The sequence below is a fragment of the Syngnathus leptorhynchus genome, chromosome 1 (assembly GCF_054491065.1).
Source record: "Syngnathus leptorhynchus isolate UIUO chromosome 1, UIUO_Slep, whole genome shotgun sequence".
NCBI classification, from domain to species: domain Eukaryota; kingdom Metazoa; phylum Chordata; class Actinopteri; order Syngnathiformes; family Syngnathidae; genus Syngnathus; species Syngnathus leptorhynchus.
Window position 1 is genome coordinate 19275766 of NC_141195.1, and position 279435 is coordinate 19555200.

The 279435-nt window shown below is 41.3% G+C and overlaps 24 protein-coding genes across 39 annotated transcripts; 12 read left to right on the plus strand and 12 right to left on the minus strand.

Annotated features, from left to right (window-relative positions):
* Nucleotides 1-14376: 14376 nt before the first annotated feature.
* On the minus strand, nt 14377-21751 carry dhx35 (DEAH-box helicase 35). The gene is made up of 21 exons (XM_085920817.1): nt 21654-21751; nt 21254-21381; nt 21085-21177; nt 20471-20548; nt 20235-20339; nt 19671-19732; nt 19521-19590; nt 19144-19203; nt 18751-18863; nt 18586-18682; nt 18250-18408; nt 17940-18150; nt 17729-17853; nt 17257-17311; nt 16963-17153; nt 16808-16885; nt 16595-16724; nt 16434-16515; nt 16162-16233; nt 15935-16046; nt 14377-15516 (listed from the first exon to the last, which is right to left on the minus strand). Exons 1-21 carry the CDS (start codon nt 21691-21693, stop codon nt 15478-15480), a joined length of 2100 nt encoding a protein of 699 aa, XP_085776943.1. The 5' UTR covers nt 21694-21751; the 3' UTR covers nt 14377-15477.
* A 685-nt stretch (nt 21752-22436) lies between these two features.
* Nucleotides 22437-25104, minus strand: rab5if (RAB5 interacting factor). Its single transcript, XM_085930535.1, has 4 exons — nt 24798-25104; nt 23917-24020; nt 23699-23828; nt 22437-23602 (listed from the first exon to the last, which is right to left on the minus strand). Exons 1-4 carry the CDS (start codon nt 24903-24905, stop codon nt 23561-23563), a joined length of 384 nt encoding a protein of 127 aa, XP_085786661.1. The 5' UTR covers nt 24906-25104; the 3' UTR covers nt 22437-23560.
* Nucleotides 25105-26623: 1519 nt separating this feature from the next.
* Nucleotides 26624-38611, plus strand: zhx3b (zinc fingers and homeoboxes 3b). Of its 2 annotated transcripts, none has more exons than XM_085929805.1 (7): nt 26624-27066; nt 32496-33389; nt 33544-33615; nt 33705-35147; nt 36267-36926; nt 37603-37840; nt 37909-38611. In XM_085929805.1, exons 2-7 carry the CDS (start codon nt 32649-32651, stop codon nt 37917-37919), a joined length of 3165 nt encoding a protein of 1054 aa, XP_085785931.1. In that variant the 5' UTR covers nt 26624-27066; nt 32496-32648; the 3' UTR covers nt 37920-38611. The 2 variants fall into 2 exon arrangements, with proteins under 2 accessions (XP_085785931.1, XP_085785850.1); XM_085929724.1 differs by having other exon boundaries at nt 26625-27066; nt 33529-33615.
* Nucleotides 38223-58086, minus strand: plcg1 (phospholipase C, gamma 1). Of its 2 annotated transcripts, none has more exons than XM_085929521.1 (32): nt 57870-58086; nt 52837-52989; nt 52660-52753; nt 52536-52583; nt 51958-52042; nt 51773-51856; nt 51381-51403; nt 51230-51299; nt 51039-51140; nt 50045-50163; nt 49486-49571; nt 49104-49224; nt 48715-48883; nt 48390-48512; nt 48040-48141; nt 47698-47885; nt 46882-47082; nt 46391-46510; nt 46094-46274; nt 45904-45981; nt 45730-45833; nt 45518-45611; nt 45368-45440; nt 44661-44824; nt 44432-44528; nt 43786-44010; nt 43565-43713; nt 43234-43348; nt 41551-41712; nt 41371-41459; nt 40565-40830; nt 38223-40488 (listed from the first exon to the last, which is right to left on the minus strand). In XM_085929521.1, exons 1-32 carry the CDS (start codon nt 58084-58086, stop codon nt 40446-40448), a joined length of 3945 nt encoding a protein of 1314 aa, XP_085785647.1. In that variant the 3' UTR covers nt 38223-40445. The 2 variants fall into 2 exon arrangements, with proteins under 2 accessions (XP_085785647.1, XP_085785731.1); XM_085929605.1 differs by having other exon boundaries at nt 38243-40488; nt 45368-45437.
* A 2563-nt stretch (nt 58087-60649) lies between these two features.
* tp53inp2b (tumor protein p53 inducible nuclear protein 2b) lies at nt 60650-95071 on the plus strand. 6 transcript variants are annotated; one of them, XM_085930046.1, is made up of 7 exons: nt 60650-60892; nt 62662-62850; nt 62926-67808; nt 67894-80065; nt 90395-90747; nt 91290-91839; nt 91931-95071. In XM_085930046.1, the coding sequence occupies exons 5-7, from the start codon at nt 90624-90626 to the stop codon at nt 92184-92186; spliced, it is 930 nt and encodes a 309-aa protein (XP_085786172.1). In that variant the 5' UTR covers nt 60650-60892; nt 62662-62850; nt 62926-67808; nt 67894-80065; nt 90395-90623; the 3' UTR covers nt 92187-95071. The 6 variants fall into 6 exon arrangements, with proteins under 6 accessions (XP_085786172.1, XP_085786245.1, XP_085786321.1 ...); XM_085930119.1 differs by having other exon boundaries at nt 67586-67808; XM_085930195.1 differs by lacking the exons at nt 62926-67808; nt 67894-80065.
* ncoa6 (nuclear receptor coactivator 6) lies at nt 62405-75284 on the minus strand. Of its 5 annotated transcripts, none has more exons than XM_085929263.1 (18): nt 75157-75284; nt 73663-73985; nt 72588-72743; nt 72368-72490; nt 71830-71952; nt 70964-71764; nt 70712-70843; nt 69801-70501; nt 69190-69710; nt 68970-69088; nt 67852-68378; nt 67545-67778; nt 64446-67371; nt 63604-63654; nt 63484-63514; nt 63014-63055; nt 62650-62789; nt 62405-62552 (listed from the first exon to the last, which is right to left on the minus strand). In XM_085929263.1, the coding sequence occupies exons 1-18, from the start codon at nt 75195-75197 to the stop codon at nt 62506-62508; spliced, it is 7038 nt and encodes a 2345-aa protein (XP_085785389.1). In that variant the 5' UTR covers nt 75198-75284; the 3' UTR covers nt 62405-62505. The 5 variants fall into 5 exon arrangements, 4 of the variants coding, with proteins under 4 accessions (XP_085785389.1, XP_085785471.1, XP_085785303.1 ...); XM_085929345.1 differs by having other exon boundaries at nt 69190-69422; nt 69528-70501; XM_085929177.1 differs by having other exon boundaries at nt 69190-70501; nt 71830-71949.
* On the minus strand, nt 75436-83446 carry ggt7 (gamma-glutamyltransferase 7). The gene is made up of 16 exons (XM_085929928.1): nt 83057-83446; nt 81746-82008; nt 81390-81616; nt 80816-80967; nt 80628-80745; nt 80476-80543; nt 80206-80279; nt 79935-80128; nt 78990-79077; nt 78781-78908; nt 78350-78438; nt 78110-78262; nt 77918-78032; nt 77554-77691; nt 77330-77429; nt 75436-76631 (listed from the first exon to the last, which is right to left on the minus strand). Exons 2-16 carry the CDS (start codon nt 81960-81962, stop codon nt 76462-76464), a joined length of 2031 nt encoding a protein of 676 aa, XP_085786054.1. The 5' UTR covers nt 81963-82008; nt 83057-83446; the 3' UTR covers nt 75436-76461.
* Nucleotides 95072-96216: 1145 nt separating the features above from the next.
* Nucleotides 96217-102225, plus strand: LOC147062518 (uncharacterized). Its single transcript, XM_085915507.1, has 4 exons — nt 96217-96625; nt 97357-97808; nt 98044-98197; nt 100412-102225. The coding sequence occupies exons 1-4, from the start codon at nt 96347-96349 to the stop codon at nt 100787-100789; spliced, it is 1263 nt and encodes a 420-aa protein (XP_085771633.1). The 5' UTR covers nt 96217-96346; the 3' UTR covers nt 100790-102225.
* Nucleotides 102226-102750: 525 nt separating this feature from the next.
* On the plus strand, nt 102751-117479 carry LOC147062519 (protein phosphatase 1 regulatory subunit 12B-like). Its single transcript, XM_085919644.1, has 11 exons — nt 102751-102770; nt 103903-103999; nt 104087-104209; nt 104326-104422; nt 104506-104633; nt 112015-112031; nt 112362-112488; nt 112629-112733; nt 113245-113295; nt 113411-113461; nt 116373-117479. Exons 1-11 carry the CDS (start codon nt 102751-102753, stop codon nt 116505-116507), a joined length of 951 nt encoding a protein of 316 aa, XP_085775770.1. The 3' UTR covers nt 116508-117479.
* A 6095-nt stretch (nt 117480-123574) lies between these two features.
* Nucleotides 123575-141593, minus strand: LOC147062520 (synaptotagmin-2-like). Its single transcript, XM_085913195.1, has 9 exons — nt 141468-141593; nt 131075-131288; nt 130581-130741; nt 126728-126865; nt 126220-126387; nt 125600-125767; nt 125160-125277; nt 124477-124610; nt 123575-123940 (listed from the first exon to the last, which is right to left on the minus strand). The coding sequence occupies exons 2-9, from the start codon at nt 131268-131270 to the stop codon at nt 123725-123727; spliced, it is 1299 nt and encodes a 432-aa protein (XP_085769321.1). The 5' UTR covers nt 131271-131288; nt 141468-141593; the 3' UTR covers nt 123575-123724.
* Nucleotides 141594-164664: 23071 nt separating this feature from the next.
* On the plus strand, nt 164665-167002 carry LOC147062521 (E3 ubiquitin-protein ligase NEURL3-like). Its single transcript, XM_085920771.1, has 4 exons — nt 164665-164740; nt 165892-166392; nt 166579-166704; nt 166776-167002. Exons 1-4 carry the CDS (start codon nt 164665-164667, stop codon nt 167000-167002), a joined length of 930 nt encoding a protein of 309 aa, XP_085776897.1.
* A 2797-nt stretch (nt 167003-169799) lies between these two features.
* On the minus strand, nt 169800-171257 carry oard1 (O-acyl-ADP-ribose deacylase 1). The gene is made up of 5 exons (XM_085916694.1): nt 170957-171257; nt 170682-170847; nt 170482-170540; nt 170287-170399; nt 169800-170018 (listed from the first exon to the last, which is right to left on the minus strand). The coding sequence occupies exons 1-5, from the start codon at nt 170990-170992 to the stop codon at nt 169871-169873; spliced, it is 522 nt and encodes a 173-aa protein (XP_085772820.1). The 5' UTR covers nt 170993-171257; the 3' UTR covers nt 169800-169870.
* Nucleotides 171258-171476: 219 nt separating this feature from the next.
* Nucleotides 171477-173430, minus strand: guca1b (guanylate cyclase activator 1B). The gene is made up of 4 exons (XM_085911007.1): nt 172465-173430; nt 172238-172387; nt 172032-172146; nt 171477-171904 (listed from the first exon to the last, which is right to left on the minus strand). Exons 1-4 carry the CDS (start codon nt 172666-172668, stop codon nt 171780-171782), a joined length of 594 nt encoding a protein of 197 aa, XP_085767133.1. The 5' UTR covers nt 172669-173430; the 3' UTR covers nt 171477-171779.
* A 207-nt stretch (nt 173431-173637) lies between these two features.
* LOC147062524 (serine/threonine-protein phosphatase 4 regulatory subunit 2-like) lies at nt 173638-178517 on the minus strand. Of its 2 annotated transcripts, none has more exons than XM_085911004.1 (9): nt 178381-178517; nt 177781-177862; nt 177467-177637; nt 176627-176720; nt 176510-176547; nt 176364-176438; nt 176102-176239; nt 175418-175692; nt 173638-174807 (listed from the first exon to the last, which is right to left on the minus strand). In XM_085911004.1, the coding sequence occupies exons 1-9, from the start codon at nt 178412-178414 to the stop codon at nt 174557-174559; spliced, it is 1158 nt and encodes a 385-aa protein (XP_085767130.1). In that variant the 5' UTR covers nt 178415-178517; the 3' UTR covers nt 173638-174556. The 2 variants fall into 2 exon arrangements, with proteins under 2 accessions (XP_085767130.1, XP_085767131.1); XM_085911005.1 differs by having other exon boundaries at nt 175499-175692; nt 178381-178516.
* LOC147062525 (eukaryotic translation initiation factor 4E type 3-like) lies at nt 178255-182198 on the plus strand. Its single transcript, XM_085911006.1, has 7 exons — nt 178255-179031; nt 179649-179721; nt 179967-180061; nt 180138-180198; nt 180278-180344; nt 180821-180976; nt 181071-182198. The coding sequence occupies exons 1-7, from the start codon at nt 178880-178882 to the stop codon at nt 181109-181111; spliced, it is 645 nt and encodes a 214-aa protein (XP_085767132.1). The 5' UTR covers nt 178255-178879; the 3' UTR covers nt 181112-182198.
* Nucleotides 182199-182658: 460 nt separating this feature from the next.
* LOC147062526 (forkhead box protein P1-B-like) lies at nt 182659-193419 on the plus strand. Of its 2 annotated transcripts, none has more exons than XM_085923073.1 (16): nt 182659-182804; nt 185485-185625; nt 189173-189310; nt 189374-189463; nt 189917-190028; nt 190112-190220; nt 190342-190449; nt 191077-191164; nt 191409-191486; nt 191561-191753; nt 191844-191920; nt 192010-192111; nt 192177-192304; nt 192453-192498; nt 192609-192772; nt 192845-193419. In XM_085923073.1, exons 2-16 carry the CDS (start codon nt 185500-185502, stop codon nt 192999-193001), a joined length of 1716 nt encoding a protein of 571 aa, XP_085779199.1. In that variant the 5' UTR covers nt 182659-182804; nt 185485-185499; the 3' UTR covers nt 193002-193419. The 2 variants fall into 2 exon arrangements, with proteins under 2 accessions (XP_085779199.1, XP_085779200.1); XM_085923074.1 differs by having other exon boundaries at nt 191594-191753.
* A 947-nt stretch (nt 193420-194366) lies between these two features.
* Nucleotides 194367-195754, plus strand: mdfic2 (MyoD family inhibitor domain containing 2). The gene is made up of 4 exons (XM_085923482.1): nt 194367-194454; nt 194928-195006; nt 195083-195226; nt 195306-195754. Exons 1-4 carry the CDS (start codon nt 194377-194379, stop codon nt 195566-195568), a joined length of 564 nt encoding a protein of 187 aa, XP_085779608.1. The 5' UTR covers nt 194367-194376; the 3' UTR covers nt 195569-195754.
* A 2169-nt stretch (nt 195755-197923) lies between these two features.
* On the minus strand, nt 197924-225039 carry LOC147062528 (microphthalmia-associated transcription factor-like). 2 transcript variants are annotated; one of them, XM_085939770.1, is made up of 10 exons: nt 224842-225039; nt 211681-211912; nt 202822-203037; nt 202640-202735; nt 201977-202094; nt 201710-201802; nt 201584-201634; nt 201428-201503; nt 200288-200435; nt 197924-199980 (listed from the first exon to the last, which is right to left on the minus strand). In XM_085939770.1, the coding sequence occupies exons 1-10, from the start codon at nt 224943-224945 to the stop codon at nt 199579-199581; spliced, it is 1536 nt and encodes a 511-aa protein (XP_085795896.1). In that variant the 5' UTR covers nt 224946-225039; the 3' UTR covers nt 197924-199578. The 2 variants fall into 2 exon arrangements, with proteins under 2 accessions (XP_085795896.1, XP_085795978.1); XM_085939852.1 differs by lacking the exon at nt 224842-225039 and adding an exon at nt 218350-218447.
* A 3010-nt stretch (nt 225040-228049) lies between these two features.
* LOC147062529 (FERM domain-containing protein 4B-like) lies at nt 228050-240851 on the plus strand. Its single transcript, XM_085923799.1, has 23 exons — nt 228050-228220; nt 231301-231366; nt 231717-231811; nt 231911-232003; nt 233004-233088; nt 233369-233425; nt 233521-233543; nt 234120-234203; nt 234315-234380; nt 234625-234682; nt 234751-234837; nt 235742-235818; nt 235935-236073; nt 236148-236289; nt 236412-236545; nt 236983-237099; nt 237492-237720; nt 237790-237843; nt 237933-238071; nt 238210-238377; nt 238515-239290; nt 239705-239843; nt 240090-240851. The coding sequence occupies exons 2-23, from the start codon at nt 231301-231303 to the stop codon at nt 240211-240213; spliced, it is 2952 nt and encodes a 983-aa protein (XP_085779925.1). The 5' UTR covers nt 228050-228220; the 3' UTR covers nt 240214-240851.
* Nucleotides 240852-241985: 1134 nt separating this feature from the next.
* On the plus strand, nt 241986-245565 carry lmod3 (leiomodin 3 (fetal)). Its single transcript, XM_085923812.1, has 3 exons — nt 241986-242289; nt 242405-243937; nt 244311-245565. Exons 1-3 carry the CDS (start codon nt 242005-242007, stop codon nt 244356-244358), a joined length of 1866 nt encoding a protein of 621 aa, XP_085779938.1. The 5' UTR covers nt 241986-242004; the 3' UTR covers nt 244359-245565.
* Nucleotides 245566-245614: 49 nt separating this feature from the next.
* Nucleotides 245615-249214, minus strand: LOC147062531 (PRA1 family protein 3-like). Its single transcript, XM_085923857.1, has 3 exons — nt 248967-249214; nt 247510-247727; nt 245615-246632 (listed from the first exon to the last, which is right to left on the minus strand). Exons 1-3 carry the CDS (start codon nt 249146-249148, stop codon nt 246457-246459), a joined length of 576 nt encoding a protein of 191 aa, XP_085779983.1. The 5' UTR covers nt 249149-249214; the 3' UTR covers nt 245615-246456.
* Nucleotides 249215-251059: 1845 nt separating this feature from the next.
* On the plus strand, nt 251060-255165 carry uba3 (ubiquitin-like modifier activating enzyme 3). 2 transcript variants are annotated; one of them, XM_085923837.1, is made up of 18 exons: nt 251060-251219; nt 251322-251384; nt 251878-251989; nt 252060-252140; nt 252208-252290; nt 252465-252545; nt 252649-252692; nt 252759-252823; nt 252910-253065; nt 253185-253287; nt 253353-253463; nt 253559-253612; nt 253848-253884; nt 253969-254050; nt 254128-254228; nt 254309-254372; nt 254459-254513; nt 254613-255165. In XM_085923837.1, the coding sequence occupies exons 1-18, from the start codon at nt 251200-251202 to the stop codon at nt 254699-254701; spliced, it is 1401 nt and encodes a 466-aa protein (XP_085779963.1). In that variant the 5' UTR covers nt 251060-251199; the 3' UTR covers nt 254702-255165. The 2 variants fall into 2 exon arrangements, with proteins under 2 accessions (XP_085779963.1, XP_085779971.1); XM_085923845.1 differs by having other exon boundaries at nt 251322-251360; nt 254613-255164.
* Nucleotides 255166-255686: 521 nt separating this feature from the next.
* LOC147062533 (nuclear factor 7, ovary-like) lies at nt 255687-259154 on the plus strand. Its single transcript, XM_085923825.1, has 2 exons — nt 255687-256187; nt 257137-259154. Exons 1-2 carry the CDS (start codon nt 255909-255911, stop codon nt 258388-258390), a joined length of 1533 nt encoding a protein of 510 aa, XP_085779951.1. The 5' UTR covers nt 255687-255908; the 3' UTR covers nt 258391-259154.
* A 206-nt stretch (nt 259155-259360) lies between these two features.
* Nucleotides 259361-276513, minus strand: abcc4 (ATP binding cassette subfamily C member 4 (PEL blood group)). The gene is made up of 31 exons (XM_085923787.1): nt 276281-276513; nt 275810-275920; nt 271982-272102; nt 271597-271821; nt 271084-271173; nt 270682-270845; nt 269933-270058; nt 269162-269411; nt 268833-268940; nt 268482-268571; nt 268218-268409; nt 267727-267821; nt 267567-267653; nt 266727-266823; nt 266071-266274; nt 265834-265971; nt 263300-263337; nt 262995-263098; nt 262766-262912; nt 262396-262475; nt 262167-262317; nt 261960-262079; nt 261782-261892; nt 261604-261704; nt 261269-261460; nt 261028-261183; nt 260791-260880; nt 260503-260675; nt 260316-260421; nt 260101-260235; nt 259361-260010 (listed from the first exon to the last, which is right to left on the minus strand). The coding sequence occupies exons 1-31, from the start codon at nt 276352-276354 to the stop codon at nt 259921-259923; spliced, it is 3966 nt and encodes a 1321-aa protein (XP_085779913.1). The 5' UTR covers nt 276355-276513; the 3' UTR covers nt 259361-259920.
* Between the last annotated feature and the right edge of the window lie 2922 nt (nt 276514-279435).

A 279435-nucleotide genomic window follows, 5' to 3' on the forward strand; every position in this document is an offset into this window, starting at 1 on the left:
GTGTCCAAACCATATCATGAATATTGTGGCTCATGGGAGTGCAGCACTCCAAAATCACGTCAGACCCTGACATTGTTATAAACACAAGATCTTAATTATACAAATGCAAATCTGGGTTGTTGTTTAATACATGCATAGGTTTACCTCAAGTCCATCCATCCATTTTCTATACCTTGTGGGAGGAAATCAGAGTGCCTGGAGAAAACCTACGCGGGCACGGGGAGAACATGCAAACTCCGCACAGGGAGGGCCGGAGGTGGAATCGAACCAGCACCCTCCTAACCGTGAGACGGGCATGCTAACCAGTGCTCCACCGTACCGCCCGTTTATCTCAAGTCTTAGATCAAAATACTTTGAGGCCCCCACGTGTAGTGGGAGTACGTTTGGGGCTGCAGCTGCCAACGGATGAAGGATCTCCCTCCCAATGCACTTGTTATTGTGCTGTCTGGGTGACAAGTATACCTATAGAGTGAGTATTTATTTCCAGAATGTTTTGTTCCGTTTTCCTGCAATGATGAATGTTTCTTTTATAAATCCATCGCCGAGCCTTTCAAACCATAAACAATATTTCTCCAGCACAGATTCCTTGTGCAGCAGTCTTGGGGAACCTTGAGATTTCCAAGCTCTGATTTAATGGCTCGTAATTCTTGAAAGGCAATCCTTCTTTGCCCTGGGATGCTTGAATGCAGCCCACCATGCTTGCCCTATGCTCCCCTCAGTCTCCCCAGGCCGGTCCCAACACAAGTTAAAGCCGCTCAACTGGAAACAGCAGCAGGAACCTTCTGTCACTGGCATCAGATACTCTGCAATGGGCCGACAAGACTTAGGAGTCAAGTGTGCATAATTTGGATCGTGACAAAAAAGGATCAGAAAGATTTGATTCTAAAAGGTATTCCTGCAAATAGCTACGCCCAAATAATTGTACAAATATAACGTATTTATGACTTCAGTCACAATTTTGAACATTAACCTGAAAGGCGTGTTTTGGGAATGTGGGAGGAAGCCGGCATATCCGTAGAAAACCAACATGGTACATCCAAATTGCCCACAGAACTGGAGCCTGAATTTAAACCCTCAACTTCAGGAACTAACCGTTCATTTACCATACTGTTTCTCGCAATAACTGTTTTAAAAGAATTCACAAAGGTGTACTATACTAAACAGAGAAGAAATAAGGAAAAGTAAAGCTTCCATCAATTCTACCAGTATGTTATCCTCTATTTGACTTTAACTCAACTTTTATCATTTTAGCGTCGAGTACATAAAATTGTTCGTCATGCAATCATGTCAATTTACACTTGACAATATTTAATATTTATATATAAAAAAAGTCTGCCTTTCCATTGTACATGTTATAAATCACATTATTGGCATTTGAAAAGGGATATGTAGACTTTCTATTTTCATTGTACACTATCTATAGTTGTTGATCTGCAATCCGCTGAGAAGTTTCAAATGTCCAATAAACATACGCCAGCAAGCCAAGTACAAGGCAGAAACAATGGCACGTTAAAAAAGCAATCATTAGCCTGGTATCACTAATTGTGTTCCTTCCTCTCACATTTAATCCCTGGTTCCTCGCTTTGGCCTCATTAACAATAGATGAATTCATTAGAAGCCTTCATAGGATTTCTGCACACTGAGCCCAAGAGATAAAACACATCCTTTTTCCTCTGAACTGCTCCTTTCCTTCTGTCTGCTTTTTTTCCCCCTCTTCTTTTACTATCTCCATCCTCTGCTCTCTTAATTGTATTGTTTGCTTGTTGTGTCGATAGCGGGATTAATTTCACTATACATCAGGATTATCGACCTTCTCGTCAATGTGATTTCATTTCTGTACGGTGCTAATTATAGGGAACAGGAGCGAGCAAATTGTGTTGTAACTTGCCTCACTTGATTTCCAGTAAAACACAAAGAAAACAACATTAATTCTTTTTTCGCTGGCCTCCCTTGCGGGGGTAAAGTCAAACATTATCTCTGAGAAGCTGCTGCACTTGAATGGTGACCTTTATATCCAAAACTTTTTGACTTTTCTAACCCTCACCCCTTTAAAGTGCCAAATGTGTCACACTTGATTCTTCTTGGCTCCTTCACCTTGTTTTTGGAGAAGGGGAGGGGAGCGTTCATAAACAATTAACCGCCTGGATAAGTGATACACTCAAGCGCTAACAGACCTGAAAAACACTTTGATATAAATCCTGGTAATTGAGGAAGGGTGGAAGAGAGAGAGAGAGAGAGAGAGAGAGAGAGAGAGAGAGAGAGAGAGAGAGAGAGAGAGAGAGAGAGAGAGAGAGAGAGAGAGAGAGAGAGAGAGAGAGAGAGAGAGACATAGAAAGACAGGTGGACAGGCGGACGGACCGATGGACAGACGATGCACATCAGTCCACAGAATGAAGCCTTAGAAAAAGTATTTTATGGACAATGGCAAAGTTGACTATTCTAGCCTCATGGCAAGAAAACCAGAACCTAAGGAAAAAAAAAGTTGCAACCTTTGTTGTTTTAAAAGTTGAGCAGCTTCCGAAAGGTCTTGTTCAGTGAGCTCCCATGCCCCCCTTGTGCACCCTTTCCACCACTCCTGCACTCCTCTAATGAACTGAAAGGTCAGAGCACTAATAAAACTATTATCAGAAATGAATCTCTCAGATGTGTTAATGCACTTTTAATTCCTGTTAGCAAATTTTATCCCCCAGCAGTTTGCTGCCCGCTAATGAGAAATAAAACGCTCCGCTCTGGGGAAGAAGGGGTGGGGGAATGGGTCGATGCTCTGGCTAGTCCGCAGCACGCGCACGCACACACACAGACACACACACACACCAACATAGCACCTTGCACAAAGCCTGAATGTGCTGGATGTTATTCACGGACTGAGGCCTGTTTTCAGCCCTGTGATTCTCAGGGTTAATTAAAGAGCACATCTCCATCTGTTCTCATTCAGTCTCAGCCCACTCGCTCCCCATCAAGCACACAAGACGCACAAACCCGCAGGAGCACACTTACCCTTCCCTCCTTTGTTGCTCTTTGTCAGCAGTAGAGGGCTGAAAAGTTTCACACAAGGGTGTTCATACTAATGTAGACAACAAGGCCCGGTCCATAATCTGGACTCTCTCTCACCCGTCTTCCTTTGCGACCGGACTCGTGACAAAAAAAGCTACCAGATGAGGCTCTAAAGGCATTGCCATGCAAGTTCAGCACTGTCCAAGAGTAGTTTCTGTTGTCACATTTGAATTTCCAGGCACAATGGATAGTTTTCTGAAATATTTGCAACATCAGAACAGTCCAATTTAATGGCCATTATTTGTAAATCAGTTTTTATTTTTCCATCAAATAAATGTGGTGAGTTAAAGTCACAGAATGAAAATAAAGCATCCAAGTGTGTGAATGATGGAAGTGCAATAAAGATACGGTAACTCCCAATTGCCTCGAACCCTAATGGTGTTCAATCACTCTGTCTAAGCATATTGGAGAACACACACAAATCACTGACCTGAGCTCAATGATGAATTTATTGGTCAGCATGACAATGATACATGAATGCTTTTTATCACTGCACGTTGACGAGACATATTTAAAACAAGTCGGGTCATATTCTATCTGTTGGCTGACACATTCTCATTAGCAAAACAAAAGTGCTCTCATGGAGTGATGGCACTTTCTGTGAATGTAGAACATGGTGTAATGTGATACCATTGAATTGGAAAAACACATAAATGTATCATATTTATTTATTTATTTATTTATTTATTTATTTTTATTTTTATTTTTATTTTTATTTTTATTTTTATTTTTATTTTTATTTTTATTTTTATTTTTATTTTTATTTTTATTTTTATTATACAGAATATTTTTTTCTATTCTGGCACAGAAGTTACTTGCATCATGTGAGATCTGCTTTCTTACATGGTGAGAACTGGAAAAATCACAAGAAAGCCAAAAAAGAGGTGAGACTGGGGCGCTATTAGCAAACTATGGCTTTTAATCAATAGAGAGATAAAAGACATCTTAATCAAAGCCATATTTCCTCGTTTGTCTAATGCCTCCGCAGCCTCCGTGCACATAATCGTTTAAATGCTGAAAAGGATGCATAATGCTCTCCCAGTGAGCCACTCATGCGCGACAACGCAAAATAAGACCAGTCAGCAGAAACACACACCAGCCAGGCCCAGTACACAGACGCCAAATTACATTAGGATGGGCATATTAAGGAGAAATTGCATCCTGTAAACTCAAAAATAATTTCTGCACACAGAAACTGTTCGGGTAAAAACACTCAGACCATGCTTTTTAAACACATCATATCGCCTTGCTCACTGCTCAGTAACCCAATGCAACACCTTGACGGAACAACGACACATGCTACGACGCTATTAGTGTGCACATTGTTTGTCAGACAGACAGACAGACACCTGATAGCTGTGGCTAAAGAGCTCCAATCGGGTTAGAGGTAATTGGAGCCCACCCCAGCTCACTGAACTGAGCTCACGTATAGCTAACAAGTCCAAAGGATGTGTGCTGTCTGGATCATATTTCAGGAGCTAATGGGTCAAATACTGCCTCTCACTTCATTGCATGATGAAGTGTGCACATTTAAGTGTGTGTGTGTGTGTGTGTGTGTGTGTGTGTGTGTGTGTGTGTGTGTGTGTGTGTGTGTGTGTGTGTGTGTGTGTGTGTGTGTGTGTGTGTGTGTGTGTGTGTGCGTGTGCGCGTGCCCGTGTGCAAAATATTGCGGTCACTGCAATCACTTGTATGGTTTATACTGCGATAGAAAAAAAATGTTGAACTAATTTATGTTGGTCTAATTTTTTCCATCACAGAGCCCTGACATTTGAACAAGGGTGTGTAGACTTTTTATAGCCGCAATATACATGTATTTGCAAATTCCCTCCACACTATATGTGTTATGGCCGTGTGCATCGAGTCTGGCATACTCTTTACGGTGCATCAGAGTTAGCTCGTGTCTGACGAGCAGAACGGCACTCGGGCAAAAGTGATTCATGATGTCCGTCAGGCCTTCTGACAGGCTGCGTTCGATCCCCTGCTCAACACGCTGTAGCGGCTGTAACTGCAAGTGAGGGTGGCCCAACACCCCGGACATCATCATAACTACTGAGGGAGTGTTGGGCTGCTGACATATTGATCGACCCTCGGTTAGGAGATTTGATAGATTGACCTCGGACTCTTGACTTTAAAAGGGAGGAAAAGGAGGAAAATAAACTGGCGAGTCAAAGAAAATAATAGCTAAAGGGCAAAGGTTTCAGTGACTGATGTACACTTATGCACACGTGTCATTTGATATGAAATGTATTTCAAATTGAAAGAGGTGGAAAAATAACATTACAGATTTGGCCGGTACAGATTCTTCATAATAGGACTGAAACAAATGATTGTTTATTGACGGATAATTCAGTTACTGGTTAGATCAGTAATGTGTCAGAAAATACGCCAAAATGTAGATTATTGTTTTGGAAAGTAAAAGCAAATATTTGCAAAATATCTTGTTTGGATTAGAAGTTGAATTTCCAAGGATTTGGATCGTTTTAAAATGAAGTGTCTCTGAAAACGATTAGTCATTGATATGAAGAATAGTTGTCCATTCATTTGATAATCAATAGGTATCAATTAATCAAATAATTGTTCAACCTTAACTTCATAGTAATGAAAAACTTGGAAGTTTTGGGGAAACTCATCAGACCATTGAGTTGATCCTAACCCTGAGCATCCTTTGGGGCCTGTGGGATTCGGGGGCCAGGAAGGACCATGAGAGGAATGAGCACACTAACGATGGAGGAAACTGTGTCCGGTCGGCTGGAGCCTGAGATGGCGCAGAAGAGCCTGTACCATTGTTCTGCCAACACAATGACAGGCAGTGATTTAGGAGCATGGCTGCCAAAGAGCGTACGAGGAAGGTCAGGAGCGAGGAAGGTCAGGGAGAGGCTCCACGGGCACCTTTCAACAATCCTACCCAAATCCCTCTATCCATCAGATGGCACAATGAATCATGGCTGACCCATCTCAAGACTCGGGCTGGGCCTTTTCCCACCTCCAATCACTTCAGTCAACACTTCCTCTCACTGGACAAAGATGACAAATCTGCTGTTTGTTTATTTACAAAGACCGGTAGAAATTGCTCAAGGGGGTTAGAAAATGGAAAATCAATACAGACTTTGTACTTCTTGCACTTCTGTTGCCCTTTTCTGACAAATTTTAAGCGCTGGTCGACGACACTAAGGAGCCCGACTGGTAAATAGACTCGGGTTGTTTCAGGTTCAGCAACTGAAAGAAAATAGATACGCTACTCTCAGTTTGAACATGGATTTTAGTCCACGGATATTTTCCGTGACAAAGGAAGAAGGGACGAGTGATTCCCTGTGACATTCTCACACACATCACTGAGTACCAAGTAATGATACGGTCCAAAAAAGGTTTCCTGAAAATACCTCCCCACAGCTGCCATAGCTCCCCACGGCTGCCATGGCTTCTTCTCGACCTCCCTAGAAGCTACAAGTCTGTCTGATGAAGTGTTATCACTGTCACGGAGCATTTTTACGAGAACAAGTACGAGTCCAGACGTACAGTATAGACACCGATATGGGTGTCTCCATTATATCTGGAGTTACCAACATTGAGTCAGGTACTAAATGTACATCCCACCACTGGTAATACCTCATTTGAGTGAAGCAAAAGCTGATTATGTTGCATTATTTGGAGTGTTAGATTCCAGACACTCGCCACATGACAAGGAGAAAACAAATAAGGCTTGCTCTCAAGCAAGACAACTACCAAAAAAGAAATAGCCACAGTAAACTGTCAAGGTTTCTGTCATGTCCTACATCATGTCAGCCGCCTATTGCTTGTAACCATGCACACTGCTGTGGTCAAAGATGAAAGTGCTGGAAAACACGAGTCATTGTAAACCATTTTCTACCCCCGGAGCCCCCACCACTAACGCCACCGCCGTCCCCTCCATCTCCACGCCTCTTCCTCCCATCTCCTCTTGAAGACAAATGGGCCCAGGGCAATGACAGAGTGCCTGCTCTACAAATCACTAGTGGCTAGCCTGCTCGTCCACTGCTTCCTCCTCACCCCCCCCCCCCCACCTTCCAACACCCAACCTCACCCCTCCCTGTCCCTAGTCCCTCCATTAGTCATGTGTACACGGGCAGCAGCCAACAGCCATAATTAGACAAGGACAAATCACCAGCCATGAACAAGGACAGGTCCAGACGCTAAATAAGGCCCGGTTTCCATACTGGGCAGCAAGTAAGATGGAGGCGTTGGTCGGAGTAGCCGTGAGGTGTACTGGTACTGTCCAATACGCCATGCAATCCTCTTGGCCCCCTCCACAGCAGTGACTCATTTATTATCCATCAGACCTAAGGTTTGAACCCAGCGTTCAACCCATCATACTGACCTAAACCGCTGCTTCTGATGCCACCTCATGCACCCCTCAACTCCATTGCAGACTGGTTGAATGCTGGGTTGATGTTTTTATTTCTTTTCTCTATCATGAGAGCACTTCCTCTTTTTATTTGTTGGTTCTGGTTGTATTTCTGCTGCTTTATTTGCAGAAAAGCTCGAAATCCTTCCTAAATCCTTAAGAGTTCAAAGAGAATCTTTATTTGGCTCTTTTACTTGGAAATGGCATAAATGGAAGATTTTTCAATATCTAAGATTTTTTCTGGTTACTCACTGTTGCAAACCTTAGACCCTCAGTTAAGTTCTCACAGGTGTCCTGGTGCCTCCTCCAGGGCCAGGAAACACCTCACCTCCACACCCAGGGACCTAAGCAGCTCATCGACATTTTTGATACCTGCACTCTCTTCCTGCTCGATGGAGATTCCACATTGCTTCTTTCTTATCCATGGCATCTTCAACAGCACAAGTGGGATTAAATCCACCTCCTGTGTTCCTTCCTGTATGCAAAGTGCCAATCTGAAAAGAGATTTGGAGGTGATGGTTTTATTATATTGCTTTGGTATAGCTGCTGCTTTTGTAAAAATCTAAATAAAGCTTGCTTGAGAGTTGAGATGCCCACATCATGATGCAGATGTGTGCGTGGCCATATGGAGACTAGAGAGGAGCTGTTTTTGATTGATGTTTATAGAAGTCAACTATGACCGCTCCCACAGGGGCACAGCCCTCCATCTCTCAGATCCGCCAGTCTGCAGAGTGACCAACATCACCTTTGCACAGTTATGTTGTGCACGATGCCGGATTTACTCTCTCTACAAAATTACAGCCCTAAATCTTAAAGTCTTTTCCACTTTCTGCATATCATTCAGAGGGAAAAGACATCTGTTCGACACATTTGGGTATTCATTGTAAGTCTTTTCTTTTTTTTTCATTTGCCAAAGTTGCTGTGATTGTTAAATTCTGCATTTTACTGTTGTCAGAATTGAATCTAAATGCTCATTGTGAATCATCCATTGCAATAGCATTATGTCACTTTGTGGTGGTCACACCAACTCTAACTAAGTAAATTAAACCGGTAAGGAGATACACTAGTCGGAACAGTAGAAGGGTGGAATTGGCAAACAATGTGAACCAACGGAGTCATGTTGCACACAAACTATAAAATCTGCAGTCAACAAAATATAAATTACAGCCATATGAGGGTAGGGCAGACTTAATCCACAGAGGAGTATCAATAACAATTGCTTTGGCCAGGTCAGACCTGCAACACTCCCTGGGCAGAAATGAGTCGCCACACACATATACACACACACAAATAGCATGTCCACCAGAGCAAATCTTATTGATCTGCCCGCTAATTTCCTAATTAGTTTTTATTGGATTTCATAATGGTCATCAGGACACATCAAAAAGAAACTCAAAACCGGCAAGATTTTCTGCCAGCTCAACATTATTTTTTTTTAACTGTGAAAATGAAGCCGTGACTTGTAATCCTCAATCCTGTTTTTCTCCCATGTGCACTAAGTGATGTTTAGCATTGCACATTTTCTGCATGACGCGCTGCGTACTTTTCACACTTCTCCCTCCTCACTCGCTTCTCGCTTGTTAGATAAAAAGGTGATGAGGAGAAAAAATGCATCTGTATCTGATGATTGCTGTCGTTTGGTGTTTGATTCTAGATTTTCCCTTTTGCAAGTCGTCTAATTTGTGTCCTGACCAAAAGCTGTACTTGGCCCATGTTCTTTATCCCTCCTTCCACTGTGCATGAAGACCACTGGCCAGTTAGGGCATTTTAACCTGAAACAGGAAACTGCTTTTCAACTCTCTGAATAATGTAACTGCTCACACATCAAAATTTTGACGGACTGAAAGCACAGCAGTGACCACAACCATGAAGGAACTACAGCAGTGGGCTAATGGAAAAGATCAATTGGTCTGTTTTTGTAGCATTATGCAGGAGATGGTGAGAGATATATTGATTACAAAACAGCAGTTTTTTTTTTTTTATGTGAGCTTTGATACCACCAAAAAAAAAAAAATGTTCCCAGAGAATCTATGTTGTGCCACATGATGTGATAAATGAACAAATGAGAACAGGAAAGACCTGGCAAAGAGTTAGGAAACTGATCTATACAGTACTGGACAGGAAAGCTCTATTCTCCCAAAAGGTTCGATGCGAAAGCTGACAAAAAAGAACAAAAAAAACAGATCTTGCCACAGCCAAGAAAAATAAACAGCTTGTTCATGTCATTTTTGCCATATTCTGAGAGAAGAGAGTTTCAAAATACACACAGACAGACAGACAGACAGACAGACAGACAGACAGGTATGAAGATGTACACAGTAGCAGTCAAACATCGCTCATAATTTATCAAGCAATATGTAAATTCTACAACAAAAACTTTCCCATACAGAACACTACGTTTGAAGAGGAGTAGAATCATCGCCATTGTTTGTCCCATAATGTGTTTAAGACAAAAACCCACATGAAAATCGTAAACCCTGTTTAAAGTTTGAGTGTCCCATCACATCAGCGCCTGTTTTTACCAAGTTTTCTTGATGTTACAAGGAAGCAGAAGAAACTTAAATTCCAGTGAAGATGTTGCCTTGATCAACGAGCCCATCGATCCCTGACGGATTCCTACTCAGATATGTCTTATTTTATTAGTGGCTTCGGCCTTCTGCCAGCCCATTTCTCCCTGATCAATACCAGCGCGGGTGGAGCCCATATTTTTCTCACTTTTAGTGCCTTAACACTGTTTAACCGAGTCACCTGATAAACGACAGCTCCTCCCCAAACACTGATTTCATATCGATTTCTCTCTCATTCAACCATCTCTTGCTCCGTCACTCTTCCATTGTTTTTATCTCCGGTTACCTCTCTCGCCCCATCTTGCCCCATGCACCCATGTTGGGTTAAAGACAGTTGATCTACTGTAGTTCAACCACAGACACGCAAGGCCTGAGCGATTCAACATCAATTCAATTTGTATCTTTTGCGTTAGTTACATCAAGGGAACCACAAGAATAGTCTTTGTTTTTCCTATTGGATGATTGTGGCTCTCAGACCTTGGGAATTTGGGAGGACTGAAGCTTTGGATGATGAGCCTTTTCCCTTGTCGTATAAAATATGGTCTTTGATGATGTCCCTGCTATTCTAATCGATGACATCGTATTAAATCGAATCAAATCAAAATTTAAGAAAAGCCTTCCGCAAGTGCAATAACATGAATTGAATCAAGTTTGTATAAAATTAAGATAATTTAAAAAAAAGCAGATGGAGTGAATTTCTAGTGGCCCCACTCACAGTTCAAATACCAATCTTGAGCTTTGATTAAAAAAGGCTAAGATCAGAAGTTTGTTCCACACTTTCTGACAACAACAACAATAATAGTGCTGTCAAATGTTTCAGTGGCAGTACATTATCAAAAATAGATATTTAAAAAAAAGGGAAAAAAATATGCCACTGAATAGTCAAGAAACACTATAAGAAAGAAAAAAAAAAAGCACTTGTACCAAACAGTATTCTCCTTATCTTCTCTCACTCCTTCTTCAACTACATTATTTATGCAAAATTAAACCTCCTCCTTTCCTGCTTAGTCTGGCTCATCCACTCAGTTACCTCTTTATTGATCTCTCATCTAAGGCACTTGTGTAAATCCAGTCTCTTCCTCCTGGCCATTAATGCCATTAAATATGCGTCACCTTATCACCAGACACTTTGAAGATGTCTGGATTGGTCGCGCTGCGGGATCGTAATACTGACTTAGTTCTCCTGTTTGCTAACTATCACCTGTTTGAAGTATTTGCCCTGAGGACACATTATAATAACAACATCATTCTTAAAAGCTGCAAGCCCTTGCCACCGTTACACAATGTGCAGAACTGAGGACAACCTTTGGGTTTTTATTTCCATTTTGTCTTGCATGATCTCTTATGTATCATGTATCTTTGAATATTTTGAGTTTTCTATGGGTCCTATTTCCCTTTTTTTTTTGTCCCTTTCTTCTTTCTTTCACAATAGCTTAAGTGATTATCTAACATTTAGGCCACGCTGACAAGTAACACTGGAGAAAGCGCATGAAGAGAAAGTGACCATGAAGTAGTGAATGGCAAAGAGCAGATATTTTCTATTACACCAGGAGAGAAGTTCCAAGGGTTGCGGGCCGGGAGCAAACATCCCGACCCGCTCGTCCCTCTGCTGCAAACAACGGAGGGCTTTGAGCACCAGCTAGCGGTAGTGGCGATTAACTGCCGAGACGCTCCACACCAAACACATTAATCATGACCAGGGGAGTGTAAAATTCAATCGGCTCCTTCCATCCATTTCACGCGAAGCAGACTGAAGGCCGGCCTTGTAGTGCCTGAGAAAGGAAGGATAAGGGGGGAAAGGGGGGAGAAAAAAGAAAGAGGAGCGCTCTACACTTCATCAGAAGCCCTACTTCATAACAAATGGAGTGTCTCTCCGGCAGAGGAGTGCCATCAGAAACACGCGTTCTCTCTATCCATTTAATTCCGGCAGTGGAGGAAGGGTCAGGGAGGGAGCAGTGGGTGCGGGTTCTGCTCTCAGCTCGCCGCTTCCCCAGTCACACAGTAAACTACCTTTTAGGAATTGTTTCTCAATAAGAAATGATCAGTCCATTTATCTGCACCAGGCGGGCCTGTCTCCTCACACAGACCTCCAATATTTTTCGTTTGACCTGATCAGGGCTATAAACTAGACCGAGACACTTCCAATTTGTCACCCGCGGAGGCCTGTGTGAGTCCCGGGCTACTGATTGCATTGCTTCCAAATATAAAAAGAACCTCAAAGATTCCATTGTTTGAGAATATGCTTGGAGAATTTCAGCACATTTCCTGCTTTATTATTCTGTTTTCCAAAACAGGGGTGAACACTTTGCATGATCATCAATTGCCTTAGTTATACTCTACAAAATCCAAAACTTTCCTCAGACAGGTCTCGCACAGAAAAATCAAAGGGTGCAAGGGCCACTTTAACATATTTAATACATTAAAATAAATCTGTGTGAAAAGACCACATATGACCATAATGTAACATTCCATTGTAGTCACCTGATATATTTGGTAGGGAAGAGTGAAAAAGTAATTGGTGGGGCGACCAGAGGGTGAACCCACACCTACCGTCCAAAGACTGCTGTGATAGGCTTGGGCGCGTCCACGACCCTCATGAGGATAAAGCGGTTTCTTCCGAACCCCATGGAAACCCACGCAGGCACAGGGGGAACATGCAAACTCCTCACAGGAAGGCCATCTCTGAACTGGGAGTGCCGACACAAACTATAATTGAATGCATATAAAACATATATTTCATACAATTTCTAGAAACACATTATAATCACAAATAATGTTAACAGAATGGCTAGTAATAGAATTTAGGTATATTTGCAACATGTTGATGATATCACAATAATCAAATACAAAACAACGACAGGCCCCGGAACACAACCAAGTCATCAAAAGATGTGAGTGCTTCAAACTACTGAATTCAGTGAATGAGGAAATACATATTAACTATGCTGGGGGTTTTTTTGTTTTGTTTTTTCAAAATGTATAAACTTTGAACATGGCTAATTACAGCACACACATGACTAGTTTTCCTGTCAAGTTTAAAACAGGTTAAACATTCTTTAAAGTGGAAGGAAGCATGTCAGTATTTTTTGTAGGGAAAAAGTGAAATGTGACAGGCTATTGAACCACTGCTGATACTCTCGGATGTCATTAAATGTTGGCGATTACACAAAACCGATGGGCACCAGAGGTCAACGTAAGAAAAACACAAAACAGCTGCCCTTATTTGTTGGTGCTTTGTTTGGCTGTGTTAGGTGGATAGTGATCCCGCTGAGATGAAAACAGTCACAATACTCACAATTGCATTTGTAAAGAAAGAAACTATGGGACTGCTTAAGAAAAAAAAATCAATTATGAAAAATGAGTCTTCCGAATTGTGGGGGGGAAAAACATCAAGGCAGTCTCTCCAATCTCAAATAAAATAAAAATCAAATCACTTTACATCTAGTTTATGTTTTCAACCTTACAGCAATGTCACCCGTGTTCTTGGAAAAGGTTTTCTCATACTAATATGAATAGTTTCCTTTTATGCGTTTCCAGGTATTTATAATAAACTGCTAAAACTTAACTTCACAATTTGGTGTAATTATAGCCTTGTTAAAATCTGACTAAACGTATGTTTAGTCTGCCCTCTAGTGGCCATTGCTGGAACGAACCAGAAATTTGGACCGTATCTTCTCACGCATCTATTGAGTATTTCTTTCTGGGTGAATACAGATGATCAAAATCATAATAATAATAATAATTCCCGTGTTGACTGATCGTGTAAAATTGTTGCATTTGGGTATTTTTCCATGGATGAGGATTTGTGAGTTCCAAAAGTGTACTATACAGGCATTTTGTCACCAAACCAGATTACTACCACCGGTATCTAAGTGACCATGTAACGTATTGGTTTTGTGCTTTGGTTAAAATGAAGCTTATTAAAAGTCATAAATGTATATTTAAATTTCTACTTTCTATACATAGTGTACTGGAATAATAATTCCGAAGACTTATTATATACATTGCAATTATTCTGTAATTAATTTTTAATTTGCACGGACTACACCATATGATTTCCACATATCAAATTATATTCTACACGAAGTAATCTGTTGTAATTTAGATGCTGTGGGCATATTTTGTATTTACGTACTGTATGTATGCAAATATCGTGATCGAAGACTTATGACCCTTTTTTAGGTCTGTCATATGAGGCAGCAAAAATGAAAACATTTTGAATAAAACAATGCAATTTTGAGTCATAAATATAGCAGCTAAAACAAAACGCATGCCGGTGCCTTAATGCTTTGTGTGGATATTTCACGTTTGTGGACTAACGGTGACACCCAGTGGTTAACCTGTACACGTGAATAAAAGAAGTGCCACTTCATGCATGATGCATTCAGGTTTTATTTGAGGATGTATGAGAAGAAAAGCCAAGTGACAAGTATTTATACGGGTGACAACTTGAATATGCATCAGGCCATTTAACATGCAATGTTTGGTTCACCTAGTTACTGTACGTTGTGCTTCTTTGGGCTGAGATTGGTTTCACGGAACTACAGCAGTGGTACGAGTCATGCAAGTCCCTGTATGCTATGAATTAGAGGCAACTCTAGTAATATCACAGTAAATTTGTAATAGAGTCGTTTTAGCTGAAAATTGAAGGAAAACCTAAAAACAAAAGCATTTTTTTAAGTGTACATGCACTATTAATTCGAAACAGAAGCCAGTTTATTGAACTATGGTACCCCATTTCTAAATGAGACACAATTAAGGTTTGTGGACATTCTAACCATCAATGAAAGGGTTTTGTAAATGCTTAATAGTTCTTTTGAGGCTTTAGGCTACATCTGAGTGCATTTGACTACATGATAGCACTTTGTTTGGTTTTCACAGTTTGACATGTACGATGCTCATGTGTTTTTGCACGATCCATCGAGGAATGAAATGACAACTAGATTAATGAAAGGAAATTGGCACTCGACGGTGAAAAGGCTGCACAGTCTGGACTTCAGGTAGGATGTTTACACAAAGGGTTAAGTCTGTCTTCTCACAGTGTCATCATGGGACCATTTTGAGAAATTAAAAATAAACCGAAGCTCAAGTTACCAGTCACGTTCCTAAAGGCACCTAGGTTATGAGAGGGTAAAAGGAATTAACAGTGTCAACATGGGAACCATTCACAACATTTCATTTGTTCCCCATAATTTATCATCCAGTATTCAACAAATACAACTTCTAAAATAAAAAACAAATACCAAAGCCTAGGGGCCAAGACTGCAAGGATTCCCAGACCTGAGCCTTCTCTGACTATGTACAAAGTATGACCTCATCTCACATTCATTAGTGTGCGCACGGATCTAATACAAAGGAGATAACTATCAAAAAGCGAGAGCTATCAAGCATGGTCACAGTTGTGCGCGTAGACATGATCAATAAATACTGTATTACATCTTTATTTACATGGAGAGGATGAAAAGATGAGCAGGTTTAGAGGATGCGGGAACGCTTGCTGCCAAGGGAACCATGCTGAAAGAGAAAGGAGACAAAAGTAATTCTGTTAGTAGGTGAGGAAACGCGAGACCAAGTAACACTAAACTGAGTAGCACACTTCCATCGCGGTTTCATCTGCAAAAAGAACAATAAATTACAACCTGATCTGATGAGAATGTGACAGACATGGGAAAAAAGTCAAATTCGATTCATCAAGGTTGTATTGTACACCTGTCATCATGACTGTATTATATGTATGGGATGTATTCATGTAATTTACGCTTATTTCAATGGGGGGGAACTAATTTGGGATACAAATGCTTTGAGTTATGAGCATTGTCACAGAACAAATGGAATGTGTATCTTGAAGCACTGAAAAACAAATTACAATTTAATTATGCTGTTTTTTGTTTTTTTTTAATAAATCAAGGCAAATGTGGCTAGTTAAGCTTACTTGAGCTTGCTTGTAGAAGTGGGGAGCCAACTCAACAAGCCAGGACGACTCCACTGCTGTCACATCTCGCATGAAGTACTTGCTTGTCTGCAACACTTCATTGAAGACAACCCTGTGGTAGAACCATGTTGCCAAAAACATATTATAACTTCATGTGTCTATTTTCTCAAAACATAAAAACATGGGATTTGACACCACAATTGTGACATCAACAAAAAGGTACTAACCATTTTGGTGGTTTCTCTCCATAGAGTACAGAGTTGGGGTGGATGTGAAGCTCACGCTCGTCTCGTAAAGTCCTGAGGGACAAACAAATATTATTGGGGTCATAAACAATGTCCATAAAACACAACCACTGTGTTAATGTGCCATGCAAGTTTTCAATGTTTCGAATTTCACTCCATTAGTCCATGGAGGAAAAAAAAAAGTGGGAAAACACCACTTCTGGCAGAACACCAAGTTGGACGGTCAGAAATACATTCTAGAAAATAGTGTTTACCTATAGGAACCAGAGTGGTGTACGCGCGCAGCATTGGCAAAAAAGCCAGATACGATGCACCTCAAGATCACATCAGGATCACCTGCGATGAAGAAAGCAAGCAGTTATTAGCAGTGAGTCGGGGGCCATACAAAACACTTGATACAATAAACCCCATGTACCTTCGCTAGAAGTCCACACCACCTTGAACTTGGTCATGAGGCGCCGCAGCTGCTCTCGTACCATCACGGCACGCTGCAGACCTTTGTAATTGAGAAAATGATCCTGACACCACTTGGAGCTCTTCTGGTGCTGCAGAATTCAAATGGGGGGAAAAATGGAGGCCAGACTTTCCAGACTTCCTGACCTGCACAGGAAATATCTACTCACTGTACCTTTATATAAGCTTCATACACATTCAGCATGGTGAGGTGATCGCCTTCGGCAACAGCAAATTTTCTGTGCTGACGGGCCTGCGGAGAGGAGATGACAGAGAATGGTTAAATACGGAAACCGCTTCAACAGTTGTTATTATTGTTAGTCTCCTCACAGCGTTTTTCTTCTGATTGGGCGGTACAACAAAAATATTTTGAATCTGCATCATTGCCGCAATGGTCACAATTTCTTTGGAGCAACCAAAATTTCCAGAATCCAGAAGCATCTTGGCAAACATGGGGCTGAGAGGGAATTCCGCCATCCGTATGCCCATGGGATCGGTCAGACGTCCGTAATTGTCCAGGCCTACAAATAAAGAGGAAGCAATCTTTATATGATTACTGGAACAACCCCCCAAAAAATGCAGAATATGGTGAATACACCTTCTCATTGCATGTGAGTTTCATACCTCCAAGAGCATAAAGAAGCTCTAAAGCCTGAACCATACTCTGAGCTGGTGGAGGCTGTGGGAGGCATTAAAAAAAAATAAAAAAGATTGTGTGAGCAATTCCAGTTGAAAAAAGTTCAAACTTTCAAGATAAAGTTTGTAAGCTTTTCTTTGCATTTTACAACTTTATATGTCATTATATTATTACTTGCCAATATGATCATTGATTGTTATTTAAAATTAAAGCTTTAGGGATTCGAATCTTGTCTTGGGTCTTTTTTTTTTTTGGTTCCTCCCAGTTAAGGTTGATACTAAGTTGCCAAAAAAGGTGTAAATCTGAGTATGAAGGGTTCATTATCTGTATGGAATTTAAACGCGAGTGAGAGAAACTTCTGAACAGTATTTGGGATCTTTCAATTTGTAAAAATGCAACTCCAAGGTTACTATATATTTTATACTTTAAATCACGTGATTATTTTGTCTTTCCACTCACCGAAAGAAAACTGAACCGCAGAACATTGTCAATGCCTAAAGCTTTGAGTTGCAAGATAACGGGAGCCAAGTTGGTGCGCTGCATCTCTGGCACAGTAGAGGCAGGCAATTTCTCAAAGTCCTCCTCTGATGAAAAGAATTATCGTTTTCAGCGCACGAGTACGCTCACAGAAGACAAAATTGCAATTCTTGTTTTCTTATAAAGAACACACCTGTGTAAAGTCTGAAGCATTTCCCAGGTCGGTTCCGGCCGGCTCTTCCTGCCCTCTGGCTGGCTGAAGCCTTGGAGATGGGCGTCACCACCAGTGACTCAATGGCGGTGTTGGGATTGTACGCACGTAGCTTCACAAAAGCGCAGTCGATGACAAAAACGATACCGTTGATGGTGATGGATGTCTCGGCTATGTTAGTTGCCACCACCACCTGGAAGAAGCGAGACAGAAGTGAAAGGCAGTCGTATCTACACTTGATCAAATGAAATGAAACAGATTCTCGAAAACTGCCCATTTGCAGTGGATTTACTTTGCGAACTGTGGCGGGCACCCGCTCAAAGACCTTCATCTGCTCAGCGTAAGGTAAACCGGAATACATTGGCAAAATTCTCAGGTGTTTCTTCATGCCTTGCCGTGACATAGACCTGGCCTGCTCCACGAGAAGGGATACCACCTTCTCCACTTCTTCCTGAGAAGACATAGCCGAAGCGTAAGACAATGACGATGTGACGGAAAGAAAAAGAATAAGCACAGGGTGTGAAAGCCTACACATAAACTGTATTTAAAAGTTCAATACAACTGAACTGTACTAGTAGAGTGAGTCCGTGCACATGTGTAATGTGAATTAAGAAACAAAGCCACAAACCTGCCCAGTAAGGAACGCCAGCACATCCCCAGCCTCCTCCGCCTCGTGTATTTTCATCACAGTTTCCACAGTGGCTTTCACATAGTCTGGTACAGGACTGGGGACCAAACAGAAAAACTTCCATGTAGAAAGATTCAAGTCTGAAGGTTGTATCGTGGTCACTACCTGATAGTGTAGAAAATATCCACTGGGAAGGTGCGGCCCTCTACGGTTAGGATACCACACGTGTCCTTGCTGGGATCTCCAGACTCGTTCAGGTTGAAGAACTCGTGGAATTTCTTCAGGATGCAGCAATTGTATGGTTAGCAAGACAAATCAAAATTCCTGTCTGACCTCTGAGCAAGAAAATAATGACTAATGACTGTTGATGGCATTTATTTTTTTTCCAAGTTGTACCTGAAACCTATGTCCCAATTAAACTGAGTAACTTGCACTTGAATAACGAGACTGACGTTTCAGTTGACGTTAACATTTGCCATTTATCAGTGTAACACAATCTGACCTGGCAAGGACTTGCATTTTTTTCATCACTGCAGCATATCTGTCCATCTTAATTACCTTGGCATCCAAGGTGGCGGAGGCCACAATCAAACGCAGGTCTTGACGTTTCTTTTGGATCTGATGAAGAAAAAGATTTGGAAGCCTCATGACAGTGAAACAAGAGAACGTTTTCCAACTACAGCAAATGCAAAGCACCTGGGCTGGAAAGGCTTGCAACAATGTATCAAGACTAGATATAACATAATAATCAAGGGCAGGGGCAATCATGATTGGACCAATATTAGTGTTGTCACATAAAACATTTGATAAGAGACAAGAAGAGTAACATTGATTTACAATCATATTAAATATACTTTTTGAGCATAAAACCTGTCTCAGCTCTGTTATGAAAACAAGTTTAACTCCCTTGGGTTATATTTTTGAACATGTAATACCTTCTTTAGCAGGCCAATGGCTATGTCTGTGTACAGGGTTCTCTCATGCGCTTCATCAAGCATCAGGACACTGAAAAAGAAAGCAAAGTAGAAACTTTGCAGCTGCTCTGAGTCATTAAGTAAGGTCAGCTTTGCAGTTCATGGCACTACCTGTATTTTTTAAGCAGGGGATCAGCCATCATCTCCCGGATTAAGATTCCATCTGTAAGAAACTGAAGCCCACAGCCACAGTGACACAAAAATGTCAGCTTCTGTCTGTAGGATGCAGTTGTAGCTTGACATACAAGTTTAAGTCATCAAAACAATCGAACACAAATTGTCGACAAAAATGCAATTCATTTGTTCCAGCCTCTGGCACCCCGAAAAAAAAATAAAAATTGTAATGTGTATTTCAATGAGGAAAGCGGCATAGAATAATGATATATTTAAAAAGGATTCAAAAGCATTAAAGCCACATTATCTATTGGCTGGGCATTATGCTGCTCCTGGTGTGCCTGCCTTGGCCACTTGAAGGCAATATAAGACCAAATGAAATTGAGCTGTTTCAGCTCATCAGAGCGACATTAAATAATATATGACTGATTACTGTCTGTCTACATCTGTTAGTGTTCAATCCATTGCAACATCGATGCTATTTGCCGTTGGCATGAAGTAAAGTCGCTGGTGTTTCGAGGCGCAACTGTATAAATAAGTTAACCATATGAACAGGAATACCTTGATCCTTGTTGCTTGAGGGTCTGAGCGGTCATCAAATCGAATGGTGTAGCCCACCTCATGTCCTAATCTGGCGGCTCTCTCTTCCGCAACACGGCCAGCCACCTGGCATCAAGGAAATGCAAAAACTGCTTAAAGCGGCCGCGTCCTTGAGTGTTCAACTAATCTTCCTTGAATGAAAAGACTCTGGCAAAGAAAAGGGAGGGCAAATCCTAAGAAATCTCCAGAGCTCTTACAGAGATAGCAGCCACACGCCGAGGTTGTGTCACACCAATCACCCTGCCCTCGGCCGCCCAGCCAGCCTCCAGCAGGTACTGAGGGGAGACAAATTGAAAAAGATAGCTGCAGAATGAGCAGAGCAGAATGACATCAAAGTTGCAGGAGCGCTGACACAGCACAAATCCGGCCACACCACGGAGAAGAAGTCACGTTGACGATAAGTCACACAGCTGATTGGAAAAACGTGATGCAAAACATTTGTTTCTCAAATCATCTTTCCCCACTAAAATGAAGTTAAATGCTATTAATCCATTCAAGCCACCTTCTCAAAAAAACTTTTTGGGGTTGTTACAAGAAAAAACAGCACACGATAATATTGCATTTCATGAAAATAAATTAATAACATTAAATAAAAGACAAGATCTTAAATCATCACAGTTGATAGTGATACTGCTACCTATCATGCAGACACAAATAAAAAAAATAGACTTCTCCTACTACTCATTAAATTGATGTAGTATTAGTCTTTTTTTTTTCATGGAGGATAAATTATATACAGTATGTCTGTGAGAACTGTTGTACTGTCAACTAAGTCATTATTTTGTATCACTTGTCAAGATGCTGCACTTACCTGGGGGATCTGTGTCGTCTTCCCGCAGCCAGTTTCCCCGACTATGATGACCGTCTGGAAGCTCTCGACCATGTACAGGATGTTGTTTCTGTGCTGCAAATACATTTGGTCCACGATGAGACATAATGACTTGGGGCCGAGAGGGACATGAGTAAGGTGTTAGGGACACCTTGAAAACGGGAAGCTTCTGTCTTTGCTTCTCGATGGAGAGTGCAATGAAGGGATTGTAGACGACGGTGGAACCGCTGGTCTCAGTGTTCAGTTCACGTTCTTCGGAGAGCCCAGGCGCCTCGGACCCTGAACACACGGGAGTCAGGTCAACGGATTAACCGTACCCAATGCATGCAATGCAAAGCATAACCTGAAAAACGACGGACTTGTACTTTGCGCCCCATGTTTTAATTTGAAAGGCGACTTTCCGCAGGATTGGCCGCACATATCGCGCATATTCCGAATTGAAGCTTAAAGTCTCCCCAAGGATGACTGGCTTGTAAAGATGTTTATATGGTAGTGAACTTAGAGTCGTATACACTATAAACGATGCCGAACACTCAAGTAGACTAACTTACCCGGCTTCCAAAATTTCATCGTGGAACGGGTGCCCGCCATCTTGGATTTGACGTCACAACGTGTATTCGTTGGTCGTTGACGTCAGCGCTGCCAAAATTTGCACTGCCTGGAGGATTTGGAATATAATTGAAGATTCATTCATAAGTTTTCTAACAATAAATTTCACGGAAATTAATCAAATATGTCCCCGTCTTTGTTACTCTTTTTTTTTATTTCTTCCAGCACTGCCATAAAGTATCATTGCTGCCTTAAACTGGAATGTTTGTTTTTGTTGTTAATTGTGTTATATTATCTCTCGTATTGTGTATAGAGAGGGACATCTTTTTTAAGTTCCACTCCATCCACACAGCTTCCAGTCCCCACAGTGTTGGGGTTTCAAACCATGGTCTAAAGCAGGGTTAGGATTTTCAATTCAGATTCGATGCAACACTGCCATCTACAGGGATCTGTAAGCAATTTCATTTACCAGCCTGAATTCAACAAACCACGCTTCCACGTTTGAAAAACGTACTTGACAAATATTGAAGTGGCAGTAAACGGTTGATTAATTCTATTTGGCAAATAAACCCCACAGCAATGAATGAGTTGGTACATTTGTTTTTACTTCGAACGTTGAATCAGCACTTTCAGCGTTTCTTACATACTCTGTATGTCTATCTAGTCTTATCGAACTGCTTTAAATCATAAATTGTGACTTCTCAGTTTTCATTTTCTTAAAAATACAAGATGATCTTTGTTTTCAGTCTTTTGTTTTAAAAAGGCTAAAAATAAAACAGACCATGTCATTGAAAATGGAGGCCAAATAAAGCCCATGTTTAATGATTCCCAAAAGATTTGATCTGAAAAACACGATCGTTTGAACACACAATCTGCATATTTAGGCTAACAGTTTCATTCCAACTTTGCAGGAACTGAGAACGAATGTTCTCAACTAGAAAATACTGAGCAACGTTATATCCTGCAAGATGTAACGCAAGTACAGAAATTTGGATTTGACAACAGGTTCATCGAAAAGAATTTACAGAATACTTTAAATTAATATCAAAACAAGAGGTAAGACTGATCTGGAAGCTACGTTAAATTATTTCTACCTTCTTTTCTATTTATTGATAACCGACAATGCGATACACAAACAGTTAGTCGTAGTGTGCTCAGGCCAAGTTTAGCTTACATTTGAAAACAGTTTCCTCCTTTGCTTGATGGACAGATCATGATTCAAATACTGTATTGTGAAGACAGGTTTGGATCGAGGCTGGTAAAATGAGGTACAGCAATATTAAAATGCATCCACTCTTAAAAACCAAACACACTTGGAGCAAATGATAAACGTCACCGTGCTGCGGTCCAACTGAGAATGTTGCTCCAAATAGACAGGACAATTGATGAAAACCCAATACAAAATAGCAATCAAATTGCAAAGGCAGTATTATTGCGTGTCAGTATGGTTTCAGGACGAACGTCATGACAATGAGCTTTGTTACCTACATCTTAAAACTTGAGGGACCAGCACTGGAGTCGTACGGGTACAATGAAATGAATATTCTAACAAATGGCAATACAAATGTTTTTCCAGCAGATAGGTCAGGCATGATAGCATCCACACTCTATTTTCTATCAAGACTTTGATTCATCAGAAATAGAACCAGAGCCACAATTTTTTTTTTGCACGTTTTGTCAGACATGGTGACAACGACACGAGAGTAAGAATGAATGTTTGTCACTTGTTAAAAGCAGCTCGGCAACAAGAGAAACGGATTTTTTATCATGTCGATCTTCAACCAACTATTTCCATTATGCAGCGCACACTGAGGAGTCGTACTGTTGGCGGGTACGCCGGCACCCTTTCAGCCATAGAGTCCCTGCTTGTCGACATTAATGTTCGCATCAAGTGTAGAGTGGAATCCTTTCAGTCAAAGTGTAGGGCTGTGTAAAAGATTATCCACACTACCTGAGAAGGACAAACATTGGGAGACATTAAAGTCAAGCTCAATATATAACAAGCCTAAAAGATGTCTATCCACGCCATCATGAAATATTCTCCCACCAGAAAAAGAGCAAAAGATGTCATGAAGCCTTCTTTGGTGAGCTCCCACGTTCCACCGTACTCTTCCTCGTCAATTTGCTGAAAGCTGCTGAAGTAGACATAGAGGACGCCGGCGTTGATGATGCAGAATCTAAAGAGGCAAAAACGTGATGAGAAAATGAGCTCATCACATCAAATTGATAAAATTGGAAGTAAATGTCAGATTGAAGAATGCTTACATGGCTATTCCAAGGAATCCTTTAAGCGGGGCGACACCCCAGATGACACCAAGGATCACTGCAATGATTTGCCGGAGCCAGTAAATCACATCTAAAAACTCATCCTGCAAAGATAAAAAAAAAAAAAAAAGGATTAACTGTAATGATGCATTTTAAATTAAATCCCCACAGCACATCACGTTTTTTTTTCTTGCTGAATCAGTTAATTAACATGTTTTGTTCCTTGGAATTGTGGTAGTTCTCTAATAATACTCGTGCATTAAATTCAAGTATTGCTTACCATTGTCTACCTCAACTCAGAAGGAAACCAACTTTAGAAAGACTTACTCAAAGATGTATATAATTCCGTGCAATTCCAAATGTCACTTGGCCAGTCTTCTGCCGGTACTACTGGGAAAATATTACCTCATGCAATTCCAGATGCAAAGTCACTTTACCTGTCTGCTACCACTACTACTGGGAAAACATTACCTCGTGCAATTCTAGCTGCAAAGCAACTCACCTGTCCGATAATTCAAATCAAATTTTACTTTGTCTTTTCATAATAAGGTTTATGGCTTCACTTCCAGTTGCTGATTAGTAACTGGACCCTTTCTTTCGTTTTGTCATTGAGTAAAAAAGCTGATAAAGATGTAAAAAAATAAAAACATATGAAGAGATTCTTTAGGGAATACAAAACCAAGTCTGCTTTCGGGAAATGAAAACATGTTAGTCAAAATAAGATCCGATCTTAATTTAAGCATACGCATTACGAATCCTTTTAACATAGCTGCAACACAATGTTATCTGCCCCTGATGCAATGGACAATAAACCAGATGTTTTGGGCAAAACAAAATCGGACCACACGACAGGTTACAGTTGAAAAGCGCTGCTGACTGACCTTCCCTTCCCAAATGGCATTACTGTTGAACGCTTTGCTCCATGTGGACTGTTTGACACCCCCATTCAGCAAATGATTTTCTTCTTTCCGCTTTGAGCTGCTCGTCATTCTTTACTGATTCTTTACGACACACGCGTAGAAAAACAAATCTTACAAACCAAAGGATCTTTATAGTAGATTTAAGAATCTGGCACCGAGTAAATGGAAGCAAGTCAGTAAGCTACTAAATTAAGACAGTCCGCTGATCTGACAGATTTTGGACGCTAGCCTTATTAGGCTGACTGAGCATGTGCAATGTACTTTGACCCCAGCCAGAGTTAGCCAATCAGCTAGTGTGACGTCCCTACGTTTCTGTTGCCAAAAAGATTCAGAAAACCTACAGCGACACCAAGTGGTCAATAGTGTAAACCAATGCTGGCCCTACAGATGTATGAGTTTGTCAGCTTAACATGCACTTTCTGAGCAGGTGAATTTGGAGCCACATCAACTGCCTGCAGATAGTTTGTGGCAGGTCTCATCAATATGATGCTTAAGATTACCCGGTAGGGCCCAAAAGCCACATGAGTAGACTGCAAAGATGTTACCCTTGTACTTTTTTATACTCAAATATTTTATTTTCCACGTTACCCGTTTCAATGTTTTGAATTTAGAGTTAGCTAGTGAGTCTGAAGTTTAGGTAAAGTATCGGTTGCATCAGTTGCAACAACAAAAGAAGTAAATATTAGAATTTAATTTGGCTGTGTTTACCTGGTAAACTGGCAAACGGGCTATTTGGATAGGCGATGAGTTGCACAACGTCCTTTTGGCTGTTACGCCAAACACTGAACTATTTCCAAAGCCAGTATAACAGCTTGACAAATAAAAATTGTAATCCCTCAGGATACCAAGCTTCAAAATTAATGAGCAAATTTGAAGGGAAACACGCCTCGTTGTGAAATATAATGGCTGATTAATTTGGTGCTCAACCGTTTTATCTCTATGCTCCCTTCAAATACCGCACCATCACAGACAAACACCCAAAACCTGTTCCCACTTTGCATTCTTGCCTAAGCGCTTGCGATTTTTCCTCAGACCAATATTTTTCCTTTCTGTGTAATTTGTGTATAGTTACTCTCAAAGACCAGATTGAGCACCCTTACCCTAAACTGTGGCGAATTTGAACAGAGCTAGCAACTATCACTTGCCTGTCTTTTATACCGCTGCAAGATGGCAGCAATTTGATAGGCTGGGGGAAAAGATGTGGATGTGTCAAAGAGGTGCAGAGCAGAAGAGCCAAGCAACGTAGGCTACAAAAGTATAATCCAAAACTGCCGTCAGTCTGGGCACATCTCCATAGACAAACGAAGGCCGGATTTGAAGGTCGCGTGAATTTGAACACCAATATGCAGCCCAAGACACAGCAGAAGTTACTTGAAATTCAGCTTTTGAATCTGGACAGAGCATGTGACTCAATGAACAGTGCCCCCTACTGTAGTGGATGTGCAATTATCCATTCATCCCATCCATTCGTCCATCTCACCCACCCATGACTTCCCTAACCTAAAAAACAACTGTCCCAAATTTGGTAGGTTGGAAAACATAAACTGTGACATATCGGGGTGTGCCAAATTTGATAGCAGGCTGCGAATGTTGACACCTCTGGTGCAGTAAAATCAAGGCAAAACTTTAATGAGTGGTTCTTGTGTTTGATTGAAACCCAAATAGAATTGAGTTTTTGATTGCCAACTGAATGAAGAAAGTCCGACTAGTATGGGCCTGTGTCTTTAAGAGAGGTCACCTGGAGAGACAGGTGAGTTCATGGTAATTTTAGCCGTACTTCATGCAGTTGAATAGTGCCGGTAGGTTGGGTCTCGACAAGTCCGATGGATGTGGGTTCGATTGACGGCGGGACGCCGCTTCCTCTCACTGGGGCTCTTCGCCTCTTCACGCTCTCACGCCAACTCCACCGTCAGTGACGTATGCGTGTCACGTGCTCGCCTCTTCCCTCTCGACGTCCGTCGTATTTTCCTTCCCTCCATTGGCTGCTCGCACACTGGAACCACTCGAAATAAAACAAGCTCGAACCGAAGCAGGGTCGCGGGCGCGAGCGACTGGGCTCCACGCGTCTTGACAATCGGCCGATGGACGGGGCAGCTTCCTCCCGCAAGTTACCATCAATGAGGCGCCGACCTGCCGTCGGTGTGTTGGTTCCGCTGAGCTGCTATCATTGAAAACTTTTTTTTAGGGTGTGTGTTTTGTTTGCCTCAACGACGTGCGCCGACAACGTGAGGTGAGTGCCGCTTCCCGATCTGCATTTCTTCTATTGCCGGTTCAGCCTTCGCCCAACTTCGCGTCCACCTTCTCCGGCCAGCTGCACCGTACGTCGCCTGCTTAAAATGGCGACAGCCGACGGGGGGTGGGTGGAGAGGGTTGTTCGAGAGCTGAGGACTTTTGTCTTTCTATATTTTTTTTTTCTCCCTACTCTGTGCTGCGAGTACTAAGGTTCCAATACGCGTATCATCGTCGTGTCCACGAAGTTGGGACTCACTCCGCCTGCCTAAGTTGAGCGGAAGGAGGATGAACACGCATCGTAATGGGAAATGTGTGATGGCGATGACGTTCCCATTCGGCTGCTCCCATTCCATTTCAGATTTATTATTATTCTGATTATTATTATTATTATGCAGCCTGATCATTGGGAACACTATAATTTCTAACAGATTTAATTATTCTAACCTAAAATATACTATGAATAAATTGTCCCAGTTTAATGACACTCGTTAAAAGTTTTCTAAATAGATACACAACCTCCAAAAATACTTGAGTACCGCAGTGTTCCTTGGTGAAAATGGCAGAAGTTGTATTTGTACAAATTGAACTTGGATATTTATTATTGTAAGCCACTGTGATATATACAAACAAGCCAACACTTGTTTTCTTGTGACATCACCCAATGAATTGTATTGTTGTGCTGCCTTATGAGTGTTTGAATAGAGAATCTTCCCGATCGCAAACATAAAAATGGCAAGCAAACAAATGCTGGTTATATGATCAACAGGAGAAGAAACAAATACTACAAAACGATTCAGTTACAATGTATTGTACATGAAGTTCTTTTGAATACAACTCAACTTTAAAAAAAAAAAAAGCTTAAATGTACACACCTCATATCTACGTTCCACTGTCATTGATTATATTTTGTGTTTTAAATGAGTCTTTTGCACACCACTAGAGAAAGCTGGCAGTACTCCTACCACACAATAGAAATTATTGCCCTTTTTTGTGTACTGTACTATGAAAAATAATTTAAGTTTTCCAATTGGAATGACACGCATAGTTGCCGTTTTACCTTGTGCTCCTTTTATCTCCGAACTTTACTTTTCATTTACATGGTTTATAATATTAATATTACCCTTTGCGATTCTTCTAATCAGAATAACAAACAGTGGCTCCTTTGAAATGTTTTGCAAATAATCTTATAATCTTGTGCCATTTTTTTTGTCCAAGCAGCTTGATTGTGATGCCCCGTAGTCAACGATAAATTAGCATCCTGGCTTGGTGATGAATCATATGTTGTCATGACTGTGTGACTCTGGGGAATTTAAGGGTTCACCCACGGCGACATTTGTGCCTATGACTCAATGTTGGAATCAAATTGTAGTGCTGTAAAGGCCCAAACCAGCATATTTACAACAACACAGATGTACCTCAAGCTTGCGGAATTTTCTTTAGCCGTAACTCCATAAAATACTTACAACTCTTTCCACACTTTGTGAGCTTCGGATTTCACCCTGCAGAGGATGAGTGAATGAGAGATATGTCTGTTAGAATTGTACCCTCAGTCTTCACTCAAGTCTTCGACGAGGAAGTCAAGTTCACGGTGCCATTCTTTCAGTGACGTCACGTTCACTCCCCACTGCCATGCCGACAATGTTTTCGCATATTTCTCTACCGAGTTGAAAACCAGCTCTGCATCAACTGCTTGTCAAGAGCTTTTTACAGTCTTGCCAAGAGCGTGCTGATTCACTCCCACATCCGACGCAAGCAGGTTTGGGTCAGTGGCGGCAGCCTGCGTTCTGCTCGGCTGGTTAGCAACCCGTGTGCGATGTCAGCCATTTTAGGTTGGACAGCGCAGAGCACGATGCGACGCCATTTTTCCTCTCTCTCTCTCTCCTTCCCTCACTCACTCTGTGTCACTCTCTATTCAGCAGCCCAGTTCTGCACGCCCCGACAGAGGCCACAGCACTGCAGCCCTTTGCAGCCCACACAGCCATCTGCTCTGTGACCTACGAGTCGCTCACAGAGGATAGACTGGCCCAGTAGGAAACTGAGTGTTTCACATTTGCCAATGTTGAGCTAGAGTCATGGGCAAATAAAGCAAATCTCTCAGAGTCTTGCAAATGTCTCCAAAAGGAGCAACTGTAAAGATCTCTTAAGTTGGTAATCAAAGGGAAGTTAAATAAACTGGGCTTTAGCTCTTTTTTTTTTTTTCTTCTTCAGTGCAACGTAGTTCACTGAAGACCAAGCCCAAAGATAGATAGAAGCTTTATTCATTCCACAAGGGAAGAGAGTGAGACATAACCAAGGCAGATGTCTGGAAGGGCACTGAGGCATGTGGTCATCAGGAAGAGTCAGTATCATCTCTGGCCAAAAAACTTAACCTGGCGACCGCACCTATCTGGGAAAGAGTACTAAAATAAGAGCAATCCAAGGATGCTCCAAATGCGGCTTCAAACAAAACAAACTTTGGTAGCCACAATGAATTTGCCTGTGTGCGCGGTTCACACACACCCATTTTGTGTGCCTGAACTGCCAGTGGGTAGTGCTAGTAGTTGGGGTGAAGGGGTAGGAGGTGGTTGCCATGGGGACAGTAACACACCAGTGGCGCTGCCGACCTGTCTCCTTCGGCCAAGCATGCTACGAGAAGGAGGAGGGGCAGGAACACTGGGAAAGAAGGGAGGGCCAGAAGGGAAATGGAGGCGGATGGGGTGGGGGGGTATCCGAGTGACGTAAAAGGACAAGCGAGGAAGCTTGAAAGCGAGTAAACAGCATACATAGGACATCTCGTAAGCACAGCATTGTCATCAGCACGAGTGCGTCCGCTGCTTAGTGACGGGTATTTTCGTGGCCCTTCCGCGCCGCCTTCTTTCGAGTGTAGCGTGTGCTATTATTGGCTTATACTCTGCGGATCCAACCGAGGCCTGCGCAAAAGTCAGGCCGAGGGATGAAAAGAGGTCACGTTGTGCGGAACCACCAAATGGGGTGTTGAATGACCAGCAGGAGAAAAAGATTTCTTTGTGTCACAGGCAGAACTGCGAATTTCACCCGCAGGAAAACGAGCCGACTCGCAAGCTTCGTAAACAAGCTTCACACGCACTCACTGGCACGCAGGCAGCCACCCCCGCACCCTACACGCATACGAACGTGAGCACATATGCGGCCTTGCTCTCCCAGCCCCCCCCCCCCCCCCCATCTCCCCATTGCTTCTTTCAAAATCGCACAGGAAAGCCACACATGCAAATGCTGCCACTCAGACCCAAAGACACCGTCGCCACTTGTGACGTCCAATTTGATGACGTAGTGTTCATACTTCACGAGAGTCAACAGGCCAGCTGGTTGGGTGTGGTGTTCATAGCGCAGCCTGCATATTGCTTTGTTTGCATCCTCACCTGACTGAGACCTACAGCCCGAGCCCTAATTAAGCAAATCTTTGCAGCACAATTTTGTAGCTCTGCTCATCGCACTGAATTTTATACCACGTCAACCTGCCCCCCTCCCAAATACATTTACTTAATCTAAAAATATGTATGTGAAGACAAACTTTTGTTTATGTTCTCCGACTGAGGAGCTTCTTGACTTGGAAGATTCTAGTCTGAGCAAGCACAGCGAGGAGGGGAAGGGGGGGGATGAGGTGGCAAAGTTGGGTGGAGCCCTGCATGATTGTAGTTTGGAGCAAGAAAGGGGCGTCGAAGAGCGGGGGTGGGCAGGGTGGGGCGGTTGGAGGGGGGCTATCGGGTAGGCAAAATTCCTCAGTGAAACACCTCGGCGCTTCCTCCACGACAGTTAACACCCCAAAGCGGCTCCCCATCCCCCATGGTTCGCTCACGTTGGTCCCACCCGACACAGTCGCGTAATGGATGACCGAGACTGTCCACCCAGAAGCCTTTGTTACGGTCATGTGACCAGTCCGCCTTGGCAGCGCGGTGCCCCCTGATGCAGAAGCGAATGGCAGGGGTAGTAGGAGGGGTGTGGAACAGCCCAAGACAAGAGTAGTGACTCTCCCCCGGGGATGCTCGAAAGGTTCACGTTCCTTTGACGCGACCAAATCTCAGTTGCTTGTTCGCTCCCTCAAGTTAGTCATGGGGGAAGAAATTGTTTAGGTTCTTATCAAATGGAAACCAATTCTGTTCTCAAGCGGTGTGAACCAACGTTTTAGCATTTCAATGAAGGGAACTGATGTCGGCGTGTTAAAGAGTAGCGTTCCCTGCGGAGTGATCGTTAACTCGTGTCTGAAATTAACCTACCATGACCTTTCTCTTGCTATAACTTTTGGCGTGTTTACTTTGTGGCAGCAAGAGAAAGACAGAAGGAAGGCCTTGACCGGTGTTTGGAGAAGGACAGGTTTGTGACGTGGCCAATGTCTTGATTTGTCATATCGATCAGCAAATGTGCCTCGTGTAATAAGGCGTGGGACTTGGAAACGCTTTTGAATATACAACTCAAATTGGTGAAGCATTGTCTCAGAACCGTCTTCCGGTGCTTTACCAGAGGTGGGGAATAACCAGCTACATTTACTTAAATGACAAACCACATACGTTCATGTTAAAAAGCAAACTGACCTTTGGCAGAGGGCATTTGCACCATTTCGAGCCATAACGTAACCCACGGCCGCAGGACGTCAAAACCTTGCACTATATTTCAATTTGTGTATAGTCTTGCATAATCTTGCCTATTAGACATGTGTGCTCTATTTAAAAATTAATCAGGTTAGTCACAAGTTAACACAATTCTTGGTTTTTTTGGGGTTTTTTTTTTTTTTTATGGTAACAATTGCTCAAGTAATTATTACGAGGACTACTTTTTACTTTTATTGGATTCATATTATTTTAAGGTGACATAATTCTTACTTGAGAAGGATTTTGGGTCACCTCTGCCCAGTGCCTCGCCTGGGGGAGGGAGGGAGCAAGCGAAGGAGGGATGGTGAAACTCCTCCCAGGAAGCCTCGGATATGGAGGAAAATATTCACTCAGTTGTAGCAACAAAACCACCAGCAAGCCGAGGGATGTTTTAAAACTACAGTTGACGAGTAGAGCCATAAGGTGAGCGGTGGCGGTTGGCCCAATTTTTCTCAAGATGTGCAAGGGCTCGTTTTATTTTTTTTCTCTCTAAATGGTGGAGTGGAAAGGGTGGTGGGGTCACGATCGTGGGGAAGTGAGACATAGCCGCACGGGGGAGGGGAAGGAGTGGGTCAAACGGGAACAATCCCACTTTGGTAAAGAAGTCGAGGTGTTGGAAAAATTCTCTTTAATGAGCCTCTCTTTGGGGCTTTGATTGCTTTTAGTGTAGAGAAAGCCATCAGGTTAATTGCTAGTATCCTCCGCTTGTTTTTACAATTAAGCTTGTCTACTTCATGCATGCGAGCAACCCTCCTGAACAAGTTGTGTTTTCCCTTCAATGTAACCACCCAAATGTTTTGTGATCTCCACATTTCCCCTCCAGGCCACCATGAAAGTTCCAAGTAGACGTACGGACGTGCTGCGCAGAGTCCCTCCCTCCACGCCCGGCCTATAGGCTGCCAGCAACGACCCATCCTCCCGATCACACCCCCACTGGCAGTTATTTGAGCGACGCTCCCCGCCGTGTGGCCACACCATGGCCAGCAAAAGGAAATCCACAATACCTTGTATGATTCCCAGCAAGATCATACGGCACTTTGAGGACATCGGAGCGGACATTCCGGTTCTCCAGCGGCAAACTACGATTTCCGGAGGCGGCGGCGGTAGGCGAAGCCCGCCGGACCTGGCGCTCTCGCCCAAACTAGAGACAGCAGACCCTGTCGTAGACGACACGGGGACCTACATCTGCAAGCCTTGCAACTTTGAAACCTACGACCTTAATTTGTTCTTAGACCACGTGTACGCCGGGCACCCGGAATTCCATTCGGACCCGAGCTTTCTCTGCGTGAACTGCGGTTTTTCTGCGCTTAAATTTGAAGGCCTCGCCCTTCATAATGCCAGGATCCACCCCAGCACCTTCAACTGCCCTCTGCAGCTGAGAAGGAGGGATAAGAGGGCAGTGGTGGAGCAGACAATAGCAACCGGGTCAGATGAAGGCAAAGATAATGAGATTTCCATCACCAAAACCCCAATCATGAAGATGCTGAAGGGCAAATCGGAGCTCAAACGGATTGTAATGTCCCAGTCTTTGTCGGATGCGCACTCCTTATCTGGCTCCAAGGAGCCTGATAAAAAGGAGACTGTCACAGTGGCCCAAGGCGCTCACGTGCCCACAGTTGTCCACAACAATGGAGCAACCAAGGTCACACTCCCCTCAGCCATTCAGATCGTCAATGGGTCTGGAGCGTTACCGGTGCTCAAGACCCCAATCGCACAGGTTAGTTCACTCAGAATAGCTACTGGTTAAACAATGAAGTTCCAAAGATTTGGACACTTTTAAGTGAAGTTAAACAAGGTCGCCAAACAATGACTCGCTGTGGTTTAATTGTTGCACCACTAATCCAATGTATTTATAGGTGCTCTCTGTTCAGAACAAAAGCCTTCACCAGTCATCTTTGACCGCAGTTTCCACTGATGCCTCATCTTCTAAGAATCTCCCCAAAGTAATGCTTGTTTCAATTCTAGTTCATTAAACATGGACGCCAGTCTGCATGTAAATCTTCTGTTCACGTTCTCGACTGTTCCCATCCAGGTGATGATTCCGTTGAGCAGCATACCCACCTACAATGCCTCCATGGACTCCTCCTCCTTTTTGAAGACCTCTTTCAGCAAATTCCCGTATCCTACAAAGGCGGAGCTCTGCTACCTGACTGTGGTCACAAAGTTCCCAGAGGAGCAGATCAAGATCTGGTTCACAGCACAACGACTTAAACAAGGCATCAGCTGGTCTCCGGAGGAGATTGAGGAGGCCAGGAGGAAAATGTTTAACACCGTCATACAAACCGCTTCCACTAGCGTACACAATCAATCACAAAGTCAGGCTCCACACACCATCACGGTCCTGGGGGCCACTGGGATCCCTCAAATCCTGCAAGGGTCTCTCATTAGCCAAGGCGGAGTCATTGTCACGCAGCCCATGATGGCCAACGGCATTCAGGTCAACGGTACCCCTGTGGCACTGGCTGTCACACCCAAGCCCCAGGCAGCGGCCCGGCCTACAATGCAGGCCCGGCCCGCTGCCGCCCCTGTGGCCGACAAGGGCGCCGGCATGTTGGTGGGCTCGGTGGCCAACGGCAGTTCGGGAACCAATGTCATTGGCAGCAGTAAGAGCAGCAGGAGTGGAGGAGCGTCTGCGAGCAACGTCATTAGCAGCAACACTCAAGCTAGTGTCATTAACCTGACTCTAGGTAGTAATAATCATGGCAATGCAAAGGTGAGCAGTGGCAATGTGAAATGCCAAAGCAATGGCAAGAGCAAAAGCGACGTCAGTAAAAGCACATATCACACCAAAGTCGGCGCAGACAGCAAGTCTTCGAATGGTGGCAGCAGCAACAGCTCAAACGACAACAACGGGCAAAAGAGCAAAAACACAGGCAGTGGCGGGAATAAAAATGGCGCCTCGAGCGCCGGTGCGGATGACACGGACCCGAGCACGAGCAACTCCTTCAAAATGGACGAAGCCTCCTCGCCCTCTTCCAAATCTTCGTCGCCTTCTCCCGTGGCAGGCGGCTCTCGCGGCATCAACACGTTCCTGGACCCTGGCTTTTGCAAGGGCAAGAAGTCCCAGGAGCAGCTCGGCACTCTCAAGGACAGTTTTCTGAACAATGCCTATCCCGACCAGGAGGAGGTGGACCGCCTCATCTCACTGACAGGACTGACGGTGCGCGAAGTCCGCAAGTGGTTCAGCGATCGACGCTACCATCTCCGTAACCTCAAGGGCCCGCGCTCCGTCCCGGGTGGGCCAAACAAGTCGTCGTCAGGGAGAGGGTCAGCGGCCGGTGATGAGGGCAGCCCCGGGCCCATCGATCTGTCTGAAAATGGCGGCGCTAAAACGCCGCAGCACAGTTCTTCTGCTCCTCTGAGCCCGACGTCAACACACACTCCCACATCCCCTTCCACGCCCTCGCGCAAACTGCCCAGGTCACCATCTCCCGATTTCACCATTGTCCGCTACAAGGAGAGAGAACCCCACCAGGTGAGCGCATGGCCACAAAACAAGGAAAATGCTGATACACATTACACTGCTCAAAAAAGGAACATTTCTAGATGAACTGTTTTAGCGTTGATTAAGAATCTGTAAATTCTGACATTTAGAGTAAATCTGAGTAATTTTGTATCGTGACATAATTAGTTGGGTTGGCCAACGTACACAAACATATTGGTGAACTCAAGTGTATTAACAACCCAAAAACAGTTGACACTTACTACATTGAAACAGGAACAGCACATCCATTTGCTCCCTCACAGTCTCAATCCATTCCTTTACTCGCAAACTCGCATTCACAAACTAAATAGGAACACTCAGACTCACGGGACATGACATATTTGCTACAAGCCCTCTAACATTTTTTTGCGCCACAGACTGGTTACATGTCAGAAATATTTTCACGGACAGGCCTTTACATAAATAAATAATACATTTATAATAAATATATAGATACGATGAAATAAAATGATACAACTGGCATAAAAACAAGTATAAACGACGTAAAAATAAAACTCACCATTACGTTGAATTAGTGGGAGTTCTTCAGAAACGAGCCAGTTAAGTGGTTAAGGTTCGGATGCTTGGTCTCCATGTGCAGAAGCAGTTTTGAAGGCTTCAGCCACCTGTGGCGAGAAATCCATATTTTAAGTAGGACTCCAGAAATTTTCTTTTAAATGCAGCTTTCCTTTTCTTCGAAGTTGTAGCCTCTTCTTCCGTTTTCTCATTGGGCTTTTTTTCCCTTTCCGAAGAAGCTTTCCAAACATCAGTTTTTTTTGCTCATTTTTGCTTGCTTCGCGGGCTCGACTGAGGTGACATGTCACGTGACTGAGACGAGCGTCTTGACCTCAACCGACGGATGTAATTGAGAGAATCGTCATTTTTTTGTCAAAATAAATTGTTACTCACTTTTGCTAGCTTTGCGGGAAACATGTCACGTGACCGAGACGAGCGCCTTGACCAGAATTAATTGATTGTCGGCATCCAATTATAAAACACAAACCCCAGTTGGTTAAATTATAAGATAAAGAGAAAATCGTTTGGTAAAACTACTAATCAATGGCACTGAATGAACTGTCACTGTTCTTGCCTGATGTTTTTTTTGTTCAGATCAAAGCGCTGGAGGCCAGTTTCGCTCAGGCTGCCGAACCGTCAGGAGAAGAAGTGGACCGATTGCGTAGTGAGACAAAGATGACCAGAAGGGAGATACACAATTGGTTCACCGAGAGAAGGAAGAAAGCAGCGGCGTCTGAAAGACGGAAAGAGGAGACGGCGCGGGCGTCGGAAGCCAACGGTGATGAGGGACTAAACGACGACATTTCAGCCGAACTCAAAGTCAACCCGATTAAGATCAACCTAAAGATGCTTAAGGTGACCGAAGCCAACGGCAAACTGGAGGACGAGGCGGCGGACGGCCACGGGGCGAGCACTCAATCCAACGTGTCTATGAACCCGGCGCCAACGCCTACCGTCAAAGGGGCCGTTCTGAGAGGGAAGAAGACGGCGGAACAGTTACACCTGCTCAAGCGAGTGTACGCACGAACGCAGTGGCCAAGCGCCGCTCAGTACGACGAGCTCATCTCAGGCACGGGGCTACCCCGGCCCGATGTGGTACGCTGGTTCGGGGACTGTCGCTACATGCAGAAGAACAGCCAGCTCAAGTGGTTGGAGGCGTACCAGAATACGGCCCTGGACGAGGACCTCCACCAGGATAACGAGCGTTTCCTTCAGGCCCACCTTGACAGCTGCGGCGGCCAGGAAGAGTCGCAGGTACGAGTTAGCGAGTGGGTCAAAGTTTCTTCTGAAATAAGAGTCATTTTGGTAGTTAGTTATCTCATCCAGAACTAAAATGCCCGGTTCGTTTTAACTCTGCCTCTGCTGTACTCAACACAGGTTGGTCAGTAGACTCAAGATGTGTTTAGTGACCGCCCACACAGTAGGAGATCTCAAAACTTCAACCGAACACAATGACTAATAGTTGAGCACACTTCAGGGGATTTGTCAAAATGATCAAATTTGACATTCTAAAATCACAACAAGCACACATCAATTCAGGGACAGCTGCTCTGAGAAACTGGGCGTGTGTTTACGATGGTGGCTTTTCCCTTTATGATGACATGGCACAGTGGGGACTCGGGTGTATTCTTGGATTGGGCGGGGCTGGTGCAGGAATGCTCCAAGAGGAGTGAATGGAGGAAAACACCACTTTAGGCGTGTTTTGGGTGAATAATCAGCATTTTAACTTCAACCTCCCAAAAGTTCATTTAGCATGATAAAATGTATTCAGAAACAAATTCCGATTATAGGGTAATTGTTTGTAAACCACATCCAACACTTCAGGAGAGAAAGTGTGTGTGTTACTGTGCCGAGTTGCATTGAATTGATTCATTTATGTGTATTTATTGTGAAAATGAGAAGCATTGAACACCGGTCTCGCCGGATGCAGTTGCAGGAACTGGCAAAGGTGACCGGTTTGACAACAGATCTGGTGAGACACTGGTTGGCCACCAAAGAATCTGCAGCTCAACCAGAACGAGTGTCTACTTCAAAACCCGCAGCAGCTGAGCCGCCGCCGCCACTAGGCTCCTCCCCTTTGGAGCCGCACCCGAGAGGAAGTAACGAGAAAATTGAGCAGTCGCTCTGCGGCCAAGCAGGGGAGGGCAACATTCACAAGACTACTAAAGGTAGTTTGCGTGTGTTGAAATGTCAAATGAAATGTAGTTACACTTTTGCCGTTTGACTCTCACTACAGGAGCAGATTGACAAAACGTGGCAAGATAATCGAACGGGAATGGTGTGTGGATTTGACCTCAGCCACTACGTAAGATGGACATAGAAACCTGTAGGACTGCAGCGCACCCTGACCCTTTAGTTTTCTTCATGCCCCTTCTTAAGATCTGCTGTGCATCATGTCCCTTATTGGCTGTTTAAGTAGTAGTGGAAGAAAAAGTGATGGTTGAATTACAAAAAAAAAACGTGTGGTGGGGTTCTACAGATACTGAGGATCTTTCACCATAGTTTGCTTTGCTGATGGATGGGTTTCCTGAAGCCTTAAAAAAAAAAGCCATCTTGCACTAAGTCACTCCAGACTCAACTGGCAACTGACAAAGAAGTGCAAGATGGACTGACTCTTCATAATGTCTGAATGACAAATGAAGCACTGAGTTTGTTTTCCTGATTTTTTTGTCCATTCATTGGTACATTGTACATACATGTATAAAGGATGGGATGCTTCATTCTCAGAAGACAACGACACAATAACTGACAGGCGGTGGGACTTTTGTTTGTATCGTAGCATCAAGTGCTCCTTGACGTCCTCGACATACGAACGTTTATTTTTATGGAGCATTTACATTATGTACATTTGACTGTAAAACATAACTTTTCCAAGGTTCTCTACTTAGGTTAAATGTATCATTTTTACAAGTGTATTTGTAGAATAAAATGTCATAAAATATTTCACTACTCAAAATCCTAAAATTGTGTGCACTTGAAGCTTGTCAACACGATTATTACTTTTCAATTCGAGACTGAATGGAATCTTTACACAGCGGAACAAGGACAACATTGTATTAAGTAGTAAGTATTTTATTCTTAAGCTTTAATATGTTTCTTATGAAAGGCAAAATTAAAATGAATACACTGCCTCTCCATAGTTTAGGCACATTACGGGACAGGTGAGACTGTCAGTGAGGAAACAAAAAGACACTTTGGGGCCCTGCACTACACATCCAAGGTGTTGACTAGCCTCATCCATTTGACCTCTTTCACTAAACTGCATGAACCCATGAAAAAAAAAAAAAAAAAAAAAGACAAAAACAATGATTACAAGGGTAACAGGCAGCGTTTTGTCTTTGTGTTGCTTAGACCGAGTCTGTTGAAATATGTGTGTGTGGACATGATTGGTGGGGGATGTGTACTGTAGACAGACGTTTGCAGTACTGTAACATTGACAGCTGGTGGGTGGGGGGGGGGGGGGGGGTCAGATGGGGTACCCAGTCTCTCTTTCACACACACACACTCCTCTCTCTCTCACACACACTCACAATTCTAAAAACTTTCTGTAGAACAAGCGTTTTTGACCATCCCTGCTTGAACCTCCAGCTCTTCATGAAACCTTATGGCTTGGGAATCTCAGTGTTGGAACACTAAGCAACAATACTGACCTAACATCACGACAGAGAGAAAACAAAAATGCACGCAAGCTTCGAGCGAACCCACTGAAGGCACCTTGACGTCCGTCCGCAGAACAGCGGCATCCCGCCTGCTTTGAGTTTAGAAACATGCAGAAGGCGTAAACAAAGATGATGGTTGACATTTCAACAAAAGCGCATCGGCAGTGCAACTTGAAATTTATGAAACACATGATGGCAGTGGTGGAACTTATTTCAATATATGGCATATTTTTCCACTCCTACAGTACAGGTGGGCTAACCAACAAAAAGACTATAGCGGAGAGCTTTCGTATCATGACGCTGTAACATTTTCCACCGATTCGGAATTAAAATATGTTGTCGAGATGAACCGAATTGTATCGTGAGATCGACCGGACAAATGATTGAGCAGCTGAAAACGCAAATGTGCAAGTTTGTGATTTTTGGAATGTAACAAAAAAAAAAAAATGGCTACATGTGCTGTCTCACCAGCTATGACTTCTTCCTGATGCCTTTCACAAAAAAAAGTTAAATATGTAAAAAGGAGGTGCATTACACCCCCCCCCCCCCCCCCGAAGCACAAAAAGAGCAAGAAAAAGAGAGAGAGAGAGAGAAAAAAGCTGAAAACAGTCGCAGAGCCCTCATGTTTTACACATATACAGAGAAAGGAAATGGAAAGATCACATTATGAATGTTTAAATAATGGGAATAATTAAAAGGAGGGGGAGACGGGAGCTCTTTGAGAGCAGGTCGGGTGCTGCTGTCGTCTGTCCGACAGCACAGCAGGAATAAATACATTTTCACACACAGAGATGAGTAAACAGCCCCGGCGGGAACCTTTCAAACTTTTCACTGAGCAGCTGGAAGGCTGGCTTTTTGTCTTCTTTCCGTGTGCAGCGACCAGCTTTCTTCTCTGGCGTCGCGGTCCCTCCCTCTACGATGGTGAGTGGGCTGGGCGAACGGGGGTGAGGTGTGGGGTGGATCGTGTGAGCTGCCTGAAATGTAGGCCAAAGCGGTGGTGGGCGTTTCCATGGAAACAGTATTCACAGCAGTCAGTGACATCATCAGTACGGGCAGAGGCATGTGGAGGGAGGGGTTGTTGGGGGAGGGGGGGGGGGGGGGGCGGCTTTTGGATTCAGACACGGTTCTCTCCGCCCACTCGGGTCCGCCGTAGCATCCTGAGGGGGAGGCGAAGACCACAGAAGAGTCACGTCTGGAACCTCCTAATCAACCCTCTCGCCCGTCCGCACACACCTTCTGTTCTGCGTGTCCATGTGGTCGAGCAGTGGCTCCTGCGATACCCTGAAGTCGTCAAGCGGTGACTGGTAGCGAGAGTCCAAGGAGCCTTCCCGGCCCCTATACGACGCCGCGGCCTGACCGGCCGACTGCGGCACGGGCGACACAATGGAGGACACGGATGACGCTGAACCGTGCTCCCCGAAACGTTCCCGTCCGGCGTGGGCCAATGCGGTGCTCGGCGAGGTCGCGACGAACGGGCAAATGATCTCTCCGTTTTCATCCTAGGGAGGGACATGCGTCGAAACACAGGTGGTGTTTTATCTTATTAGTCCACATTTTCCAAACATCTACAAATCCTAATACGGTCTTAAGTTTGGTAACATTGAGATCATATGGCCACATCTGATTGGACGCAATACTTCGGACAAGACCGTTTTGGGCCGTTTAGGAGACAACAGGTTTGTGTCTGAGAGCATCACAATTGTTGCTTTCAATATTGTGTCATTTCAGCCTCAGCACCTTGTCATATTTCCTTCTCAAATCTGGACCAAAAATGTAAATTGGTTTCCCACTGCACCTTCAAAGGTTGTTTACACGACAAGGTTCAAGGGATGGGGCAACGCGGTGGTTAGCAGGGTTTGAATCCCCGCTCTCACATTTGACTGGAGTTTGCCTTTGTGAGGGGTTTCTCCAGGGACTCTGGCTTCCTCCACATTTTAAAAGCATCCATGTGAGAGTCACTGAAGACTAAATTGTCCAAACGTAGGAATGTATCACAATTCACATGAGCATGATAGCAGGAGCATATGACGAATGCTTACTCGTCCTCTGACGATGTCCATGTGGACCAACAAGGAGGCCAACTCCAGATCCTCGTTAAAGCTGTTCTTCAGAGGGACTGAGCGATACCCTGACACAATACAGAAGGCAAGAGGTCACCACAAGCGCGTTAGCGTGGCGATGCTTTGCTAGCAACTGACGGGAATGCACCGGCGGCGTACCTGTCTTTAGGCTATGAATAGGGAACGTGGCCTGAGCCAGAAAGTTCTGGTCACTGAACATGTCGATCTCGTAGACCACGAAGCGCAGGAAGGCAAAGGATGAGTTGCTTACTGAAAACTGAAACGGCTTTCTGGGCCACGTGGGGTTCAGACCATTATCAGCTGCAAAAGGAAAGAGTACAGCAGTCAGACCAATGAAGTTTTGGCATTAAAAACAACACATACAAGACGAATCTATCAATTCAAATACGGCATAGCAGTGAGTTAATAAACAGCCCAAAGTTTTCTCTCCCGCTCTGTGCCGAGCCAGCATTCCTCCCATCGTAAAAGCTCAGCGGAGGAGGATGAGCCTGCGACGCGCTGCGACCCGTCAGTCCGTCGCTCTGACACACCGGGCCCTTGTCTAGCTTCACGCCCTGAAGGCTACTCGCTTGATTCTGCCAGTAGTATACGCTTGTCTCCAGTGTTGTGACTAGAAAATGAAGCGATTTTCGATGCAAAGTAGCTGAAAGCTAAGTAGACAAATTCCATTCCAAAAATAAACAACTTCATAGTTGTTGTTCTAGCGAGCCATGACACTAAAAATACTGATGTTTTTCCATGGTCACGTCTCACAAAGAAAAACTCCAATCTTTTTTTCAAATGAGGAATTAAAAGAAAAACAAGAATGGAGTACTCCACTTGAAAGTCAAAAGGAAATATATATCCATCATGGGGACAATAGTTTGATGAAAACTGTAATTGTCTTACAGCAGACACTGCACAGCAGCGTGTTAGAAGCTGGCTTTGTGTGTATCAATACTTCTCTTTAAGAAAGAGTTGGTGAGCTGGTTTAATTTTTCTTTTTAAATACAGTACTTCAAAAGAATGGCATTGGTATCAGTTTCTGATGCTGAAATACCGAAGTACGATACTGGTATCGTTATTCCGTGGACTGAGAGGCATACAAAACCACAGCCAGTGTTCTCACACGGCTGGGAGTATTCCGTGAGTGGCTTGTATTGTTTTCAACTGTTTACCTGACGACCAGGATACTATTTGGCTGCCAACACAACATCCGTCTGTCACCATATTGAATGGTCTGTAAACATTTCTTTATCTCCTCCTCGTCTGATTGAAGCAAAGTGACGACACTACCTCCAGAATACAAACACAGTGAACACGCTCCAGACAAGCGGCGTGGTCGTTCATTCTTCGTATTGTCTGGATTGGCGCATGATACAAGGCAAGACGTGTTTTTGTCAGTCGGTACCTGACCCAGTTGGAGACATTTAAAGGGACAGACAAAACCGCCCCCCCCCCCCCCCCTTTAAAAAAAAAAAAACTTCTCGTCTTTCGGTTGCAAAAATCAGTGTTCGTCCAGGACAGATGGATTTGACCGTTCTGTCCCAGGGACAGAATACCCATGACTGAATAAAAAACAATCAAGTTTGCATTTGTTTAACAAAATTTGAATGAAAAGAAAAAATCATCACAATTGCAAGACTGAAATGCATTATCAAGTGGCAGTACTTGCTATCTGTGCTTATTTAAAATTGACCCTAGGTAATTCTAGTTTGGTTACAATCAAAACTACAACACAGTTAAGGGTGCTAACCATCACATGCAGAGCTCCAAAGCTTGTTTTTTTTCCTTTAAGAATCGATATTTGACAATTCTTTTGTTTTGACACTCAACACTCACCTTCCGAGTCAGTTTTTTGCTTGGCGCTGTCATACTCAGCCCCACACACCTCAATCTCGATTAGAGGACAAACAATGCCACGCCCGTGTTTGGGTAGGTGCCTTGCACCCAACACCTTTAAAAAGAGAGGTAAGTAAATACTTTCTGTTTACATCACACTTCTCACGGAACGAACATACAAAGTGCTTAACATGGTTAAAACATTTAAAACAGCTAACAACATGACCATATCTAGGGATACTCCATAACTACTGGATTAATATTGAGGAAAAAACATAACCTCATTTAGCCGATATCGGCAAAATTGGACAGATGACGAGAACAGAAATACCTCGATCTGAAGAGTGACTTCCTCGAGGCCCCGCACCGTGTGTCTGTCAAAGGGATCAAAGATGTCGTCCCTCATGATGGGGGGCTGGAGGACGTAGCCGCTCCTTCCATTCAACATGAACAAGGCCTGGTTCATCTGCATGGGCTTATCTGAACAGGCGACAGCAGGAGCGTAAAACAATCGCACGTTCTGACTCGGAAAGTGCGAGAAACGGGGCATACCCGCCGTCTGGAAGTTAAGCGCTACAAGCTGCGAGCCGCAGAGCCACATGGGCAGAGGGTCGTAGTTAGACGAGTCCAGTCTCTGGCCTCGAGGGTAGATCCTGGACAGCTGCAGTCGATTGTATTGCAGGAACTTCTTCCCTTTAATCTTGTTGACGTATTTCTCCGCCTTGGTCTCGGGAAAGGAAGACATGTCCCGGAAACAGGCGCGCTCCGTGCCAATCTCTAGAGGATGTCGAGAAACAAGGACAGTGTTGACTCACCTGGATGAGTGTTTGTACAGGGTCGAGACTGAGCCCTGATGTGACTGGCAAAAAAATTGAGCAATTAATGCCCCATTTTTAATAACAGCTTATTTTAGTAGCTCCCAATACAATTCAATGATATTATTACCCTTAAGAAATATATCTGTTACCTTGTGTGGGGTGAACTCTCAGTAACTTCTGCTAACAACCCAGGTCGAATTTAGCCCCTCCCCCAATCATTTGTATTTTAGCCTCTGCGTCACTTCTATATACAACTGTGGCAGGAAGTACTGCTTTCCTATCAGCCAAGGCTTTGACGCCTTTATCCGCAAAAGACTCTCAAAACATGGATGAAATGGTGGTTCACTGCATTAGCACTATTAAAGTTGCGTAGAACTTACTGTCTTCATCAAATGGCACAGGTCTACAGTAGACAACCAGGTCGGACAACTCTAGTGCAATCTTCTTTCTCCTCTCCATCATCTTCCCCTCCTCCAGCTATGGAAAGACACGCAACTGACGTGAGGAAACCAAAGCCAATGAAGGAGCTATAGCTCCGGTGGTTATGTGTCACTTTGAAACGACAGAAAATACAAAACAAAGGAGCATATGAAGGTGTCTCTGGCATACCTTTGCCTCTGAGGTCATCGCCACCTCACGAATCTTGTGAACCCATTCCTTTAATTCTTCCTGACTGCTGGCAGCAACTTCCAGCATCGGGCCACTCCGCATGGCGGTGCTTTGCACAAGGGAGAAGACATGTGGCCTGCTTCCTTTCCCATCCGGCCGCACAACTGTTCCGGAAACAGATGTATTAATCAAAAATATAATCGAGAGTCTTACCACAACTTTTGTGAGCATCCCCCATCATTAAATTCACTGTCTGAATTTATCTACATGTAATTTGATTGCTGAACTCTCTAAAAGCAATTTAATCCATTTGTTGGGGATCTAACATTTCAACAGATCTCCCCTTACGTCAGTAAATGCACAACTTGTCAAACTCAAAATTGCCGCCAGAGGGAGACAAAAGCACAACTAAAGACAGAGAAGCAACTTTTAGAGCCTCACTACTGAGCATATCAATGCAAGATGGGTGTGCCCTGCCTAGCTGCAGTGCCTAGATTGCCGATAATAAAGAAACAAAAGAATTCCAATACAACCAAAAATGGCCTATTGTAATACTAGAGCTAGACAAATCAAATGCAGCACAATTAGCTGGAAATTGAGATTGCAATCTTGGAAGAAGGCTGCCCTAGCACAATGAGTGCCTGCACCTACTGCTGCCATCGAACCGAACAGGAAGAGAAGTGGGGGTAGCAGAGGGTGGTGCTCACCAATCTGACAGGAGGAGACGTCCACAGTTCCTCTCAGCATATCTCCCAGAGGGCTGTTTTCTGTCATCTCCTGCTGGACATGAAGGAGGAGCATAGGTGAATGGAGTGAAGCCGAGGAAGCACAGAGCGCTGCGTGGATTTGCTCCTCACATTTCTGTCTGGCTCTGCGGCTGACGGACTGATCTCCTCAACGTAGTTTGCAGGAAACCACAGCTGCTTCTTCCCTCCACAGTCACCCTTCCACCTAGTAGGTGTAATTTTTCAATCAACTAAAGCCACAGCCACTCCCACCAGCACTCATCGCCACCGTTGTTTATGTTTTAAAGCATGAGAGCTCCTTCTACCGTGCATGTCAAACTCACCATCCTCCTTCCTGTTTGTCCACATTGGAGATGGTGGCGTTTTTAATGAAGGAGAGCTCGTCATCTCTTTGGGCTTTGTACTCATACATGGCTCTTACTGTGCACTGCAAAAGGCAGACACAAAGTTCAAGAATTGTTTCGAGGTAGTCATTCAACTCATATGTCTCCACTGACCTTAAAGATAGGCATTTGATTGGCTTCCACATAAAAGCCAGGATTTCGGCCCTCATAAAGTGACCCGTAGTCGGGCTCCTAGCAGACAAGACAAACTCATAATCGGACTGTCACTGTTGCATTCAAGATTACAGAAGCACATCAAAGATCAAACCAGTTGATTTATGATTAGTTTCCAGTCAGTACTCACAGCAGTGCCAATCTTTTCCAGTGTGTCTTCATTGATGGGATATCGCAGCTTCATTTTGCGATATAGAGGGTGCTTCTCATAGTAGCTGATGAGATCCACAAGGCTGTCAAACTCTGAAGTGCCCAGCACCACGGTCTGACCCTCCTGCTGTACACAACAGTGCTTAATCTTGCCCTCGGCCCTGCGTGGCAACAATCATAGGCAGACAACAAATGAGTAAAAGCCTATCACATGATTGATGCCTATCTGTCCTTACAATCTCTCTGAACGTGACAATTAAGTCAGAGCTAGACTTGCCTGAAGGAAATGGCAAATGAGTTGGATTCAGCCCTCTTCCTGACAAGGAACGCACCATCTCTTGGAACTCGCATCAACATGTTCTCAGCATGACTCCTGGATAGGTTGGCATGGTACCACCTGGAACAAACAACCAAGAAAAGACTACATTAGAACAGGTACATTTTCAAATTTGATCATCCCAGCACTAGAATTAATGCATTCAATCAAATCACAGGATTTCACCGACAAGGTTTGTCTTCAGTGCTATGCAAAAGACTCATTCAATTAAAAATAGAAAAGGGTAATTGCATCCAAAACATGCAAAACAATCTATCCGGGAATCATCACTGAAACTTTAAGAATCTATCTACCTAAGAAAAAAATCCCTAGTGTGTATTATCTTTGTCCCAAAAAGATTTATTATAATTCTGACAAGAGGACATGCAGCTGATTGCATGGTAAACTTGTAAAAAACAACTTTTCATTTTTAATGTGTTCTTGAGACTCACTCTTTGCTCTCATGGGCATTGGTCTGCGGCACAGGCTCAGTCAGTTTCATCTCAAATTCATTGCAGCGCAAGGCCACCTGCTGGTAGTGGTTAATGAGGGCAAAGAGCGTGTCAAACACCAGGTTGTCAGTCAAGTAGAATTTTGGGCTGCCGGCCTCCTGGCGGGAGTGAATGCGACAATGCTGCACTCGTCCCGAGCGCCTAGAAGAAATGGAAATAAAAAAATTAAAAAAATTTGACAAATGTGTTTAGTTTTCACTCAGTGAGTTCATGTATTAGAATGGGCATTTTCACAAATAAAAAAATAAATAAAATAAATACGTAGCTCGCTAGTATGGATTATTATGAGGAGAATCACAGCATTTATAAAGTAGTGTATTTGGTTGAACTTTATCTGTTTTGGGGTTTGCCTGGGTGCTTGCGAGCCTGTATAACAGACCTTCAAAAATCATTTTGTTCAATATTGTCCTGTTCTGGAAAGGTTTGAGCATATACATTCAATCCATCACTTTCATCTATTACTCTCTTTTTGACTCCATTTATTCAGAGTAAATGCAATTACAAAGTCAATGATCCAAACACGACAATATTAAATCCATAAAATGCACATTCACTAGGATGAATCCGTGTTTCACTGCAGTCCTCCATTTCATGTCACCAAAATATTCAATTCCACTTAAATGTCTCCAAAATGTTCATTTCGAATTTGTGAAACCAAACAATTCAGCCATCTTCCTTTAGATGACGACATACAGATTACTCTGTTGCTGGAATGTAATGTCACAATTTTCAGTAAGTACATAAAATTCCCCATACCAGAAAGAGAGTGTGTAATCCCCCACAAAGGTCTCACTCTCTCGAACCAGAAAGGAGCCATCCGGCGCTCCGGTCTCGAGGCAGTACTCTGACAGCAACCGTTCAGCAATCTGTCGCCCATCCCGCCCTGCGCCCAACTTTCCATGGAACCACTTTTCTGTAACATGTTGATCCATCCCGTTGGAAACCTGTTGATTAGCAGGAGGGACTGATAAAAGAGCTCAAACCCTCCGTAAACAGGAAATACTTGACGCCACATCATTGAAGCGTTGCAAAGATCTACAAAGAGGCTAGGGACAGTGTGATCCCAGGGTGGCGTCACGTAAAGTGAGGCCAACTAACCTCTCTGTGCTCCTCCTCCTCGTCGTTACCCTGATTACTTGAGGTCTCCTCTGAGTAGTAGATCTTGCTGCTGGTCAGGACAAAGAAATGAGGATACCACTCCTGCAGCGAGAGGGACAGGATATGAGGAGGCAGAATGTGTGATCTACATTAATTATTTAGAGCATCCATGTGTTGCACAGAAATATGACCACCATCTAACCGGGAAGAGCAGTTCTGAGATATTTGGCTCGAAGCAGGATACAATTACACAATAATAATATAAGGGCAATACACAAAGGGTGAACATAAATTACAAACGTGTCCCAGAAGATACATGTTAAGTTTAAGTCTGTTCTGAAACCACTTACATGATTGATCGGGTCTTCCAAATATAGGATTCCGTTTTTGATGGAGTTGCTGATGTCGTTCTCCGAGTAAGGAGTGGAGGTGGACACCTCCTCATAGGCGCTGCCCTCAGCAAGCTTCTTATGCTGCCACATGGAAAAGGAGAGCAGTTGGATGACAGATGAATTTGCAACTATATGACAACATGAAAAACGATGCAATTTGACTGTGAAAACATGATTATATGACGTGTGCCAAAGAGAGAATATAGCAGACACTGAAATCAATTTGCTACAAAAGAGCTAAGTGTACATTGTTGATTTAAAAAGATGACATAGGAAGCCCGACCTTGATGAGGATCTTCTTCTTCAGCTGGTTGGGGGAGGGCAAGCCATCCGCTGCGATATCCACCGCCTTGGTTAGCAACATGTCTCCAAACAGTTTCTTAAAGTGAGTGGCCATGTTCCTCTGCTGGACAATACTGCAGTGGTCCTCAATGGACAGGATTATGGGAAAGCTGTAGGGAGAGATCAGACTTAAAAAAAAAACTGCAACTTCCCCTTTTCACTGCACTTAGGTGCCGTTTCTTATCTTATTTTCTCACACGATACAATTTCCTCAGGTCACATTGTTTCCCCACACTTTATTTGTGCAGCGTAATTATCTTTGTCATACATCACTGGGGACGCCCGGAACACGACACTGAAAAGAGGGCCTGACAGTCTCTGGGAACTCACTCTGACGTAACAAATGCGTGCTCTTTGATGGTGGTCAGCACGTCACAGAACTTGATCTTTGTTGTAAGGGTGTGCCCGTGGTAGATGACTGGCATTCCATCTGGACCATCCCAGCAGTCCACTGCAGAAACAAAACACGTGCAGCGACATCATTGCAAAATACAGTCAAAAGGAATAGAAACCAGTATTACAGAGCTACAATTTGAATGTGAACCTCAACTTGGTATTGGAAGTCAAGTGCCTGACGCATAATTAATTTTCTATGACATGCCAACTCTTTCTCGCAAGTCAAAGAATCCAGCTTTACTAGTTCACGTATGTGATCATTTGAGGGTGTGGTAGCAACAGTGGCAGATTAATTGAGCGGCCAGTGTTTACTCACATTCAATACAGCGGCAACCCATTCTTAGGCAGCGCGCATACGCTTCCAGAGATGATTCACTGGAAAATTGGTCTCCCGTCAGGTACCTAAAAATAAACATGTGACGGGTCAAAGTATGCACACCTCTTTCACTCTGAAGCCTTGACACCCGCATCGCTCACACCCGCATACGTCATGGTGCAATTTTTCTTTTGTTGTCCTGTGCAAACATGCATTTCAAACTCTTTGAAATCAACAATGTTGTCATTCTCCCTTTTGAGTTTGGCGCCTAGCATAGAAAGGTGCACAGTCAAACAATGTTTCACACACTTTTCAACTGAAGGAGAAAAATAACAAACGGACAAAATATAGGCAGTTTGCCTATTGAACGATGCTGCTGATATCTGATTGATGACGTCGATCCAATATCTGATTGATGACGTCAATCCAATATCTGATTGATATTCGATATCTGATTGATGACGTCAGTTCAAAGGTGTGGAAGTTTCCTGCCCAGGTGAAAACTCAAGTGTTCCGTAACCCAACAGTAAGTATAGACAGAAACTAGCTGGACCCTTACGTGTTGTGTGAAGACGAGATCCAGTAATGGGACAAAGGGTTGTTCATATTTTCTGGACATACTTGGTCCAAGGAGGAATCCCAGATGGTGTTCTCTTTGGAGAATAAGTATGTCAGGAACTAGACAGACCAAAGCACAAAATAATATTTTACACAGCGAGTATGAATTTGTTAAAGGACGACAAAGTAGAATGAATAATATTCCAGTATACTGTACATAACCACTCTTTGATAGAAACTTGAGCAGTAAAATTACAGGACACCTTGTTTATGACTTAAACAAGATGTATGTATATTGTTTGATGTGTCACATATCAATGGGACCAGGCTGGAACCTCCTATGTCACAATTTGGTATGTTTCACCTATCCTATTGGTTAATATTATTTTTACAAATTATCAACCAATAGAAAATGTTGAAAATGGCTTGCTCTCTTAGACAATGTAACGTTAATGGTTGAACAAACGTCTTGTTTGATGGTCTCCTATATGCTTTTGGAGGTAAAAATGTTCCGCCCGATGGCAGTGATATACTGGAGGCTTTTCCGAATATTTATTAAAAAATTTTTTTTAAAAAAAACGAGAAGAGTTGAAGAGGTTTTAAGCTTGGTGGAGAATGTCCCAAGATGTTTGAGTGTATGATTCCCAGCATGAAGCGCTTTTATGTGCCATAATATGACCAACTCCTACAGGCTGGTTTGCATAAGTGCTCTCTGTTCTCTGCTGTTTAGTCCATCACCGCTATATGGTAACCACAGAGACCATCAGTCACTTTCTGTGTACAACTCACACAATACCACAGATAACCTTTTCTAATTGTGTGGGAGGTGTTTAAGGCCATCTTTGGGCTTTCCTGTGTCAATTACCGAGCACCACCTTCCTCCACAAACAATACCATTTCACATTTTATCGGTAGCCAGCAAAAAGCCTCTGCAGTTAAAAAGAATATTGGGAAAGTATAAATGATTTTTTTTTTAAATGTAAGCGCACGCGTACCTCATCTTGAAGGAAATATGGCTGCTCCACTTCTCGAAGAGGGTCTTTCAGGTAGCCGAACATAAACTCCTGAACCTTGCTGCCATCGGTGGCCCACATATCCTGCATTTAACATGAAGTGTATAAAAAAAAACACCAAGCTATCCAAGAATTAGGGGAAGCGATGTGCAATAAAGCAGAGAGATTATTACCATCTGAGAATCCAGCAGGAAGCTCTTAAAGTCCTCAAGGGAGATCCTCTGCTCTGGTCTGTCAATGAACCTGGCGGAGAGAGTAATGCCTCAGTAAGCACACATATGGGATGCGGCTGAGCACTGTCTTATTTGTTTAGTTTTGGCCTACCTCTGCAAAAATGGGACCTCGAGCTGAAAGGAAAAGGAAAGAGGGGAAAAAAATGTCACTTAATTGGAGGCATGAGGATGGGCACAAACTGGTGTTGTATGAGGGTGGTTAGTCATGGCAGGCATTCATTTCTGTTAAATATGCCCCAGTCTGCCTCCTCTTCATCAGTAGGAGAGTGTTAATGTGTATCCTAATGGCCTTCACCAGAAAAGCTTGTGAGTTTTGAACTGGACTGTATTGATCTAGCAGCCATTTGAGAACAGACAGATGGGGAGGAAGCGTGCCTGGGGATTGGCATCGGACTGTGGGGGTGGAATGTCGAGGCCGGAGTGATGCACAACCTCGGACAGACTTGTTTGTGAACAGATTCAAGATGGGTTGTATAAACTTACGTTTTTCTGAGCATCAAACATGAGGTTGCGATAAAGTTGAGAAAACTGGCTGAAGGACACTTCTCCATTTCTCCACTCAGAGTCCTGAAAAAAGACGAGGACAGTAAAAGCTTTGTGATAAATACAAAGGCAACCAGGAAAAGTATCAGAAGCTCAAGCCAGATTGTTAAGTAAAGTGAGGTTACCGGAAGTTTCTCTCGGAGGAACCTCATGTTGGGCACCCTGTAGTTGACCTGGCTCAGCATGTTCTTCAGATCCTTACAGGATATCCTAGACAAGAGCAAAGAATGAAACACAAGTATGAAGACGCACGTAGATGCACGTCCCATTAACAGAAAGCTTTGGACAGAAAAAAAAGGGGGGGGGGCTCAAGCGGACTTGCTCTCTCGTCCAGGATGTGACAGACAAACATCTCAGTCTATCACTATAAGTCTTACATGGGCTGCTTCCTGCAGCATGAAAAAACGTTGGTCTATATCTGGGAGGTTATGTAGTTTCTTCACTACATTACGCAAGCCTGGTGTAGCTCATAAACTTACTCCCTTTTCTTTAAGTACAATCGACCGCCGCTTCAAAAACCACGCTAAATATTCATGATCAATTCCGCACAAAAAAATGAGCAGCCAATTGTGGTGGCGGTCAGACACAGAACCCCGCCCCACCCAAAAAAAGTAAAACAACAGAAAAAAATCCTACGCAAATACCAACGTATGCGAGCTGTAATAATTTAGCGAGGATGAAACTTTGAATGAAAACAACTTACCTATCTTCTCTGTTGCGGTCAACGGCATAGAATTGCTTCCGCAGCCACCTAAATGATATGATGCATTAAAAACATGACAGCGAATGCCAAGACGTGGTTAGATGTCCACCTTGTACTGCCTTACCGCTCTATTTGAAGTGGTGTTGTGGACTGCAATGTGTCAGCAACAAGCCAATTCAACCCTTTCACCCACAAGGTCATCTCTTCATCGGACGTCGCTAAAAGCAATGAAAATCATTTTCAAAATGTCAAACTTTGCTCCATGTTTTTTCCAGACAAACAAACACCTTTTAAAACATACCTGCTAGGCTGAGAGATTTAAGGCGAAACTCTGTCCCGTACAGAATGATAAAGCAGTGAGCTTGATCCAGCCTGGCTGCAGAGTCCTCCATATAGCGCTCAAAGTCCCGAGACTTCTGCCCGGGTCGGATCTCTTTGATTTCTCGAATGTCAACTGGTGAGAAGGCACACATGCATATGACATGACGCAACGTAAGTGCTGGAAAGATTCAGTATGTCTAATCGCACACAAATCGATTGTTTTTAATAACTCCACAAATGAATTGCAAATTAACTGTAGAGACTGCATAAAAGTAATTGATGGAAAAGGCAACAGGCTTTTACTTTCATTGCTGGATACTAGAAGAGTGTGGACTTTAAAGTACAAATTGACAAGCTCAAGCGACTCATCACAGCACTTTTAACATCCAAGACGAGATAGCGAGACTTCGGTGGATTGATTGTTGTCGGGGCAGCCGAGCTGAGCTATGGCTCGGTTAAATGTGGAATTAGGTTTCTCAGAAAAACGATGTATGGATCGTAAATGCAATGACACTGTACTGTGTCCTAGAGTACTTGTTGAAAGCCTCTGACGCCGCTACATTAGGAGGAAGAGAGATTGAAATGTTTTATTCGTTTAAACAACAACAAGTAAATACCTCCTCCTCCCGAAAAAGTTAGCAGTATGAGTTTGGGGAAAAAGAAGAGAAAGCTGGCTGCATACAGAGTTCAAATTCAATCAAGCTTTTCTACTCATATGACAGATTTTTGAAACCTGCCTCTTGTTAATGAGTGGACACAAAAGTTTCCATGTGGGCTGCTTTTAAGAGCTTGGCAGTGAGGGGACTCACACAAGCATGCAAACACACACACACAAGCGCACGTACACACACACACACACACATACACACACACACACACACACACACACACACACACAATCGTATGTTTTTTTTCTCAGTTCTTGATACTCTTCCTGCTCCTGCACCACACTTCCTGTGATTTTGTCGCCTACACACCACATCTGTTTGTGTTAAGGTGTAAATGCGCTTTTCTGGAACCCCCCCCCCCAAAAAAAAACAGCTGAGTCTTCTCACGATGAATTTCACCATGCTAAAATGTGACAGTTAACAGGTTTCTCCTGTATTGCATCTTTAAAGCCCCACTAGGGAACTTTCCAGTTTTTGTTGATTATGGCAGCGCCATATGTACAAAAACGGTAGTGTTTTGCCCGAAGTCAACGACATTTCCTATGAGTGCTAGCGTGCAGTGTCGTAAAATCCTGAACTGAATTACATTTCTGTTTGCAGTGGCTGTGTGAAAGATTAAATGAGGTGATGAATCTAATGGTGTCCAAACGTTTAACTTTGGTTTCATACCATATCCCCCCCAGAGAGCATGACGCCGAGATACGTTTAGAGCCTGAAAAATGATAAACAGAGGTGGGCATTTTGCCCTTTTTCTGGATGAATGACAAAGGAAGAGAACTCCACCCCAAAAAAAAAAACACAGATGGACTGAGGATGGCTGTAAGTGGTTTTAAGTCCATTGTTTTTGTTGTTTTGGGAGGGGTGGGAGTGTTTCCCTTTTTTTAGTTTATGCTGATATTTTATCTTTGTATTATTTATTTATTTTTATAAGTATTTTTGTAATGAACAAGGTGGGAAATTTGAAATGTTTATTATTACCTAAATGGGGGGGGGGGGGGAATGAAACTGTTAGTTGCGAAGAGAATGGCTTTATGATGCCCGCCATATATTATTTTGCATGACATTGCAATTACCGACTCGGATTTGATCCTACCTTTGGCTTCAATGCACAGTCAGGTCCTTTGAAACCTTTTGGCATTGTTGCAGGAATTGTGACAGCTTGTGATTGCGCATGAAGAAGCATTTTGGACAAGGAATGCAGGAGCGAGAGGAACCGTAACAAAGAGACAGTATGCTACAGGAGAGTAAGTAACAGAACATTCACACGTGGGACTGTATGATCCCCCCCCATTCCCCACCCCAAGCTGCATGTCACTTAGTTCACCATATGTGCGGAAACCAGGACAGGTTGACTTGTTTCAGTCCTTTGTGTCAAACTTTGTGGGGGCCTACTTGAGCAGATGCCGGAAATAAGGAGGGAGTCAGAGGTATAACCTTATTGAAGGAGATGAGCGCATGTCGCCTGTGCACCACACTGCCACACTTCCTTCAGCTCTGCATCTTGCCACATACGAACACTTCTAATGTCCACAAACAAAATGTTCATTTCTGTACAACCCAACAAAGCAGTCATTTTTAACACCGCTTGTTCTTATGAGTGCACACTCAGGTTTTCAGTTACAAGTCATCAAATATTTTGTGGTCTCTGTTACAGATATTGTGAGAACAGCATTTGATCTCTTATGACTACCTATAGAACATATTCAAAAATCTTCATAGGCAGACAGTTAACGTTTTGTGCATTCTGAATGGAACAGGAAAAACATAGTCAAGCTGTGAATATTTTGTTTCTAAACATTCAAAAAGTGCAGCCTCTTCTACATAGAATTCACTTGATGGATGCCAACCGTACGTAATAATGAAAATTACTAACCACTCTACCAGCCTGACATATACGTCAGAGTCATGCCAGCTGTGTGAATAAGGTAAACAACACTAGACGTCCTGCAGCAGATCGGCAAGGAGCGCAGGTCGAGAAACTCTTTGCTTTACGGACAGCTCGTCGCCGCAACTCCCCATACGGTGGAGTGTAATTAAGCGACAGTGTGATAAAGTATGACTTCAGGTGTCCTGATGGCACTTATTTAACAACTAAAATGGCTTATATTACAGATGACATTTATGTCGTATGTTAAAATGTCAATGATTAGATCTGTGTGCGGTCGGTGGCGCTTGCCCATAACACCATGTTGATTGGCTCCCACTGGTGTTTTATCGAAAATCAACAGTCTCAAATTAACTGTAGGTGTTAAATTGGACAGTGATTTTTAAATTGGACCAGCAAATGTAGATTGTGTGTCTGGCAGTGAAACCCTTGATTGTAATCGGGACGGGACTAGATAAGCAGAATTGCTTCAACCCGCTTCCCTTTTCTACAAGTCATATACAACTAAATGTGAAATTAAGTTGTAATAAATTTGTTGTTCTTGCCGAAATAAAATAAAAAATGATAATTTCTTCAATTACAATAGGGACCTCCCAGTGGTAAATGTTTTTTTTTTTAATTCACACCCTATTTCTGAACACAAATGTGGCATCAATATCAAGTTACAGCCATGAACTGGTGTATGCATGTACGGAATATTACTGCTAAAAAATTATGAAATTTTCTTTTTTTCTTCTTCACTTTTTACATCTGTGAGTGTGATGCATCCAGAGCAGTTGTGCACAAAGCATCCTGCTTAGGCCAGAGGTAGACTTAAAACTACACAACTCAGCGGAAGACTGCATGTTCGTATATATATGTGCACCCAAGTACATGACTCAGGAATTCAGGAATTTTATTGTTATTTATAGGAGCACAGTGTATCATAGACTGAACTTTTAGGGATGCAAGCTGGAAGTCTCACACAAGTGAATGGGACTTCGCCAGCAGTGTGTGAGCTCGTGAAAAGTTTCCCTCCAAGTTGTGTTGTCACGAAACTAAACCGGCATTAAATACCTTGATACCAGTACTGAAATGATACCATGGCAAAAACTTAAAATATCAGTAAAAAAAAAAAAAAGCCATGGAATTATAGCTGACAGCAAAAGACCCTAAAAATATTATTATTTGTATTAATTAAGATAATACCATAAAGACAGTATGGTAGTTTGTATCTATTTGGTAGAAAAAAAAATACATACAAACAGTCTAGAATAATTTATCACAAAAAAATTAACATTGACACTACTGATATACAGTTTACATGTTCTCCCCGTCACTCTGGTTTTTTCCCCAAATTCCAAAAACTTGCGTGTTAGGTCGATCGAGCACTCCAAATTGCCTGTAGGTGTGAGTGTGGATGATTATTTGTCTCTACGCCTCTTATGACTCTCTCCGTTCACCACAAAAGTGAGATAATTACGAACGGTAAGACAAATATTCAAGTACAAGCATTTAGCTGTTAGATGGCAAGCGTTATCTGAGTGCAAATTACTGAGGTGCTTCTGCATTCATGCGGTGGCAGACGCGCTTTTGAGACCCGTTTTTTTTTTTTGTTGGAGGGCATTGGCTGATTTTATTTTTTTTTAAAGTAGTGACATTCAGGAATTATGGTATTGTCATTTTTGCCATCTGAAATTGACAATATGATATTAGTACCTGTAGTTGGTGCAAGCTTCAATGTCATCCATTAGTACATATGAAAATGTAAATATGTTTTTTTTTTTTTAGAGTCACGAAGATTTTTTACACCCTCTATCGCCTGATTAGATGTACGTTCTATTTTTTTCAGTCACTACATTGTGAAATTAGGATGCCTAAATGCCTAAAATGGGCACAGTCTAGAGGCCCTGTAACTTGAATGCATCCAGCATTCGACTTAATCGGTATTGTGATCTTTTTGTGAACAAAGAACTTTGATGTGGCTTGTTCGTGACTGGTATCAAGAAAGATTGGTAGATTAGACAGGCTCGCTCGACAGATACTGCAGAAATTAGACGGACGGCCGGCAGGCAAACAGACAGACAGACATTGAAGTCAAGCAAAAGACCCCTGAGAACATTAAAACTATCAGAAATATTGTTTCAAAAGTTGACCAAATCAAGTTTTGAATAGCAGTACGGAACATAACACACATTACATTCACAAAACATTTTAAACCAAGCATGGACGCACAACCCATCCATCCATCCATCCATCCGTCCATCTGTCCGTCCGTCCATCCATCCATTCATCCATCGAAAACTTTAGACATTAAAATTGCCACAACAATTTTTTGCAGATGAAAACAAGACATTTCATGACAGCTATGAAGTAAGCTTTTCAATATATAGATAGAATCAATGTCAAGGTATTCTATGCAGGGCGCGAATAAAAGTCAGAATATTGGTATTGTGTACAAGTGTATAGAAGGGTACTCACTTTCTCCCTCAATTTTGTCTGTGCCCCTAGTCCAGATAATGGTCCTTGTCTCCAGCTTGACCTGGAAAGTTCTCCTCTCTGGCCTCTGAGACTTTTTGGAATAAAACAGCGTCAGCACTGTGCCCAGTTCCAGGTCTCGGTAGAGGTTGTTCATCTCTGCGTCGTTGTCCATCCACGCAACGGGCCCGTTGGAAAAGAAGCCTGCGGTCCCAGCCATGTTCACTTCCCCTGTTTGTTATCCGTTTCCTTTCAGAACAATATGCTCAGCCCAGGCCTAGTAGACAGGCATACCTAGAACAGACGGAGGAGTGAGGCCTGTGGAACAACCAATACAAGTGTGTCAGCTTCGTACATACTTTCAAGCAGTTGACGCAACCTGGAGGAACGTATGGCAGCTTTGGCTGAATATTTACCATTCTTATTCATCTTTGGCCACACAAGGGAGTACAGGTAGTCGGTGTTCAAAGGTATAATTAAAAAGTATTTTGGTGAACAATAGTTACTAATAATAAAAGTTCAGCTCATCTTTAGACCTTGAAGGGAAAAGACACAATGATCCATTGTATATGTAGTCAGAATGTAACTACGCTAGACGACAGATAGTCCGAAAGCCTGTTTGGACTTTTTGTGAATTCATAGTTTTAAATATGAAACGCATAAATATATCAATTGCCATAAATAAGATGTAAAAGAAAATAATATCTTACAGGGAAGCTACTGTGTCTTGAAGCTAATATCTCAACACACAGTAACTTTCTTCCTAACATTGGACCGTACACGTTCCACATCCAAGCGTTCATATCTCGCGATCCTGCACAATACGTTTATGCAAGGCAACATTGTTGAAGAGGGGGGGGGGGGGGGGGATCACTAGGTTGCGGCCATGGGATGCAAACAACCGAGTGGGGAAACAAGCGTCGTCGTCTGGCCATTTCCTCAGCCTGAAATCGTGGCCGGTGAGAGTAAGCTAGCATGTCGTTGGGCCGCTGACATGCTCCTGTGCTTCGTTTCAGACCCTCACATGGCTCAGGTAAGAAGAGCTACTCTCCCCCGTCTTGACGTGTTTGCTATCATATCTTGGTCGGAAAAAAAAAGTGGATTTGGGGGGGGGGGTCATGGGGGACACGTCGCAGTAGATGCTGTGTTGTGCTGGACTTACCACCACAATCTCGGCCTGACCGCACATCTCTAACGGCTGCCTTCTCCCTTCTCCCGTTTGTTGCCTTTCCTTCTGCTTTTTGTCCGCTTTTCCGGGATATGAGTACCGCCGAGTCCTCCGGAGGACTCACCAGCTCCCGCCGACAAAATGAACAATTTTCTCGCCTCCCCTCTGGCCGTCCATAGAGAGGGACAGGCAATCCGCGTGAGCAGTGCCAACGATACCCGAGTCTGCTTTTTGCTCAAGTCGCCAACTGGCAGTCCAGCCGATTCTCCTCCCTGCGACTACCAGTGGCGTCAAGAAAGCCTAGTTTTTCCGGTAATGTCTTTCACAATAAAAGCAATACACGCCTGTTGATCGATTATTGAGACAACTTCCTGAGCCGGGCCAATTTTTTTTATAACCAAAATTGGGTTGTTTTTAACCCAGCATTTATATGCACATTTGAAAAGGCTGGGTAAAAAAAAAAAAAAAAAAAGAATTTTGGTTAAAAATCGGACCGATCCAGCATAGTTGCCCTGAATGTAGAACCCTGTTGTGTTACTTTCTGAATTCCCAGTCCTGGTCAGGTATAGCAATTACCCAAGCAAATTCTGGGTGTTGTGTATCAATTCAATAGGAATGTCCCATTCCTTGGACCTGTTAAAGAGAAAATAATCAAATGAACCCACCCGTCATGACACTAGACACAACAAGTTCAATCTCAAAAGGTAAGATCTTGCGGTTGATCATCTCAGCCATTACACTCTGCTGTAAAGTCCACAACAAGGTTGCATTTGTTGCACAATGGCCGACAATGTTTTCACAAGCGCTGCATGAGAATCTTAACACAAAAGCCCGGCTACTGTCAGTCAGGTCAGTGTCTTATTGACCTCTTTTATTTGGATTTCGCACATGTTCAGTCAGCTACATTGTACGTCGGTTTCCCATGCACCACCCTAAAAGGTGAAAGCCTTACGACCGGGCAAAACACAGAACATTCCTTTATCCATTGTGCTAGAGGAGGAGGCTAAATATAAATAGCAGTGGGCCATCGGTGAGGGAGGGTGGACCACCTCTTCAGTGTGGCCTGACCCTCCAAACAGCTAACAGCTCCAAACTGACTTCACACATGAGCCAAGATGCTCCACGGCTGCATCTATGTTGCTGGGATCGGTGGATCAAACGTAAACAGAGAAGCATAAATTTTTGAGCTTTGATTAAGGTTGTGTAAATAAATGATTAACATTTAAATTGCATCGACTTTATAAAACACCAGTGAGTTATGTATTTGTTGAAATGTATAAGAAGTGCTGCTGACCCTTGGAACTCCCTCCAATTTTTCTTTTTGAACATTTCAGTCCGATTTTAAAATGAACATGTTTTTTATTTAAGAAAAACGATAAAGACAGAAGTTGTAAATCTGAAAAGCGGATGTTGAATAAACATATGCCCGTTTGAGATTTAAATGAATGTAAGTGTTGGCTTTGTATTATTTAAAACAAATGATGCGCACAAATTTTCCTTTATACTGTAAATGAATAGCCACTTAAAATATCAGCCTCCACTAATAAACGTGCACATACATCATAAAGTCATCAAGGCCTGCGTGTATTTAGCACTTCAAAGAACAACATCATGAAGTTCCTTAAATTTCATGCACTGCAGAAGTGGACATAACCTTCTTGGGTCAGCATGACGGATAAGTCTGACATTTTAGAGCAAGAAGATGACCCAGATGTTTGGGTCCAAGGCTGATGCAAGTGCACGGGAGGACTAATACACATCTGCCAGAGGTGGAAAACTTGAAGAATGCAGGGTGCTGCGGAGCAAAAGACTACTCGGGGAAAACCGGAGTGCAGTGTGTTCATGCAAGTTTGGGAGAGTACGTTGAATGTTTTATATTTCATGACGTGTTCGGAAGTTGAAAAATGCAAAATGTAGTCTTTTAAATACCCACTGTATGTTTTCCTGCAACTCTTAGCAGAATTTCAAATGAGCCATGTTTATTCATACGCACAATTGCCGCTTATCATTTTGTTTTTGCATACAGGGGAAAATGCTGCTGCCATAAAATTAAGAGTTTTGCACAAAGTTACTCAACTGTGACTTCATTTATTCTATTGAAATATAAAACAAAAGTCCTTATGCAAGTTTCTGGGTCTTAAGAAGGTTAAACCATTTATTGTAAATTATGGTGGAAATACATATTTGGTCAATAACAGATATTCAATTCAATCCTTTGTAATCTGAAATTTTTGAGGCAATAATAGAGGTCAACTGTTACCTGTTAGTCCTTCACCAGATTTGCACATATTATATTTGGTGTTTTGGCCCATTCCTCCATGGATTTCTCAAAGTCAAAGTCCGCTTCTTGTCGAGCAGTAATGTTTTGGGGCTGTTGTTGGGCAATGCAGGCTTTCAATTCTCACCACAGATTTTCTCTCGGGTTGTGGTCTGGAGACTTCCTCGGGGCTAGGCCACTCTAGGTCTTTGTGATGCGTCATCTGGAGCCACTCCTTTATTGTGGGCGTTGTGTTTGGATTCACAGTCATGCTGGACGATCCAGATTCATTTTTAATGTTCTCACTGATAGGTTTTGGATCGAAATCTTGTGTTACATGGGCCCATGAATTATTTTCTTAATGCAAATAAATCATCCTGTCCCCTTTGCAGAAAAACAGCCCCAAAGCACAGCCATATTTTCTAGTAGGTGCGCTTGAGATGCAACTCAGCATTCTTTTTCCTCCCAACACCATAAATTGAGTTTGTGACAAAAAAGTTCTATTTTGGTTTCATTTGACAACATGATATTCTCCTAATCCTCTTCAGGATCATTCATATACTCTCTGGAAAACTTCAAATGGGCCTGAACATGAACTGGCTTAAACAGGGGGACACGTCGGGCACTGCACAATTTGATTCCCATCTCAGCGTAGTGTGCTCATGATGGTAACGTTTATTAAATTGGTCCCAGCTCACTGTAATGTCGTTTGGGGATTTTTTGCTCACCATTCTCATGATCATTCTAATCCCACAAGGATGTTATCTTGCATGGAAGCACCCAAATCAGCCCAGCCAAATAGTACCTATTTTCCACCATTGTTTACAAATCAATTCTCTAAAAATCCTAAAATATAATTTTCTTTGACATCCTTAAACATACATATTTGACACACTGGCTAAAGCAGTAGAAAATTTAATTCACTTTTAACATCATTTGCAAACAGGACAATCTCCATTATCAGTCTAAATGATTACTCTAGCAGGTAACCCCCCCCCCCCCCAAACAAAACACGCACAACATATGCACACATTTTAACTAGAATCTCACATTACAGGACGGACAATACATCATTATAGTTTTTAAAACGATCTGTACATGATTTCTTCATCGAGTAAAAAAAAAAAAAAAAAATTAATTACGAGGTGGGACAGAAATCCAAATCAAGTGATTCACAGCAGAGAACAGAAACATAACAAAGCAGACGTTTGCTTCTATTTTGACTTCCTTCGTTTGGCCTGGGTGGGACTGGCTCCAGTTTCTGTCGAAAATACGTGCCATGTAGTAGAAATGAAATGTGGCAATTGACATTCACATGTGTTAGTCGACAGCGTTTTATTCACTTGTGCTTGTGTTACCTTTAACAACAGCCGCAGCAGTCGTTCCAGGCCGTGCTGATCTCTTCCTGACGGCGCTTTCTGTTACCGGCTCTTCCTCCACCTCCTTCTCAGCTCGTGAGCTGCGTCTACTCGGCCCCTTGGGTTTCTCCACGGCAGCCCTGGAAATAACAGAAGAACAACAAACGGAAGAAAATACAACACGGCATTATTAAAGAGAGGGTGAGTTGAACTCTGCACTACTCAGGAAGATAGAATACCGCGCAGGACTCTGCTGTTTTTCCTCATCTACCACAGATACTGTCCATCTTCATCCAGACAGCTCCACTACGTCAACATGACCACCGCTTGTGTCTTTGCTGCGCAAACATGCTCAAATACATACCTTGGAACTAAGTTGATGGGCGTCTTTCTTTTCTTTGCCCATCTGTGATAGAAGTGGAAAAACAGCGGTAAACTATCAACTGTGCTTGCGTAAACATGGCTTCACTTCCAAACCATATGAATGCAGTCTCCACAGAAGAGATGAGGCCATGAAGGTCAGCCGAGTCGTATATATGCATTGTTGTTCATGAGCAATGCCATTAGGTTTCACCTGAGACATGCATTACCGTAGGATTAGTAGATCGTTACATGCTCATCATACATACCATGTGCCGAGGCCACGAGGCTCACTGATTCTCACCATATACCCCCGGTGGCAAACCACATGACCTCCCTGAGTTTCAGTGGAGTTTGAAACTTCTAAACATTTCTGAGGTGATTATTAATAAGAAATGTCGACGTAAATCCCAAGTCTTCAACGAGACATCTATTCTACGGTAACAACAGCACTCTTGCTATGAGGAGTCTTACCCCGGATCAGGACTTGGTAAGACCTCGTCACCTGAAAGGACAGAAAAAAAAGAACATTTATGTCACCAAATTACAAATAAGATCACATCAATTTTCATTTATCTGCCTAAAGTGACTCACTCGTCTTTGCAACAGCAACTGGCTCTTGTGAAACATCTTGCTGAACAGATTCTGAGAAATGTCAAAAAGACAGAATTACGACATATTTACGAGTTAGAATTCGGAATGTGCTGATCAAATTTTTTTTTTGCAGCCAAGTCCGAGTCCCGTGATTTAAAGAATGTGCCAATACTGAATGCCAATCTGATACCTTGGCAATGTATTAAGGAGGGGAAACAAGTGCATCCCAATTTTTTTTATTTTAAACAATTATATGGCTGGTTTTCCGTTTTTTAAATGAGAAGCATAACATGGCACGTTCAGTTTAATGGAGACAGCAACACTGCCTCCCTGGGGACAGAGAAGGGATAATATTTCAACACATGAATATCTGAGAATTTCTCGATACGTGATGTTTGTGTCCAAAAAGTGTCCGCTGATCCACAAACGCACATTTGGCAATTCACATTCAGAATTGAATATTTATAAATGGTAAGCCATGACAAATGCGCACACACACACAAAAAAAAACCTGTAAATCACGTATATATTTGTGAATGTGGAAAAACTAAATATTACGCCTCCATTTGTAAATCCAAAAAACGTGAAAATTAAATATTTGTGGATCTAAAAAGGTGAAAATCACAGTGTTTACTTCCGCTGTTTCCGGCTGTGTTGTAATCATGCATAGTATAAAATGTATGCATATTCCCCCGATTCCGACGAGTTGAAAATGAGATGATCAGGCTCGATTTCCAATCATGTGATCTGGACATCTCTAGTTCGAATTAATATGCGCAGAACTACACATTGAGGACATACCACCTAGCATCCAGCACAATTGATTTAAACCCTGTATTTACCTGGTGTGGTCTGAATAGTTTCAGCAGGAGCCACTGCTTGTGTAACAGTGGGCTCAAAAGACCCAGGTCCAGTCTGAGAAAGAAGATCTCTGCTGGCAGTAGCAGCAGAGGAATTTGCAGGTGGGATCTTCTGAATCAGTCCAGGCGTGGCAACAATTGGAACCAGAGATGATACTGGATTTTGTACTGGGTTGCCTGTAGAGAGCAAGGTCGTTGAGGAGGCCACAGTGGTGGTACCAACTACACTGGTGATGGGATTTGGAGACGTTGCAGCCTGGGTGAAGTTTGACAATACAGTTGTAGGAGGCAATGGAGCCTGGGTAGGAACAGTAACCTGAGCAGGAACCGAAACAAAAGAGGAGATTGACGGTGTCGTAAGGTTTGGAGCGGCAGCGGTGGTTTGGGCCACTGATGGCTCACTTGGAACAACAGGACTAGCAGAAGGGTGGAAGACTTGTGGGGGAGCAGCCACAATGGATACCTGAGCAGGTATTTGGGAATCAGATGTTCCGGAGAGAGCTATGGTCACTTGCAAAGGTTTACTTTTGATTTGGGCAATGGGTGCGGCAGACACAAGGCCCTTTCTTACTGTGTTCATACTGTTAGGACTTGAGCAAGGTGGAGATGCAATGGGAGCTTGAAAGGAGGAGACCGTTGAAGGGCTTGGAAGAGATGGCTGGCTGACTGGTGGACTTGATTTTTGAGCTTCAACTACATTTTCTATTTTGGGGGGCCCGTGGTTGATTTGCTGAGGAGTTGAATGCGCACCAATTGGAGTAGCTGAGGACACATTGGTGACAGTCTGAAGGTGTCCAACGGTGCTTCTCGCAACTTGAGATGCGCTTATGTTTGCCCCTGACGACTGTGTGGAACTCGGGGCAGTAGAAAGTTGGAGGTTTGTCGTCGACACTTGGATAGGTCCCACCATTGTGACTGACTGAGAAACTACTGTGGTATTGGGCGAGACAGATGTACTAGGGACTTGAAAAATGGGGTTGAATAACACAGGGGTGGTGGTGATAAACTGCGCTGGTCGAGTTACGGGTGTCTGATGCCGAATATCCTGTGGCCGAATATTTTTGTTCGGTAGAGCCACCATTGTGGAGACGATAGATGCGGGAACTTGAGATGTCGGGGCAGAAGTCATTGGGCTAGGTGTGACAAATACGGTGATCTGGTTGGGAGAAATGGAACTGGACGAAGCAGGAATCTGTATGACAGAGTGAACACTTGTAATGGGTTTCGAGCCCGTGCCAGATTTGAGCATCACGCTGGCTTGGCTTGGACTACAGCTGGTGTTTGAACCGCTGCTAACGGCTAACGAATGACCGCCCTGAGTGGAAGTAGCTGGTTTAGGGCTTACGCTCTGGACAACATTTGTGTTAGTGAAGGTAGAACCAAGGCTAGTCGTTGTACTTATAGTGGAAGTGATACCAGGAGAAGATAAAGGGTTGTCGTTACTGCTGGGGGTGGTATTGAAGGTCACGTTGGGATGAATGCTGTGGCTGCTAGTAGCAGTTGACAAAGGAGGCTTGGCTTTAGCGTCTGATTCAGTAAGAGTGGCAGATGTAGCAACAGGGGCTGGCATTTCTGCACTCTGAGTAGTTAACTGAAGTTGTCTCTCTGGATCCATGGCTGACTTGGGGTTGTCTTTTGTCATAACGTCCCGAACCATATTACCATGCACGGGCCGAAGAGGCTTGTTCGCGACGTCTAGAAGCTGGTTGAGTGAAGTGGGAGCGGGCCTGACAGCCACTGTTCCTCCAGACTCTGGCGGTGGCGCTTTGAGCGTTGACTGCCTATCCGTTGCTTGTATCTCCAAATCGGATTTCGGCTGCTGAGGAGGAGCGGGAGGACGAGGACTTGTCATCCGTGGAGCCGATAACTCCCGCACAGGCTGAGGATGTGACTGAGGCTGAGATACCTGACGTTGCTCGGACGCCATCATTATCTGACCTTCTCTGCTGCCCTCAGGAGGGTTACCTTGCAAACCATGGAAGGGACTCTGAGTCTGTTGTGTCTCCATGCTGCCACTTAATTGCGAGACTGGATTTGGTGTTGCTGATGTGGGGCTTAGCATCATGGTTTGCCCCTGAGCATTAACCAGCTGTTGAGGTTGGGGAGGGCATGTGATGGCCACTTTAGGACCTTTCTGTCTTCCAGGACTTGGTGTGGTTGATTTACGACTTGAAGCTGGGCTTGACCTTCGACTGTTGCTAGGACTGGCTCTTTTACTCTGTCCTCCAGACTGCTTGTCTGGTTTAGCGCCTCCCCCACCTGTACCAGTAGAAAAAGATTGTTGACTGTTGTTAGCGTTATTTCCACCACTTCCACTGTTGCTATTGTTGCCTGGTAAAGTCAAGTTTGGAGGCGCCTGTCCAATGGCTTTCAATGTTGTTGGATTAAGGCCCTGTTGGTCAAATCCTCTGTTTAGGTTTGCCTGTCTGGGTGGTAGAGGAATGTTGATTTTAGGGGGAAATAAACCAGCAATTGAAGCGTTGAGCCTTTCTGGTGAAAGGTTGATTTCTGAGGGCTCAGTGCTCGGTGGACGATTAGTTGGGGTGAGGGGGTGATGGTATGGCCTGGGACTGGCCCTGTTAGGGGTTTTTGGTCTGGAACTCTGTGAAGTTGTTGGAACGTTTGGGAAATGAATGCTGGACATGGGCGCTCCTTGTTGAGGTTGAGTGGGCAATTGTTGTTGAGGACTGGCTCCAGTGTGCTGGGCCACTGATGACGGAACAGGGCCTTGCTTCATCGCGTGGGTTGTGGAGCCTTGGTTGGCCATCATCTGTTGGGTGCCATTTCCAGACTGCATGGCCATTTCTGCACCACTTGGCCTATCCTGCTTGGTTGTCTCATCAGATCCAGTGCTTTGGGGACCCTGGCCTGAATCAGGAAGGGACATTCGTCGAGCAGTACCTGCAAGCTAAAATGGAGAAGACAGTCGAGTTGACACTGTTCACTGACAATCACTTTTCTTCTCTTAGCGTCAACACTGTATGTAGATAACCTGACTTTACAAAATGTAGCTTTCCTTAACAATTAAGTATTTTCTTGAAGAACAGTTGCCATGAAATTTGCCATGAAAGTTGCGCTCACCTGGGGATTTATAATCAAGGGCATTCCTCTTGTTTTGTCAGGTGACGGCGCCAATCCTGCATGTCCTTGAAGGCTGATCATAACAGGCATGTTGCCTTGCTGTGAAACCGGCAGTCTCTGTGCCTCAGGTTGATTGCCAATGACACGAGGAGGAAGTTGACCTCCTGGAGCGATGGCCATGCGATTCTTCTGCTCTTGCTGCATCTTGAGCATCATCAACATCTGCTGCTGTTGCTGCGGTTCAAACCCAGCAGGATTAGAGTAGTGGGTATCTATTTCAAATGTTCTTGCAGTTCAATAAAATTACCTGTTGTTGTAGATGTTGCTGCTGACCCTGCTGCTGTTGCAGCTGATGGTGTACCTGGGATTGGCCTTGAGCCGTGGGCTGTGGTCCTGTCATGCCTTGCTGCCCTTGAGGATTCTGAAGACCTTGCATTTGCAACTGTTGCATCTGCTGCTGCTGCTGCATCTGCTGCTGTTGTAATTGTTGCTGCATTTGCTGTTGTTGTTGAATGTGTTGCTGTTGTTGAATTTGCTGTTGTTGAATTTGCTGCTGCTGTTGAATTTGCTGCTGCTGTTGAATTTGCTGCTGCTGTTGAATTTGTTGCTGCTGCTGTTGTTGTTGAATTTGCTGTTGTTGAATTTGCTGTTGGTGCTGTTGAATTTGCTGCTGTTGTTGTTGTTGTTGAATTTGCTGTTGCATGTGTTGAATTTGTTGTTGTTGCTGCTGTTGTTGTGGTGGTGGTTGCTGCTGCTGCTGCTGCTGCTGTTGCTGCATGAATTGCATCGGTACCTGCTGCAATATCCTTTGATCACCTGTTTGACCAGGGAATACTTGGGGCAAACAGATACAAATGGAAACATGTCAACAAAGGTACAAAGAACTAGCTACTGCCTACAAATGGACATAATAAGAAACTTAACATCACTGGTTGCCTCACACATATCCAGCTCTGGTCCTCGAGGGCCGCTGTAATGCTTGTTTTACGCCTCCCTTGTTGAACACACTTGATTAAAATGATCAGCTGATCATTTCAATTTGATGTATTGGATGAGGAACAGCGGCCCTTGAGGACTGGATCTAGCTAGCCCTGGGCTATATGAAGACCAAGAACCGATTGACCCTATTTAAAACCAACTGTACTTAACTGATCACAACATGCACTCACACTAAAAATGTTTTGTTGTCACCTGAAATCACGCCATTTACTATTCTACTGCTTCAACATGCCACTAAAACTCAATGGACATTACAAATAAAATGACACCCAGGCAAGTGGATTTATGTTTCATATCTTAGTTCAAACTTGCCTCTAAAAATATAGCATAATCCCAAAAAAATACTGTATGTTTATGAGGCTAATTAATATCTATTTAATACAGTGAATTCAAAATATTCTAATGAATAAAACAATTCTTAAATACCTGCCGGCCTGTTGGGAAAGTCAGCGAGCTTTGTACCAGAGTTGTCCAGACCTAAACTCTGTTCGCCACCAAAATTTTGCATGTCAGAATCCTCCATCGTACCAGTCACATCCATACTACTAAAAATATAAGAAAAAAAAAAAATTGTCAACTTGAATCACAATGGTAATGTACAATATGCTTTGAAAACTATCATTTGGTTGCCAATAAAACTGGTTACCCAAGTCCCTCGATTTGCTGGGGCCCTTCTCCCTCTTTTGGCTTCTTTTTTCGTGCAGGTTTCTTTTTTTTGGGTTTGACCTGATTGCTCCCGCCTGCTTGCTTTCCTCCTGGTCCAAATTGGCTGGCTGAGATATCACTCTGCAGCAGATTTACCAGCAGGGGGCTTGTCAATGTTACATCTTTACTGACAGGGAAACCACCTGCCTGTGCACAAGGTCCCCCCATTGGAACCTGAGCCGGGAATTGGGAGTTAAAGTTCATGCCATGACCAGCAAAGTGTCCATTTCCCATTTGCATGTGCTGAGGGCCCCCCATCATGCCTTGTGCCTGCTGTACCTGCATATCAGGGACCATCTGTTGGACCCCCAAATCGCCTGTCCCACTACTGGGATCTCCCAATTGATGTGGGTGTGCTTGAGCTGTCTGCTGTTGTTGCTGCTGCTGCTGCTGTTGTTGTTGTTGCAACATTACTTGCTGCTGTTGTTGTTTCTGCTGCTGCTGTAACTGCTGCTGTTGCAACTGTTGTTGGATAAGAGGATGACCAGCAGGAAGCCTCAACTGTTGCCCATGCATACCCATCATTTGATTAGGATTGACACTAAGTGGAACCTGTTGAGGCTGCTGCTGATTCATCTGCTGGTGGTGGTGTTGTTGCTGTTGCTGAAGCTGTTGTTGTTGCTGCTGCTGTTGCAGTTGATGCTGCTGTTGTAACTGTTGTTGTTGTTGGAGATGGGCCATTTGCTGTTGCGGTGTCATCTGCTGTGGGCCAACCTGGCCCTGGAACTGAGGCATGTTGCCTGGAACGTTTGGTGAGGGGCCACGCATCATCTGGCCAGGCATGACCCCAGAAGGTATTTTTCCTCCAAATGGCTGTTTGTTGCCTTGCATTTGATTTACAACCATTTGTTCCATCATGGAGTTCTGTTGTTGCTGCTGCTGCTGTTGTTGCAGGATCATTGCCTGATGCCCTTGGCCTCCAACCATCTGACCCTGCCCATGAATCACCCCCTGGCCTTGCTGAGGCATCATTTGCTTGGGTGGGGTCATCCCTCCTCTCTGCCCTTGACTGAGGGGCCTTGAGAGGACAGTCTGACCTCCACCCTGGCCTTGAACCATCTGGCTGGGGGAGGAGGACACGGGTTGGGCCTGATGCTGGAGGCCTAAGATCGGGGTCTGAAGGCCTGGCTGCTGCTGGGTCATGCTAGGCCCAGTAGCTGTACCTGGGGACTGACCTGGATGGCCACTTTGTACACCCATAACGTTTGGTTGGGCATGGATTGAATTTGGTGTGGAGGATGGCTGCTGGACTCCTGATGCAAAGAGAGTAGAGAAAACATTGGCAGCATTATCGTAAACAAGTATTGCAAACATGATTTGATGTAAAACAAAATACATCCAAAGCACAATCGGTATGCAAATTTTTTTTTCTCCAGAATATCACCCTACACTTTGTAAAGTAATGTTTAGTTTAGCCTTCAAAACTATGATTTAATTTCAGTGATCCACTGAGAGTATTTTACCTGTATGGGTCAATGTTTGGCTGCTCTGTAGCTGCTGACTAGATCCTCCACTGGGGGCTCCTGGCATGCCGGTGCCCACCTGCCCTTGAGCAAAGTTTTGGGTTGGATAGGCCATTGGCCGTTTCGGTATACCTGTGGGCAAAATTCGTTGACTTGTCATCTCAAGGCCAAAGTCATTCTTATGATAAGCGGTAGTATAACAGTTGATTTATTTGTAGTCACAATTAGACACAGCGAAGAAAGGTGACCGACCTGGATGAACTTGTGCTCCTGGTTGTCCATGTTGGGGCATTCCGATGAATCCTTGTTGCATGTTACCTTGTTGGTTGAGGGCTGCTCTTCCTGGTGAGCCAACACCCTGCGGAAAACCCTGCGGAGTTGTAGGCCTCTGAGCCATCATTGGGGGAGTTCCAGGTGAACCCTGTTGAAAAGGAGATGATGAAGACCCGGGCGATTTGGCAGTGAGATTCCCTTGCGGGCCACTTGTAGGTGGAATGGGTGGAGGAGGTCTCGGTGGTCCTACGACACTACCAGGGCCGACCTGTGGACCTTTAGGCTGAGGAGCAGCAAATTGGCCCATTGCCATCTGTTGTTGCTGCTGCAACTGTCCTTGTCCCATAGCGTTGAATACCTGACCTGCCTGTTGGCTACCGAATGGATAAGGTGGTGGCGGGTGACTGGGCGTCTGAACTGTAGTAAGGGAGGGAGGGCGTTGAACCATCTGAGCTTGAGGTGGAGGCTTCCTCCAAGAAGGACCTCCTTGAGCGGCTGGTGTCTGGAGGACTCCAGAGGGGTTCCAGCCAGGAGGTATAGCCATTTGGCCTTGTGGGTTGAATGGGGTTCTGGCTCCAAGCTGAGAGAGTTGCGCTTGCTGTTGGGCCTGTTGGTGATGTTGTTGTTGAAGTTGCTGTAGAGCAGCGGGGTTGATTGGTCTGCCGGCCTGCAAAGCCTGCATGTGATGAGCAGCCTGGGGAGGAATGGGGCCATGGGGACCAGGCTGTTGATGCTGAAGCTGCTGAACTGACATGCCTGGCATCATTGGATCCATGACATCTGTGACAGCATAATGTATCATTTGAGCACTTTTAACAAAACGTGCATTCGAAAATATCGCCAACCTGTCTGTGAAGCTGGTCTTGCGACACGTGGATGCATCTGTCCACTATTACCTGGCACCAGAGCTTGACCTGTCATGGCTGAGCCTGGGGGTACCATGGAAGGATTTGACATCCTCACTCCTGCTTGTGGAAAAGTAGCATATTAAACTTCAAATGGAAGGGTTTTTGTGATATGAGAAACCAAGAGCGGGTTGGGCGAAATGGCCAAAACATGACTGATGCACAACATCAATGTTCCATTTAACAGTAGGTGCTAAATCAGCACAATTTGAGTCTACTGAAGAGAAATGGCTGCATTTTGTGTAACCTACCTTTTTTCTACTGCTGATTATAAAAGAATGGAAAAGGCAAATCCAAACATTTCCTTTTTCTGGTTAAAGGAGAGTCTATTCTTTCTCTTGGTAGTTTGGTGAATATTAAATCTTATATAAAATAATATCTCATGGGTCTCGAGATGGAAAATTCCATAACTAACTCTACCGTACTGGTAAAACAAACAACAATTGTTGTAATTTTAGCAACAAAAGAGCAGCAATACCTTGACCAGGCTGACTTGGAAACCCCACATCCATTCTCATTTGTCCACCTGCTCCAATTGGTCCATTAACTCGGACTTCTTGTCCTCGATTTGGTCCCCCTGCAACGTTGATGGCCCCCTCTCCTAAACAATCGAAAAAACTGACACTTGTTAGTTACTTAGTTTAACGCTCTAATCGTGTGTTCAATGGTGGTGATGAACCAAGATCTGCGTATCTGACCTTCGATTTGCACTGAAAGAATTCCCAGTTCTCTGAGCTGCTGCTGGTGGTTCTGAGCCAGGAGTCTCAGTCGTTCAGCAGCATCCCGTGGAATGTTGAAGGTAACGCGCACGCTGTTCCACGGCTCGACATGCTGTGGCTGAAGCGTCTTTGAGTCTAGAAGAGGGCAGAATACAACTTCCAATTGCAGTGTATCAGAAATAGAGTTAACCTATTTTTTATTTGAACATAAAGAAAAACAATGTGCAAACCACCACCTCTGTAAGAAATATCTATCATGAAGTCAAAACTCACTTCAGACATGTAGCAAGTCAGCTAATGTGAACAGAATTGTGTATAAGCACAATGTAGCGGCTAATTGATCAACTAGTATGATAGTTCTAATAGCATATGTGGAACGTCAATCAAGCAAGAAAAATCAACCTGTTTGTTTTCATCTCGGAGGCAGCCATTTTGCCACTTGATGTTGACTGAAAAAGACCATCAGTATTTTGCTGCAGATCATATTCCACAAATGCTATGAAAATCAGAATGTAGGAGCGCATAGAACATATTGTAAAAGAAAATCTCAACTTGAATTCCCCTTTAGCTCCTTCGTGTACGTTTCAGCAATTTGCATGACTGTGCACACAATTCTTGATGGCAAACTTTAAAAATGAATAAGAAAAGGTTTTCTCCGAGTACATCATTTTAAAATGATGACTTTAAAATGCAACTCTGTCAAAGAAGACATGTTTTGTCATTAGAGAAAGGCATTTCCTTTTTATTCTGAAATTATTGCTTCATGGCCTTTTGATAAACTAATGGGGTAGAAGAAAATTGTAATTTTCCACAGATTAACATTAATGGGTATTAATTGTAAAGTTCAAACATGTTCTGCCTGTAATTTACATCTTTAGTTTATTCATGATAGATTTTTTCTAATTGGCCAATTAGACATGATCAAATTTTTTTTTTTTCCCCCTGCCAAATATCAACCTCATCCTCATAAAAATCCATTTTGGTCAGGCCCTGCTAATGACAAATGCATATTTTGATCAGAAAGAAAAGATGGGTTTGAGTAAAGCATACTGACCCATATCAAGCATATTGGGTATACCACTGAGCACAGTGTCAAGTTTCATTTTGAAGTCTTCGTCTTCCATATTCCCTTGAAAGGCAACAAAAACAGTAGAATGCGCTCCTGCCCCACGTATGCCTTCTGTGGCATCTTTGTGGTTGTCCTCTTCAGTCTCAGGGCTTCTGTGGCAACTGTCAACCTCATCACCAACACCAGAGTCCCAATCTGAGTCACTCTCACGCTCCAGGTCCTCCTCGGACCGTTGGGACAGCTGAGCTGGAGTGCCTCGATGAGCCATTCTCCTCTTTGTCTGGGAGTGGCGTTCAAGCCGTTTTATGCTAAAATTGCACATGAGAAAAACAAGCAATTACAATTTATTCCTGATTATCACGGATATTGTCAAATGCTTAGATGAGTCAGCAACTGGTGGTTTTGAGATTTCATTGGAGCCTGCACAGGTTCAGTATGCCAAAAGCTGGATTTAGCAAAACAGCCCCAAGTCAATTACATTTTATTTTTTTCCACAATAATTTACTGCAGCTCGTCAGGAATTGTAAACCAGCCATATTATTTGACACATTTATTGAAGAATTGAACAGTTACGCATCTGAACAATTTCGATGGAGCTGGTGACGCGAAAATAAGTAGAGCCCCACAAAAAAATAAATAAATATGGTTGGGGTATGGAAAAGTAGGATGATAATTAAAATGTAGAAAAGTTCTAGAGTTTAGTCTATACAATCTATGTTATAAATAAATAAAAATAAAAATAAATTTAAAAAAACCGTTACTGGACTGTCATTGCCTTCACGGCCAGAGCTGGAATCGGGAGCCATTTAATGTATAAACCAGTCCAACCATAACACGGCAGGCCAAGAATTATTCACTCCGACAAATGAGAGCCATTCTACCTTCTTTAATATTTTAGTTCTATCAAATCCATATTAATGCACCAAATACTTCGGGATAAAATATTCGGCCACTCGCAGTTAAGCAGCATTACAAAATAAAAAGCTCGCACTGTTCTTCTTGCATGAGTGACATCCATTCAAACATCTTGCTGGCAGTAAAACACGTGTTGTTGCAGTGTATATCTACAAAGTTAAAGTGACGAAATGCTCACATTGTCGAAACTTAAGCAGTAACTACAAAATAATAAAATGATCGGCCCTGCAGCAGTAGCGGGCCATGGCACAAAGCCTTGGTACCATAGGGGGGCGGGGGTGGGGTCTCGATTAGAAATTCGACATAATGTATTTTGCATTGCTTTACGATAAAGTTAACTTGTCGTGTAATATATTATATATTCGAAACAGATCAAGTCTATGACCAGGCTGATCCTTCGAGCATCCAAGCAAGCAATCAATTAGCAATAGCCAGCGACGTCCAGGTAATTCACCACGGAAGCTTCGAAAATGCATATAATAGCTTCTGAAATCTTTTGAAGGTAAACGGATCAGCCACGCCTTGATCATTGCTGGATACTCAACGATGAGGAAAAAGTCTTACCACTCATAATTTCTCTGAAAATATATTCGACCTGTCGACATCTGCTAGCCAAATTAGCTAACAAAACAGGGTAGCAAAAAAAAAAAAATTAAGCACAGTTCGCGTTTCCGTTGAGGCTTTTCAAAATAAATCAAATAAGCAACGGCGAGAGTGAAATGGACTGGCACGTACAAACGTAGACCATACACAAGTTTGATAATGTCCACGAAAAGCTAAAATCAAAAGTAAGGAATAATTGAATGAGTGAAACAAGTGCAAATGATGAACAGATGCAATAGAGCAGTCTTCAGTTCCATTTTATTATGTGGATGGATGGATGAAAACCAATCACATAAAATCGTTCACATAATGTGCAAACGTGTGCATGGCACTCTATAGACAACAAACAAGCATGAAAACCATATTGCACAATTTAGGATTAAACAAAATCACCAGCGTACACTAAAATAGAACCACTTTACGAACTTGACAACTGCTATCAATTCTAACCTTTATGTACGCAATCTAAAGTAATTTGAAATATAAATAAACAATCTGTGGTTGCATGCATTGAAAGAACACGACAACAAAACACCTGTACACATCAAAATAAAGTAACAATTGTGAATAACATTTTTCTGGTAACTCGTTGGTCAAACGTCTAACTAAGCATCTAACCAAAGTTACACAGCAAAGTAACAACCACTGTACTTTTATTTCCCCGCTTGTGGTCATTCTATGGTGCAACAATTCAGATGAACAGCTTGGATTGAATATTGGCTTGTTGATTAGTAGTATCACGCCACTGGACAATTGCTTGAGAAGTTCTTGCACCATTTGCACATTTTTTGTTGCATCAAAATTACTGCACTACTGCCCAATTTAAAATGCTGCATCATTGGGAGACTTATGGAATCATTTTTATGGCTGTTACATTGCTTAACAAATCTCAGCATCTACAGAACGTGTTTGTGTCCGTACAGCAGCAATATTGTATTATATGCACATTTTTCTATGTGCTATTATGTGCTTAGAACACACCCAAAATGTCATTTTAGATGGGAGAACAGAACACTGTGGTAGGCAGGCCAAAAATGGTCTCTTGGACCTTAAAATATGTTCAAGCAACAGCTGCAAAGTAACTTCAAACCACATTTATGGAATTTGGTTTTACCAGGAACGCTTCATTGTCATTCAATTTATTCAGTGTCCAAAATTAATAAGCAGCTTGTTTTAATTTGGTTTTACCAGGAACAGCCCATTGTCATTCAATTTATTCAGTGTCCAAAATTAATAAGCAGCTTCAGCAGTGTTTTTGGACAACAGCTAAGTCCTGGAGTGTTCGAGGGCTAAGGCATCAGCACTACGGGGGTCTGTCACTCCAGTGATAAGGTCATTAGTTCTCCAAGTACCCTCTACTAATGACAAAACATCTATCCTCTCAACCTTGTGTCCTTGACCCTGTAGGAGCTCAATGTCTTCATCCAGAAATTCAGCTGTAAGAGAGGATGGGGCATTGGGATTTGTTGCAATCATCAATATAGTTTCAATAACTTATTTTGTTCTGGAATTAACTTTAATAAACACGAGTTTAAAGAGAAAGTAAACCAAAAAATATATATATGTTGACAATGATATTTTGTATGTGTCCCCACTAGTCTAAACACCACATGCTGATAAATATTGCGTTTGTGGAATATGAGTTAAGCAGCAAAATTTATAAATTTTGATGCATCTCAGGGGGCGGCCATTTTGCCACTTGCTGTTTTCAGTTTGCCAGTCGACTGAAAATGACATCACAATTGCCAGCTCAAATCACAGCCAATCACGGCTCAGCCTCAGAAAACCGGTGAGCCGTGATTGGTTGAGACCATGGGGAAACTGTGATGTCATTTTCAGTCGACAGCAATTGGCATAATGGGTGTGGCCTGACATGGATTAAAAAAAAGGTTCATATTCCACAAAGAAAACATTGATATGACCAGTGTTTCAACAAGTTGGGCTCTACAGAACATATTATGACAAAGAAAATTTGGGGTTGACGCCCCCTTGAAGAAGCTAATGTCATAAAATATGTTTAAAATCAACAGTACCGTCTGCAGCTGAGATTGAAAAATACCCTTGAAAAAAAAATTCCCCATTTTTGAAGAAAGCCTATAATATCTGCTAATTAAGGGAGTTGGAAAAAACTTACAGTCCACGAGTAGGGTGTCTGTATCCAGCTCTGGGTGGAGTCTACCATAAGATAAACTGTCAGTCATATTTTTACGTGAAGACAAAACATTTAGCAGCACCTGTGACAGATAAGAAAACATCACACCATTAAATGAAAAAAAAGCAAGATAATGGGGGAAAAAAGCCCCTGCTAGCCCTCGGCTTTAAAATACCACGATTGATTGTGTCATGTAAGCTAATCACCTGTGTGATGCCACTAAGAGCTTTTGCTCCATTGGAGGATCCAACTGCAATGTATGTACCGCACATCCTGTTGGATGGCCTCACCACAGTGGGCATCAAGAAGGACAATGGTCGCTTTCCAGGCAGGAGGCTGTTGTGCTAAATACATTAACCATGTTTCAGAAATCAACATCCAATATGATAAATTATAGCGCTGCATTGAGAAACAAGTGACCCCCACATAGGAGGTTTTGAATCACGGCCAATGTTTTTGCTTTGACTTGAGAACTCAAAGAGAAGAAACACAAAGAATTTCAATGAGAAATGATTTGAGTTATGAATGAGGCCACGAAAAAAAAATGCACCATAAATAAGGTTTACTTACAGGGTTCGGTGTGGAGCTTTGGGTTTTATTAGGCCAAGAGAAGGCCATGATTTGGCTGTTCAAAAGGATTCCTGAAGGAGTCACTATCCGACTGCCAAATGGTTTATTTAGGGAACTAAAAGATCAAAACATGGTGTGTAACTATTTTCTCGTTAATATTAACATAGAAAACAAGCCAATGTGATGTTTTACCTTACGACTGAGACAATGTGGTCATCTGGGCCCATGATCATGACTTGGGCAGCTGCGACGCCATCTTCCAAACTAAACGAAGGCGTGTAATGGCTGGCTGGAAAGGTCTGAAAGTCACTGATCATTTGGCGGAGAAAGGACGCCTGTTCTTTGCTTAGAGATTGGACATGGAAGGACTCTATGAATGAGCCTGACAGAAAAACATATTTGAATGCAGCAAGGCAATGCACGTTGTATTACCTCAACATCCTTTTGACTATATCTGAGACTGAAGTGTCAAACATGGGGTCCCCAAGGCCACTCGCCATGGCCAAAGCTATTTTCACAGACTGGAAGACATCAGTGGATAAATCACTCTACAGTGGAACCTCGTCGTAGCGGATCTGGAACTAATAGATTGTGACGGATAAAGAATAATGTCCAGTTGACTCAATTGCCCCTTTTTTCACTGCCTGTCAAAGACTTTTATTTCCAGGATTGACTGGCAATATATTTTATTTAAAGTTATGCTTAATTATAAGGATGCCTGGGCGCTTTGTACATTGGCAACATGATATTACTTATTGATCAAAAAACATGTCCTATTAGTAAATTGTCTATTCGTCAGGTAAATTGAGGTTCCACTGTACTGTATTTCAAATAGGTTTTAATGAACCAATGGTTAATAGTACCTCTGCAGTCCAGTGATAGGTGTGGTTCCTGGGCACCTGGTTGGTAATGTTATAACCTTCCAGGATGTTGAGAGCTGCGATCAGGCCAATACCCGCATGGGGGGGCGGAGCTACCATCACGTCGTGTCCTTCATAAACATTCACAAAGAACAATATGTCAGTTATTGCTGCAAAAATAAAGGAAAATGAAGAATGAAACTGGTACTCACCTTGATAGCTAATGTGTGCTGGCTGCTGTAGAACTGTGCTGTAGTTACCAAAGTCATCTTCTATGAGCACCCCACCACTTGCTTGCACCTTGAGATGAGCACAACAGAGAAACACAATAGTCAAGACAGTTTCTGAGTCAGTTGACTGAATTCAGATACAAGTGACCTGACTTGACCTGATGAAGTTTTTTTTGCGTAACGAACCACTGTTTGTCCGATCGTTGGTTTTGACTTGCGATCAAAAAATTGAGATACAAGCGTCGTGTGTCATAGATAATGAACTCAAGCAAACTCACTTCATAACAAGTAGCAGTAGTGGTGACTAATTCATGAGGCTTCAAGCTGTTTAACGTCACACTCAAGTTTAATGACAAAATAAATATGTTTTAGAAGAGAGTCACGCGCTCCATTGTGTATTTAAAACACCTACCATAACTTGCCTTTAAGTCCACAAGATGAATGCTAACTATGTTTACCTGGCTAGACGGCCTAACATCTATTATGTGGCGGTTTACGGAATGCTTTATGCAAAGAATTGTAAAACAAATTGTGCAACAAAAGTAACAATTCTCATTAAACAACTTATATTACTATAAATTAAATTCAAAGTAGTTGCACAAAACTCTTCTTTTGTTTGCGTGACTGTATTATACTGTGACCCAATGGCTGTGCACACCCCTAATAGAGTGATATTTTCTTGATTAAGAATTATAGAACATTACATGGTTGTTTTTAGTAAAGCTTTTAACTCATGGATCAATTGCCATTGATTTTAAATCCAAATAGTTTGAGCTATGCCTGTGTATCCCACTATATTTTAGAGTGTACTTCGTTTGAGTGCTTTTGATATGACAATCAAACATTTATCATTTATTATATTTATCATGTCAGGGCATCTGAGTGTGTGAAGAGTCAAGATGATGTTGATATTTGTAAAATCTTTACCGCAGAAACAATTTCCCGTGTCAGGTTTCCACTGTAGAACTCTGGTATCCCTTTAACTGCGATTGCATCCAAGACGCTGGCCAAATCGAGTCGTCTGCTCAACAACCCAGAGAGGGGAGCCTGGCCATTAGGTAGGAAAAGATCCCGAAATGCATCCGATATGTTCTGGTCCTTAACGTTAGCAAGAGCTTCAGCTAGGGATACAAAGAGATGGCAGACATCAACTTTCTTTTTCTACAAGTGACTTACACACCACAATACTATAACTTACCCAATTCATGAGTGACATTAAATCCGTTTCTTGCCACATCTGCTGCTAAAGAAACCACGTCCTTCCACGGTATTCTGGCAAATTTACGACATGGAATAATGGCTTAGTTGAGAAAGGTTTGAAAACTTTTAAAATACAAAACAAATCACTGATTTGTCATCTGTACTGCTTCTGCTAGGGGTAGGACAGCAGTTTCAGTGAAAGATAAAACAATAGAAGATAAATATCAGTTGTGTCTCAGCTAGGTAAAATGTATTATTACATACGTACTTGCCATAAAGTTGGTGTGCCTGATGCATTCCACTTAGCATGCCTGGTACTCCAACAAGTAGACCGGGCTGAAAGGCACATGAATTGCGCTATTACAAAATCATAAAAGTAAGGCTGGCTTAGCAACTCCATGAGAGGAAAATATGTCTCACGTTGAGATCAAGGCTCGTTTGGAGTAACTCTTCCCGAATGGCAGCCGGCGCTGTTTCTCGGAAGTCAATGACTCTTGTCTCGTTTTTACGGATGTCATGCACCAACATAACTCCCCCCCTGAGGACATCAAGCAGACAATAAAAATGCTTCCCCCATGCCATACGTGATTTTTCTTTCGACAACTCACCCTCCTAAACCAGAGGTGTGGGGGTGTACAATGCCCAAACAGAGGGCAGCGGTGATGGCAGCATCAACACTGGACCCCTGCTTCCCCAAAACCTCAAACCCGAGGGATGTGCACCGGGCCACGTCTGTCACCACAGCTTCTTGGTTAAAGACCTGGCAAGAAAAATGAGGCAATTGGTGTATGACTTAGAGGTGTAAAAATGTATCGATTAATCGTCAACAAATCGATCATAAAATTAATAGTCTAGTTATTCAATAAAGTAATCATGTAGAGACATTTTCCAAATTTTTTTAATTCGGCCTCTAAAAAAAATAGTCATTTTCTGATTTCTCTAGTCCTCATGAAAGCAGACAGATTTTTTGTTTTGTTTTGTTTAATCAAAATAAGACATTTACTTCAATCCATTGCTAAATAATACCAATAGTTAAAAAAATTACCCAATTATTTGATTAATCGTTAGAATAATCGATTCTAAAAGTATTCAATAGTAACAGTCCTAGTATGACTTCTCTTGCATGGCTAGAATTATTTCAGCAAATCAAGCCTATTTTTGCATGCTGATGCCCACTCCCACCTGGGGGTCTCCAAAGTAGATCTGCATGATGAGAGCAACGGTGACTCCTGTGGCAAATGTGAGACAGGCTGTGATGATGACGTTCAGACCATCCCTCTGGCAAGCACAATCTTGTGAAAAAGGATTGCTTGTGGTCTCCCTCAAGGACACGTCATCGTAATAAGCCAGGTCAGATGCAGAGGAAGGGAGACGCTGGAGACGAGCAGAACTCAAGAACACATCGGGGTCTAGAATGGAAAATATATCAGATTTTTTTAACAACACTTTTCTGAATTCCTCATGCATGCTCCATCTTAAGTGACTTTTGAGGACAGCTTTTAGTTTAAGGAAACACCAGGTAACAGAGTTTGACCCACCTGTCTCTTGCTCGGCTAAGACATCATCGTCTTTACGAGATTTTAAGGCATTGTCCCCCTGGATAACTTCATCCTCTGGCAACCTCGGGAAGCTTGTGATGCTCATGTAGTCCACCGGAGAGTAGGCACTGCCCAGCGTTGTCTCTGGAGTGGCATCTTTAGCCACCACAAATCCTTCAGGGTAATCTGCCACGACTTCAGGGGATGAATTTTGCATGGCTGATCTTCTGGATTGTGCTGGTCACACACTGCACCTGTCCTCTCTTTAAAAATAACATTTGAGGGACAAGATAGTCATACTTCTGAATCTCTTATATGTCCTGGATGAAGAACTTCCACAATATACTTAAAAAAAGAACCCAAACGCATTTGCTCTATTTAATTTATTAGGTTGTTAATAACATAACTAAAATATAACATTGTGAAAATAATATCCAGTTTAATAAAATTTGTAATTTCGCCTTCTTTTCATTTACGCTAGTAGTCACTTGAGTGTTTTGCTTTGAGGCCAGAGGGCAGCAACCATATCTCGTAATCATCCCAGAAAAGATGATGGCGACAGTACATGAAATTATATTGTAAACCAAAGGTCACCAACCTTTTTGACACTGAGAGATCATTTTTGGGTACTGATTCTGTTTGATAATACCAATTAAAAAATTTAAGACTGATAACCATCAATAGGAAACACGATTTTTGAATAAATCTCTGCCAGTATTTACATTTTCAAACAATCACCTCTACAACATTCCAAGAAAATCACAATATCATTCAATGATGACTATACCTGGTGCCAGCACTACGTTTGTGACCCCTGTTGTACACAAAAAAATAATTTTTAACTTGGAATAAATAATTTTATATTTCTAATCATATATTTAATAGTAGATAGGCTGTATTTTGAGACCCTTTGTAATTAGTGTCAGGTTTTTTTTCAGGCCCACTTCTTGGTTAGAATCAATTCTATGCCAAATTGTGTCATGTTTATCACTCCTTACTAAGAATGTAGTATTGCTCCGATGACGGTGCATTTTGACAAGCGTGCGAGTAGGAACCTGCAGAACATGACATGTGCAGATCAGTTTATCTTCATTTCCATGGTTGACTTGCTTTCCATTCATGACTCGTCGATATTGTACCTTTGCTTAACAGCACCGCCTCAACACAATATTCAATTACAAACAACAAAAATGACCGAACATTACCTGTCAGGAATTTCCGTGCGCTCTTTGCAAGGAGCCAGCTAACAAGCTACGGCTAATTCTAATCAATCACGGGCCCGAAAATAAAACACGCAAGCTCCTTACTTACCGTATCGGGTGAGTGAGGAAATCGAAAATATTCCTTCTGACGGGTTATTTTATCACTCGTGTCGCGGTCATGTCGTTCTTGAATACTAAAACAAAACGATCGTTTCCCCGGCTGGAATGTGTTTCACTGTTAAGAGAAGGGTGTCCAACCTGCACAACTTGTTCGACACGCTGAGATATTCTTTGAGATTAACAACCCGTGCGTGTCCATAAACACAAGTGCCACAGTGACTGTTGTTGTTGTCATCCTTGCAATCCCTCTCCGCCTCCTCCTTCCACAAACGTCACGTATATTGGGCGCGTTTGGAAACTCGAGAGTGTGGGTTCAAAGAGGCAGTTGGTTCCGCTCCCATTGTCCGAAACCATCACTCCGTATCCACGATTGGAGTGCCTAAGTACGCGCAACGGCACTTCAGAGATACAATGAATAGATGGACTTGCAGCTGAGGCTAGAGGGCAGCCATTTTACGTTGCCACTGTTACGAACACTTTTTCCGCATCAAATACTTATTCTAGGCTCGGATCCATGTATGGATTAATGCAGTGGTTTTCAGATTGGGGAGCGCGCCACCTTGGGACGGGATTTTTCATGATGCTACGTGCAGACCGTGCTCAGCATCTCAGCATCCTCGTTTCCATATTACCTGCAGTCAATGCAGTAAGCGCGCGTGTGCAGGTGCTTTTGCGTGACCGGTAGTGTGTTTGAAGCTCTCGAAGAGGACATTTCTGAATGAAGTTGTTTTTGCACTGCTGGTAGCTGGTGATACCAGTAAGACGAGGGCATCAGCTATCACCAGCTCCAGTCCGGGTCCCAGGAACACCATTGGCTTGCTGGGGCGGATGCGGCTCAGTTTATTGAGCACGACGAGCAAGGTTGTCCAGTAACCAGTGATAAGGTTGTTCAAATCACAGGCTGTTTTAACTCAACAAAACCATGCTGATAGTGGATTCCCTGTCTAAATAAAAATCTCTTTATATTTGAATTGCAACAGGTTTTCATTTTTCGCTTCACATGAAATACAGGCAGGTAATTAAAATAAAGCCTTGAGTAAAAGCTATTAAAAACAAAACCTCAATTCGAAGTTACTAATGACAGTAATGTTCAGAATTTAGGATGTTAATAAAAATGAACAATTCAATGCAATACAATATACACTAATAAATTCCATGTAAAAGAACATGGTTTTCCATGTGTCTCAGTTTGCTTTAACTTTAACCTTCTCCTTGCCTGTTGCTATTTTTAGTAAGTACAGCATATCACTGAGGGACAAATCTGAGCAGAGGGCAGGCACTCTTCAACCACCTTTTAATCCTGAAAGAAAAAAATGAAATGTATCAGCAGCTTGTACAACAAAAGCACAAATATTTCTCATGTCTGAAATATGATGTTCTCAAGGCTGCTATCCTTAGGGGAATTTGTCATAGATCTCTTGTGGTTTCATTGTATCCTCCTGGGCAGCATGTATTAGGGTCTACGTTCCCACCCTGCACAGCCTGTCCTTGCTTTTTGCTGTGTATATCAGCTGGCCCTTTCCAAGGACACCTCCAGCCCCTGTCCGCTCGTGCCTTGTAGGGAGACATTGAAGGGATTCACGTGGGCTTTGCGAAAGCACGGAGGCAATATGAAGAAGGAAATGAGAGAAGGTGGGAGAAGCTGACAACATTCCCTTCTGTCTGCTAAATGAATTGAGGGGGGAATGTCTTGGAATATAGGAGGGGGCGTACTTGACTTACATCAGCCTCAGTTGTGTAATTTGGATGGAGGTCAAGAAGCTATTATGTGGCGTCTGTGCTGGCTAAGTGCTATGTGTATTTAGGGGGTTATCTTAGGACCACACAGTGCAGTTGAGGACAACCTTTACAGACAAAACTGTATGTAACATGATGCCCAGAGCTCTACACAGTGTCGATTTGCTAAATGTAACCTTAAAGCAAAATCCAGCTCTAAAAGCAGTATAGCTTCAAAATGTTCCGGTTTGTGTGAGCTCAATGCTGACACGTCACCACTCCACTTAACTGTAGCGTGCATTCTTCTTAGTGATGTGCACTGTTGTGTTTATGCATACATTTTGGAATCATGCCCAAAAAAAGTGCATACTTGGTTTTCAAAATCTCCCCAAAAGAGATGGTGAATGTGGTTCAATGAGGCCTAATTCCAAAAGGTATGTTTGGTGAAAACACAACACACAATCACCAGAACAACACCACACCATTAAAATAGAACTGGAGCCGTTGTAGCATCATCAAAATGCAGGGAAGAATTATGAACAGTTTGAAACAGCATTAGAAAAACACCTTTAGGCTAATGCCAAAAATAAATCCTACAAGAACATATGAAATCAATTTCAAGTTAATAAGTACTTAAAGTGACAGTGTGAAAAATGTTCAGATTTTTTTTCAATGTTCATTCATTTTAAACACCACCATTAATTTCAATAATGTTCAAAAAATATCAATTGTATCACGTTAACATATATATTTTTTATATATAATGACTATAATGTCTAGTAATCGCTAATGATATTACATGGGTCGCTGTACAGGATGCTGACATGTCTCACCGCTATTTTTCTGCTATCACAAATTTGCTGGATCAATGCCTGCAGCATGTGTAAGAAATACAATACACTTACTTCGACACTTATAGGAAGACTAGAAGTTGTTTGTGATGACATTTTGCCTCTGCCGAAGAAATCTGCGCTAGGCTTGCGGTGTGCTCTCCCTGTGGCACCCCTAGTGTGCACACTTAAAAATGCACGCACTTTTGTCATTGCACTCTCTTAGGTCACCACTAGATAGCACTAAATTGCACACTGTCTCTTTAAAATGGTAACTGGAGTGTGCTGACTCGTATTAACGGGACTGAATTTGACAGAATAATTCTGAACATATCCTAGTTGTCAGAGGGTGTGCACACTTGTGCAACCACATTTATTCAGTTGTTTGTTTTAACTTTCTTTTTTTTTCAATGAAATCAAATTATAGAAGTAATAGGTTGATATAATTGCAGAAAAATGTTGAAATGATTTACCGTGTGTTTTTTTTAATATCACAAAAACCTGGCATTTGAATGGGGTGTGTAGACAATTGATATCCATTGTATTTTTATGTATTACGTCAGAATTCATATGCTTTTCCTCTGGCCATCCAAAATTGTGTCACATGCAAGCAGTCTGACACGACACTTCACATCTCATCTGGTGTGACACACTTGGCCCATGCTTATCATATGCAAACAGTCATTAATGCTGCAGGCCAGAGAGGAAAGGAGAGCCAAGAAGGACCAAAAATAAAAACTCTAAAAGTCAGTGTATCAACCCCACGGACAAGGTCACAGTGCTGTTCTGCTCATGGGGTCATTTGTTATGTCACATGGTCAAAGGGGCAGTACTTTTTTGTATTGGCATGTTTCCAAATTGTCTCTTGTATAAATACACAACAACAAACCCTTCACGTCAGTCACCATGTCCATGTCACAGTTCAGGAAGGGGTTAAAGGGAGCAAATAGACAGCACCAAAAACAAAGAACTGGTATTTAGAGGCAACACGTGAAGTATGAGTTAACCTATTGGTAAACCTAAGCCTTCTATTGCTTTTTAAGCAGTTAGCCGTGTCAGCCAGGGCAAGAACAGGCATGGCGCGTGTCACATTGGTGAACATCAACATTCACAGGGAAGGCGAGGCCTGGCTTTGAACTTTCACCTATTTCTTCAGCCAGCATGGGGAAACTATGGGAACCCTGGCAAAGCTCTGGATTTGTGTTGTGCAAACTAAAAAAAAAAAAAAAACAAAGCCAGAAAGCAGACCTGTATCGTACATGTATTACAAGAAGATTTGGCGTCATTTGGGAGGTTAATTCCACCACTTGTATGATGAGTTTGACAACAAAAACATGATCGCGTGCACAGACTGTTCTGTTGTGTAACTCACATAATCATCTCTATGAGGTTTGTTTGAGTGTCTGCGTGAGTTGCCTAGCACCTGGTAACTGTATAGGCCGAAACCTTATCATCTTGCTTTAACAAAGCTCAAGCAATGCCAGGGCCCTTAGCTATCATCTCTTAGCAGACATACTACCTGCATTAATTAGAACAGTATGTTTTGACTAGTTGGTCTGCAAGGAACACATTACAAAGGGATATTTTGGACTGACTATAACATGACCTTTTGGACACAAGTCATTTGAAGGAGAAAATTGGGATGCTGTATGTTTTGAAGGAATTACACATTTTCAAGTAATCTCTGTGAGAACACAGGTGCATGGTCATCCATCCATGCATGCAGCTGCACATGCCTCACGACACGTGTCATCACAAGAAAGCTGGGAGACGACAACAAACCCATCGAGTTGACTATGCTACCAAACGGAACTTCAACAATCTCAAACATGTGTAGAGGCATTGTCATACCACACATGACTTCATGAGTTAATTGCTTTGTAAAGACTGCCAAATGTCAAAAAGCTTTTGAGAAACTGCTTGCGGCTCATAGGATACTCCAATACTGCTTTCGAACAGAGCTCTTTTGATTGGTTGTTGAATGTTGAGTGGCACGTGGAGGTCCACCTCACCAAGAGGGAGGTCAAGGCTGAGGGAAAAGAGTTTGTTTACGAACAGATTTTAAAGTGACAACAGCATAGATGGGCTAATTTTGTTTGTTTATTATATTTTGGGTGGCCTACATATAATAGCTAAAGACATAAAAAGCAACTTTCTCTTCATCGTCCACTACAAGGTGTATCCAAGGAAAACGGACAATAATTCCACTTGTGTGAGCTAAAGAATAACAGTCGTGAATATGAGCTTGTGTATGTGGGTGAAATAAGATTCAGAATGAATATGATCAATTATTCGTTGCGTCTTGCAGATAGCGTTTCACTTGTATATGTCATAGGCGACGTTTCTATGTGTATGCGAGGTCATCGTGAATTATGTCACTCACGGGCCCTCATAGCAGACGGCGTGTAAGTACAGACTCAGAGTCAGTTTACCATCCCCCAGTTTTGTATTCTAAACAGGCCGCAGGATGTCAGCTGCTGATCAGAGATCAGCTATAAATGTCCTTCGTTTCTCTCTGGTTTCAGGTTGGGCTCAGTGGCCCAGCCCCCACCCTTCCCGTTTCCCACAGTTTGAGCTTGTGCTTGTGTCCGATTCTGATTGGCCCGTAGGTTTTAAGTAGGCGGAGCAAAGGCGTGTCTCTGTGTATTGTGATCTCACAATCAGCTGTTTTGTACGTTCTACATACTGATCTGAGGATCAGCTGGAGGCAGCAATAAACAGAAGGAGAAACGATAGCAGAGGCTTGAAAAGCTGCAGATGTTATAATCTGAAACATCGGTGTAATATTTTACACGAAGCCCTTCTTCTGAGAAGAAAGCCTTTTATTTTTATATGATGATGTTTTAACTACCTCGCTTAAAGGCTACCTAAAGCTATGCTTTAAGAATTGTCGTTCCTACTGTGTGTGAGCTCGTTTACAACTTGAATAATATTGCAAAGGCAGGTAAGCAGCTTTTTTTTTTTGGTTGTTGTTGCTTTTTGTGTTTGTCATACACTACGCTTAATTAAATGACAGCTATTAAAATGAAATGTCAACCGTCATTTGGGGAAAATTCCATTGCGTATCGTCATCTACTACTTGCACGGTCTAAATTTTTTAATGTCGTGTGTGATTCAAAGGTTTTTTTTGGGGGGGGGGGTGATTTGCGACGCCCTTTACTCGGGAAGATGACACCAATCTGCATTGTGCAGCCGCTGTTGTGCAAACTGCACCAAATGCTCGATGGGGGGGATGATGTTTTTCGAAAGGCGGACATTAGAGGTTATGGTTCTCAATCAACTGTTATTTTCCTGTCTGCGCTATCATCAGAGTCGGTCGACGTCTTCTTGCGAGAACCGTGTCGCTGATATGCCGCGAGTGTCATTGCTTTGACCCTACAGCTGGAGGGCTTACACGGATAATTCATCTGTAACCTGGATACCATAACCGACACAAAGTCTTCCGGTAGCCGACTGGCTCTGCATTATGCCGTCGGGTTTTATAGCTTTTACGCAACAACCGAGGCGATGGCTTTACGAAACACCGTCGGACATTTAATGCTCTTATCTTCGATGAATAGACGGCATTTTGAACATGACCACGATCATGAATGCTGAAGGACTAATTTCGACCGGTGTCACTGTGAACATAGCCAACAATTTCGCTTGGTTTGCGTTCAGACTTGTTTCTGCGGCTCCAGTGACGATACCGTGACGTCACAGTATCTTGTTTTCATTCTCTGATCACGCCCACTATAGAAGCCCCGCCCCCTAGAGGAAAAAGGGACACCATCTGTTATACAAGTATCATGTTGGGAAAATCAATGTGCAATTGCGTTGTTTCAGTCGTAAATTAGAAGTACAAAAACACTGACTTTCTGAACACCCTCAAGAACTAGAGTAGCAGTGGACAAACATTTGTGTCAAGCCCCACATGTAATTTTTAAATTAAAGTTAATTAAAATTAAATAATTTTCATCATATTAACATAATTGCAAAACCTGTATGGTGGTAGTGAACTAAATTCAACTAACAGCTTGACAGTGACTACATTTTTCAAAAAGAGGCTTTTAGCATTTTTTGCCACTCCCAAGTGATATTTACAAAACACACTTTTTATTTTTAATCTGCAAACGTCTGGTTTTCAATGCATGGGTGTATAAAGGCTCATTTCCAGCAACCATCCCGCCAGTGTTCTAATGGTCCATTTTGTTAGACACCAGATTTTTTCAATAATTTGTAAACATAACATCCTCGTATTTGGATTAACTAAAGGTATAGATTTGTAAAGTATGAAATTTACCAAATTGTACACCCTTAAAAATAATGTCTCAAAAGCTGTAATTTGGATACACTCCTCTAAAGTTCATTTTTACCATTATGATCTCCAAATAAGGACAGAATGTCATATCTTATGCACCTGCACTCATGTCAGCAGACTTTTAACCTCGAACATTATTACATCATTGTTACACATTAGGCCAGGCCTTATCCCTTGCCTCAGTACATTCTCCAGTGATTGTCTCCTTTCCTTTGAATGTTCTGTACATGTGTACTTTCTGTGTGTTTGCGGTGTAATGCACGTCATGATTTTCATATCTTGTATTCAAATAAACCAGGGCGATCATGCAAACAAAAGCTACACCTCATTTGTGGAACAAATTCCAATATATGACAATTCTGCAGAGCAAACTCGGGTATCAAGGAATGTACTTTTAAAGGCCACATAGTATAGATATGTAGTGGTGCTACCAGAGACGAACACAAATATCTAACATCATTATCTGTTTGCTCTCTTTCAGGCCTTTGCTCCAAACCAAGTGAAACCTTATATTTGCACTACCGAAGCCCACCCTCCGCTTGTCCAAACCAAGATCCAGCAAAGGGCTCTGAGTCAAAGCAAAGTCAAATAATTATAATAATACACAGCTTACCTGAAAACAAATAGCATTCACAGGCAGCTACAGCTTTTTTTTTTTTTGTGTGTGTGTGTGCGCATCAAGTCTTCAAAAACCTTAAGGCCAAGCAGCCATGTTTCAACGTCTGAGTTACTTACTTTTTGGTGAGGTAGAAGAAGTGGCAGCTGAGCTCAAGGGTCCTAATCCCTGTGTGACAGAGGCCGACGAAGATGGATGGATGCTTGTCAACCTGCCTGGTGAGTCTCATCTGTAGTTTGAATGGATAATAGTTTTCGAAAGTTAAATATGACGATTGACTATGAAAATGAAATGTATAGAGTTGAGTGCAAGCGCTGTCCCCACTTGTGAGCGTGTAGTCAGGAATTGATAAGGTGCAGGTCCAGAAGGCAATATAAACCTCACCTTGCTTGTTCATCATGACACTAATGACCAAGTGGATTGTTAAAAAAAAAAAAAGTGTGTACTCGCAAGCCAATCCAACAACAACAACAAAAATAGGAGAAACATTTAAAACTCAAGAGGGTCAACACAATTAATGATGTGACTCTTTTATGTTTTGTGTCTCCTTGCCCCCTCTTCTTCCCCCCCTTCCCCCTTCGATTTTTTTGTATACACCTTCACGTCCCCCACACTGGTATGCGTGCGCGTGCGTATGTGATGGCCACAAAATAATCCCTTCTACCTTCACGGCGTTTGGAACATCTACAAAATTTGGATCCTATCCTCCCCCTTTCCGACTTTATTGGCATCCTTGCTATCATTCGTACCGTGCGCTTAGATGAGTCGGGCAGCATGACGCAAGCTGACGTTGAGACACAGGCCCAACTTACTTTTTCACAACCGATCCCGGACAGCAACCGATCAAACCTTGACGACGCTCAAACGCGGACTGAATGCTTAACTTCTATTCCCCGCCCACCAATCCATCGACGAAGGCCACGTAGTGGCAGGGCGCAAGGGGCAATATTACCGCCAGACTCGAACCCATCAAACACGGGTGTCACTACCTTGTCAAGACGGGCCAGACGACCCGCAGCCTCCTCTGCTTCTCAGTCGACTTCTCCCGCTGGGAGCGATTGCGGGGCCAGTGAGGCTAGCAGCAGGGCAGGCTCAGAGAGAGGCTGCATGGATGAGAGCTGGTTTGTCACCCCTCCCCCCTGTTTTACTGCAGAAGGAGCCACGGCAGAGGCGAGCCCCATGGAGGACCTGCTCATCGAGCATCCCAGCATGTCTGTGTATGTCTTGCCGAGCAACATCTCCATGGTCTCCAATGCTAACCTCTCCGTAGTGGGCGAGGAAAGCATTGTGAGCATGGCGAGTAGCGTGAGGTGAGAAACTCACCAAACATTTTTTTTTCACCTTAGCATCATTACGAGCGACGCAACAATCACAATTTGTTTTGTCTCCCCGCTCCTGCAGCAGAGTGGCTGAGCCGACCGCTGCTCCAGCTACCCACACCGCCGGGCCATTCAGAGGAAGTTTCGGACCTTATGTCCAACCTAAGGTCGCTCACGTGGCCAGAGTGCAGCGTAGCAAAGCTCGCATGGAGAGGCGCCACCTGAGCCGTAACCGCATTCAACGCCAAAACCGCACCAGGGAGCAGATTCCCCGCCACGCCAGTCATGTTCGAAACGCCTTCCTGCACCAGCCTAGCAAGCGTAACTTCTGCCACTAGACTACCGACAAACCGGTGGCATCATTTACTTTGAGGGCACTAAAAGAGCATTGTCAACTTTTTACACATTCAGTGCATTCAAGCATCTGATTTCTTTTCGGCACGTTCTGGCTAATTGAGTTGGTATTACACGTTAGACTAATTGGATTCTCCCTATTTTTCAGTTAAGCCCTCAGAGTGGATTTGAATAGAACTTTGCTGCAATGTCCAAAAAAGAAGCAACAAAATATTCCTAAAAGTTCAAATAAGTATAGTTCTATTTATTTTCTCTGTTTTAGCTAAATGGCTTGGATATTTTCCCAAGGTGTGTTTGAGAAACAACTTTGAGATGAACTTCATGACTCATTTAACATTATTACATGATCTTTTCTGACTGAACAGAAAAATTGTGGGAACTTTGCATGACTGCCATACGGCTAAACTACATTTGCAGAGAAAGCAACTCATCATTTCCTCGCAGCTTTATGTGAAGTTAATATATTCACATGAAACTTTACTTTTGTCCTGGAAAAAAAAAAAGAGGATGGATATACAGTGTGTGATGATTGCGGGTTGAAAAGCACAATAAAATTTTTGCATTGGAGCAAACAATTTTAACACAGGAGCTAAACATTGTGTGATTCTCACATCTTACTCTGAGAAGGATGAGAGCAAGTAGATGATTGTGGGAAAGTGAGAACAAAACAGACTAAAGACTAAATGAAATGATCCAGTGACTTAGATGTGATTAAAAAAAAAAACAGCTTAATGCAAAATGACCCATGACAGCGGCCTGCGTTGCTCAGCAACTATTAAAGAGCATTCAGAATAAGTAAGTTAGCCTTTCAATAGAAAAGCATCGGAAGGTCCATGAATGCAAGTGAAAAAAAATTCAAGAAACAGGCCTTCTGCTTCGGTCCCATGATATGACATGATAGAGCGGTTGTGATGGTATTGCTCTTTAATTTGTTTTGTTGGTTTTCCAGTCATTGCATGGTTCCACCAATATCAATCTGTTCACGACGACAAGGTCAATGCATTAAAAGTTGTATGCAGAAGGCACACAGCATGGTAATGACCTTTCAATTTTGTGCCAGCCAAAGCAATGCGCCCAGTACACACCACCCACAGTGTGTGCCGTGATTCTCCACTTTTCACGAAACAAAAAAATGACAAGTGTGATGGTTACATTCATTATCCACATTTTTGTTTTGAAAATGACTCCTAATTAAGCATTTTTCTTCTTCATCTTAAACTTTGACCATCAACACCCGCTGTTTGTTAATCATATGCACACCAAACGCTAACATTGTTCACTTAGAGGTTCAGCTTAATGATATGTATTCAACAATATTAAACAATGGTGCTGAAGTGTAAACTAATGTTTGTATATTATTGGAGACATGGATGTACATTTGCACTGTCATTTATTTTTGTGAGTCAAAAGTTTTAGTGGTGTGTTGTGCGCTTGTGTTTTTCATTTGTGACCATTTCTCTTGACCCCCCCCCCCTTCTCCCCCCCAAAAAAAAGTTTATTATGGTAGTCCTTTATTACACTTGTAAATATTTAAAGAACATTTCTAGTGCTCTGTTAGATGTCAAAACCTCTCAAGACCTAAGTTACAAATGGAAAATCCACGTACGGAAAGTAAAAACCCTGCCTGCCACATTTGAGGATTAGTCACAAGGTGCTTCGACTCAACCGACTGGTAAACAAGCTCGTTGGCCTACCGATTTAAGTGGAATCATCTATGGCAGGGTCTTTAATTTCTGGACCTGGTTTTCCCATCTCTGGCCTGAGTCCTCACTGTTGAGTTCAAAGGGACTGAGATGAATCCTCTGCATCACTTTGATGCTCCTGATCAAAATGGATGAGTTGTATCTCACAAAGGAGCACAATGAAAATCAGAGCAAAGGGCCTGCTTGGACTTTTGAGAGGACATTGACGTAGCTGCAATACGGCGATGCTTTCACAATCTTTTGAAAACAGAATAAGTGTTTTTAAAACATTCATTTAATTACCAAATTTGTTTTGTTCAAGTAAATAATCTGGTAAAAAGCTTTGTTTATTTAGGTTTCTATTAATTTATGATGTATGAGCCCCCCTAACCCGTTTACTATATTCATGTTGTGCAGGGTATTGACATGAAATGACACCGAATTCTTGATAAATCACAGATCTACGTGTGCGAGATTGTGTGTGGATGTATGTGCATGCAAAGATCAAGCTATGTGTCTGCAAAACAGTTTATTTTTGGGGGTTTTCCTCACCTCTGTTGTCATGTAAGAAGAAGACATGCTCCGTGTGTTGCGTGTAAGCATTGAAAAGTGTGTGTTCAGAGTAAAAGTCATCCAACAATGTGGAGAGGGAGTGGTCATACTGTGTTGAACATCTTTGATGAAAGGAAATCGACAGGTAAACAACAATGAGGGGAGGAGCTCGTTTATATTTCTAGAAATCAAATCATGTATATGTATCATAATAGGACAGAATATGCTTGTATTTTTCTGTATAGTAATTAGAGCTCGGGTGTTTTAAATGAAAAACAATGAATGTCTGGGGAGTTTGATGTTTATGTTGTCCCCTGAAATGATGGCAGCTTACCAACACATGGGCTTTAGCTCATGTTACATCTCAAGTAGTACACACCTCCCCATGAAATGAATATTTAGACACATAACATGTGGTGTATCTGATATGGTATTGTGCCTTTCACTTTTTTCTGCATGGTTTTTGTGATTTTTTTCCCCTTTCATCACTTCAATGGAAAGTTGTCCTCGGACAGGCAAAACCTATGCAAAGTTGATCTGATGGGTATTCCAGCATCCATTCAGAAAAAACACAGGTACCAACCCACCTAGTCAGTCTCAAAACAACACAATAAATGCTCAGGTTAACTCCTGAATCCTGTGTCATTATTTTTATGTGAGAAGAGGCCAGATCAATGAGGTGCAATAAAATGAATGGCCCTATTAGTATCTTATTCTCTTAAACGTTATACAGAATAGAAAAAATTATGTACACTGGATAACTAAATTGAATAAAAAAATGTGTGCATAAGAAAATCAATCCTCTTTTTCATGTTCAGGGTATCAAAATTTGCTAAAATAATGGCACAGAAAAAAACAAGGGATTTTTTTCTCCAGTCAAAACTGTGATGAACTATTGAGTTAACAATCAAGACATTTGTAATAAATATATATAGTGCGCTACAGGGTATCAAAATTTGCGAAAATAATGGCACAGAAAAAAACAAGGGATTTTTTTTCTCCAGTAAAAACTGTGATTAACAATTGAGTTAACAATCAAGACATTTGTAATAAATTTATATAGTGCGCTATCATCGTCAGACGTCACGCTGTCGCCATCTCGTGGTCAATATAAGAAATGCTGACGGTGAAAACGCCAAAATCCCAAACAAATATATATCAGCAATTTTCGGGATTTTTTTTTCTCCAGTAAAAACTGTGATTAACGATTGAGTTAACAATCAAGACATTTGTAATAAATTTATATAGTGCGCTATCATCGTCAGACGTCACGCTGTCGCCATCTCGTGGTCAATATGAGAAATGCTGACGGTGAAAACGCCAAAATCCCAAACAAATATATATCAGCAATTTTCCGCCTTGTTTTGTACAACATTCTGCTTTTGTTTCAGAAATGAAAATTGAAATTTTGACATTAGAACTCTTATTAGACTTTTCCTTCCTCAACGCGTTACAATCATGATGATGTTAAATTCCCCTAATAGAGTGTAATGTAAAAATGTTGGCTGTGCGCGCTATGTAGTTGATGGCCCAAAATTTTAATGTCATTTAATCTCAATCTCAATCTGTGTACCGACCATATTGGACAAGTGAGAGGCCCGAACATAGCTGTCGTGTAAAAAAAAAAAAAAAGGAGGTTAAAGGTGCATGTCATGAACATGACAAGAACGCCGTGTCTGTTTGCGTGCTGCAAGACCACGCGCGCACACGCGCGCACGCGCACACCGCTCCAATGTCATCCGCAGTAAAAAATAGCGCCCCAGAAGCTGCTAGTGGGACGGCGACGCTTCTTGAATGGACCTACACTGCTGAGATTGGAGCAGCCTCATCAACGTGCGCTCACCCAGTCCACACTGACTTGCACCCACCACGCCTCTCTCCTGGAACATCGTGTCCTTTGTGCAGGCACAATGACGGCTAAGCATCGCAAAGGAAAAAGCAACCACAAACACGAAGAGGACCATGGAAAAATTGAAATGACAGAATCCGAACTTCGAACCGGAGGGAATAGCTACACGCTTGTTTTATTTGCTTGTCTCGTCGTTTTAGTCGGCAGTGCAACGGGAGCATGGTTCTATTATCAGCAGCAGCAAACTTTGACGCACTTGACAGATACCATAACGGGCATGCAAATGAAAGTGGCCAAGCTCCAAGCGTCTCAGGAGACCATGCGACAGACTAATGATAAGGTAAGAACTTAATAGTTGCAGCTTGCAAGCTTTGTCATAACCTACTAGTAGACTTGATATCCTTCATAAGTCCACTATACAGCAGGAGCTTCATTTATAACCTTCCAGTTATGGAAAGTGTCTGAGCTTACATGTTGTGGCTCCACAGTCTTCACTTGATATAAATAATAATATTATTATTAATACACAAACTGGATCCGTAAAGTCCCAAGGCTAAATATAGTGTGTGGTTTAGATGATACCGTAACACAAGGGCACACTGTTTACTAGCTCTCTTTGAAAGGTTAACCCACTTGGACTGACATTTAGGAACTTTCAGCAAATGTTCTATTTATGTTTTTGTGTCTTCTGGCCACTTTGAAAATGGAATTAGATTTTAAATCTTTATTGTCAGGGTACAATGAAATAATATAGTCATTAATAAAATGTTTGTGTTGTGTACATTAATGTCACCATTTGCACCTAATCAAAGGAATCTTGTCGTTACTTGATAATGATTTAAATCTTTACCTTTGGGTAAATTGTGAGAAATTTGTTTAATCATATTTATAAAGATCCATTATAAAGTCATATGGAGTGGGCACTTCTACTGTACAGGAATGTCCTTGAAAGCTCCGTCAGCCACTTTGGATTCTGTAATGTTTTGGAATAAGAAGCAGCCAACAAGCTCAAGCCGACTATTGGTTGTGATCTCAAGTGGCTCAACATCCCTGTTGCACTTCTTGTTGCAGGTACGTGTTTCGGATGATGTAGAAGGTCGCATTAATGCTCTGGAAGAATCGTACGCGTTGACTCAGAAACAAGTGGACGAGGCCTTGGCTAGCGCAGAGCAGCTGAAAACGTCGGATCTCCCCGCTCAGGTGCTATCGCTCCACACGGAGATGAAATCCCACTTAGCAGAGATCCAGCGGACCACTGTCTCTGTGGAGCAAATGAACCAGCTGCAGGCGAGGCTTCAGAAGCCTGAGGAATTGGAGCAGATTGGCCTTCAGGTAGAGGGCCTCGCTACGTCGAGCGCCGATTTATCTAAGCAAGTCCGAACCGTGACGGGGCGCCTGGAAGAAGCAGAAGCCGTGTTGGATGATGTTGCCACTCTGACGGACAACCTGAAGCAGGAGACTGCGAGGCTGTCGGGACTGGAGTCGCAGTTGAAGTCGTACCAGACGGAGATGGCGACTATCAGGTTAGAGAAAGCAGCTTTTTGTCCCGGGTTGGGAAATAACTCCTGTCCTCTGACCCATAACATTATGTTTGCTTTTGTCAAAGCCCCGTCGGCCACGGCTTTGTGTTGCTCTAAGTTGCTATTGGTAGGTCTCATGACCGCTGCGACATTGCAAGAACACACAGATGCTGAATATTTGATACGAAGCATGATTTACTATGCATCATCTGAGAGCTTCGTCATGCTTCGTCCTCAGAGAGCTGCTGTTGAATGAGCACGCCGAGCAGCTCGACGTGGAGGAACTGATCAGTGCACTTCGAATGAGTATTCAGAAACAGAACTCAGCCAGCCACAGCCGTCACGCAGAACTCAAGGCTCAACTGGACAACCTACAATGGCAGGTTAATCAGGTAATGGTAAAGAAATGATTAATGGTGGTTAGAACAACACGGTGCAATGTTTGGATGTACCGTATTTTTCGGGCTATAAAGTCATACTTTTTTTTTTTTCCATAATGTGCATTATTGCCACTTTCCTTTCACCATTAGTAATGCTTCAAAAGTATTTACCAACTACCAAAAGAAAACAGAAAAATAAGTGGAAGCAGTAGAATATGAAGAACTGTCGTCATGGAAACTAATGTGTGATGTAATTGCTTCCAGCCTTAGCATGCAGCATCCGCCACAATAAGCATTTACTAATTTCAACAGTATAGGGTGCAATAACTGACCAGGATTCTATCTTTGGCCACAAACCAGGGGTGTCTAAACCCGGTCACGACAGCAGCTCTTGGAAAAAATAAGTAAACGAATCAAACTTGCCAAATCAAATAGTAATTATGTAAATATATAGAGGTTTATTTATAACATATGCTGCCCAGAAAATCAAATCTTATTTGAACAGGAAAAAAAAAACATGCAAGTTTCAATCTTTATAATAAATGTCTTTTTTTTTGAGAGACAAGGAGACTGTGGCTGGTTGCATGTGTACAACCTGTAATATTTTTCAGTCCTAAAATTTGGGTGCTTGCCTGCCTAAATTAGGCGCACCATCGAGCGACCGAATGTCCTTGCATGTCATCTCTTTTGCTTCTCTGTTCCTTACATGCCCAGAGGGAATCCTCATTAACTTTTTAGCTCTGTAAATGAAGCAACTAATTGCCTGACATAGATTCGGTAATGGATTCACAGTTCTGCTTAAGTCTAAGCATCTTGTATTTTTTAGTGCTGTCTTAAAAGGTGGTTGGAATTGATTTATTTTTTTGGCATTTACAAAATATAGTGTCAGACTTAGAGCATCATTGCAAGGCATAAAGCTCAACTAGGGAACAGTGTTCTTCAAGCACCCGTCTGCAGCCAGTGTACGGGACCGCTCAGTACAGAGTCGCAGAGATTATTTAAAAAAAAAAAAAACCCAAAAAAAAAACCACACACAAATTCCAAACCCCAATTATCACGGCAGGATTGTAACGGATGGTTGCCATCCAATTAAATCAATTGAACCATGAACCAGTCTGCGAAGGAAAAAAGGTTATGGACCACTACGCGACTATGTCCCCTTTCCTCTCAGACATGCATACGCTTACGCTGCCCTAACCCGACTGCTATATTCATGCTGAAATGAATGCTTCAGATATGAAATAATGTATGAATGCATTATATAGCTCTTCTTGAGTCACATTAGCTTAGCTCAAACTGCAATTGTACACCATTATAGCAGCCTGGCTAAAACGCCGCACCTAAGTTTCTAACTAGGGTTTTGAACTAGGGTTAGGGTTTCTACCAAGTGTTTCAAACTAGGGTTAGGGTTTCTAACAAGTGTTTCAAACGAGGGTTAGGGTTTCTACCTAGGGTTTCAAACTAGGGTTAGGGTTTCCAACTAGGGTTTTGAACTAGGGTTAGGGTTTCCACTAAGTGTTTCAAACTAGGCTTAGGGTTTCTATCTAAAGTTTCAAACAAGGGTTAGGGTTTCCAACTAGGGTTTTAATCTAGGGTTAGGGTTTCAAACTATGTTTTAAAACTAGGGATAGGGTTTCCAACTAGGGTTTCAAACTAGTTTTAGGTTTTCCAACTAGGATTTCAAACTAGGGTTAGGGTTTCCAACTAGGGTTTTAAACTAGTTTTAGGTTTTCCAACTAGGATTTCAAACTAGGGTTAGGGTTTCCAACTAGGGTTTTAAACTAGGGTTAGTGTTTCAAACTAGGTTTTAAAACTAGGGTTAGGGTTTCCAACTAGGGTTTCAAACTAGTTTTAGGGTTTCTGAGATTAGGATTTCAAACTAGGGTTAGGGTTTCCAACTAGGGTTTTAAACTAGGGTTAGGGTTTCAAACTAGGTTTTAAAACTAGGGTTAGGGTTTCCAACCAGGGTTTCAAACTAGTTTTAGGTTTTCCAACTAGGGTTTCATACTAAGATTAGGGTTTCTAATTAAGATTAGTGTTTCTAACTAGAGTTTCCAACTAGGGTTAGGGTTTCCAACTAGGGTTTTAAACTAAGGTTAGGGTTTCAAACTAGGTTTTAAAACTAGTATTAGGGTTTCCAACTAGTGTTTCACCGTAGTTTTCCCTGTTGCATGCATTGGAGAATATGGATGTGATACCACTTTTTGTTTTGTTGTCTCCTTTAAGATGGTAGGACATGCTGAAACTGTACCACAGCATGTGAAACAAGCTGAGGGAACTCCAGCTCCTGTTATTGAGGAAGAAGATGCAGTTTCAGAGGTGGAAGCAGCAGAGTCTGACTCCGATGAGCCGGTACAGGAAGCTTCAGATGATGAGGCTGACACTGAGCAGATGGAACAATCCCTTACCTCTCCGGAAACTGTGACAGAAAAGGAGGAGCCAAGTTTGGAGGGGACTCTGAAAGATGAAGATGAGTTACTGCTTGACGTCGGTGATGCCAAACTGGAAGTTGATGATGATGATGATCATAATGATGAGAGCATAGTAGATGCTGAACAAGACGAATCAGACCAAGAGGAATTCGGCAATGAAGTTGAAGTGTAGGATGAATGCGTCACAAGGCAAAGTTTGTGAGAAGCGCCATACATCAGGTGACACAAGTGCTCTCTCCAGTTGATGAATTCAGACCAGAAGGTATCTTACAAGATTTCACGTTTACCTGTCAATAACCTCACAAGCCTCCAAAGCCTTATTGTTTAAACACTTGGTCTTTTTCACCTCCTTCAAAATCTAGGTTGTGCACTACACAACAAAATAGATTTTCTTAAAATGACTGTAAATAATTGTTAACTGTAAGCCGTAGAGTTTCCTTGTTTCCACGTAGGCTTTATGAGTATGTGAGGGGAAAAATAACAAAGGAAGAAGAATAGCCAGCCGTAGAGGTTGGAAATGAAATGAAATCATGGCTTCAATGATTACATTTATGTAGGAAGTATTTAAAATTGTTAGTAGGAAGTTTGCAATATTTGCAGAATGACAAAACTGCCACCAATTTACAGTACGGTTGTGATTAATGACCATTGTTTTTTTTTTGTTTTTTTTATGAAAACAAACAAAAAATATATATATTTTTGTGCACCAACCTAACAAATTAAGCTGGCAACAATGGGCTTCTCAGGGAACGTGTTCTCTGTGTGTTGCTTATGTACTGTAATTAATATAGTAATGTGATTTCTATTGCTCTGCAAACCAACTGAAAGACACACTGCACGTTGTTACGGTACTGTTACGGTTGTATATAGCTACTGTCATTTTGAACTTCTGTGATCAAGAAATTTGCAAAAAATTGCAGTAATTGTATTGAGGAAATCGGAAAAAAAAAAACATTGGAAGCACAACTAATTGATGTGAGCTTTAGCAATATTCAGCTTTGGCATGAGCAGTGCTATTGTAACACAAGGCAACAACTGGAGCTCAAACATTTTGACAAAAACTATGCAATGCAGGACAAGCTGTGATTTTTTTGGGGAGGGTTAAATATTCTGAAACAATATTGTGTATTCATGTTTCATAGCGGGTTTGCTATAATACCATGCAGCATTCCTTTAAAGCATTGCTGTACATTTTACCAAGGATCCAATTGAACTTCAATTTCAAATGCTCTTTATAATAAACTCAAATGTTCAGTTTTGTAAAGTGACTGTGTAATACTTACTTGAATTTTGTTGATGATGTTCTATTCCAGCAGACTTAGGCAAGAGGCAGTTTAGATCCTGAACTGGTCACCAGCCAATCACAGAGCACATACAGACAAGAAATTATTCACACTAACACTTAAGTTTAGAAACGTCAATGAGCATGCCTGGTTTTAGATGTGGGAGGAAGGTTGATGTGAGATTTGAAGAAGACAAAAAAAGTGGTCACTGACAGCAGTCGCAGTTTTTGCTACTTTTTGAACTCTTGTCTCATCAGGCGGTGAGGTGAAGAGCAATCTCAAAAAGATCTGATGTGTAATAAAGTTGGTGGTGTCACCCTAGTAACCAGTCTTTTGTATTTAATCTTAATGCTTCAAAGAATATGTAAATCCATTTTGAAATTATTGACTTAGCTCTGCCATTTCACCAATGCACACACATTCTCAATCCGATACTTACCTTGCATCCCCAAGCGTGAATACCGACTCATTCAGGTCAAAGCTTGGACGCAAATGTGAGCACTGTGCCCGCAATTTATTTGGTGAAATAAAATCTGGATTACGAGATGAAATATGACATCTGTCCCAGTAAATTGTGTATCCACCACAGATTTGGGTAAAAAGAAAATCACATTTGATTGATTCTTTTGTATGTTGCCACTCCCCATGCCCTTCCTTTCCCCTCCATACTCTTGTATCTTGTTTCCATCTCTCTCTCTCTCTCTCTCTCTCTCTCTCTCTCTCTCTCTCTCTCTCTCTCTCTCTCTCTCTCTCTCTCTCTCTCTCTCTCTCTCTCTCTCTCTCTCTCTCTCTCAGCCTCTCCCTTTCAATGCTGCTGCAGTGCTTCACTTTCTGACCTTCTACTCGGACCATGCATGCTTTGGTGCCCAGGTATGTTTCATGGGGGAGATATTTTCTTTCTTTATTATTTGATTTATTTATTTTTTCAAATATAAAAAGTTGTGTTTTGTCTGTGGGTTTTTTTTTTTTTTCAATAACAATGCTGCAAATCCTCTTGTATGCTTGTGCACCTGCTGAAACAGGAAGTTAAATGACATTACTTGTCTTTTTTTTTTTCCACTCCAGCTACTTAATGCCAGCGGCAAATATAGGCAAAGGCTACATTTGGAGTTGTAGCACAAGTGAGGCTTTTACTGTAAAGTGCCAGTTTTTGTTTTAATTCCAGTGATGCGGATGTGAATGTGAAGACTTTACGGCATCTGCTAATGCATCTGAAAGCCTCTTGCGTGACAACATTTTGATCTTCTTGCTTCCTATGAATATGCACAGTCATGTCAGTCCTTAGCCACTCTAGCTTTACACTGTTGATTCAGCAGAGTGCGCTGCTGACCAGTTTGTCAATTCTCACGATTCAAAGCGACTCCACGACAAGCACTTAAAGCCAAGGATAGAAGAGGGTGGGAAAGAAAAAAAAGCCATCACCAATGATGCTGATTACTCAGCTCTTTTCCTTTTGTGGCACCACAATCACTGATTCCATCCAATGTGTTATTGAAGTGTGTTACAGGGAATTATCCAGTCTCATTTGACTAAGCCAAAAATTATTTATCTGTGCCAGTGACATATTGTGAGAGGCTGGAGAAATTCTCATTCACTGATATCAGAAGGTATAATTATTTTTGACGGAATGATAGCTTTGTGTTGACAAAACAGACCCAAGGTTTCAGATTGAGAGTGACACAAAACCATCATTATTTCAGTATACCATGTATACGTATGTGTAAATAAACATAAAACCGTCAAACAGCACTCACATTTCCATACCCAAGGGGTATGAATAATTTTGGGTGTAACTCTATCGAGTCTATTTGCAACAGGGGTAGGCCACGAATCATTTCGGGTGTAACTCAATCTACGATTCATATCCCATATCTTCTTTAAACTATTCATATCCCAGTGATATGAATAAATTCAGGCTTGACTGTGTATTTATATTCAAAGTTTTTGTTGTACAACAGGAAACTTTCACGTCGTTTTAAAAAGATCTGTCTGGCTGTTTTAGTTCCAGACTTTATCTGACCCCCGTCAGGGATGAAGAGGCAGAGTCTCAGAGGAAGGCAAAATCTCGTCATGCCAGACAGACCCGTAGGTCAACGCAGGTAATTTTTGAATGAAGAACAGAAGCCAAAAGATCACCGGTGTTATTTTGATTCATTGGTTCATGAAACTAATTGAATGCTACGCAGGGTGTAACGCTAACTGACTTGAAAGCAGCTCAGAAGATCTACAGTGGCTTAGAAGAGTTTGTACTTGATGGGAAAGTGGAGGACAGAGCAAAAATCAATCCAAGATGGAACAGCACAGATGAGGTTGGTGAGAAAATAAAAGATGTCGTGCCGCTGGCTTCGCGATATTCATTTTGAAATTTAAGCTTTGTTTTCAGTGACCAACATGTATTCAAAATGAATATTTTGTGAATGCACAGCAGGGGAACATAAAAGTCAAGTTACAAAGTGTTGCTGAGTTTACAGAAGCTTGCTGCCAGCCTACGTCCACCATTACAGGCATAAACTCCATCAGAGGTCACGTTTCTTATTTGATTGGTCAAAAAAGATCCAAAAAGAGGTGAAGTTTATTCACAGAAGATGAAATTTCATTTGTGCAGTGAATGGAAGAAGATGGAGAGATGAAAATCAGAACCCCCTTGAAGAAGAACAGCTTAAGTTCGCAAAACACAGGAGCAGACGACATGAATGGGATGGATGCGATGGATCAGACGGCACCGTTGCAGAGGTATGACGATCATTCGGAACTCATTAAAAAGAAGCAATGCCGATTAAAAAACAACAACAAAAAACTCATTAATCAGCACCAAAAAAGACATAACTACATACATATGACTACGATCTGAATTCACAAAGAACCCTGAAAGAGTTTTGTTCTCTTTTTCTGTTGTTCATACTGCTAGCACTAGAGGGCGCTACAGGACTGTTTTTCCACCAAGTCCAATTGAAAAGAAAAAACACATTTCATCGAGTACGAACTGACAGTTTGAAGGCCCCCCCGGGAAGAAAATTGTTTTATGGCATACTTAAATTCTAATGGATGATGTAAAACCTATATCCACATGTCAGTCAGAAACAATCTGATTCCACCAAATACGTTATCACACCTCAGAATGACTCAGTTTTCATTATGGCCGTCGTTCCAAATGTTCATCCCGGTTCCTCCGTGGGCCGAAAGGCATCCGCGCTTCAAAGCGGCTAAGCTCCCAATCTCTGACGCAACATATGAAAATGCGCTGCAATGGTAGTGTGCTTTCAACTTGTTGTGCCGCTTAACATCTCACAAAGGACTCAGCTCCCCTCCCTCCAAGTGGCTTTGCTTCTTCACATCACATGGCTGAAGTGTCTCAGCATTCCATACCATATTGGGCAAAACGCAGGCGCTCTCTGTGTAGTCTGAGCCTTCGAATCAGAAGGATTGCCTGCTGGCTTTTACCTTCTTAGCTGATACCGTGCTATGTGGGTGAACTTTGACCTTGAACGCTGATTCCACCCACTTGCTGCTGCGAGGGATGGATCGAGCGGCACTGCGTCAAAGAGCGTATTCCGAATGGCCTTCGCAGTACAGAGTGAAAGCAATTTCTCCTCGGGAGCTGACCTCAGGTCAGGGAATCAGCTGCTCTCCGCGGTGGCATCAGAAACACAAATCAGGCGGTGGTAACATGAGAGTCTCTCAGCGTTACGAAGAGGACTATATCTGGCTGTGATAATCACAGCCTGGCTTCAGCAGTAAAATAGACGGATGCCTTGTCACTAGTGCCCGCTGCTGTTTGACTTCGCTATGATCCCAACAGATTTTCCACATAGCTTGTTAGTAACAAAGAGAAGGACAGGTGCAGATGGATTCAGCTCTGTGATCTTGTCACCTTGGAAGCTGTAAGAACGTTTGGCCAGCTCATGTATATCAGGCTGCAGATGGTCTTATGAGATCTTGTACAACCTCTCATCTGTGGTTCCACTTCTTGGAATACAGTAATCCCTCCTACTTCGCGGCTTCAACTATCGCGGCTTCGCTATATCGCGGGTTTTCAAAAATGCGGAAATGAATTATTTTATCGCAGAAATTTCATCATTTCACGAGGTTTCGCGGCCACTTGAGTTTCTTCATTTTCCTTTAATAATGATAGCTTACGTTTAAAAGTGAAATGAATAAATTAAAGAGTCAGTACAGTATACTTTATCGTCACATGTGACTTCAGGGCGTTCTCGCTGTTGTATATTTTGGACTAACTCATGTTCCGTAGTGGGAAAACCCCGGATGTGGGAGGGGGAGCTTCGGGGACGTTCAGTGTCGCGATGTACGGCCAGTGAACTGACTGTGATGAAAGGAATAAAGCAGTACCCATCACGTCGTTGTCCGAACCATGCTTGCTACATCAGAACCTGGAAAATAGTAAAGATATAACACTCTCCACCGGCGGTGGCCTTCATCTGGACATAGCAATACACTGTTAGTCTCGTCGCTAAGGCATGAATGCGGAGCGCACAGTCCATTGATATGAAAGTCCCCTAGCAGCGAGCTGGTTGATGTCAGCGATAAAAATAGAATATCTTCCAAGAATAGCTAAAAAAAATCTAGTTTCTATTTCGCGGAAATTCCCATTTCGCGGTTGGGTCTGGAACGTAACCCCCGCGAAGTAGGAGGGATCACTGTATATGCGAATGCAATTTCAAACTGGGGGGGTGCGTTTCTGTGCGTGCGTGCTGTGAATAGAGACCGCCCAGGGATGATACAGCTGCAACCTTTAATAGTCTGCACCACTGCTTGTCTACTTCAATCTCTGTAAACACAACAAATACCATTGCTATTATTCACGTTTGGAAATTCAGATGCAATTTAGTATATAGGGCCACACCTTTTCTTGGACCATCTCAACACTGGATTCTTCTCACCATGTGGATTCAGATACTTGTTACCGGTTTAAAAATGTACTTAGTAACACAATCTGAGTACCTTAATATTAAAGTAATGTAACTTCATTACTTTTAATTACTTTTGGATTACTCTACTGCGATTGGCTGGTGACCAGTTCAGGGTGTTGCTTGTCTAGCACCCAAAGGCTACTGGGATAGGATGGATGGATGGATAGAGGAATGGATGGATGGATTACTTTGATGCCAAAAATGTTCAAAAGGCAACAGCAAAAATATCAATATGAAATATTATAATTATACTAAATTCTCTGTCTTATGGATGTTTAATACGCCTGGTTTTAGAATTCAGAAGGACACGTCAGTACAAGAACTATGAGGAAGACATTTGTCTATGCAACCTTTTTTGAATCCAAACAAAAACCCCAAGTTTGCAATGTTCGCAAGCATTTACAAGCATTTGTTGCTCAGTAGACAGAGTGAATTTTGGCTTTTTCTGTTTTTGTTAAAGGTTCGTAAAAGCTTTTACTTGTTACAAACAACAACAAAAAATGCTTGCAGTATTACGATTGTTAATTGCATATGACATTTTGAAATATTGGCTTATATTTTAGCAGGAATCATGGAAACTGATGCATTTGGCTTGCTTTTGCAGGCCACAAAGTTATCTGTGCTGTAAGTAAAAAAATATTTCAATGTTAAATTTGAGAAGTTACACATAAGTCCTTTCCATATTATCAAAAACATGTTCAATGATGAAAGTCGCTAAATATCGTTAATTACATAGGCGAGCCCCTGAACTTCCCCAAATTCAACTTTCCCAACCATTCACGTGCTCAGTGAGGTTCAATGTTTAAACTTCCTCCATGGTAACCAGCAGTCTAAATGAGTTTGACAGCCCTTTGTAAATGTTATTTAGCCCGCCAGTGAATACGATCCAAAACAGTCACCACCCTTCCTGTTCCTTTTGAGACAACATATCTCATTTGACTGTCCGGCCAACAAAAAGCTTTCGTGGGAGGAGCAATGGTGCTCCATAAAGCCTTTTTGTGACTAGTTTATCCACTTAACACCAGGAAAACGTGTTCAGCCAACTAGTTTGAGAGCGGGCCAGGTCTCGACTATGGCGTCTCTCTTCCCCGGATTAAAAATGTAATCCTACAAAATAATTCACATTTTGAATAGATGTACCTGTTATCTAATTGATTTTTTTCTGTAACTGTAGATTACAATTACATTTATTTGTTTGCATCCTGAATATCGGTACATGTATTCCATTACTCCTCAAGCCTGCTTATCTTTCCAACTAATCTGTTTGCCCTGACTGGTGAAAAAGGACGTCAGCATGCAAACCTCACTATATATGGGAAGACAGCAATGGTCCATGCTATTGCAAAGTGTGTGCGTGTGTGTTAAATGGAATACTTTGACATTTAAGGCTTTGCCCCTTCTGGCGTTTGTTACTAAACCGTAAATTTGAAGATGTATAAACATCATATCTAAAAAAAAACAAAAAGGTCAGCTACTGCAGTCTCACATAGAAATGACTGTGCTTGTGATTGAATAGATTCAATTGATAATGTGACATTTTACTATTAAGTCTGGTGACCAAACAACCTATCAGTGTGATTCAGTAAAGTTATTCACCACAATAATAATAAAAAATATTTTTCAACCATTTGATATATTAGTGTCAATCAAAACGCAGTAATATCATTGCAAAGGTCGTTTTGTCTTTTCTGTGCCGCTTTCACAGGTTCTTCATAGCAAATGTAGCTATTGTGCAAGGTTTGTCTTTGCCAAGAGGAAACAAATTATTTTGTTTTGCAAATTTTTACACCGCTTTGTATCATTTATGCAACAAGAAAAAGATTGTTGCAATGTGTGAGGACATAGCTGATGAAACCATCTGGCCTTTAACAGTTACAGTAAATAAAACACATCTTGAGAATGTGCCCCATATTTTTGCAAAGGTTTTTTTTGGTACAGACATTAGATTTCCATATTTGGAAAAACTATTTCTTATATAACCAATTGCGCAAGAAGTGACAAATTCAAAGTAAGTAGAGTAAAGCTGGACTCGGTCTGTCCTTTGCTTCACCTGCCAGGTAGAGTGGTGAGGCTTGCCACCTGGCGGCCGCCGGCATCTCCTCGGGTGACCTTATGGTCTTCCAAGATGAAAACACCAGACTCTTAGTCGGTGCTCCGCCTCCTCTGTGCAGTCCCGCGCATAAATGGACAATTTTAGGCCTCAGTGGCGCGTCCCGTCCCCGTTCAGAGCCTCTGGCAAGATGCCACGGAAAGCTTGGGGGAGAAGCAAAGCAGAGAGGAAGGCTGGGAGGGCGAGTGAGCTGTGAAAGGAGGAGGGGGGGAGAGAGAGAGAGAGTGAGCAGCTGATGAAGAGAGAGTATAACTTTGAGGGATCACAGGAAGAGGCAGCACAGGAAGAACTTTTGGCTCCTTTCTTTCAGGCCTTTTTTTATAGGTCACAGGCTTCTGTTTACAAGCTGAAGAAAATGAGAGATTATATTAATTAAATCTTTGCTGAAAGTTATATTTTGATCGAAACTGACTATTGAAGCTTGGAAGAAGACTAAAGTTTCTCCAAACTGGGCCACAGCTCTCCCGACTGTTTCCCCAAAGGATTCCCCGGCGCACCAGCATGGGCTCAGGTGCTTGAGGCAATCTTTGCATCTGTTATCTGGAGGCGAGGGAGCCTGCAGGGGGAAGGATGTCTTCCTATTTCCCCCGCACCAAAGACCTGACTCGTACCAGGAGGTCAGTCACCGACTCACCGCCATCGTCTCCATCCCCTACAGAAAAAAGCTTCCGAGTAAGAATCTTCCTTCCTGAGACAATTTTCTTTCCCCGACCATGCTATCACCACCACCTTCGTCAACCTGCATGAGGTGTTTGCAATTTATCTCTTCAAATCCAATCACACCGCATTGTCTGTCCGCTTGATAAAGCCAAACAAAGCGTCGTTTATCCTCCAAGCGTTAACGATAGATTAAAGAACTTGACTGAGGATTTCTGGATAAATCTACATAACACCTGAAAGCCAAAATTATCTGTCAAGGATTTGTGTCTTTATAGATGTACAAGCTGGAGTGCTACAAGTTTTTTTTTTTTTTTAAGTCTCGCTGTCACAGTACATTTATTTTCGGATTTTTTCACATTGGGCTATCATATGTGCAATGGCCCCCTCATGAAGCACCAAATCAGTTTACTATTAGAGTCATCTCTGCTGAACTCAGTTTGTGGAAAAGAGAACTTTCCTTCTGCAATTTCCTGTTATATTTTCTCTGGCTCTAAGTGGGCTATTCTCAGTGGGCTACTGTGTTTACTGCATGTCAGTTCATCTGCTGGGCTGTTAAAAAGCATTAAACACTATAGTATTTTTTGTTTCTTCAAAAATCTATATTTCTATGGCGTCTCATTGGCATTGATGTCCATTTGAACCAAAAAGATTTATGTCGAGGTGGGGGATTGTTTGTGTGCAACAAACACAAACATATTCGACTGTAAACTCCAAAGGCTCAATCTTGCGACAAAAAGTAGATGTGTAGAATTCCTCAATGATAATGTCATTTTCTGCTGACACTGCTGTCATACTCGTGGACATGTTTCTGTGGATGTTGTTTTCATGGGGATGGCAAAAATATTTGGTTAATTTTGGACAAAAAAAAAATCTATTGAGAACAGAGTCACATTAATGATTGGAGTCAAAAACATACTTGATATTGTCAGTCAAAGCTGATCATTATCTTTGTAACTGTGCAATTTTGCTCTTCAAACAGACTGTGTGTGTTATTTGTATGCTACACACATACCACCTTCCCGTAAATCCATAAAACTGTAAATCCATACTGAAATTCCAACCATCCATCGTCTCTCTATCCTCCCCAGGGTTACGACTGAGCTGGAGTCCCTTCATAGCTGACTGTGGGCAAAAGGCCAATCGCGGAGCCGATATGAACAATTTAACAAGCATTCAGGCTCAAATTTACAAAATGACATTATTATTCATTATTATTATTATTATTGTATTCAAATTATTATTCAATCATCTGAAGAAGGATCCACGTACTAACTTACTGCTCAACTGTTGCTATAGCGTGACCCTTTCGTCTGATAGCTGATACGGACATATTAGGACTTATCATAAATAATAAGACATGAATCATTTTTATTATCATCATTGCAAGCGACCACATACATTTTTGGGGGAATTCCTAGTGCTGTTCAGTGCAAACACAAGTGCCAGAAGGTCATTGGTTTGAAGAAGACTTCATTCTTCTATCGTGTAGAAATAAAACGTAACCCAGCTGAAATTGGTGTGTCAAAGGGACGTTGTGGCAAGTCAATATTTTTCAAGATTTCGCTTGATGTGTGGGCTCTCTCTGGAGGGTTGGAGGCCTGTGTTTGGTCAGCTCTCTTCAAACCCATGACCACATAAGGACACGAAGCACTGGCTCGGTCGTGTAAACACACGCTAACGGATAGCTCCTTTAACACATCTTGACATACTTTAAACATGTGAATAAATATTGCCTATTTTGCATTAAATATTGATTGGGCTACATGTGCTTCTTAGCTTTTCTTGTGAACAGAAATGTTGGAATTGGCAGTGCAGAATTTGTGAGTCCGCGGCAGATATTGCAAACGGATCAGAGACCGGCAGGGCCTCGTTCCAACCATTAAATGGTCGTAAACATCCACATATGTGTCAGGTTTACAAGGCTTTTTTTTTGTTAGGCAACGGACAGTCATAACATCAATATTTTTGACACATTTTTGAAAACGTGAACTTTCATAAAACAGTCGTCATTGAAAACACTACTGAAAAAAAAACGACAGGGCTTGACAGCCCTTAAATTCCTTTGTGAAAAGGGAATTCATTCAACACGTCAGGCTGAATGTTTTGCAGCACAAGGTCTTTGTGGATAATTCTTCAAGCTCTTGTTCAAGATTGCCATTACTTTTGATGTGATGATGTTATCTTTATGCAATTAGAAGTAGTGGGAGATTACACCAGAAAGGTTTGATTTTAGTCAAGTGTTGAAATCCCTCAAGGATGCTGCGCAATGTTATCTACCTGGAAATTATTCTGGGAATGGAAAATAGTCCCGCTTTATCTAACGCAGACTGAATAACACATCTGGGTCTAAGCACACTTAATTGTTTCCAGTGTTTTGAATGATCCCCAATTGAATGGTTTCTTCTTTGTTTTTCAGCATGACAGATTGTCAAGGTAAGTGTTTCTCTTTTTCCACCCTACAATTTTACGACTATGACGGTTAACCCTTAATAGCAACAAAATACTTTCAGTCCCTAAAATGTATTTTTGTAGTCCAAACTTTATTTTGTGATTTTATAAAATATAAATATAACACTAATAGTCACATGCATATTTAATAATTGTACTTCTGTTGAATGATGGCTTGAAATTACTTGGTTCTACTGCCTTATAGATTTAGATACGTACTATTTTTTTTAATTAACGAAGAAAGCTTGCATGATAAAAAAAAAAAAAAAAAAAAAAAAAGCCCACCAGAAGTATTGTGAATGTGATCTGCCGCAGGTTGGACTCCAGTGGGGAGAATGTCCCTGACAGATTGGGAAGGACCAGCTCCTACATTCGCAGGGAGACCAGGCTAGCTTCTCTGAACAAGCCGGAGCAAGACATCACAAGCAAAGATTATAAGAAGGTGAAACTTGTGAATATTTCATTCTCCCAAAGTACTTGAGAGATTTTAACTGCATTGTGAAAAAAAAAACACATTTTAATTGAAACAACACCTGGTCAATTTCCTATTTTATGATGTTTCTTTGTCTTTTTCTTTATTAGATGTACGCAGACGCTTTACACGAGAATGAGCGTCTCAAGTCCAGGTTGCAGGACAGCAAGCAAGAACTTGTTAGCATCCGTTCCCAGCTGGAGAAAGTGACTCAAGTAAGTGAATTTCTTTATAGTCTCGTTATCGTAATCCAAATTTGTTCCAAAGGTTACGTGCAGAAAAAGGATGAATCGGCTACTTTGGCACTCTTCACCTTAGATCATCTGCAATGAATTATCATTATTATTATTATTGTTATTAGTTGCTATTGTAGCAGTAGAATTCAGGATTGTCACACACAATGAAAGTCTTCAATACTCACTTTTTAAACGCACGCACACATGCATGCTGGGAAAAAGAGAAGTGAAGGATGAGAACAAACTTCTTCTCCCACCTTGCCTGCCAGAAAATAAGTAGGACAAGGCAGGTAAACAACATGACTTGTGTCAATTATTCATTCTAGAATAGGCCGCAGGCCAATAAAAATCAGACAGCAGACTCCAAATGGCCCCCAAGCCATAGTTTTGAAACCACTGCTTGAGCCATTAATGTACACATAGATTATTTCAGTTACTGTGCAAGTGTTTCATCCGTTCTGTTATAATGAAGCAACATTCTTATTCGCAGAGGCAAGACAGGATAGCAGAGAAATCTACTCTGCTTGAATCTGAGAAAAAGGTAAATCTTGCATCGTCTATTTTATCCCACCATGTTTCTTTGCTGCTACGAGGAAGGATAGGTGTTTCTTTGTGCTCTTCTGATGCAACTTATTTTATCGCCTCTTTATTTGCAGGAAAAACAGGCCCTTGAAAAACGAGTGTCGGGCATGGAAGATGAAATGAAGGTCAGTTTATGTAAATTTGTCACGCATTTTGCATCACAAATTGGGGTGTTTTCTCAACTGAGAGATGTTAAAGGTGCACACTCTCCATCCTTTGATTTCTTATATCGCTTGTCGTCCTTACGATAGCATGTAGCTGGAGCTTAGCTGACTTGAGCGTTGTCAATTGCGAATAGACAAACAGCCACACTTATGGAAAATTTTGAGTCTTGAACATGCATGTTTTTTAAAAAAAATTAATGTACAGGGAAAGCCCACACCACCGTGGCAAATACATGCAAACGCCACAGAACCAAGATTCAAACTCTGAACTTCCGTTTGCCGAGTCCATCTTGTGCCAGCAATGTCAGACACTTTAAGTGTCAAATGAGATGCATACATTTGGCCAGGTGGCTTTGGAGTCAAGGAGAGAGGAGGTTAAAGCTTCAGGCTCATTAGCCACATTGCTTTGCTGGGTCACTTCCTGTCAGGCGAAGGAGTGTGCGCGGCTTTGCTTTATCCCACTGATGGGGTTGAGTGTTGTGACCTAGTTCCAGTTGATTACCAAACTCGCTCCAATAGCGAAAGACCTGCTTTTGTGAGACATTCCTGCTCTGCACAGAGTGTTCCACTTTAGTGAGAGACAGTGCAGCAGATTGTACGCCCGGGAAAGCCGGTGCAAATGTTACAAGATAACACTGTTGCATTCTTATGCTATGCAAAGGTCAAACATAACATAACTCAAAAACAATTGGCAGGGCCTTCAAGCGAAAACCCAAAATTAGTCTTAGCAGCCACATCCAAAATCTCGATTCTGCTATGTTGCAAAATTTCAGTCTTTGATTTTGAAAACAAAATGATGAAAAGGAATCTGATTGTCAAGGATCGGAATGGAGAAGGGTGACCAAATACAGATTGGACCAGGGTTGATTGAAGGGAAATGGTAGTTGGAAGAGAGGATTAGGGGAACAAACTAACAGAACCAGCAAACTGAAATAACCACCTAACAAATATCAACGGGACTGACCGACAGGGCTGGCAAAAAAAACAAAACAGAACTGACAGAGCTGTGAGACAAGAAATGATCCGACAAGATTGTGACACCCAAACAGGATTTAAATATCCGACAGGTAATGAGAGGCAGGTGAGGATGATCACACTGAACATGGGCACACAGGAGGGGAGGGGCGAGCATGACAGACACACCGACAGAAACTATGACAAGATGGACACCATCGGGAGTCGTGACACTGATATTGACAGATTAAGGCTAGCGTCAGATTTTGACATACATGTTGTCACGGTTCCCTCAGCAGGACACCCCAGCTCGGTTCCGTTGCGGGTACCAACCCTGAGGGGAGGGGGTGGGGATGGTGAGTGGTCGCCATGATGCTGGAGTTGAAGAGCGACACCTGCCTGTCACTTCATTTGATTGTAAAAGACTGGGGCATGTTTTCACGTGTTGACACTCGATCGGTTTCAAAATACGACCACAATCCTCAGCACTCTTTCACAGCTTCAGCCCTCCCAGTCAGCCTTTTAAACCACAAGCATCAAAAAGCTTACATCTCATTTTGAAACACGATATTTGGATATTGGATGTGTTTTGATGATCTTTCTTTTATGCACCACCACAACGGATTTGTAGTCAAATAATTTAGTGTGATTGAAGTATAGGCTTTGAGTTAGAATGGAAGGGTTTGCACGATGAGTCTATTTACTGTAGCAATAACAGACAGGTTATGCAGGACTATCTCCACTTTGAGTGGCTCAATAGTTTTGGGGGAAAAACATCATTTTTAATATTTGGATGATAAATCCCTGCGTTTTGCTCCCTCCGCTTTTGTCCTCAGTAAGCGAAAACCATGCATGCGCCGTTGGCCTTGAATCGAGGCCAATGAAAAATATTCAATATATAAAAAATCCTGCTAGCATTTACTTTTGTTGTTACTGCAAGTTACTGAAAAGAAAGTCAAGCCTTTTTCAAAAGCAAAAAAAAAGAAGGAATATTCTTCAGTGGCCAAACATGTCAGGGGGGGTGATATCACACCAGAAGAGAATGTTTTTTACAAAGTGAAAAAAAATTTGAAGGTAGCAAGAGTGATAAACAAGGAGCAATTGGAGGTGGCAGCAATGAAGGATCTTTATCATGGTTATAATGACTTCAAATTATGAAACATCTTGAATTATAGTTGAATCCAATTTTAATTTTGATTGATTGTTACTTTAAATCCATCATGGTGGTGTGTTTATAAATCAAAATCATGAAAACCGTTCAAATACTTCTGCATATTGTTGCGACACAATTGTCACAAGATCACCTTTTGCACAATATTGAGGTTATAATGACACAGAGCATCAAGAATTTGTCACTACCCTCCCCCACTCGGTTCAGAAAGTCAACTTTACGTATATGCATGACTTGTTTCATGCGAAACAAGGGCATTCCTTCAAATGGCTTATATAATTGTAATTCAGCGTTGTAAAAAGCAGCCAGATGTCCTCCTTGTTCCTCATCCTCGACCGCATTTGTGTCTGCAAGTATGTCTTAGTGTGACTGTGTAAATGCAAAATCTTATGTGTGAGTCAAATACTGTCAGGAATTGCCTCAAATATTTGGAACAACAACTAATCATACCAAGAGAGGCTTTAACGCTAATAAGAACCAATTTGAATGTCAAATGAATCATATTAGGATATAATTGCTTAAAATATTTGAAATTAACATTTAATATCACCTTTAGCATGCAACCGACCACTCTGTTGAGCTCCCTTCATTTTGTTGTTGTTTTTTTTTCTTCCTATTTCTTCTGAAGTTTGAATTTTGTGTCGCTTAAGGGCCGTTCTTTGTTGAGCGTTTCATTGCACAGCCTTCCTCTTCCTTGCACGCTTTCTCTGTCTTCCCTTCTGGGTATCTTTCTCCTCCTCTGTGCAGGCTTTCCCTGCTCTTGCTCAGGCCCAGGCTTTGCGGAGCGTCAACGAGCGCCTCCTGGCTGAAAATAGAGCCTTGCTGCGAGCCCTCGCCCGCCTCTCTGAGACGGCCTCCATACCGGAGACAGAGGACCTCTGAACTCACCTCTTCTCCTCTCAACCCCCTTCCCGAGCAACATAACTCTCCTTCTGATGCCTCCGCAGATCCCCACCCCCCTCATCTTCTGCCGTGTTCCTCTCAGGCAGGTTGTGCCAATGCCTTGCACCCCCCCCCCCCCACCCTGCATCTTTCCGTGCTCTCTTTTCATTTTCCCTTTTCTTCACCACACTAATATCACAAACATCTCGGTTTTAAAAACGGATTTCCAGGTAGTATTTTGTTACATTTACACTTGAGGCATCACATGGTGTTGACATGAATCAACCTGCTCAATCATGAAGCGAGTCCAGCGTAGATCAGATTTTTGTCTTCATGACAAACCTGAGATTTTTGGGTCAGTCTACGATGTTATCGTGTGTCCTCATAACAAACAACTTGTGTGAAAGTCGCTTGCTGTCGTCGCCGCGGCAACTTTGAACAATAACGTCAACAATTAAGACGCACTTCAAACCTCTAGAATTGTACCTTTGGCGATAGATGGCATGAAGTGATGTGTGAATTGGTGAATGTGTGATTTTGTAAAACACCATAAGCGCCATATGGTTGTCGATGAAAACACTACACTGTAAAAATAAATCAATTAATATGATAAAATCCAGCAAGACTGCAAAAGACAAATCTCGATATAGAAAGGGAACACGGTAGTTTCAGTGACGTGTCCCGGAGAACAGAAGGTTATTGTGTATCTCCAGCAAAGAGGAAACACTTTGAGAAAGAGGCAGTTTATTTTTAGTCCTTACCCCTTGTGAGGGACACGACCCAGATTCTCAAGTTGTCTTTTTGTTTCTCTGTTTGACCTTCTTGCAAATTCCTCATCAGTGCACGAACGTTTCCCATGAAGCATGTCACTGAAAATTGTTTGTCTGGTGAATGAGGTTGTTTTGGTGTCGGCGAGCTCAGTGGCTTTCAGTGTGATCTGTTTTCATTCTCCATGTAACTCATTGTTGGCATCCACTTCCTCAGGTCTTGACGGAACTCAAGATGGACAACCAGAGGCTAAAGGATGAGAACGGCGCTCTCATTCGAGTTATCAGCAAACTTTCTAAATAAAAGGATGTCACAACTTAAAACTACTTGTTTGCAGATGTTCAAGCCAGATGTTCAAGCCATTTATTTTCAGAGAACATGCATGCAGGTTGACTGATATTTGAAAAGAATGACTGAATGGATACCTCAACACAAATGATGGCCGGTGTATGTCTTTATAATATGAAAATCCTTAGTGCTAATTTCTAGGCTTTTACATACGCAGGGCATTTTTGAAGATATATTTTTAAGATTGCACCTCCTATAACATTGGCACGCAGGAACAAGCACTTTATTCCTAGAAATCGAAATCCAATGCAATAGTAAGTTCTTAAAATAACCGACCTGACTTACGAAGAAATCGGACTAAAGGTTGATTTTTTTTATTTTTTCAAATTGTTAAGCTATTCTATGAAATTGCTACTGAAACCCAGTGAGACGCAAGAAGCTTTATAAAACCCATTTTGCATTATCTACATTGTGTTTCTTGTCCAGACTGATGTGTTTAGAAAAGGCATGCTGTTGCACAGATAAAGAGTGCTAACACATCCATTAAATATGATGATACATCATATTGATTTAGCCACAGTTGGAGGAATAAACAAGCCTCGTGTTTTCTGGATTCTATTTTCAACACTATCATCGTGTTTCACATTTGGCAGTTCATTCCTTCCTCAGCAGAGACAAATTGCTAGACAGCGGGGGTGAAAGATGTTTTATCTGTATTTGTGTATTTCCTTTGATTCCTTAGTTTTCGCTTCAAAAGCGTACACCTGTTATTCTTTCTGAGAAAAACACAAATCAAAAACACAACTCTTTGCATTTTTATATGAGTGTTATTATTATTTCTCCTTCCATTATAAGCAAAATTCTCTTATACTGGGCTAAGATAAAGTCTGCAAGTTTTGACTTTCAACTGTTAGATACTTGATTTTTTATGAAATCGTTAGAAATTGTGTCACCTTTATAAGTCAGAATCTTGATACAAATCCAAAAATCTATTTTTCGAATTGCTTATCCTCATGAGGGTCGTGGGAATAATGGAGCCTATGCCAGCTGACTGGCCGTAGTCACCCCGAACTGCTCGCCTACTCTTCATAGACAAACGACCAGCCACACTCACACCGACGGACAATTTGAGTAGTTAATCGGACTAAGAAAATCAACAATTCCAAAATGTTGATGAGTTATTATGGGGTCATCAAAACAGGAGGACCAACTGGTTGTTTTGAGTGCAAATCTTGCCTCCCAAGTCATTCAAAAGAAAAGTTGCATCTGCAATGTTGTTACTGGTAGCAGGCAAGCATTTCTTCCTGTGCTTCTTTCTATTTCTGGCAGTATTGGCGAACTGTGCTATCCTGCTGACTCTCACAAGTGAGTCTTGGTACTGTGACAGACATCTGGTTTGAAGGAGAGGGACTCACGATTGTCATTATGCGTAGTCTTCACTTTGAGTATAGTTAGTATCGGCACGTGATGATTTCCCCCTCGTCGAGCGTAGGCTAATTTTTTGAAAAAACGTTAAAGACTAATATTGTTTCTCTCTCGTTTAACCCAAACGCACCACATAATGGACACGAAGCATCATTGTAATTAAAAGTTCTTTATTTCCTATTGGTTTTTGTTTTTTACAGAACTGGTAACACATATGATAAATTTGTAATAAGTTATTTGGCTCCCTTGATTATGTTATAAGGATCCTCAACATTTGTCCACATAAGGGTCAAGAGGAGTTTGTGAGCAACGTTTGTGTCCAGTCAAGGGCTAAAGCATGCGATCCACAGTAGGCACAAGTACTGACATGAACACACGCACCACGACACAAGACACGAAGGAACACAGCTAGAGGACACAACCTGACCGTCCTCTGATCCATTGCTTTCAAAGAGGATGAAGAAAAGAGAGAAACAGGAAAACAACATCTTGAATGAGAGCGTTCAAAAAAGGGGTCAGGTACAGGAATTTGGCAGTATATACTATGTCCATGTTGTCAACATGGAGGCCAGCATTCTTTACGCACAGTAAAAGCAGAATTTGGGGAAGAACTCCATGCGCCCACTTTCAGTAGAATGACTGATGATTTACACAGGAATAGGACAAAGACACAAATATAAAGGCAACATTCAGACGGACAAATGCACACAGACATTCTACAGCTGAAGAATACATCAGAAGGAGAATGATTTCACATTTTGCTTAAGAATAGTACGACTAAAAAAAGTGAGTGATGAGAGTTGAATGTGTGTTTAAAATTGCTTTCCCTTTTTAAATCCCAGAATTTAAATATGCAAAACAGTTGTGTGTTACAACAAAAGGTAGTGAGCAACATTTGAATAAAAATGTACATTTAGGAATGAATGTTGAAGATTTGGCGCGGATGTTGCACCATAGCCGCTGAGGAAGGTTGTTACTTTAGTTACTTAGTTAGGTCCAAACAAACACACACTTCTTTCGGTACCCTAAAAGAGCAGAGAGTAAAAATCTCATCAATGTGCTTGTTTCTGCAGTCACTTTTGCTTTGTCATCTCACATTTTGCTGCCTAAAGGCTCTGCAAAACCAGGTGACAAATGCAGGCAGTCATAGCAAGGGACTGGCAGTCTTTCCAAAACACATGAAACATTTCTACTCAGGTCATCAGCATACTAGGCCAAGGGAAGCAAAAATCCTTTGCTAGTGTTTGTAATTTTGGAAACATTTACACTTTTTTTTGCAAAAGCTCGTGTTTGTATGGATAATAGCAGCATGAGCTAAAACTGCGAGAAGGCTTTTATTATGTAGCTAAGCTATGCTTCAGACAAGGAGCCACGGCTCTGGTTATGGTTCTCACTAGTATTTTCAACATGAGCCATGGTGATTAAAGCTATGGTTAGTCAAGCTTTATCTTCTCTCGCAAGTGAATATGACAACACCTTTTGTTTTTAAAATAGAAATTATGCTAAATTAGCCAACTGTATCCAGCTAGAAATAGCATATAGCCCATTGTTAGCTTTTTATAAGCATTACATTTTTATAAGCAAGTCAGCAATATATAATGTCTGCTGTAACAAGTTTGTTCTTGGTTTTGTAAAAATGGGTTGAAACCATTTTGTAGTATTTCGTATTCATCAAAACTACGCTAAGCTAAAAAGCAGACAACGCCAGTTTAGTTGATACATTTACCCCAAGTGCAAAACTATCTCTGTACACCATTTTGGAAGAGTGATAAAGAATCGAGTGTGGCCTCACACATAAATAATATGGTCCTCCTACCATAGTTTAAAGATACTGTAAATGGATAAATCAAAACATATAAATCTGCCCTAAGAAAGTGTTGTGGACGCTCACATTTGTGTAATATCTCACCCTCTGAATGAACAAAGACCATGAACAGAATGACCGGACAAACTGTGGCCAAGAAAAATGACATTTTCTTTTTCAAATAGAATAAATCTATCTACTCAGCTGAGCTCTAAAGAGTTAGTGCTTGAGTATTATGGCTTTTGTTTTATCATTTAACTTCTCTACATACATATATATTGTATATTATACACAGTTAAAGACACAAAGCCATGAAGGACATTTCAATAAAAAATAAATAAATAAATACATAAATAAAAATAAGAAAACCGGGGACGGGGGACTCCAAGTCATTTGCGTTCAGTGGAATGGAATTGTTCATTACTTTGGCCCTGTTGGAAGAAATAACCCAGGCATGACTTTATTCTGAATCAAAATTGGCACAGAGACTCTCATACAGCTGTTATTTTTGCTTTTAGTACTTCAGAAATTATATTTGGAAAAATGTATAGGCTTGGAGACTTGGATACCCATGTTCCATATATATATATATATATATATATATATAAACTAAAAGCTAATAATTTTCAAAATAAAGACCAAAGTAGCTTTCAGATCAACTTTGAAACAATATGTATGGTAAGTATGTCTTTTTGTTATCTTCTTAAATCAAAGCAAATTATAATACTTGGACCACACAGTTAGATAGCAAGCATGCGGCTATACAGTTTCATCCTACATGAACTCACGCACAGTACTGGACGACACACTTGCTTAAGAATTTCAGGCGTGGAAAGAGTCCTAGTAATTAGTAGTAGTCTTATTCTAACATTTGGATGACATCCTCTCCAATGACCCTCATGGAAAATAAATACCTATGTGTTTCATTTAGAAAATATACAGTGCATCTTTTTTTTTTTTTTTTAAATCCCTTTCATTGTGTTAATAAAATGACAAATGACACCCATTTAAGTACACGAGATATTTTTGCTCCGTCTCTAAAACATGCTCTTATGTACAGTATTTTGTATAAACATGCAGTATCAACGTGGGATGAACTATGTACTATATAGGCAAAATTACACCAAAGGGTTGCTTGATTGCTTCCATGTCGCCTTTTCTTTAGTGTTGTCAACACAAAAAAAAGATGAAGAAGTCTTAATCATTGGTGGTTAATAAGAAAAACGATTAGCGTTTCCAAACCAAAATGCATTTGATTGACATTGACAAAGCACAGTCAACTGGTAGTTTTTGTTGTTAGCACTGGCGCAGTTACACAGGTATCCAATATTTTCGTCATAATTTCAAGTGTTTTTACTTCAAAGAGTGATTTTAAATACAGTGAACAAGACACAGAACCGGGAATTAATGAAACCAAAATATCTCATTCCCCAGGAAAAAATAAATAGAATTATACCAAAGAACAGCGTACTACCTAACAGAAAAATTCCCAGTTAGTGCAATTAAATTCCGCTGTTTGGCACGCAATGTACGAAAACACGCGTGAATCAGTGCCGTATTCCATACATTCCGATACACCTAACACCCAAATAATTGAAAGAGACACAAATCATAAAATACACACAATCAACTCTACCAATTATCCCATGAATAATTCTTCCTAAAATTAACAATTAAAGCTCTGGTTTTGAACAATGTTTAGATGAAACATTTTGCATTAAAGTGCTTAAGGTGGGGCATAAATAAAAAGAAAGAAAGAAAGAAAGACAGTGATAAACAAAGAGAACAACAACACTAAGCGGAAGGCGTCCCTGGTAGTTGAAAATTGCTTATTTTGATACTTGGAAGGCTTGTCTCCTTTATGACTGTAGGACGGACGGTACAGCGGTGAAACCCTTGCGTGGAGTCCGTGACGAATGGCAGTAGCTCTGAACGAGTGAGATACAACAGCGTTGGGACGGGAGGGCGATGGACAGCAGGCGGTGACAACACACGCCTTGGAAATGTCGTCATTGGTGGTATTGGTCAAGTCTCGGTCGTTGTCACCATTCCGATAGTGCCTTGAATTGATATCTTGCACAGTCGAAGACACATAAAACACACATTTTCTCTCATCTTGGAAACTGAAGATCCTTCTCCTGATCCACATGGAGAACAGCCTTCCCGAAAAGCGTTCAAGTGGTTGTTTTTTTTTTCCCCCCTCTAACAAACCGTGTCAAAAAAAAGGCGTGGAGTCTCCTCTCAGTATTCCTGAGACGATGGGTGAAAGGTGAACTAATCAAACAGGCAGTGTGTCTGTGGGTAACTGCTCATGTGCCTTCCACTACTTGCTACCCAACTCTAGGAATGTACGTTAACTGAACAAAATGGTCGAGTAAGATAAGTGGCAGGTGTGGAGCGTGGTGCATAATACACCCAAGGAATGGACCTGCTTGTGTTATTCCTCTATCATATGGCAGTATAAAGCATTTTTATTATTAAGCACTATCCTAAGCAGACTGTGTCACTAAAGGGAAAAGTACGATATCGATGACGAATGGGTGTTTTATCCCCCCCCCCCGCTTGCCAGATTCCCATTTCGCGCTCTATCTGTTCTTCATGGTCGACACTGTAGTTTAAGTAACGGAACCACAATCCCAATACAAAAATAGATCTAAAGAAAATCAACACAGTATCTGTCCATCCTCTAACTTGTCGTCTTTTTTTTTTTTTTTTCTTCAATGACATGATTTCATACATGATATTACTTTTTTTTTCCCTTTCTTTTTTTTTTTTTGCGCTATTTGGCATCATGATGAACTGTATCGATGGATCTTTTGAAAGATGGTAGGTAGGCGAGGCAGGGATTTGGGGGAGGATGTACATTTGGGACCAGAATATACATTGACGTGGGACCTGTGGATATGTGGGTCGTTCGGGGTGGGTTGGGAGTTTACTTCTTGGCAGCCAGGGCTGCCAGGGCAGCATCCACCTCCTCCTCTGGCTGCAGTGGATGCCACTGAGCGATGGGACGTCGGGGGTTGGCCAACATGTCGGACCAGTGTTTCAGCCCGGCCCCGGTACCCTTGCTACCCACCCATATCTTCCCGATGGCATCGTTTTTACCAATCTTGTCGTAATCCAGCACTGTGATCACAGCTTGGATTTTCTGTTTTCAAAAAGAATACAAGAAAGTATGTCACAATCAAGGGAGGGGGGAGGGGGTGGGGGGAAACTTAACTTGAAGTTGAACACTGTCATCAACACTGACTGACTCATCACTAAAACAACACCATAAATATATTCAAGTCTTTTGGTGGCAGGTTTATGGTTTGGGGTGATTTTTTTTCGCTGGAACTGGAGATAAAGTAGCGGTAATTACAAGCAGTTCAAAATACCAGTCAGTGTTAGCACAAAACTTGCAGTCTTCTGCTCGAAATATTCACACCCCTGGGGTGTGAATAATTTTGGGCTGGACTGCCTTGTGAAACCTGTTGCAAATGGAGTAGATAGTTAGGCCTCAAATTATTCATACCTCAGGGGTTTGAATAATTTCAGGCTTCACTGCTTAACCAGTGTACCTAGCTACACCTCAATAAAAATGCAAACGTGATTATTTCAGAGTTTTAATTAAACAACATGGCAATTTATTGTTTACATTGTCGATAGTTTAGAGGCTATTAAGCAATAGTCTCCTTTTCTCACCTGCATTTGCTCCAGAGGAATCTCAAAGCTGAACGATTCGTTGTAGTAAGGATTCAATGTGTTCTTCTTAACTGTTGTCTTCTTCTTCTTCAGCCTCTTTCCATTTTGCAGCAGATTAATCTTCACATAGGGATCTGAAAGACGGATAAGGAAATGAGACATACATAGGGAATGTCTGCTTGACCTGCAATGTTGTGATGTATCAACAGATGGCGCCATAATTGAATTTGGGGAGGTGCCAGGTGCTGCATGGGCGGGACTGCAGAGTCTACACGTGATGCAGTCTTGTATAAAGTACCTGGAAGCGATGCTTAACAGAAAATAACGTGTGCATTTGTTCGTATGTACTTGCATATAAGTTCAAACATACTTGGCCTACATCAATATGACCAATACGTTTGAAAATAAGTCAGAAAATATTGTTCATTAGTAAGTTCATGGTATTCTAATGTTTTTTTTCACCACTGTATTTTCAGCTTACTGCACGTGAAAATAGAGTCAGATATCTTCGGATGTTTGGAGTCGCTGATGGGTACACTTGCCTATCTTGTGTGCCGACACCGTGAGTTCGATTCCCGCACATGACGGTGTGTGTGTGTCAAAAAAAAATCTTCCGATGTCAATAAAGGTGCCAAAGAGCTTCTACTGAATCATTTAGAAAGAGTGACTCGTGCTTTACATACCTGAAAGCCCCCCCACGTCCATTTTCTTCAGGTTCTTGGCTTCCAGAATGCAGATTGTGAGTTTACCAGCAGTGGGTACATAACGAAGAGAGATGCAAATGTCTCCCAGCTTCTCTGGCTGTTTTAAGAATGAAAAGAGAAAGTTAAATCCTGCTGTCATGAGCTTGAGAAACAGAGGGAATCATTATTCATCCTTAAGTACAGAATAATGTTGTGTTTGGAACACTAAAAAAATGAAGAAACAAGAACCAACAAAGACCTCCATACAATTCTTTTTACGGAGCTGTTGGGAGGTTGTTGTTATAAATCAGAACAAATATTGTCATACATACATACTTTATAAAGCAGTACTGGCTGCTTGGCCACTGAGCAAGACAACCATTTTTAGAACTTTCAGAGGACTCAAGCTACAGGAGATCAGGTTCCATCTTGAATATTACCTCTTCTTGGTCCGGGCTGTCTAAATCTCGCCACTCCTCGATTGGCTTTGCCAAGTCAAGGGTATTCATGGGTATTTTAATCTCGCCGATCACGTCATGTTTCGAGAAGCGATCAAAGTCATAGACAGACATGACCAGAGTCTTTCCTCCCATCTCTTGGAATGGAATCTGGAAAATACAAACCAATCACAATTTAGTCATTTAACGTCCAGATATACCGCATCCTTTCACAAATCATTACTGTTGACTACAGCGCAGAATGACCTTAGCTGTGACTTCAGCCTGGACCTTACAAATGGTTGTCTTAACACACAGCTTCAGTCAAGCTAGTCTGACTTTGACAAGCTTTTTGAATTGTTTGTGTTGAATCATTGAGCTGTGTCAGCAGGCGCCAAAGGCGGCCCTCTCCTTTAATTTAATTCTCGCCCACATTCTCCTTGTCGGCCACCTTCAAAATGTCTTCAACCTTTTATTGCCAGTGGATGAAAGAATGAGGGCTAAGCAGGCATTAATCTCTGAGAGGAAAATGAATCAATCCAAAGCCAGATCGTGACTGGTCAAGCTGACACGAACATATTCTTTTAAATAGTCATGACTACAATGAGAACTACAAGGCTTACCTTAAAGATGAAAGTCTCATTGAAGACTGGGTTGAGAGTTTTCTTGTGAACCTTTGTGTCAAACTTCTTCTTCTTGTCAGGTAGGACAAAGACCTTGACATAGGGGTCAGAAGTGCCACCACTGTCCATGGAGAGGAGATCGGCAGCTTGGAGGATTCCCACAGTCAGCTAGCGAATGAAATGCATTGGAGTAAGAGTCAGCGTAGATGATCCTCTGGATCAAAGGATCCTTGCCATATATTTGATCAGGTCAAGAACTGCATAAAAACTATGATAAGAATGGGATGCTAAATCCCATCCCGACAAGTAGGTCAGCATTAACCTATGGATCTGAACTTTGAATGTTGCCACCTTAAGCAAAGTTTCACGAACCATTACATTGTTTCTATGCTTTGACATTGGAAATTGGTGGAGAACTGGAATGATATCACCTCCAATAATTTCAATCCATAGGATTCTCACTTGCTTCCGCTCTCTTTGTGAGTGTTAAGGAAACGCATATTCTTGCCTTGTTCTCCTGGAAGTCATAATCAATGGAGTACTGCAGCTTTCCCAGTTTCTCTTTCTCCTTCACCTCCTCTTCTTTTTCATCTCCAGTCAATCCAGGTTCAACATCGTCTTCCTCGTCGTCATCGTCCTGTTGTTTCTGCGAAACAGAGGGGCGGAAGGCAGTAGAGGAAATAGTGAGCAGATGCTTTGAAGTCTCAGGTCGTGCTGATCAACAACCCTTGGCCATTAGCAGTCGGGTTAGTCACAGCACCTACCTGTCACTTACCCCTGCACACACAGGTGTTACTAGTGCGATCTGTTCATCGATGACCACGGTTGCAACCTGACTTGATTTCACTATTTCTTGGGTGACACCATTGGCTGTTAGTTAGCTAGTTACTTTGTTTATTGGTATTCCCTGTCTCGATTTAAAAATGAGGCGATGAAGTTGTCCTGACCTAAAAAAACACTGAATTAATACATGAGTTGGGATTATAAATACTAATTGTTTGGGATTTATACACGCTCTGAGGTGTGCATCCACTCTAATAACCAAGCATGCAATAAAAGTAAAACTTTTAATTATGCTGAAAAAATAGTTCCCATATTAAAAATTGATTGTTTGAATATTCACATGAAAATGGTCTACCCAAAATATTATAGAAAGTCAAACGTGACGTGGAAATCGAGACGATGTTCCTGTTTCATGCCATTTGAAATAAAATGTAGTTTTGGGTCCAAGCTGAGAGGCACGCAGTGATTTCTGATAGGAAAGGCTATCTGGACTTTAAAAAAAAAAGACATCTTTCCTTGTAGCTATTTAGCTTCAGACATCCTCACACATTTTCTTGTTTACGTTGTTATCGTTTGTTATTCTCATTGTCAATACCTGTCCTGGGTATTATGATAAACATGGTAAATGGCATTAGCCATATGATTGGCTCCAAGGAGTCCAAGCACGAGTACCGAGACAGAAGCGATTAAGGATGCAAAAACGTTCTGTCGGTTTGGGAAATCAAAACTACTTCTGCCTGCAGGTTGAGAGCATGACGTCTGAGAAAATTACAAGCTAGTTTATCGATTGTTGGTTTCGGTTTGATAAAGTCCAACTGCTTCCTATTCTTGGAGCTTTGGTGGTTTGCTCTTAATTCGTCCTTTCAGTTTGGATTTAAGTAGAGAATTGCTGACTTTTCTATGGGTGTCATCTTGAGTAAACACTGATGTCTTCGTAAAAAAGGGACGGTCCAGCTACCCTCTGGTCAGCTGAAAGTGTTGAGCTGGAACAGGGCGCATACACAGATATAAAACAGACATTCTCACTACACTCATTTTTGTCCCAATGCAGGCAGACACTTGCCTTGCTTGCATGCAGTCTATCGTGCATACTTGGTAACTCACACCTCCTCTTGTAAACTCACACGATTGTACTTATTTGTGGCATTCTCTATTTCTGTGGAGGTCAATGCGTTTCATTCAATCATGCCAGGCCGCAAAATGCAGGGTATGTTTCTTTCTGATGGCTGATGTAAATGAATTATCTTGTAGCTTGAGCATGGGTAGTTTGAAAAGGGCACATTTTTGTCAGGACCAAAAATGTCTGAACGCATCATACTGCTTTGAGAATATTCCACTTTTCCCCAAACTCCTGGGGAGGACTCTGGGATAGGGACATGATATGTCTGGATGCATGCCCTTTGCTCACCATGGGATGGTTTCACCTGGAGAAACACTGCGGTGTCTTGCCTCATCTTTGAAATCAGGATTGTGAGTAGGGGCACATTTTGGGCAAACATTCAGGCACACCATCTCTTTCGCATCTGTCACCTTTGTATGTCAGCAGCATGGGTCATCCAGGAAAGTTACTCTCAAGTCAAGTTGTGGCCATTCAATGTTACCTACTGCAAGGGCGTACGCTGGTCTTTGTCAAGAGATACAAAACAAACAAATCTGATCCGTCGTGGAACTCTGAGCATGTTTGCACGCGAGTGGGAAGCCAGTGAGTAAATTTCAGACCTCGAGAGCAATTAGTGGTGAGTCATTGACAACCTCTTTGATTTGCGTCGCGCTCTAACGGCCCATGATGGTGCAAACAAGCCCGTAGTTCACTGGTGGGTTGCGTTTGTATGACATTATCCAGCTTAGCCCTTGCACATGCATGTTAGTGATCACTAGTGAATTGCCGAGTGCACTAGTCATTCAAAAGGCTCAATCAAAGGAAGGGTTTCATATTCATCTCAAACCATTTGCATTAAAACATGTCTTTGTTGGATTTCACATATCCGAAGAGAACCGTCGTCGTATCAAGACATAGCAATTGGTGCGGCAAGTCAGTTCAGTGGATTGTGCGAAGCAGCTTAATTGCTCCCAAAGATTCCTCAAGCACCAGCAGCGCCTAAGCTTGCAAAAGAGCTAGGAAAGCCATAGCACTCATTGACATCATCACTGCAATCCATCCCCTTCAAGCCCAGACCGCCCCCACAGCTCCCCCCCTCTGCACTGGTCTGCGCTTACTCAGAGCGGCCAGAGAGGGGCGCCGCGTGCTATTAGACCTACCGTAGGCAGAGAAGTCCACCACAGTCAAGATACACGGAGCACATATAAGACACAAAGCAGGAAGGAGGAGAGCAGAGACAAAGGAAGAGATTGAACTCACAGCAGACAGCAAAGAAGGGTAATCACAGCAAATGCAGTCAGCTAAACTGTAGGGAGTGAGGAAAATGACAGACACGCCAACCTCCTCATTAGCACAATCATATCTTGTGCAGCAGATCCATTGTGCCTTAAAATAACTGGACTTTTAGATGTATTGTTAGCCAACTGAATGAGTCGTCAAATTGTCACTGAGGCGTGCAAATAAAAAATAAATAAAAAAAACAACCCAAATAAGACCTGCACAAGAACAATTGTTGCAACAGCTATTTTTAGAATCACTCTTGAAAGGTTGTGAAAACAGCATCGGGGCTGAGCTGAATACATGGGACATGTCATTTTCCACTCAAATCCCAAAGCACAAGTGAGAGAGTGAGAGTGTGAGTGTGAGAGTGAGAGAAAGAGAAAGAGAGAGAGGAAGAGAAAGAGAGCAACAATAACATTTATGACAAACACAGCACATAACAAAAGAAGAGAGAAAAAAGTAAAACAGATAATCACGGTTGAATCACGGTTACTAAGTGTTATTTTCATCCGTGGAAAATACACTGACCTGGTTACAAAGCCACTGAATAGAGTCTTTGCTCTTCATCTACCGTACGCTGTAGTAAGTAGTAAGTAAAAAGTCGTAAGAATTGTGTGGCCAGTCGTCCAAAAGACATTAGAGCTTACTGCATCCTTTTTAGCGGTAAGAAACGAGGCCAATCCACAGCATTTGTAATTTTCCCCTGAGTCAGAGCTATGGCTGGCTGCACTCAGGGATGGGAATCAAAAAAATACATCTAACATTGCAATCCCACTTATGACATCATCATCAACCATGCTTGACACTCTCTTGGATATTGTTCAAGATATGCCGCTCAGTTCGGACATATCTTTAACAATAAGGGTTAAGAGAATCAAGTCTTTGGTGAGAAGAATGAAGTCAATCAAAAGAAAATGCAATTAGTTAGGATCCAAGTTTAAGGAAAAATCATTTCATAGGCCTTGAAACCTAAATGTTATTCTCAGTCAACCAAGGTAGAAAAAGCTGACAAAATTCTGTCCTCTTAGAGAAATAGCAACTCACCTGATGATTTGAAAAAACAAAACCGGTTGGCCTAAAAACTATCTGTATCCCGGTATGCATTATTTATCAATTACGAGGCCATATTATATCAACTTGGCTGAAGACTTTTTAACCACTTAAAAAAATCCCCAAACTCTCCCACAGTGTCTTATACCTCTCCTCCTTTGAGGTTCTTCATCCCCATGTCACCCTTTCCCTTCTTGCCCTTCTTGTTCTTCTTCTTCTTGCAGCAACATTTCTTGACGATGCAGAAGCAGCACGTTAGAATAAGTAAAGCAGCGACCACAGCAATGGCAATGATGGCCCAGGATGGCACTGTGGGTAGTAAACAAATCCACATTATAGATGAAACATTCCTAGTCCGAGAGGAAAGAAACAAATACTTTGACATTTGACCGACCACTCGTTTAGTCAGGTCCGTGTCATGCTCTGGGCCAAATAGATTTAGTAAGAGGTGCCACGCTTGTGATTAGATTGAGGGAAAATTAGATTTCTGCGCCATTAGGGGGGTGGGGGGGGGGCAGCCACTGATCAATAGTGAATAAAGTCGTTATGAGGCCGCCAATGCCTGCAGCCAAAGCAGAAAATCCAATTCCAAAACGACTGCTTCGTCATCACAAGTTGATTGGAAGTTGGTTCAGTACTCACGTGGGATCTTATCGATTTCATTCAGAAACTTGTTTTTGATCTCGTCAAAGGCATCGTTCTTGCTGACCGGCTCGGTGGAGTTGTCTGCAGAGACGAGCGCGACAGGGGCAGGAGTCACAGTCAAGTCACTGGCCCCTGTTGGCTTGGCAGCGACCATGGGCGTTGTCTGGTGCTTGAACAAATTCCACTTAGTCATTTAGGCTGCACACAGTCCCTGAAAACAAAAAAAACATCAGGAAAATGGCCATTACCCTTGTTGTCTCGAATGCTTTGTTACTGTTAACCATGCGCAGGTACTCCACATTCATTGCACTTACTGGCAAAACAAATGCATATTTGTAGTTGTGTTCATTGATTATTAGCATAATGGCGGAATGGGAGATTACTGCACTAGAGAGAGACCATAGAAAAACAAAACAATTATTCCTTATTGCTTGTGTAATTTCAGCTTTGTAGAAACTCTGAGACTGCATCAGAAAACATTCTGGGTTTTGTACTAAGAAAGGTTTTACACAAATGAATACAATGCAGAAGCCCCTACGAATTGTAAGGGTGCTCGATACTATAGGCGCTTGTTTTACCCCTTAATCATGTGTTACGTTTCAAAATGGAATGTCAGTCTCAATGTCACACATCAAGGCAGAAGTGAGTGTGAGAGTGTCATTTAAAGCATTCACGCATAGCGGCCGCCGCAGTGGACAGTTATTCAAAAGCCGATCTCTCGAAGCATGAGTACGTACGTACAGTATGTATTCGAGATGTGCCATCTCATACACTCCCACCCACTAGTCAGCCAGGGAGATGTTAAAAAATGGAGCTGAAAAGTTTTTGTGTGCGTGTATCTATCAAATTTGATTATAAAATTATAATTTATATTAAGTATATAATATATTTTAATATATTATAGAAATAACCTATTTAAATATTAAATAACTATTAATATTATATAATTAATATTAACTATTTAACTAATTATTAGTATTAATATTATAAATATTTTTTTTTATTCTAGTTTTATTTTGATTAATTTTGCTCACATGTTCAAAAAAAAGAACAATCAATCAACTTTAATCTACAATCATTAATCATTTTTGGGAGTGTTTTAAAGATTTAGTCACAGGTCAAAGATATTTTGGATTTTGAACAACATATTTAAGATGCATTTAACAGCATTAGAGCGTGTTCAAATACGTGAATGAAACACGATTAAAACAAAGTATTTTATAGTTCACAGCTTTGTTCACTGTTTTGTAAAAAAAAAAAAACTATTTCATCAGGTATTGCTCAAACACAAGTCGGCCAACCCGAAGAGTAATAAAAACCCTTCCTGATGGAGGCTGCCTTAATTAATGCGTAAAAGGGTCGAGGTCATTGCTGGCGTATTAATGAGTGGAATGATAAATCGAGGTGCTTTACAAATGCATGATGAAGCCATTTCTATTCCCAGAAGCCTTCGACCCGACACCATTGCATCCATTTTTACAGAGAGAAGCGTCATATTCTGAACGACGATTGACTATGACAACCTGACACTGCACTGGTTCCAACACATTTGACAAGGCAGTGAGGTCAGTGGGCAATGGTTTGAGCTGACTTGCTAACAATATTTAAGAGAAATAACCATCAATAAACATCACTTTTGCTTTGTTTGCTTGTCACCTAATGTTTCAGCCAATTGTGCCTGACCATGAAAGGTGTTAGGAGAAACAAAAGAAACATACACACACCATTCTGCCGTCGTGTTTTTCCACACACGAAGCAAATGTTCAATCAGAGCTCTTATCGGTTCCAGAAATCACAGAGTGACAAGTGCGGCTGGAAACGGCCTGCCGACACACTGATGACTGATTGGGCAGAGAAAGATGACAAGAATAACAAGAGTTGACTCTTGTTGATGTTATTAACGTCGTGGGGATATGGAAGAAAAAGCTGAATTTTTCCATTTCGTAGATGCCAATTCTCAAGTTACTGCCGCAGTTTCAGACACTATTTACCACATATGAATTATTCAGATTGAGTCCGACAATGAAGATGAGCTCATATCACTCACCGTCACCCCAACGCTGGGTATGTCTTTAAAACTACTTATGCTGACATTCTACCTGAGGGGGGAAATGAAATATATATAGTACACATTCATTTATTCAATTCTATTTGTATTCCGTTGATATCAAAGTATTTCTGGTGGTTCAGAATGTAGTCAAACCAGACCACTTGTATTAACATTGACTGATATGGGCTCAACCATTTGTCTCCCCTGCTCTGAGGGTGACAGCAAGGACGGACAGAGAGGACATAGACTTACGTTTTATGAGTGCCACGAGAGAAAGCTTTTAGCAACCGTCCTAGCAAAATTCACAATTTATAGTTGTCAAACTTCATGAGCCAATTCCAAAGCGAGGAGATGCACACACTCGCAGTTCTTGGGATCAAGCGTTAATGTTTGCATGTTAATATTGGGTAATTAAGCCTCAATATCAAGTACAAGGTATCAAGGTTCTCCAAATAGTTTAGTCCATTGTTTCACTGCTTCAATTATGAAGCCAAAAAAAAAAGCACGTCATCAGTAGATAGATGTTCATGACAATTTGGTAGAAGAGAAAACAAGGTTTTTAACAATCCATCCATTAGATATGACATTTTATGAAAACCGAAAATGGGAACGGAATAATGGTGCTGCAGGAAATGTCAGAGGATCTCCAGAGTGATTATGATGGATCCTCTGGGTTCCTTGAACATTTGTATAAAATCTTGGCAATCCATCAAAGACACTGCAGTCTGTTGAAGAGGCAGATGGATAATGAGAGACAGTGCTTGGAGCTAAATCATATATGAATAGGTAAAAGAAAAGGAAGGACAGAGAAGGATTTACAAACTTTTGATTTAAAGGTGTTGGACAGATGGGAAATTTGAATTTTGACCATGGAGCAGAAAATTCAATCTTCACTAGGTCTCTTCTGGTAGAGCTCAGATCAGATCAAATGTTATCAGAAAAACTTTATTATGAAAGCATATTATAGAAAATATGGAAACTGGGATCTTTCAACATTTTTAATATCATCTTGCTTTGCCAATAGTACTTCTGTAGTGCAAACAACCTCTATCAATTAAAGACATAATAATTAGAAAATAAAATTTGAACAGAGTAATTGCGTTCCAACAGTTTTAAGACAGCGCTCTTGTTAACATGGCCTAACCCCTGCAGCTACTTTATTTATTATGTGTACATGATTGCAAATTATTGCTCACAGCTGACAGCCTTAACCTTGTGTACCGTAACATTCCTTTCGTTTGATAAACAGAAACAGAGTAATTGACCAGCCTTTTTTGCTTCATTGCGATTACAAAACCAATTTATGTGGAACCGATTATATTGTTAAAACTACCATAACGATATGAGCTCACCCCCGGCTCACTTCTTTTTCATCGAGCCTGGGGTAATAAGGACGAACAAGTATTTGTTCTACCGGTGTAAAAAGGAAGAAAAAAAAAAAGAAACCAGACCTGCATTTGCGCAATAAATCTTTGTCAAGAGGCCTATTGATTACACAGCCTTTCCCGACAATGTGTTATGATTCATTTTAGGTTTAACTCAGGAGACAGCAGTCATTCCTGGCAGACTCAGCAAGCTTTGAGGTGGTTAATTAAGGTTTTATGATGGCAGTTTTTTTGGTATTTGCCTTATGTCCTGTGGAGAAAAAAAAAAAGTGTGCCCTTTGAGGCTCCGCTTTATATTGTTCAAATGCTGTTGCAAGATTTGTCTACAGATAATCACAAGTTGCCATCTCGAATAGACAAAACATACAATAGGATAGATAGAAGATGCAGCCAAGTGCTTTCACATAAATTGCAGCATCTGCATACAGTATCTATAATAAATCCAATATAAAAGACCTTCATGTCGATAATATGGCTCTAATTGTCACGGAGAGACTTTATAGACAGCCTATTAGCGTCCAGGTTGGGACCGCAAAGTGAAAACAACCCAAGGAGGGTGAGCTCAAGTCATGCAGCTGTTCTATTACACAACAACAAGTACCCTGCACAGCAATTAATTAACTATTTGTCCTTTGTTTCCCCGACCCTGACAACTTCCCTCGACACCGCTGTACACAGCTGTCTGCAAGTGGCCCGTGTGTGTGTGCATGTGTGCAGATTAGCGTGCATGTCTGGATATGAAATGCAATCTTGAATTTCCATCCATATAAAACCCCAAATCACGTTAATCCTCACTTTCCTACTGGCTTCTGTCAACAAGAACAAAACTGGCCATAGGACTTGCGGCTGCAGCTGAGGGTTACATTCAGGAGCAGTGAGGCGGCAAATTAACTATTGAATATTAGGCAGTGTGAAAAGGTTGCCGTATTCAAAGGGAGACAACAGCAATGGCTGCTCGGCTCACACAGGTCACCAGACGAGCAGGTCCATCAAAGATAAAGATCTGTGAAATGTGATCTGCTCAAATCATCCAGCCCACGCTGACGCTACTGCCATCTATGACATATTATGTGACATTCACCTCAACTGCCCGTCCATCTATGTTTCGTCCAACTCTCACTAATTTGATTGCGATGGTACGTTGGTTCTTGGAAACTTCAGTTTATCACTGAATTTGCTCAATCAAAATGATAGGGAAATTATCACAGAAGGTACATGTGGACGCTCTAATTTTATGCTAGCACTTTTCATGTTGAGAAACTTTTTTTCATCCAAATCTTATTGGACTTTTTTGGGGACAAAGCTACTTAAAGCTGCAACTTTTGATATGTGGTAGCACTGACCCAAATCGGTCCCTGCAGTCACTGAATTAGTTTCTACAATGATTCAGCAGTACTGTCCCATGCAGCTATGAATGAAATCCGATGACATTCACCACACACATTCTGCCTGTGTCTTGATCAAATTCCTCAAATTCACCTGCGCCACAAGTTATACCTCATTTTAGCGAGTCTAAAATCTAGTCTGCTTTTTCTAACCAAACTGCCAGATGGGCTGGGGGCAGCAACATGGTCCAGAATGCCCACCAAGGCACAACGTGGCCCTAAATACTTTTAAAAAAAGACTTGCCCAAACACAAAATGAAGATGCGCCCATTTTCACACGGAGCACACGCGCTCCTGTCGACAAAAATGAAAGACCTCAAAGATTGTTGCTCATCTCAACTGTTTTGACCGCATATATAAGGATTATTAAAACAATTTAATAGATTGGAAAGGAAGGGGGGGAATCACACGTCACACTACAGGATAGTCTTTCAGAACCATTGGACAATCTTTGCTGACGATCAGAAGTGGAGGAAATGCTCAAATTTGGTCTGATTATTAGGATGTGTAAACTTTGCTTTAGATCTCTCACAGAGCGTATCGATCAAATCAAGAACGCAGAGTTGAGTTAATTTGTTTCAGTTACAGATCATTTGCACCTATGTTCCTGACTCATGCTACTCACTCTCCAGTAATGCACTCTTGCTGAAATGGACTCGGAACTCCCAAAGTCGCAATGGTTTCATTTTGCTAACTTCTAATAGGATTACTGGAAGAAACTGATGGCTGTATCGCCTGTTATTTAACACTGAAGTTTGAGATAATGTGAGACTCATGGTCTGAGCAGAGTGCATTCAAATAGAAGATGGAAACGCCAATCTCTCAAGATAAAATACTATTTTGCTTTCATCATCAACATTTATTACTATGCTCCACTTTTGCTGATTGACTAAAGTAAGACAAGTACAGACAAAACCTCTGGCAAATTCTGAAAAGCACATAATGCAAATTCTGTGCCAGATTCAAGTTCTGCAGCTGAGCAACATAAAGAACAAAACAACTTATGCTGTCACACTAATTTTTACTAATTACTTCTACTAATTTCTAATAATTACTGCAATGTAACAATTTAAGTCATGAAATCAATCGAAATGCATAGCAATGGGATGTCACCAAATGTTATGATTTTAAGGACCGCATGTAAAGGATTTACTAATGATAACTTTTGTTATTTTTTCTGCAAACCCAGTAAAAAAGAGAATACACTAATTAACTTGGAAGACCACAAGCATCATAGAATTGATTACTGCATATTCAACTGTGGCACACTGTATAGCTGCATTTGCAACACAACTTATTCTACTTGATATATTGTATCTACATCTCACTTTATCCTCTCTGCAATTTGTTATTCTGTAAAAATACTAAATGAATAGCTACAATACAGTGTCTTGTTTTACAACATGGAAGGATTTAAGTCAAAATAATTTGCTATGTGTTGCTTTTGCGAATTGAATCCTTCCAAGAACCTAATGCAATCTAATTTCTTTTTTTTTCTGGTGGCCCTCACGAGGTTCAGAAAATGTATGGATTGATCTTTGATTGTGCTCTTTAGAATAAATACATATAATTCGACCAATGTTATTGAAAGAGTTTGTGAGGACAAATTTTAGCAACCAAGAAAAGCCAGAATTGCTTTTCTCCAAAATGATTCTGTACTCCAACATATGATGTGTTTCTAGTTCACTGCAACACAGCGTTTGCTTATGCAACCATTCGGGGTCAGAAATCTACTTGGGCATCACGCCCCCATAATTCCCTCCGGGTTGCAAATATACACGTTCAAGATGCAGGCACAGAGAACAAAACAAAAAAAAGAGCAACAATCCACAAGAAAAGATTGTGAGCATGATTCAGTGTGGCAGCTCTGTCAACATAATGCAATTAGTTCAGGAAATCCTGCCAGTGCCAGCACTGATCTGAGGGCAGTAGCCGAGATAAGGATGTCACAAAGGTGTCTTGCATATCACCTCACTGGAGAGCGCTAGAGGAAGGCCTCGCCTCGTATATCTTGCTGTGTGCTGACCCGAAGGGTGGTCCGGAGAGGCTTATTTACAAACGTGCTAGTGCAGATAAAACAACGCTTACTCTCACCTGCAGCTCGATGTGACTCAGCTATTGTCAGGAGGGGTTCTTGAAAATGGCTAGGAGATGTGCCTGAACTGGGCTTGAATGCTGAATGAGATGTTAGGAACATTTACAGCTAGTTGCCATACATCCTCCCTCTGGCCCTCAGCGCAACCCCCCTCTCTCTCTACTCTGATAGGTCGATTCATTATTCTGTCACTGATAGAGTGAATCAATCTGCATGTAAAACTGCGTGGGGAAAATATGAGCAAGGGCAGGGACACTGCAGCAATGCAGATAGGCCATACGAAGAACCGTAACACGGAGAGAGTTGAAGAGCAAAACGAAAAAGAGACTGGAGCAATTGGTGACTAAGACATGAATAGAAAAACATCAACAACAGTGTCAGGCTTTCAAAGATGCTACTTCTCAAGCTCAGCATTTAACAAATGATTTCAGTTTTTCCTAATTCTGGATAAAGTTTCAGGGAGGTACTATTTTTGGTCTTAAGCAGTTGCCAGGCAACCAGTGGAGATGACAGGGAGATACAGAAAAATTGTTTTTTAAAGTTTTTGTACAGACAAACCAAAGAGCATGATGAAAGAGGCACTGTTTCATGTAAGCCAGGCTCTTTCGTCATTGTTATTTGGTTTTTATTGAATAAAAATGTCAAACAATATTGCACACCTATGCATGCAGTCAAAATCTCTATTCGGAAAGGTAATTTTTGTTTTAAATGTGACGCAAGATGACATTTTTTAATGTGTTATATCTATGATGTTTATGTTCATCTGCGGTTCAAGAACTGCAACAAAATTAATTGCAGAATCCTTACACTGCAAAACAATTAAGTGATATTCTGCCACGTTGCTCGGAATTCCAAAAAGTCTTTTTAACAAATGTTGAATTATATCTAAATTCATATTTTGCAAGTGCTAATTAAAAGAATGAACGAATTACCACAAAAATCCAATAAAATTCAATGCATTGGTAATATCAACCTGCTCAACATGGCCGACACGTATGTCAGTTAGCTGTTACAGCGAGCCGGTGCATTCGGAATTTCACTCTGACATCTTAACTTCACTCTGAGACTGTGTGTGTTCGGAGAGGCAGAGCATGCTCCCCTCCGTTTAATTTCCGAACACAGCTCCGTGCCCCCAGTTGTAGCGGCTGCAGCACGCTCTCTGGCACTCCTTTTTTTTTTTCGGTGCTCTCTGACTAACTGAACGGCATATTTGAACAACACTCTGGGTTTTCGAACGTTTGGAGTAAAGCAGTGCGCCTTCGGAGTGTATTTCTGAACTAATCTCTCTCGTCTTTATGGCTATGTTCAAGTCGTCCCCTCTTTGCTTAATTTCACAAATATTTTATAACATCAATAAGTAGGCACCAAATATTTCTGAAGTCGAGCAAGTGATGTACAGTAAAAATGGCTAAAGACTTGCTTTGGAAAGTACTTTAACCAATTTTTGCAACATTAGATATTACATATCATATTGAACGGAACCAGTCTACAGAAACGTGATGACATTTCTTCTTTTCTGCAAATCCATGTATAATAAATAACCCCCCTCTCCTTACACACGCACACACACGCATGCACGCACGCACACACACACACAAACCATTTAAGCAAACTAAAAAAAAAAGTGTTATTCACAAGAAATTAACACAATTTAATCAGCAGTGTGGCCCTGATACTACTTTATACTTTCATTCACGGTATATTATTATTTGGAAATGTTTACCTTAACCCATGTAGGTTCTATCATCCCTTTGCCAAATTGGCTCTCCGCCCCCCCCCCCCCCCCCCCCCCCCCAAACTAAGTCTTTCACGAGACAAGCTGTCAGGCATGTCTACTTAGTGTTATGTTGTGCTTGACTTTTTCCTCGTCATGAATCTGGAAAAATATCTCAGCAATTGTCACATTACAGACAAGCTTTAATTTTGGAGATTTCTTTTTTTGTTTTGAAGATGAAACTGCTGACATTGCACCGTCAGCACAGTAAGCCGGGTTGTGCCTGGTGGTGATGGGAAAATGAAGCTTCAAAAAATGCTTCATGAACCAATTATATTGTTTTACTCCTCTAGATGGCACTGTTAGTTGAAATAAGATCTTGTATTTGTTTAAGATATTTAAAGTCGGTGTAGTTTCAGCCCAATATTAAACAACTGGTTCATGAAGTAATTTGGTGTCACATCTGAATTTGCCATTGTCACCAACAAACCAGGTTGGGGAAAAACAGCATGTAACATCGGGACAAGTGGTTCCATGAGGACTCCAACAACGACACAATACAGACTACAAAAGAATAATTTGGAATGTGCTTCTATTCTTTCTTATTCATTGAGCAGACCAAGCTTTTGGGCTCCTGCTGTCTTCTCAACGGGAGTCAATTGAAGACAGAAATAAGATTGGTGAACCTCAAAGCATCCTCATTTTTCTGGGTTTGCATGAGAGACTCTGAGAGTATTTGTCAGTGTGATAGCCACAGGATGCGGCAGCCTGCGGTTCACACTTAATGAGCCTGCCTGAATGTTTTACAGCCAGAGAGCTCAGCATCAAACGACCCTCTGCTTCTTGCCACTGCAGAGGTAAACATATATTGTAGCTACCAAATATAGGATCTTCTGTGCAATTGTTTACAATGCTTCAGAAAGTTGAGTGATCATGTGACCACTCCAAATACCGGCCAATATTCTCTTTGAAGAAACTGTCCAAAACCAAACCATATTTACTTCACAAGCACATATATTCCAACCCTCCCAGGCTCTCAGTAACACTACAGAGTTATTTATAGCAATTGAGATGAATGTAGAAATGAATTTAATTCACTAAAATCTCTTCTAATGACAGGCCTAATGTGGAATTACAAGCAGCCCAAGATAGGCTTTGTCCTTGGTACTGTCACCTCAGTGCTGCCAGTGTTATATGTCCCATGAGAGACGTTGGGGAAAGGAAAAAAAAAAAAAAAAAAGAGCATTCTGCAGCACTTTATAAAATCCCACCTCTTGTTCTCCCCTCTTCAGCACAACTGTCAGCCTCCTGACTGCTTACAAGAATAAGAGCACATTTCTTGCTGTGTGTTTTGCTATATAATTGCAAAATACAGTGGGGGGGGGATTATTTTAGTGTCAGTTCTTTTAGCTCCACTTGGTATTATTTCTCACTGATCAAGGCAATTTTGTGAGATGCTTTCATTCTCTGTGTCAAGCGAAGCATCTCTCAGCAGGACACGCTCGTGGACCCTCTTTGGGAAAGAGGCGTGTCATCTGTCAAGTGTCCTAAACCAGGTTGAAACCCCATCCCCTATCGTTTTTCTTGAAGAAAGTTTGCATCACATGCATCGGCAACAAACGTACAGAATTGAAGTAGCGCATGCAACGATCATCCCTCGGCAAGCAGAAGCATTCAAAAAATCCCATCACTCGATTCCTGACTCTTCAGAGAGAAAGTATCCAAGCATATGCTGAGAAGAGAGTTAAAACACACCCTTACCAGCAATACTGTAATTCCGTAATCCTGTCCCCCACAACAGGCTATCCCATTCACCAAAGAGGCACTTAGGATAAATGATGAAATGTTTTTTTGAATGTCCCTAGACCGCTCTCCCATCAGTACCAGCAACTGCAGTCCTCTCCACACCGTTTCCACTGCACCACTACTTAACCCCCCCCCAGCACCCCCACCCACCCACACAGTCTTCTGACTACCCCCACCTTTGTTTCTTTCAGTCCCCTCCTCCTCTTTCTATCTCTTTCATGGATCCCTCACCCCCAGCGCTCCTCTCCCCTCCCTTCCCCACACTCTCTTTCCCTCCCTCCCTCCCTCCACTCTGGTGCTCGGTACTCAGCTGATTTGCGATGCTGCTCACAAGGTGCTGTATGCAGCACTCTGCGTCCCGGTGCACGCGGGCAACCCAAATGCATCCTCATGCACTATGGACATGAGTGTGTTTCTAGCTTTTAACGACATCGCTGTTCTGAGAGGTGATGGAGTTGCATTAGCATAAACGAACGGGCGGTTGCAAAGGAGTTCAAAAACAAAAAAAGATGAAACCTGGGCATAATAGGATGAAGATGAGAAGAAGACATTTGCTGGCTGCTTATCACAGCATCCGTAGGCTGCATGCTGTCTTTATACATTTATCAGTGTTATGTGATTGAGCACGCACCACTCCCACTGTCAACAGAGTTTCAGAGTTTGGACTCACAAGCACGGCAAAAATATAAACAGAGCAAATGATGCATAAAAGAAAAACAGTTTTATATGGAGTTATTCAAATGACAAGCTCGCATTACAGTATTTCTTTGTACGCCATAAGAAAAATACAAAAATCGAGCTTTTACGCTTGAAAACTCTCAAATCTTATGGCTCAGTTTGAACAATCACCAAAGGCCACTCAAACAGCTTCAACTGCCTATTTTTCCTATTACAGTGGACAGGGCATGTATAAATCTGCTGGCTTAATGACAAGACGTGACACACTCATTAACTTAACACCAACGCTGAGCCAGACACTTTGGAACCCTGCGGGTGGAACAGTGTGTCACCAAGAATTATCATTGTCCTTTAAGTGAATCACCTTTCTTATTAGCTAGAAATGGGCACTTGGACCAAAAATCAATAAAATCGCAATCTCTTACAATGAAAAAGCAGTGAGACATAGTGAGGCAACACTTTGTAATTTCCTAACATATAACTGCATACAGAGGAACCTAATTTGTATCATGACCAAAGGCTATATTACATTTCTCAGAGTTCCAGCAAGGTATGAATGAGATATTTAGGATTGATAAAGGTTTTTGACTGTACCTACACGTCAAATGTTTACGAGATAATTCTGATCGCCGTTGTGTTACAAGTTATTTACAGTGTCAAGGAAAAAAAACCTGCAAGTATCTTTTTTGTACCATTAGCAACAGAACTCTCCACCTGCTTATTTACGGATTCTAAGTGCAAACGTCATAACAATCTGCCATCAATCCCGGGAAGCGACTATACAGGGTTAGTCACTACATTAGGTGTTCCTAGAATGACACTCTTGTGCACTCAGATGTCAGATTTTTCATGGTATCTGCTGGAGCCATCCAGCTATCTTGAGGGTAACTGCTCCCAGTGATGGTGGTACATGCCATTTTGGGGCTTGTCGTTCCATGACTACCCATCTGGCTCCTTCTCCTTACTTCTGTTGCCTGAGGCATTCACTTAGCAGGTCGACCCTGGGGGTCATCGTCTTGATATATTCTTGGAAACTTGTTGTTGTTTCCTCCTCGATAGCGCCTACGATGCTTTGTAGTCCACGGCACTCGTTTTTCTGCTTTGTAGTAGGGCGTAGGTGTTAATGGCCTGGATCTCTACTAATTGTCAGTAACCGTCTCAAACAAGCTTGTCCTCAACTAGGTCTAACCCTAATCTTAACCCTTGACCTCACTGCAGTTCATCATCAAAACAGCAAATGCTCATATTTGATGGCGTCTGACACTTTGAGAGAGTGGTGTTCTCTTCGCGAATGTATCTGGGTTATCACTGCACCAGGCAGATGGCAGACAGCTTGAAAGACGTTGTGTGGGTGAGCGGTTTGCTAATTGCTGTCAAAGTTTTGGATCCAGTGGCCCATGGTGGCAGTGGGTGGGGTTATGGCCCAGGGTAAAGTTATGGCCAACAAACATTGCATTTTATGGATGACATTTTGAATGCACAGAGATACCTGACAATTATTTGTGACAATCATCTCATGTTGCAGCATACACACCTCCATGTTGCAATGATCTGTACACAATTCCTGGAAGTTTAAAACATCCCAGTTCTTGGACATGCTCTGGATTGGTGTATATGGAAGAAGGTTCCATTTCCCTACAGTATATGACTTTACGCTTACTATTTTCTGACCTTCCCAGACATTTCTTATAAAATTAAAAAAGAATGCACATTTTAGAGTGCCATTTTATTGTTTGACACCTTTTGTGTACATGGAAAAACTATTTGAATTCAACTTGTGAAAAATGTGAGCATATACAAAAGTTCTAATTTTGTTCAACGTATTAACAGTCATAGTAAATCAGTTGTATGAGATTGTGCACATGCCTGTACATAGAAAAAGATCTTATTCTCTTGTAGCCTGAATACAAGCAGATCGGTCTGTCCAGGAAAGATTATATTGATCCGTGCAACATCCTGGGCATGCTGGGTAAACGCAAGCAGCTCAGCAGTGGCACATTTCCCAGGAGACATAACCCTAACTCACAGACTGATAGCGATACTGTATGTCACGACCAGTATGAAGGTTTCCACTATCGTAGATCTTCACCACTGTCTGTTACGGGAAGCAAATAATCTTATAATCATAATTTCATTGTGTAAGCGTTGAACTAAGCGGGCCATATCAACAATGGTTCAGAGCAAGTGAGAATACATTTTATAGAAGGTATATGAGTTGTAAAAATAAAGTGTGGAGCGTGGAACACATCAAATGGAAGCCACTGTAATTCTGTGGCATTTGCTGTTGTACCAAACATTAAATGCTATATCATATGCTTCTGGTGTGATCTGTGTTTTAACAGCCTGAGAGGGTGCTTATGTCACGTAAACCCTCGAAACAGAAAATGGAATAAAGGAGGAGGAACAGGCAGGAAAAATAGATAATTCAAGCTGTGATAAAATACACAGAGCAGACATGCCCAGGCAGACGAGAGAATCTACTGTTATCGACTCAACCCTCAAGATTGATTCTCTAAATATGAAGCAGTGGAGCATTGTTGCAGCTGGAAATCTGTGAATGCAGTATGTGAGCCAGATATCAATAGTGGGATTAGAGTTAGCTCTCTGCATGTGACTGGCTGTTGCTGAAATGTAAGAAAGTGCAACAATGCAATGCTTTCTTTGGTTGTGATGGCTCTACACAATTTAAAACCAGATATATAGATATATATACAATATATATATTATATATATATATATACACATGAGAGGAAATTGAAATCCCACTAACCCAAAGGTTAAATAGCCTTCTCAAAGGAATCGTGTCTGAACTCAGAGGGTCACATACAGAAACAGGTCCAAAATCTCTAATGGTGCTTAATAATGTAACCAAGAGTACCCTAAGGCATGTGAAGTCATTCAATTGAAGTAGCCACGAATGATCAATGTTCATAATAAGAAAAAGGCGCAATGGGCTGAAACCTGGTGAATGATTATAGAAGTTCTGCTAATATAAAAGCAGAGTCCATCCTTCTTTGCACGGTGGCTGTCTACAGGGGTTTATTGGCTTGGAGTTGCCCAATTCCATCACTCATGGAAATGACTTTGATAAATCATTTGAGTGCTCGAGTGTGCGGGTGATGCAGGTAACACACACACACAAAACCGAATCTTACAGTGGACTACGTAGTACACTTAACCCTTGCAGACACAACTTTGTCATCCCGAGTGTCTCCCATGGTCACTACCAACTGCAGCCGGTCCGGACTGGTCCAAAAAAAATCAGCCCTTGCAATTTTGGCTTTGGATACCTCCTTATTGGTGAGTAATGTAGCTTGTGTTATCTAATGGAATGTATTTTCCAATTATCCCTATTTATATGTGTGTATTGGGTAAAAATGGATTGTCATGACTCATGAGCAAAAACTATTATAAATGAACGTGGTAAGACTGTCTTCTAATAGTGTTGGGGGTCCGGTTTCCCTGTGGCGTTTATGACCACAGCAAATTAGGAAATTAGATTGCATCTGTGCATAAGAAGGAAGAATCTGGGAAGAGGGTCAAATCCTGTCATGGGAGACCACTGCTCACTTCCGTCTGTGAGTCAGCTCTGTGCACTCAAGGGCATCGAATGTATAAATAGATACTTCACGAGAACAGGATATTTAGAGATTTACACAATCTTTATTTATTGAGGCACAGTCAGTGCGTTTCAATGTCGCATGATTGTCCTTAATGAAAATAAACAAACGCACATACCGATGGTGAGTTAGCCATTGGGACTGGGGCTTTTAGTCGGCACGCAGGAAGGCCAGAAAGGCGAGCAAGATGGATGATATTCCTTCCACAGAGGATGGAGGCTTGTAACAGTGCAGTGATGTGTGCCCTCATAAAGAGGACGGTCACAACAATGACACTGGACTAAAATGATGAACTGAAGAATATCCCCTTCCTCCCCCCCTACCCTACTTCTCTCGCGACCTTTAAGTTCGCATGCTGCACAGTGTTGTGCCACACAGAGGTTCGACACGGTCACACACGCAAGATCTGTGCTAGTGGAACACTTACAGCCAAATGTTAAATATTGAAGGAGTGGCTGGAGGTATTCACAGTGAAAAAGATGCCAGTCCGACATCCTGCAAAAGAAATACAGTGTTCATGTTGGACTAAAAGGAGCAGCGTTATTTAATCAGCCGTCAAATTGCTGCTGTTGTTTCTTAACTAAGGGTTATTGTTTTTTTGTTTTGTTTTTTTCCAAATGGCTTTCCTTACGTAGACTCTCTAATTGCATTGTGGCCACTGGTGGAATCGGAGTCGGTCATTGCAACCATTTGTGTTGCAAAATAGAAGATGGCAACAAAGAAGAAGAAGACTATAGAGATAGTAATTGTGTTTGGCTTCTCTCATTAAAACGGTGGAGTGGTTTGTTACAAACATCAAGCCATATAATATAATATAATATAATATAATATAATATCATATCATATCATATCATATCATATCATATCATATCATATCATATCATATCATATATCATATATCATATATCATATATCATATATCATATCATATCATATATCATATATCATATCATATAATTGCGGTTTCAACCAAAAAACCATCACACTAAAATCATGTGCCTAGCAAGTGGCTGGCAAACAGTTCAACCTACTGCCCAAAATCAGTTGGGATAAGCTCCTGTGCACCTCCTGAGGTTCAGAAAATTGATAATAATAATAATCATCATCATCATGATATCTTCTCAACAGTCAAGAGTACCAAGAAGAATATTCCCAAAATGTTGCATAGAAAGTATGAACATTAATGATACTTCAACACCAGAGGAGCATATACTGTAAGTTTAAAACATTGCATTACTACATCTTCTGAGGGTTTTTTTTTCATATTCCTTCAACTATTGTCACATGTTTAAAGACAACAACAACATATTGTCAAAGTTTCCAGAAGCTATCTACTGCTTGTGACCGTTGGCTGCCACGAGGGGACATAATTTATAATGAGCCCAATTCAACTGCTCTTGTGCAGAACCTTGGCTCTCTTTTTCACGTTGGTAAACCATTCATTTCATGACTCGCTGGGCTTAATTGCTTCATTGTAATTGTCACTTGAAATACATCCAAGGGCGTAGATAAGTAAGTTCAATTTGTGCATGCCAAGACAAGAAATCAGCTCGCACTATTGAAAACTGTCAATTGCCTGAAGGTCAATCTGTTAGATCTGGTGTTTTGTTTTTGTTTTTTCCGTCGGATCCCCACGTGCACCACAGAGAACCTTACATGCAGTGGTCTAAAAAAGAATAAAGAAAATAACCAACCCTAGTAAAGTATTTAACCTAAGTACAGTACGATTAGGGCATATACTGTCCAGAGAAAAAAAAGGTGGGGTTCACAAAACCAGGTAAATTGCATTATTTCACCATAAATACATAGCAAACCAAGCAGTCCAAAATGGGGCTACAAGTATTGTGTAAGCCAGATAGATGGAGGCAAATGAGCTTCTGTAAGAATTGATAACGTCACTGTTGATCACCAGAGGTTATGGAAGAAAAACGACACTACAGTCTATTTATAGAGCATTAGTAAGACAGAGAGAATCACTCGGGGGCATTGTTGTTTGATTTTGCAGCATCTTCTCTGATAGTGGACATTACACGTAATAGTCTGCGACTACATAAAATGACAGTGGAAACAAAAGGTAATGACCCTCGGAGGATCCTGCTGAGACTGAAAGCAGGATTGTAAAAAATACACAATAGTTCCTGTGGATTTTGGATGAATAATATTACTAAATAGACATAAGACAGGTGTGGCTCTGACACGTGACATACCTGCAGTCCTCCAGAGAAATGCTGTGAAAATGTCAGCGGGATTCGTCTGCATTCAGCTGAGCGTCGGCTGTGGCAGCGATTTTAACGCTCCTTTACAATGGAACACTCTCATGAGAATGACTACTGGATTTTTTTTTTTTTATATACAAAAGGTCAAACAGAAAACATTTCCAACCAATATTGTTTTTAAATAAATGCCTGCCATGAAGAAAAACTATCGTCACGACAGATGGTATAATATTTATCATGTAGAGTATGCTATTAAAGCTACTTCAAAAATCTCATTTCACCAGATGAGGAAAAAATATAAAGTCCAAAACATGGCTTGGAAAATTGTAAATTGGCTTCATGACAGGGGCGACTGGCTCTGATTGGCTGATTCCCAGATACAATCAGGTAAAATGGAATTGCTTGGTTACCATAATTGGATCGTTCCCCTTCCTATTTGTGATGCTAAAGGACACTGATCAATTTACTGGAGAAGCCAAATGAAATTTAATGAAAGCGCTTGATATACATTACTAGCCTTTGTGTGAAGCACTCAAAATGAACACTGCTGAGCTCAAGCACAAGGTCATGGAAAGTAGGAATAGAACAATTCATCCATGTGTGAAATCCTTGTTGATTAATAATAAAGTGTGTCTGGTCCAGGAGATATCATGTCATTTTCTAATAATCCACCACAAGATCAGATTCCTAAGCTTACGTGGTTTGTAGGTCAGATGATGATAAATAAAAGTGTATCACCTATATGCAATCCCAGATCAACTGCCCACAACCACCGGGCGACGGAACGGAACCATTTGCTTGCGGGCTTCACAAAGAGACTGAACGAAAATATTTGAGTGTGAATCGGAGTCTGAAGGCAATTCTATTTTGAAAAAATGGACGTATCTGCCTGGTCCTGATAGGATACAAAAAAAAAAATATGACAGAAAAGACCAGATGAAGAAGAAGAACCTACTGCTTCCAAGTAATTACAAAAGTCTGCATTTAAAAGACAATACCAGCAGTCCAATTTACAATATGGGTTTATCACTACAAATGTTTCTCACGCAGTAAACGCACGTTGTGTAATATGTGGTGACAGGCTCACATATGAGACAATGAAGCCTTCAAAACTGATATCATACTTCCGTTTTCAATATCCTGAAGCTGGATTTTCTCCAATGACGACAACCTAAACAAAATTACAGAGTCGACTGGACATAGAGTGAGTGACACACTTTGGATGTCATTGTCTCTCATTAGCCCAAGATGAGACTGGCTTGTTGAAAAGAAATAATCACACGGCTCCCTCTAATTACGACTCACTACGTTCAGCGTAATGGCGAGTTGGATTTGTTGTCCTGGTCTTTAATACTGATGGATCGGCCGAAACTTGTTTTATGTTGGGTTAGAACAAATGTCACAATTAACGTTAGTGGAGAGTGCTTCAAATGATCCTACCCACTATTTCCCTGATGCACTTGCCATTGTTAAGTATGAATTCGATTGTTTTACTTCAAAGCACCCTAGGTGTATTATTAGTACTAGAGATGTTTGTCCAACTCTTCTTCAGTCATCACAGGTCAATTACTGCCCACACCATATACTGGTGGCAGCTGAAAACATATCTAGTCAAATATACGGACAAGAAGAATTTAAATCTTTTAGTCATTGCAGACTTGCCTTGCACATATGTACAGCATTCATGACTTTTTGAAGGTGTATACAAAAGGTGTTTTTTTTCTGGGCAGGAAGTGCTTTCTTCGACATTTGGATTGCCTGCATTAACTTTTATGCTGCGGATGTGTGTTGCTTCTTAAATGAAACCTTAAAGTGCCACGCTTCAAATGACAGGTCCTCTCTATTCTTCACCAAGATTACTGTTCAGCTTCTCAGCCAGCACTTGAATTTCTTTAGCCCCTCAGGACCCCCGTGTTGTCTTTTTTTCTCTTTCTCTGGCTCTGTCGGCATCTGTCTCTACGACACGTGGCTTTCCGTGACAGGGAAAAGCATTCATGTGTGTATGTGTGTTAAGAGAAGGGGTAGACCACAAGAGACTAGTGTGGATCCTCTGCAGTGTTAATATGAGCACGAGGAAATGTGCACGTGTGAGAGTGGGTGTTTTCCAAATGGGAGGGATGTGGCCCAAATTTAATCTCTCTATTGTGACGACGATGAGTTGGGGTGGGGGGGGGGGGGGGGGGGGGGCTTGCTGAAATCCCACTGGCAGTGCTGCAATGCAGGGGTTTAACATGGAGCCAGGAGGCAGCTAGGCGAACACATTTAAGAAGCAGCCCTGTCATCATTTTACAGACACCCATAAATATGGACACGTATGTGGGCCAATAATAGCTCATTTGTTCTGCCTATTAAAGGTAAGCTTGGGATGTGTAGCTTAATCGAGCCAATTCGAGATATACATAAATATTGGAAATATTAAGCAAACAACTAATTGTACGGTTAGCCTGAAGAGCCTCCTAGAGTGTCGTGAGTGAGCTAAAGAGCATAATGGTAGTTGCCAACATGACAGATTGTTGACTGTGGGAGTCTTTTACAGTCAGCACAAACCAACAATTGATGACACTTCTTTTACACGCTGATACACACAGTACTGACACAAGAGATAAAGTCTTAAAAAGCACTTGTCCGACTTTTGCAATCATGATACAGTGGCTATGGTTACGGGAAGAGCAGTAACCCATACGTGACTTCTTCTGGATACATTTTCATGATAGTGTTTCATGCGATCCCATCATAGAACCATCCCAATCCAGCTAAAAGGATGCAGAATGTTGCGTGAGCACTCCTACTTTCATCACAAGTCCCTGTAAGCTTGATGTTCCATCATTACCAAGTCCATTTTCTCTTTCACCATGATGTATAATTAGAGTTTATAAAGGATAGAAATGTGAACCACAATGTCAACAACCGTTGATGTATAAATTTTGATGGCCCTGAATAAGAATTTATTCGTGGCCCCAAAACACAGCTGCCGAATCAGGTTAATACACCATACAGAGCAGCGTTGGTTGAATTTGAGCGATATTAGTTCCACTTCCTCGTTTCGATTCTGGTTCTAAACAATTTTCAAGTCTGATTATTGCAGGGGGTAGGGTTATGCACTTTAAAGCAATGGTGTCCAAACTATAGCAATCCAATTTTTAGCGGCCCCATTGCATTGACTAAAATTTATATTTGTCAAGGCCCTGCATTGTAATGAAATAATTACTTTTTATACTGGCCGGCAACAAAGGTGACGAGAACAAGAAATTTGTTCTCATATTTTGCTTTCTTGTTTCCAACCAATCACTCGGTAGTCAGTAGTATTAGTATTAGTAGTATCAGTAGTAATCACTCATTCAGTAGAGCCCCCCCAACATACCCAAATTACACTGGTCAACATATTTTTACAACTAATGAGGTTATAATGATAATCATAATGATAATAATAATAATGATGATGATGATGATAATAACAACAATTCATTTTCATTGACTTAATATGTTCTCTATGTTGCCTAATCCCACTAGTTTAAACACGGTATTCAGATTCATATTTTGTTTGTGGATTAGAAATTAAGCAAAGAACTCCACCTCAGATGGCTGCCATTTTGTCCAGTACTGCCATCTGCTGTGGACTGAAATTGACGACACTCAGATCTCAAAAAGTGGGGGTGGGCCACCCATGCCAGGGGTTCAAGTCCATCACTGGGCCCCGTTTTAGCCCCAAAACAAGAGAATAACGCCTGCATGATCGATCCAGAAGACTTTGCTGGTTGTATTTGAGATACTACATATCATTGTCTTTATCAGACTTACTTTGAGACCTGTATACTTTGACCTAGTTTGTTGTTAGTTGTGAAGTACGCTTTTCTGCGTATTTTAATACTATTAATATGAATATAATTTTCAAGATATAGTTCATTCCCTGCTCAATGAGAATCACTATGGAATCAGGTAGATAAGAAGTAGCAGTAATGGAATCTAAAACTCATTTTTTTCCTTTTAGCAATCATGCCTACCGAGGTTATTGAAGTTAACAAAAGATAATTAATTCACAAAAACTAAAATTGGGGGAAAAGAAATATAGGAAATAAAAAATAAAAACATGAAATTGGAAGTCAATTAAAAGTAAGTATTTTTTAAGACATAAAAACAATTGTTCACATGTTCTCATTGTTACATTAAAGACTATCTGTTAGGATACTTGACAACTACTTGTAAGACAAATAATGTTCTCACTAAAAAATGTTAATTCGTCCCTCTGTCCCTTCAAGCTGTTGTTCCATGCAAAACTGGCAAAACAATCCATCCGTTAGTCAAATGCGGTAAAAGGCAGACATGCTAATAAAAATTAACACCAACGTTATGGTAAGTTATAAACCTTCAAAAAACATGCATGGAGCTATATAGAGTTGTAATGTATACATATGTACAGATATATCCTTTGTATCATAACAAGTTGCATAGAGTTTATAATTCTAAAAGAACCATGTTTATGAAATTTAGGCAAAGACCAATGCAAATGAGCCGGAACCCTAAAATCCATATAATAGCTCTCCTTGTCTGTAATGCAAACGAGTTGGAGGAAATCAATAAACAGCCCAGGAGTCTAACATTACATACGGTATAATGTCAAATTGATTGCAGTAATGCCCTTTTTTTTTTCAGAGTGTCTGACGCAACATAATCAATCGCATAGGCTACTGCACATGTCGTGGTTAGAAAAGACCCTATATCGACTCTACCATTGTTTTCCAAGATTTTTCTTAAAAACAGAAGCTATTATATGAATCAAACTAAATGCTGCACATTATGACGTATGTTAGTCGAATCAAATACAAAGAGGTATTGGGAAAGAATATTCACCACTGTTTTGTGATTGTCTCGCCATCCATTTCCAACACCAATTATCTTGTTTGGGTTCACGAGGAGTACTGGAGTCTATCCCAGCTGACTTTGGGCAAAAGTCAGATGACACCCTCCACTGGTTGTCGGTCAATCACAATCTGAGCACATACAGTATAGAGACAGACAAGCATTCACCCATACTGCCTGCAAGCGACACATCAGCAAGCCTCCAAACAGTATGAGGCCAGAAAGGGACACTAAGGAGGCACAAGAGGGACTTTCTTTTGGCTCTGCATAATTTGGTCAAAGGTATTGTAGGACAAACGACAAGCCGCATGTGACGAGCCAAGCGTCTCCTCGTGGGGGTCGTTTAACCTTCACGTTGTCCGAGAAATCCATCACGAGGCCCAAATATGAGGAAAGCACGGCGCCACCGGTCCAACGCAAATTGAGGGTGACAGCTCACTCCTCGTGATGAGCTACACTTGTGCCACATTAAAAGTGACTCTTGTTGTTGCATAATTATGTCGGTCTCAGTGCATTAACGGCTTTCTGTCTCTCACACTGCATGAGCCACAACATGCTGGATTTAATTACAAATACTTGTGGCTTTAATAGGTTGTTTAATTTCTATCATGATTGCTCACATGCTTTGTAGATGACAACTGTAGTTACTCTGTTCCTTAAAGAACTGGTTACTTTTGAACCTTATGAATTAAGAGAGTTCTTCTGAGTGAGCTGACCTACACCGTTGCAATATTTAACTCATATCTACGGTACAGTAGACAGAGATGTGTTTTCAATTAAGCACTCATTAAGTCCTAAATTAGCCAATGCCCTCTGAAGCATACGAGCACAGGGAAGAGGGTAGAAAGGTAACGTAATGCAATTTAATGCACACATGCCTCCCTGATTTAAATTTAAACATAAGCACATTCCTTGGATTTACTGTCTCAGATGCCTTAAAAACATGACACTTTGTAGCATATATTTTTCTGGGGGTGCTACATGTCCAGTGCTGCAGAATTAATGCAGTGCAAAAGGAACGAGGCAATGTTTCTGTGAGAAATGGGAGGCTGTGCTTTAAGGATGCTGCCACAACCCCAGGTCCCACATTCAAGTGCGTTATCACCTGCCCTCGTGTAGCCTCGGAATCACGGATCAATGAAGCGAAGCGAAGAGAAGACAAGAGCAATCGATGCTTTTGCGAAGGCAACTGTGTTTCGGCACAAAATACTACGCAGAAAAATACTGCTGTCTTTTATTAATGACAAACACTAAATCTTGCTTAGTCCCAGGCTGAAAAGTGAGAATTGGTTATCATGATCTTCTGGCCTAGAATGATATTATCTCTTATCCTTGTGATAAAAAGCTACATCCAGTGTATAGCAAACAATTTAAAAAGAAATTTAAACGATGATTATTGCGTGCGACAGCTTAATCAACACCAACCAAAATCCTTTACAGGAGCTAGACAGGTGTAGACCCATTCATCATAAAAAAAAAAAAAAACTGCAGCTAAAACCAAGTAGGGGATGAGTTTTAAATTGATGTATTGTGAAAGTTCATTCTGTATTTTATAATTAGTTGAAAACATGAAATAAAGGTTGACACAACCCATTGCAATGAATGACACTCATTCAACCAATGATTAAGGGTGTCCTTTTTTTTGTTGCTACATGGATACAAAAAAAAATCCATCACCATAACCATTCAAACTAAAACTGTGCTTTTAAAAGGCATTTTGATTATAACAATTAGTATCATTTTATTCAGAATCATTCATTAGTGTCAGTGGTTTCCAAATGAGTCTTTTCCCTCCCAAATGACTATTCAACCATTAAATAATGGCTCCTTAATTGACAGGCAATTAGAGAATTTGTCATCCATTCCCAAAGCTTAGTAATGACACAATACAACTAACAAATGTTAATATATAGTAATTACTCTTAATCTCACGGCTGAGACCAAACCAGAGGTATCAACAATCCATCCAAACAAGTCCCATCCATAGAGGAATGTGAAAGAATTTTTGTGAAAGCCATCACAAACTCAGGCATGAATTAGTGTGCGCGTGTGTGTGTGTGTGTGTGTGTGTGTGTGTGCGTGTGCGTGTGCGTGTGCGTGTGTGTGTGTGTGTGTGTGTGTGTGTGTGTGTGTGTGTGTGTGTGTGTGTGTGTGTGTGCATATGCAGTAAACAACATTAAGGAGTGTGCAGCACCTCCATTTCTGGCCAAATTTACACTGTCGGAACCATTCTCTTGCAGAATATTGGCTTGCTATCACAGTGACAAAAACAACGATACTACCCAACGGTGTAGTTCATCCAACAGTGCTTTGATTTTTTTATTTTGCAACAGCAAACTAAGAAACATGTCAAAAAGAATTCTTCCTCATCATTTATACGGCACCACAGGTGGTTATCGGCCACCGTAAGCTTATTCTTTTCTTCAACTCATCATCACTTCTTTAGTAAGCCGAAGCGGATGAAAGCTAATGCCTTAACAATCAAAAAGCACACAACCTTGACAAAAAAAAAGAAATCACTCTTTTCGCACCATCCAGCGACATGATGTGAAATCCTGAATAGTTATTGAGGAGGAGAAGGGTTGCCAGAGAGAAGCGCACCCCTGGCAATGCAGCGGTAAATCACCAAACAGAGCACCATCTGCTCCTTGTCAGAACATTGGAACATTGATCTTTAAGCTTAAGTTGAGTCTCGGTGTGAATCACAACTCTAGTGCAGATGAAATGCTGGTGAAGAAAATGCGCTTGCAAGCTTTGACATTATGCCGTTGTCATACGAAGCTGGCCAAGCCATACCAGAACAAAAACCCGAAACGTTTGGGGTCTCTGGCTTTACTGTATTATATTTTCGAGTCATATTTGACAAAGTAATTTCCCAGAATGTAGCCTGTGTGACGTTCCTATATCCATCCTTCACCAGAGGAAATGAAATATTTAATTGGGCGCTGCTGTTTTGCATAAAAAAAATGTAATTATTGAAGGACACGCATGTACTCATGATGATCCATTTCCTGTTTTTGGTCCTTAGTATTCATTTGGTGTTCAAAGCTGAACCTTCTCTTGACACAAAATGTTCTGTATTTAATAATGCAAGAGCTTCTTTCTTTGGCTAAGGGCTGGCTGACATTCTACTAATCGTTGACAGAGCCATGGATTCAGCTTTCGCAGTGTTTCACTTGCTTAATAGAACATCAGTTAAGTCAGCTCTCCATGGTACCTTCGAGAAGATTTGATCTAACCTGACTAATGATCTGTGTCTGACAAAGACATAATAGCTTCTATCCCTTCATTATTAGCTATCTGGATGTTTGTCGTTGCACAGGCGTACTACTGAGACTGCTAATATGTCAACAAACTTGCGGTTACCTTCTTATTTCTCAGTTAAGTCGTCTTGTCTCTTTCACTCAGTGATCATTAAGCAAGCTAATTACGTGCTGGGTTTATTTTCTTTTTGTTTGAGTGTGCTGAGGACAATTGGACAATAAAGACTGCAAGGCTGCTGATATCATGAGTGAAGAGAAACATTTTCAAAAGTACATTGTGTGATTAAACCTAGGCCATGTAAACCCTGAGTTGATTTTAAAAACAAATCAATGTTATGATTGGAAAGCCTTCTGGGACTTAGCTCAAAGTACATATTGAGTTTGCCAAACATGCAAATTTGACACACAGCTTTTTTGTGTGTTCTGGAACTGGGGAAAAATATTCCCAAAAAAAAAATAATCACAAACGTTATCGCTGCAAAAAGCGCTGATTCAGCAATGCCATTTTGTAGCCAGTCACAAGAAGGATTTATGTCATATTTACAAAACTCAGTTCCGTGTTGTATTTTGCTTGCTTCTGGGGATCAGAGCAGTGTAATAATTGTCTGGCACATACTGGTTTATAAAATTGACTTTGTCGGTTTTGTTGGCCAGTAACCTCTTGTTCCTCATTGTGATCGATGGAAGGAACAGTGTGAATCTCCTTTTCTTCTCAATCTCTGGAGAAATCTCTCTTTTATTTGCCATTCTTTCATATCTTTTAGCACAACCACTAAAGATGTACATAGGTGAATGACTGTAAGAGCCCCTATATATGTTTTCCTTGCGTATGATGTGTCCTTCACCAGCATTGTGGTCTTTACGTATTCAAAAAAGAAAAGAAGCGGCATTCATGCTGTGCACCTTCTCAATATCTCTATCTCTTCTTTTTCTAATCAGTGACCTATACCGGCATTCACGGCGGTTCACTAATAGATAACAGGAGACCATTCAGCCATTTGGTTCAAGATCAAATAAAAGCGTCATAGCTCACAGATGCTCGTTGGTTCCCAGCAAACAACATTACCAAATAATTCCTTTTGTACAATAGTTTCAATGAGACGTTTACGTTGAATAAAGGGAAATTTAAAACATGGACATGGACAGGTAACCTATCAGTGCACTGGTGGTAGGCCAAATAAATTTCCACCAATGCTGCTTTTGAATTGAATTTATTCAGCCAGCATTAATCGTGGACAAAATTCAAAAGATACCAATGAAAGCTTTTCTTGTTGTGTGTAAAAAACCTTAGCGATATAACAGAAGCTTCCTCAGGACAAGGACAAACCCGCACGCTTGGCAGTAAACCTGTGTTGTTCTTTCACATAAAAAATCGGCACATTCTTGGGTCGAAACATTGAAACACCCCCTTTCAATTTATGCAAGGCTTCGCTGACTGGATGTCTGAAGAGGTCGAGCCTTGATCTGATGAGGTTAGGTGACAGAGATGAAAGCAATTCATCACAATGCAAAGGGTTCCAGCTAAGTAATATAGCTGAGGGAGAGAAGCCATCTCTGAGCTCTGACAGCACTGACGGGTAACACACTCATACATATCAAAGTCTGAAAACATTTCATACAGCCACAATAGGATATATTTATTTAGATTTAAGAGCAATCTTCACAAGAGCTTGAAGGCCTCTCCTTCCCACATGCATGCACCTGAGCACATTAGTGGGCACATTGCTTGAAGAGCTCCTTGCGTGTATTCTTATAACCAGCCACTCTTGTAAACAGCACACAACAACCTAGATTCTGTCAAGAAAACGACTAAATATAACACTATGCTGCAGAGGCAAGCCACACCTCCTCCTCACTGATGGTCCACCTCAGCTGGGTAAGTTGCACCAGATGCGTCAGGCTATAAGGTGTTTGGATACAAATGAGATGATTAACTGAGTTGCAGGAGCATTGAAGTATTTGGCCCCGATACCGGGCTCATTGGGGTGACTAGCTAGGAGGGCCAAGGGACCAGATGGGATGGAAACACGAGATAGAAAGGAAGGCTGGTGCAACCCCGGTCTGGCAGCGATATTTCTCTGTGTGTGCTCACACCGCTTTGATCGGAAACAACAAACTGGTTCTGCTCGAGCAGTATTGCAGCTGCTTGCTCTTCATGGGAAGTTATCACTGCCTATAGCTCCGCCCCTAAACATTAATTATGCAGCTCAATGCAGCACTCCCAAACCTTGCTGCAGCTCTTCTGCACAATATCCTCAACTGATTCCTCTCCATACATTATGAACACATTCAATTTGAACATCTGATACATTTGAATTTCCTGCAATGGCAACTTATACATTTGTAGACAGAGTAAAATAAGCCATGTTTTGTCACAAAAAATGACGATTAAAGTAAATATTTAAATATTTAACAATTTAAATATTTAAACATATATTCATTTATATATTTAAATAAAATAATAATAATCCTTTTTTTTAAATTGGCCTTTTAGGTCATGTATGCCCCGCCCCTTCTCACTCACTCCATCATCTTCGTAGATAATCCTTCTGGAAATTAAACCATATCCTCCTTCTGCTGTGATTAACTAGCTCCATCTATTTTTGCTTTTTTTATTCCCCCTTCGGGCATGCTGTTGCTTTCGTGCAAATCAGTGGCAAAACAAAGTGTGATGTATTGTCCTTAATATCCCTTAACAACATCTCTCCGCCGATGCGCATTAGATTTAAGTCAATTGGTAACTTCGAAGGGCGTCAAACGCGACTGGACCTTGAGCAGATCAAGTGCACACGACGCGATGTGAGATCCGCAAATAGAGGGAAAGCAGAAAGGAGATATAACGAGGGAAGCTCTCACGCAGCGCACGGCCGTCGTTCCAGCCCCCGGGCAGGCAGTTGGATGCAAACGTGGCAGCTGATTAAGGAAGCGGAAACAAGATCTCAGCCGTTTCCTCGAGCTTTGACATGATTATGATTCATTTCACATCGTCATGCATGTGTTTTGTGCGCTTCCATTGGTGCGTTCTTGCCCTGCCAAAAAAATTGTACAATTAATCCCACAGAACTTCAATGTGTGGCATTTGTGCGTAAACCATCCACGAACAATGCCTGACTTGAAATGAAATAAAATTAAATTAAATAAAATTTAATTAAATTAACAGCTATTTTTCATGCAATCCCGCCTGTGACGAGGGTCGCCGTGGATCATTATTTCTAATTTGCTACACGGGGTTTTCCTATCAAAATGTCCAATTAGTGGCCTGCTTTGAAAGGGTTAATGTTGTTTGCAAGGGCTTTTGGAGCGCGTTCAATAAATTGCCTGTCCGTGTTTGCAAAGATGTCACCTGTGGAACAAAAAGCAAACTGTGAGGCAGATGTTGCTAATGAGAAAAACATGTCCAGGGAAAGTGGGATGGATCATTCAGCTGGTATTGGGTGAAAGTGTTACACGCTTACATAATCCAGGGGAGGTGGGGGGGCTACTCCCGTTTACTACATGACAAAACGCTAACGGGCTTTTCTTAAAAGAAAATTAAAAACAAGCAAATAGAAAACAGTGATGGCTATTTTAAAAATGGAGCCGTGCAAAGCTCTTCCTGCTACGCTGTGCATGTCTGCTGCTGCTGCAGGGGTCTCTTCAGCGCATGGAACCGGATGGCGAGCAGAGAACGCAGCGGGGGCTGGGCACCGCAATGTGCTGCAGTGCTCCGAGCTCCGCTATGCACACCCACTCTCTACTCTCCCTTTGAACATGTCTTCCATCTCTCTCGCATATATTCACCTTCCCTTCTGCTTTAAACGTTGCTTATTTGCTGTTTTGGTCACATTTTCTCAATATTCTGAATGATTTTAAGCATCCTCGACTACTGTGCACAAATAGACTAACAATATTTGGCTATGTTTATGAATGTATGAATTGCATATTCCTGCCTTTACTTCAAGGTCTTTTCAAATAATATACACATCCAGAGTAGGCATTGCCTTTCTTTTCACCTTACTCTTTTGCTCCAATTTAAAAGCTTTTATGTTTCCAACTGGAGAGCATCTCGCTGACTTCATGCTGACCTCACCATCATTTTCCAGGATGAACTAGTCTTGTCACATTGTCTGGGACAGAACGTTTCAAACACACTCTTTTTTTTTTTTAATGTGTATAACTGTTCGTCTTGCTCTGACAACATAATGTTGTTTGCTACTGTTATTTCAGCATATACGTATTTTGTCTGTTCTTACTCTTCACTTTTGCCTAAAACTTTGTAAAACCAAATGTTTTAGCCGCTTTGAATTGCAGTAAATCACAAGACACGGATATTTAAAGCTTCTTGTTGGAGGCGCTCCGATTTTTACAAAGCATGCTAATTCAAGGGATCAGTGAGGGGTCTCTTCTCCCTATCCCATTATGATCATTGCAATGTGTGCTAGCCTCTGCATCTTCTCAACCATGAGATTTTAAAAAAGAACGATGGCCCCGCCGGTGTCGATTCAGTGAGCGAGTGTTTGGCATATTTTCTCAAGCGTTTGCACACAAGTGCTAGCGCTTAAACACACAGCACACGCAATACACAAGTTATTAGGTTGAAGTTCAATTTTGCTGCAGCAGAAGATTTCGGATGATTACAGGATGAGTGTGAAAAGGTGTTGGAACATTCTGTGATGAATAAGGCAGATAAAACAGTCCAGGGGTTCTCAAGCTTAGAGCATGCGGGTACATGCTGTGTGAGCTTGGGAAAAAAAAAAAAAAGGTGCATGAATAATTAAATATTTTGTCCGCGTGAAAGATGGATGTGCTAAACCAACTGCAATTTCAAACCAGTCGGAAAATGCAAAGAGAAATTAGCTCTTGTGATTTCAATGATGCTCATCATGACCTGTCCATGGTGCTGAAACTGGATAGCTCTCCTTCTCAAACAATTAAAATAGCCTTCAGATCTTACTTTTATGATACACCCGAGTCTGGAATGTGTTGTCCTAATATCATCAAGTAAACACAGAACACTTTAACCCTAAATCTATAAAATACCAAAACCCTCCCCCTCCCAGTTCTGCAGCAGGACATCTGTAGAGATTGGGTCTGAGAAACCACACAGTGCCCACTGCTGGACAGTGTCCAATCTTCAAGATGACATGTTTGTGACAAGCCATCAAGGTCAGAAATCAGAAACCCACAGAGATGCTAGAACAAGACAAAGAATGTCCCGAGACAAGTAGAAAAGTAATCCCCTGTATGTAGAAAACAGTACTCTCTTGTGTTGACAGTTCAGATGGTTTTTTTGTGGCACGTATACACCAAACAAATCATTCAATATCTGCCACACACAGCACAGCAAGCAATCACACGTATTCACCAGTAAAACATGCAACCTATCTTTTATCTCCAATACCATGTTAAACTTTACTGCGGTCCCAAACAGGCTTTGAGAAAAAAAATCATTTTCCAAAGCAATTGCTAGTTTCGACCCCTATGCCTCAAACTGGCACTGATGAGGCAGCTCGAATCAGGATGTAAGGTGGATACTGCAGCACCAGAGAACCGTGTGCACAGAAACTTGCCTCGCAGCATCAGGGAGTCCCACAATAACCCCCCCCACCCCCACCACCATCTATCCAACCTCTCGCCTACCTTTTCCTCTGCTTCTCTACAAAGACTTTATTCTGAAAATGTCAAGTGTTGTTTTTAAAACACCCATCCATACAGTAAGAAACTGAAACAGTAAAGAAGTTGAAAAAGTCAACCATCACGCTGTCATAAAGAAAAAGCAAAACAGCCGCTTACCTTTTAATGCTGCTTGCTTTCCAGTGGACACAGAGCTCTTCTCCACGGACGTAAGACACTTTGAGATAGAGAGAAAAACAATCAGTCCGCTTACTTTCTCTTATTTCCACTTTGACAGAGTCTTAACACAGCCTCACAAACACACCTTTGCTCTGCCCAGCTGTTAACTACACACACACACACAGAGTGCACCCCGAGACCGGAGCACCCAAATTGATAAAGATCTGCTCAGGGGAGGGATACAAACTACACACACACTCACACACTGCAGTTTTTTTTTTCCTTTCTCTTGCCCACTCGCTCTGCTGCTTTTTTCCCCTGCTGTCTTTGCCTGCACTGCCTCCTGATTGGCCAAGCTGCTCTTCAATAACATAAGCTCTGTTCATTAGTTGGAATGGGGCACCTCCCGCCCAAACCCCTACCCCCTCCTTTTTTTTTTTTTTTTGCCTTAGAGCATGTGGAGAAGAACGCTGAGCTCTGCAATATTATGCGCATAGAGGAAAGAAAAAAAAAAGCAATGGAGGACAAGCGAGGTGGGGGCTGGACGGCTGGGGGAGGCATAGTGGTGGGACTTTCAGGAGTGGAAGGGTGGCGGGGGATGGAGACTGACCGAGTGGGATACAGCGGGACAGGCTAAATGCAGCGCGGGGACAAAGAGAGGGCAGAGTTGGATGTCGAGCAGCACCAGCTGCAGCGTGAAGGGAGATTTCCCCAGCGCTCACTGCAGCTATAAACTCTGCTGCAGTGTGCAGCCTGATTGCCAGGCAAGGAGGGGCGGGGGGGCGGTTGGGGGGGTCGGCTGCAGTAATGCCAAACTAGTCATCCAGTGAGTCTGGCTGTGTACGATGGGTTGAGAAGTGGAGCCAGTGTGTAGAGCAGTTAATGCCTTCTCCCTATGAATTATTGAAGGTGCCCCACAGCAGAGTGGGCGTGCAGCTAGCAAAGTAGCCAGATCGTTCCTCACAATCACACTGTGGTTTTTAAAATATCATCTAAGATGTAGAGAAATGTCAAATTATTCATTGGACCCTCTTGACTTGACCTACTAAAAATGTTTGTAATCAAACCAAATGCACAGTTTGCCCTCATTTGCACAACGGGGCAAAATAAATGTTACGAGAATAAATATATACTATAAAGATGCACGCTGTGAGCCAATCTGAAACGGCGTCGCTACAGGGTGGCCATTTTGACACAGAGCTGGTCGATTAAACGTCACATAATAGTCGATGGATCAGGGTCTTTAATATAACTGTAGAATACTCAACACAACCGATGCTGGAACGGCTTGTGTTTTCAAGTAAACGTCAAAGATGTAGTTATTGACACAAACAACTATCCCGTGTTTTTTTTTTTCTTTAAATGTGTGATTTGAAAATTCAGCACAACTCAGCGCAACACAAAAGTCCTCTGTTGTAAGATGGCTGACCAGTGGATCCTTAAGCCATCTAGCCTTTTCTATAGAAATGTGCGGTTAGACGCACTAATCCCGAGTCCCCGCCTCTTTTTCTTGACTCACATCTGTCGGTTCCGCCATTGTGTCCCAGCTGCATTAAAGTACAATGCTCAGGTAGCTCAATAATGAAGCGTACTCAAACCATCTGCAGCAGTGACAATGAGCACTTAAATGTTCATGCGAATGTGATGTTTGTTCAACGAACAAAGAGAACAACCTGGTCAGTCAATGTGCAAATAAAGAGAAACCTGATATTTAGGTCGAGAATGGGATTCTGGGTAAAAAAAACAAAACAGAAATAGAATGTGAAAAACATTTTCTGCTGCCAAACATTTAAAGTTGCATGAGGCTGGAAAAAGGTTACAGAAGTTTTTAGAAAGTCTTGACGTTCAGCAGTTCACGGTTAGACAAATTAGGGGTCATCTTGGAATTTGAGCCCATATGAACTATGTTGGAGAAAAATTGAGCTTTTCTGGGTGGGTAATGACATTGTGGGCAGGTTTAGTATGTTTCTAGAAACTCTTTGCAAAGCGCAAGCATGATCTTCAACTAAGATTAGCTAAGCTATGTATAAGTCTATAAATCCTCATTAAAGATGAAATTGTGTGAAATTTGTGAATAACTCATGTAGTTCAGCAAAATATTGGCTTGAGTAATATTTTAATAAAACTATGTTTATTCTTCAAACCCGCAAGATTTTATGGCCAAATACATTATTTACTGTATTTTTGTACAAATGTGTTGAGGCAGAGAAAGGTCTACTGAAAAGTTGTACTGGAGTTTGAAGTTGTTGTTTTTGTAAACCAGATTTTTGACAGATGATAGGACAGTTGTATTTATAAAACTTTATCATCCCCCGCAGTTTCTCATTTTTTCCCTTGGAGCTATTTTTGGCCAGTTCATGGTTTTAAAGTCAGTGCTGAAGTTTTTGCATGATTTGAAAATGTATTAGAGAGTGTGTGTATGTTTTTGTCAAACGGCAGCTGTGGAGGGCAGAAATAAGGTAACATACATTATCTTGCAGAAATCCCCCTGTATTTCCCAGAAACAGTCACGGGAATGTTGACAACACATAGTAAATGAGTAACTTTTTAAATCCGATGATACCAAGTCAACATTCCAACGCGCTTTCATTTTCGAAATGCGTCACTGATATGACTTACACTTTCAGCACGTGACAGGCAGGGGCTATTGAACTGTTTATAAACTTCACAAGCACGCACACACAATCATCTCCCTCTCTTCACGTTTCTTTGAAATCACCTGCACTCATGTTATAAATGCACTTGCATGCTTTCATTTTCATCAAAGCAGATGAACCCGTCTACAAACTACAACTACATGATGATAGAGCTTGAGACAGCAGGTGAGTTTGGAATCTACATCGCAGTAAATATATTATACCACATATCAAAATGATTTGTAATCCGATAAATGTAAACTGTGTTGTAATTCTTTTAACCGTTTTAATGTTTTTGTTTTTCTTTATCATCTTCAAAATAAAACCTTAAAATAATACATATATTGTGAATATGAATAGCGTAATTGCCGCCACGTTTTGCTCAAGTTTTGAACCTTGCGGCTTGTAGTCCGGTGCGGCGTATCTATGGATTTTTTCGTGATTTTTGTGATGACGGAGGGATGTGTGACACGATCACTGATCGCATGTCCATCCGTCAGGCAAATAGTGCCGTATAATTAACACAAAGAAAAGACAGAATGTGATAAAGACGGACATTACTGAATAAAGGAAGCTTTTACACATTATGGGGGACAAAAGAAAAGCATATGATGCCGCTTTAATTTTTAAATTGTGGGGTGGGGGGCTTTGCGGGGGTCCCCAGAAAGTATTCCCATTATTCTCTCCAGATTGACCCTCCTGCTTTCAAAATTTGCGGTAGAGAGCTATGAGGTCTTTTGAAACCACAAAAGACGTTTTGAAATCATCAGTAGCCATGACTTTTGTCATTTGGGTTGCTGGAATGAGTGCAAATTATTCCCATCATTTTCTATTTTTAAGGACTCTTAAAAATTTGACCATTTACATGAAACATGTAAAGTTTAAAGGTAAAACATTTCTCTGTCTGGCTGAGAGAATCCTTGAAAATAATAGACAAAAAAATAGTAAACAAAAAATGAAGACAGTATGAACTTCCACAAATGATATTCTCATCATTATTTTTTATAATTTTCATTTAGGTAGTTTTGGGTTCGGATAATTTTATTCTGACATTCTGCACTATTTGTGGATAGTGAAAGTTCAAAGTTCACTGACTAGAAAAAAGAGAATCTCTAACTTTCGGAATGACTTCTAGCCAAAGACCTTGATCTGTTTTTGGATATTGCTTACTTTATGGTTTAGTACCTAGCAGTACATTGTGTGCTGTGTTCAAATAACCTTTTTTTTTTTTTCCACTTTATAAATTTTCATCTTGGATTTGTAGATTTTATGATGGATCTTTTTGAAAGTTGTATCCAATCGTTTGTTGCATAATGCATAATATTTTTCCTTTGCAGATGTTAAGTCTAAGAGTCGTCTCCCAAGACTCAGTCTTCTGACGTTCCATCACCGGGCCGTAGGAGACATGGTCCACCTGAGTCAAGGGTGTCGCCGTGCAAAGAGATCAAGCAACTGCTTCAATAACGGCCTTTTGTTCAGCAATCGTCCCGTGAGCGTCCACGAGCGGATTCGGCTGCGAATCGAGGCCGATTCTGCCTCATGGGAGGGAACCATGCGGGTGGGCTTAACCAGCGTTCCTCCTGACTCCCGATCTCTGCCCCTGCCCAGTGTGGCCATCCCTGACCTCAGTAACACCCACGGGCACTGGGTGGCTCCCATGCATGAAGCGTTCTGCAAGGCAGGTTCAGAGTTTGAGCTCTGGGTGTCAAGATCGGGGCGCTTGTATGTTTCCAACCACAGCGACTGGAAGCAGAAGCTATTAGATGGAGTGACGCTCAGGCAGCCTCTCTGGGCCATGTTTGACCTTTATGGACAGACATGCGGCATTATTCTCTTGGGTAAGTCTCATGTTGGCCATGTAGCCTGAAACATTTTTTCTTCTAAGGGTCACATACAAAAGTGGAATGAGAATAAAGGCCATTACAATGCAGGCAAATTTCAATTCAATTTACGATACTCTGTTGTAGTTGTTTGAATATCCACCTCATTGATAAGAATCCACCTTTTTGTACATTTTGCGACAGGCTCTGAGAAACGCTGGATGGGTTTCACCATGAGGTCACGTGACAGTCTCCCCTCGTCTGTTTCTGACACAAACTCCATGACATTTGATGACTTCTCCCATCGCAACCGGTTGCTGTTGACAACAGGTGGGAAGTCTGTCTTCAGGGAAACAATTGACATGATTGTGATGAAACTCATGGTACTTTCTTTCTTGAAGAAGAGGGAGGAGAAGAAGCAACATGTGTGGTATGCCTGGATGAGAAAACCAACATCTCTCTCCCTTGTGGCCACCGCTGTTTGTGTCGCGGGTGCTTGATCAGGGTCTTTGAGAGTTTTAGGACGTGCCCCCTGTGCAGGCAGAGCATGGAATTACCGCTGAGGTTTAGAGAGCTTGCTACTAGCAGCTTGGAGTTACCGCTGAAACCTAAGAGAGCTGGCTGCTGAGAGACAATGAGAATTTATCAAGGCACCTTCATGTGCTGTCACTCCATCTTGTAGCACTTAGAATTTGAGATTGTGTTTCATGAAGATGAACAAAATGAACTTTTATTTGGATGAATGATCCAAGATGTGCATGATCTATTTCATGTTCTTTAAGTTCCTCGGGAAGGACGATCTTTGTTTGTACTGTTAATTCTCAGTTATGCAATAGTTTTTGTATTGAAGATGTAATAAAATATATGTATTTATACAAATGCAAACATGAAAGACTATATATATTAAGCCACTGCTGAATAATAAAGATCTTTTGCCTAGATATTTCTGATTAAGTATTATCATCAGATAACCTTGATGGTTCAACAGAATCCGTTCAGGGATGCTGCTGGACGTCAAGATAAGATAAGATTTATTGTCATTGTATGGTGAGATACAACGAGATTGGGGAGTTTATTCATATTTCAAAAAGAGATGGTCCCATTGACAATAATAGAAATTACATTGGAGAAATCTTTGATCGCACTTAAGTGCTCCCATTGCAAAAACTTCTAGGTGATGTTTTAAGGAAGACTTCAACATTCCTATGGACATACAATATTAAACAATGTTCATAAATTCGCTCACTAAACGCTGAATGACGTTGGTGTAATATTTCCACATTTTTTCAACATTCTTTACTGTCACACCGTATGTTGTTTCAGTTCGCACATTTATGATAAATATCCAGCCAGCCACAGAACCAGTTAAAAGTGGACCTTTTAGTTTCATTTTGATGATGATCATCATAGCTTGTCACGCCAAACAGCCAACCATTCTAGGGTGTTCTGATTCAGCAAGTCAGCGTTGTTCAGGCTTTTTATCCTTTTACCACCCACAAGATCGCAACTGGTTGGACTGTTTTGGCGTATAATGTTAGGATTGGTCTCCTTACGGATTAACAAGGTCACGACGACAACGTGACATCAACCTAACTTGATGCTGCCTGTCACTTACTGTCTTGTGATTTACGTGACATCACATTTTATTTCAGTTCAAAGTTTTCACATTTATTACCGAATGTTGATATTTTAGTTTCATTCTGATGGTGTCCTTATCGTCCTGAACTTCAGTGGCCCTGAATACAGCTTTATTAGTGCCTGTCACTTACTGTCTTGTGATTTACGTGACATGACATTTTATTTCAGTTCAAAGTTTTCACATTTATTACCGAATGTTGATATTTTAGTTTCATTCTGATGGTGTCCTTATCGTCCTGAACTTCAGTGGCCCTGAATACAGCTTTATTATTTTACTGTACATCTATAACAAAGGGATTCACGTATTGCAATGGAACAACCACAAAGCCAGTAAAAATAGTAAATTGAAAGAAATGACTATAGCTACAGTAGCAGAACAGTAACTGTCTAAAGTCTGTCAATAGCCAAATAATAAAAATAGAACAGTGAGGGGGCTTGCCTAACAATCAAGGGGAGGTTATTCCAGAGGGAAGGACTGGCAACAGAAAAGGACTGATTCCCTATGAGGCTTCCAGGAGCGTGAGATCCCCGAGGAAAGATAAGAATGGTCTTAAGGAGAACGCATCCTTGTTACTCAGTGACACATAGATCTGATGGTCATCCACATAACAGTGGAAGGAAATGCCATGTTTTCGTATGCGGCAAATACAATGAAATCAGCAGGGGCCCCAATATAGATCCCTGTGGAACACCATACAACAGAAGGGCAGAGTGGGACTCAAAGCCACCTTGGGGAAGGGTCAGTGCGGGGATTTAAATGCTGAATCAATAGTTTTAAATAGAACGTGGATTATGATTTGTCTGAATGAGGTTTGACAGGCGTTCCGTTTTAGGCTCTTTAACTTTGATTTGGTAACAGCAGTCTTTCACAATGGGAGACTTGTAACGTCTTTTTTTTTTTCCCACACAAGTTCAGCTTTGCGGCATTCTTGTTCTTTTGAACTGTGAGGCGGATGTACAAAGTCCCACATTTATTAAACATATTGGCACAGAATCAGTTGTTATGAATGTGTGAACTTTGTATTATTTAAATTACAACTGTTTGGTCTTCTTGAAAGTCTGCATTCGGTTTTGTTCAAAGTGGATGTGTAAAACACACGTGACCTAAATTTATCATGGTGCCTTAAACGTTTATCAGCACATAAGCAAGTCATGAAAACATATCCTTTTGGTGAACATGGAAGTATTTGAGTTTACGTGTTTTTAAAAGCACCATTTTAATTTTGCCATATGCAAATGACTCTCTATAGATATAAAAACCAATTCACACGTTTATAAAGACATTTTAAAAACTTAAAAACTTGAGGCCATCTCTTCAAAAGTTGAATATCAAAAGAGGATGGTTGTTGCAATAGGACAATTAGTCAAAACAGAAGTAAATTGACAGCAGAATGTCTTCAGAAGCAGACATTATATGTTCTGGGGTGGTCAAAGTTCAGACTTCAACCCGATCGAGATGCGGTGGTGTGACCTCAAGAAAGCTAATCACGTGTGACGTCCTAGAAATCTTGCTAAACCGCATCAATTCTGCCGAGAGGTATGCTCCAAAATTCATCCTGATCATTGCAACTCTAGGAAACGTTTGCGTTATTCAGTATTAGTTTAAAAACAGACTGTTTGTTTAGTCTTATGATTTAGATGACCAAACTATTCTTAGTACGACAATATTATGCCAACATTTAAGAGATTCCAGATTCATATTCTTATATTCCCATTCACTGTAAGATACCTCACAAACAGATGTTCAAGTGATCATCTAAAAAAGTAGTAAGAGTAAAAAAGGAGTAAAAAAAGGCCATTTATTCTTGAATATCAGGGTCAACGATGATAAAAACTCAAACACAGGAACTGCAAAACATTATCTATTTGTGTTCTCCTTCATCACCAAGGTCTCCTCTTTCACGGGAAGGCTGTAGACTGTAAGAGAAATATGTGGAGGTTCAAAGATCTCTTCCAGCATCGCTGAAACTCTTTCCCAATTGAGTCGATCCAGGCCACACCCAATACTGCGAGGGAGCCACAAATGATCGTTGATGAAAAGACATTTCAAACAACATCTTTGATGACAATTGTGAGACCTATTTTAAATAACCCCAATGTGGAACGAATTAGGGTTATCTTATCTGGCTGTTTGTCACTTACGAGAGATTAATTTTATATTTGTGTGTGTGTGTGTGTGTGTGTGTGTGTGTGTGTGTGTGTGTGTGTGTGTGTGTGTGTGTGTGTGTGTGTGTGGAGGGGGGGGGGGGGGGGGGGTGATAGATAAATTCAAACCGAGGCATGGAAACTCTGGTGACTTCATGTTGGATACAGTGTTCTCTCATGTCCTCCAAGCTCTGTCTCAAGTTGTCATAGGTTGGCTTTTGGCTCGCCTTCTTTTTGGTGATCTAAGAGGTCACAGGGGGAAAATGTCTTTTTTTTTTTTTATCTCCTAATGCACATACGTTTACGGTCACGTTCAACTATTACCAGATAGTACACAAAACGTTTGCCTCTCTTCAGTACAGCACACTGTCCCACCAGCTTCTCTGGTTGGATAAAATAAAGATACTGTTACAGGGGGGGGGGGGGAATCTAAGCACATAGGACAAAAGCTATGAGTCAAATCCTTTCCGAATCCCCCCTCAAGATTAAAGATAATTTGTCATAAAAATACAGGCTTGACTCACTCTGTGCCTTGAGCTCCTCGACCCCTCCGAACTTGCGCTTGAATATGACTGCGATGCCTGCCCCCATGCGGCAGTCCTCGCTAATGCAGTGAGCTACAGCCTCGTCCACGGGACACGAGAACAAATCCCCCGTGACGTGATTTAGTCTCCATTTGTCGTTCGCCAGCTAACCAGAGGGGGGTGACATTTCACTTAGAATCGTGTCTAAAAAAATAAAATAAAATAAAATAAAAAGGTCCTTACCTGTGTGACTTGAAAAACGAGTAAATTATTACCTGCAATGTGTCGGACATGCTTGGTTGAGATGCCATCGGCTGTGAAACGTTGAAGCGCTTGAAGCACACGGAGGCACCGTGTGTGTCACACGGTGTGACCAAATGTTACTGAATTGTGATGCACTGTCCAAAAAAATCACAAAAATGTCGTCCTTCAGCCGAGTGACACTCGCGATACTACAAGTGATTTGTAACTTGCAAACTAGCAGTTTGCCACTTGAAAATACAATACATAGACATCGCTTTAATTCGTTAACCAAGGTCTCGTTTTATGTCGTTTCCTCTCGCGAGATCGATAATTTTTTTATATAGCGTCTCAACTCAGGAAAACCGGACTTAGAACCAGCAATGGACTGAGGGTCGAGTGCAAAGAAAAGAAATAATATGGAAGGATATAATCAATAACAAAATCATGGACGACATTTATTCTGTTTTTAATGTACCTTACTTTGAAAAACATGCACTTCCGCTGTTTGCAGCACGTCCGCTGTTAATGCAGTAGCGGCGCAATGACCCAAACACAAATAGACATGAGCGCTTCCCTGGCAAGGGGGACCAAGCCAGATTTGTTTTTTGTTTTTATTTTGCAAACATTTATTCAAACACATTAGGTATAATAACATCCTTTAGTACCTATCAACAACTACAAATATATAATGTATTGGTATATATTTCTTCATAACATGAGCACATCAAATACACATATATATGCACACTTCTGCAAGATGGCATGTTGTACCGTATTTACATTCATGCAGGCTCTGTGAGACAAAGCAGGTGTGATGTTCATGTCACACCAAAGCTTTGTGCACATGATAAGACTTTAGAAGTCCACACTGCGTCTTTGCTCATTGATCCAATCCCCAGGGTTGACATCCATCTGCAGCATCTTCATCACCCACTTGTCCCTCCGTGCGCCATCAATGAACTCGTCCAGGGAGAGTTCGCCTAAGTGTGTATACACAGGACATGATGAGCAGTGAGATTTTCTATTAATACTCTTTAAAGCTAACATTAAGCTCTTAAATTACCCACAGCATTTTAAGGTGTCAAAAATAATCTTACAGACACTCACCATCTCCATTTTCATCAACCAGCTCAAATATCCGATCCACGACTTGGTCTGGGGTCAGAAGATTGCACTCTTTATCCAGCTCTCCATGACAGGCTTTCTTCAGTCGATAAATAGACTTTGGAAGAGTAAGAAAGAATGTTTGGATAAGTGTCAAATGAAATAAATTCACAAAAAACATGGATAACTCATATGAAATGCTGGATTACCTCCACAATTTCAAGAAGCTCTGTTTTATCAATGCACCCACTTCCATCTTTATCGTACATTTTGAACGTCCATTTCAATTTATGCTCCAATTTACCCCTAAGCACCAAGTTCAAAGCTGCAACGTACTCGAGAAAGTCAATGGTGTTGTCCTGTGTACATGAGAAACCAAGCATTAAAAACACTTTCGACTCGCTAATTTACACACGCGAGAGAGGTCGGTACTTACTCCGTTCTTGTCGAAAGCCCGAAACATGTTTTCAATGTAATCGGAAGCCGCTTTGTTATCGGCGACCCCAAAAAAACTCTTGAACTCGTGCATAAAGAGTGTCCCACTTGGGCATTCCACCACAAACTTTTTGTACCATTCCTGCAACTCAGCAACATCTATTTCTTTGTCTGGGTCACTGTCCTCACTTAGGCGCTGACCCATTCTGGAAAGTCTTATCGCGGTACCCAGAAGATTGCAAGAATTACATTACATAAAACGTTTTGACCCAACTATTAATACATAAATGTTTGTCAATTAAAATGTGAAGAAATGGCATGCCAGCTGTGTCGCTGAAACGTTGTCCTGTGGTAGAATCCCATCTGGATGAGACAAAGGTTGTTATGGCTCTCATGAGGGGATTACAAATGTTCACTTGTCAAAATCAATCAGTCCACAGACACATCATGAGAGGATTGTCATTTAGCACCGCCCACATAGCCACGCATTGCAAAACGATACTATTTACAATATTAGCTCCTTTCCTTGTTTTCTCATTATGTTAATTGAAGACTTAACTTTTATACCATAGGGAGAAGTCTGTCAGTTTACAGAGTTTGGGCCCGGCCGGGGCAAAGTAATGGAATCATTTTCTAAACATGCAAACAATACTTCCAAAGGGCTTGAGTGACAAAAATGATCAGAGTTTTATGTCATATGTATCAACCATCACAGGGAGTTGGAAAGCTTGCCATGGTCAATACCATTCCATCCCTTCGTACCTGCTGACAACAGCGATTGTGTTAATCTTAGCTGAGAAGTGTCAAGGCCATCATGGATTTCACTTGACAGTGTTATGCATACCTTCAGGTATATAAACAAACTAAAAACAAAATAGTGGGGATTAGAAATAACTGGTTTTTAGAGAGACATGTTCCTGTAACATAGTGGCCTTTGCCTGTGTGTTTTGCAGATAAACATCTTTGTAGAACTCTATGTAAAAACTGCAATGCAGGTGGGAGGTCAGGTCACAATCTACACGTGTGATCCCTTTGTATAAGCCAAGTTTTGGATTTTAAGAATATTTCATTAATTTTCATATTTATGTATCTACTGCATGTCTTACCAATAAACTGCAGATTTAGCCAAAACATATATTGTGAATCAATCTTTAATTCCGATGCTCAATATCTTCTATTATATTACCCAAATGTTATTATCACAACTATATAGACGTATTTAACGTCCTTGTTGAAAAGTAAAATTGTTCAGCATACACAGTATAGAAACCAAATCCACCTCATTATTTCCAAGACAAGATCTATTGCTTTTTATGAATACCATGAAAGATGCATTTATTTTCCAGCTATTTTTTTCTTTGTGCCCATGAGCACACATGACAAGTGCGTAAAACTGATTTACAAGCATGTACAGTATTGTAAAAATCTCAAGTTATTAAAAAAAAACGAGGCATGGCTACAACTATGGTATTAGAGGGAAGAATTGTTAAGGACTCTCAAGACAATGTTATGCTGAAATGTCTTAACTTAATTGTCACTATCCACCAAGGAGCTAGTGCTAGTAAGTGCAATGTTAATGTTAAAAAAATAATAAAATAAGATGATTTTTTTTTTTTTTTTCTCATAGAAAAGGATGTTAAGGGGAGCCAGATTCTTATTCATCTGGAGAGAGATATTCTTTGTATCAAAACTATTCTTCGGCTAAAACAACTCAAGCTACCAAAGTATCTTTTGGAAATACATACATGCCAATGATGAAGGTATTAAACTCAGCTCATATGTTGTGGACATGATAAAGGTCAAACATGGCGTGGGGGATGGGGGTGTAGAAAAAAAGCGAGTCAACACTGGAAAAATCTCCATGATGTCCTTCTTAGTCCTTCAGACTAGTTGATATTTGACCAACCAGCTCATATTGAAGTAAACATAAGTTCCTTGCAAAAGGAACCATCCATATCCATATCACTCCTGATCCTGCAGCCTACAATTCCACAGTGATGCAGCGTACCCTTGCTGTGATGTCAGAGTGTCAAGAGTCAGTAAGGTCAACTGGCTCATTTATTCACTTGCCTTTCCTATCCCCAGGCTTGATTTCAATCTGCGCAGTTTGAGTTGTCTGCACCGCCCCCTGTTGTCAGGTTGGGTGAATTACCAGGAGAGGAGAGGATCGCTTTGACGCTCGGCAGGCAGTCTCCTCTGTCACTGCCGCTGTTGTCCCCAGTGTTGTGCTCAATCAGCGTATTCTCCTTCAGTTGTCCCTTTGATTCATGACTAGTGATGTCAGAGTGGGCCTTCTCCTCAAATTCTCTCTTTTCACATGCTTGTGTCGGTGGGCTTCTGGGCTCTGAGGAGAAAAACGAGGTGAAAAACTGTTGTAAAACATTTTGATGGTCAAAATTGATTTCCACTACTTTTTTTGCTGAGGTAAATTACTTTGCAATCTATGGTCACAACAAATAACTACCGTTATTTCTAAGGCGTCGGCTAATTTTTCTCCCACGCTTTGGATCCTTTGGCTTTGAGGGTGACGGTACGGTTAATTCATGGATTTTTACTAATGAGTTTCACGCCGCCAATAGCTTTGTTTGCAGTAGTCTCGTGACAAAATGACCAAACACATCACAGTGGACCGAGCGGTCATCCTGAGTCTTCATATTCGTCATTAGTCAGCGGGAGGTTGGGATGATGAAATCTTTTACCAAAACTCTCCGTGTGCGACGAGTGAAGCGTTACGAATCTCAATGAACAGCAAAGTGAATATTGGGTTGTTTTTTTTTTGTTGTCAGGATTCGATCAAGGTTGTAAAAAAGACGTTCGCCAGACATTCGCAAAGTATGAATAGTTGCAAACAGTTTTTATAGCTGACATCAAAATGTGGACATTTCCTTGGACACTGCAAGTCCATCAGAAAACCTTTGAATGACTGAGGGTGGACAGAGTTCATGCACACCTACCTAGATCATCTATATTGGATTGTGTTCGACAAGATGGTTCACTTTGGTATTGTCGATCGCTAGAATCTTCTAAGAAGTTACCCTTTGCTGAGGATCGCTCCATTCCTGAGGATTCCTTGTTTTCATTTGTGATGTCGTCTTCCAGATTCTCGCTGACCTTTAGCCTCTTGTTGTTGTGCTTTTCAGCATCAGAACCCCCTTCTTCGTCCTCATCAGTGTGTTTACTTTTTGTTCGGCTCAGTGTGATTTTGCCTCCCACGAGTGAAAGGTCAGTGCTGTATAAACAAAAATGCACGTTAATTAAAATACATTCCTAATATATGATTAATGTCTTCATTTAAGCGTTCATATCAACAGTAATGTCTTGATCTTAGTGAGGTGAGTAGAATCATAGCCATGAATGAAATTTAACAGTATCAAACAATGTTAAATATGCCGTAATCACTAAAACTACAAGACCAGATGTCAAGTAATTAAAAAAAATACCAAATGCAATCTAGATACATCACAAGCAAAGTAAATAAACAAAATACAATTAAAAAAAGCGTGAGATTTTTATTTATACTTTGTAAATTCTGCAAAAGAGTCATTTAAAATAGTTTAGTTGTTAAAATATGGTTGATCAGGTTTACTTCACACTTGCGCTTGAAAGAATGAAGAAATACGCATTGGGTCATCATCTACCTGATGCAAGGCTCCGCTTTGGGTTCTGGCTCCTTGCTGATTGCACACTCAGAGAGGCCATTGGTGGAAAGCGAAGACGACGATGACAGCTTTGGCCTATTCAGCCCTTTTGGTATGGCTGGTCCGTTAACATTTCGACTGCAAAATAATGGCATGCCGATTTCTTACACATGGAGAACCAAAAAGATTCACCCCTAAAAGTAACCCAGTGTGGCAAAAGATGACATTTTCAAGCTGTAAAACATCTCAAAGTGTCTCTCACCTGTCAGAGTGTACCAAAGAGGTGCCAGAAAACATTACTCCATTCATTCTGTTTGAACTCAATGTCCCATTTTTCCTGTTGAAAAACAGTCAGGAACTAAATTAATGTGTCGCAAAAATGTGAAGGATGACAGTTTTGGTACTTACTCCGATGTAGGGTGCACACAGCTCACCACCATTACATTCTGTAAGTACAGACAGAAAGAATATGAATATTTAATACATTTCTAACATCACTCATTATTAATATTGAAAACTGACAACCTTTTCTATACCCCTGAGAAACTTATCTGTTCCTGTATAATGTCGCTTTGGGTCAGTGAGCAGCTCACACAGACGCTGAATGGTGAATGGGATTCTGGGAAAGTTACCAAGAGATATGTTTAGAAGAAATCATGGGAAACCGCCAGCATCAACACTAAACTTGAAATGTTGCCAAAGCTGACAAAGACATACCAATTTAAACACACTGGACTTGTGTCTCAGCCTGCCGCAGGTTTTAATGATCTTATTTAAATGGTTCCAAGCCTGGTAACGCTGCGGGAATGAGTGCTTTTCAACTCAGCACACCGTCAGTAATTTACTTCAACAGAATAGTACTCTATTTTGAATTACAGTGTATTACCAAATGATAACAGTCGGTGGTGTGGATATTTTATCCTGGGTCTTCTGTTTTTTAATTTTAACCGTACAGTACAGTATAGTACTGTAGTTTGGATTACGTAACATGGCAACTGAAAAAAAAAACGAAGCTAGTTAGTTTACCGCCGAGGGCCCATTTTGAGGTGCCATTTTATTGCATTGGGGATTGATGATAAATATGTGTTGCCATCTTGTTGTCTCGATTGTCTTGTTTCGCCAAAACAGAGTGCCTGCAATCACTGTGGTTAATTTGAATGCAAAGCGATTAATAAAGAAACGGAAAGTATTTTCAGTTAAGCGGTGAAGATAGAAATGTGGTGCCTACTGTTTGACAGAAAATAAAGTTTTGTATCTGTGAAATCAAATATTCTTAACCAAGATTTAAGCGCTCATTTACATGATCATTATACATAATGAGAAACTGTGGAAGAGGGAGAATATTATAGCATTTTATACACTAACCCATTATAGTTGTCAACTATTTTTAATATCCTCCTCTTCATCTCCTCGAAAGGAACGTGTTCTACATTGGGATTGTCCGTGCCTCTCTGCTCAGGTGTCGAAGAGTGAAAATCATCTATGATGTTCTCCAATTTAAACATGAAGTAGGATTTGAATTGTGACCATGGAATCCTAGGAGAGATCAGAGATTTGGTCAGAAGAAGTCAAAACAATTATCACAAACGGTAAGAATATCTTACGCGGTATTACCACGCTTACTCAGATGACAAAAAAACGTTAGGTTATGTAATTGAGTGAAAATTTGAGGAACTCACATTGCTTCCCCAGTCTTGGCAACATGACACAGGAATTGCTCCAATATTGGACTTGTATCCCGTTTCACTTTATTCTCAAAATCTGTAAATGATGACATTGATAACTTTTTAATGTTTCTGACCAAAATTAAAAGACATAATAAGATAGCTGGACATTTATAGCGACAAGAAACAATTAATTATATTGTTGTTGTTTTTTTAAGCCACTTGAAGTGTTTCGGTGTTACAGTCAAGATGACTCGCAGACTGAGCAAAAAGAACACAAGTACGTACGTACAAGTAGTGTTAACACCACAGCGTAAAATCATATATTATGACAATTGCATTAAATTGCGGTTCGCTGGAAAGTTGCAATTTAGTAGCACGTTTATTAGCAATCATTTGCATAACTAATTGATATCAATTGACCAATCAATGAATGAGTTATGGAAATTGCACAGCTTGCAAAGTAAACTTGCTAGGTTGCAAGCTAAGTTGATCACGTAGTTACCAACGATTAGCGGTTCCACTCGATGGTTGCATCGAATGGAACAGATATGCATATCAAAAACTCTCACGAATGCGCAATCATTCTTTTTTTATTCAGTGTAATTTTTTTGCCTTGAAACGCTTCCAACAACGCCTCGGTGTCCATCGCTGCCTCCGGTAACCGAAGGAAATACTGTATTTGCTAGTTAGCAATAGCAGGCAACAACATAACAAAGCTGGTCCGGGTGAAGACTGCGCATGACTGCGGTGACGTCATACCTTTACGGAAAACGTTTGTATTATGAAACGGACGTTCAAATACTATCAAACTCAACTGTGACAACATTAAATACTACGTATGGTTTTCCGTGGACGTCAGACATCGAAACCATCCATTCATCCATTTATTTTCTGTACCGCTTTGTCCCCACTTGCATATCCAAAGAGGAAGCGTCTTTTTTTAGTTGTTGTTGTGCGATGCGGTTGAGTCATCATCAGCTGATCATCAGGCTTACTTTCATTGAGCAAACACTGCACGTGTAACTCAGAAGCTGCGGTGGAAACAGCGTCAAAAGACGACAACCAGTTTTTTTGACAGTGCCATTGGAGTTCTGCGGAAAAAACAACAACAATGGCACTACCGGTGACTGCCGCGTTACATATCCATTCTCCATCCAGCCCGCTGGCTCTCCACATCCGAGAACAAGACACCGATTTGAGAAGCTACGATAAAGAAAGTGACATTCTGCCCTTACATTCTGCTTGGACCTTCTGGCTTGATAGGTACGTCACAGTTTTCCATTTGAAATATTAACGTTATTATTATTCAGCTGTTTGATCTCAAGAGAACAAATAAATTGGATGCAGTATGTAGTAAGTATTGTAAAACTGATATCAACACTAACAGTCAGTGCTCTGGGCATGTTGAACTAAATTCTATCCAAATAAAACTAACGTCAATCAAAAGTTGCTAATGTACCTTTTCTGACCTATTTTCCTGTTTGACCTACATTTATAAGACACCTCCTTGCATAACCTAAAAACAAATGCTCACTCATATTGAAACTAATTCCACACGAAGTCAAATTAACCTCTCACTTGTTAGTTTAAGAGATTTTCGGGCTACAAAACTTTTGACCCCTTGCTGGGTTGCCAATAAAGACTCATGTGACTAGTCCTCACGACTAGGCCCCACTTAGACATCCACTTGTCATTTCAGATCAAATTTCATGTTGAATGAGTTACACAAGCTTCATCCTCCACCTCGCATACATGTCACTAGTTGCTGTGTTCTAATGAGGTCAGAGTTGTTTACTTGCTGATTCGTTATGTGATTCCCACCTCCATGCTGTCTGTTTGAAAATAATAATAATAATAATAATAAGTATCTCTTTTGTCAGATCTCTACCAGGAGCTACAGCAGCTGAATGTGAGTCCAACCTGAAGAAAATCTACACCGTTGAGACAGTCCAGGCAAGATTTTATAATCTTGCCCCATCATACACAATGTCTGTAACATAATTTTGCCATAACAAGACTAGAACTTAGTATTTTAGGATTTACTCCATTTGTGAATTCCTAACAATAGCAGTGGTAGTTAAAAGACAGTCAAACCCTCTGGCTGGAATTTCCATACAGTTAAAGAAAATATTAAAATCTTAAACTATCGATACTCAATCTCCCCAGAAAACCGCAACTAAAACATTTGCCTCCTGTAGAACTTTTGGAGAGTTTATAACAACATACCCAATGTTGCCATCTTGCCACTGAGGTGCAGCTATCATCTGATGAGAGGTGAACGAAAACCACTCTGGTGAGTTATTTTAAAGATAAATACGATATCTACTTATCGACAAAATCTTATCTCTTTTGTTATTGTTTTCAATCAGGGAGGAAGAAAGTAATGCTAAAGGAGGCGTTTGGAGGTTGAAAATACCAAAAGAATGCACAGTGAGTGATTTGATAAAATGAAATAGCTCTGATTTTCACAATCTTTACGAGCTATTTAATCTTGTCTTTATCTTCCCAGTCTACTGTGTGGAAGGAATTGCTACTGGCCACCATCGGGGAACAGTTCAGTGATTATTGTGCCGCAGGTACAGTAGGATATCGGTTCAATATCTCGCTTGAACGACATATGATCTATAGTAGTGGTTCTTAACCTGGGTTCGATCGAACCCTAGGGGTTCGATGAGTCGGTCTCAGGGGTTCGGCAGGAGGTCCAGACACACATGACTTATCTTGTAAATTCGTGATGACGCATATCGGAACTGGTCTCTCAAAAGCAACAGCCGAAGTCATACTGATTTTCAGGTACGTATGTGATTTGTTGTGAGTTCATGTATTGTGTTGGTTTTTGTTCTTTGAACAAGGTGATGTTCATGCACGGCTCATTTTGTGCACCAGTAAACAAAACATATCTATGGCTTGAATTTGAAGAAAATCTTATTTTTCCACTTAAGAGGGGTTCGATGAATGCGCATATGAAACTGATGGGGTTCGGTACCTCCAACAAGGTTAAGAACCACTTATTTATTGTCAATATTTAACCCGCGGCTCATTACACCCACAGAAGATGAAGTGGTCGGTGTCAGCGTCAGTGTAAGAGACAGAGAAGATGTTGTTCAGGTGTGGAATGGAAACGCATCCTGCGCTGATGAGTCTAAAATTGTCGGGAGGATCCATGAGCTCCTTCCGGAAACGCCATTTAAAGCAGTGTTTTACAAACGTGAGTATTTCCTCACATTGTACGTTTCTGCGATTGTTTGATTGATTGTGAAGCTCAGAAATGTTAAGTAATACTCATGTTTGATTTGTTACAGCTCATAAGGATCATCATGCTTTCGAAGGAGGTCGAGCTTGATGTTAGCACGTTTTGCACTTTAAAGCACAGCTCGCACATTTTGAAACAGTCGAGTTGAAGCTCACGTTTAATCTCAACATACACGACTCAAAATGTAGCCGTTATATTATGGCAAGGAAATTCCTTTGTCCTTCGGATCTAGTCATTCTTCTACTGTATTTGAAACGGTTTTGCTCGTTTTTTTTTATATTCTTACTAACTTGTACACACAAAGTTCTAGCGAAAATATAACAGGTTACGTACAGATGTGTCATTTTGATCTATTATAGCATTCATTTCAGTTTCTGCAACCCAAACTCAGTCTTTAACTGAGTACATCTTTAGAATGACACGTCTTTTTACTCTTTGTACATAACGGCCAAAATCTAGTTCCCTAAAGCACACTTTTGCAAACTTTAATGAGCCAATGCACCTATTTTACATAAACATTTCACGGCACACCACCAAACAAGAATATCGAAATAATGATGATCTTGTCTCACTTTATCTTACTGTGTGTGAAATGTTGTGATTTAATTGAACACAAAACTGATGTCGGAAGCCATGACTTAATTGTGTTTGTCGTAACTCCAAACAGCCTTTTTGCATTTGAGACCAAGACGTCCTGGACTAAAGGCAATTGATATGTTTGTTTTACACTACTACTTTAGCAGAAAATTGCGTCTCGTTAAATTGTCATTTGCTGTTTTCATTTTGTTGTCTTTCTAGCATTTAGTTTAATAGCATGTGCTAGTACTTGAGGTGTTTGATTTCAGAATCATCCATTCATTCGCCATGGTAGGTTCAATTGTTGGTGGTTTCTCATGCGTGCTCCTTTCAATGTAGGGAATTTTCTTTACTTGTCATTAGACAGACTTTGCCAAGCTAAGTCCAATTTTTCTTACCCTTATGATTTCACTGAATTAATTCCATTAAAAGAGTGTGTTCATGGAAAACTGCCTGTATGTCTGCAGTTGACCTTTCACTTCAAGACTTGTGACCTTTGTAACTGTTGATCTTGGACAGTGCCTTGTGTTTGCCAGCAAACAATATGCTTTGCGTGTGTTTGTTTTACTTTGCTGAAAATAAACCTGGTAAAAATTGTAAATGAATTTATGTAAAGTCATTTGTGGGTTCGCCAAAAGAAATTGATGACTGCTGATGCACTACGTTGAACGTGGAGAGGGAAAATATCGCCACCCCGTGGCTTCATTCAAAGGCTTTCTGACAGTCTGAGGCACGTTAAATAATTTTGCAATTAGATAGCCATTCATTTTCTGAACTGCATATCCTCACTAGGGTCATATTTTGTTTTTTAATAAACTGAGAACACATTGCTGAATTAATCCCTTGCTGACAGGTTCAAACAAAGTTGATTAACTAATTCATTACTGTTTGAAACTCGGAGAATGCATTTGTCCCCTTCACGTTTGTGAACCAGTTGTTTATCTAACTATAACTGTTTACATTGATATACATTTGTATCGTTTACGACGATACAAATGTATATAAATCTACACAGTGATCCGTGCGACCTTTTCGTTCCTAAACTGACGGTCCCGCGTGTGGACATGACGTCACCATTGTTTACTTTTATCGAAGCCACGCCCTCTGTTAGCAACTTGTGGCTAGCCCCGCCGCCAACGAAGCCACTCCGAGGTTCATTCTCCCGACACCGCACCGAGTCCAACTTTGTCTACGCGTACACAAGCTGGTGAGTAAAAGTGGACGGAGTCGTACGGAGATAAACGAATGTTAATCTGGACGCCATATTTATTGCCATATCGACGCTTTGCAAAACGAGAGATGAATCCTTTCGGTTAGCGGCTAGCTTTTGTTGTGCATCGCTACGAGCACCAAGGTTGGGTTTTAAAACACGTTCATATTCTCCGGAGGAGAGAAGAGGAAATTTAGCTTGTGAATAACATGCGCTCATCGAGTATGCTAACTCGCAGTTCTTCGTTCCACTAGCTTCATGTTGGGGTATATCATACTGCAATGGCTGCTTTCGGCGGATGTCGAGTTCATTCATTTTGTACCGAGCATATAGCACATTTATTAATATTGTGCAACACCTATTTGACATCTGCTCAAGCCTTTTCAGATTGCTTGTATTTGAATGTCGAACATTGGGTGACATGACCCATCCTTAAAGTGAAATAAACCCATCTTTATAAATATGCTACTACCAGGACTCTCCTCTAAAACAGATTGGAGAACTAACAAACAACAAGACTGATTATAACGACTATATCGACCGCCCATCCAAAATGAAAGAGACAAACACGTTGACACAATGCATTACGATCGCCATGTGTGCATGAGAAAGTTGAAGTCAAACTATAACACCACAAAACCTCACACATTATTATTTGTTGTATTTTCTTAAAAACAGTTTTGCCACAGTGCTGTTTTTATAATCTAATGTTTTGCTCATAATGTCCTATTTTCTTGAATGCACAATAGTCATTCTCGTTTCTACAAAGAAACTGAACTCACATTTTTGAAACTCAGCTTTTTTTCTTTTGTAGTAACCATGATCTTGAGTAAACACAAGAGAAACTTTGCCTGCAAATGGTGGATATGATTTGGATTGACTTTCATTTGCAGGAATCACTTCACTTTTTTTTGTCATCTTTACAATGTCCCTGTCATTCATTACATAATACTTCTCTGACACTTTTCATGCAGGAAGTAAATAAAAAATTGAATCTGTAACATGGACATCAGTCCCAACAATCCGAATAATTTGATTTCAATTTAATTGTGAGTCTAAATGACTGTTGTATATTTAACCGTTGACTTACATGTTTGATTTACAAGTTTGCGAGCCTTGAACCTAATGACGTTCTCCTTGAGGCAATACCGCCCGTTTCATCTGAGCTTTTCCATCTGCTCACATTATCTGTTTGCCTACTTTATTTACTTTTGTTTATGCTGCTTAGCTTTTGACTCAAGCACTCCCAAGCTGTACACATAAAAGCCTTCTTGTGCATTGTACTACCTGACATGGCCGTTTATCGCACCACCTGGTTAATGGTAAATTGTTCCAGAAGGAAGATATGTTTGCACATAAACACAGACCCAGGGCCCCTGTGTTTACAGTAGTCATGGCAGCACTCAGTTATTCAACAAATAGACCAAGTATGTTCCTCTCACAGTTTCAGAGGAGACTGTTTGCAATGTGTACCGTACGTAGCTTGTTTGTTTGTTTGTTTGTTTGTTTCTTTCTTTCTTTCTTTCTTTCTTTCTTTCTTTCTTTTACGTTGTAACCGGGTTGAATGCTAACCGAATTTCAGATAATTGTGACTAAAAGCAGGGTTTTACCATTGAGCTTGCTTTGGTAACTTTTTGAAGAGTCGCTCGTAACAACCCAGCTAGTACCTTGCTGGATGTATTTGATTGTCCGCGCCTTAAAATCAAGCAACTACACTCAAGGCTTTTAACGGTATTGTTCAGTTTTAAACACATAATGGAGTAAATAGTTGGGGAAACCACGTTTGGACAAATCTCCAAGCGTATGTTTATTTCTGAAATGGAAAACAATTTTCATTTACGCTGAGCCCATCTTTAAGTGCTATTTAATGCCTTTAGACAACATATCCTTCTTACACTTGACGCCTCTGTACGTGCTTTTTTTGCCTCGCTTGCTTGCTCCAGAATTCGTCAATGCTTTGCTGAGGTGCTAATATAGCTTGAAAGGCCAAGTGTCAAGATAAAGCATTGTCCGTGGCTTGGGGTCACGAAGAACCAAACTCTCTATAACAGGTCAACTTAAACGGAAGTCAACCCTGAAATTTTCCCAACAATCTGTTGTAAGTCTCCAAAATAGTCTTATCACGGCATTCTGATTAATATTGCGTTTGTGGAATATGAGTTAAAAGGCTAAATTCTCCCATTTGTATCCATCTCAGGATCATCAGTTATCTGAAGCTGAGCTTTGATTGGTTGTGACCTGAAACCTGACGACTATGATGTCATTTTCAATTGACAACAAATGGCAAAATGGCCAGCCCCTGAGATGTATAAAAATGGAAAAACTTTTAACTCACATTCCACAAACAAAACATCTATCAGAAGACGGTGTTTCGACCCGTTGAGCTGTACAGAACACATTATTACAAATGAAATTTGGGGGTTGACTTCCCCTTTAAGTGATCCTAATTTTTGCGATGGCCACTTTGTAACTGGTAGCTTACTGAAAATACATGATTTAAAAACTATGTAGCCAATCCCCTCATGTTCATTATGAAAAAACGGTCGTTGGAATTTATCATGCTCCTTGACTTGACTTTTAAATAACCTCACCATTGAGATTTGTATTTTCTGTCTACCATTATGCCACAGTTTTCATCCAGCTGTTTCCATTGACACCATTTGTTTGTTTTTCTCAGGTCAGTGAAGTCCAGATGCACGAGTCTGGGTCAGAACCAACTAGCCACGCCATTCCAGCTGTTAGGACACAGAGCGGGAAAAATGCTGAGAATGACAGTCGACTAAGGAGCGGCCATACTCCTCCCCCAGAGTCACCCAGGGTCAGTTTATTCCTGTTGGTTTCCCTTTCTTATACAAACCCTGATTGTTCAGAGTCTCATTTTGGTAACGTCACCTCAGTATTGGAGCATTGCTAGCATTTCCGGAGTACTTCTGCTGAATGCACACACTGAAGAGCACCGTGTGACATCAATGTTTGAATTATGGATGGATGGATGGATGGATGGATGGATGGATGGATAGATGGATAGATAGATAGATAGATAGATAGATAGATAGATAGATAGATAGATAGATAGATAGATAGATAGATAGATAGATAGATAGATGTGAGGTTTTTGTTTTGTGAGTGCAATGTAGCCCTGCACCCCTCACTGTGTCTTTATATTATTGCTGAAAGTTAGCACTGAGAGGGGTGCAGGGATTTTGAAAGGGAGGGAGTTGAGAGGGGGATTTTCTTTTAGCTCTTGTCCTGACCCCCCCCCCCCCCCCCCCCCCCCCCCCCCCCCCCCCCCAACCCCCACATACGCTGACATCGCTGAGGTAAAAAAAAAAAAATCACAGAGAAAATTATTTTGTTGCCGCTTATTCATGTATGAGCTGCCAAGTGGACTTGGGAATGGAGATCAGTTTTTGCCTGTTTAACGGTTTCAAGCAACTAGTTTTTGTGCCTTGTTGTGTGTCTGCTAGGGAAAGTCACGTGTCTGTGATTGTGCAATATAATATTGTGGGTGTTTTTGCAGTCGCTTGTGCTTTGCAGGATATATCTTTTTTTTATTAGCTTTTAGTGCTTTTTATTTTTTTTTGCATCAATGTGTGTGTTTGGCTGTCAGTCATCACGAAGTCCACAAGACCAGTCTTGCAGGAACAGATCTGTGTTTACACTCGACTGCTCACTGGTATGACTCTCAACAATAACAACAACACAAGATGTTTGGACTTGCTGGCTGCCATGGTAACAGGGATTAGGCAAAGGCTGTTGTTGTGTTGATGGTGTCCACAGAAAAACAGAGGGGCCAACCAGCTCTGCCTGTCTGTCTGTAGGGTAGACCTGTTTTTTTCATGGCTTTTGTGGCCACCTTGACTGCATTGAATCTCATAAGAAAGGCCAAACAAGGAGGCCGTCGACTGTTATTGTTAGCCCCAGTGAAATTCTCCGTCAGTTTGTTTACCCGACTCTAAACAGACTCTGCCTCAGAGAGAGATGTTTGTTTGTGGTTCAGACCTTAATTAAAATATGAATCCTGCATTCTGTTTTTGTAAACAGGCTCTGCCTGCTTTTTATTCATTATTTAGTCTCTGTGCAATTTTGATGACTTTGTTTATGTTTACTACAAACATTGCCAGAGCGGTGAGGCGCTCGACAGGGAGCGGGGGTGGGGGTTGGTAGATTGCTGCATGCTCAGTAGAGGATGTTTCTGTGGCACTGGTTGTTTTTGTTGTTGTTGTTGTTTTCATGGCAGTCTAATTCTCCAAGGTCATCTGTTGTTGTTTGGTTCGTTTTGATCTGAAACGGATTGACGGAAATTTCTGCACTAGAAGGTGAGTTGGAAAAATGATCACGCACAAACTTTGATGTTTCACGTTACAAGTTTCTTTGATGGTATGGCATACATCATGCGGTCCAGAACACGGCCTAATTTTATGTGTCCCGCAACTTTAAAAACAATACACTCTACGCTCCTTTACCAACCCAAGTGGTCATAAACATCTCCTTCTACATTTTGTAGTTTTACACAACTGTAACTGTATATCAGTATATGATTACCGAGAGTGAGAGAAAAGAAGAAATAGTCCTAAAATGTCAAAATAAACGACTGACCCAATGTGAAAGTAAACACTTATCTTTCAAGAACACTAAATTGTATGGAAACTCTGTTATCGAAGACGGCCAATGGTTAATTTATACAATTGGCGTTTGAACACACAAATGCAGAAGCAAGAAATGTCTGCTGTAAATGCGCATTTGTTCTCAGAGAAAAACCATAAAGTCAAATGGATAAACATGCAGTCCTGCTCATCTGTATTGGCGCATCCACGTTTGCATACATTCTTTTAAAGCTTCATTGCACTGGTTGTAAACAAACTGTTGGTATTCATTGCCAAAGAGCTCTATTTTTGTCTCATCTGCCCAGAAAATATTTTCCCAGAAAGATTGTATTTTGTCCAGGTACTCCTGGACAAAATGTAGCTTTTCCTTTTTATATGCTTGCCTCCACAAATGCTTCTAGTTTGGCTTTCATAGCTTTCGTTTTGAAACAAAGGAATACAAAGGTCTTTGGAGATGGCTTCATATAAAAATTGGAGGTCTTGTGTTTGCAAATTACAGTACGTACTTCGAATGTCTTCAGACAGTGCATTTGGTTTTACCATTGTGACAATGGAAAAGGGGACAACAGGTGGCCTTTTAAAACATAAGTCACAATTTGTCGCTTAATTCACGTCACATAGACTATTTACAACAAACGATTCTTATTTGTGATTTACCAAAGGTGAGTCACAATGTGTTTGCATACTGATTTACAGGAAAGACTGCCAACGCCAGTGACACAGCGCACTTTGAGTTTCCCCTCTCATTGTTCATTGTTTTAAATAGTTGTTTATCAGTTGCTCTTTCATTGAAAAAGGTTCTCTGTCGAAAAGAAACATTTTGTAATGAGTGTACAACAATTGTAACAATAGAATTTTTCGTACTGACTTTTGTAGTAATAAGATGTTGCAGGCTGAAGCACTAAAACGAGATTTTTAGTAGATACGACAGCCTACATTTCTTTTTGAAGCTCCGTTTTAAGGTAAATTGACTTCTTAATAATAATTTTAATGTGTCCTAGTATGCGTTTGATTTGTGGTTCTGTTTCGTGTTTGTAAAGCGTGTTCAAACACGTGTGACTCGTCACCACCCAACCAACAAGGGCATTCTTATCAAGTGCATTCGTAATATGTTTACTCAAGCGTTTCATCTTGTTTTTCTCTCTGCCAGTGTTTTCATCACTGCGAGTGAAACCACACCCCGTTTTTTTTCCCCTTTGTGCTTTGTGTGCGAGTCTGTTTAAAAAGTTCACAAAAACACCCACTGGCCGGCCAGCAGTGAAAAGGTCCATTTCCTCTGTTGTGTTGCCAGTCGTAATGTATGAAAGGATGAATTGAGCACTCGCTGCATACAGTGGCCCGTGGATGTACTGCATATGTCTATTCTGTATGAAAAAGGTTGGACAACCAAATTCTGTTGATTTTCAGCCTTATATTTGTGACAAGTTAGTGGATATTACACGACAATTAATTACCACATGCACGTGTCGTTTTATCAGCCCTTGCCTATTTGCAGACACAAAATACATCACCTCAAGTTTCGATCGATCACATTGGACGTGCAACAAAGTCGGCTTGTTCGACAGATGTGATTTTTGGTTACGCCTCTTGTTAGTTGATAAGCTCCCACATCTGTTTACATGCTCTCGCTCAAATTTGTGCCTGTTGTTTCACACGCAACGCTTATAATTCGATCTTTGATGATGTCTGAAATTAAGCCTTGGCTGGGCACTGTGTAAGAGGGCTGTTGATTCATCCTCAATGTCTTGGTTGTCACAGGTTCCAACATCGTCATCCATGATGACCCCACCAGCCGAGGCTCCGCCGCAGCAGCAGCAGGCGGCGCAGCAGCAGGTTCTCAGCCCTCAGCAGATCCAAGCCCTCTTCCAGCAGCAGAAGGCCCTCATGCTGCACCAGGTACTGCGTCTGGAAGTGGGGTGCAAACCCGTCAGTTTGGTCTGACTCTTATTTTATGAGCAGCAACAGATTCAAGAGGTCTTCAAGAATCAGCAAGAGCAGTTAAATATGCAGCTGCTCCAACAAAAGAATGCAGGAATTGTTAGCCAGGAGGTAAGTGAATGCAAATACCGATGTATGACAAACATACTTGGGAGAAGAAAAAAAAAATCTTCTCATAAATCCGTCAACATGAAATTAGCAGAATGAAGAGGCACTTGGCTGAGAGCAGGTGTGGGTGTGTGGATGCAGGAAATGTTTTGTTTCTTTCTAAATGTGCTTGTCTTCCACAAGAGGGATGCAGACAATAAAGGGAGTCTTTCTGACCACATTAGTCCATCCTTTGGGAGTACTGTAGCACTAAAGTGAAATAATCGCATTAGCTTGTAACAGTAAGTCCAACATCCCTTCCCATTAATGCTGTCACCGCTCATCAACCGCTAACAGACTTTTTTTTGTTGTCTTTGGGCTTGCTTTTTAACTGAGCAGTATTTGAAGAGATTTAAACTCCTTGCCCGTTTTGTTGTCGTTTGCGCCCATTTGTAAATCACTCCCTATGTGTCCTAGCTTACGGCACAGCAGATTGCCATCCAGCAGCAACTTCTTCAGGCGCAGCAGCAGCATCTGCTCAACCTGCAGAGGCAAGGCCTGCTCTCTGTGCTCCCCACCAGTCTTACCGGTACGTCGGCAATCTTTCATCGCCAGGAGGTGAAACTCGGACAGGCAGGTGGACAGACTCTAACACGACGTTGGGTTTTCTAGGCTGCGAAAACGGCAGCGGCGCGTTATCCACCGGCGGAGACTCCAGAGAGTCGTCCAATCATCAGTCTGCGACCAACGGCCACCCCGCTCTCCTGAAAAGGAAGGAAAGGTGCTTTCCTGTGTAAACTTTTATACATCCTGTTCTACAATATTGTGTGCCTGCACTTTCGTTGACTTACACATCCAGAGATGCATCACTGACACCGGTGGTATTTTCTGACTTATTCCAGCGCCTCGCTAGATGAAAACGTGCCCAGTAGCCACGCTCTCTACGGGAACGGCATGTGTAAATGGCCCGGCTGTGAGACGGTCTTTGGAGACTTTCTGGCATTTCTCAAGTGAGTAGTAGCTTGTTGCTGCAACATTGATTGGACCCTTTGGCGTTGCTTATTTATTTCTGTCCAGGTACTGTGTTTGTGAGATGTCTTGATTAGTGATTTTTTTTAAGGCTTGCGCTTTCCGATATTGATCCGACATTGATCCCCGAAGGTGTGGAAGGAATCATATACTGATTAAAAGGATTACTTGCGTGTTTTGCTACACTTATAACATTTTGAACAGTAGCTACAAAATGGTACCCAGGTGGCACTGCAAACCTATGCCTCAAATCAGACGCCTGGAGATACTCATGCCCGCCCAGACAAGGCTCAAGAACAATACTGGCAAATTAAGAAAAAAACAAATCCTACCCGTGTGTATTTGTAGGCAAGTTAGTTCAGACTATCAGCAAAGCTTCCTGAAATGTTTTATTCAGTCTCAAATCCAGTTTTAAAAAACTTTGGCTTGTGTATAACAAAGTCATACAACCAGTGTGTGCATGACAAGTCCAGACAAAAAACAGGATCTTAAAAAAAAAAAAAAAAAAAAGAATAATTTATGCATTTTCTACCGCTGGCACATTTAACACATTCATTTCTACCCGTGATGTTTGCTGTTCTTAAATCAGCTTTCCCCCCCCCCCGCAGGCATTTGAACAGTGAACACACGCTTGACGACAAAAGCACCGCACAGTGTCGCGTGCAGATGCAAGTGGTTCAGCAGCTGGAACTACAGGTTTGTTTCAAGTAGACCAATTTACATTTTGTTTCATCAAAGAACGGAAACTTTGCGCCGTTACCTACACACAAATGTCTGCCAGCTATGATGCCATGCTGGTTTCACACCACATCTGGAACCAGAAATGGCATTTTTTGACAAGCTCACACCTCCGTCTGTACCAGATAATAAGCCAGTGTGTTTTTGTCACATGGCAGACAGTGAACTTAGCACTTCTCTTTTTCATGTGCTTTGAACATAGCTAAAGAAAGACAAAGAGCGACTTCAAGCAATGATGGCTCACCTGAAGTCGTCGGAGCCCAAAGTTGCCGCTCAGCCCGTAAGTTTGCCGATGACTGCACGGTTCAAGGAATATCATTTTGGTTTTCCTCTCAATTTGTTTTTCCTCTGCAGGCAAACCTTGTGCCTAACATGTCCTTCTCCCAGGCAACGCCGGCCAAAGGTCCCCATATGAGCTTGTCCCAGAGCGCCACGGCGCCTTCCACGCCCCTAACGCCCCTGTCCGAATCCCCCTCGGTCCTCACTCCCAGCGGTGGCTTCAACGGAACCCCTGTACGCAGGCGGTACAGCCGCTCTGTCAGCCAAGGTGAATGCCAAACATCCCCACAGAGCATTTTCAATTTGGAAAAACCAGATTCATTTGAAATTTGAGAGTAAGATTGTTGTTTTTGAACAGATATCGTTGATAATAAGGAGTTCTACCTGAGCACAGAAGTTAGACCGCCATTTACATACGCGTCGCTCATACGACAGGTATGTTTGATGAAAATGCAAAACGCCATGTTTGCAAGAATTTGCAATTTTTCTCTTTACTTCTGGAATATTTCCTTCATCTTCCTCAGGCAATATACGAGTCACCGCGCAATCAGTTGACTTTGAATGAAATCTACAACTGGTTCACAAGAAACTTTGCGTATTTCCGACGCAACGCGGCCACATGGAAGGTACGGCTGCCGGTTTGTGTCAATCGTCTGCGTATCGTAATGTATTCTTTTCTGGAAATGTCCAGAATGCCGTCAGACATAACCTGAGCCTCCATAAGTGCTTTGTACGCCTGGAGAACGTGAAGGGAGCCGTGTGGACGGTGGACGAGATCGAGTTCCACAGACGAAGGCCCCAGAAGGCAGCCGGTAATGGGTGAGTTGGCTAATGCCTTGTTGACGCCACAACATCTCCGACGTTCCGCACGAATGTTTTTTGGAAGTTTGGCGTCTGAGACTTAGTCATTTCCCGCTGAGCCCTGACTTGCTTTTTTTTTTTCCCCTTTCTTTCTTTGCAATTACAGCTCCCTCTTAAAAAACCGACAGAGTTTAGCTGGGTCTGCATCCCAGGTAGGCCCGTGGTGTGCGAAAAGGTCGTACCTTGTTTGACAGGGAACTGGAAAAGTGGATCACTTCACACTAAGCGATAATTGTGAGGTTTTTTTTGTTGTCTTTTGCAGGTTGGAAGTTTAGACTGCAGCGCCTTCTACAACCCGGGTGTGATGGGTAGCATCCCATTGCATTCCCTACCCCACGTCCTCCAGGAGCAGATGAACGGCGCCCTTGCCAACGGGTCCGGCTACCAAAGCGACAGCAGCGCCACGCAATCGCCACCGCAAGCTTTGTATGCCCCACGCGCAGTATTGAATGATCGCTGATGAAATGACTTTAACACCACTTTTGTTCATTGAACTAGCATCAAAGAGGAGCAAGAAGACGGGGAAATCTGTGAAAATTACCCTTACGAATCTCCCGAGAGCACAGACGAGCACGGCCACAGCCCGGAGACGAACCGCCACGACAACAACGGCAGCCCGGAGCGGCTCGGTTTGGACCGCGTGCCCTCTCTCTGACCACGCGGTCCGAGATGTCAAAAGCACGTATTCCAAAAGAGTCCCAAAGCAACTGCTTCATCGACATAACCAAACACTCTTGTTGTTCTTTTATTATTTATCAGTATTTTGGGGGGTTCTTTTTATCTCGTTTTTAATTCTGTACAGTCAAGTGAGATCACACATGTGAAAACTGTCTTTTCATGGTTGATATTTTTTAAACACGAGCATGAGGAGCAGAGAAGCCAAAGGAAAGGGAACACGGATAGGGAGCACTTCACAATTTCAAAAAATAAATAAAGAAAAATAGTTGATTTTTATTTTAGTCATATTATATATGCATTTGTAGAGAGATGATTCTTGATATGTTCACTGCCTCCGTGATCGCATATATTTGTAACAATATCATCAGGTGATTAAAAAACAGAATGTCTTTATACGTGTTGGTATTTTTCACCCCCCACCACAAACATTGCTGAATTTTCTCAAATTGAGCATGTATGAGTAGATGCTATAGATTTACCTTTTACTGTAGACCAACTCTAAGAAGAATAAATTCATCATGATAACTGTCAAAACTGTGGAGTTTGTTTTGTGAAATTGCTCCCATTGGGCATTTCTCTTGTATCCGATTAAATCGGGGAGTTTGTTACAAGTGCGAGCAAGACTCTTTATCCCCCAAATCTCTGGACAAAACATGGCTGTTTATGTCTTGAGATGACAAAAATCGTGATAAATAGTCACAGAATGAATATTCGGCTTCATCAAAGTTGCAGCACAAGCAATACTGAATACTATTCTTTCGCATTCCAAACCAACATTAGCCACAATGGAGTGATTAAATAAGTTATTAAGTTTATTAAGTTAGTAAGTTATAGTTATTAAATGTTATAGTAGAAATATTACTACTTCTGACTCATCTGGATCATCCCCTCTTTTCCATAGTTTCAGCAAAGATAAACAAGGCTGTGTGTGTGTGTGTGTGTGTGTGTGTGTGTGTGTGTGTGTGTGTGTGTGTGTGTGTGTGTGTGTGTGTGTGTGTGTGTGTGTGTGTGTGTGTGTGTGTGTGTGTGTGTCTTTGAATGCACGGCTAATGATTGACACATTCTTTGTGACTGATTGGTTGTCTTTCCATGGGCGTGGTGGGTTCTTAAACATCAAATTTGAAGTGCAACATGGGGCCAGAGAGCGTTGTTGAATGTATAAAGAACCGATTATTCTAATGATTATCCCATCGATTGATTGGATAGTCTGATATATTTTGTTCAGTATACTAATTTTGACTGAATATGACACGAGAGATACCGTTCCACAACACTTGTATCTCTCGTGTCATGACATCACATGGTTACGTGGCTCCCGATTGGCGAATAAAGACGAGTGGAATCGGGACACGATGGATAGATACTCCGATCATCCACACAGAAGTCCGAACCTACACTCTACTGGAGTAATTACGGCCAAAGACAGACAGGTAATGTGATTTTCGAATTTTCTTCGATATATGAAATTTCTTCTTGAAATAATTGATATGATAAGTACAATGAACATTACACTGGTATTGATGTTTTCATTTTTACATTTTTAAATTCATTTAAATTAAAGCTGGTTCCAAATCTGCCCTCGTTTTTTCTTTAGCATGTTTTAATAATAATCATAAAAATAATAATAAATAATAATAATAATGGAATGGTTCACCAGTGGGTGGATTTTTTTTCTGAAACGTCAAAGTTATAAATTACAACGCATGTTAAAATCTGTATTGCTCAAGATTTTTATAGGGAAATGGGAAAAAAGTAAAAACAATTTTCTAAATATGCCAAAAATACATGAACATAAAATCATCTGTGAATAACATTGACTGTAGAACGCTGTTACTGTTGCCTGTTGCAAAGACATTTTGCCAAACTTTAGTCGTTAGGAAGTAACATTTTCTTTGCTCTGCAGGAGATGACAACTTCTCCCTCAACTTCTCCTGAGCCGAATTTTACAGAGCTTGGGGAAAAAGCAACCACTGAATGTGATGGTAGGTTGACATCTTTTTTATAATATAATTAATGTGTTTATAATTTAACCGATAAACATGAATACTTATTGTGTAGTCGGGAATCCGCCCAGTTCCTCAGAGGAGGAAGCACAAATAGGATGGAATGGAGCCGCAATCTTGGAAGCAGGGTCGGACAATTTGAAGAGCAGCAGCAGTAGTGTGTTTTCCTACGATGACTCACACCGGCCTGTCACTGACGGTAGTGTACATGTTGTAATAACCAGCAACACTATTCACAGTTAAAACAAAAGTCTGATGTTTCTCTTTTCCACCCTCAGAGGATTGTGCAGCACTTTTGCTGGCTTGTCTGTATTGTCGCTTCAATGAGTTCACACAGCTGCTGCTGGACACATTGGGCAGGGCCGTCAGCCATTACTTTCCTTCAGGGAATCATGTCACAGAGTCCAGTGAGAGGGAAAATCAGGGATGGGAGTGCTGGACCTGCAATTTGGGACTGGACTGGGACATCTGCAACTCCTGCCAGGACTCGGCAGAACTTCTCGAGCTAGCCATGGAGATATCAGAAGTATGCTATCGCTGAGAAGAGCTCATGGCAGCTTTGGAAGCTTAAACAGAAAAGTAGCAGTGAAAAGTTGTCATTCGAATGCAACCAATGTATTGTGAGTGATCGGTGCAGGAAACTTGAGAGGTGGGTGATGTTTTTCAATGTGGTTGACATTCATTGCCATTCAACGTGCTTTTTATTTTTCGCACAAAAACTAAGTAAATAAAACCCATTTTTTTTAAATAAACCTTTTAATGTTTTTTCTGCATTTAATTTGAGTTCAGAGTCAAGTGTGTACATTAACTACGTATAGTTACACCTCAACAAAACGGAGCAACAAGAAGCAGAGAATACATGAGGATGAACCACAGTCATGACAAGTACATCTGTCTAAATTTGACGTCTCAAATGCAAATGTGTCCTCAAATCACAGCAGGTGGCTTTCATGGAGCATCATTGAAAACACACTCACATTTGTAGGTTCAGCTGAGTTTATGCATGTGAAGGTTGGGACCTGGTTGCAGGTAGGCAACATTGTTTTCCAAAGTTTTAAGAGTTCATCTAAAGAGATTTCTTCTGGATCTCAAGTTTGGCATCAAAAGATGAATCCTACTGGTAGGTAGTCTTTTGTCTGAAGGGAGGTTTGTGCTTTGACTTGAAGTGGAATCCAACCAAAGTGACACTCGCACCACGGAATAAAGACGGTCAAACTTCTAGAAAAGTTAACGAGCCTTAACCCGTTCATTTGAAAGCCACACTTGATTATTACGAGCGCTATAACTACTGTATGGTGGGGGAGCTGACCGAATAAGGTGGTATAGCAACTGTACATTGAAGAACTTTGGCACACTGGCAGCACATTTGTGTCTGTCATCAATTTAAATTACATTCAGGCAAACAGAAATAACAGTGTGAAATGTGCTATTCAAATTAGGGGGATTATAATCCTTCATGTGTTCAACACATAATAAATAACATATGTCGGAAATAGAATAAAGTATCACTGCCGAGAATATATAAAATCTTTATCAAAACAAGCCACCTCTTCCACAACAGAATAATACATTGGCACAAGAATATTACCTAATATTCATGACATGTGGCTGTGTTTGTTAGAGAAGCTTATTCCTTTGACATGACTGGAAGAGTGAGACAAGAACAAAGTTCTACAAAATAAGGTTTCTTTTTTTTTTTTAAAAAAAAGATTTACCAAAATAAAAAGAAAATGTGTAAAAATATACATTTAACAGAGATAGGTTTAATCACAGTTAAATTAAAGATTGTTCTCCTAAAACAGCGGTCCCCAACAACCAGGCCGCACAAGGAGGGGGGGAGAAAAAAAAAAATAAAAAATTAAAATTATATTTATATATATATATATATATATATATATATATATAATAAATAAATAAATAAATAAAAAATCGACGATCAATTGACTCAAGGCGCTAGTCCCAGTCACATTGTCATGTGTTTCCGCAGTCGAGCCCGCAAAGTTAGCAAAAATGAGTAAGAACTTTTGAAAAATATAAAAAATTTGGAGTTTCTCGCCCAATTACATCCGTCGGTGCACCTGTGCCTCTTGACACAGGTGAATTCAGGTCAAGACGCTCGTCCCGGTCCCGTTTCAAAGCTAGCAAAAATGAGTAAGAAAAACTGATGTTTGGAAAGAGGAAAAGGCCCAATGTGGAGACAGAAGAAGAGGCTTCAACTTCCAAGAAAAAGAAAGCTGGATTAAAATCAAATCAGAATATCCTGAGATCGCCACAAAAGCACTGAAAACCCTGCTTCCCTTTCCAACGAGATTTTCTGCAGCTACAGGGGCGACCAAGTGCAGCTTGGACCAGGGTTGATTGAAACTAACAGACTCGGCAAACCGACATGAGTTAACAAAACGATAACATGACCGACTGACTAACCGAAACAGACTTGAAAACAACCGCAACCAAAAAGACATGAAGACAACAGACGAGACAAGAGACTAGAACAATCCGAAAGGGAGTGACGCGCAGACAGGACTTAAATACGAGACAGTTAACGAGAGGCAGTTGACGGCAATTACACTGATCAGAGCACAGGAGGGGAGGGGCGAGCACACAGACACACGAACCAAAACGACATTAAAACAAGGTCACAAACTGTGACACTACGGAGCAAATACTTCATGGTGACTTTTATTTTTATGCGCTTTGTATTTGTTTTTATGCTAGTCGTATCATTTTACTTCATCGTATTGATATATTTATTATAAATTGATTATTTATTTATTTATATAAAAGCCGGTCCGTGAAAATTATGTCTGACGTAACCGGTTTGCGGCGCAAAAAAGGTTGGGGACCGCTGTCCTAAAACATTCTTCTACCAATTAATTCCATTATTAATCATTCCATCTATGGTCAATGCTTTATTTATTTTATCATAAAATACTTGTCATCTGACAAGCTGTTGGATTTTTTTCTTTTTTCTTTTTTTAACTGCAAAAAGTTTGTAAAGCAGTTTGACATTCTCCCTAAACACCAGTAAACATCTAAAACCCAAACGGTAGTGCCAGTATCTGCAGGTCCTTCTACACAAGGCACTTACATCATTTATAAAGATGACATCATCACATTGTAACTATGTGAACGGACAGGCACAAAGTCAACCGTGGCCTAGCTGGAGACTGAATTGTAACAGGGTAGATGACAAAACCGCGCTTGCGTAATGTGCTACAATTGCTGGAAAACAAATACACAATGTTCATACGTGGCAAAAAAAAAATCATCAGTCTTACACAATATTGTTTAAAAGTAGGAAAACCAAACAACAATCATATGACTCAATGCACAGATACAGACAATAAAAAACAATTTGATTTAAAGAGGTCATTCCAGTGTTTTGATTTTTTTTTTTTCTCCATGCGCTTCATTCAGAATCCATATGCAGTCGCCTTGTAGTCCTTCACAAAATAAACGCTCACATAATTTTTTTTGATGCATGCTTGTTGTAGAACTGTGCACTCCGATGACTTGACGGGTGAAAGTATTTCAGCCATTTGGTCAGTGAGGGATGCAAATCAAAATAATACCCTTAAAAGCTGCTCTTAACATCTCGTCGTTCGGGATAATATGATTACTATTTACTCATGTTTTTTACTTATCACCTGTAATTTCAGCTAAATTAAGCATAATTGTGGGCTGATCAGAAGCACTGACTAAAACTGATCTTATCAATTTGATATTTACATTTTTGTATAACATTAGTAAATAACATAAGTAATTTTTACATACTGTCACAATAGTAATTAAAAATACCAATGATTTGGTTTAAAAAAAAAAAAATGTTTTTTTTTGTAAATTTTGTCATTCAAGTCATGCTAATATTTAATCAAGCCAGCTGACTTCAACTTGTTGGTTAAATTTGTTGTGCTTTTCAATTTTTTCCTGAAAATATTCAGACAGAGGGAAAAAAAAATTCAATTACGCTAACCATAAATTATGTCGGAGGGTGGTTGTAGGAACAAATCATTTAGATACATGAATTGGCTTCAATCTACATCTGATTAAATCGTCAAAGTTTTCATTGGATGAAGGCTAACAACCATAGCATGTGCATAGCATGTGCATAGCGATTCTGACGTCATATTAAGGCATGTTCAAGTTCTAAGACACGAGGAGTGTAAAGCACTACAGTAATAAATAGATTTCTTCTATTATTGCTATTCCTCACCACAACATATACTATATGTTACCTTCAATTAGAATTTCCTCAGATTCTTTGGAATCACCACAAATAGACATAATTTAGCATGTACCCTAAGATAAATAGGTCTATTTTACATATAAAACTCTCAACTCATTGTCATCAAAGTTTTGATTAAAGCAAACCAACTTTAAAAATCAATCCTTGAAATCAAGGTTGAGGGCTTTCAAAGACACAAATATCATAAAAAAAGAAAGAAAGCCAAAGACTGAAAAACATGTAAACGCAGACAGACAAAAAAAACCAAACAAAACACCAGCAGCCCAGAGTGTAGCCTTACGGAGGGGCTCTTCCAGAAGGGGGCGCTAACAGCCCTGCTCATTTTCATCCATGCTCACGCTGCTCCTGCGACTGCTGTCCTTGGAGGCATCCGGGGAGACGGAAGAGAGCAAAGGGTCCCCGCCTTGCACGGGCGATACGTTGTCTTCCATGAGGATGTCGTTGAGTTTGGAGGCCGGCCTGCCGTGAATGCCGTACTGCCCGTCGGAAAAATCGCTGTGACCCTCGTTTCGCTCTAGGGTGCCGGGGGCCTCGGGGGTACAGGCCGGGTGATGCTGGTGATGTGTGTGGGGGTGCAGTGTGTACAGCTCCTGGTGACAGTCCTCCAGGGCGGGCTCCTGCTTGATCCTCCGGCCCGTGAGGTCGGCGGAGCACAGCGCCGAGGACGTGATGGCCAGGCCGTGAGCTCGAGCCTGCATCTCTAACTCCTAAAGTGGGAAAATACATTGGTTCAGCATGGACTAGGCCTTGCACCAAAGATGACTTGTCACCACGAGGAAAGTGAGAAATCTTTCAATCCACAACATAGTTCTCACTCAGATGATCTCCAAATTTACTGAAATCAGTGTGAAACTTAGTTTTGTGCAAGTCTTTCTTTCTGTAAATATGTTTAAGAGAAATCAGCTTGATGCATGTCACAGAACCACAACACCAAGCCTCACTTTATAGAGGCTACCCAATTGTAATATGAAACTCATTGGAATTAAAAAGGATCAAGATGACGTCTTCCCCTACCTGTATCCTCAGCATAAGATGGCGATTGGCATTTTCTAGCTTCCTCTGACAGTTCTCCAGCTCTTTGGCCCTTTGTTGCTCCCTCTGCAGTTTCCTGATGTAGTCCACGGAAGCCTTGAGGATGGTGCCTTTGTTCCAGCGCATGTCTCTGAGAAATGTGCAGCAGTCTTAAGTTAGCCATGTTGGTTAGACTTTTAAATATCAGACACAGCTAATGCTACTGAGACCGTATTGCTAATGTGGCACGTCATGAATTAAGGCCACCTTAACCCGCACGTGTTTGACGCTGAGGAGTCAGGAGGAGCCCCCTCAGGCTTCCATGTTCGAGAATTTTGCCGTTTTGTAACAGCTGTGACGTAGAGTATTACAGGCTCAATGTCTAAAAGGAGACATTCTGTGGTTCCAGGCAACGCCCTCTTTTATTTGCCCCGGACATTCATTTGCCACTGTTGCTACCTCAGCTAGTCACGTATTAATCTAACATTCTGGTTTTCATTTTATGTGCTGACGAAAAAAAACAAAAAACAGTCCAGCCTTGTGGAAAAAAAGAACGTTTTGGGTCAGTTTGAAAAAACTAAAAACAAAAGGCTATTTTAATTTTTTTTTTTTTTTGCAAAAGTGAAAGCTTCTTTGAAACTTGTAGAAAAAGGATGATGATAAGGGTGGACACAATATTTTAACAACTTCATTTACGATTGCAAAAACGACAGTGAAAGTCAAATATTTGCAGTCAAATTTCTGAATTCATGGGGAAAAAAAAATCAATGAGAAAATACGTAACAAGTTAAATCCATTTACGATTGCAAAAATGACTACAGTAAAAGCCAAAGTTTTAAATTGACAAAAAATTTAATTGAAAATTACATAAAAAATCAAATTAAAATTACATTAAAAAAATGATTAAATAAATCACATTAAATGTCCTGGGTGGAGTGTAATTGTCATCAAAATTGAAAAAAATATATATCTTGTCTTTACTGACAAATAAAATTTGGCAGAAGCCCTTCTAATATCAATATGGACACTTTTATGTCATCATAATAAATCAAACCAAGCATTATTATATTATCTTTATAACCATCCCATCATTTGACAGCACAAAGAATTTTGTGACCAAAATGGATAAAAGGAGTAACTTACGGGTCATTTGACTTTGGAATTAAAGTTCCCAGTTCCTTGATACGATCATTAATGTTGAACCGTCGTCTTCTCTCAACTGCAGAACAAAAGTAGATGCTATTGAACAGAACATTCAAGTGATAGCTGAGAACATTTGCAGATGAATGCAACACTCACTCAAGTTGTGGTTGTCCTTCTTCTGTCTCTCCTTTGCTAGAGCTCTTACTTCTGCCGATGGGAAACACATCAGTGCACGTCTAACCGAGATAGCGCCGACATTTTCAAGTCAAATGTCACACATACCAACAGGAAAGCCTTCAGGCCTCTGATAATTGTCAAATTTTCCACATGATCCGGACTTATCCAACATGTGCATTACGGCCGGAGATTGTGACGCTGCATGGCAGATGTTGTTTTCAGCGCCGTGACGTACACGAGAGACATAAACAGAAAGAATCATTAGAAACGAGTCTATGATATATTATTGGATGCGCAAAGGAGTAGAACTTAGCATTGATGTTTTCCATGCAGAGAAGATGAAACAATGCATAATTTTCTCGAAGCACTTACTCGAGTATTCCCTTTTGATGTTGGGCAGATTGGCAGGGCAAGAGTTGCTGATGGGCAATCCTTGCTGGGACATGCCCTGATTTCCATACATGTCCATGATGGCGGTGGGCACTGGGATCTGTGGAACACAAAGCGTTTAGGGGGTTGCTTGTACAGATGATGAGAAAGATGGTGATTGGTTTCAGATGAAATCCCCAAATGTGGTGATAGTCTCATCACAGGGAAAGTCAACACCCAAATTTTCTTTCGATGTAATCATCTGTTCTGTGCAGTCCAACTAATCGAAACACAGTGTTGTTTCATGATTCTTGTTTTGTTTGTGAAATATGAATTGAATAGGCAAAATCCACATGCTTGTATCCGTTTCAGCCGGCGGCCATTTTGCCACTTACTGTCGACTTAAAATGACATCACAGTTGCCACCAATTTTCTGGAGCTGAGCCGTGATTGGTTGTGACCAGGCAACTGTGATGTCATTTTTAGTCGACAGCAAGTAGTAAAATGGCCACCTCCATAAGATGGATCAAAACAAGTGATTTTGCCGCTTAATCATATTCCACAGATGCAATATTAATCAGAATGCCGTGTTTAGACTAATGGGGACACATACAACATGTTATTGGAAAGAAAATGTTTGGGGTGACTTCCCCTTTAAGGATGTACCGTGTTGGCCATTTGAAGTCCTGGGTCCATCAGGCCGAGGATATCATCGCTGTAACTGGACTCCAGACTGATAATGTCATCGATGACATCATCCATCTAAAGTAAAAGGATGTCATTCAAGTGAAAGCTCATAAAAAATAGGCGTTGGTTTGCAATGAACCAGAACAAGTGCGGTAGGTAACCTCTTTCTCGCAGTTCGAGTTCAGGGTCAGTAAGGCCATAGGGCTGTTGGGGGCGCTGTTGCCCGGGCCTGGCGGCATGCCCCCGTGGTCAGAGGACTGGTTGGGACAGGGCAAGCTCAGTACCTGTGAGCCAAGCTTTCCCAGGTACTGCTTGACCTGCTGCTGCTGGGAGCGCTGGATGTGGTACTTGGTCGGGTTCTCCAAATGAGTCTGCACCTGTTGTGGCCCAAAGAACATTGAAAACATCGCCAAACTCAACTGAAATACAGTACAGTAGAAAAAACAAATTCTACACACTCACTGTTTCAATGTTTTTTTTTTTTTTTTTAACATAGCTGGGAGCTAAGAAATACCTCGTTTTAAAATTGCACAGTCAAAAGTGAACATGTTCCAGTCTAATACAAACACAAAACATGTCTGACAACTATAATTAGCCTGTGATTATTTTTCAATGTGATTAGGATGATTTGATAATTTGACTGTTGACAAGTAACATAAAAACCAGAGCACTAGTTTTTGTTTAAGTACAGGCAGTCCTTTCTTGACAGAACCTTTAGGCACAGTTGCTTTTTTTTTTTTTTTAGGACATCACGTGTAAACTTATTCAGTGTAATTTCACTGTGACAGAGGTCAGGATGCATTAGTTGACCTGTAAGGATTGGTTTTAATGGCCACGGTTTGATTGGTTAGTGTCGATAGCTGCGATATTAGCAAGGATACATTCTGTTTGTTTGGTTGTAGTTCACTTACATAAGATGACACAAACCTTTATAGCATATTGATCAGTTGTGGGACATCGGGACCTGCAAGACCATTTCCTATACACTCGCAAACGCAGTGACCTACAGTTACAACCTAAATCCTAATATTTGTTTCTTCAAATTGTATTCATTTATTCCCAACTGTGGCCTATCTCTTGGCTGCACCTCTTCCAGTATGTGGATATTCAAGCTTTTTTTTTGGCCCAATAAAATTTTAGCCTTTACGTTCTGCCACATCAATGTTATCCACCAAGGATCTTGAAAATCAGTCGTGCTGGTCAATGTTACTTAAACTGTATTAGCAATCCGATTTCATATTTGTTCTCGCACGGTCAGAATAGCGAGCTGTACTTTTCCATCCTCCGATTTGTTTGTCATAACTTTGTCATGTTATTAAAGTTTTCCAGATGATATTCGTGGCACAGTAGCATACTGTTATCTTGCGTTTTTGTGTAGCATTACTTCTTTTTACAAATGCGAGATGATAGTGGTTAAGTCCCCACCGAGGACCCAGTTACTAATATTGTGATTTTAGTCATTCATAATTTTCTTAGTAGCCTGTGCAAAATATCCCATTTGTCATTTCAACCTGAGAGAAATGAATGTGATGAATTCAAGGACAAAAGTTAAAGAAGTCAAGTACTGTACAGCATGCACATAACTGTGTTTCTGATCAGTTTAATGTGACGCAAAGTTTGTACTAGAAGCACTGCACACATATTAGGACACTAATGTTACCACAAATGCTAATGAACACAACAAAAGAGGCATAAACCACTAAAGTCTGTAATCCCATTCTCATTTTGACAAGCCAGTGTAGAATGGTATTTTTAATCAACCTTATGCTGCAAAAAAAATAAAATAATTACAAAAAATATTATGATGAGGCAAACATGGGGGGGAGGGTATATCTTGTAAATACATTTAAGTTGGAGCAGCTTGTTGCATTGAGCTCATCAAAGTCAAACCCATGTCAAAATTGTTGAATGCAAAGTCATACTGTCAAGAAAAATATAAAGAAACATACCTCATAAGGGTGATATCCAAGCATCTCAAGCATTATGCGCACTGATTAAAAACGTCCAGTCTAAAAAGCAGACTCTTGCTTCAACTAAGATTTAAACTGTGATAGATTACTGCTTCTTTTCTCAAGACTACGACGGAAGCCAACGCCGGCTTGTCTTTAAATGGCAAGGAAAAAAAAAAAAACGTCATTAGTTATGCGTGTTAGAGATTGCCGGCAGACACAATGAGCCTTTTCAAATTTGGGTTGTTTCATGTAAAAACTGAAGTTATGCCTTTATGGCGTATCACTTGATGCGAGGATGCTGCACTAACAGTAAGTGCCTTTGTTTTGCAAGGTCCACCTCTTCGGCTCCAACCTGCCTCGGGCTTTAACTTGGCCCCATCCAGTTGTTTAACCCTGTGGATCCTCTGCAAATGAGGCCATGTCAGCACAGCGTACATAATGAAGCCTCTTACAACTTTGTCCTCCATATCTTCAAGTCCCCTGTTTCCGACTCAGAAAAAGTCAGCAACACTTGCTATACTTGCTATGAGTCTTTGATTCATCTGCCGCTTTTCAGCCAACAGACAGAGCCAAGAGAAATGAATTTGATATTTTGTAAAGTCAAGAGTTCTGTGACAGTTACCTCAGAAAGATGATGGGGGGGGGAAAAAAAAAATACTGTATTATTCGTATTTTTCCTTCCACCTGTGAGACAATCAAGTCTTGTGTTCCTACAAATGTCACAAGAGCACAAACACTCTGCTGTTCATGCTGGGATACAATATCATTGTCCCGGTGGCCATGTGAGGTGCATTAAAACACGTCCTGCAGGTAGGTCTCACCTTGGGCAGCAAATTGCCATTATAGGGTTGTAAAAAGGACAACACTGAAAGAGCTTGAGATATTTACAGCTCATCAGAGGAACTTCAATAACCCTGAGGCAAAGAATGGGATGTACTAGCCAGTGAATTAAACAAGATGGAATTTTGATATCTAGCGACTGATAAGGACTTCATTCATTTCACTGGTTACATCAGTAATAATCAATGATAGTGTCAAATTAAAGAAGAACAAAACGCTTGGGATCGATGTGAGGAAGCTACACATGACTTCCCTTTTCTGTCCGATTGCATTTTAATCTCCCACAATCCAGAAACTAGCAAGAACTGCTGACGCTCTGATGTCCATGCGCACTGCAACGTGTTTTGCATTAAAGTGATGCCGTGGGCTCGATGTGCTTCAGTGATAAGTCTTTGTTAAATAATTTCCATCCAACCATGCTCTTTGTCACGCTTCTATTAGGCAGTTTAAAAAACACAAAACAAAACATAAAAAAGCCAACAAATTTCCATCCAGCGGGCCAAGTAATGTTGCCTTGAAACTCTCAGCATGTTGTTTGCTTTACGTTCTGGTTCAAACTCAACAAATCAGTTATCAATGTGCCAGGAATTAGACCACAGAGAAAAGTCAACAAGAGTGCAGGAATAACAAAGCCTCATTAAATACTTAAAAAAAAAAAAAAAATTGTAATGCGGTTAATAGATTAAAATTTGGGTAGTCGGCTATGGTGTAAAAGTATGAGCAGTGTGGTTCTTGATGTGCTGACTGCTCAATTTATAAAGTTCCTTGAGAGAGCTTTAGTTCTTAATATATGTGTGGGAAAATCTGTTTGTTGGTTATGCTTATGTTGGTTTTATGGATGGATGGATGGATGGATGGATGGATGGATGGATGGATGGATGGATGGATGGATGGATGGATGGATGGATGGATGGATGGATGGATGGATGGATGGATGGATGGATGGATGGATGGATGGATGGACAGTACAGCGGAGGTTCTTAACCTTGTTCGAGGTAACAATTCATCAAACTCCACATTTTGAAATATGCATTCACCAATCTCATAATTGGAATTACACAGTGCCAATCAAAGCACTTGCCAAGTGCTACTCACATATCATTTTCACAACAATCTTTCCTTTCGTTGTTTTTATGTCTACGGTCCACATAAAAGAGGAACATTTTATATCATTAAAAATAGTTGATGCTGAACAGTACATTCTGTGGTTTCAAGGAGATATATCAACTGTCAAGTACTTCAGACACAGTGTAAATGGCATCACTTTCTAGTCATTAATCTATTATTTGAAAATTGAACCACATTTACATGGATTCAATCAATCCTAACCTTGGAGAAGATTTTTTTTTTTTTTTTTATAAATACAAACAGTGGATGTTGACTACATGCTTAGCTGCAGGTCCAGAACAAATGAACAAGAGTTTCTTTCATTTATTTTCAAAAATATTTACATCATTCTCACCACAGAATTACAAACGGGTGTTGTCAGTTTGTTGATTTCCAGATTAGTCATAGATTAGCAAATGAAATAAACTGTGTAATAAGTGTTTTGTAATACTTTGTTTCCCTTAGCATTTCACTTAAGTCAATATCCCTTAGCTGTACTGCCACACTGAGCAAATAGTCTTCATCACATAAGATGGAGAACATTTTGCCCTTTTGACGCTAACGTGGAAATATCAGAAGTTAGGGTTTCTAAGATTATGTTCATCCTCGAGGTTTTTATCATTGATCATTGAGGACTGTAAACTATCTCAGTACACAGAATTTATTTGAGCCCCTGGTGGGGACAGACAGAGAATGGAATGTTGTCAATACATATACTGTTGAAATGACGCAAGAAAATAATAATTAAATGTCAACATTCAAGAAGGAGCAAAGGCTATTTTGAGGTAACTTTGAATTCGTATAGCCGCTGTAAAGAATTTACAAATGTCACGTGCCTTGAGCGCTATGAAAGTATGTTAAAACTCGAAGAAGCAGCAGGTTTAAATGTCGTTTTGTGTATTCTGTGAATCACACACCACTAACTGACTGCATATGCGGCCACAGCAAACAAAACGGCTTGTTGTTTTTCCAGATAATTCTGAAGCCTTAAGCAGTCCCTGCAGGCATCAGCAACACAAGATATTTAGAGCCAAAGACGTGGACAAGGCATGTTGTTGTACTACTTCCGAAGGGAAATCTTTTTTTTCTCTTGTATGCTTTTGGGCATTTTGTGGTGTTGCTGAAGAATATTTAACAAGAGGGAACTATTAGCAAAAGAATGGAACACTTTGTGAGATGCTAAAAATGCTTGGACGCCCTGTGGGACTCACTCCAAAAATTGTGATCTTTAGGAGACAAACCATCGTAAGATTTTCAATTTCCTTCAGTGCATGGAAAAGGTAATTCTCTGGGGAAATAAAACCTTAACGTGGAAGTCAACCCAAATATTTTCTTGACAATAATATATTGTGTCTGCGCCCACGAGTCTAAACATGGCATTCTGGTTAATATTGCGTTGGTGAATAAAAGAGTTAAGCAGCAAAATTCACCCATTTGTATCTGGAGGTTGGGGGGTGCACAAGGGAAGTAAGTTTTGGCACGCAATCAATTGGCAATATATTAACCTCGCAATTGACAGTAGCAACATCTAATCAGAGCGCCAAAACGAGGTTTTTAATAATGCCAAAACTTTTTTGGGCCAGTGGTGGGACTTCTTTTTGTGTGAGCGTGACTGGAGAGAAATGTGAGAGTCTCACGCTCAACGCCATTGTTGACAGCTCTGTCTTTGATTCCCAGGATGGCAACGAACTCACACCGTGGCAACTGCTATCTCGCTCTGATGCTAATATTAGGCAAAGTCACTGCTGTTTCAGCAAATAGAAGCAAGGCTGTCAATTATTCTGGGTCATTATGTGAAACAATGTTGGTGACAAACTCCTGTCTGTCACTGGCCACATTGTAGTTTCCTTCAGAGGGTTGTTATGACAATCACTTCATGAAATTAACGCCACCAATTCATGGATAACTAGATTTGAAATCAGATGCCAAATATTAAGACATATTTGGTTGGTAACAAAAATGTGTATCGTAGGCTACATAAAATGATCTGGCGGGTATCTGGCTTCTCGGTTGGACACCTGTGCTATAGTTGCTAATAGCTAATACGGGTTGTACAAAAAAATTTGAGCAAACAATCTTTCTGTTTCAAGCACAGTTTATCTTCTGGATCTTGACCTTCAACATGATGAACAAACACACTAATCACGCGGTAAAAAAACTCTTTGAAAAATGTTAGTTATATGTCAGCACTGATCTTTTCTTTCTTCAAAAGTCCAATATCAGTAATTTGCCTACTTTGGAAATGAACAAAAGCACAACATAATAGTCATAATGATTATGGACTGAAAACACAATGGCATTTGTTATTGTTTGAGCTCTCGGGGAAGCTGTTTAAATACTGCTGTAAGGTTTGATAACACCATGCTAGTTTTCTTTGATGTACCGCAAAAAGCAATATGGCTAGCCATGACGTAGCCTAACTGCGTCACTAGTTGCTGTAGGGTTGTTCGATTATGAAAAAAGATTAGTCACGCTTATTTGGGGAGTAATTGACGCAAATCATTTTGATTGATTTTGATTGTTTGTAGTTCGCAATAACTACAAAAAACAATGTTCGACATTTCATTTCTTTTAAAGTCACAACTTGTCATTTATCCATAAACTAATAAAGTCACAACTTGTCATTTATCCATAAACTAAATCAACAATGAAAAACATACAAAGTACAAAACACGCTTGTCAAAAATTGTTTGCTTCCCAGTCAGTGACGTGCACTCAAGGAAACCCACCTGCGCCCATATAGCTCAGTTAAGTAAACAATGAAATCACTGCCCCCTAGTGGTTGGAGGTCAAATAAACCACGGGGCTCCTCAATTATTATTGTCGCTTTACACTTCTGTACAGTTCCATTTCCTATGTTGACGTGCAATTTTTGCATACTACGTGGGTCACGAGTTACTGATTGTATAATCCAAGAGAAAATGTACACGACTTTTGAGGTACCATAAATCCCCAGGAAAAAAAAAATCAAAAAATCTAGGAATCATGTTTAACCCTTTTAGGAAGTTATCCTACAAACATTTCAAAGAGGTATTCTTTTTCCTCTCTTAAATATGCAGTGGAATGAAAGCGGCGTGGGCTAATTACGAGCATTCTTCACTGAATTAGTGTTCGGTGTGTGGCAAGGCTATGCTCTCCTTTGTCTTGATCCCTAAACCGATCCCTTGCTTATACCCGGCGAGGTCATAGGTCACTTGTTTAATTAAGGGTCCAATCAGTCTTTAGATAAACTCATCTGAGCTTAATGTTTGCACTTTTTGAGGGCCAGCAGCTCTGCCTGGTACCCCTGATCTTTGCGCGCACTCTACTAATCTAACCACAGACAGGGGGAGTAGGTTAACCCAGCTCAACAGCGCCGAGCTGCAACGGCCTTTTCATTTGACAACTTCAGTCAGAGAAGAATGTCTGTAAGCTCTTGCCAAACCAGAAAAATAACTCCAACGCGGCATATTGTACACAAGGTGAGGGTTTGAGGAGGGGGCGCCCTAAAGCTCTCAAAGCGCTGCAGATTAGGTTGATGCTGCGTGAGAGGACCAGTGTTTGTGGCCCTTCTACTGTATTGGAGTGCCATGGCTGGCCCATGCCACACACATCCAAGGGTGATGAAAGTGTGGCTGAGCAAGCAACCATGAAATCTCTCAATGTGCTGTGGATGGATTTAGTTCAACAAAGATTACCCAATAGCTGCCAGAGTATGGGCCCTTTGCAACATACTCCATGAGAGACGATACAACTTTGTGTTGTTTTATGATCACTAAAACTGGATATTTTGGAGATCGATCTTTGGTTCTCTACTGGTTTTCCCTCTATGCTACGTAGTTTCATTTTATGAAGTCCTCATACAATGTATCGAGATGGCATTTGAAATTAGTAGCAATTATATCATTTACAATTAGTAGCTATTACAATGGTAACAAAATAGTTTCAAAAATGCAACACGAAAGAAAAAAAGTACAAAATATACATGTATATACCAAATAGGCCGATATGTTATTTTTGTTATATTTTAATAATCCAAGATTTCTCAGCATGTACAGTCCAAAAAATGTTTTTGATGTATTTTTCCCAATCTTTGAATTTTCCGGGGGGGGGGGGGGGGGGCTGATCTTTTTTTTGTGTATGGAATGTTTACCAGCATTTCGAGAGAATTTTTTAAGTTTTGTTCTTTTTTTTCTCTAATGTATTTTAATGAATGTCAATCATATGCAAACGTTTGCTATTCGTGGGCCAGGACAGTCCAAATACTTTGTGAATACTTTAGGGTTGAAAGGTTGGTAAGTGAACAAGTTGTTTAACTACTGTACATTGACTAGATTGATGTGATCGGATTGATTATTATTATTATTATTGTTCATTTATTTTTTACCTTGCTCATCGGTGATCGGCTCCAAAATTCAGAATCCGTGTCAAACCTCGTAATGTGCATTTCCTACCTCACAAATTGCAGAATACGTTTTAGAATTGAAATAACTTTTTTAAAATCATTTTTGGAAAATAAAAACTGAAAAAAACTACTCTAAAACCATTTGTGAAGAAAATAAACTGCAAAGTTTCAACGTTGGAAAATAAAACCATCTATCCCCAACAGAATGTTGAAAAAAAGCACACATCCAGTAGTTATTGCTATATTTACCGGACAATTGGGCAAAACGAAAACTTACCAAAGAGCGACGTAAGAATGCACCTTCAAACGCTACGGCTTCAACTCGTACCAAAACCTTAAGAGTTTCCCGGCCCTCGCACTACCAGGGAATCAAAGCTATGAAAAGATGTGAATGTAGCTGAGCAAATAGGATTAAAGATGGCTAAATCCAAATGGCTGGAAGCACAGCATGCATTAAAGAGGAATTCTCTCAGGAAAGATAATCCCCATATACACACATTCTAACACACTTCACTCACCCCCTTTTTTTTTTTTTTTTTTTTCTTACACACACCCTCCGAGTAATTCCGTGATTGCCCGACTGTCCACACACCACAGTCAATAGAGTCTATAAATACACTGCTCAGACTGCAGCAATGACACACGCTGATTCCAGAGATGAAAATAGCCGAATAATCACACTTGCCATCGTATTCTTCTGTTTCTGCTTCAGCATTAAGAATCGGAGTGAATCTTACCTTCAGCACTTCCATGGGCACCTGTGCAGTGGCCGGTGCAGGGACGCTGACATTGATGGCAGGGGTTTGTGCAGCTGTGGTTTGTGGGTACTGGGCGTCTTGCTGCCTGCGTTGTTCTCGCCGCTCCTGCTCCTGAAGCTGCTCGCGCATCAGCTGTTGACGCAGCAGGATGCGCGAGGTTGTGGCCGAGGAGCTGAGAGGAGGCTTGGATGCGCCGCGCTCCTCCGACGAGCTGCGGTGAAGGGAAAAAAACCATGCTAGGTGACTGATGGAGCAAAAGAGGGCGTGGGGCGGGTGGAGAAGGTGAGATGAAGAGCAGAAACTTAAAAGTGAAAATGAGAGGGCAGACAGAGGTCAGGTAGAGAGAGAGAGAGAGAGAGAGAGAGAGAGAGAGAGAGAGAGAGAGAGAGAGAGGTCAAGCAAGATGATGGTGAGAGATTAGCTGTGTCGATTCACCAGCACGTCTCCCTCGACACACGCCTGCGGGATTTAGTTGCTCGGTGTGGGGCCACTCTCCAATTGCGCAATCGATCATTTACTTTGTCTTATTGGACTGTTCTCTCATTTACGCTTCAATTCTGTAGGGGATTGACGGCACAGTGCCACTCCCCACCAAATATCAGTCTGGCTCACTGTTCCTGTCCTATTTGCTTGCGACACTAGCCAGCCTTTGCAAAGACTGAGCAGCAGTGGCGGCCATAAATGACGGAGCGGACACTGACTTAGTTGAACTTCATCACGAGTGGATTGTGTGGGACGATTCATAGGAGACAATCGCGATCACAGAAAACAAAACCCCACAATACCATCATTGAGTCAGTTGTTGTCGCAATGACAACGTGGCTTTTAATTGTTTTCCTTAAATAAGTGGAGCAATTAATTAGTTTCTGCTGTACAATTCGATGTTTATATGGATGTATGATAGAAACATGATCACCTCTCAAAACAGGTTGATTTCAGTGAGGCTGAATAAACGGAACGGAGAGCGTGTCGTAAGTCTTAATCCTTTGACGAAAACAAGTCACTGACGTGTTCTTTCAACCCTTGAGAATCATTTGAATTTTGACAAAATTCCATAGTATGTTTCCTCTAAAATGTTGACAAACTTAGAACTCAACTTGACCATTATCTGACCCTATTGATTGAAAGAAATGAAACGCCGTAATTGTATTATTGTAAAAGACTTTACAATCGTTACTAATAATAATTACATACATGATTATACATAAATATAACAACTTTGATTTTAACTCATGACCACTTTTTCATCATCTTCATTAAGAGAAATCCATTTAGACTTTTCTTTCCATTTAAATATGGTTGTGTATATGGTTTCATTTTGGTTTCATGTGAACATTTTAAAATTCACACATGCATGATATAAATATGCTTTGGAAATATTTATGAATAGAGGATGAAAATAAACATCAAACACGCCCGTCTTTTTAGAGCACCGTTCATGGTCTCGTCTTAATCCATTTGTTGATTACACAAGAACGACTGACCCGATTTCCTTCGTGGAGAGGTATGATATGGATCAAGGAAAAACAAAAAAAACATCAATATTTATAGTTAGGGACGACTCAAATAAAAAAGTAGAAATGCCCAAACTTTGCTAAATTCAGCGGCACGCTCAAAATGTTTCACATAACAGAAAGAGGAACAAGGGGGGGGCTGTTTCAGTTTTCCCACTCTCTTCAAACCGAGACGGTTACTCCCCAGACAGAGTCGGGCGCTCCTAAAATAGAGGGACTCTGCTGAAGCAGAAGTTGTCGGGATGAAGCCTTCATGGAGTGAGTGATCCTTTTGATACAACTCGGCAAAACGTCTGGCCAATCCAGCTGTGCAGTAATCGGACTAATTAGCCGGCAGAGTCAAACACAGCTTCGGTCTGCCGTGCATTGGGCCCTCAGCGTACGATAATTCCCCTCCTTCTCTCCCAGCAATGAATATAATCTCATTGTCTGAAGACACACCCAGTGAAGCTTGGACAAGAGAAAAAAAATACTAGAGAGCAAAGCACTTTGTCGTTAAAGGGAATAATGAAGCACAAATTGTTTACTGGGAAATACTCCATTTTTGAGACCAGAATTGGATGGTTTCGCTTTTATCAGTCTTGCTGAGAACTGTGTGGTCAATGATAACGTCTGGTTATTGAGTCAAATATTGGAATTAAAAGCCTATTTTTTTTTAAATGGAAAAAAAAACTTTAAAAAATATTTTTAAAACTTAAATGTGACCTATAACTTGAACAAATCTATTTTTTTTTTTTTTTGAGTGGAGGGAACCTAAAAGTAAGCAACTTCTTAGCTGTGATTTTGTGCAAATGTGTATATCTTCTTATGACAGGGATTAGAGCAGCGTTCAGGAGAAAAGTCAAAAGTCAAAGTCTGCTTGATTGTCAACGTCTTTACATGTCAAGACACACAAAGAGATCGAAATTGTGTTTCCAACTATCCCACGGTGACAAGACATATCACATATCATATATATATATATAGATAGATATCATGTATAATCTTAATGATCTTAAAAATATTTAACGGTCATCTCTGTTGTTGGGGAAAAGTTGAAAGTCTGTGATTCTCAATTTTCCTATTCAATGTCGTTGTTCTAAAACTGGCTAGTAAATGGAACTGTTGATCATTTCTTTTGATTTGAATAATCTTCAGCTGAAGGAAAAACAAACGTAAAGCATGATGCTGCCACCCCCATGCTTCCCTGTGGCTATGTTGTTCTTTTGATGAAGAGCAGTGTTGTTTTCCTACTTAGCACCGTCATGCAATGACGGTGACAGCCTGGGGTCCATTAATTGACTACCAACATGGATGCGTCACTGACGTCAATAGCTGGTGTGTTCATGCTGCAAACAAGTGGCAATATTTTACAAAAACGAGATCGATAACAATGACTCCAGCTGTCGTTGTCGGGGGTAGGCAGGGTAGACCCCTGAACTGGTTGCCAGCCAACTATCTGCACTCACACATCCGGGTAATTTGGAGTGCTCAATCGGCCTACCACGCAGGTTTTTGGAATGTGGGAGGAAACCGGAGTGCCCGGAGGAAACCCAGGGACAGGGAGAACATGCAAACTTGACACAGGAAGGCCCTTCCCATGAATGATAACAATGAGCTCTTTCTGATGCTGTGAAAACTCTGTGCCGATCGTTGGCTTGTGTTAAGATCTGACTCCAAAATAGCCTACTAGAATGTCTAAACTTTATGTGGGGTTAATTTAAATGGTGGCAGGTGAATACTGACCCCAATTTAACATTTGATTTGTTACCAATAATTCTGAAGACAGCATAATTAAAAGAAAAAAAAAAGGACATGCACACTTGTGCAACCACATTATCTCAGTTGTTTATTCTTACTCTCGCTTAAATTATCTAATTAGTACCTGCCCACCCATGAAGTGTGAAATTAAACTACTTGCTGGTTGATCTCCCAAAATACATCTGAAAGTAAACTGGCCAAGAGACAGGAAGCAAAAGACTGAGCATCTCCTAATCTCAGAGTCTCCAAAAGTCTTCAGTAAAACCACAAAAAGTCTCGCGATTATTTGCTTGTCTCTTTTTATATAGTTGCTAAAAGGGACGGAAAAGTCACTAATTATAGCAACAAAGATGCAAAGTTGCCAACACTGGGTTTCATGATAGCCCAAAGAAATACTCTATATTTGCATGAGACAGAACCGGAGTGTGACAAATGGATGTTAGGTGGATTGTAATACTTTGTGTATTGTGTATTTTGACAATCCCATTTTATGACTCGTGAATATAATAACTTGGAGAGTGTTTTAGATGTTTTGTGAAAAGCCACCTGACCAAATGAACAGCGAAAAGAACTGATCAGCAAAGAGCGGATGTGATGTCAGAAAAACATCTTTTTTTAAAAATAAATCCGTGGCTTGGATACAAAATGTCAACAACGGTTAATTACTGCTTAAGCCTGTATCTCACCAAGCAGCGGAGATTCGCGCAGGTTTGCGCACGGCCTGAATGTTAATTTTTCATCAGGGTTCCTTCAAGGTGGCAAACAGTCGCAAAGATGTACGCCAGACATTCGCCAACAGTTTCAATAGTCTTCAACAGTTTTGCACATGCAACACAGACTGAACAACTCTGCAACTGTTTGCAACCTTTTTCAGAACTCTGATGAAATTCCAACATTTTCTACACTCACGACTCAGTGAAATACTGAATATGAATGAATATTAAACACTACAATTCTTTACAGACACACCTGATTAAATTTTCTTCATCAAAATCTGACATTTTCAATGACATTCTAAATTTCCCAGGATAGACCATAGCACAATTACATTATTGTAAGACAGGCAGTAACATATTAAAATATTGAATATACAGTATTGGTTAATTGTTTAGTAAATTAAAAACATCTAATTGAACTGCAGCTAAACAAAAAAAAAAAACATAATGAGCCTTTTAGTTTTTAGCTTAGTTCTTTTTTTTTTTTCTTTGTTCTAGATCCAAAACCTAGAAGCTGCTTTAAAGCTCATAATGCATAATTCCATTGTCTGCAAGGGTGGTTGTGTTTCTTTCATCCCAGAATTTTAAATCCAAGTCACTGGATCAAATATTGTGAATTTTAGTCGTTCCGCTCCCACTGCCAAAAGATTTCACTTTTTGTTGAATCTAGCTTGCAGTTGTAACCAGTCAGCCACCGCGCCACCACAATTCAACATCAGTAGACCTTTAAAAAGAAATTTTGATGTAACGCCCATTGCTAGTTGCACTCAACGCCCAGACCTGTAGTCTGTGGTTAACATGGGTTGCTTAAGTAAACTTCAGAGAAAGAAAAGCTAAATTAGTTGTAGACATTCCAGTGTGTGTGTTCAATACACTTTATCACCTCTGCCACAACAAAAAAGCTAGACAAACAAAAAGAGCATTCAACAGCATTTGTCACCAACTCACAAGATTGGTGATAGAAGAGAACAAAGCATCCTCACAAGGAGAATGGTTTGATGAGGGAAAAGAAACACTCGAGGAATGGTCACATGATCACACAGCAGACCTGGCAACTGTAATGACATTTTCATTTGGCATCAAGTGGCAAAATGGCCACATCAGAGATGGATAACAAAAAAAAAAAGGAGGTGAATTTGTGGAACGAGTTGTAGACATTTCAGAAAACACAACGCTTGCAGCTGAACTGTGCACCGTTTGAATCCTGCTGACTTGCGCAAGGGTACACTAAATACGTAAATAGTACATGCAATTAGTGTGATTTATGTTTTGATTTTATAATCAAATCGTATTAATTATTAATAAACTAATTAATGATCAATTCATTCGTTAACATGAGGCGCCATTACCCATAAACCTGGATTCCACGTTTGATGCTTAGCTTAGTCAATTGTGGAAAACTATATTAAAAAAAATGCTAATATTCTATTTTATTTATTTATTGATTGATTGATTTATTAATTAATTAATTAATTTATTTATTTGTCTATCTAACTTTTTCTAGCACCACATTATTACATTATAAAAGGGAGTAAATTATTCGGCCTTAGACATGTTGCACAAGAGGAAGATGGATGCACCAGTGCCAGTGGCCAAGTGAATGTAGAGTGCAGCACTAGCTGATGGCTTGCATGAGATACAAATAAACAAAAATAACATTCCTTTCTTAAAAAACGTCTCATTGTTGGTTCCACATGGGGAAGACAAGAGTAGCCATTGAACATTTTACCACCTTGAATTGTTGCTCTTCCAATTCACAAACTAAGTTTGAAGACTGAACTACATGCAGCAAACTGGAGTGAGTTTAAAGATGGCCTTTGCTGCCATCAAGTGGTTACAAAAAGGCTTTTTTGAGATATAAAATCTAAATTTGAGCTCAGCATTGCATTTTAAACTTCTTTATCAGTCTACAAGCATTGCCATGAAATGTATCTGTGAATCTCGAAGGTGAAATGTGTTGAATCAGTTCCATTGATGAAATGAGATCTGACAAATAATGGATTGGATGAAATGCACAGTTTAAGGGATTCATTATGAATCACTCAAAATTTAAAATTCAGTGAGTGGAGGCATTCTCCAATTTCTAAGTTTGTACAATTAAGTCCAAAATGATTCTACCTGAACAAAATTTTGAGTTGAAGTGAAATCTCATTTTTGTGAGTGGATATTGTTTAGCTGGTTAAAGGCACAGAAAGGCCAATTGAGGAACTTTATTAATCCAACCACTTTTAGTACTAAAATGATAAAGTAAGCGAATATACAATAAAAATAATACATTACATTTTTTTAATATGTTGATGTGATGTAACATACATTTTGTATATGAATGAAATTAATCGTGGATTTTTTAAATAAATCAACATTGAAAAATTTGACTCTTAAAGTCTCTAAAGCAATGAATGGTGCTGCCTACTGGTCATTGATAGTACCACAGCCTGGTCAAAAAAGCAACGTCCAAATACTTTGAAGACGTCTTAATGCTCTTCTTGTACTTAAAAGTGGGTGTGTGGAGATTATTTATCATCATGAAAAACTTGATGCTGATTTGGGGTTGTGGGGTCAGATCTGGGTCAACACAGACATCACATGATCAACTGACGTCTATTCCAACATGACTCCAAAATGCCTCGCTTGAACACATGCCTGTAATATCCGAACCTCTGTGCCGCCATACTCACAAACTGTCAAATGAGCAGGGTCTGTACACTTGCACTCCGACGGTCTCCATATTTGTTTGTTTACTCCTGAAGGTGTACCCCCCGCCCTTGGAGTCTAATGAAAGTCATGCCGCTTAGTGCGCGTCTGAAAGTGTGTCAGAAGGGGGAGGCTCCTGGGCTCTGCCTGCACGCTCCAATGGCCGTGCAGAGTCCGAGGCGGAGGACCAGCCCCCGTCTGAGCACACCCGAGCTGAGAGGAAGAGCGCTCACCCGACACTCTGCCCACCAACGCACGGATTCCAAACACATACAGATTCGGTTTCACTTGCTGATATAAGCCCCTGCTGGTGAGAGATTGTTGCGTGAGATTTTGTCAGGGGGGTCATCCTTGAAATCTAAACAAATGTTGATACATTATTACAATATCGCACGGGTTTTGCTTGTTACAACAACGGCACTGAAGAAAATAGGAATATGAAAATATTATTTTGATACAACCCCAAGTAAGATCCATTAAAAATTGGGACAAGTAGACCTGGAGTTATCGCAAACATCTTGCTTGGACATAAAGCAAATTAAACACTGCTTGAAGTCTGTGGGACAATTGGTATTGGGTTGCATAAAGAGACAGAACACAAACTATTACATTGACCAGTCTGAAAAAATCCACCTTAAAAAAAAAAAAAAAATCAGGTCCGCCTGTCATGCCTTGACGTAGACCAGAGTTGTCCAAACATTTTCAATTGGCCTGCAAGAAATTTTATAAATAGAATAGAATACGGCCCGCACTTCAACTTTTACTTGAGTGCATTGCACTTCACAGCTGATACTCACCAGAATGATTTACTAAAATCATGTTGTTAACTGTTTTAAACAAACATTAATAGGTATGATGCTAAGCCTAATAACTTAAATAACAAGCTTAAAATGTACTTGCCCCATTTCCCATTTCTTGTTTTTTCTCTGTACTGCCAAACTTCTATCTAAGAAGAAATCAGAGGCTGCTGTTGTGAGAATGAGCTACCAAAGCTTTTTGTGAATACACCATTTATCATAAATGTAGTAAGAATTTTTTATTAGTTTTATTCGTTTTTGTAAAAATATAGTCAACTAAATATCATTATATTCTTACATAAGGCATTTGTATTTGACATAACTATTAAATAATTCACATTATTAAAATACTTAAATATGACTCTGTATTATGGCCACTCTTGCATTCCAAAAATTGTCACCACAAAAAATAAAAGAGTAGCTTGTAAGGAGGAGGTCTTAAACGCACAAAACCAAAAAGCACTTGCGGAGATAGTTCTTCAATCCAAAATAAAAAAGCTACTTATTTACATTGAACATAAATCTCCAGGTTGACTTTCATACAACAATAAAACATAACCTAGTAATAACTTTAGTGATTTTAGTGATCGTAGTGCTTTTAGTGGTTAAAAAAACTATCACTACTCCTCCTGCAAACCCGAGCAAAGCCAAAAGGAAAAGAAACACCGGTCCTAAATCCCTCATTATAAGTAGGAGGTGGCTGCAAAAAAGGAAGAGACCTGACTGGCACTGGCCCTATCTGGCTTCACATATAGAACACAAATAATTCATAAGCCAGACCACAAAAAATAATGATATTAATACAATCAATATAAGAAATTAACTCGGCTCCAACACTCTGTTTAATATCATCATATAATTTACAAACAACTACATCAGTGTCATGCGTTGACAGATTGGAGCCTATTATCACTACGCCAGTTCAACTCAGGCTTTATAAAAGTACATAGCATCTGTTAGTATGTGTAGTAGTTTTGTTGTTATTCTTCCAGCAGGGGGCACTGTTTATCTATCAGATATTGTACATCAAATGTTGCTTTGTTTCACATTGATCATCTCACAAAGACAGCATTGGAGCGCAATGACTACAGGCAATTTGTAATTGCGCAATTGTTTTAACCATGCATGTTTTTGGGATGTGGGAGGAAACCGGAGCACCTGGAGAAAACCCACGCAGGCACGGGGAGAACATGCAAACTCCACACAGGAGTGAAATCACAAGCTCTGAATTGTGAGGTGGACGTGCTGACCAGTGCTCCACTGAGATGCCAAGCTTTATTTGGCTATTTCCACTGTTCCAAGTTGCCACATCCTAATCTTTGAATTTTGTTCCCAGAGTGCGCATCATAATTTCCATCAGTTGTTTGAGTTGGACAGCACAGCTTCCTGCAAATTCTTTCTACGTTTTTACTGGAGGAGCAACCAAGAACGGACATGCTTCAAGGCGCATTAGTCACTCCTTGAGGTTTCGTGACTGTTAGAATGAGGATGTAACGCATGGACAAAGAAAATTGCACGTTATCTGCATTTGCCCTTCTTCCTTTTTTACAGAAATGAGGATGATGAGCAGCGTTGCATTATTGTAGATTATTTTCGAAGTGAAAAAAAAAAAACGGTGTCAATCTACTGACTGAAGTTACAGAAACAATATTTTCTTAAGATGACTAAAAGCAAATAATGCCAAGGCTATTCAAGTCGTATTTCAAAATAAAAGTTGAACTTGGCATATAACAATTGATTATTAAGCCCTCCCCACAACTCACTGCAAATAAAAGTATTAGACAACGGCCCACAGTCAGGTGCCATAAATGATTGCTTTGTCGAGCACAATTATTTATTTTATAAATTACTTATTATTATCCATTAAATTACAATTGATCTGTTCTATCGAAAAATAGAAACGTTGTGAAGCTAATTATTAAATCAAGATTAAAAATCTCTTCTTAATTGCATCTCTGAACATATAAATTAGTTTTAGTCGTTGTGTTGTCTGATTTTCTTGGTCGCGCCCACTCACATTGAAGTATAAAAAGCTTTGAATTTGAAATTCGTCATTCCTGTTCAAAATGGTCAAATGTCAAAAGGTGTTTGTGAAAACGAAAGAGTTTGCATGAAAGCATTTGATCTGACATTGAACGGCAGGGTCCATGAAAAGTTTGTTCATTCAGCCCTCCATTCCATTTTCTATACAGCTACTGTCAACTATAACCCAAATGTCTCCATGGTGGGACAAATCAAGGATTATTGTATGCACTACTGTTCTATTCCATTCTCTCCTATTCTCTAGCTGTCGCAGTTATGGGAGCGTTTTCCATTTCGTCAAGTATACAACAGTTCTTGGCATCATTTTGTACTCAAAGCTCATCATAAAGTAAAGCATACTTTTCATGTTCTTATGCTTCACTTTTTGCTGATTTGTGTAAACTGTATGCAAAGCTATCAAAATAATGACCTGTGTATCACTGAGCTTGTTTTAAAATGTCAGTCAAGAGTAAATAAAAGAAAGCCATCAGGATCAATTTAATCCACTCAGAGTCTCAGACTTATTTTTTTCTTTACTTTCTGATCCCTGGAATACCTGGGAGCTATTTTCAATTCAATTAAATATATATATATATATTTATTTTTTTTCTTTGTTTCTTTGTTTATTTATTTATTTATTTATTTATATTTTTTATTTTTTTATTTGGGGCTGACATTGTCGGTAAACACTCTAACTTATTGTATCAACCCAACCGACAGTCATCAGACTGTTCACATGCTGGGTCAGTTGTCATGTGATCCGAGGAGGAAGTGGGCTCACATGAGGCAAATAAAATGACATTAGACAAAATGTTCGGCAATGCCCCATACTCTGAGCAGTGTTCTTGTGCTTTAGTTCTAGTCAATGCCGCCATGTTTGCAAACACTACTGACTTTCATGTGAATAAAACAAGGTCAAGGTGTTTTTGACATTTCGCCCATGGTGAATTTAGCCCAAAAATGCCGATAGGGGGTTCGAGCTTACAATTGCCCTGATTGAGCAGACTTTTCATTGAAAGTGGATTTTATTTTAGTTTTTTGCCACACGCAAAGAGAACACAAAAGTAAAGGGGAGAAAATAGCTTCAAATCTGCAGCAAAATGTGATGTTAAGGTGTGTAAGGCGAGCATGAATGTAAAAAAAAAAAATCTCAGTGTGGACACAGTGGGGTTCTGTCCTCACTGCGTCTGGCCGTGACAATGGGGTCATGGATAGGGGAAGCAGAAAACATTCTGTCACTGTTCTTCCACGACATAATCGCCAACGTTACATGGCCATGCCGGGAAGTTTTGTAAGCACCCACTTAGATGACAGCTACGGAGATTTTGGTACACACTGAAGGAAGACATGTTATTCTGACATGAGTGACAAAAACCAAACAAACATAGACATCACTATTTGGAAACTCTTTACTTAATTTGGAGATATTACTTACAATATTTCTCAGACTGAATTTATTGAACAAATTGAAATGTTTAAAGTACTCTACACACATTTGCTTTCTGGCAATTTGATGTTTTTCTGAGGTTTTATTTGTCTTGCAAAAGTGGGCTGGATCAAATGTTCTCCCGAGTGCTCCCAACCTCCACTTAAACATCACATCCATTTTCTGTACCGCTTGTCCCCACAGGGGTCGCGGGTGTGCTGGAGCCTATCCCAGCGATCATCAGGCAGTAGGCGGAGGACACCCTGAACCGATTGCCAGCCAATCGCAGGGCACACAGAGACGAACAACCATCCGAACTCGCACTCATACCTACGGGAAATTTGCAATTGCTCAATCGGCTTACCATGCATGTTTTTGGGATATGGGAGGAAACCGGAGTGCTCGCAGAAAACCCACACAGGCACGGGGAGAACATTCAAACTCCACACAAGGAGGGCCAGAGGTGGAATCAAACCCGCACCCTCTGAACTGCGAAGCGGACGTGCTAACTAGTGCACCACCCGTGCCGCCATACGGTACAAACAGTATTATGGAAATTTGACTTCTCAATTGCTTACTATATCCAAGTAGTTTATAGTTTTTAAAGACTTAGAATAAGAGGTAATGTACTTTATGCTGTAATTATTTTTCCTTAGGCTAGTTTAATGTGTTATTTCCTGGAAAACTGAAGTGTTTGCCATTTTTTTTTTATCAAAGACAAAGCCATGTCTAATACAGATCTTTTGCTTTGGTGCCATCTTGTGGCTAAGGACCTTAGTTGATAGGGTCCTTCATTAAGGCTACCCTTACACTGCAGCTCAATTCAGATTTTTTTTTTTTGCCTATATGCGAGATGTATCTGATTTTTAATCAGTCTGAAACGCTCAATTGCGGGGGGAGGGGTTTCAAATCTGACCTGGGTCACTTTCATCTGAGGTCCTCGATTGGAGAGGTATGAGATCTTTGGCAAGTCACGTATTTCCGACCTGGATGTTGTCTGCTCGCCTGCTCTGCTCTATTTGAGAGAGGGATTGCCTGTTTTGATTGGCCATGAATCAGCAAAGTTTTGAGTTACAGTATTGACTTTGTATTTGACTTTACTTTAATCTTGCATGAAACATAAATGAGTTATTCCCCCCAAATATTCTATTTCCACTTCTTTTTAATAGCTCTTCCACCTATTCTAACAGGAAAAAAATACATTTAAACTTTTGTGTCACACACACATACACACACACACACACACACACACACACACACACGTACACACATACACAAACACACACATTCACACATTCACATCGTCATATGCGGGAATAAAACACACAGTTTTGATACACAAGACAAATGCATTGAAACGATTTTGTGGAATTTATAGGAAATTACAACCCTTTTCAGGTAGATATCAATTACTTGCAGATTCTCATTATTTGCAGCAGGTGCTTGGTTTAGTGCAATCCAATCACGCCATATAATACTAAACCACTTTATGATTCGAGAGCCTCAGTGTGCAAGAGTTGGTAAATACTTTCTAGTCACTCACCATAGAAAATGTTTTTCATGTTGTAAGTCACAACAGTAGCTTTTGTAATTAGCTACAATTGTGAGACATAATTGGTCCATTTATAAATAGAAACATTGCTTAAGGAATGTGGTTCATGTTACTGATAATAATAATAATAACAATAATAATAATAATAATATCAACTAGAAAAAACGTAATCCACGTCAGATATGATCAAGGAAACACAACTGTGTGCACAAAATTTTTGTGATCATTCCAAAATAATTTGAATTTCTTATGAAGACCGTTTGGGTTATAAGGCTATTATTTAATTGTTTTAGGTCACCTTGCTTTTATTGAACCCTGCATGAGGATAAGCGCTTGGGAAAATGAATGAATATATTGTTATATTAATTATATTATATTAAGATTACATTAGATTAGATAAAATATGTCATATGCCATTTAGGCTGAGGAGCATCTCGATGCACCCTGACCTGTCTGCCCTCCCCGAGCTAATATTTGAAGTGGATGTTAACAAGACAACACCCAAATGTTGCATAACAGCGTGCGGTCAGGAGAAGAAGAAAAAAACCATCAACAATGAGCGGCCCACTGGGTCAGCGGAAAGCCCATAACTCGACCCGAACAGCACTTTACGAGAGGTCTGCGGCTTCATTATCACCTAAACACCAAAACCACCTCAGCATGCCAAATAACTACTGACCTGCTTTTTAAGGGCTGACTCTTCAGCTCGTAATACGTTTTGGGCTCTTCTTGCAAGTCCTCTCCATCATCGTAGTCGGGAACTATTCCCGATTCTGCCTGCATGCTTGCTTGAAGATGTCAACTTTTAGCGGCGGAGAACTTATAAAAATAGCTTTGTGCGGCGCCGTACGTCGACCCTGTGAAGCACTGACACACTGCGAACTGCATCTGTCCGGCACCCGGAGCTGTGTAGTCCTTAACGCGGAGCCACCGACCCACTGCCGGCACTTTTGGGGGCCAATAAACTACAACAACCATCATGCACTGCGGCTGTCAATGTCATCGTGCACCCGATTGGTTGCACTTCCATGTCTAACATTTTGCCATTACAAAAAGTTAACTCCGCCAAGTTTCATTTGTTTTACTTTATTTGTCTTACATGCCCAAAACGTCTACATTTATTAACATGTTTGTTTGGAGGTCAACATTGCTAGCCTGGTAATTAGTAAAAGGAATAACCTAGTTAAGAGCCCAAAAATAATCCCCAACTAACCATTAATGCACGTACACACCTTCTATTTTTGACATCGTCTTAAACTTTTGCTATTTAAATAAATAAAAAATAATCCCCAACATATTCTTGCGCAATACTACTAACCACTAATGCACGTACACATCCTTCATTTTTGACATCGTTTTAAACTTTTACTATTTAAAGAAATGCGTGTGTGTGCGTGTTCAAGACAGAGAGAGGTGGCAAGAGTGAGGTCTTACTTGGTTTATTAAGATAAGACTTTATTTGCTGGAAAACTAATATGAATGAGGGTGAAGTTTGGGTTGTGCCTATACACCTACCAAACACTTGATGGCAGTATAAAGCAATTGCACAACCATGTTGAAGGCCACGTTTGCTTTTGCTGGATGGAAAATCAATATTTGCATTTACTCATCCTGCAGAACTGGTTTACCTCTGCTTATTATGCATGCAAATATGATTCAAATGAACTCCACACAAATAAATACTACTCACATACGACATCTAAGGTTGTTTTCCAGCTGACAGGCAGAGATAAACAAGACATACTGATTGTTGTTGACTAGGGGCACACATTACCCAAAGCCCCTGGTTGAGGGAGGCCCCCAGACCTTTAGAAGACAAAGCCCATAGTAATGTGCTCAAGGGGGTAAACACATTATAAATCATTCATAGTTTACTGGCTGCCTCGGAGTAAATCTATCAAGAATATTCCTGAAATCAAAATATCTGACAGCCATATTGAGCACATTGCTCCTATGCTTGCATGCATGAATTGCATAATTGCGTATTTCACGTCTTGCTTTTCTGTTAGCAATCATGCAATTGAAACACAGTTTGCACAGTATTGATGAGCAGTGGAGCAAATGAGCAAACATGACAAATGAATGAGCTGTAATCTTAAACAACACAAGTTAGATTCTTGTATTGAGGTGTGAAAAGGGAAACTGTTGTCACAACTATTCTTAAAATGCATACAGTAAATTGCTAATTACATGGAGTAATTTCTTGGTATTAAACATGTTAATTCAAAAATCAAAAGAAGACCGGATCAGGGTTTTTAGTACCGTTATCGTTGTTTGACACATTTAATTATGAAATGACAAATGGAGAGCATTACTATTTTGTCGACTGTCATAGCACCAAACATCTGGGATCTTTGTGTGAGTCAACGCTTCATTTTGGACCAGGCACACAAGGACAAAACCAGCGCACACACAAAAAAAAAAGAAGTACTGTCAATCCAGGGTCTACTGACTCCCTTTGCTTGAAAAGCCACAAATTCCTTGCTGAATCCCCAACTGTGGAGTTCTACCTCATGACGATGACATGTTGCTATGTAGTTAGAAGTATGTATTTATTAAAATGGCGCTCAGACAGTTGTCATTTGAGATTGTGGCAAAAGCTCCTATTCCTAATGAGGGTAACGAGGGCAATGAGGGTCTTTTGTTTATGAACGTGTTCTAGGAGGAGACTGACAGCACAGATGGTTCTGAGGGGATCTCAACAAGATAATTATTCATGTCTTTAATCACAATGCCAAGAGTAAGGAGGGGCTGGACCCGTGGGGGGGGCTTGGGGAAGCCCCAGTCGGCATAAAGGTTCTTTGCATACAGTACATTAGCATTGTTGTCTTGTGAGATGGAAGTTATCTGGTACAGTAGCTGAAATTGTATTTTTGTGATTTTCCTTGAGGCGACGTTACCACAAAAATGACCAGTGGAGTAGTTGTAATTGAGAGTCATGAATATTTCAGCAGCCTCAGCACCCTGTTGGGAGAGCAACAAATGTGAAACGTACACCAACAATCTTGAGCGGCACTATTTTGTTGTTTGGTGGGTGTTTACTGCTACTTGCCAGAGCCACAAGCACATAAGTCCTCTTAATTCATCTGCACAACATACTAAGGACAACCTGTTCGAGTTGCGTCAATGGAATAAAGACACAGGGATAGCTGTTCAAGTAATTGCCATGGCAACAATATCAATTGATGTCAGAAAACGCTTTGGCGTGGCCATGACAGCTGTAGTGATAATATACCAAGTATGCTTTCAAATAATTCAAGCAAACAAATTGTTTGCACTCTGCCAATTATATTCAGATGAGGTACAATATAGTTGATAAACAATCTGTGCAATTAATATTGGCAATTTAATATAGAATACAGTAATGACCAGACTTGAGTTACATTGTCAGAGATGTATTTGGTTTGTAGTTATAAAGTGAAAATATGAGAAACATTTATCAGTAGGCTATGATGCAGTGGAGCTCCTGTACACCAAACCATAACCAAGGTAAAAATCAATTTCACACACAATGTGACACAGTTTCCGGTGTGTACATAATGAAGTGTCCAGTAGGTGAAAAAAAGAAAAAATGGCTGGAGGAAAAAGCATGATGCATAGGGGCGTGTGTTTCAGAAAAGAAAAGAGTGTTTTAGTATAATCCTGAATGATGTCAATGCTCATAATGAGGGATGCTGCGGCACATGCATCCTCTTGGCCGCCTCACTTGAGACCATTCAGTGGGAAGCAGGCCGGCCGGCAGCTGCTGGATGAGGACGGGGGGGGGGGGGGGGCGAGGGATGGAGGGAAGGAGGGAAGGGAGGGAGGGAGGTAGAGGGTGGTGGATGCTATGCTTGTTCACATAATAGCCGGCGGTTGAAGGCGTGGTGAGTGTGTCTCGATACCAGGCGGCGGCGGCAGCAGCAACAGCAACACACCGGTGGATGAGCATGGACAGCGGCAGTGGGGCGACTCCCTTTCACGGCGAGCGCAACCGGCGAGAGCGCTAATCGGGAGCGACCGGCATGCGGGCGAGGTTCTACCGTATAATCTACTCTTAAGGATATTTCAACGCAAAGGTAAGAAGCTACATGTTGAGATCATGGAACTGATAGACACGGCTTCGAGGAGACAAAAAAAGTAGATCCAGAGACGTGCGTGAATCAAGACCGCACCTGAGACATGCGTGTATCTTGGACAGGGGCGGAAAAAAAAAGGAAGAAAGCGATTATTTGATATATTTTGAAAAAGGAACACAGGTGGAAGCCACCCATAGACTTTTGCACACATGCATTGTTCTCTCAATGGCCCTGAGGTGGGCCAGTCCCCACACTGGCATCCTGATGGAGGTGGATAAAACACGTTCTGGGATGGTAAAGGAAAAAAAAAAAAAAAAAGCTCAACTGAGTGTTATTTAATGCAGTCATACCGGCAGTGTGACTTGGCGAATAATAAAAATGGTGGATGATGCTGGATCATCATTTTCGATACTTTGCAGCGCTTATTGAAATACTGAACACTTTATGCCTGATTCAATTTAGAAAATTACGCAGCTATATATGATAATGACTTACAAGTCTTGTATTGATGTGACGCATGCATTTTTATTTGCATGTTAAAAAAAAGTAGACACGTGCAAGTTAGACATTGACCCACTGGTGTTATCTCAGAGGAAAACCTCTGTCTGCATGCATTTAATGGAATCTTAAGCATTCTTAAGTCTTGCTTTGGTGGTTGTCTCGCTTGGACACACATGTCCAATATGTCTAGATTCTATTCATCCCTCTAAGACCCACGCCTCGCTGGAGTTATCCACGTTGGGCAAGAAGCAGAGTAAAGATGAAGCCTCTGGCTCTTTGTCTTCAAATATTTAGACTCCATGCAAAGTTAATAAGAGGTACAACATTACCTTGAGGGTGGATATGACATCAGTTTTTATTAGGCTTGTTTGAAATACTGACTCGTTTACCCGCAGGGTAAAATTGGCACGCTTCATTGTGACAGTTTTGCTAACGGGAGCAGATTGGACCGTTACAGTCATTATACTGGATACAGATACAATGAAGATACAGCTGTCTTCTGTCTCTGAGGATGTACTTTTCAGGGTAGGAAGAAGTTAGACAGCATGGTGACCTCATTTGGTAAATCGTGACTCCGCCCCCATTTATTGCATCATGGATCCACATTTTTTCCAATGACATCATCTCGAGCGTCACATCACTTTCCTGGAACTCACAGGTTTGCAACATGAGGTGATTGCTGATGCTGCTAACAATCGTGGAAAGATAACACAAATAGTTCCGATTTATTTATAATTAACTGAGTGTGTCCGTGTCAGGTGTCAAAGGTCCGTTACATGAGCCACCGTCCGTCCATTGTAGCTGCCTCAAGTAACTTCCATTTTCTGTAACACTTGTGCTCGTGAGTCTACCCGAGGTGACTTTGGACAAGAGGCGGGGTGCACCTCGATTTATTTTCTGTGTAATTTTAAAACAAGCATATTACTTTGGGAGCACGTGTTCTCCAATCGGGTGTCGTCAAGAAAACAAACACTCTTTTGTGTAACTCCAGCCTTCATTAATATTGCACGAAAAGTGGAACAGAGATGAGACAGGCTACTGTCTAGACAGGCCAGGCCATTATAACCAAGAAGCAACTCGGGGACCATTGCCTAATTTTACAATTATTTTCCATTTCCAATCTTGCGGACCTCCTGCAATACCGCCACGGACTGCTAGACGGCCGCGGACCACCGGTTGACAATCCCTGCTCTGGAGGCCTTGCGGGCTTTTATTAAAACTGAATAGGTTGTCGTTCGCAGTGCGTCCATGGATATTGGGGAAAGTCCTAAATGAAGATAACTACGAATCCCAGCTGTTACCATTGCGTATTGATGATTGATTTAAATCCCAACCGACACCAGACTTGTGTCTGAACCAGGTTGATATGAAATCTTGCCTTGATGCTGCTACTGAGGGTGAGTCTGGGTTGTGCCATCAGATATAAATAGCATCTCTGCAAATGCTCATGCACCAACTGTGCAAATCTTTTAAAGTCCTACGCCTTCTCTTTTTATACAAATGCTTTAATTCTCCAACTGCTCAAGACAATTCACAGACATAGTCTTTTTTTTTTCCCGTTAAAAGAAAAAAAATTGACTGCAACCTGACTAAAGTATTACATGTTAAATTCAGAGACAAATGTTCAATCCCACTACTGTCACAATTTATTAATCCAATGTGATTAACCTGCAGATATAGTCCAAATTAGTTTGATTTATTGATTTATCACACAGCTTTTAATTGAAACGGAAAGAGAGAATTTTGCAGATTATATTATTCTGAAGCTACAATGAATCTGTGGTCAGGAGTCTGACCTGTCTAGGCCTCATTAAGTCGGCTGCCGAACTCAAGTGAAGTGGCCACTAAGCCGTTGCAAAGCCAGAAGCTTGCATGCAGAGCTTGCGGGGTTTTTTCTGAGTTCCATGAGAAGAGCGCAATGAAGTGATGAGTCAGGAATGCATCCGCTCCTGTGCTCTCCCTGGAGAGCTTTACCAGGTATGAGAGTCGTTCGCTTTTCTATGATAAGGTGATCAGCCTCATTCTGTCAGATAAAGGGACTATCAAATCCGCAAAATCTATTTGGGACATCGGCCTAGTAAATGTATTATTTGAACTGTGAATCAGCACTGACAGCACAGTGCTATTTATTGGAACGCGGCAATGCAAGGAAAAGGGATTTATTTGAATTTAGAATATGTGCAGTTTAGTCACAATTGTACAAGTTGTTGGCTGTGCAGGTTGGAAAAATTTGCAGAAACTTGTTTAAATATATTTATTCAATCAACGGCTAAGAAGAATGATGTGAAATGTCTGAATGTGAAGTAAACCAAATCTTACTCCAGGTTATTATGGCAACAAATCTTTCGGACAATGGTTTCATTGTCGTTCATGACCTTAGTGTTTCTTTAAGAAGGATCGCTGCATTTACCGCCTGGGTATTAGTTCGCTATGGCAACTCGGATGTGAAATACTTCAGTCACCCCCGTGTCTGTTTTGTGATTTCAACATACAGTATTTCCGTCTCGACTTTGATTAAAAATGATGCCCGTGGGGTTGTGATGTCGCTTGCTACAATTTCCTTTTTTGTGTCCCTGTAGATGACCGAGGGCAGATTGTGTCAAGTGCAGCTGCTGGATGACAGGAAGCTGGAGCTGCTGGTTCAGGTACCAATGACGTGGAGATGGTCAATATTTGGATAATAACTGAGAAGCCTCACTGTGCAATCTGAGAGAAGCCGCTCCAGGTCAACCATGTGTGGAGAAATTCACACCCGACTGTGCGCAAACCCTCAGCGTACCTCACATGGGCTAAATTTCACTGAGTTTAAAATCATTTGAACTGCCTCGGTAGAAAATGTTTAGTGGACAACACAGCAGGAGTTAGTGAATAATTCACATCGGTTGCTGCGACAATTTACGGTAGCTTGCAAGTCAGTCTCCTTTTATGAGGGAATGAGGTGAGCAGACTTCACTTTTGGAAGCTGACACTGAATGTGAAAAATCTCCTTCCACAGCCAAAGCTTCTGTCCTATGAACTTGTCGACCTGGTTTCCTCCCACTTCAACCTCAAAGAGAAGGATTTCTTCGGACTTGCGTTTTTCACCGACAAGTATGTAAACTGTTGTCGTGTGGTCTGAATATCTATTGCTGGTGATTCTTAAGAGACAGCAGATGTGTTGACTGCGGCACGCTCACTTGCTTTTTCCAGTGGTCAGTGTAAGTGGCTACAGATGGACCGGAGAGTTCTTGATCATGACTTTTCCAAGAGGCACGGCTCCATTGCCCTCAACTTTCTGGTCAGGTAACAAGAACTTTTCACATGTAGGGATCAAGTTCTCCAGCAGGGTGCAGCCCTGTATGCTGAACAAAAATAAAAATACACCTGTCTTAGGTTATTCTCAGTTTAAGAAACAGTTTGTGTTTTAAGAACATGTTGCGACGCAGCACAATTTATAATGCTACTGTTTCATACACAAAATGGAGAAGATGGATTTTCTGCGTGCAAAATATAGTTGTCCCGAGACAAAATGCAATTTTAGCCAGAGTAAGTGATTAGTAAATTATGAAACATATCAAATAGCTCGTTAAATGCCCTTCTACGATTTTTCCTTCCTCTCGTTGCCCAATGCAGGTCAATTTTAACAAATAGAATTGGCTAGGTTTTTTTGTTGTGTGTCTCTCACCATACACACAACCCAGTTACTGAAACCTTTTTAGCCATTTGGATAAAAAGATAAAGAAAAAGATCTGTATAAACTCATCAAAAAGGCATCATCAAGATAATTGCCCTGATCATGGGGGGAAAAAAATAAGTAATAACTTTTTCAGTCCTAATGAATGGGAACATACCAATATAACAATTTCTTGATTGTATGTATAGTTGCATTTTTCGCAATGTCCTTAACCAGTAAGCATAGCAGCTAACAAGAGCTAGAATAAAATTGGAGCAAAAATATTACCATTATTTGCAACCCAGTTACTCGCAACCCCATTATTGTTTGTGTGACATTAAAACTAAGTTAACATTTAAAGAAAATGATAATAAATTACTATATTATTATGGATTTATTCTAAAATATATATGAAGGAGTTTTTCATTTGTATAAAAATATGTAAGAGACTGTGCCAAACGCAACAAAATATATGCTAGAAGATATATGAATTAATTTGCACTAATTTAATCGACAAATTGAATAGTTTCATTACCTGTATTAAAAGCAAAAAAAATGACAAACTAAATGGTCAAGTTTTCAAAATAGTTGGTGTAACAAAATGTGTACTTGTGCATTTATCTTTGATAGATTCTATGTGGAAAACATAACACAGCTCAAGGACATCATAACAGTGGAGTTATTCTTCCTTAATGCAAAATCTGCTGTCTACAACGTAAGTGTTTTGGGATTCTTTTCTTTTCCTTGTTGTAGGCAATAAAAATGAAGACTTGGCTGAAGCCTCCTGATGAGTCATTTGCCAGTAAACCCCGATCACACCTTTTCGCACTAGTGAGGCACTTTGCACTCGGTTAGAAGGAATGTGTGTGAGAAAGCAGAAAAAAACGCAGGTTTATTCTGAGAACAATCTGATCTTTGGGTCGATGCAAAAAAAATGTTTAAGTGTGGAACACTGTGTGCAATGTGTTGGTCTAAAATCCTTCTTTGTCTCACAGGGGATTATAGAAGTTGAGAGTGAGAATGTCTTTAAGTTGGCAGCCAATGCTTTGCAGGTTGGTACCTTTATTACTCTTAAACCAAAATGCAATTATTTAAAAATAAACCAAAGCCTAACAGTATCTTCTTTTTTTATGTATTTATTTCCCAGGAGTCAAAAGGAGACTACACAAGGTGAGAGCTTGTTATTGTCAGATAGGTAATAAGTATTAACCGACAGTAGGATAAGTTATTGGTGATCTTTCGTAGAAAAATATTCAATAGGTCACTTGTTTCTCAAGAGTGAGGACAATGACAATCAATAGCAACGTAATGTGAGGCTTACCGTAGTGCACGGAGAAGCTAGCACCCGTCTACTAATGAATCTCATGGTGCTGACAGAGCTTGACATGCCAGGAGAGAGCAGCGAACAGCGCAAGTCCACCAACTAAATGCGTGTGTGAAATTAGATATAGCTGCACAATATGACGAGATCCAAACTAAGCGTATCAAAATATTCTGTTTTAACAAAAAGGATAATAATTATGTGTTGAATGAATCAATAGCTGTGTAGAAATGCACGTGTCATACTGAAAGGCGTGATAAAAAAAAAATTACATAACCAAAAGCTCTTTTGTCTGTTTTATAGATGTACCGCAAGCTGAAGTTTTGGGGGGGAAAAAAAATATTGTTGCTTGTCTTTCGTGTTGAGAAAGACAACAATAATTTCACTTAAGTTATGATTAATTTCCCGCTTCTTTTCTTGCCCAGTGATGAAGCCACTCGAGCCGACTTAAAGAAACTGCCCGCTCTTCCCACTAAAGTCCTCAAGGAGCACCCATCGCTTGCATACTGGTATGTTTCTAGGCCAGCCTGGATTGTGATTAACAGGACACCTTTTTATGTATCTTCCAAATTCAGCTGAGATACATTTTCTCTCACTTTTTTTTTTTTTTGCAAATGCAGTGAGGATCGAGTCATCGACTATTATAAACAGCTAAAAGGAATCTCCAGAGGGCAGGCTATTGTACAGTAAGTGTTGAAGTTAAAATAAAATATCGATTTGTTGAAACACTTTTGACGATAATTAATGTCAGGTCATTAATCTCTCTCCTCCACCGATGCTTCCTTTTCGCTTTCTCTCCCATCAGCTGGTAGAAATCGATCAATATGTGCAGTCCAATGAATCACGCTGACTCATCACATCAAATGACCGAGAATTCCCCTTCTGCATTTTTAAAGCACCTTCTGGTTTTAATAACTCTTTTAATTGTAGGTATCTGACGCTTGTGGAATCCTTGCCCACATATGGTGTCCACTATTACGAAGTGAAGGTAGGCTTTCACTTCTGTTTGTCGTCTTTGCCTTGGGAACTGAACACTTTTTTTTTTTGTCTTCACAGGATAAACAAGGGATGCCATGGTGGCTTGGGATCAGCTATAAAGGCATTGGCCAGTATGATCTACAAGATAAGCTGAAACCTAGAAAGGTAAATATCATCCTAACGTCGTGGCTTAAAATCGGCTCGTCTGCAGGGGTGACATCACAGGATGCATTCAGTCGGCTGAGTCATCATTTTTGATTCCAATTAATTCAAGGGGAGGACGTTTTTATAGCGAAAATTCATTTATGTAAAGTGCTTCTTTATTGGAACTCACGCACGTGAGCCATTTTAACTTGCCAAGTGATAGAGACACTTTTGTGACTGAATAAGACGTTTGGCATGTGCAGCCAGGGCTAATAAGAAGCGGGAACATGATGTGGAATGTGTCACATGAAGACAAGACATTCTGATGGATTGCACACGATGATGTTGTTCTACTTTGACAGCTGTATTGTGCAAGCGTCTGCCTGGCTGTCTTGTTGGGGGGGGGGGGGGGGGGGGGTGAAGGGCGGGGAGGGCTGCTGAAAAAGAAAAAGAGGGATGGCTTTGGGCGGTAACATGCATGAGAATACCTGAGGAGGCAAGTCAGGCACGGACATGGCACGTTTGTGTTGACACTGAAGCCAGAGAGGATTTCATAACTGCAAAATAGGATCTGAAGACCATTAGTGGTGGTAAGAAGTCGACTTTCCATTCTTTTTGTATTCATTTAATATGAAGCTATGAGGAGATATTTTATTCGATTATTTGTCAACACCTCCTGCTGTTAACATTTTAGTGTCTCATTAACCACTGGACTAGACGGGTAGTTAGTCACAATTGACTTGAAATCACGCCGGTGTCACGGAGCACCTGGCTGATGAGACACGGAACATGTAGCGATGAATATGATTGTGTAATGCGAGATAGTCTCGTTCCTTCTGAACACCTGCATTGCACCAGACTTCAATGGTCACACTAAGTGATGTTTATTTTCTCTCTGCTATTTTTTTTCCATTGTGACTGTTAGCTTTATCAGTGGAAACAACTGGAAAATTTGTACTTCAGGGAGAAAAAATTTGCAGTGGAGGTTAATGATCCACACAGGTGAGCCCTTGTCATGATTTATTTAATTTTAATTAAAAAAAAAATTCTTTTTCGAGATGATCCAATTCTATCAAATATCTGCAATAAGGCACACAGTTAACCACTTAATCTTTCAGGAGAGCAGTAACCAAGCGCACCTTTGGACAAACTGGCCTCCTCATCCACACTTGGTATGCGAGCCACTCTTTGATCAAAACTATTTGGGTCATGGCTATTAGCCAACATCAATTCTACTTGGACAGAAAGCAAAGCAAAGTGAGTTTCAGAGTTACAATCCGGTCCACAGTGTCAAAGTAAAAAATGACTTTGATATACCCTTATTCCGTCAGGCAAAAGTGGGAGCCTCCAAAAGCTTGGAGGAAATCGCCATGGATCTCACCGAGCATGCGGGGGCAAAGATGAACAAACTCGGAGAGTCAATCCTGAAAAATAACCTGATTACCGCCAGCAATGGTAGCCTGGTATCGACAGGTTGGTTGCACTTACCAGATCAAGCAAATGTCATGCTTTTAAAAGATGAACAGATTGTGTGAGTTAAAAAAAAAAACCAAAAAAACGGTGCAACTATTTTCATTCATTGTCATTTGGAACAGGTTCTGCAGACTCCGAAATGAGTGAGGAGCAGAAGAAAGAGAAACTCTCTGAGCTGAGAAAGAAAGAGCAGGACATACAAGATATTTTGAACAAAAAAACAAAGGAACTCAAGAAAATTTGCCTTCGGGAAGCGGTGAGATATTCTGTCCTTATTTCTCAACTTTTTTATCTTAACTTGTGTACTTGTATCAATGAGCAGCAGTATGCTTATTATAATGTTAGAGAATATTTAAAACCACCAGGTAGGTGGTTGGGTTATGTTGAAGCAATGACAGACCCTACTTTATTTCTTTTGAAGAAAAAAAAAATGAAGGTCAAAACACGCTTCAGCAGTGATTGTATTGTTCACTCATTGATTTTGTGGTTCCATTCACATGCCCCTTATGTACGGCTTCACTGTCGTTATTGTCACATCCAAATCCCATTGAATGCACTTGGGGTCACATTTTGAATGAACGGCCTTTGCTGGGTATTTTCTGTCTCCGTGGGCCACCCGCCCTGTTTAATTAAACTGCTGTGTGATGGATTGTTTCTACTACAGTTTCCATTTGAAATATTTGTTGTTCTCAGGAACTTACTGGAAAGCTGCCAAAGGAGTACCCCTTATTGTCAGACGAACGACCACCACAGGTTAGACGGCGAGTTGGCACTGCTTTCAAGTTGGATGACCTTTTTCCATACAATGAGGTCTGTGTTTCACTTGTACACTTTCATGATACATCTTTAATATTTGCCTTTTGATTGTCACTTGATCTGATTTTTCATCACATACTGTAGTAATTTGGTGTACATGACGATCGCAGACTGTAAACGTTTCTTTAAAAAAAAAAAAAAGTTACATTTGTAACTGAAGAGATTAAATATGAAAGCAAAGTCTGCGACAAACAATACAGGGTCAGCAATCATTTATAAAGTTGTTTTCTTCTTATTTGGTCTAACTAACTGAACTGAAGACGTTACAATCCTCTGTCGACCAATCAAACCAATAAAAATAAACCGAAGCTCAGCAGAAACACACAATGTGTTGAAAACCTTAAGGTGATACATACTTTTAACACGTTTTGCCGCTTGTGCTTCAGGATCCATTCCTGAGAAATCTGGAGAGCAGATTTGCCCTCCAGCAGAAGATCGTGGAGGCAGCTAAAAAGCTGGCCAATGAAGCGGAATTGTGTAAGACGGTCAAGAAGAAAAGAAGGAGAAACTGTTTGGATGCCATGCACAAGCTTCAGCAGATTGAGAATGAGATGAACCATTATCGAATCAAGAAGGGGAAAAGACCCACCCAGCGAGCCTCAGTCATCATTGCAGGTTTGTATCAAGCAGAAGGAACTGTCGCAACTTTGCCCAATATTCACAATAAGCCTTCTCCTCATCCAGATGAACTCATGCGATCGGACTGTAGCTCCTTATCCAGTCTCCCGTTGGAGGATGGTAAGCTTGGCGTGGCATCTTTACAAAGTATACTGCAGTAAAGCCGTGTTCAGATCATGATTTCCAAGCCGTCCTATTTTTGTATTCAGATGACTCGGATAGCGCCAGTCAGCGACCTCGATCGCAGTCCGTGCAAGACTCACCTCCGTTCAGTCCGTTACGCTCACTGGGGGCAGAATACGATGTCGAGAAGCAAACATCTCCGAGAGAAATGAACCATAACAAAAGGTGAGGCTTAATCTCACCTGCTGAGCCGTTTTTTTGCAAGCCGCACTTTTGACATGTATTGCTTTGTTGTGTTTGAGGCCTTCATATCATTCCTGCCTTTCATTTTTAACCATCACCCTCAATCTCACAACCCTTTAGATTAGTTTATGAAGGCCAAGAGGCTTCTCTCTACTACCACAATCCACGAGAGGCTTCCTCCACCCACAGTAGCCCTTATAAAACCCTCCCCAGACCTCCCAGAGACCCCCGCAGCATGCCCCCCACACCCGCAATGACCCGCAATGCCTACAGCAGCAGTCAGCTCAGGTGTGCTCATAGCTTCCCAACACTGTTATCGCTCACTGTACCTCAAATTTAAGTTGTCATCCAAAACCTCGGTGCACGTACCGATCCATCAACATTGCGTAATGAGTGTAACGCGGCAAGCTGTGTCCTCTTTCCAGGTGCGAGGGCTTGCCTCATGGTTTCAGGGCTCGCAGTGGAAGTCTGGAATCACAGCCTCAGTTAAGAAAAGACGCAGATGCAGAGAAGCCAGTTTTCACCTTGTCACCAGCTCACCGCAGCAACAGTACAGAGGTGTTGGAGGATTGCTCTTCCTACACCAGTCAGTCCAGTCTGGATTTCTGCGGGCCTGCCAGTTGCCACTACAGTACATTAGATTCCAGGACCTCCACCATGCATCGTCTGCATCGCAACGTGGAAGTGTATGGAAATACAGGGAGCATGCCCAACCTGGTGCAGCACCATTCCGGTTGTAGTTACGCCTGTGAGACCTCAGCACATTATCCACCCAGTGCCTACTACGTCTCCGGCTGCCCGTGTCCAGACATGGAACCTTACGCTAACGGTGCCTACGTGTACGAGGACGACGTAGAAGGCCACTACAACGTCAACCCCTCGTATCAAATGAACGGCTATCACGGACATGACAGATTTAGTCATTATGGCTCTGACCGAAGTGACGGCCTTTCCCAGAATCCCTACGCGACGGTGAGGCCGCCGCGGAGCAGGGAGGGACCCAGAAATGAACTTTTGGCGAAGAACATGCAGAAGGCGATGGTAGCAGAACATCTGAGAGGGTGGTACCATCGGAACCGCGGCTCCAGGGAAGGAGAGAGGGCGGGATACGACTTTGACTGTGGCTCTCAACTCAGCCTGGGCTACCAGACCATGCCGGCGGCCTTCAGCCACTCCAGCAGAACGACGTCCTTCTCATCTGGTGAGATCTTGAAACCCTTTCCCAAAACAGTGTCAAGGCCATGGAGGGTAATTTTAAAAACATAGTCAAGATAATGATTCATTAATCACATTAAACCTCTTGCGCCACAATTTAGACCTGCTTTCTCTAGTCTAAAAGTTCTGTCCGCTTTTATCCACCAAATTGTCAGATGAGCAAATGGCCATGCAAAAGAAAACACCCTCAATGTGCCAGAACATCCAGCATGGCGTAATAGTGTCTGCTAAATTCTATAACTGGGCTTGTACTGACACGAAAATTAAGACATGTCAGTTTTTAAAACATCTCTTAAGATTAATAGCGTGTATTGTTTCATCCAGCATAGTCATTACAAAAAATCTTTGCAAATGAAAGCAAGTTACATAAGAGTAACACTTGATTTGGGCTCATTCGCAGTGTCATCGGTGGAGAGTGCAGGGAATTGGCGCAACCAGCTGGCAGTCGGCCTGAGTGACTACGACACACCCAACACGCCTCAATACTCTCAACATGCAGTTCCTTCGTCACCATATAATCGCAGCCCTTCACGCAACAGGTGAGTGTTCTTTTTTACGCTTTTGACTTCATTGTGGAAGTGAAACTACATCAGGGAAAAAATTAAAGTCAAAAAGTATCATCCAAAGTGAATAATTTCCTTCTCCTCAAAGTATTTGAATGGCGATCCCATCGACCTCTTATAGAAAAAATTAAACTATTGAAGAGTTGATATAAAGTATAATGAAATCACTGTTGCTTCCCCCCCTTTCAGTTTTTGACTTACTATTAATACTCATGTGCGCAGATGTTCTCCAGAAAACAAAGTATCGGGCTCTGACACAAAGCCTAATAAATGTGATTCAGTTGAGGTGGTTGAAACTGAGGCCGTTAGAAAGGATGAAGCTTCAGACAACCACTCTAGCACTTAAGGGTGAGACCAAGCAGGTGGTTGCATGTCGTGTTGCCACGCGTGTCCATTTTCCCATCTTCATCAGTGTGCTCATGTTAGGAAACCATCTTCCTTTTTGTGTTGTGGTTGGATTTTAACACCCTTAGAGCAGTCTTTTTTTTTTGTATTTCAGGATCTTTGCATTCATGCTTCCAATCTGTGGTATTTTTTTTTTTAAGTCTAAATATTAATTGTGAATATCTAAACTTCCCAGTAGCAATTCAAGGTGGAGTAAAGTAATGGAACAGAACAGAGGTTCATTTGTTGCCAGGCCTTAGGCTTATGAACAAATGAAATAAAATCCATGTCAGACATGCCCACAGGATATTTAAAGAATAAACTGTGAGCAATATAAGGACAGATTACACAACACAATAATATAACATAAAATTTCAATCATCCACATGAATTGCACCATTGATTCCGTTCATTGCTCTCCAGTTACCTCCAGGAAAGTTTTTAGCGGATTCTTATTTGGGTTACCACGGAGTTGCTTTGCATTTAGAGTTGTCACATGACCACTCTCGTATTGTCCCATGCTTTTATCATCAGCTTCTTTATTTTCATTCATTTGCTCATACGTCAAGATCAGTCTCTATTAGGTAAATATGTGAATTGATTTCAGTGTGTTCTTTTAGATTTTACCTGGGCAGCAGCTACAGAAGCATCCATTGAGGACAACAAAGCCACATTTTTGTACGGAATATACAAAAAAAATATTGCATGAAGGGGATAAAGTTGAAACAGGCTTTCCCAACTACGACTAACCTCTGAGCCCAGGGTGCCTTTGATTGGGTGAATTGTAGAAAGAGGCAAAATAGCCTGTCTTAAATTTTCAAAAGTCTTGCACAACCCCACCGACTTGTACTTGAGGTATAAACAACTAACATAAACTAGCTGCTGTCTTATGGCGGGAGAGAGAGAGAGGGAAAAAAAAAAACGTTTCATAAAAACAGTCTTAAATGGATGATCCAAATCGTGAATGTGATACTTAATGTGATCGTTCATTAGGACATACCACGTTGTAGAATTTCATTTCCTTCTGTTATTTGAACCTGGAATCTGAATGTACGTATGTTAACGGTGTTAACAGTTTGTCATTTGTCAGTTAGTGCCGTGATGTGATTGAACATTCATGTGGAAGAAATCAGTTTTGATAACAACTTTGATAAGAACCAGACCACTGCCATAAAAAAAACAACATTTGTTTTCTCACACATTTGTACAGTCCGTGTGTAGTTCTAAGTATCTTGTGAGGTGTCATGATGAAATGTTTTCCACTGCGAAGGATTAATAAATACTCGTGTGACTCATAAATGGCTGCTGTCACTTTATGTGTTGCTTAACACCTGTTTCACTAGCACTTCTTAAGTAAATCGATATTTACAAATGTTGGCATTTCTGAAAATGAATCAACTTTGAATGATGATCTGATGGGAAGATGGAGTGAATCGTTTTGTCACATCATAAACGCCATGCTACTGTTGTAGCGCGATCAGGCTTGAGAAAATTGTCCACCTGCTGCTGTCAATCTTGCCGTTTTCATTTGCCCAAAGCAACTGTCATCCCAAAAGCCCTGCGAGGAGGGGCTGAAAAAAGACCGATAGCATGCCTTTCACCCCCTACTTGTCTTGCCGTAAATATCTCCCGTGCACTTCGCAAGGTTTAATTTTAGAGTCCACACGAGGCATAAGCAGAGCAACTCCAGCTGAAGTCAGAAGCTTGCCAGTTTGCTCTGTGTCAGTATTCTGACAAACATTTAGCGTCGGAGATGTCGAGCAGAGATACCGAGGACCTGAATGAGGAGGACATCGATGAGGATGAGCTCCTCGCTACGCTTTCGCCCGAGGAGCTTAAGGAGCTCCAGAGTGAAATGGATATTATAATTGCTCCAGATGATAGCGTTCCAGTTGGACAGAGGCAGAAGGACCAGACAGAGAAGTCACCGACTGGAAGCTTTGACCACAGATCCTTGGTCGGCTACCTCTATTGGGAAAAGGAATCCAAACGCATGCTTGAGGAAGAAAGAGTGCCTGCTACTCTGCTACCCAGTGAGGTAAGAGGCCAACAGACTGCCAACAATTTAAAAATAAGTTGTCAACACACATAATCATAGAATCTGGGGGAGGCACACTAGTAACTATGTCGGTCCACTTGGTTGTCTTCATCAGGGAACATTGAGCGAGGAGGCTGAAGAGAAAGAAAAAGTCAACACGGTGGAAGATGGGCACAATGAAATTGGTGAAGGAAAACAAGAAGTCATTGAGGAAAAGGTTAAAGTTGATACTGGAGACGGGAAAATATCGGAAGAAAAGATAGAGGAGACCGTTAAGGAAGTTGTCGACGAGGTGAAAGAGAGCAATGAAGCGGACAAAGAGAAAGAGATGAATACAAATCAATGTGAAAAAAGTGAGACAAAATCTGACGGCGCGGAAAAGGAAACAGTAGGCCATGAGAACGGAACGACACAAGTTAAAGAGGAAAGTAAAACCACAGACGATTTGCCTCCTCCGGACTCACTGGGGGATCCAAAGACAAGTGAGCCCAATGACAAAGTCCAGCAAAAAGAGGAGCCAAAGATCAATAAATTAAAAATCCCCAAGCTGGCATTGAACAACATCAAAATGACATCTCGACCGTCGGGAAATGAGACAAACTTAGAGTCGACGCTGGACAAGATCCGAAACAACAATTCTTCTGTCACCGAGGTGAATCTCAACAACATTGAAAACATTCCCAAAGAGATGCTCCTGGACTACGTCAACGCCTTGAAGAAGAACAAACACGTGAAAACCTTCAGCATCGCAAACACCGGGGTGGATGAAAACATCGCCTTCAACCTAGCCAACATGTTACGCGAGAATCGCAGCATTACCACGCTCAACATCGAGTCCAACTTCATCACCGGGAAGGGAATCGTCGCCATCATTCGATGCCTGCAATTCAACGAGACCCTCACCGAGCTGCGCTTTCACAATCAAAGACACATGCTGGGTCATCACGCCGAGATGGAGATTTCACGGCTGCTCAAGGCCAACAGCACTCTGCTGAAGATGGGCTACCATTTTGAACAGCCGGGTCCGAGGATGGTGGTGACTAATCTCTTAACCAGGAACCTGGACCGCCAGAGACAGTTGAGAAAGGAAGAGCAGAAGCAGCAGCAGCTGAAGGAGCAGAAGGAGGTCATGCAGATGTACGAAAGCAGTCTCAACCTGCCTCCGGGTTTACTCGAGATGCTGGGCTACATACCGCCCCTAGAACTCCTGCAGAAACACGGGCTAGTTGCGCCTCCAAAAGAACTGAATAAGGTGCCACCAAAAGCAGAAGCAAAGGAAACCAAAGAGGAACCAGAGCCACCAAAGCAGCTAAAACACAAGAAAATTCCCAAGCAACCAAGCACTGAGACCCAAAACCCATTGAGAGAAGTCCGGCTGAAGAAAACGCCAAAGAAACGTGACCATTTTCAGGAGTTGGATCGTAGAGAGGCCAGTCGACAAGAGAGAGCAAGTTTCCAACTGAGGAAGACTCCCAAAGTCAAGGAGTCAGTCACAGAAGGGCCGGTGGAAGAAAAAGCAAACCTAAAGGACGTCATTAAGACTTTGAAGCCCATCCCTCGCAGGCGAGTGCCACCCAAGGTTGATCCCACACCCCGCGACGAGCTCCTAAATGAGATCAAGAAGAGTAGCGTGGCCTACCTTAAATCTGTAAGTATTGCCGCTGGCTGACAAGCCACCTCAGACATTTAGGAATTAGCAAGGTTACACCCACAGACCCCTCTCGAGATGTAAATACAGCCGCCGTCGTATTCGGTTCGGGCTCGTAAATAAAACGGGAGCTTATTTAGGACGAGAGGGAGGGGCACATGCTGGACTGGCCACTTGCCACTCACGAGAGTGACACAAACAGAGACAAGCATTTTGATTTAGAGGAATGATCCGCTCCCTTCTTGGGGAACTACATCAAGTCTTATTATGACATCACTTCTTTCAGTTCATAGTAGTACATGGCGTAAAGTATGATTGCTTATGAATTAAATGCCAGCCAAACTTGAATACTCATGACTTCCTTTACTTGCAGGTGCCGCTCCCCAAAGCCTTGGAATCAAGTGAAACAAGTCTCATCTGAGGCAGTGCCTTACCGTATATCTGTGTTTGACACCCATTGTATTTTGGAAATGAACTGTGCAGTGACAAAGAACAATTCCTTCAGTGACTGGTTGTTGTTCCAACCATGAGTCACAAAAGCAAAGATGTGGGACTGTACAGTTGAAATTAGAAGTACATTAAAATTATGGAGTCATTTGATGATGATGAATGATTATTTAGGACAAGTCACGGTTGTTTCACAAAACAACTTGGATTTGAAATGTCAACCTTCTGGTTTTAAAAAAAAATACAATAAACAAACAAGAATGATAATTGTAGTGACTAATCACAATTTTTAGAGCAAGAAGAAAAATGTGGATTTTATTCTGATGGGGAAAAAAATAGAAGGAAAGTGGATCAAACTTGAGATAGGAGCAGATTATAAAATGTCAAGAAAGTAAAACAACATAGAATTTGTCAAACGTTGTCTGTACAAACAGGAAGGCACAGCAGAGATGGTCAATTGGTCACTTTCTAATTCCATCTATTAAAATGTTGTTTGGCGATGACATCATTTTTCAAAAAAGACATTTGTCATGAGAAGGCGCCAACAAAGTTAACCTGAGAGAAGCAAAGAAAGCAAGATTGATGAATGATACCGTGCCACTGATTAAGTCGATGCCAGTTTGTTTTTTTGTAACTCTGTTATTTTAAAATTTAGAATTTTGATTACACAATGTTTTCCTTCTACTTGCTCTAAAAAATGTGTCTAAGTAAAACAATTCTTCTCGTTTTATTTTTTTCCTTTAAAGCCAGCAGGGTGGCCATTTTCAATTCAACTTTTTTCGTGGAACCTGTAGAATGTAATTTTCCTTTTTTCTAATCATTCTTCAGAAGCAATGATTCCATAATTTCTGACCAGGGTAAAAAGACAAAAACTTTATCTTCTCACTGTACGATATTAGCCCCAAAAAATTCTATTCTGATTACCAAAATTATTTTTATTTGCTAAAGACCTAAATGAGTTTCTTTTAAGGCAAATGTTTCATTACTTTCTTTAAAGTGTATGTTTCAGAACAAAATGTATCAAAATTGTTTGCCCCTCGAAAAAAGATCAACTGTACATTTATTCAGAGGGGAGCTCAAGTGTTTTATCCTCATTTAGCACCTACCGTACCAGGAAGGATTATATTTATTTACTAGGGCATGTTGTGGTTTGCATTTGCCAATTTATAAACAATCCCACAGACATGACTACTGCACGTCAGTCATCCAATCATTTCAACGAAAACACCATTATTTTATATAGTCATGTTTAATATTTGGTAATGTGGATCACATGTCATCACATGTAACATACGTATATCCATCTTGTGTCGTTCATGCAGTGTGCAATCAATGTGCACACCAGGAGAGCTTCGGGGAATATTTGCTAAGATGCCTGCGGTATAAAAGGAAGATAAATTGTCTTTCCTCTCAAATATTGAAGATATTTCAGTTCAATTAATAATTGTGTGCGTCCAACAGCCGCCACCATTCACAATACACCGCAAATAATACACGCTAACAGCAAAAAATATACACACTGTAGTAGAATAAAGCTGAAAGAGCCATTCCTTTTTCCACTTGCATAGCAAAGATCAGAGGAGATACGTTCAGGCCGGTCTTTGCTTTCAGCACATGGTCACAGAGCCGGAAAAAAAAATATTGTTCTATTTATACTCGGGATTAGGAGTGAGAACACATGTACACCAGAAACGCATTGGCCTCGGATCAGTATTCATACGAATCCCCCCCACAAGTGATAGATCTAATGAGTAAATCCACGTCTTGTACTGGGTTTCTTATTAAAATAAAAACTAGCAATGCATGTTAGCGCAATAAAGCCGAACATAAAACCACCCGGGGTGCGTGCCGAAGAAGGCCAATATCAGCAGGGGGATGTGTGTATTTTTAAATCTTTAGACATGGGAATGCTGCCATTTGTCTTTCAACTGTGATTCTGGACACATTGCGAGGAGTGTGCTCATGTAACTGTACTAAAAAAGCCAAAGGGAAGACCGGAGGGCCAAAACTACAAATGTGATTCTACTTATGGTACGTTGGGTGATGGAGCAGACTTTCCTTTTTCTACAATCTCACTGTTTCATTTTGCTTTCGATAAAATCCTGAATTTTGTTTACTTTCTCCTCCTGCTGATCCAAGAGATCCATGATGATGCCCATGGGAGTCTTCTTCATCCCAACACCTTCCATCTTATTCTCCAGCCTGTTCTTCATATTCCGCAGTCTCAGGGAGGCATGGATGAGTATTACTGAATGGCAACAATGGGACATGTTCAAAACTTAGAAAGAGAACTATATTTAGATATTCTTTGCTTTAGATGAAGAGTGACAGAGCGAAAGAGACAAACTGATGCAGGTGTTAGTCTATGAGGCAGATCGCAAAGGCATGAGATCAGCTGGCAAAAGCGGTTGTGTCCGCATCAAGAAACCATAGTGATTTGTAAACATGAGGCGGTGGACAGGCAGGCTGCCTGCCTGCCTGGGTCGTGACCTCACTGCCTCCAGCGGCATGTTAAAGCTCTAATGTTGGGGTGAACTATTTTATACATAGTGGAAGAACAGAGACAAAACAAATTCAAACGGGTTCAATTCTGCCATCTTTCATAAGATCCTACTTGCCGATTGTCTTTTAATTGAGGTCTGAGTTTGGAAACTTGTTCAGCCGCTGCAAAACCTCAGATATGCTTCGCTGTGTGAGTCATAGAGCCATTATATGAAAAACACTAAGGTCTGGCCAGTCGTTCTACCGATTAAATTGACTGATGAGTTTTTTTTCCCCCCAAATAATCAATATTGACCCAAATTTGGCTGATTATTTGTGTAGTCTTTTTTTGTCCAAGTGGTGCAGAATTGTGTCCTTACACCATTTGTCCACTAAGTGGAGTTGTGACTTCATTTAACCCTTAAATCTTCGAGGTAAGCGAGAGACAACTGCAGCCTTAGTATGCTGAATGGAGCATTGCAACAGCTAAGTTTGGGAAATTAACAGTGACTCAACACGTCTCCCATTTTAGTCGACTCTCTTGATCGTGTCACATTGCTAAATGATTAAAATTGTTCTCTATATTACATGTGTCTTGAATAACTTTACAATGAAAATGAAACTATGTCAACATCAAGACTTACGCAGCAGAGGGAATGTGATGCCAAAGATGAAGACCATGACACCACCGCACAGCGACAGCAGAAAGTAACTGGTGACCATGACGCAGATGACAAACAGGGTGGGGTTCTTTTTCTTGAAGTTCTTGATGATGCCTTGATTCTCCCCGGCCCACACGCAACCCATGAAGACCAAAGTCACGACGGTTCCTCCCAGAAACATGCCGAGTGGGTTCAGGAACCTGTGAAATGAATGACGGCATTTTAGCTATTTAGGTTAGTATTTTTGAACAATGTGCTGGAGGTCAGGAGAAACATTTCTGTGCTGCAAGCAGAAAGTAATTACACTGATGAATATTAGTCCAATTAGCAAAATAGCATGTCAAATGAGAGGGATGGTTTATGTTACTTGATTATCCGATGAGCACGCATAAAAACACTTAATCCGAAATGTTGGAACAAGCGGTCTTTGACGTCAGTCTATGTGTTTCTGTTATTCCCGGAAGCTGGTAGAAGCAGAGTGAGCAAAAAGACATGGTGGGTGAAAGAGCTGTGTCCTACTAAGGCACTGATGTCAAACTCAAGGCCCGGGGGCCAGATAGGGCCCACCACATCATTTTATGTGGCCCGCGAAGACAAATTGTGCATCAAATGCGTGTGTCATTACTAGAATTGCAAATAGTCTTCACATTTATTTGGGTTGACAGTCATAATGGCCCTCAGATAGAAGCTATGACTACAATGAGGCCCGCGAAGAAAAAAAACGAGTTTGACACCCCTGTACTAAGAGATGCATTGCAGATCCGTTAGGAAGCAGTAACTCGATGCAACAGCGCAAATAACGTTTATAGTAGAAATTTACGGAGCGATGTTTAGTTAACATGAAAGTCGCTACGGCTTTTTCGTCTTCAACTACTATTTCCGGTATATCCCGTCAATTCCCGCAGGTCGAAATGATTTGTTCCGCCCGAAAGTGTGACAAATAAACACGCAAATTCTGATTGGATCAATACTTTTTTGGGTCCATGCAAATGTAGCCAATTCCACACAACATGCGTGTCACTTGGATTACACGTGGAAATAGAAATTCCTGCAGTTCATCAACATTTTCTGTATGTCTTGAAGTGACGAAAGGAGTAATTTTGCTATGAGGAAAGATGACAGGCAGAAATGCGGGGCATATACTCAATAATATGAAATATACTTTGAGGAATAAAATCTCAGCCACGTTCTTGATGAATATGAAATGACATAGCGGTGCTACAGGACAGTGAGAGTCTTTTCAGGGTTGTTACTTGGCATACAACACTGTATATATTTTTGACTCGCTATAATCGTCCGACACTCCGCATCCGCATGCGAGCGGTTGCATAAAATGAGGTTGGCGCATGACACTCAGAATAGCCAACGAAGACATGATGGAAAAAAGTATGCATGGCAATTAAAACAAACCACCCAAGCTTGTGTTAGCTGCTACTAACCCAACAATGAGGAAAATCACCACTGCCGCGCCGAAGTAGTTCGTCTGGTAGTACATTAAATTGCTGATAACTCTATTGTTCCATTTTGCCAGATCTGTGAAATCTGGCTTGGCGAAGCGTTCCGTTCCGGGATAGAAATCATCCCACGGTCTGAGAGGCGCAAGCTCCATTTTGGCTGCCATGACGTCAACGCTCAACAAACATCACAAAAACTGCGACGTCGCTAGTGTGTGACAGGTCAGCTGATCACTGCCGAGAGCGAGCAGATGTGACGCCGAACTCTCGCGATAATTAAAAGTGAATTGTTTTTGTGAAAATGGATGACTGTGTGCCAAGCAAATAATGTTTGTTTCCCAAAAGTATATTTAACACAATTTTCTTTCATTGGCGTGGTGTTGACAGCACTGAACATGCATGTTTCTGTTTACCGGAAGTAATAACTACAAATGGTTTTTTTTTCTAACCACGAAAATCCACACTAAACACAAATTACATTTTGTTCTCCGTTCCTTGCTCAGAGTGAATAAGGGCGTTTTTTTTTTTTTAAAAGAAAAAAAAATCATTCTGCGTTTCTCTTCCTGCGTTTTTCCAGAGCAGTTGCGCAGCTTTGACGCTCGCCAAGCCCCCGGTCACATTAGTAGTGATGTGCATTCCAGTTCTTTTAAGTGAACTGAATCGTTAGAGTCAGTTCACTCAAAAGATTCGTTCAAACGAATCGTTCAACAAATCGAATTCAAATAACCTCTCAATTTTATTCCATCAGTATGGTGAAGAATTGAACTTCAAACGCATCCAAAATGAAAAACCATGTCACGAGTGTAGCAGAGTTAAGGCTGATGAATTTGAGTTCAACAAGTCTCTGGTCTATTTGCTTGAGCTGCTCGATTAAAGGATATAGTGTACGTACCTTCCATGTAATACAAGCCAAGGTTCCATAGTGTAGTGGTTAGTGCGCTGGACTTTCACCCCAGCGACCCGCTCAAATCCGGGTGGGACCAAATTGGAAACATTTGTGGTTAAGGTTAGAGTTAGGGTTAGGGCTAGTGCTAGGGTTAGAGCTAGTGCTAGGGTTAAGGCTAAAGTTAGAATTGGGGTTAGATGTTAGGGCTGGGGCTACGGTCAACATTAAAGCTAGGGCTGGGTTAAGGTTAAAGTAAGGGCTAGGGTTAAAGTTGGGGTTAGGGCTGGAGCTAAGGCTAGGGCTGGGTTAGGGTTAAAATAAGGGCTAGCATCAAAGTTGGGGTTAGGGTTAAAGTGATACAATTGGGGTTAGGGCTAGGGTTAAGGCTGGGTTAGTGTTAGGGCTGGGCTAGGGTTAAGGATAAAGTTAGAGCTAGGGATAGTATTGGGGTTAGAACTGGGTCTAGGGTTAGGGTTAGGTCTAGGGTTAGGGTTAGACTTGGGTTAGGGCTGGGGTTAAGGTTAGGGCTAAGGTTCATGCTAGGGTTAGGGCTACGGTTAAAGTTAGGGCTAGGGCTGGGGCTAAGGTTAGGGTTAGCGTTAGGGTTACAGCTAGGGCTAGGGCTGGGGCTAAGGTTAGGGTTAGCGTTAGGGTTAGCGTTAGGGTTAGAGCTAGGGCTAGGGCTGGGTTAGGGTTAAGGCTAGGGTTAGGGTTTGGGTTAGGGTTAAAGTTAGGGTTAGGGGTTAGGGCTAGGGCTGGGCTAGGGTTAGGGTTAAAGTTAGGGTTAAAGTTAGGGTTAGGGGTTAGGGCTGGGCTAGGGTTAAGGTTAAAGTTAGAGCTAGGGATAGGTTAGGGTTAGGGTTAAAGCTAGGGCTGGGTTAGGGTTAAGGCTAGGGTTAGGGCTGGCTAGGGTTCGGGTTAAAGTCAGGGTTAGGGGTTAGGGCTGGGCTAGGGTTAAGGTTAAAGTTAAAGTTAGAGCTAGGGATAGGTTTGGGGTTAGGGTTAGCGTTAGGGTTAGAGCTAGGGTAAGGGCTAGGGCTGGGTTAGGGCTAAAGTTAGGGCTAGTGGTAGAATTGGGGTTAGGGCTGGGGCTAGGGTTAGGGTTTTGACCTTTTTGTTCACATTTCTTGGTCCAACTGGACGAAATAATCACTCACAACACCCACCAGGCCGCCATCCTCACAAGTCTAGTGGCAGCGGACGAGTCATAAGAACTGAAAAAAGAACGAATCCCTTTAGAGAGCGATTCGTTCACTGAAAAGAGTCGTTCTTTTGAACGAATCGTTCACTCACGAGCCAACCCTACATTCGAGGACATGGGACCGTGAAAGTATGGCGGATGCCGAGGAGTCGTAAGTCTCATTGGATGAAAATGCCATTTAATCGGCGTTAAACGTCTAGTAGTTTGACCCTAACGCGGCATGATTCACATCTATTCCCATTTTTTCTTCCAGGGAGAAGAAAAGAAGGCGAATAGAAGACCTGACAGACAAGTTAGTGACGAATGCTAACGAAAGGTCTCTCTCTTTCTGCCCGGCAAAAGGGTTGCGTTAGGCTGTGAGGCCAGAAGACATGAAAATTCACATATTTTAGTCATACACCTGCTTGGCCGTAAATCTCGAACCCCCCTAAATGGAAATGTGTCCTTAACATTGTCTCTGTTTTGATTAAAGATTCAGCAACAAAACCGGTGTGGTACCTTCTGCCCACATTATTGGGTACACACGTCCTGGAAGTACATTTAACGAGACATCAACACACAGAAATGTGATGTAAATTACTTTGCATTATGTGCTTGGTGTTAGACTGCAAATTTACTAATGTTTTCATTCATAAACCTCACACTAATGTTGACAAATTTGTTTTGTCACTATTGCAGCTTGCTGGAAAAAAGTGTGACAGTTGCTTTAAAAGCAAAGTTAATAACTTGGTGGAGAGATCTTTATGATATGATGTAGATGAAGACTATTCTTCAATACTCGTGCGACTGAGTCTTTGCTGTGCTTTTAGAATGGCTGTAGATGGTGGTGCCTGCGACTGGGATGGCCGGTGGAATCACGTTAGGAAGTTCCTGGAGAGACCTGGTCCTTTCACACATCCTGATTTTGAGCCTAGCACAGAGGTGAGCGAGGACATTTGAATGACCACGATGACCTCATAATGTTCCTGCCTTGATGTGCGTGTCACTTCAGTCTCTACAGTTTCTATTGGAGACATGCAAGATTTTGGTGATCGGTGCTGGTGGGCTTGGCTGCGAACTACTGAAAGATTTGGTAGGAGATTGAGTCAAAGCAATTAGAGCGCCTGTATCTTTGTTTTAAGAAGCTTGTGTCGTTACAGGCCCTATCCGGGTTCCGTCTCATTCATGTGGTTGACATGGACACGATTGATTTGTCCAACCTCAATCGGCAGTTTCTTTTCAGGTAAATTTCCTTTGTATTGCTTTATTCTGAATTTGTATTTTTCTAATTGTCATTCGTTTTTTCTTTTTCTCAATGTTTATGAAACCTCGACATGCTTGTGTCAGTTTATTTTTATTTTTTTTCCTCCCTCACTGTTAATCTCGGCTGATTTTTTTTTTTAACTTGTTTCATCAGGCCTAAAGATGTCGGCCGACCAAAAGCGGAAGTTGCCGCTGACTTCATTAACAGTCGCATCCCTGGGTGTAAAGTTGTCCCGTATCCTATTTGGAACAATTTCAGTGTCTCATATAAACTATGACCTCATCCCACTTGCAAGAACATGAACATCATTTTGATTCCTTATCAGATTCACGTTCAGGCACTTCAAAAAAATCCAGGACTTTGACGAGTCCTTCTACAGGCGTAAGTGTGTTTTTCACTTCAGTAGAGTGAGTCACCTCTCCCAAACTTGAACTTGTCTCCCTGCAGAGTTCCACATCATCGTATGTGGGCTGGACTCCATCATCGCCAGGCGGTGGATGAACGGCATGCTGGTGTGAAGCCGCTCTCCCTTCAACAGATGCTCATCAAGTTTACGAAAGGGAGACTGATCTCTCAATGACACTTTTGCTAAATTTAGATATCCCTCCTGAGCTATGAAGATGGAATACTGGATCCCAGCTCCATCATCCCCCTCATTGACGGAGGCACGGAAGGTTTCAAAGGAAACGCTCGCGTCATTTTACCCGGCATGACGGCTTGCATCGAATGCACTCTTGAGCTCTACCCGCCGCAGGTCACGTGCACGCCCAGTTACTCTTTTTTTCTGTCTCTAGCGCAAGCAAGACTTATTCAATGGCATCCAAGTTGACTCTAACCTTTTTTCTCATTTTTTTTTTTTTTTACAATGCTCAGGTTCACTTCCCCATGTGCACCATCGCGTCCATGCCGAGGCTCCCCGAGCATTGCATTGAATACCCCAGAATGTTTCAGTGGCCCAAAGAAAAGCCGTTTGGAGGTATGGAAGTCATGTGAAGCCTTTCCGTGTTGTTGAAGATTCAGCGTCACCTTCTTGTTTTCCAGAAACAAGTTTAGATGGCGATAACCCCGAGCACATCCAATGGGTATTTGAGCGGGCGCTAGAGCGAGCCGCTCAGTTCAACATCACCGGAGTCACGTACAGGCTCACTCAAGGTCAAATCCGGTTTTGCTTCCCCCACGACAACTGACAGCATTTGCCTTTTTGGGTGTTAATTAATTAATAATAATGAATGAATCCGGTTTTGCAGGAGTTGTAAAGCGGATCATTCCTGCCGTGGCGTCGACGAATGCCGTTATCGCTGGTATGGAAAGTATTTGGCGTTTTGCCTTGATTTGAGAAAAATATATTCTTCTTCTTCAGTTTTGCAGAGATACAATTCAGTTCCTGCTCTATTTAATTTGACTTTTATCTTGTACATAAATAAATGGACCTAAGTAACAGCTTTCAAATATTGTTGGTGTTACACTGACAAATGTCCAAAGAGTTATGAAGTCATTCTTCATGATGCTGTCCCTCTTGTGCTTTTGTATTTGCAGCTGCCTGTGCAAGTGAAGTTTTCAAAATTGCCACCAGGTTGGTACCGCAAGCTCATCGCTAATCATTCTGCTTAAATGTATGGCTTTGTCAAAGACACATCACATTTCTTCCTTGTTGCAGTGCTTATATTCCTTTAAGTAATTACCTGGTCTTTAATGATGTTGACGGACTCTACACTTACAGTTTTGAAGCTGAGCGAAAGGTTTGTTGCTCAGATCTTCCCCCCCCCCCCCAATAATTTTTCCCTGGCGAACTATAACTCCTGTTTTTGATGGACAGGACAACTGTTCGGCTTGCAGCCAGGTGCCACAAGACCTCCAGTTCCCGCCTTCTGCAAAACTACAAGAGGTCTTAGAGTACCTGACAGAGAATGCTTCCCTGTGAGTGACAATCACATTTCCATCAAATGAGACATAGCCGTTTATATATTTGACAATAATGACAAAATTTTACTTTCCAGACAAATGAAATCTCCGGCTATCACTACAACTCTGGAAGGCAAAAATAGGACTCTGTACCTGCAGGTAATAGAAGGACATAGTTCAGCATATGACTTGCCCATCTACTTGTATTTAATTTAAAACTCAAACTAATTTACTTTTCATTGCAGTCTGTCAAATCAATTGAGGAACGAACAAGGCCGAACCTCTGCAAAACCTTGAAAGGTAATCAATCATCTTTCGTTCTGATGCTGCTGACATCTATACACAGGGTGCCTTAATATGTGTTTATGTATTCATTTTTAAATTTGTCTCGTCGCGCAGAGCTGGGTTTGTCGGACGGACAGGAATTGGCCGTGGCAGACATCACCACACCTCAGACGGTCCTCTTCAAGCTCAATTTCACTGCCTGAAAAGCGCTTGGAACGCAAAGCGGCTTCCTCAATCCCAATGTTACTGTAGCGCATCTGATTATAAGTGTAAATAGGACAAGTCAATTCTCATGAATAATATTGTTTACTTGTGCGTGGGTGCCCATTATAGAGTTCCTCCTGTCTATCTAATGAGAATGACCATGTATTATAATGCAGATTTATTTCTGACTCAATTGAAGATTTGTGGTTTAGGTTTCATTCATTTTATTCATATTGCAGCAGTGGCAGCAGGTCAACTTCATATTTTACCTTCTTAAAATATGGAGAATTGATGCTGAAAATCATTTAAAAAAAAAAAAGTTTATTTTTGACGCATGCTTCCCTCAATAGTTTACAATTTGTCCACTCCACAATTTAAAATTCCAGTACCACACCACTGTATTGTCAGAGATATTGACTTAAATTAAACATGAAACAATGGAAACAATGTTGCACTTTGTTACTCGTAGTAGGTCATATGCAGATTTCACCTTTTGTTTTGAAATAACGCTTAATCTGTAGTGACATAAAAACGCGATAGTTAAAGCTCTTGGGGAGATGTTCAAATCATTGCTTTTGCTGCCATCTTGTGTTCATGTTGAGTAACTACAACCTTCAATTTCTATTATTCATTATTAACCCGATTATGCACAAAGGTAAAACAACTATGACGAAGCTACGCTAAGGAAATATTAGTCTCGATTACAGTAACAATATGTATGAAAGCCATTTAAGGCCAATTTTTTTTATAGCTAATCTTATAAAAGCAGTATATAGCCTGTCGTGGCAACTGCGTGCCTCGGGCTGCTGCGTCAATTAGCTCGATCCGCAAAATTCATAAATTAAATAGACCCCGTAAACCGAGGACGCAGCCCACTTCTTCAAAATCTGAAATCAATTCCATCGCTTCACTTTTCTCCCCGGTATAGCGACACCTGATGGACAAATCGAATGGTGCAACATAGCCCCCCCCCCCCCCCAAATTCCTTTCCCTACGATGTAATGTCTACGCATAATGGCCACAATGAAAACAGAAGAAAAAAAAAAGAGAAGCCACGTCGTGATTAAACTGGCCAAACAACTTGTAGGGGACTAGACACTGAGTTGTTGAGGCAAAACTGACAAGGAAGTGGATCTGTACACACTGCTACAACAATCCGCATGGATTAAATATCATTTACCGGTTAGGGGTCAGAAAGCAAGCGATATGGATTCTTACTCTTTCGCAATCGATTTGGCTTGTTCAATTTGTTTGGAGATTTTTACCGATCCGGTTACTCTTGTCTGCGGCCACTCTTTCTGCAGAACATGTCTCACGGGCTTTTTAGACAACCAAGAGAAGCACTTGTGTCCGCAATGTCGGACGTCTATCCCGTCTGTGGAGGAGGTGATAGGTTTGAGTACCAACTTCGTCTTGCTCAGCCTTGCTGAAAAAGCAAAACAAAAATACAATATCGACAAAGGGCATATTGCAACAAAAGATGAGGTAAGTTACGTCATGGTTCTTATTAGTGGATCAGAAATAGTTTTAGGATTCGGGGTTCGTTGATGGCCCATCTTGTGTGCAGGTTCGTGAGTTCGATTCCCACCTGTCGCGGTGTGCATGTGATTGACCCCAAAAAAAAAAAAAAAGGATCCTTAGGATTTTTTTTAAAGGGTACTCGCATGTCCAGTCCAATGTGGACGTTCTTCAGTTTAGCCAATCCGATTCCAGTTTGTGAAGCGTTAGCCTATCATTTTTTTTCCTCACTTGGTCCTCCTTGCAAAGCGGCAAGGAATAAATGTTTGGAATTTGTTGACATGAAATAAAATGCAACGTTAATGTGCAATTTGCTGTTGTGATCTGATTTGATCAGATTTTTATCTACCCAATAAAAAAACAAAACAAAAAGTAAGTCAAGAGATTTGGGCTTTAATTCCTTAAGGGAACCCTCCAGCAAACTGAATATCGGCACTGGTCTATTTATAAAAATGATGTCAGCGCTAAAATATACGCCAGATTTTTTTTTTTTTAATCTGTAATTAATTGAGGCCTATTGTGGGATATGGTTTATGCCAAACGGGCCCAGCCACTTTCGGAGCTTGCTTCTTTTTTTCCCTTATCTCCGCGTGGTTACGTCACAGGAGGGAGGGAGGGAGGGAGGCAAGCGTTGTAATTGTTTTCTGTCTTACTTTGTTACGTTCTGTTGTCATCTAGGATCTGAAAATGCGATAGATTGTCATCACCAGTCCCCTTCAATCTATTTTTTTTCCATCCATGATCATTTCTTTTTAAGGAATAAAGACAGCGTTGACATATTAAACCGACAAGTGGATGTATTCTAACAAATAATAATAAAAAATAAAAAAAAACAGCCACATAGTGGGTATGATTGTTCTGTTTCTTATAGACGTAATAATCAAATCATCCAAACGTTTTTGGGTTTTTTTGACAGGTTGCTGAAATGTGCCCGAAGCATGATGAGAAGCTGAAACTGTACTGTGTGACCGACGGGCAGCTGACTTGCGTCATATGTCGAGATGGAGAATGGCATCAAGGACACACGTTCAAACCCGTCGAAGAAGCAGCGGTGTCACTGAAGAACGACCTGGTGAAGGGATTGGATAAGATTTCTGGACCCATCAAAACTTTAGAGAGCTTGTTCCACACTCAGGAAGAGAAAATGGTTGCAATTAAAAACAGGTCTTGTCAACTGCAGAGCCAAATCAGTGCACAGTTTGAAGAGATGCACCAGTTTTTGTGGAAGAGAGAAAATGAGCTGAGGAAAGAAGTCAAACAACAAGAGAAGACTGGTAAGGAGCAAATGATCAAGGAGCTGAACACCATCAACGCAGCGCTGTACCAAAGAGAAATGTTGCAGACTAAGGTGGCTTCAGTTCTGGAAATTGACGATCATCGTAAATTTCTAAAGGGCTGGGCCGAAGTTAACGTCATGCTTCAAAATGCGTACCAACTGAGCGCAAAGAATTTCTCAGTGACGGATACCTCTCTATTCCTGGGACCTTATGAGAGTCATCTGAAGTTCTTTATTTGGAAAGAGATGCTTCAAGTGATCAAGCCTCGAGAAGAACATCTCACCCTCAAAGGGGAGGACGGGCTCCAGCCCAATATGTCTGTTGACGGACACAGTCTGCTCCATAGTTCCTCCATTCCAACTCAATATCCAGTTGTCCCAAAAAGCCACATTCAAGTTCAATACCCAGCTAACCGAAAAGGTAGCTTAGCTGATCGTCTCAATAGGGCCAAGCGTCTTGAGGCTATTAAACCCGTGGAAGAAAATGCCACTACTCCATTACTAGTCTTCCCTACTTCTTCATATCATGGATTTGCCACAAGTGTAAACAAATTCACTTCAGGGCAGCATTACTGGGAAATAGAGGTCGGCCATATTGGTGAAACTTCCTTTTGGGAAGTGGGGATACAAGATCATATGATCAAATATCATGGTGGGAAGCTTTCCATCAATTGTCCAGAGGGAGTAACTCCACTAACTCTCCAATTCATACCAAAAAGGATTGGGATCTATCTGGACCTCTCATCTCAGAAGCTCTCTTTCTACAATGCAACCAACATGACACACATTCGCACAGTCAGCACCAAAAAATCTCAAGCAACCCCAGTTTCGGCATTTCTGAAAATAAATTACGACAAACCAAATATCATCCCTTTTACTGTGTGCCGGTATTGAAGCACGCCTGGGTAAAAACAACAACCAGGAATCGGAAGAATTGAAAAAGTATTCTGGCTGTTACACACAAGACAGGTGTTCATACCTACCTGCATGATGTCATGTTATGATCTCATGTTTTGGACAGCTGCCCTGGCCATGTGCATGTTTGATATGTTGCTCACTTAATTTACCACTTCACTGATTGATTATTTTTAAAGTGATTTGGATGAAGTTAAAGTTGGATTACAAGGTCATGTAACTCCATTTACTTAACGGATTGATTACTTAACTGTAAAAGTCATTTTGATGAAGTTAATGTTGGATTACATTTTAATTAATTAATTCATTAAACATTTGGTTTTGTTTAGAAAAAAAGTCTGAGTTCACGTGAAGCTTTTTTTTTTTTTGCCAGTCTGTTTTGGCTTTATATTTTTTAAGATTTATCATGTACTGTTGCTTATAATTATTAAATTTGGGGACCTCATACACAGCCTGTTTTTTTTTAAGCTTGAATGTGCATCAATCCATGGTTTTTATTTTAATTTGACAAATTTGTAGTATTTTTGGAGCTAGATAACATGTTATCAGTCAAGTACCATTAATAATTTGAGTGAACACAAACACCAAACAGTGATTGTATTTCCGTCTTGAAAACAATCTCTGCTTCCACCATTCTAAATCATGCGGTCGAGAAGTGACGCGGCGTATATGTGATGTCACTCACACAGATAAGAACTTCAATTGAAAAGCTTGTATTTTTTCCATCAGGAAAATGAAAACATTTTCCTCATTTGCTTTTTTATCCATTGATTGTTAATGAATGTCAATAAAAAAATGAACCATTCTTGTTTTACCCTACCTTTAAGTGCTACAAATTAATTGTGACTCGTTAAAATAACTGTAACCTCAATTTACTATGCAAATCGATAGGTAATAGATTACTTTTTTCCCCAGATCATAGTTCACAATCAAATGAAAACACAACACATTTAAATCAATGTAATGGACTTATTACGTTCTTTTAATTTCTCAACAAAAACCCTGAACGTCCTGCTATGATGATTCCGCATCTTGGATCTACCACAAACATGTTGCTTGATTGATAGTTTTAGTCTGTGGCGGGCTCACAATGCCAATAAAACAAGTCAAAATCACTTTCAAAAACTTCAAACACTCTCACCTTGGCACTTGTTTGGTTCAAAGTGTTTCCTTGGCTTGCTCAGTCTGCGGCAGGCTCACAATGTCAATAAAACAAGTAAACATGGCTTTCATTTGCTTATCAAAAATTTGAAACTCTCTCATCTTGCTCACAAGAAGACACTTGGCGCTTGTTTGGTTCAAAGTGTTTTCCTTGGCTTATAAAAAGCAAACGTAAAAATAAAGTGACTGCTGCAGATTGAAAACAAGGCAGCGATTGTATGCGTGAAAAAAATCAACAAGTATGCAAAATAAATACATTAATGTCTACAGTTTGTACAGCAGTGGTTCGCATCATATGCGTACATTTGGCATTCGCCCTGGACACTCTCCAATGTTGTCGGGTGCGGCTTACAGAGCTGTTTCAAAGATGACCAAACTCTTATCTGCTACGTACACCTCCCCGTCACTGAAGTTGGGTCGGCTTCTGCCATCATAAGCCTGAAACATATGCACGCCGCCATTAGTTGCGGTTTTCTTTCTGTTTCGTGGGGCTTCCGAAAATTGGGCAAACATTCGACGCGGACTTGCCTCTTTAGCTGCCTGTAGCAGGGCGGCGGTCTCCTGCTTGCCGGTCTGCTGCACCATTTTACGAAAAATAGAAGAGGGGTCCAGGAGAAGAGTGTAAGGCTCGTCGTACGCGTGGATTCTCCCTGCATCCAGAACCTGGAGTCGTGTACATGAGTAAGTTTTGCCCGAATGTGGCTTCGTGTGAGAAATATGAATTGACTGAAAAAGGCAAGAACCAGAATGCGATCGCTGTCTATGATGGTGTTGAGGCGGTGAGCGATGGTGAGCACGGTGCATTCCTGGAACTTCTCTCTGATAGTTCTCTGGATCAGTTCATCTGTCCTGCAAACACGCGTGCAAAGGCCGTGATGCACAGGCTCGATAAAAATTCACTCAGTCTTACCACTGTTACAAATTGACTACCTGGGGTCCACGTTGGCAGTGGCCTCATCAATAATGAGGATGCGGTTCTTCCTCAGAATGGCTCTGGCTAGACACACCAGCTGCCTCTGGCCCACGCTGAAGTTGGAGCCAGACTCAGCCAGAAGAGTTTCCAGTTTTCCAGGAAGCTCTTCCACCACACCCTTCAGCTGGACCTGAAGGGCACATAGAGGTTCGAGCCCAGATGTTTTATGACAATGGGATTATTATCAAAATGTGCTCATGGGACACGATGAGCTGCATGATTGTGTTTGCTTGAATGCATGCCACCTCTTGCAGCGCATTCCACAGTTCCTCATCGGAATGCTGGTTGAAAGGGTCCAGGTTCTTTCTCATGGTACCAGTGAATAGCACCGGGTCCTGGAAGAGGAATCGAGAGTAAGAAAAAGAAAACAGACAAAAATGTTACGTTTTGAAAATCCACAGGTTCTTGACGCAATACAAAATGGGCATGTTACTTCACTGAGAGACATTTTTTCAATCTTATTTAGGTCAGCAGCCATCTACCTGGGGAATGATGGACATCCTCTGACGCAAGTCATGGAGGCCCAGCTCAGAAGTCAACACGCCGTCGACGAAGATGTTTCCTTGGGGTTCGGCCAAGCGAAACAGGGCTGACACAAGAGAGCTTTTCCCAGCACCCGTCCGACCCACGATGCCCACCTGACATCAGGAATGACCATCACATCAGCTTTTCCAGCCATCAATGACATCATATTGTAACCCTTCTGACAATAACATTTCTGACCTTCTCTTTGGGTCGGAACGTCACTTTCAAGTTGTCCAAAACTTTGGGCCCATCAGCACTGTAGGAAAAGTTGACCCCGTCAAAGGTCACCCGACCCTTGCTGGGCCAATCAGGCGGAGGTCGCTTTTTGGTTTCCCAGGGGGCTTCGCTCTCCAGTTCGGTGTATTCCACCACCCTCTCCACTGATGTCATCTGTTCACCACATATTCATTTCGATATCAGCTCACAGAACCATCATTTACTCAAACACTTGGAAAAAGTCTTATTTAAACGGGATTACAAAGTGGCAGAAAACGTTTGCTCAATTCAAATTCTCCTGTAATTTTGCCTCATACCATGTTCTCCACCTCAGCGCTCTGACGAACCCCCCACTGGAACATACCCATCAGGGTGATCGAGTAGCTCAAAGCCAAACCCACAGAGCCGGCGTCCAGTTCTGAGAGGAGAAACACGTCACAAACCCTTTCATCTCATACAATACTTATTCAGTATTAGGATAGAGGACTTCCTTACGGTCTCGGAGCAGCAGGCAGCCAAATGTGGTGACTGTCACGAAGATGGAGCACATGGCATCGAGGCGTATGGCAAACCAGCGAGACGTGGTCAGGAAAAGGAACCACGCCGCTGTTTCAGATTAGAATGAACATTGTTAATTTCATCAACAAAACACCCACTCTTTCCTCGATACAACCTGTGTGCATGTCCTGATGGTCATCAAAGGCCTTTTGGAAGCGGCCCTCTGCTCTGAAGGCCCGAATAGTCCACAGGCCCTGCAGGGAGGAAGACAGGTGCGAGAAAACTGGACTCCGAGCTGCGGGACGGGAAAGGGAGGAGGGCTCATAAGAATTATTCAGACGGACGAGCGTGCGTTGTTTTAGACCTTATGGAGAACACTCACTTGTGGACTCGAGACGTTTGATGTCTCTGGAGGTCTCCAGGAAGTAACGCCGGAGGAAGAGGAAGACAATGAGTAGGGGGACCACAGGAATAAGAATCCAAGGGATCACACCCACCGCCACTGCAACCACCCCGATGATTTGCAAAAAAACCTGAGGACAAAAAAAAGAGCGCTGGAATCGATGCTGTTGATGTTGACATCACAGTCTAGATTCAGACTCATTTCATACCTGAATGAAGTCAACAAAGGTCCACGGCATGGTGGAATCCAGCTGGCCAACATCCTTCGAAAACCGGTTTAAAACTCGGCCTGAGGTCAAACGCAAACAAAAGCCCACTTTGTATTAAACAGTCGAGTTCAATTGATACACAATACTGCACAGCATTTCCTCCTCTTCTAAATTTACTTAGGCTGTCTACAATATATTCAAACTATGTTTGAGGATTATCAAAATGTGCTCAAGGATGCAAAACATTTATATGAGATATGTTTTAAAAAAAAATCTCTTAGAAATCAGGAAGGGAGCAAACAGTTCTTCATTCAAAAGATCTCATACACCCACAAACAAGATGTTCTTTTATTCCTGGGCAGTTGCTTACCAATGGGGTTGATGTCAAAGAAGCGCACGGGAGTGCGAAGGATGGCGGAAAACATTTTGTCATGCAGAGCCTGTGTACATCTCACCAGCACGTTGAACATCAGCAAAGTCCTCACAAAGCCAAAAATGATGGTAGCTGCTGTTAAACCTGTGAAATAGCGACAGAGGCGCACAGTTTCACTTTGTAGTTTTGGAACATGTGCAAAAAGCTGATTCCGTGTAAATGTGACCTCCATAAATGCCCAAGTAGAATCCAACATCCAGCTCTTTGCTAACTTTGGTGATATTGTGCTCCATGGTGCTGTTGGTGTCCAGTTTTCCTTGCTCCTCAGCCCTGATAACATCAATCACATGGATCAAACCAAGCTGCTTTGCGAACTTGCTCATTCTCGCCATGACATCGACTAAGATGGTCAAAATACAGTATGCATTGACCTAATGAGCACGTGAACGTGAATGACAAAAAGTTACCGTTATTGTTGACCTTTCACAATGTTGGCACAAAAAAATACTTCTTGGTGGTCCTTTTACTTACCAGTAAGCCAGCCACCAGTCTTGCACAATGTACGCCACCTGCAAAATCCAGTCTTAGTATTTCACTGCCTGTCACACCTGTTACATATCTGATCATAGTGAACTATTCTTTTGGAGCATCAAAATCCCAGAATCGTTTAATTTAAAAGTAATTCTCTGCACTCCTTAACCTTCTCAGGGTCACAAACAGGGCTTGACATGAACTTTTTTGCTCACCGGGCAAGTGGTTTCCGAGTTAATACCAATGCAGACGGAATATGAAATATCATGACGTGTCACTTGTCTTGTGCGTGTTCAGGATGTTTTTTATGCTGGAAGTAAACTTTGCTTCAAGCAAAAAAAGAGAAACACTCCTCAAAAACGTTGACAGCGCCAGTCAAACTTGTGGTGATGACTAAATGCTAACTTGGTGTTAAGGTGTTTGGCTTGGGCTTGCCTGCAGCTCCTCTCTTCTTTCTACTTCACAGAACTTACTAATGTGACCTTGTTTTGCTGGAAAAAGTCTATTTTATCCTTTCTTCAAATTTTTGCTTTGTTCCACGATGGGTTCGCTTTAACAGAAGAGAGAGGGTTTGATTAAAGCACTGACTGATCTGGTAACAGGCTTTTTTTCTGGTTTCGCCATGACACCTTGGTTGCTCACTTGGTTGAAAATTGTTTTACCATGAGGATTACTGAAGCCTTGGATTTCTCCTTGACAATGTCATTGATCTCAACAAACTGACGCCATACCGAAATCCTAGCCTTTTTCGTTAGCCATGTTATCCAACTCATCTCAACTGAAGTCAGCTGCATCTGCATCAGTGTAGTGTTGAAAAACAGAGCAAGTTTAGAGTAAGCATTTGCAAACAGTTACTCCAAGAGCCTCAGTTTGTCACATTATCTTTAGTCTGGTAGATTCCTGAGGTGCTGTTGCTGTGCCAGTCTTATCCTCCTAACTTTAAAACTGTTTCAACTTGGCTTTCTAGTCCCGTGTTGCTACTTTAATGTGGTGTGCTATTGCTTTTGCCTTTTGATTGCAGCTACTTTGAACTTTCTTTTCTGTTCCAGCGCTTCAATGTTGATTTTGGCTTCCTACAACAGTGCAGCTGCTTTATTTTCCAATCATTCTGCTTTAGCTTCCTGTTCTATTGTTGCTGCTTCAGCTGTTTGAAGCCTAGTCACTGCTTTCAGACCAGTTTCATTTTCAAGTGCCGCAGCTTTAACTTTCCGTTCCAATTCTGCTGCTTTAACTGTTTGAAGCCAACTTTTGCAGTGTATTGTTGCTGCTTTAAACATGCTTTAAAAAAGGTTTATTTTACTATTACGTGTGGCTTGATTGGTAATAATCAATTAGATTAGCTTGCCATAATGCATTGGGAAAATTAGTAAGGGGTCAACCAGAAACAGCAACTAAGGTGCACACTGCCACACTATTCGAACTTTTACAAAACGTGTGCTTTACAGTTGGAGAGGAATAATACCACACAGGTGACGTTAAAATACTGTGGTGAGCATTTCTAACAAGTAAGAAGTGGGAGATGAGGTAGAGTTCTCGAGGGACAACCTGTTGTTTGTCTTTAAGGCGAAAACGAGCCATGCTCATTAGCGCAAAGCCATTCTCATTAACAAATCCTCTGAGGCACTGGACCAAATCATGCACACTTCATCACGTGCATAAGGTAGGAGGGCATTTTGGAGAAGTTTTATTTTCTATAATTGTAGCTTATATTTTGTATATTTAACTACACTGATTCAATGTTACCAAAAAAAAACAAAAAAACAAAACGCTTCATGACAGCTGCAAATTGATTCTCACTGGTCATCATAGAAGAGCCATTCGAGAAAACGACTTTTGAATAAGATCTCAGTTGGATGTCAATGTTAAAACAACTTTCTTTCCTAAGTAATTCAAGACAACAGAATCCAACCAATTGACAAATGAGCTAATGAAGGGTGGAGCGGTCAACCTGCATGTGAAACTGACATCTGTTACCTATGGCTATCGCAAAGATGTGGTCATGGTCTCTGCTGCTCTACTGAAATCAGAGATGTCCACTACAGCGCTCTGTCATGCACACACTGGATATACAGTGCTGCAGCGCTACTCTTGACCCGAAAGTCTGCCAATTTTGGTGCTTCTTTGGAGGAAATAAATTCTTATTTGAGCCTTTTGACCACTTAGACGCCAGTAAAAAGGACTCACAAATGGACCAAAGAGCAATCGCGGTATGTGCAAAGGAGTTAAGTGCTGTAGGCTCATTCAACCTGTGAGAGTGACGGACTTACCCGCCACTGATGAAATTCACTCACATTTGGCGGGTGTTAATGTCAAGCCCTGGTCGTGAGTGAGTCGCAGCCTATTCCAACTGACTTTTGGCAAAAGTCAGACTGCAACCTACACTGGTTGCACCGAAGCCAGGTGAATGTATCACTACACCATAAGTGACTCGCAGCACTGTACCGAGATAGAAATGAATTCCACAATGTTTCGAAAAAAAAAAATTACAATTCTGGACCTGCAAGTGTGACTTGAGCTGTGGTGCGTTTGCTTACCTGAGCCAAAATGTTCAGGAGCATCACAATGGTCACAAACAAAATGCTGGCACCGGCCCGCAGGTACTTCATGTAGATACTGAAACCGATGGATCCCTGTGCGCGACTCTCTTCTGCCATCGTATGCACTGGCTCAGCCTGGGTATGGAAGAACAGTTACTGTATGTTAGCGGAACTCCTAGCTAACTGAGGGCTTTCAACATTTGAGATGTTTTTTTGCACAATTATTATACAAACTTCTAAATGTTCTCCATCCTGGACCGAGTGCACGGAAGAGGTTTGAGACCGCACTGAGTTCTGTGACAAAGTCCGGTTTCGGGAGGTGAGGTCTGAGGTTGACTGATGGAGTTCCTCCTCCTCCTCCTTCTTCTTCAAAAGTGAGGTGAAATCCAGTCCGGATTGCTGTAGCTCAGTGTATGTCCCCTTGGTCACCATGTGGCCCTACGAGAAGTATAAATAAATGCAATTCATTTGTAGATGTACATGCATGCCAGTCCTGGAAGCATCATCACACGCATGGTGACTTGACCAGTGTGCCATGTGGTGCGAGTAAACATACTTTTAGGTAAGCAAGGAAAGTATAATAGGCACCTATTACCTGAACTGCAAGAATCATATAAAAACATACTGATTCACAATTCATTTATGTGTGAAGGTTGCACCATTACTAGTCTTGTGGTTCACAATAACACTCTGACTGAATAGTAGTTGAATTGTAGTCTGCCTTAGGCCTATGCCGTCTGGGATAGACATCATCTTGACTACAACAGTGAACGTTATATGGAGCGTAGAGGATAAAGGGATGGCTTATAGTTTTGCCTTTCTGCAATTGCCACATAAAAAAAATGAAGAGTCATTTGTGCAAGAGACAAGAATCATTTAAATTCTCAGACCTCTTTGAGAACCACAATCTGGTCTGCTCCCTTCAGGTACTGTAGTTGGTGAGTGACCAGGACGCGGGGTTTGTTCTTCAGCAGGCCACAGATACACCTGGGTTGAAAATAAATGATAATAAAATAGTACTCAATCTGAGTCTTGTGTCATGCACCAGTGCTGTTATTTATGGGAAAGAGTGCATTCGGAAGAGCCATTGTCAGGACCAGCACCGCACCTCTTCCTGTCTTACTTCAAACACATTCCTTCATCGAAACCGAAAGGCTTCATTGAAATTTGGGTCTAGTCTCTTCCTGTCTTACTTCAAACACATTCCTTCATCGAAACCGAAAGGCTTCATTTAGATTTGGGTCTAGTTCTACACAATACCTTGTTTCTCAAAAGACTGACAGGATATACAGAGCCTGTAGACTAGATATGTACTTCTTAGAAAAACATTTTTCACTACATTGGGTCAATAAAATTTGTCCACACCGATGACTCCTTAACAAAACATCAAAAAATACTATTCAAGCAACCACTCACAAGCTGTCTAAGCAACCAATGGGGCTGTACTCCTAACACTGTTTTAGCTTGAGACAGGCACGGGGAGAACATGCAAACTCCACACAGTGAGGGCCGGAGGTGGAATAGAATCCGCACCCTCCGAACTGTGAAGCGTCCGAGCTAACCAGTTCCCCACTGTGCCGCCTTAGAAAAGTTGAATATACATTTTTAAAAGTCGTGGTTGGTTGAAAAAAAAAAGTTAAAACACAAACAACAGCCCACTCCAAAGTGGCTAAAATTTTCTTAGGTTCCCTTTCTTTTGCAGTATCAAGAAATGCTATTTTCTTTCTCACTGTTCAAAGAGGTGCCTTCCAACTTCAGCGTCCACAGCACTGAGAGGATCATCCAAAAGATAAATATCAGCATCCTGATACACAGCTCTGGAGACACACAAACATCCGGTGAATAGTTAAACACTGGGGCGCGGCATTACTTTTATTTCATGTGCATTACCTAGCCAGATTGACACGAGCCTTCTGCCCCCCACTGAGTGTGGCGCCACGGTCTCCAATCAGTGTCAGGTCTCCATCTGGGAGCAGCTCCAGGTCCTGCATAACAGTCAGAGTGGCATTTAATGTTGCTTATGAATGTTACCTATGCATATGTACATGGAGATGTAATTAGTTACTAATGTTCTATTTTGTACGGTTATGACAGTTTGCGTATGCATGTCTTATTCATATTTTTAAAGTAAGCACACAGTGCTCTGTTTAGACAGACGTGGGTGGTGGCTCAGGAGAGGTGGATAACTGGGCAGACACGTTTCACGTGTGGTCTTGATGTTGTGTTGTTAGGTGTGACCTTGTATGTTGGACACTCTCTCGAATGAAATGGCTCATTTCAAGGGGACCATCCCAAAATATATAGTTGTCAGAGCTACAAAGATCATGTGCACCTATCTTAGCATGTTAAGAACAAGTACAACTATAACCTGACTTGCTCACCCGCTTTAGAGCGCAAGCCTTGAGTACTTTTTCGTACAGGCGCAGATCCATGTCCTTTCCAAACAAGATGTTGCTGCGGATAGTGCCAGGATACACCCATGGCTGTTGTGCTGCATATGTTAGCTGACCTTTGACTTTCATTGCCCCCTTTTCAGCAGGAAGCTCTCCCAAAATTGAGCTCAATAACGAGGACTGGATTGAGAAAGGGGAGAAAAATGAGCGCACATGTAAAGTCAGTTAATCTGGATTTTTTTTTTTTTATACCTTCCCTGCACCCACTGGTCCAATAACAGCCAACAGCTGCTTTCCGGTCACACTGAGTGTGACATTCTGAAGACATGGTGCATCCAGACTCTATGGAGGTGGTACACATTTGAAGATCTTAAGTCATTTAAACATTATAAGATTTTGTCAGCATTATTTGATCTGATTTCTAAGTTAACAATTGGACATGCAAACTACAACTACGATAAAAAGTTACATTTGGTCACGAGCAGCACGGGTGCCGGCGCCACTCGTTAACATGTAACATGCCTCACACTTCTGAGGTGCCCAAGGACTGCTGGGATAGGCTTGAGCACGCTTGCATGGTGGGTGTAGTGGGTCTTTACAAACCTTATCCCAGTAGCACATAAGGTCCTGGATCTCAATAGCAGAATCTTGCTTCTCGGCAAGCGGCAGAGGTGTGCTCGTCTTTGCCATCTCATCCAGCGACAAGAACTCCTAGAACAAAATAAAAAAGGACATGGGCAAAGTTACTATGATAAATCCTAATGCATTAAGAACACAAACTGCTTCCAAATGATTGTCTACAGTTCTGAGACAGAAAATTCAGACGTTCTCATATGATCAACTGAAATTCAAGTCCTGCCACAAAAATTCTATAAAATGCCATAAATGTGGGTCCATAATTCAAACGGCCACAGGATTATGCAGCGACGGACCTGGATCCTCTGAATGCTGACACTGCTCTCATAGAGTTTCTCTATGGCGCTGGGAAAGAAGAGCGTGACAGTGAGGCGTACTGCCGTGTACAGTGACACAGTCACAAATACTCGGCTGGCTGAGATTTTGTTCCCCAACAGGACATAGAGGGTGAAGGTGATGAAGACGATGATCTTGCTGGCACAGAAGAAGGAGGCCATGTTGAGGCCACGCAAATACGAACTCATCATGATCTGATGGATCTCCTTCCTACAGAGAATGGAAGGAAGATGATACTGGTGATGATGATGATGACGAACACAGAAGGAGGAACACAGGAATTAAAAGCCAAATGACCGATAGAGGAGACACAGAAATGAGACTAACGATGAGCATTTTATTAAGTGTACCTGCACAATCAATTTTTTGTCAAAGCAACCTCTGTGCAATGGCCTGTCTAAAGTTTCTGGGGTATTAAATTCCAACCATCTGATCCACATCTTTTCTACCATCTATCCTAATGAGGATCAAGGCTAAGATGTAGTCTATCCAGGCTGATTTAAAAAAGAAAAAACAAGACACCCTGAAGGCACATTGTCAAGGCGTGTCAAATGATGTCGCTGAGTACACAAATGGATGTGTACAAAAAACAAACACAAAGAAACCTTTGTTGAGATGAAGATGACGTCATAGTTCTACAATGAAGCATTTTGCACACATCTTACAAAGTCATTTCTGAATGATTTCTGAATTATTCAACAACCTTGGTTGTGACAGAACTTAAATTTCACCTTCTGACGTCCGACACCAAAGCAGCAAATGGTTTCTCCCAGGCATACATCTTGATGATCCTAATTCCAGACACCACTTCATTCATTATACGGATCCTGCTGTCAGTAAGAATTGCCGTCCTACTCCTGCAGATGAGGGGAATTAAAGTTACTCAAAAGAGGTCCAATTAAAGACCTTAAAAAGTCAATCCAGAGATTTTGTTGTAAATGACTTGGTTTATGTTTGAAAACAGTGCAAGGACAATATGGGGAAAAAAACACATTAAAATAACTTAGACATCTTATGTACATAAGTATTCCCAGCTTTTGTTCAATACTTTGTTTATGCAAGTTTGGTAGTAATTACAGCCTGGAGTCTTTTTGAATACGATGCCATAAGCGTAGCACATGAAAGAGTGCAGACATTTTATTTTTATTTTTTTACTGTATTGCAACTTGTTGACGTGTCATGGAAATGCCCTGCTAAGTTGAACACGTTATTAACATCATCCTTAAAATAAAGCAGGCATAGTTCTACACCGATGTTGAGTGGAGTCACAAATTGTATGGATTCACGGGCATTATACTTTAGAGTTTATAAGGTTACACTGTGATTATTGTTTTGTTGTTTCTTTGCTGGACGAATCCAATTTCTGCACCCATCCAAAGGAAGTAGTTTTACTCAAACTACTCTTGACTATGTTGTTGGCCAATAGCTTTTCCTTGGTTTGGTTGCAGGAATCAAAAGTCACGAATTGCTGCGACGGTACCTGAACTTCGAAAACAGCCTCCCGAATAGGGTCTGGGTGGGCATTAGGAACATGAGGACCACCATGCCTGCCAGGCAAGATGGCCCAATCTCCTGCCACAAGAGTCCCACCACAGTTGCTGCCTGGAGGGGTCCCACCCAAAGGAAGTGCAGGAAGATTGTCAGCTGGTGCAGAGAAAGGCAGATTAAGATCCTCATCTCATCACAATTTCTAACTGGCTAAAAACATTCAGTCAACTCCAATCAAATAACTATAATGTACAAACCTTGTATACATATACAGTATTATTATATTTGCATCTACACAAAGTCGGCACGCAACCACATTCTCACATTATGACTTCAAATACTTTTGAGTACAATATGGACTTCCACTTAGTTGTTGGTTTACTGGGTAACTTACTTCATCAAACTTGTTGACATCATTGGAAAGCAGGTTCACAATCTGACCTGTGGTGGTCTTTCCCATTGCAGAACAGCTGAGACACAAAGCCTAGTTTTGCAAAAAAATATCCAGTTCAGCAAGATCTCAAATGTAAGCAAAGTAGTACAGTTCAGTTTAGTTTTGCAATATCGGTGTCAACTACACTAAGAGTCAAAAGTTTCAGCATACTTTCTCATGTTAATGAACTTGTGTCCAATTGTGATTGACTGTAGTATATGATGATAGTGTGACAAAGGACAAAGAAGGACATATGGAATAGGTTGTTCTATCTTGTTGGCGTGCGGGTGCCACTCTTTAGAACTGCAACATTGTGGTGGAATGTCATCAAAAGTGTGTCAAAATGTTACAACTTTGAATATTTGTCTGTGACAGAATTTGGCAACCGTTAATTTGCCACTTCAATGACCACCATGAATGGATGGATGACCATCATAGGTTTTCTTCTCTCAGTAAAACTACTGACACACCCACCTTTTTGTAGATCAAGCCACACATGGCCACTCTGATTTTCATGCCAACTCGCTGGACGTGGAAGAAGTAGAGGTGGTGCACCAGATTCAGGCCGATGGTGCAGATTGACAACCCGGCTGCATAACCGATGGTCTCATACAGGGCTACTTTATTGAGCGGGTCATAATCCTCAAAGTAGCGGATCATGTACCCTAGAAGTACTGGCTGGATCACCTTTATCACCTCCTGACATAGAAAATAGAATAAAGATAACATTCTTGAAAAAATTGTGACTCATTTCCTTTGGTGTGTAACATGAAGCTGATTTTTATCTGTGGTTATGACCTTTCTATACATTTTATACCTGCGAATGTGTTAGTTGCTTAATACAAATTCCAAAACTAACCTCAACAAGGGTAAACAATCCCAGCACTGAATATATCTTCCAATAACACCTAATAATGACTCTTGAGAGTTTTGGCTTCCGCAATTCTTTTGTGGCCTCCTGGACTTCATGTTCCCAGTATCTGTAAAGAAAATAGACGCAGTCTGTCAGGTGATTTAACTGGTTGCCAAGAGTAAAGTAGTCACAGGTTCTCCTACAGCTCCAGAGCAATTGCAAACACAGGGAATGGGATAAAAATAGATAGAAATTCAAAAAAATAAAAACACGGCTGGGGTGTATCTAACTGCAGTATCTCTCACAGATTTCATTTTGTTGTGGGGGTGGTCCAGAACATAACCCCCGCAATGGAAGGAGGATTACTGTAATGTGACTGGACCCCATTTACTTTCATTGCCGTTCTTTAATAAAACAGAGCACATTTTAATACTCAGTGATTGTTGCAGTTTATTTAAATCCATCTGTTTGTGATGTTTAACAAGGTAGAGCATTAAGTGACGCTGCTAGGTTAAGTTTCTTGTGCTAATTGGTTAGCTGCAATATGCTTGTTACTTGCAAACAAAATAAAAACCCACACTATTAGCTTTGAAGTTGAGATATTTCATTTATGTGTATGTGTTATGTAATGTTTACACTAGTGATGGGAAAATGAAGCTTCATGAACCAGTTGTTGATTCTTTGGCTACTCTAGATGGCAATGTTGGTTTAAAGTGAGGGTTTTACGAAATGGCAAGTCGGTGGGCTTTGAGATCTTCGGTGAACAGAGAGTGCCATCTGGAGGTCTAAGTAAATACAACAACGGGTTCATGAAACATCTTGAAGCTTCATTTGATAGCACCTCATACAAGTAAGCTTCAAGCTGTAGACAGTGAGCGTATAAGCGTATATCATTCACATTATCAGCTGCTACACAGGCAAGACACCACACTTAATTCCCCATTGGTAATGCAGCTGCCTGCCTTGAAATAGCTGGGAAATCTCATTTTGCACAGCCTCCAAAACAGAGGCAGCTCTCTGTATTTACTCACACGGTGAGGAATTGGTATAAAAAAACATTCTGGTACAGAACTGCAATGAGACGTTATCAACAACAGATTTCACGGTTTATATGAATTTCACGGTTGCACTGTAACTGAAAAACCTGCTTGATTGAAACAACAACAAAAAACATCCAGTAATTAATTTGAATGCATTTTGCTGGCACTGGGCCAAAACTTCCTATATCAAATTGTATCAATTTACTATTTTTTCATCAATTGATACTATAGGGCGTTGGTATTTATTTTTTCTAATTATTGACCAATACAAGGTGTTAAAATGACTTTAAATTTCCTTTGAATTTGTATCCAGAATACACAATGTTAATGGCTCAATAAACGTTTCCGTTTTCCTGAAAAGTGATGTTTTCGAAAATGTATATTTAGTGCTTACGAGATGTAAAAAATTAACCACACGTTAAGCTTTTGTAGTTAAACATCACGTTTTGTACTATGTACTTGCACAATCTTGTTATAAATCTTTGACCAACAACTTCACAAGGGATGTTATGCAACATTGGCTTCAAGGTGGCGACCAGTTCTACCGACCGCTGAGAGAGGTTCCAGCACGCCCGTGAACCTTGTCAGGATAAGCAGTTTGGAAAATGAATGAATGAATAAACGAACAAATGAATTCATCTTTAAATGCCTTTCACTTTTTTGGGTTCTTTTATCACAAACAATTTAATTTTAGGTTACATTACCCGACATGTTTCTGCATGTACATCCGCCTTCAAAATGAACTTAGTACAACTTTAAACACCTTTGTTGGTAAGCAAAGAGCATTATTCTCTGATTTGCACCGTGGCCACATTTCATGGATTACATTGTAAACACAAATGAGATGGAATAACACTGTGTAAAAGTTTTCATTACATCATCTGCTCACTGTCATGCAGACTGTCATGATAACATATATTATCCACTGGTGAAAGACTGAAAGATGAATGAAAAAACATTGTGGGATTAGAAATGGCTGCAATATCCATCCACGGGGGTCGCGGGCGTGCTGGAGCCTATCCCAGCAGTCATCGGGCAATAGGCGGGGGACACCCTGAACCGGTCGCCAACCAATCGCAGGGCACACAGAGTCGAACAACCATTCGCACTTGCACTCACACCTAGGGGCAATTTGGAGTTCTCAATTGACCTCCCAAGCATGCTTTTGGGATGTGGGAGGAAACCAGAGTGCCTGGAGAAAACCCACGCAGACACGAGGAGAACATGGAAACTCCACACAGGGAGGGCCGGAGGTGGAATCGAATTGGCACCCTCCTAACTGTGAGTTGGACCTGCTAACCAGTGCGCCACCGAGCCAATTTATGGCTGCAATATTGTTATTCTTTTGGATTTGATTGCAAAATTTTAATCCTTTAATTATTTTACATATTTTGTTGATTGACAGTAAAAACTACTTACCTACCTAGGGCAAGTCTTAGCTAGTCTAACCGCGGGTATTTTTGAGTCCCTCGATGAGTTCATGTTTGTGAATTACCTGGCCCATGGTTGAAAGCACTGAGACCTTGTCAAGCTATGGAGTCCACCGACAACAGTCAGCCAGATTGTCAGAACACGAAGCTACAGAGTGAGACTTGTTTGCATACTCAGGATGAAAAAGAACAGAGTAGCTTCACGGCCTTCTTGAACTACACACTCTTTTTGTCGTTCACGACGGTCATGTCGTCAGTCTACCAGATACATATTATTCTGTGTCACCGACTAGCTGTTAAAGTCATGTCGATGGAGGCAATATGTCCATATGTGTTTTTTCTCTGCACAGAAAAGGCTAAGAATGAAGTACTATCCATTCCTTTTTTACCATTTTGTTTGTTGGTTTGTTTGTGAATAATGTCAAGAAAAATAATGAAAGATGTCATGTTAGAAAAAATGTCATGAAAAATAATGTAATTATCAATTTCTTGAAATAATATTAACTTTTTACAGCTGAATATACCCAATGAAGTGCACTTAAGTAACTTATTGAATATTGTAAAGAAACGTATGACAGTGCTTTCAGATGCAAGTGACTAGTAGTAATATTGAATGCGCATTTCATTCAAGAAGTTGCTCAACACTGGTCAAAAGATCTTATGACGACAATCCCTCATGCACAGTAGTATGGGGAACTGGTCCACCACGTGATGTGAAAATAAAATCAAAACCACGTGATGTGAAAATGAAATCAAAGGACCCTCATGGAAGACATGATGCCATTTATGGCTTCTTTGATATTTTTCTCTGTTCCATCGAAGACAAAGAATTTTAAAAAGCAACTATGGTGCTAAAATTCCACTGCCGGAAACATGCAACGCAAACTTGTAAGAATTGTTAAGACAAAAGTGAAGTGTCAGTTGAGTTTGTTCTTATAGTTTGTTGTTGTGTTTCTTGTTGTTTGTTCATGAGTTGTGGGTTGTGTTCTTGACAAATTATGTACATGTTGTTGTTGTGACTTTTGGATCTCAAGGTTGTATTTCCCTTGGATAACCTTTTACTCAGTTATCACACCTCAAAGGCCCACATTGAGACAAATGCTGCATTTTAGTGTGTATTGTGAAAAACTGCAATTAGAAAAAAAGTGAGCATTCAAAACATCTATCATTATGATTTATTCAATGCCCTAATCATGTAATATATTTCTTTTCAATTTGATTTTTGTTTCAATATAGCATAGTTTGGTTATTACCATAATAATGCGATTGTTGTTTTTTTTATTGTTCAAAAATAAATACATAATTGAAAAACTATACAAGACAGAACTTTATTGATCCCACGACGGAGAAATTTGCGATTGTACCTCTGCAACTGCTGCCCCAGGATCTCTGAGCTGTCCTCCGGCAGCACCGGGTATAAGTCATCTTCCTCAAGCTTGCGTTTGTATCCAGCGCGGAAGAGAGGATTGAGCCACCTGAGAACAGGACATATCAAAAATAGTCATGACACGGTAACTACACAGCAGCATGAAACGCCAATTCCATCAATGTTAGAGGTGCCAAGTGACAATGACACCGCTCTTAAGAAAACATGTCAAATCACACACCGGAACTACTTTCAATAAATCCAGTACTGTACTTTCATATTTGATCGGGTACCAAGCCGACGCCAATCCAAAGTGACGTCACGTTAGGGTACCAACCTGTGCGAGTGTCGATTATACAAAATGCTCACGTAAATCAACACGTAAATGTTGAAAAAAATGGGGAAAAAAAGATACACTGCTATAGAAGTGTATCCTGACTGCTGCGATTTATGTTCCGGGATGTCTCACCAGAAAATTAACTTGGAGAGGAGATTCGCCGACGCTGCTGGGTTCGTCTTGGCATTTTTATTGACATTTTCCATGGTACTGGGCCCCAAAACAGCTGACAAGTACTTCCTCGCCCTTAGAAATACAGCAAAAGGCGACGTCGACGCATGTTACGCGAGGTTAACGGGTTGCAACGTGTGTTACGTATAGAACACAGCTGCAGGGCACTTTCTCACATCGTTACGGTAAAGAAAAAAAAGGATTCGCCTTGGCTCCTCCCATACGTCACCTGATTGGTGGACATTAACGGCCAACTATTGGCCCAGCTTGATATTCTTCTTGCATACCATTGGCCAAAGGCTCGCTCCTAGAAGGAGGTTCAATGTGTCGTATTTGAATTTCATAAGTTTTCAGCTTTTTCATCAGATCAGAGTGGAATACATTTGACAAAAGAGACGTGAGAACATGAACATTACTTTAAAGATGTTTTGTTTTAATTTTGTTTTGTATGTACAGGTGTTCTATTGGAACCTGCAATCATTTTTTGGTTTGGCTTTATGGTCACTTATATGTGTCCATGACAACAGAGACCATTTTCATCTTCATTTTTTTTCTTTCTTTTATTTTTATTTTATTCTATTCGGAGAAGGTTATGCTTTATAAATATATTTTTTGGGGGCGTACTACTAGTACAACTACTACTACTATTACTAGTTCTACTACTAGTGCACACTATTTTTTTCCAGAATACATTTGTGAAACAATTACATTCAAATTGTAAATTAACTGATGAGCTACAAGTTGCATTGGCAAAGAAATGTGAGTGAGTTACAAAATTCCTTCGATGAATACATGTTCTGCAAACTCATTTGGGTGTGTACCTTTGTAGCTTAAGTTGTTTGTTGTTGATAACAGAAATACAGTCAACAACTTTAGTGTAAATGTTATCTCACAAACACGGCTCAGTGTCTTTCATTTTTACTTACAGAATTTACTCAATCTGAAACACAGACAGACACATTCAACTTCCCTTCACGACACAACAGGTTTTTTTTTTCCTATAGAGAGACCCCAAATGATTGTAACGCTAGTGATATGTACAAAACTGTCAATAAGATGAACACACTTTTGGAACAGCCCTCAATCCTGGCTGTCATTTTTGCCATCAAGTCTGAGTGTTGTTATCTGGGGTGACGTTGTTTTTTGTTTATTTGTTTGATTGTTTTTTTTCTTTCTCAAAATCAACAACACATGACAATTATGTCCAACTCCAAGACCTTTCTCAAACCTGTGGGGTGATCCCCTGTTGGATTTAAAATTTGTGGAGTACAATAACTTCAGCTTCATGATCCAAATCCACTTCAGTGATTCTCCGAGAATGTGACTGCACCTCCAAATCGACTTCTTAGTGGTGGGAAAGAGAAAGTCTCTGACAGTATTAACATTCTTAGCCAATGAACACTCACACGTTGTCCAATCTGGACCTCTACAAGCTGTAGAGCTCAAATTCTGAACAGTTCCTTTGGTCTTGAATTTATTGACCTCTGAAACTGAACTTGCATCAAAATTTGCCTGAACAGATTTAAACGACTTGCTCTGTCAATGTATCTTCATGCACATAGTCCTCTGCTTAGTTGTCTGAGAAAAAAAAAACACTGTAGGCTCCTTTTGTTATCTCCCTTTTCAAAAAAATATCTGAAGAATTTAATTAATAACTTTATTTATTTCATTTGATGTATTTATCCAGGTAAGGAAAATAAAGACAGATTTTCATTTGCAATGCTGACTTGGCGATAGACCTCAGAGTGAAACAAAGTTGCTTAATTCCACCGGTCTGAACTTTAGATTTGCTAATCTGCAAATAAAACACACATTAAAAAAGTGCTAACCTATTCGTTTATATTCCATCTTATTTTTTCCAATTTGTATCTCATAAAATTATTGATTGTTTGTGGTATACCGTAGGATCGTATTAGTGTGTGAATCTGACAGGCTGAATAGACGGGACTGGCAAAATAAATCCAGGGACTTATAGTTTGTTGTTGTGTTTCTTGTTGTTTGTTCATGAGTTGTGGGTTGTGTTCTTGACAAATTATGTACATGTTGTTGTTGTGACTTTTGGATCTCAAGGTTGTATTTCCCTTGGATAACCTTTTACTCAGTTATCACACCTCAAAGGCCCACATTGAGACAAATGTGGGCAAATGTGGGAGTTACAACAACTCCCGTTAACTTGATAGCATGTGTGTCAGAATTACTCAGCAAAAAACGTGTCACAGTCAGGAGGAGAAATCATAGCATCTAAAAGCTTTTTCCGTTATTTTTCTTATTATTATCATTATTACCGACAAAGAGTAAAATGTCTGAAACTAATTCTCTGTATATTCTAATACACTGCGTGAGTTTAGTGACAGTTTGACGTTAAACACATATCTGTCTATCTGACTTTCACTTCCTGTCATGTCACGTGCAGCTGTGGTAAACCATTATCCCAACAGTGTCAAATCTCATAATAAAAAACTCACAGGTCAACCATGAGCCAAGTTACTCTGAGAAAAGCACCGGGGAGGAAAGGTCAGGTAGGGATTATTCAAACTTGTTGAACACAAAAAGGTCCAAATCATCACTCCACAACCCTGTAGGGTCGATTTTCTTTTCGTTCTTTGTTATGATCACAATCTTGGTTTTATTTAACAAAAGACAAAACATAAGTACTAGTTCGTTACATTCTTTCCAAACATTGTTAAATCGCACAGTACAGAAAAGATACAGATGATGATAAGATATGACGTGCAAAAGGAGGAAGAAAAAGTCCAGTAATCTTTTTCTGTTTTGCTCGAAGATTACAAAGCACGTGGGAGACTTCAAGGGGAGGTGTATCTTTGATTGCAATGCCAACAATGTTCACATGCTCAGTGTAACAAACGTCTCGGGGAGCCTTGCTTGTGCTGGATTACATTTCAGTGCTCAGCATGAATGAATGCTGAGCAGAAGGTCAATCCATCAGATGTATGTATTGTGCCCTTTAGTCAAATCTATGCCTGGATAAAATACAACGGACAAAGATAATCAACGACGAGCATCTATCAATAAATAATTGTCCCGTCTTTTTGCACTTTTAGTTCATTTGCCCAATTGCGGTGTGAATGTGGTGGTTGGCTGGCATCCAGTCTAGG

Excerpts from the sequence above, each read along its gene's own strand:
- LOC147062520 (XM_085913195.1), bottom strand. The coding sequence starts at position 131,270 with ATGACTAAGTGGAATTTGTTCAAGCACCAGACAACGCCCATGGTCGCT. Across the intron at positions 126,866-130,580 it reads AGAACCTCAAAGGAGGAGAG|AAACAACAGGACGATGACGA; the intron begins GTATAAGACACT and ends TCTGTTTCGCAG. Across the intron at positions 123,941-124,476 it reads TTCCTCTGGAGCAAATGCAG|AAAATCCAAGCTGTGATCAC; the intron begins GTGAGAAAAGGA and ends TTTTGAAAACAG.
- guca1b (XM_085911007.1), bottom strand. The coding sequence starts at position 172,668 with ATGGGTCAGCGCCTAAGTGAGGACAGTGACCCAGACAAAGAAATAGAT. Across the intron at positions 172,388-172,464 it reads GGGCTTTCGACAAGAACGGA|GACAACACCATTGACTTTCT; the intron begins GTAAGTACCGAC and ends TCATGTACACAG. Across the intron at positions 172,147-172,237 it reads AGCTTCTTGAAATTGTGGAG|TCTATTTATCGACTGAAGAA; the intron begins GTAATCCAGCAT and ends ACTCTTCCAAAG.
- zhx3b (XM_085929724.1), top strand. The coding sequence starts at position 32,649 with ATGGCCAGCAAAAGGAAATCCACAATACCTTGTATGATTCCCAGCAAG. Across the intron at positions 35,148-36,266 it reads AGGAGAGAGAACCCCACCAG|ATCAAAGCGCTGGAGGCCAG; the intron begins GTGAGCGCATGG and ends TTTTTTGTTCAG. Across the intron at positions 36,927-37,602 it reads GCGGCCAGGAAGAGTCGCAG|TTGCAGGAACTGGCAAAGGT; the intron begins GTACGAGTTAGC and ends CGCCGGATGCAG.
- LOC147062528 (XM_085939770.1), bottom strand. The coding sequence starts at position 224,945 with ATGCAGGCAGAATCGGGAATAGTTCCCGACTACGATGATGGAGAGGAC. Across the intron at positions 211,913-224,841 it reads AGTCAGCCCTTAAAAAGCAG|CTCGTCGGAGGAGCGCGGCG; the intron begins GTCAGTAGTTAT and ends CCTTCACCGCAG. Across the intron at positions 199,981-200,287 it reads ATCTTATGCTGAGGATACAG|GAGTTAGAGATGCAGGCTCG; the intron begins GTAGGGGAAGAC and ends TTCCCACTTTAG.
- lmod3 (XM_085923812.1), top strand. The coding sequence starts at position 242,005 with ATGTCGAGCAGAGATACCGAGGACCTGAATGAGGAGGACATCGATGAG. Across the intron at positions 242,290-242,404 it reads CTACTCTGCTACCCAGTGAG|GGAACATTGAGCGAGGAGGC; the intron begins GTAAGAGGCCAA and ends TGTCTTCATCAG. Across the intron at positions 243,938-244,310 it reads GCGTGGCCTACCTTAAATCT|GTGCCGCTCCCCAAAGCCTT; the intron begins GTAAGTATTGCC and ends CTTTACTTGCAG.
- LOC147062521 (XM_085920771.1), top strand. The coding sequence starts at position 164,665 with ATGCTTTCATTTTCATCAAAGCAGATGAACCCGTCTACAAACTACAAC. Across the intron at positions 166,393-166,578 it reads ATGCGGCATTATTCTCTTGG|GCTCTGAGAAACGCTGGATG; the intron begins GTAAGTCTCATG and ends ATTTTGCGACAG. Across the intron at positions 166,705-166,775 it reads CCGGTTGCTGTTGACAACAG|AAGAGGGAGGAGAAGAAGCA; the intron begins GTGGGAAGTCTG and ends TCTTTCTTGAAG.
- ggt7 (XM_085929928.1), bottom strand. The coding sequence starts at position 81,962 with ATGCAAAATTCATCCCCTGAAGTCGTGGCAGATTACCCTGAAGGATTT. Across the intron at positions 80,968-81,389 it reads TCTACTTTGGAGACCCCCAG|GTCTTTAACCAAGAAGCTGT; the intron begins GTGGGAGTGGGC and ends TTTTCTTGCCAG. Across the intron at positions 78,439-78,780 it reads CCTATCACTGGACTGCAGAG|TCTGTGAAAATAGCTTTGGC; the intron begins GTACTATTAACC and ends GATGTCTTCCAG.
- LOC147062518 (XM_085915507.1), top strand. The coding sequence starts at position 96,347 with ATGACGGCTAAGCATCGCAAAGGAAAAAGCAACCACAAACACGAAGAG. Across the intron at positions 96,626-97,356 it reads TGCGACAGACTAATGATAAG|GTACGTGTTTCGGATGATGT; the intron begins GTAAGAACTTAA and ends TTCTTGTTGCAG. Across the intron at positions 98,198-100,411 it reads TACAATGGCAGGTTAATCAG|ATGGTAGGACATGCTGAAAC; the intron begins GTAATGGTAAAG and ends GTCTCCTTTAAG.
- rab5if (XM_085930535.1), bottom strand. The coding sequence starts at position 24,905 with ATGACGAGCAGCTCAAAGCGGAAAGAAGAAAATCATTTGCTGAATGGG. Across the intron at positions 24,021-24,797 it reads ATGCCATTTGGGAAGGGAAG|GATGAGTTTTTAGATGTGAT; the intron begins GTCAGTCAGCAG and ends TTATCTTTGCAG. Across the intron at positions 23,603-23,698 it reads CATCTTTTGCTCTTTTTCTG|GTAGTGTGGATAATCTTTTA; the intron begins GTGGGAGAATAT and ends TGTCCTTCTCAG.
- LOC147062533 (XM_085923825.1), top strand. The coding sequence starts at position 255,909 with ATGGATTCTTACTCTTTCGCAATCGATTTGGCTTGTTCAATTTGTTTG. Across the intron at positions 256,188-257,136 it reads ATATTGCAACAAAAGATGAG|GTTGCTGAAATGTGCCCGAA; the intron begins GTAAGTTACGTC and ends TTTTTTTGACAG.
- ncoa6 (XM_085929165.1), bottom strand. The coding sequence starts at position 75,197 with ATGTCGACAGGTCGAATATATTTTCAGAGAAATTATGAGTG. Across the intron at positions 68,379-68,969 it reads CTTTCCCAACAGGCCGGCAG|TATTCCCTGGTCAAACAGGT; the intron begins GTATTTAAGAAT and ends GTTTGCCCCAAG. Across the intron at positions 63,515-63,603 it reads AGTTGCTGTTGCAAAGACGA|GTGACGAGGTCTTACCAAGT; the intron begins GTGAGTCACTTT and ends CTGTCCTTTCAG.
- LOC147062526 (XM_085923073.1), top strand. The coding sequence starts at position 185,500 with ATGCACGAGTCTGGGTCAGAACCAACTAGCCACGCCATTCCAGCTGTT. Across the intron at positions 190,029-190,111 it reads GCTCCCCACCAGTCTTACCG|GCTGCGAAAACGGCAGCGGC; the intron begins GTACGTCGGCAA and ends TGGGTTTTCTAG. Across the intron at positions 191,165-191,408 it reads TTCAGCAGCTGGAACTACAG|CTAAAGAAAGACAAAGAGCG; the intron begins GTTTGTTTCAAG and ends CTTTGAACATAG.
- LOC147062529 (XM_085923799.1), top strand. The coding sequence starts at position 231,301 with ATGACCGAGGGCAGATTGTGTCAAGTGCAGCTGCTGGATGACAGGAAG. Across the intron at positions 234,838-235,741 it reads ATAAGCTGAAACCTAGAAAG|CTTTATCAGTGGAAACAACT; the intron begins GTAAATATCATC and ends TGTGACTGTTAG. Across the intron at positions 237,100-237,491 it reads ACCTTTTTCCATACAATGAG|GATCCATTCCTGAGAAATCT; the intron begins GTCTGTGTTTCA and ends CTTGTGCTTCAG.
- LOC147062531 (XM_085923857.1), bottom strand. The coding sequence starts at position 249,148 with ATGGCAGCCAAAATGGAGCTTGCGCCTCTCAGACCGTGGGATGATTTC. Across the intron at positions 247,728-248,966 it reads GTGATTTTCCTCATTGTTGG|GTTCCTGAACCCACTCGGCA; the intron begins GTTAGTAGCAGC and ends TTCATTTCACAG. Across the intron at positions 246,633-247,509 it reads CATCACATTCCCTCTGCTGC|TAATACTCATCCATGCCTCC; the intron begins GTAAGTCTTGAT and ends GTTGCCATTCAG.
- uba3 (XM_085923837.1), top strand. The coding sequence starts at position 251,200 with ATGGCGGATGCCGAGGAGTC. Across the intron at positions 252,693-252,758 it reads TGACGAGTCCTTCTACAGGC|AGTTCCACATCATCGTATGT; the intron begins GTAAGTGTGTTT and ends GTCTCCCTGCAG. Across the intron at positions 252,824-252,909 it reads GGTGGATGAACGGCATGCTG|ATATCCCTCCTGAGCTATGA; the intron begins GTGTGAAGCCGC and ends TGCTAAATTTAG.
- tp53inp2b (XM_085930046.1), top strand. The coding sequence starts at position 90,624 with ATGTTTCAACGTCTGAGTTACTTACTTTTTGGTGAGGTAGAAGAAGTG. Across the intron at positions 90,748-91,289 it reads GATGCTTGTCAACCTGCCTG|ATGAGTCGGGCAGCATGACG; the intron begins GTGAGTCTCATC and ends CCGTGCGCTTAG. Across the intron at positions 91,840-91,930 it reads AGCATGGCGAGTAGCGTGAG|CAGAGTGGCTGAGCCGACCG; the intron begins GTGAGAAACTCA and ends CCGCTCCTGCAG.
- oard1 (XM_085916694.1), bottom strand. The coding sequence starts at position 170,992 with ATGGCATCTCAACCAAGCATGTCCGACACATTGCAG. Across the intron at positions 170,400-170,481 it reads AACGTTTTGTGTACTATCTG|ATCACCAAAAAGAAGGCGAG; the intron begins GTAATAGTTGAA and ends GTGACCTCTTAG. Across the intron at positions 170,019-170,286 it reads ACCAGAGTTTCCATGCCTCG|TATTGGGTGTGGCCTGGATC; the intron begins GTTTGAATTTAT and ends GCTCCCTCGCAG.
- abcc4 (XM_085923787.1), bottom strand. The coding sequence starts at position 276,354 with ATGGAAAATGTCAATAAAAATGCCAAGACGAACCCAGCAGCGTCGGCG. Across the intron at positions 267,654-267,726 it reads GCTCGTGTCAATCTGGCTAG|AGCTGTGTATCAGGATGCTG; the intron begins GTAATGCACATG and ends GTGTGTCTCCAG. Across the intron at positions 260,676-260,790 it reads TGTGGAATGCGCTGCAAGAG|GTCCAGCTGAAGGGTGTGGT; the intron begins GTGGCATGCATT and ends TGTGCCCTTCAG.
- LOC147062519 (XM_085919644.1), top strand. The coding sequence starts at position 102,751 with ATGCATGCTTTGGTGCCCAG. Across the intron at positions 102,771-103,902 it reads ATGCATGCTTTGGTGCCCAG|TTCCAGACTTTATCTGACCC; the intron begins GTATGTTTCATG and ends TGGCTGTTTTAG. Across the intron at positions 112,734-113,244 it reads AGCTGGAGAAAGTGACTCAA|AGGCAAGACAGGATAGCAGA; the intron begins GTAAGTGAATTT and ends TCTTATTCGCAG.
- LOC147062524 (XM_085911004.1), bottom strand. The coding sequence starts at position 178,414 with ATGGACACCGAGGCGTTGTTGGAAGCGTTTCAAG. Across the intron at positions 176,721-177,466 it reads ATAGTTGACAACTATAATGG|AATCCCATTCACCATTCAGC; the intron begins GTTAGTGTATAA and ends TAACTTTCCCAG. Across the intron at positions 176,548-176,626 it reads TTCTCAGGGGTATAGAAAAG|AATGTAATGGTGGTGAGCTG; the intron begins GTTGTCAGTTTT and ends CTGTACTTACAG.
- mdfic2 (XM_085923482.1), top strand. The coding sequence starts at position 194,377 with ATGGATAGATACTCCGATCATCCACACAGAAGTCCGAACCTACACTCT. Across the intron at positions 195,007-195,082 it reads AGCAACCACTGAATGTGATG|TCGGGAATCCGCCCAGTTCC; the intron begins GTAGGTTGACAT and ends CTTATTGTGTAG. Across the intron at positions 195,227-195,305 it reads ACACCGGCCTGTCACTGACG|AGGATTGTGCAGCACTTTTG; the intron begins GTAGTGTACATG and ends TTCCACCCTCAG.
- LOC147062525 (XM_085911006.1), top strand. The coding sequence starts at position 178,880 with ATGGCACTACCGGTGACTGCCGCGTTACATATCCATTCTCCATCCAGC. Across the intron at positions 179,032-179,648 it reads TGGACCTTCTGGCTTGATAG|ATCTCTACCAGGAGCTACAG; the intron begins GTACGTCACAGT and ends CTCTTTTGTCAG. Across the intron at positions 180,199-180,277 it reads AAATACCAAAAGAATGCACA|TCTACTGTGTGGAAGGAATT; the intron begins GTGAGTGATTTG and ends TTATCTTCCCAG.
- plcg1 (XM_085929521.1), bottom strand. The coding sequence starts at position 58,086 with ATGGCTGGGACCGCAGGCTTCTTTTCCAACGGGCCCGTTGCGTGGATG. Across the intron at positions 46,511-46,881 it reads AATGCCCATGAGAGCAAAGA|GTGGTACCATGCCAACCTAT; the intron begins GTGAGTCTCAAG and ends TGTTTGTTCCAG. Across the intron at positions 43,714-43,785 it reads GCTTAACTTCCAGACGGCGG|ATAAGCCCATGCAGATGAAC; the intron begins GTATGCCCCGTT and ends TCGCCTGTTCAG.
- dhx35 (XM_085920817.1), bottom strand. The coding sequence starts at position 21,693 with ATGGCGGGCACCCGTTCCACGATGAAATTTTGGAAGCCGG. Across the intron at positions 18,151-18,249 it reads TGCCCGCCACAGTTCGCAAA|GTGGTGGTGGCAACTAACAT; the intron begins GTAAATCCACTG and ends CGCTTCTTCCAG. Across the intron at positions 15,517-15,934 it reads ACTTCTACAAGCAAGCTCAA|CATGGTTCCCTTGGCAGCAA; the intron begins GTAAGCTTAACT and ends TTTCTCTTTCAG.